The following is a 275,287-nucleotide window of genomic DNA, read 5'->3' as shown; positions in this document are numbered from 1 at the left end:
CTGGTCCTTCCCACAACATGAAGGACTTATGCGAGCTATAATTTGAGATGAGATTTGGATGGGGACACAGCCAAACTATATCATCTTGGTTATATACCCAGCAGTGGGATTGCTGGGTTGAATGGTACTTCAACGTGCAGTTCTTTGAGAAATCTCCAGACTGCTCTCCACAGTGGCTGAACTAATTTACGTTCCCACCAACAATGTACGTGTTCCCTTTTCTCTGCAGTCTTGCCAACATCAGTTATTTTTCGACTTTCTAACAAAAGCCATTCTGACTGGTGTGAGATGGTATCTCATTGTGGTTTTGATTTGCATTTCTCTGATGATTCATGACGATTAACGTCTTTTCATATGCTTGTTGGCCACTTGTATGTTTTCTTTTGAGAAGTGTCTGTTCATGTCCTTTCCCCACTTTTTAATGGAGTCGTTTGTTTTTTGCTTATTGATTTGTTTAAGTTCCTTATAGATTCTGGATACTAGACCTTTGTTGGATGCATAGTTTGCAAATATCTTCTTCCATTCTGTAGGTGGTCTGTTTACTCCCTTGATAGTCTCTCTTACTGTGAAGAAGCTCTTCAGCTTAATTAGGTCCCATTTCTCAGTTTTTGTTTTATTGAAATTGCTTTTGAGGTCTTAGCCATAAATGCTTTGCCAGGGCTGATGTCAAGAAGGATAGTTCCTGAGTTTTCTTATAAAATTTTTATAGTTTGAGGGGTCACACTTAAGTTGTTAATCCATCCTGAGTTAATTTTTGTAGATGGTGATAGGTAGGGGTCTGATATGGTTTGGCTGTGTCCCCACCCAAATCTTATCTTGAATTCCCACATATTGTGGGAGGGACCTGGTAGGAGGTAATTGAATCATGGGGGCAGGTCTTTTCCATGCTGTTCTCATAATAGTGAATAAGTCTCATGAGATCTGCTGGTTTTATAAGGGGGAGTTTCCCTACACAAGCTTTCTTCTTTTGTGTGCTGCCATGTGAGATGTGCCTTTCACCTTCCACCATGATTTTGAGGCCTCCCCAGCCATGTGGGGAGTCCATTAAACCTCTTTTTCTTCCCAGTTTTGGGTATGTCTTTATCAGCAGTGTGAAAATGGACTAATACAGTAAATTGGTGCCAGTAGAGTGAGGCACTGCTGAAAAGACACCTGAAAATGTGGAAGCAACTTTGGAACTGGGTAACAGACAGAGACTGGAAGAGTTTGGAGGGCTCAGAAGAAGACAGGAACATGTGGGAAAGTTTGGAACTCCTAGAGACTTGTTGAATGGCTTTGACCAAAAGGCTGATAGTGATATGGACAATGAAATCCAGGCCGAGGTGGTCTCAGATGGAGATGAGAAACTTGTTGGGAACTGGAGTGAGGGTGACTCTTGTTATATTTTATCAAAGAGATTCGCAGTATTTTGTCCCTGCCCTAGAGATTTGTGGAACTTTGAACTTGAAAGAGATGATTTAGGGTATCTGGCAGAAGAAATTTCTAAGCAGCAAAGCATGGAAGAGGTGACTTGGGTGCTGTTAAAGGCATTTAGTTTTATAAGGAAAGCAGAGTATAAAAGTTTGGAAAATTTGCAGCCTGACAATGCGATAGAAAAGAAAATCCCATTTTCTGAGGAGAAATTCAAGCTGGCTGCAGAAATTTGCATAAGTAATGAGGAGATGAATGTTAATCCCCAAGACGATGGAAAAGATGTCTCCAGGGCATGTCAGAGGTCTTCATGGCAGCCCCTCCCATCACAGGCCTGGAGACCTAGGAGGAAAAAATGGTTTTGTGGGCTAGGCCCAGGGCCCCTCTGCTGTGTGCAGTCTAGGGACTTGGTGCCCTGCATCCCAGCTGCTCTAGCCGTGACTAAAAGGGGCAAAGGTGCAGCTCAGGCTGTGGCTTCAGAGGGTGCAAGCCACAAGCCTTGGCAGCTTCCATGTGGTTGAGCCTGTTAGTGCACAGAAGTCAACAATTGAGGTTGGGGAACCTCTGCCTAGGTTTCAGAGGATGTATTGAAATGCCTGGATGTTCAGGCAGAAGTTTGCTGCAGGGGTGGGGCACTCATGAAGAACCTCTGCTAAGGCAATGTGGAAAGGAAATGTGAGGTGGGAGCCCCCACACAGAGTCCCCACTGGGGCGCTGCCTAGTGGAGATGTGAGAAGAAGGCCACTGTCCTCCAAAACCCAGAATAGTAGATCCACCAACAGCTTGCACTGTGTGCCTGGAAAAGCCACAGACAATGAATACCAGCCTGTAAAAGCAGTCAGGAGGGAGGCTGTACCTTGCAAAGCCACAGAGACAGAGCTTCCCTAGTCTATGGGAACCCACATCTTGCATTAGCATGACCCGGATGCAAGACATGGAGTCAAAGGAGATTATTTTGGAACTTTAATATTTGACTGCCCCACTAGATTTTGGACTTCCATGGGGCCTGTAGCCCTTTTGTTTTGGCCAATTTCTCTCATTTGGAATGGCTGTATTCACCCAATGCCTGTACCCCTATTGTATCCAGGAAGTAACTAACTGGCTTTTGATTTTACAGGCTCATAGGCAGAAAGGACTTGCCTTGTCACAGATGAGACTTTGAACTGTGGACGTTTGAGTTAATGCTGAAATGAGTTAAGACTTTGGGGGACTGTTGGGAAGGCATGATTGGTTTTGAAATATGAGGACATGAGATTTGGGAGAGGCCAAGGGTGGAATGATGTGGTTTAGCTGTGTCCCCACTCAAATCTCATGTTGAATTTTTACATGCTGTGGGAGGGATCTGGTGAGAGGTAATTGAATCATGGAGGCAGGTCTTTCCCATGCTGTTCTCATTTTAGTGAACAGTCTCACTAGATCTGATGGTATTATAAAGAGGAGTTTCCCTGCACAAGCTTTCTTCTTTTGTCTGCCACCATGTGAGATGTGCCTTTCAACTTCTGCCATGATTGTGAGGCCTCCCCACCATGTGAAACTGTAAGTCCATTAAACCTCTTTTTCTTCCCAGTCTTGGGTATGTCTTTATCAGCAGTTTGAAAATGTACTAATACAGGGTCTAATTTCATTCTCTGCATATGGCTAGCCAGCTATCCCAGCACCATTTATTGAACAAGGAGTTCTTTCCCCTGGCTTATTTTTGTCACCTGTGTTCAAGATCATATAGCTGTAGGTATGTGGCTTTATTTCTGGGTTCCCTATTCTTTTCCATTGGTCTACGTGTCTGTTTTTGCACCAGTACCATGCTGTGTTGGTTACTGTAGCTTTGTTGTATAGTTTGAAGTTAGGTAATGTGATGCTTCTGGCTCTGTTTTTTTTTTGCTTAGGATTGTTTTGCCAGCCATTATTTTAAATGTTAGACTATCAGCAGGTTGCCATACTATAGCTTTTACTTTTCTCCCGGAGTTAGAAATTTAGGCTTCAAAATTTTCACTGTCCTAAATTCTGCAGTAAAAGTCCTTGTACTTAAAATTATTTCATTTTTAAATATTCTTTTTTTTGAGACAGAGTCTTGCTCTGTTGCCCAAGCTGGAGTGCAGTGGCACGATCATGGGTCACTGCAGCCTTGACCTCCTGGACTTAAGTGATCCTCTCACCTTAGCCTCCCAAGCAGATGGGACTACAGGTGCATGCACCACCATGCCTGGCTAATTTTTTATTTTTTGTAGAGATGGTGTCTTGCTATGTTGCCTAGGCTGGCCTCTAACTCCTCTCCTCAAGTGGCCTCCCAAAGTAAATATTCTTTATGTTTAGAATTATTACACTTGGGAAGATTCTGAGAAGTTCGATCAGTGGATCAGATAATGAACACTTAAGCCTTTTGATACATATTTTCAAGTTATTATCCAAAAGGATTGTATACATTTCTATTTTCATCTTTTATAATTAGATAATTCATCACCATATTAGGAAATCATCACTAACCTGAAAAGTGGAAAATATAAAAATATTTTAATATCTTGCATTAATATTTGCAACATTATTTAAGTTGAATATTTTGCCATGTTGTTTATTAATTAATTATATTGTCTCTTACATGAATTGTTTTCTTACCTATTAATTACTAGGGTCTTATTTAGCATTTCTTTTTGACTTGAATAAATTTTTTCTACAAAAAAGGAAGGAATATTTTGCCTGTTCTGTTCTCCAGTGTTTTACTTGCCTTTTAATTTTGCTGGATGCTTTGGTGTACATACTTGGAACTATTGATTTAATGACATTTGATTTCTACTATTGTTTTTAGGCTTGGAAATTCCCCTCCCCCTACCCCATCTGGAATAGTTTTCATTTCTATATTTTTTTCTGTTTTGTTGTTATTTCTCTAATCTCTAATGAATTAATATAATGTATACTTTAAGATCAAGTCTTAAGTAGAATTTTCCTGAATAGCTTACCAATTGGCCAATGACATCTTTATTGTATTATCAATTCAATTTTTTATTGTCTTTATCATGTGTTAAATTGTTATTCTAACTTCTGTGCTATTTGTTCTACTTATCTCTTGTTTATTATTGAACAGCAGCAAGTTGTGTTAATAAAGCTTTTAGAGATATTTTAATTTCTGATAGGTTTTGTTTTTCTCTCTTACACTTTAAAAAAACATTTAATCTACTGTTCTTGTTTACTTTTTCAGGTGGAATTTAATAATTTGTCAAGTTTCAAAAGCAAAACTCTTGCTGTCTTAGTATGAAATATGCCATTCCATACATAAATTTGGGAAATGAAGCAAATATAAGGGACTGAAAAGCTGATCTAAACTGGCTAAAGCTAAAGAGGGAACATTCTGTCTCCTTCCAGGGATAAAATTTAGTTTCAAATGCAGCTTGATTGGGGCTCACATAGTTTTTCTCTCCCATCTCTCAAGAATACGTCTTCATGCACGGCCGCTTTCTTGTCATATTTGGCCTTTGTGGCTTCAAGATAGCTGCCAGGATACATAACGCCAGGTCCTAATTCATGGAAGTGAATATCTCCCTTTCTTTTTTTTTTGAATATCTCCCTTTCTAATTGCTCCTGTAGAAGTCCAGACATTGATTCTCATGGTTCTGGCTGCCCTCAAACTGGTCATGAGCCCAATCCTGAAGTGGATGCTGTGTTCAGAGAGATAGGAAACATTGACTTATGCCAGTTAGGGTCACCCCTGTAGCTGGGGATGGACGTGGAATAGATACTGTGGTCCCCTTCAGGGCTGATTTACCCCTCTTTCAGCTGTTGGGAATGTTAGCTGCTTATGGTTTATTGCTGGGCTCTCTCTGAGAATTCCCTGCGGCTGTAGAGGATTCTAACCCAAAGTCACACCCCTCCCAGGAGGTAGCCTGAAGCCAACAACTGGCTGAAGTGGGGACACAAAATCTTGCTTCCTTGCCTCATTATTGAGTTAACTCTGAGGGCTCATGCCATTTTCATAGTTCCCCAGAGAATCAGCTAAGACTCAATTACAGCGACATTGCTACTGCCTCAGCGTGTTCCTCCATGATTCTGCCCTCCTTACATTCTGAATTGTGTATTTGCTGAGGTCACTCTCCAATAAGCCTTCTGTATGCAACTTGTCTCAGAATCTGTACCTAAGGAACTCAATGTAAGAGGATGATCAATCACACCTAAAATACTTGGCCAAGAATAGAGGAGGAGATATCTCAAAGGAAACTCTAGGTACTGTTGGTATAGTTAGAATGGGGAGAAATAAATTCAAGGGATGCCACCAACTAATGTTCACTACAAGAAGGATACACTTTACAACACACAATATTCTCATTTAGTACTATATTATGGCTTTTCAGTTGCTCAATTATCTTAATACAATTTCACAATATTAATAAATATTTTATTAAGGTGTTTTCTGTTTCTCTATGTAGTATATTCTGTAAATTATTATTAATTAATTAATTGATTTTTTTTGAGATGGAGTCTCACTCTGTTACCCAGGCTGCTGGAGTGCAGGGGTGCTATCTCTGCTCACTGCAATCTCTACCTGCAGGGTTCAAGCGATTCTCCTGCCTCAGCCTCCCGAATGGCTGGGATTACAGGCCCCTGCCACCATGCCCAGCTTTTTTTGTATTTTTAGTAGAGATGGAGTTCCACCATGTTGCCCAGGCTGGTCTCGAACTCCTGATCTCAAGTGATCCGCCCACCTAGGCCTCCCAAAGTGCTGGGATTCAGGTGTGAGCCACTTCCTCCAGCCTCCAAAACACTAATTTTTCCTAAAACTTTTAAGGGACACATCTATTTAACATAGCAGCCTATGCCTTTGTGACATTTTTTTTTCAGGGGGCGGGGGGACATTCTAAAGCTCCATTTATGGTTTTTCAAATGGTAATGTGAGTTAAGAATGAGACTAAAATTTCTCTTAGATGGGCTCATTTGATATAGCTGGATATTCTGAGTTGCCAAGAAACCAAAAAATGCCGTCAGGGGTTTGTTCACTCACCATGTACTAGATAGTTATTTTGATCCCCTCTTTTTAAAAAACATCCAGCTAAAAAGTGCAAGCTAGCAACACAGGAGCTGGTACTGTCAACTATGGTGAGAATAATTCCATGTATCCAGGAGGCTGTGTACTGTGTGTTATTCATTGAAAGTGCCTGGAAAAGGCTATTCCTCCCCCATGAACTTCCCAACGGGCCTCAGCTGTGTCACTAGGCACTGCAAAATTAATTCTGTTGAGGCAATGTTTGGGCCAGAGGAGTCAATTCCACCCACTGGTGCCCCATCCCCTCCTCTCTCATTCTGTTTAACAAATCATCAACCCGTAGTTGCTTGAAACAGTCACCAGGAACTCCCATTCCTAGAATGGCAGGGGAGTTTTAATGCCGACAAATGCCAGCGTATGCTAGTGAGCCTGGCTGAGTCGCATGGGAGACTTAAAAAGCACTTTGCCAGTTTCAGGGCTTCTTAAGTTTTTTTCAAGAGCAACAGAAGCCCCACCAAATTTTCACCTGTTCTTGTAGGTGATGGCAATGCATTTGGTAAAGTACAGGAGGTAAAATCATGAACAGTGCTCTGTGTGAGAGACTTTTCCTGCATTGGTCACCTAATCCTTGGAAAAGCCTTGTAACTAGGTATTCTTATTCTTATTTTCATTTTACATGGGAAGAAACTGAAGCTAAGCAAGGTTATATAAGTTATCCAAGGTTACACAGACAGGTAGTGGTGTCCCTGGGGAGTTGGGTGTATGTGGAAATTTCAAGTTGAACAGTGTTGCAGATTAACTCCGTGTTAAATTGTATATTTCTCAAAACCTGGCATTAATTCTTTTCTGTCAATTATTGTCAGATCTGGGCAGGAGGGATCTTACCAATTTACATCGCTAATTAGTAGGTATCTAAATGCCTAAAAGAATACCAAACTAATCCCCTCTTTCCTTTTCCACATGTAAAGAAACATACAACATGAGAACTTTAAATAACTGCTGAGGTAAGGCACATGTGGGCCTACTGACATATTTAATTTGGACTTCATATTCAGAGACAAGTAAACAACTTTATTTATTTATTTATTTATTTATATTTAGAGACAGGGTCTTGCTCCATCACTCAGGCTGGATTTCAGTGGCGCAATATTGGCTCACTGCAACCTCTGCTACCTGAGTTCAATCGATCCTCCCTTCTCAACCTCCCAAGTAGCTGGAGCTACAGGCATGTGGCACCACACCCAGATAATTTTTGTGTTTTTGTAGAGACATGGTTTCACCATGTTGCCCAGGCTGATCTAGAAATCCTGAGCTCAAGCAATCCACCTGCCTCAGACTCCCAAAGTGCTGGGATTACAGGCATAAGCCAGCCTGCCTGGCCAACTTTTTCTAATAGCAAATATGAGCTCTTCGAGCCTTACTGTGTTCCAACCATCTTGACCTAAATCAAAGTCCTTTCAAGTGATAGGAAGCAGCCGAAAACGTGCTATCAGGATAGCTGTGACCATCATGCCATCTGCCTAGCATTTTACAGCACATAGTCAATAATCATAATAGCAATAATGAAATGCTATTTATTGAGCACTTACCTTTTACAAGATTTTGGACTAAGGGCTTTATCAGCATTGTTTATTTAATCCTTGGAAAAACCTTATGAGTAGGTATTATTACTTTCATTTTTATTTTTATTTATTTATTTTTTATTTTATTTTATTATTATTATACTTTAAGTTTTAGGGTACATGTGCACAATGTGCAGGTTAGTTACATATGTATACATGTGCCATGCTGGTGTGCTGCACCCATTAACTGGTCATTTAGCATTAGGTATATCTCCCAATGCTATCCCTCCCCCTCCCCCCACCCCACAACAGTCCCCAGAGTGATGTTCCCCTTCCTGTGTCCATGTGTTCTCATTGTTCAATTCCCACCTATGAGTGAGAATATGCGGTGTTTGGTTTTCTTGTCCTTGTGATAGTTTACTGAGAATGATGATTTCCAATTTCATCCATGTCCCTACAAAGGACATGAACTCATCATTTTTTATGGCTGCATAGTATTCCATGGTGTATATGTGCCACATTTTCTTAATCCAGTCTATCATTGTTGGACATTTGGGTTGGTTCCAAGTCTTTGCTATTGTTAATAGTGCCGCAATAAACATACCTGTGCATGTGTCTTTATAGTACTTTGGGTATATACCCAGTAATGGGATGGCTGGGTCAAATGGTATTTCTAGTTCTAGAGCCCTGAGGAATTGCCACACTGACTTCCACAAGGGTTGAACTAGTTTACAGTCCCACCAACAGTGTAAAAGTGTTCCTATTTCTCCACATCCTCTCCAGCACCTGTTGTTTCCTGACTTTTTAATGATTGCCATTCTAACTGGTGTGAGATGGTATCTCATTGTGGTTTTGATTTGCATTTCTCTGATGGCCAGTGATGGTGAGCATTTTTTCATGTGTTTTTTGGCTGCATAAATGTCTTCTTTTGAGAAGCGTCTGTTCATGTCCTTTGCCCACTTTTTGATGGGGTTGTTTGTTTTTTCTTGTAAATTTGTTTGAGTTCATTGTAGACTCTGGATATTAGCCCTTTGTCAGATGAGTAGGTTGCGAAAATTTTCTCTCATTTTGTAGGTTGCCTGTTCACTCTGATGGTAGTTTCTTTTGCTGTGCAGAAGCTCTTTAATTTAATTAGATCCCATTTGTCCATTTTGTCTTTTGTTACCATTGCTTTTGGTGTTTTAGACATGAAGTCCTGGCCCATGCCTATGTCCTGAATGGTATTGCCTAGGTTTTCTTCTAGGGTTTTAATGGTTTTAGGTCTAACGTTTAAGTCTTTAATCCATCTTGAAATAATTTTTGTATAAGGTGTAAGGAAGGGATCCAGTTTCAGCTTTCTACATATGGCTAGCCAGTTTTCCCAGCACCATTTATTAAATAGGGAATCCTTTCCCCATTGCTTGTTTTTCTCAGGTTTGTCAAAGATCAGATAGTTGTAGATATGTGGCATTATTTCTGAGGGCTCTGTTCTGTTCCATTGGTCTATATCTCTGTTTTGGTACCAGTACCATGCTGTTTTGGTTACTGTAGCCTTGTAGTATAGTTTGAAGTCAGGTAGCATGATGCCTCCAGCTTCGTTCTTTTGGCTTAGGATTGACTTGGCGATGCGGGCTCTTTTTTGGTTCCATATGAACTTTAAAGTAGTTTTTTTCAATTCTGTGAAGAAAGTCATTGGTAGCTTTATGGGGATGGCATTGAATCTATAAATCACCTTGGGCAGTATGGCCATTTTCACGATATTGATTCTTCCTACCCATGAGCATGGAATGTTCTTCCATTTGTTTGTATCCTCTTTTATTTCATTGAGCAGTGGTTTGTAGTTCTCCTTGAAGAGGTCCTTCACGTCCCTTGTAAGTTGGATTCCTAGGTATTTTATTCTCTTTGAAGCAATTGTGAATGGGAGTTCACTCATGATTTGGCTCTCTGTTTGTCTGTTATTGGTGTATAAGAATGCTTGTGATTTTTGTACATTGATTTTTATTTTTATTTCATATGGGAAGAAAATGAAGCTAAGGAAGTTTAACTAGCTTATCCAGTGTCACACAGACAGGTACTAGCAGAAGGGGATTTACACCTTAGCCTGAATTACTTTGGAGCCTTAGCTGTAATCAGTATACTAAACAGAAGTATGAGTTCGAAGAGAAATATTGCAATAATAATCTTATGGTGCATGTGACTAAATTTCACGGGACTAGCCCTGATGTTTTCTTCTATAGTAAATCTTATACTGGATGGTCTAAGGCAAAGTGGAAGTCATTAGTTCCATTCGCAAATATCTCAGTTTTTCTATTAAGTATATAGTAGAATTTACCTTCTTTTACCTTTAGAATTGTTGGCCAAATGGCTTACTTTGGTTATAAATTATGAGTGAAAGTGACACTTGTCACATTAATAGTGAGCTATAAGACAATATCAGTGACCCTTGTCACTCTCAGGGAGAAGCTTTTAAAAACCAGTGCATGAATATTCTGCTTCTAACCGTGATGGAATAATAGGTACTACATTTACCCTCTGGCCATAAGCAAATAGAAAGCTGTATAAAATATATGAAGCAGTTGTTTTCAGCCTTTGGAAAATAGGCAGCATAGGACAAGAATCACTAAGAGGAGAGAAACCAATGAGAGGTACCCAATGACTGTCCTAGTTTACTACTTGAAAGGACACAGCAGAGAGGGGAGGAGCATGAACAGAGCCTGGTGGTCTAGCTAAAATGAAGAGACAGAATTTGGAGTTTGGGGAAGCCTCTGCAGCTAGAATATGTGAGGCAGAAGGGGGAGCTGCTCAAGGAGAGAGGTCAGAAGATCTGCAGGGGGGTTCTCATGAGGTTTTAGCTGAGTACTAATTTGCACATGCACTTGTGGAAACTACCAAAGCAGGAGAAGATATCACGAGAAACGAGTGGGCAGAAAAACCCCCAGAGCTTACACAGAGTTAGGAATAGTTTGTGTCCAAAAGAAAAAAAAAATCCTAAAAATAGAATGTTGAGTAAAGTCCCACAAAAGTGGGAGAAAATTAACTCTAGACTAAAAGCTGTTTTGGATTTGACCTAATAAAGCTTATAAGCAAGCCTCAAGCATATTAAACAGATTTCAAGGAACTTCACTGCATCCACAAACTTAGTCCCCAAATATTTAAAATAATACAAAAAAAGTCCAACACCAAACAACATAAAATACTCAATATTTGGCATCTATTAAAAAATGACCAGGAATTAAAAGAAGCAGAAAAATGTTACTCACAAAGAAGAGAAAAATCTATCAAAAGGAACAAATGTAGGAATGACATTTGAAATAAAATTGGTAGACAGGGCATTAAGACAACTGTTATAACAATTCAAGATGGTAGAAGAAAGGATGAACATGAGGAGAAAAAAATAAAATGTATTAAAAATTCAAAATAAAAGTTAAAGTGGTAAAACATACAGTATCTGGAAAAAATGCCTAGGGAAGATAGAGAGCAGATGATATGGCATAGAAGAAAACAATTAATAAACTTGAAGACACTTTCGAAACGAATACACAGAAAAGCAGCAGTAATAGTGAGTGATAAGACAATATCAGGAAACCAAGCATGTATGATTTGCAGTCCACATAAAAGATGGAGAGAAAGAAAAAATATTATAGCACTAATGACCATAAATTTGATGAAATCTATGAAACCAACCATCCCAGTAGTTCAACAAATCTGAAGCAAAAAAACATATATATATATAAAAGTATGCTGTGGTATACAAAATGATCAAATTTCTAAAAATCAGTGATAAAAGATAATAAGGTTTTTAAGTAGTGAGAGAAAAAAATAGTTGGAGAAACAAAAGTGAGAAAGACAACAGACTTCTCTTCAGAAATAATGCGTCCAAACATCTTTAATATGGAATGACATATTTTAAAAAACTCCACCTAAAATTCTATACCCAGCAAAAATATCCTTTAGAAATGAAATTCAAATAAGGACTTATATAAACATTTAAAAGCCAAGATAATTCATTGGCAGCAGATAACTCCTTCCTCGAAAGAAAGCCTTTCAAGGCAGAATGAAAATGATACAAGATGGACATATGAATCTATAAAAAGAAATGAAGAGTGCCAGAAATGATAAACACTTGGGAAAATATAAAATACTTTTATTTAAAAAATATTTTTAGGTGGTTCCAAGATGGCCAAATAGGAACAGCTCCAGTGTGCAGCTCCCAGCATGAGCAACGCAGAAGACAGTTGATTTCTGCATTTCCAACTGAGGTACCGGGTTCATCTCACTGGAGCTTGTCAGACAGTGGGTGCAGCCCACCAAGCATGAGCCGAAGCAGGGCGAGGCATCGCCTCGCCCAGGAAGTGCAAGAGGCCACGGAATTCCTTTTCCTAGCCAAGGGAAGCTGTGACAGATGGCACCTGGAAAGTCAGGTCACTCCCACCCTAATACTGCGCTTTTCTGATGGTCTTAGCAAACGGCGCACCAGGAGATTATATCCCGCACATGGCTTGCAAGGTCCCATGCCCACGGAGCCTCGCTCGTTGCTAGCACAGCAGTCTGAGATTGAACTGCAAGGTGACAGTGAGGCTGGGGGAGGGGTGCCCACCATTGCTGAGGCTTGAGTAGGTAAACAAAGTAGCAGGAAGCTCGAACTGGGTGGAACCCAACTGCAGCGAAAGGAGGCCGGCCTGCCTCTGTACACTCCACCTCTGGGGGCAGGGCATAGCTGAACAAAAGGCAGCAGAAACCACTGCAGACTTAAATGTCCCTGTCTGACAGCTTTGATGTGAGTAGTGGTTCTCTTACCACGGAGTTTGAGATCTGAGAATGGACAGACTGCCTCCTCAAGTGGGCCACTGACCACTGAGTAGCCTAACTGGGAGGCACCCCCAAGTAGGGGCAGACTGACACCTCACATGGCCGGGTACCCCTCTGAGACGAAGCTTCCAGAGGAACAATCAGGCAGCAACATTTGCTGTTCAGCGATATTCGCTGTTCTGCAGCCTCTGCTGCTAATACCCAGGCAAACAGGTCTGGAGTAGACCTCTAGCAAACTCCAACAGACCTGCAGCTGAGGGTCCTGACTATTAAAAGGAAAACTAACAAACAGAAAGGACATCCACACGAAAACCCTATCTGTACGTCACCATCTTCAAAGACCAAAGGTAGATAAAACCACAAATATGGGGAAAAAACAGAGCAGAAAAGCTGAAAATTCTAAAAATCAGAGCACCTCTCCCCCTCCAAAGGAACACAGATCCTCACCAGCAACGGAACAAAGCTGGACGGAGAATGACTTTGACGAGTTGAGAGAGGCTTCAGACCTCAAACTTCTCCGAGCTAAAGGAGGAAGTTCGAACCCATCGCAAAGAAGCTAAAAACCTTGAAAAAAGATTAGATGAATGGCTAACTAGAATGACCAGTGTAGAGAAGTCCTTAAATGACCTGATGGAGCTGAAAAACATGGAACGAGAACTACGTGACGAATGCACAAGCTTCAGTAGCTGATTCGATCAACTGGAAGAAAGGGTATCAGTGATTGAAGATCAAATGAATGAAATGAAGCGAGAAGAGAAGTTTAGAGAAAAAAGAGTAGAAAGAAATGAACCAAGCCTCCAAGAAATATGGGACTATGTGAAAAGACCAAATCTATGTCTGATTGGTGTACCTGAAAGTGACAGGGAGAATGGAACCAAGTTGGAAAACACTCTGCAGGATATTATCCAGGAAAACTTCCCCAATCTAGCAAGGCAGGCCAACATTCAAATTCAGGAAATACAGAGAACACCACAAAGATATCCCCAAGAAGAGCAACTCCAAGACACATAATTGTCAGATTCACCAAAGTTGAAATGAAGGAAAAAATGTTAAGGGCGGCCAAAGAGAAAGGTTGGGTTACCCACAAAGGGAAGCCCATCAGACTAACAGCGGATCTCTCGGCAGAAACTCAACAAGCCAGAAGAGAGTGGGGGCCAATATTCAACATTCTTAAAGAAAAAAATTTTCAACCCAGAATTTCATATCCAGCCAAACTAAGCTTCATAAGTGAAGGAGAAATAAAATCCTTCACAGACAAGCAAATTCTGAGAGATTTTGTCACCACCAGGCCTGCCCTAAAAGAGCTCCTGAAGGAAGCACTAAACATGGAAAGGAACAACCGGTACCAGCCACTGCAAAAACATGCCAAATTGTAAAGACCGTTGATGCTAGGAAGAAACTGCATCAACTAATGAGCAAAATAACCAGCTAACATCATAATGACAGGATCAAATTCACACATAACAATATTAACCTTAAATGTAAATGGGCTAAATGCTCCAGTTAAAAGACACAGACTGGCAAATTGGGTGAAGAGTCAAGACTTATCAGTGTGCTGTATTCAGGAAACCCATCTCATGTGCAGAGACACACATAGGCTCAAAATAAAGGGATGGAGGAAGATCTACCAAGCAAATGGAAAACAAAAAAAGGCAAGAGTTGCAATCCGAGTCTGTGATAAAACAGACTTTAAACCAACAAAGATCAAAGGAGACAAAGAAGGCCATTACATAATGGTAAAGAGATCAATTCAATAAGAAGAGCTAACTATCCTAAATATATATGCACCTAATACAGGAGCACCCAGATTCATAAAGCAAGTCCTTAGAGACCTACAAAGAGACTTAGACTTCCACACAATAATAATGGGAGACTGTAACACCCCACTGTCAACGTTAGACAGCTCAATGAGACAGAAAGTTAAAAAGGATATCCAGGAATTGAACTCAGCTCTGCACAAAGCAGACCCTCTACACAACTCTCCACCCCAAATCAACAGACTATACATTCTTCTCAGCACATCACATAGCACTTATTCCAAAATTGACCACAGAGTTGGAAGTAAAGCACTCCTCAGCAAATGTAAAAGAACAGAAATTATAACAAACTATCTCTCAGATCACAGTGCAATCGTACTAGTACTCAGGATTAAGAAACTCTCTCAAAACTGCTCAACTACATGGAAACTGAACACCCTGCTCCTGAATGACTACTGGGTAAATAACAAAATGAAGGCAGAAATAAAGATGTTCTTTGAAACCAACGAGAACAAAGACACAACATACCAGAATCTCTGGGACACATTTAAAGCAGTGTGTAGAGGGAAATTTATAGTACTAAATGCCCACAAGAGAAAGCAGGAAAGATCTAAAATTGATACCCTAACATCACAATTAAACGAATTAGAGAAGCAAGAGCAAACACATTCAAAAGCTAGCAGAAGGCAAGAAATAACTAAGATCAGAGCAGAACTGAAGGAAATAGAGACACAAAAAACCCTTCAAAAATCAATGGATCCAGGAGCTGGTTTTTTGAAAGGATCAACAAAATTGATAGACTGCTAGCAAGACTAATAAAGAAGAAAAGAGAGAAGAATCAAATAGATGCAATAAAAAATGATAAAGGGGATATGACCACCGATCCCACAGAAATACAAACTACCATCAGAGAATACTATAAACATCTCTACACAAATAAACTAGAAAATCTAGAAGAAACGGATAAATTCCTGGACACATACACCCTCCCAAGATTAAACCAGGAATCAGTTGAATCCTTGAATAGACCAATAACAGGCTCTGAAATTGAGGCAATAATTAATGGCTTACCAACCAAAAAAAGTCCAGGACCAGATGGATTCACAGCCAAATTCTACCAAAGAGGAGCTGGTACCATTCCTTCTGAAACAATTCCAATGAATAGAAAAAGAGGGAATCCTCCCTAATTCATTTTATGAGGCCAGCATCATCCTGATACCAAAGCCTGGCAGAGACACAACAGAAAAAGAGAATTTTAGACCAATATCCCTGATGAACATCGTTGCAAAAATCTTCAATAAAATACTGGCAAACCGAATCCAGCAGCGCATCAAAAAGCTTATCCACCATGATCAAGTGGGCTTCATCCCTGGGATGCAAGGCTGGTTCAACATATGCAAAGCAGTAAACGTAATCCAGCATATAAACAGAACCAAAGACAAAAACCACATGAATATCTCAATAGATGCAGAAAAGGCCTTTGACAAAATTCAACAGCTCTTCATGTTAAAAACTCTCAATTAATTAGGTATTGATGGGATGTATCTCAAAATAAGAGCTATTTATGACAAACCCACAGCCAATATCATACTGAATGGGAAAAAACTGGAAGCATTTCCTTTGAAAACTGGCACAAGACAGGGATGCCCTCTCTCACCACTCCTATTCAACATAGTGTTGGAAGTTCTGGCCAGGTCAATCAGGCAGGAGAAAGAAATAAAGGGTATTCAATTAGGAAAAGAGGAAGTCAAATTGTCCCTGTTTGCAGATGACATGATTGTATATTTAGAAAACCCCATCAACTCAGCCCAAAATCTCCTTACGCTGATAAGCAACTTCAGCAAAGTCTCAGGATACAAAATCAATGTGCAAAAATCATAAGCATTCTTATACACCAATAACAGACAAACAGACAGCCAAATCATGAGTGAACTCCCATTCACAATTGCTTCAAAGAGCATAAAATACCTAGGAATCCGACTTACAATGGACGTGAAGGACCTCTTCAAGGAGAACTACAAACCACTGCTCAATGAAATAAAAGAGGATACAAACAAATGGAAGAATATTCCATGCTCATGGGTAGGAAGAATCAATATCGTGAAAATGGCCATACTGCCCAAGGTGATTTATAGATTCAATGCCATCCCCATAAAGCTACCAATGCCTTTCTTCACAGAATTGGAAAAAACTACTTTAAACTTCATATGGAACCAAAAAAGAGCCCACATTGCCAAATCAATCCTAAGCCAAAAGAACAAAGCTGGAGGCATCACGCTACCTGACTTCAAAATATACTACAAGGCTACAGTAACCAAAACAGCATGGTACTGGTACCAAAACAGAGATATAGACTAATGGAACAGAACAGAGCCCTCAGAAATAATACCACACAACTATACCATCTGGTCTTTGACAAACCTGAGAAAAACAAGCAATGGGAAAGGATTCCCTATTGAATAAATGGTGCTGGGAAAACTGGCTAGCCATATGTAGAAAGCTGAAACTAGATCCCTTCCTTACCCCTTATACAAAATTAATTCAAGATGGATCAAAGACTTAAATGTTAGACCTAAAGCCTTAAAAACCCTAGAAGAAAACCTAGGCAATACCATTCAGGACATAGGCATGGGCAAGGACTTCATGTCTAAAACACCAAAAGCAATGGCAACAAAAGCCAAAATTGACAAGTGGGATCTAATTAAATTAAAGAGCTTCTGCACAGCAAAAGAAAGTACCATCAGAGTGAACAGGCAACCTACAGAATGGGAGCAAATTTTTGTAATCCACTCATTTGCCAAGAGGCTAATATCCAGAATCTACACAGAACTCAAACAAATTTACAGGAAAAAAACAAACAACCCCATCAAAAAGTGGGCAAAGGATATGAAAAGACACTTCTCAAAAGAAGACATTTATGCAGCCAACAGACACATGAAAAAATGCTCATCATCACTGGCCATCAGAGAAATGCAAAACAAAACCACAATGAGATACCATCTCACACCAGTAAGAATGGCGATCACTAAAAAAGTCAGGAAACAACAGGTGCTGGAGAGGATGTGGAGAAATAGGAACACTTTTACACTGTTGGTGGGACTGTAAACTAGTTCAACCATTGTGGAAGTCAGTGTGGCGATTCCTCAGGGATCTAGAACTAGAAATACCATTTGACCCAGCCATCCCATTACTGGGTATATACCCAAAGGATTATAAAACATGCTGCTATAAAGACACATGCACACGTATGTTTACTGCGGCACTATTCACAATAGCAAAGACTTGGAACCAACCCAAATGTCCATCAGTGATAGACTGGATTAAGAAAATGTGGCACATATACACCATGGAATACTATGCAGCCATAAAAAATGATGAGTTCATGTCCTTTGTAGGGACATGGATGAAGCTGGAAACCATCATTCTCAGCAAACTATCGCAAGGACAAAAAACCAAACACTGCATGTTCTCACTCATAGGTGGGAATTGAACAATGAGAACACTTGGACACAGGAAGGGGAACATCACACACCGGGGCCTGTCCTGGGGTGGGAGGAGGTGGGAGGGATTGTGTTAGGAGATATACCTAATGTAAATGACGAGTTAATGGGTGCAGCACACCAACATGGCACATGTACACATATGTAACAAACCTGCACGTTGTGCACATGTATCCTAGAACTTAAAGTATAATAAAAAGATTTTTAAAGGATATTGACTATTTAAGGCAAAATAATAAGAATACATTATGAATTTATACATGGAAGTAACATATATGACAATGACAGCATAAAGGTCAGGTGTAGGAGGAAGAAAACAAAGTATATTCTTTTAAAGTTTTTATACAATAGGTGAAATAGTATATTACTTGAAGGTAGGCCATGTATAATATCAACCTTAAAGCAATTGCTTGAAAAAACAAAGAATAGCTAACAGAGCAACAAAGAAGATAAAGTAGAATTAATAAAAACATGATTAATAGAAAAGATGCTAAGGAACGAAGTAAAGAAACAAAGAACTCATGCAACAACAACGACAAAAACAACACCCCACATAAAACAGTGGTAGATTTAAATACAACTTTATTGACAATTCCAGTAAATGTAAATGGTCTAAATAGCTCAGTTAAAAGGCAGAAATTGTCACATTAGATAAAAAAGCAAAATCCAACTGCATGCTGCCTACTTTGAATATAAAGATAAAAGTAACAAAAGTAAAAAGTTAGAAAAAGATGTGGTCTGTGGATACAATCAAAATAAATTTGAAGTGGCTATATTAACATAGTTATACATTGTTTTAAGATGTAGATTTTATTATTGTCCTGGTGTGTTGAGTCTAACAAATTAGGAGATGATTGCCATTGAAATGATACTTTGCTATTCATAGTTCCCAAGAGGAAGGGCATGCCAAACAACAAGGGCATGTGAAGGAGCACCGGGTTGGTCAGGAGACAGAAGGAGTGAGGGGGACGCATGGGCAAGTGCCTTTTAGTGGTTCTTACTGGAGAGGCAAAGCAAGGCAGTATAAGCAGGCTTAGGATTTTGGCTGGTTTGAATAATTTCAATGGGCTCTAGGATAAAAGGGGGGCTGTCTCTTGTTGTCTGGTACCTGACACTGGGGTGATTAGGTGAGGGGAATAGTGACTGTGCATGTGAAGACCACAAAAGGAGATGGGTGAGGTTAGGGGATCTGGATTTGTTGGTTTGTATTTGAATTGTTCACATAATTCCTCTAGGAATTGGCTATCCCTGGGAGGGGCAGTCTTTCCAGTGTCAGCAAGGCCCACATGTCAGAGCATCAGAAATACAGAAAATTGGCCAGGTGCAGTCGCTTATGCCTGTAATCCTACCACTTTGAGAGGCCAAGTTGGGCAGATTGCCTGAGCTCAGGAGTTTGAAATCACCCTGGGCAACAAGGTAAAACCTCGTCTTTACGAAAATACAAAAAATTAGCCAGGCAAGGTGGCGGGTGCCTATAGTCCCATCTATTCAGGAGGCTGAGGCATGAGAATCGCTTAATCCTGAGACGTGGGGGTTGCAGTGAGCTGAGAACTCACCACTGCACTCCATCCTGGGCAACAGGGCAAGACTCTGTCTCCAAAAAAAAGAAAAAAAGAAAAAGAATGATCAATACATATTAATAAGTATATTTCAGAGCAAAGAATATTAAAGAGAGATGAGGGCCATTTCATATTGATAAATGGGTCAATTCATCAAGGGGATATAACGTTCTAAATATATACTCTTAAGAGAGTTTCAAAGCAATAACTGATAGGAGTAGACATAGCCACAATGGAGATTTCAATACCCCTATTTTAATATTTAATAGAAAAAGATTGGAAGTCACTAAGGATATAGAATACTTGGAAATCACTACCAATTAAATTTAGTTAACATTTCTAGAACACTCCAACCAACAACAGCAGAATACATATTCTTTTCCAGTACTCAAGACACATTTACCAAAATAGATCATATTTTGGTTCCTAAAACAAGTCTCAATAAATTAAAAAATTGAAATAATTTAATGTATATTCTTCTACCACAACAAAATTTTATTAGAAATCAGTCACAGAAAGATATTTGGAAAATCCCTAACTATTTGAGAATTAACAACAGACATAAAAAGTCAATGGTCCAAGAGGAAAATGGGTTGAGCTGAATTATAGCATATCAAAATGTGTGATATATGGCTAAAAGTTGATTAGAAGAAAATTCATAGCATTACAAACTACCTAAAAGAAGAAAAACATTTAAAATCAATGACCTAATCATTTTATGATTATACCCCAACTAAGCAGAAAGAAGGAAAAAAATGAGCATCATCACTTTATGATTATACCCCAACTAAGCAGAAAGAAGTAATGAGAGACAAAATCAATGAAATAGAAAACAGAAAATAAAACAGAAAATAATTAACATAACAAAAGAGCAAAAAATTTTTATTTTGAGACAATTAATTCCTAAACTTTGCATCACACTGATGAGCAAAACTGAGAAGACAGAAATTGCCAATATCAAGAATGTGAGACTGGACATTCCTAAAATCCTATAGACATAAAAAAGTAGGGGACAGTTATGAGCAACTTCATACCAATAAATTTGACAAATTAGACAAAATTTACAATAAGTTAACTAAAAAAGATATGGATAATCGAAGTAGTCATATATCTCTTAAAGATACTAAATGTGTATTTAAAAACCTTCCCACACAAATATACAAAACAATAAACAAACAAACAGCACAACAACAAAAAAGCTTCAGGCAGTTGGTTTTACTCATGAGTTCTTCCAAACATTTAAGAAAACAAAATAATACTAAATCTACACAAACATACCCAAAAAAGAAAAGAGAATAAAATTTATCTCAACTCATTTTGTAAGGCTAGGATTATTTCTTTTTTTTACAAATTTATTGTTGTTGTTGTTTGTTGATTTTTTTGAGACAGAGTCTCACTCTGTTGCTCAGGCTGGAGTACAGTGGCACGATCTCGGCTCACTGCAACCTTTGCCTCCCGGGTTCAAAAGATTCTCCTGCCTCAGCCTCCTGAGTAGCTGGGATTACAGGCGCCCGCCACCACACCTAGCTAATTTTTGTATTTTTAGTAGAGACAGGGTTTCACCATATTGGCCAGGCTGGTCTTGAACTCCTGACCTCAGGTGATCCACCCTCCTTGGCCTCCCAAAGTGCTGGGATTACAGGCATGAGCCACCGTGCCTGGCAAATTTTTTTACTTTAATAGATTTTGAGATACAAGTGGATTTTTGTTACATGGATAAATTACACAGTGGTAAATTCTGAGATTTTAGAGCACATTACTCGAGTAGTGTACATTGTACCTAGTGTGTAGTTTTTTATCCCTAGCCCCCTGCCTTCTGCCTTCTGAGTCTCTGAAGTCTATTATATCACTCTCTATGCTTTTGCATACTCATAGCTTAGCTCCCACTTATAAGTGAGAAATATTGTTTTTGGTTTTTCACTCCTGTGTTACTTCACTTAGGTTAATGGCCTCCAGCGCCATCTAAGTTGCTGCAAGAGACATTATTCCATTTCTTTTAATGGCTGAGTAGTATTTCATGGTGTATATATATACTACATTTTATTTATTCACTCCTTAGTTGATGGGCGTTTAGGGTGGTTCCACATCTTTGCAATTGTGAATTGTGTTGCTATAAACATATGTGTGCAAGTATCTTTTTCATATAATTACTTCTTTTCCTTTGGCTAGATACCCAGTAGTGGGATTTCTGTCAAATGGTAGTTCAACTTTTAGTTCTTTAGGGAATCTCCGTAGTGTTCTCTATAGAGGTTGCACTAATTTACATTCTTACCAGAACTGTATAAACTTTCCCTTTTTCCCATATCCATACCAACATCTATTGCTTTTTTTGCTTTTCAGTAATGGCCATTCTTGCAGGAGTAAGGTGGTATCTCATTGTTATTTTAATTTGAATTTCTCTGATGATTAGTGATACTAAGCATTTTTTTCATATGTTTGTTGGCCATTTGTATATTTTCTTTTGAGAAATGCCTAATCATGTCCTTTGCCCACTTTTTAATGGGATTATTTGTTTTTTCTTGCAGATTTGTTTGAGTTTCTTATGGATTCTGGATATAAGTCCTTTGTTATATGCATAGTTTACAAGTATTTTCTCCCATTCTGTGGGTTGTCTGTTTACTCTGCCGATTATTTCTTTTGCTGTAGAGAAGCTTTTTAGTTTCATTAGGTCCCATTTATTTATTTTTATTTTTGTCACATTTGCTTTTGGGGTCTTAGTCGTGAAGTCTTTCCCTAGGCTGATGTCTAGAAGAATTTTTTCAATGTTGTCTTCTAGAATTTTTATAGCTTCAAGTCTTATATTTAAGTCTTTGATCCATCTTGAGTTGATTTTTAGATAAGGCAAGAGGTAGGATCCAGTTTCATTTTTCTTCATGTGGCTTGCCAGTTTTCCCAGTAACATTTGCTAAATAGGATGTCCATTCCCCAATTTATGTTTTTGTATGCTTTGTTGAAGATTAGTTGGCTGTACATATTTGACTTTATTTCTGGGTTCTCTATTCCATTCCATTGGTCTATGTGCCTACTCTCATATCAGTATCATACTGTTTTGGTAACTACAGAGGCTAGGATTATTCTGATAACAAAAGAAGACAAAGGCATTACAATAAAAGAAATAGTTATTAAAGAGTTATTTTTTAATATATTGCATTTATCAAACAGATAATTAAATAAAAGGACAAATACTTCCGTTAAATATTGACTGAAAACAGCTTACCAAGATTTTGGTAAATTGAATCCAATAATACATATATAAAATCTTCAGGACAAAATAAGTTTTATTCCAAGAGTGCAAAGTTGGTTCAATATTTAAATATTAACTAATATAATTAATCATATTAACAAACTAAAAAAGAAAATTTACTTGATCACAATGGGCATTAAATAATAATTTGATAAAAGTCAACATTAATTCATTATAAATGTTCCCAGCAAACAAGGAGTAGAAGAAAATTATTTTGGCAATCAGATAAAGGGTATCTACAAAAATACTACAGTTATTATATTTATTGGTGAAAGACTGTATGATTTCCCTCTAATATTTGGAATAAAGCGGGGATGTTTTCTCTCATCACTTCTATTCAATGTTGTATTGGAGTTCCTAGCCAGTGCTATACGGCAAGAAATATTAGGATGGTGCAAAAATAATTGCAGGTTTTGCCATTAAGAGTAATTAAAAGTAATGGCAATAACTGCATTTACTTTTGCACCAACCTAATGTAAATAAAGGGCTAAAGACAGGAAAAAAGAAGTGAAACTAATTCACTGAAAACATGATTATCTCTATGTAAAATTTTAAGGAATCTACAAAAAGCTACTAGAACTAATAATTTAATTTAGTAAAAGCAAAGGATACACGTTCATTATACAAAAGTCAGCCATTCAAATGATAAGAGCTTGTGTCTGTTTTTCTACAATTTCAGCTCTTTCTCTACAGGAGATAAGACTCTCACTCAGGGCAATCTTAGTAGATTTGAGTCTCAGTATCTGCTTCTGAAGCCAGGAGACAGAATCCCTGAGTTCATCATTTTTTTCATCACTTTGTCCACTGAACTTAGGAGCAGCCAACCAGCTTCACTATGTTCCTTGGTTCTCCACATATGGTCAAAGGTACTATGTATAACGTCATCCAAAACGTCACTGTGGTCCTCCAGTTAAAGTAGGGGCTTATGGAGGTCAGGTAATTAATAGAATTCTAGTTCAGGTCCAACTTACTGTGGGTCCAGTGGATGCCTGGACTCATCCTGTGGTCATAACCCCACTGCCAGAATGCAAAATTGGCATAGACATTCTTAACAGCCGGCAGAATCCCCACACTGGCTCCCTGACTGGTAGGGTGAGGGCTATTATGGTGGAAAAGGCCAAATGGAGGCCACTAAAGCTGCCTCTACCTAGAAAAATAGTAAATCAAAAACAATATTGCATCCCTGGAGGGATTGTGGAAATTAGCGCCACTATCAAGGACTTGAAAGACGCAGGGGTGGTGATTCCCACCACATTCCGGTTCAACTCTCCCATTTGGCCTGTGCAGAAGACAGATGGATCTTGGAGAATGACAGTGGATTATCATAAGCTTAACCAAGAGGCAACTCCAATTGCAGCTGCTGTACCAGATGTGGTTTCATTGCTTGAGCAAATTAACACATCTCCTGGTACCTGGTATGCAGCCACTGACTTGGCAAATGTCTTTTTCTCCATTCCTGTCCATAAGACCCACCAGAAGCAATTTGCCTTCAGCTGGCAAAGCCAGCAATATACCTTTACTATCCTACCTCAGGGGTATATCAACTCTCCTGCTTTCTATCATAATTTTATTCAGAGAGACCTTGATCACTTTTTGCTTCCACAAGATATCACTCTAGTTCTTTACATTGATGACATTATGCTGATTGGATCCAGTGAGCAAGAAGTAGCAAATACACTGGACTTATTGGTGAGACATTGCAGTCAGAAGATGGGAAATAAATCCAACTAAAATTCAGGAAACTTCTACCTCAATAAAAGGGGGTCCAGTGTTGTGGGGTCCATTGGTGTGGGCCTGTCAAAATATTCTTTCTAAGGTGAAGGATAAGTTGCTGCATTTGGCCCTCATACAACCAAGAAAGAGGCACAATGCCTAGTGGGCCTATTTGGATTTTTGAGGCAACACATTTTTCATTTGGATGTGTTACTCCAACCCATTTATTGAGCAACCCAAAAGGCTGCCAGTTTTGAGTGGGGTCCAGAACAAGAGAAGGCTCTGCAACAGGTCCAGGCTGCTGTGCAAGCTGCTCTGCCACTTGGGCCATACAACCCAGCATATCCAATGGCGGTTGAGGTGGCAGTGGCAGATAGGGATGCTGTTTGGAGCCTTTGGTAGGACCCCATAGGTGAATCACAGTGGAGGCCTCTAGGATTTTGGAGCAAGGCCCTGCCATCTTCTGCAGATAACTACTCTCCTTTTGAGAGACAGCTTTTGGCCTGTTACTGGGCTTTGGTGAAAACCGAACGTTTGACTATGGGTCATCAAGTCACCATGCAACCTGAACTGCCTATCATGAACTGGATGCTTTCTGATCCACCTAGCCATAAAGTGGGTTGTTCACAGCAGCATTCCATCATCAAATGGAAGTAGCATATACATGATCGGGCTTGAGCAGGTCCTGAAGGCACAAGTAAGTTACATGAAGAAGTGGCTCAAATGCCTGTGGTCTCCGCTCCTGCCTTCTCTTCCCCACCCTGCACCAATGGCCTCATGGTGAGTTCCCTATGATCAGCTGACAGAGGAAGAGAAGACTAGGGCCTGCTTCACAGATGGTTCTGCACGATATGCAGGCAACACCGGAAAGAGGACAGCTGCAGCATTACAGCCTCATTCTAGGACATCCCTGAAGGACAGCAGTGAAGGGAAATCGTCCCAGTGGGTTGAACTTCGAGCAGTGCACCTGGTTGTGCACTTTGCATGGAAGGAGAAATGGCTAGATGTGCAATAATATACTGATTCATGGGCTGTAGCCAATGGTTTGGCTGGATGGTCAGGGACTTGGAAGAAGCATGATTAAAAAATTGATGACAAAGAAATTTGGGGAAGAGGTACATGGATGGACCTTTCTGAGTAGTCAAAAACTGTGAAGATATTTTTATCCCATGTGAATGCTTGCCAACAGGTGACCTCAGCAGAGGAGGATTTTAATAATCAAGTGGATAGGATGACCCGTTCTGTGGACACCACTCAGCCTCTTTCCCCAGCCACCCCTGTCATTGCCCAATGGGCCCATGAAAGAAGTGGCCATGGTGGCAGGGATGGAGGTTATGCATGGGCTCAGCAACATGGGCTTCCACTCACCAAGGCTGACTTGGCTACAGCCACTGTTGAGTGCCCAATTTGCCAGCAGCAGAGACCAACATTGAGCCTCGATATGGCACCATTCCTCAGGGTGATCAGCCATCTATCTGGTGGCAGGTTGATTATATTAGACCTCTCCCATCATGGAAATGGCAGAGGTTTGTCCTCACTGGGATAGACGCTTACCCTGGATATGGGTTTTCCTATCCTGAACACAATGTTTCTGCCAAGACTACCATCCATGGACTCACAGAATGCCTTATCCACCATCATGGTATTCCATACAGCATTGCCTCTGACCAAGGCACTCACTTTATGGCTAAAGCAGTGTGGCAGTGGGCTCATGCTCATGGAATTCACTGGTCTTATCACGTTCCCCATCACCCTGAAACAGCCGGATTGATAGAACAGTGGAATGGCCTTTTGAAGTCACAGTTACAATGCCAACTAGGTGACAGTACTTTACAGGGCTGGGGTAAAGTTCTCCACAAGGCCATGTATGCTCTGAATCAGTGTTCAATATATGATACTGTTTCTCCCATAGCCAGAATTCATTGGTCCAGGAATCAAGGGGTGGAAGTGAAAGTGGCACCACTCAGCAAAACCCCTAGTGATCCACTAGCAAAATTTTTGCTTCCTGTTCCTGTGACATTACATTCTGCTGGCCTAGAGGTCTTACTTCCAGAGGGAGGAATCCTGCCACCAGGAGACATAACAACAATTCCATTAAACTGGAAGTTAAGATGGCCACCTGGACACTCTGGGCTCCTCCTACCTTTAAGTCAACAGGCTAAGAAGAGAGTTACAGTGTTGGCTGGGGTAATTGATGAGGACTATCAAGATGAAATCAGTCCACTATTCCACAATGGATGTAAGGAAGAGTATGCATGGAATGCAGGAGATCCACTAGGGCATCTCTTAGTATTACTATGCCCTGTGATTAAGGTCAATGGGAAACTACAACAGCCCAATCCAGGCAGGACTACAAATGGCCCAGACCCCTCAGGAATGAAGGTTTGGGTCATTCCACCAGGAAAAAAACTACAACCTGCTGAGGTGCTTGCTGAAAGCAAAGGGAATACAGAATGGGCAGTAGAAGAAGGTTGTCATCAATACCAGCTATGACCACGTGACCAGCTGCAGAAATGGGGACTGTGATTGTCATGAGTATTTACTCCTTTTGCCAAAAACATGTTTGTGCATGTATATGCATGTACTAAAAAAATCCTTATTTTGTTTCTTTTTCCTTTATCATGTGACGTAAGATTTATTGATTTTCATATCAGCATTTAAGTATTGTTAACCTTATGTAATAGTATTTGGTTTGGGGATTGGTACGTTTCTGGTTGTACGAAGGATAGTTGTATTTATTGCCTTTATTTGAAGATTATGTATGATCTCAGGAGATGTGTATGGGTTCAGGTTGACAAGGAGTGGACCTGTGATGGTTAATACTGAGTGTCAACTTCTTTGGATTGAAGGATACAAAGTATTGATCCTGGGTGTGTCTGTGAGGGTGTTACCAAAAGAGATTAACCTTAAAGTCAGTGGGCTGGGGAAAGCAGATCCACCCTTAATCTGGTGGGCAAAATCTAATCAGCTGCCAGTGAATATAAAGCAGGCAGAAAAATGTGAAAAGGAGAGACTGGCCTAGCCTCCCAGCCTGCATTTTTCTCCCATGTTGGATGCTTCCTGCCCTCAAACATTGGACCCAAGTTCTTCAGTTTTGCGACAGGCTCCCCTTGCTCCTCAGCTTGCAGACGGCCTGTTGTGGGACCTTGTAATCATGTAAGTTAATACTTAAGAAACTCCCTTTTATATGTGTGTGTGTGTGTGTGTGTATATACGTGTACATATATATGTGTGTGTGTATATATATGTGTACATATATATGTGTGTGTGTATATATATGTGTACATATATATGTGTGTGTGTATATATATATATATACACATGGTTTCCACACAGCATTGCATATATATATATATATATATTTTAGTTCTGTCCCTCTAGGGAACCCTAATACATTCAGTTAACTCTCCCTCCCCTCCACCCACCTCGTGCTTTAAAGCATGCCATTGTCTCCTAATTTATAGTTGCTGACAAGAGGTCTTTTGTAATTTTTGTCTTTTTTCCTCTGTAAGTTATATCTCCTCCACGCTACCCTGTTTCCATGTGTGGCTACTGTGAAGATTTTGTCTTAATATTTGGTTTCAGCAGTTTGACTATGCTATGTCTAGGTGTGGCTTCTTTTGATATTTATATTTTGGGGAGATTTTCTAGGTTTGTTAGATCTGTGAATTTTTGTCTTTTGTTAATTTTGGAAAATTCTCAGAATTTATCTCTTTAAATATTTCCTCTGTTTCATTCTCTATCTTTTCTTCTTCTGGTAATCCAATTGCATATGTTTAGTTATTTTAATATTGCTATGCAGCTTTTGGCAGCTCTTATTCTTTTTTAAAACTCTTTTGGCTCTTTACATTCCAGTTTAAATAATATTTACTGATCTATTTTTTTATTTGACAAATATTTAGTGAGCACCTAACATATAGCAAGAACTATAACTTTCATCCTCTGTATAAGGATTACAACCTTGTACAGAACAGATATAATTTCATTTCCATGGTAGTTACTTTTCAGTTGAGAAATGAAAAGCAATACAACAAATTAAAAAATATATAGACTGGTGAACAAAATAAAGGAAAGAAACAAAAGACTCTTTCTAATGCTAAGAAGAATTAATAAAAAATGAACAAAATAAAAATGCTCAACATGTCATTAAAATACTACCGTGTTTGGACAAAATGAGTATATTCTTTTGTGTTGTAAAAGCCATCCTAACATGTATCCTAGAATTTAAAGTATAATAAAGAAGACATCCTAAGGTCATATTCATTTAAAAAAACTTATTTTAGGTTCAGAGGTATGTGTGCAGGTTTGTTATATAAATAAGTTGCATGTCGCAGGGGTTTGGTGTATAGATTATTTCATCAGCCAGGTAATAGGCATAGTATCCAATAGGTAATCCCTCCTCCCACCTTCCACCCTCAAGTAGGTCCCATGTCTGTTGTTCCCTTCTGTGTGTCCATGTGTACTCAATATTTAGCTCTCACTTAGGAGTGAGAATATGGGGTATTTGGTTTTCTCTTCCTGCATTAGTTCACTTGGGATCATGGCCCCCAGCTCCATCCATGTAGCTGCAAAGAACACGATCTCATTCTTTTTTATGGCTGTATAGTATTCCATGGTATACATGTATTTTCTTTAATCCACCACTGATGGGCACCTAAGTTGGCTTCATGTCTTTGCTATTGTGAGCAGTACTGCGATGAGCATATATGTACATGTGAACATATATATATATATATATATATATATATATATATATATATATATATGAACATATATATGTATTGTGGACATATATGGGATGAGTATATATGTACATGTGTCTTTATGGTAGAACAATTTATATTTTTGGGGGGTATATACCCAATAATGGAATTGCTGGTTCAAATGGTACTTCTTTTTAAGATCTTTGAGAAATTACCACACTGCTTTTCTCAACGGCTGAACTGACTTACATTCCCACCAGCAGTGTATAAACATTCCCGTTTCTCTGGAACCTTTCCAGCATCTGTCATGTTTTTTTACTTTTTAATAATAGCTATTGTGACTGGTATCTTACACCATCTAACAGTATCTCATTGTGGTTTTGATTTACATTTCTCTAACAATTAGTGATGTTGAGCATTTTTTTATATGTTTGTTGACCACATGTATGTCTTATTTTGAAAAGTGTCTGTTCATGTCCCTTGCCCACTTTTTAATGGGGTTGTTTGTTTTTTTAACAACTGGTAAATTTGTTTAAGTTCTTTATAGATTCTGGATATTAGACCTTTATCAGAAGCATAGTTTGCAAATATATTCTTCCACTTTGTAGGTTGTTTACTCCGTTGATAGTTTCTTTTGCTGTGCCAAAGCTCTTTAGTTTGATTTGGTCCCATTTGTAATTTTTTGTTTTTGTTGCAGTTACTTTTGGAGTCTTTGTCATGAAATCTTTGCCGAGGCTGATGTCCAGAATGGTATTTTCTAGGTTATCTAGCAGGTTTTTTTTTTTTTTTTATAGTTTTAGGTTTTACATTTAAGTCTTTAATCCATCTTGAGTTGAATTTTGTATGGTGTAAGAAAGGGGTCCAGCTTCAACCTTCTGCATATGGCTAACAAGTTTTCTCAGCATCATTTATTGAATTGGGAGTTGTATTAGTTTTTTCTCATGCTGCTAATAAAGACATACTTGAAACTAGGTAATTTACAAAGAAAAGAGGTTTAACTGACTCATGGTTCAGCATGGCTGGGGAGGCCTCAGGAAACTTACAATCATGGCAGAAGGCACCTCTTCACAGGGCAGCCAAAGAAAAAATGAGTGCACAGCAAAGGGCAAAGCCCCTTATAAAACCATCAGATCTTGTGAGAACTCAGTCACTATCAGGAGAACAGCATGAGGGAAACCACCTCGTGATTCAATTATCTCCACCTGTCCTGCCCTTGACACGTGGGGATTATTGCAATTCAAAGTGAGATTTGGGTGGGGATACAGAGCCAGATTTGGGTGGGGATACAGATATCAGTAATTTTTCTTCATTGCTTGTTTTTGTAAACTTTGTTGAAGACCAAACGGTTGTAGGGGTGCAGCTTTATTTCTAGGTTTTCTTTTCTATTCCATTGTTCTATGTGTCTGTTTTTATATCAGTACCATGCTGTTTTGGTTACTGTAGCCTTGTAGTATAGTTTGAAGGCAGGTAATGTGATGCCTCCACTCTTTTTCTTTTTGTTTAGAATTGCCTTTGCTATTTGAGCTCTCTTTTGGTTCCACATGAATTTTAAAATAGTTTTTTCCAGTTATGTCAAGAATGTCACTAGTAGTTTGATAGGAATAGTATCGAATCTGTAAATTGCTTTGGGCAATATTGCCATTTTAACAATATTGAGTCTTCCTATCCATGACCATGGAATATTTTTCCATTTGTTTGTGTCTTCTCTGATTTCTTTCAGTAGTGTTTTGTAATTCTCGTTGTAGAGAACTTTGACCTCCCTGGTTAGCTGTATTCCTAGGTATTTCATTCTTTTTGTGGCTATTGTGGATGGGATTGTGTTACTGATTCGTCTCTCATCTTGGACGTTGTTGGTGTATAAAATGCTACAGATTTTTGTACATCGATTTTGTATCCTGAAACTTTGCTGAAGTTGTTTATTAGATCTAGGAGCATTTGGGCACAGACTATGGGATTTTCTATGTATAGATGCATACTGTCTCCAAACATAGATTTTTTTTGACTTCCTCTCTTTCTATTTGGATGCCTTCTTTTTCTTTCTCTTGCCAGATTACTTCGGCTAGGACTTCTAGTACTATGTTAAATAGGAGTGGTGAGAGTGGGCATCCTTGTCTCATTCCAGTTCTCAAGAGGAATGCTTTTAGCTTTTACCCATTCAGTATGATATTGGCTGTGGGTTTGCCATAGATAGCTTTTACTATTTTAATGTATGTTCCTTCAATGCCTAGTTTGTTGAGGGTTTTTAACTTGAAGGGATGTTGAATTTTATTGAAAGCCTTTTCTGCATCGATTGAGATAATCATGTAATTTTTGTTTTTAGTTCTGTTTATGAAATGAATCATATTTATTGATTTACATACATTAAACCAAGCTTGCATCCCAGGGATAAACCCTACTTGATTGTGAGGGCTTAGGTTTTGATCTGGTGCTGCATTCAGTTTGCTGGTATTTTGTTGAGGATTTTTGCATGTATGTTCATCAAGGGTATTGGCCTGAAGTTTTCCTTTTTGCTGTTGTGTCTCTGCCAGGTTTTGGTATCAGGATGATGCCGGTTTCAGAGAATGAGTTAGGAAGGAATCCCTCCTCCTTAATTTTTTGGAATAGTTTCAGTAGGAACAGTATCTGGTCTTCTTTATACATCTGGTAAAATTTGGGTATGAATTCATGTGGTTCTGGGCTTTTTCTGGTTGGTAGGCCTTTTATTTCTGATTCAATTTTGGAACTTATGATTGGTCTGTCCAGGGATTCAATTTTTTCCTGGTTTAATCTTGGGAGGTTGTATGTTTCCAGGAACTTATCCATTTCTTCTAGGTTTTCTAGTTTGTGTGCATAGAGGTGTTCATAGTAGTTTCTGAACTTTTGTTTTGTATTTCTGCGGGGTCAGTGGTGATGTCCCCTTTTTCATTTCTGATTGTGTTTATTTGGATCTCATCTCTTTTTTCTTTATTAGTCTAGCTAGTGGTCTGTGAATCTTATTTATCCTTTCAAATAAGAAACCCCTGGATTCATTGATCTTTTGTATGATTTTTCACATCTCAATTTCCTTCAGTTCAGCTCTCATTTTGGTTACGTCTTGCCTTCTGCTAGCTTTGGAGTTGGTTTGCTCATGTTTCTCTAGCTTCTCTAGGTATGATGTTAGGTTGTTAATTTCATGTCTTCCTAACTTTTTGATGTGGGTGTTTAGTGCTATTAACTTCTCTCTTAACACTACTGTTTTAGCTGTGTCCCAGAGATTCTGGTATGTTGTATCTTTGTTCTAATTGCTTTCAAAGAATTTAATGATTTCTGCCTTAATTTCATTGTTTACCCAAAAGTCATTCAGTAGAAGATCAGTTATTTCCATATAATTGTACAGTTTTGAGTTATTTTCTTAGAATTAATTCCTATTTTTTTTGTACCATGTTCTAAGAGTGTGTTTGGCATGATTTTGGTTTTTTGTTTTAGTTTGCTGAGGGTTGTTTTATGGCGATTATGTGGTCAATTTTATAGCATGTGCCATGTGCAGGTGAGAAGAATGTATATTCTGTTGTTTTTAGTTGGAGAGTTCTATAGATGTCTGTTAGGCCCATTAGGTCAAATGTAGAGTTCAGGCCCTGAATATCTTTGTTAGTTTTCTGCCTTGTACTGATCTATTTTCAAATTCACCAATTCTTCTCTCAGCTGTGTTCAGCCTACTGATAAGCACATATAGTGAAGTCTTCACTGTTGGTATTATGTGTGTATGTGTGTTTATTTATTTCAAGCATTCCCATTTGACTCTTTTAAAAATAGTTTCTGTGTCTTTACTGAACTTCCTGTCTGTTCATGCATGCTGTCCACATTTTCTATTAAATTTCAAAATGAATCAGTGTGATTTTAAAATCTCTGTCTGATACTCTCAACATCTGGGTCATCTCTGAGTCTGGTTCTGTCAATTGCTTTATCTCTTGACAATGGGTTGTTTTTGCATGCTCTTAAAGTCTCCTATTATTTGAGTGAATGCTGGACATCCTTTGTGGAAGAATGACAGAAGCTGAGACAAATAATATTTACACCTGGAAAAGGACATGCATTTTCTTTTGCTTGGCTGTTATGTTGGGCATTGAGTTAGTGTAGGCAGACATACACTGGGTTTGGGTTTTATTGTTGCTCTCATTATCTTCATTGCAGTGCTAGCTCTGAATTTCTTCAGTGGTGGGCTGATGCTTCTTTGTGATTAGAGTGGGGCAGGCCTGAGATAGTGGAGGTTTTCATTTTTGTTTTGTTTTCTTTTTCTCATTGTTCCTGCTCTATCCTCAGCTTTCTTTGCTCCTTTCATATCCATACCATGGTGGTGGCGGGGGAGTCTGTTTCCATGTTCTTTATCCTTCTTCAGTGGTAAAATACTATTGCTTGTTATTGTGGACTAGGTTTATTGTGGGAAGAGGGAATTTTTATTTTCCTAACATAGTTTCAATTTTAGGCAGACTTGCATGCCTGGGTCTCAGAAATGAAGCCTCATCAGTGTTTCTTGCCTACCCTTTCTCCCAGTGTCTGTTGAACTCTGATCTGTGGGTCATTGGGCCATGGATAGAAAACAGTTCTCCCGCCTATTCCCAGAAGTAGCGCACTTCTCCTTATACCAGTGCAGGATCCTGAGGGCAAGAGTTTTCCCTGCTTTTTCCCAGGGCCAGAGGGCCTTTGCTTCTAGTCATCAACTAGAAGCAACAGAATTCTTGCCTTATCTCCAGTAGTTTCAGGCTTTTTCTTTCAGTGACAGAAGGAGCCATGTAGCTGGGTAGAGTTCATATCTCTTCCCCAGGGGCAACTGAAAATTTTCTCTGTGCCTGTACCACTGATGACCTCCTGCATGCCTATTCATCTCTAGATTTTCTCATGAGCCTCTAGTGGAGGGCAGTGAAAACGAGCTAGTAAATTAGGGCAAAATCCTCTTGTGTCTTGGACTGTCAGTTATTTCAAGCGATACTTTAGTCCAAAATTGACTTTTAAGAATCTACTAAACTTTCAGCTGATTTCTTCTAACTGGCTTATATGGTGGCCGTCTCTTTTTTCTATGCTCTGCCAATGGCAAAAGAGTTTGCATGTCCTCTCTCTCATTGAAGGGGCTTGTAATTCTTTGGAATTTAATTTATTTGGTTGCCCCATAACCTGAGCTCTTCAGTGGGTTCATGAAAAGTTTGTGGGTTTTCTGTCTTTTTTCCAATTGCTAGGGTGAGAGCCATTTCTCTTATGATGTTTTACATTCTAAATGAAAGCAGAACTCTAGAAATTTAAACTTGAAATATAGAAAGAATACAATCAAGGAGACTGCATAAATTTTGTTAATGGCAAATCACCAGAGCAAGGATTCACTAGCTCCTGCTGTGAGGTTCCATGTTTGTTTCTGGTCTTGGATTTTCATGTGAAACCACTTTTTTTTTTTTTTTCCCTAGGCTCAAAGCTGAGTACACTCCCGTCATTTTAATAATATTTTAGGCAAGTCCTATGACAATTATACCAACAAGTTTCTTCAACCCCACCACCACTCCTACCATCTCTATACTTTGCTTGCCCATACTCCCTTCACCCTTTCCTCTGCTATTACCACTGGTATTTCTGCTTGTGGTTGTGTAAAAAGCATCTCCAGATTACAGCAAGTTCAGCGGCCCTGCTCCATAGCCTGGCCTCTGCTGAAGGGAGAAAAGGGGGGAAACATGAACGGACATCATGGGCTGTGATCAGGCACTACCAGAAGCCCAGCTTGTGTTTCCAAAACAGGCTCTTAGACATGTTCCCAGCAGATAACTCTTCACTGGCTTGGAGAACAGGAAGGACTATTTCACAAACACCACTGTGTTTGAATTTCTAGAGGCTACCCAGGCCAAGAATACATCCCTGCAGTGCTTCACCACACACTCATTGCTGCAGCATTCATTGTCCCAGTCCTTACTCACAATGGGAGGATTCTCACAACCAGACATCACACATCGAGGCTGGGGTGACAGTGCCACAGGAGACCCACTCACCAATTCAACATCCATCTGAGAAGAAGACTCAACCTCAGGAACTACATCTGTGATCATCTCACAGATGGTCTCAGGAGAAGTTGCCTCCACTGTATGGGCCTCAGGACTATTGTTCATAGGCCGCTCAGGACTACTTTCCACAGTTGGTGGGACTAAGGTAGTCTGCATTTTCAAAGTGAGTGGAGGCACACTCTTGATCTGCAGAGGAGGTAGCTGTTGCTGTAAATTGATTCAAACTTTCTGAGGTGGAGGCTGTTGCATGGCCTGGAGTGGAGGAGGCTGCTGCAGAATGGTAACTTGCTGCTGAGTCAGGGGCTGTGGCATCTGTTATAATGGAGGGGGCTGTAGTCGGGGTGGAGGCAGTTGCATAGAAGCAACAGTAGCAGCTGCTGCTGCTGCCTGCAACACTGACCGAGTGACAATCTGGGCTTGTTGACTGGGCTGGATAGTGGCTGTACTGGTTGGGTCTAGTTGGAGCCCCCAGGAGGTCACCACTGTGGCTAGGATAGCAGTAACCATCCCTCCCTGAGACATAGTAATGGAAGAGGGCAACGTTTGTTTGGTAATAATCAACTTGGTGATATTGGGCTGACCCCCAGCTCCTGAAGATGCCTGGTTTGCCACATAGGATGAAAGGGTGGAGTTAACAACAATGGATGGGGACAGGACAGGGGGCTCTGTTGAAGCTGGTGCTGGAGACGCTGGGTCAACAGTAGCCATAGAAGGTGGAGAAGGAGTTTGTGATGGTGGTGCTGGATCCAATTCCGCTGTTTCCACAGTGGCCTGACACTCCTGGTTGTCTTCGTAAGCAGCCAGTGTCTTCAGATACTCTTTCTTGGCAGCCTCAGTTTTCCTCTTATATATCTGTTTTTGCTCCTCTCCAAGACTATCCCACATGGAGGCCACAATTTTTGAAACCTCACCAAAAGTGGCATTAGGATTCTGTCCCTTGATGGCAGCCCGTGTATCAGGAAAGAATAAAGCATATGCTGAAACTGGTTTCTGAGGTTCATTAGGATCTTTCTTTTTTCTCTTCTTTGGGAACTTCTGCTTTTTCCCTGCTTCCACCACCACTGTCTTCTGGCTGGAAATTTGCCTCCAGAAATCCTCAACACCAACCTCGTGAAGTGAACTAGTAGGTGAAGGGGTGGTTGAAATACGATCTTCAGGTGACTGGGCAGGTGGCAGGATGGTGCCACCCCGTAAGCTCAAACCCAGTTGGAAACTCAGTTCTGACTGATCAGTGGTGGTCAACTGGCTATGCCCCATCAAGTCAGATGTCATGTCTATCATTAGTACATCAATTGTAACAGGTGGGTTGGCACTATACTGAGTTCCTATAGAGTGGTTTAAGTCCATGATCAAGCCTCCACTGAGGAGCCCCCACCTTGCTCCATCAAGCCATGGGTCATGCCCACAGAGCATGTCCAATGTCTGGACCCCATACTGGGCTGAAGCACTGCCATCCTGTGAAGAGGAAGGGTCTGCCAGGTCATCAAAGTGGTCAACCACATCTGAGACAGCCAATGAGGGATCAGAATCCAAAGAGATAGGTGGGATTTCAAATTCTTCATCACCTAAGCTTGGTGTATGGAATGTCTCGGCCCCTGACAGGAAGAGGTGTGACGGCCCTGTGATTGTCAGGTAATTGTCATTTCCTCCGGGAGACTCCATCTTCACACAACTGCTCCTACCATCTCAGACTGTCATCGCTCCCACCGCCCCACTGGACTCGGAACTGTGAGACCACTTCTTGTATCATGTGTATCCTATTTAACTTTCCTTAAACAAGCCTGTGTTCCTTGCATCTAAAAACCTTAAAATGTGTGTGAAACCCAGCATCTCAGAACCAGGAGCGCACCAAACTCACATTATGTGGTAGGCAACACTCTAAAGATGCCCTCCCCCAAGATTCTTATCTGTTGGTTGTTCAAACAGTAATACAGGCACTGCTGTAAAGTCCCAAGTCAGTTAACTTAATTAATTAATAAATTAATAAGTATTAATTAATTAATTAAGACAGAGTCTCTGTTGCCCAGGCTGGAGTGCAGTAGTGCGATCTCAGCTCACTGCAACCTCAGCCTCCTGGGTTCAAGTGATTCTCATGCCTCAGCCTCTCAAGTAGCTGGGATTACAGGCGTGAGCCACCACTCCTGGCTAATTTTTGTATTTCTAGTAGAGACGAGGTTTCACCATGTTGCCAAGGCTGGGCTTGAACTCCTGACCTCAAGGGATCTGCCCGTCTCAGCCTCCCAAAGTACTAGGATTACATGTGTGAGCCACCATGCCTGGTTGAAAGTCAGTTAACTTTAAAATATGGGGATTATCCAGGTGGGCCTGACTCAATTAGCTGACCCCTTTTAAAGCAGAAAGTTTTCTATGACTGGAAGCAGGAGAAGTCAGAGAAATTTGAAGCATGAGAAGGATTTAGTGTGCTGTTGTTGGCCTTGATGCTGGAGGGGTTCCATACAAGGACCACAGAGTGGCTACAAGTAACTGAGACAAACCCAGCTAACAGCCAACAAGGAAACAGCCACCTCAGTTCTACAACCACAAGGAACTGAATTTTACCAACATCAGGAATGAGATTGGAAGATGATCCCAAGCTCCAGAAGAGAACACAGCCAGCTGACAGATTGCTTTTAGGCCTGTGATACCCTGAGCTGAGGTGCCAGTCATACCATCCAGGATTTCTGACCTATGGAACTGTCAGATAACAAACAGGTATTGTTTTAAGCTGCTAAATTTGTGATAATTTATTAGGCAGCAATAGATGACTAATGCATGTTGATTTCAAGTGAATGGGACTCTCTGGAGCTGTGTGAGGCTGCAACCCTTAATGTAAATAATTTTGTGACCATGTGTTATCAGAGTCAAATACGTTTGGAAAACCACATTTTCATAATCAGGATGAAAGGTTAATGATGTTGAGTGGACTTATAGCAGAGACCGATCACAGAAAGCATGGAGGCAACACTATGAAACAAAACTTGAATACTCAAGTGTGGAGGTTAACGATACAGAAAGCAGATTCTATCAGTGAAAATTAAAGCAACTGGCATTCATCTAGGAATTAACCTTAGCTCAAGTGGAAAACACAACTAATATTGCTAACTCTAACTCTGCTTTGGTTTAAAGGATGAAAATATGGTGAATAAATAATGATAAAAAAATAGCAACAACAACCATTGATGAAACATTTACTCTTTGCCAGGCACCGTCCTAGCAAGGTTACATGTGCTCTAATTCTCACAAAAGTTTTGAAGTTGATACTATTAATCGTCTTTTAACCTTTGGGTAGTAGTAATGAAGAATGGTCCTGAGATTAATCAGGAAAGAGATGGGAAACAAAGGCAGCATTTTGGCACAGGAAGTTTAAATGCCTGTTTTAGTTTCATGATGTGCCTTTAATCTTGGAGTCTCAATAATCCTTAGCAGCTCTGGATAAAGGAGGAAACACACTCTTTAATTCATGAAACTCAATGCACTTAAAACACCTGGTTTCTGAGCCAGAACCAGTAAATTAGGCCCTCTTTATCACTTGTTTTAAAAGTAATTCATGCTTTATCTGAAGCATATCATGTAATAATGCATATAATATAGGTTAAAAACATTTACTGATCTTAAAAAATTGGATTACCAGTACATTTGGGTCACATAGTAGTAGAGTACTCCTAGAGATAATGATGCCCTATTCCTAGAGTCTAAGAACAGATGGCAATCAATTTCTCCGGCATTATCTGGTTTACAGATATATAAGAGCGATAAAAATCAACAGTAATAAAATACTGGTAACCATAATTTTCACCAATTTTATTCGTGTACCACAAAAATGATTTAATTTTCTTAATTAAATAAGCACTAAAATAAAAATCATGGAAAAGAAGATGGGCTCAATCTCCCTAAGTGATGGAGCACTCAAGCATTTTTACTTTTTCACTGAGACAAAAACCAAAAGCAAATAACAAACAAACAACAACAAAAAAAACCCTGTCCACCCAGGAGCTAATCCATTTTCCACACTCATTATCATTCAGATGAGTCTTTTGTAAGACAAAGATGTCAGCATAGCTTCTTTCAGTGTCTGAGAACGCCTTTCTTATTTGGATTGTACAAATAAAGAGGACCCTCTGGATCTAATTAAGAGATTTTTCACCTGCCATCCTTCATTCATTCAGTTCACAAACATTTATGGAACACGTGCTATATTCAAGGCACAATGTTAAATACTGTATTACACTAAGAGTTATGCCACAATGGGTCAATCATAAAACCACACTCTTAATTAATCTTGCGATTTTTAATGATTTAATTCTTTCATTCAGCAAGGCCTTATTAACAACCAAGTGCCAGGCTAGGCACTGGGGCTGCCAAAGTGAACTAACAATCTCTGCTTTCATGTGCTCATAATCTAATGGGGGGAGGCAGAGGCATAAACAAGTAATTACTGTGCAATTGAGGTCCTACCGTAAAGGTCTGTGATGGTGTAATGGAGCCTGTATGTGTGTGTGTGTGTGTGTGTGTGTGTTAGTGTTACTAGAGGGGAGTAGTAGAAGAGTCAGAGAAGGTCTTCCTGGGGAGATGACACTTGAAGGACAAGTAATAGTTTCCTAGGGGAGGGAGGATAGAATTTTCCAGGGAATGTAGGAGTGAATATACCAGGTACAGGGAAGGGCTTTGGAAGACATCTGTGGGAAGTCACATCATATCTGGGGAATTGCAGTCACATATGGCTGGGAGGATATGGGACTACCTGGAGATGAGTTGTTTGGAGAGATATGGAATGAGAGAATTATGTTTGAGTATTATTTAGGTCAAGCCAGATGAATTTACCAATATTAGACTATTTTGACAAAAACAGCAATTTAAAGAATATTTCGGGGTGATATAATAATGATGCATAAGCACCAGTAAATAACCACAAAACATAATCTATTATAATTGTTAGTGTTACTGTTATTATTTGCACTTCCCACTCCCTACCCTGATCAGAAATGGCTTATCCCTAGGTCCAAGTTTGCTCCTTCTGTCTGGGGGAGATTCTGGGTTCACATGCAGTTAACTAATCTTGGCCGCCACAGTTGGTGAGAGTGGGACTGAATAAATGAATTCATCAGGACTACACCAGAAAAACAGCTGGGGTAATAATGACAATAAAACCCTATCTTTGTTTTGTTTTGTTTGAGAGGAAGTCTCGCTCTGTTGTCCAGGCTGGAGTGCAGTGGTGTGATCTTGGCTCACTGCAACCTCCGTCTCCCAGGTTCAAGCGATTCTCCTGCCTCAGCCCCTGAAGTAGCTGGGATTACAGGCATGTGCCACCACACCCAGCTAATTTTTGTATTTTTAGTAGAGACAAAAACCCTATCTTTGAACACCAAAGAGTGCCAGCCACTGTGCTAAGTCCTTCATAGGCATTACCTCTAATCCTCACAGCAAAACCCAGGTAGGGATTTTTATACTTGTTTTACATATGGGCACTCCAAGGCTGTAAAGAGGCCAGGCAACTTGCTCAGTGCCACTCTGCTAGTGAGCAGCAGAGCTGGGACTATTCCTGTCTGATTTCACCAGACACTCCCCTTCAAGGAGGCCTAGTGAGAGTGACTGCGGTAGAACTAGAGAGGACCTAATCACCAGCTGAGTCTAAAAACTATTGCCCTGAAAAGGAAAGACCTGAAAGTGAGTGAAGCCCCGTGAATTACTTCAGAGTGTCGGAATTCTTTGTTTCTAAATTTCAATTTTTTCTCCTTAGAAAGCGAGAAAGAGGAGAGTGTAGAAGATGGGGATGGGGCATAAAAGAGGCATTTGGGTAATATGGGGAGAAAAGTGAGCACCCACTCTTTCCTCCACATCCCTGCTGGCAGGGGATCAGCTGGGTCTAGAATTTAACTCTTTCTTTGCTGTGGCAAGAACAAAGTTCATTGTGCTTACCGAAGTCCTTCTCACCAACAGCTACATAACAGGGAGGAATATTGTGTGGCCATCATAGGACAAAAATATTTCACTTGATTTATTCCCCTAAAAGATTGCATGGGAAAGAAGTGTGATCAAGAAAATACAACTTTAAAACTGGAAACATGTTACTAAGGAAGTATTCTTAAACTTTGAAGTTAGACAACATTTTCATCACTTTGGGATGGTGGTCCGGTTGAGACCCTGAAGTTCCCGTAGTTTTGTCAACATGAAGCCACCCAGCATACCATAATACACAGTGGGAACAAAGCCTCTGGAGGCCCATGTGATCCACGAGCACAGTGTCTCATCTATTATCCAAGTGGTCTGTTCTAGAAACCATCTTTTGGGTGTGTTTTTTCATTTGTTTCTTCTGTCTCCCATGCTGAGAGTGATGACAAGGGTCATTTCTCGTTAATGTTGTGGACACTGCACTCAGAGTGACCTTTCTCACTGAGAAGCAGCCTTTCACAGTCTGGATTTTTAAACAGTTTCTCAAAAAAAGAAAAAAAAGTGAGTGTATTTCTTTAAAGATCACACTTTGCGTTTAGAGTTAGATGCCTGTAGCTCTCTCAGTCTTTCTGTAAGAAATATAATTTTGTTAGGGTCCGAAAGAGAAAATAACTCTAGGATTATTTTGCAGGAGCAAAAGAGAAGTAATTTTCAGCAAAGTGGAATATATCATTAATCTTTCCAGTGGAAAACATTATAGTAAATCAATAAATCACTTAGAAAGGTTTCTACTCCCTCCTGGCCATTCCATGGGTCTGTTGTGCCAACTTATAAAATGCTTCTTGGAAACAATATTTTCTTGATAACTGGAATGATTGTTACAATTTATAAAACATTAACTTTCCTAAAGTATATTTTTTAGTTATCTTTTTAGCATTTGAGCTACACTGTTGTTGGTGGATGTTCTGAGCATGGCATTTTTAGCACAAGGAGGTAAAGCAGTTGACAAATGCCAAAGGACCAATGCGCTTAACGCGTCTGGAGCTGTATCTCAATCTAATTTTTAAGTTATTGATGACAAAGTCTGGCCTTCTCTTGGCATCTGGAACAATTTGGAGCTGTCTGTTTCCCAATCATCAACTACTACGTAGCCACTAACTAGCAACAAAAATTTGTTATTGGCCTAAATAGGATGCATCTTAAACAATAGTCTTATTTGTGATTCTTTGCATTTCCCTCCTCCCCTCTCATAACCAAGAGTTGAGTGTAATAAAAGTTGATACTTGGCAATGCAGAGTTTTAGAGATGCCAAGTTTAATTCGCTTTTATAGGTTGTCTAAAGATGCTTAGGGATAGCTTTTTGTTGAGTGGGTGTTCCAGATCAGCTTAGACAGTGCAGACCATGCCACAGGGATGGAGGGAGGAAACAAGGCAGGAGGGGATGAAGTCAGGTCGATTCTGTGGCAGGTTATCAAGATCATGCTGAATAGTGGAGCTCTCTCTAATATCCAGCTCCTTCTCAGATCATCTTCCTTAATACTTGGCTCAACATCCTAGGACTTTGACATTTTCAGATGCCTTTGGCAGAACAATTTATAGTTTTGAGTCTTGGCACATGGCATATTTCAAAGACTTCCAGGGTCCATTGCTCTTAATCTTTATCTATACTCATGGAAAGATCCTGCTAACTTGTCTATAGTGGGGCAAAGGGGCCAGCCACTCAGATGCTTGTGTGCTGGCCTGGCCTGGCCTGGCTCCTCTGCACGAGCGTGCCCCAGAGGCTGGGGAAGGATACAGCTAGCCAGAGGATCCTGTCTCTCATCTCCCATCCTCTGATGCAGGTGGCTCAGTGACTGCTGTCCTGCCCAAGGGAACACTGCCCATGATCCAGGTGCTCAGTCCAGAGAGAATGTTCCCTATTGAAATCATGTTGGGAACATAGCCCTTCAAAGCCAGTCGCTGTGGGTCCTTCTGTTATTGGGAGAGACCATGTCAAATGTCTAACAAAAGTGTTCCAGCAGTCTCTCTCCTTTTTGTGATTTGTGTAGAAAAAGAAGGTTAAATCTGGTGTGTGTCCTTCGCAGAGAAAACAGATATTCCAGTGTTGTCTCTTATTTTTACAGCATACTTGGAGAACGTACAGCTGATTAAGATATGTAATGTTTGAAAATTTAGTTAAGAGTAAAGAAATAGGGCATTCTTTGATTTGCAATCCTTTTGGCTAGAAAAATGGTTTGTACTTTAAGAAAGAACTTGGTGTGGCAAAGTATGAGCAAAAAATAAATAGTGAAGAATTTTCTAACAACAGTGTTGCCTGAAATGCATGGGAACCTAAAAAACAATCAAACAAACAACAACAAAAAAACTAACTCAAAAACAATTCTTTCTCTTTAACCTGTGTCATTATTTCCAGTGTAAGGTCTGAATGGCAAAACTTTATGCATTTATTTAATCTAAAATTAAATACTATGATATTTATATTTATCTTTTCTTTTTGAACATTACTTTTGAAAATGAACACAACACAGTTACAGATTCAATTATATAAAAATATTTTCTGTAACATGATAAATATTTGCCTCGGCTTCGTAAATTAAAGGCTGTATCCCAGCCTTTCATTGTGAGCTCATTTCTCTATGAGATTCACTTAAAATTTTATTACTATGTAGATCACACAATGGAATAACAGTGTTAATAACTTGATACTGTAGCTGCAGGATTTGTAACCTACTCTTATGAAGCTAACAGCCCTAGGGCCAACGGCTGCTCATTTATTTCACCATATTTAAATCAACTGTAGAGGCAGTCAGACAATAAATTGTGTGTCCATCTCTAGTAATAAAATTGGCATTTCAAACAGCAGAGACTTGTACAAAGATTTCACAGCTCCCCTTTTGGGATGGATTCTTCTTTGTACTATCTCTTGCAGGGAATAAAAAATGTGCTTAGATGTAAAATAACATTTTTTTTTTTCTGTTCTCTTGTTAAATTCTCTGTCTTACCACTGTATAGTTGAGCCCAACGATTTTAGCTTCTGTAAAGCTCCCACTTACTGCTTGAGGGGAATTCTTTTGTCTGGGCAATGGAACAAGATAACCAACTTAATCCTCCTAGTAACACGTGAGTCGCCATGTATCATTTTAATCTGCAAAACACTAGGGCTGAGTAGTGTCACATGCTGATTTTACTTTTCTATGAGAAAGTGACTCCCTGGCTCAATGATGGATTGCTTGTTCTCTTTAAACAACAGTCAAGATGGTGAATGCCCTGGGGTGATAGACAGAGTGTGCAATGGGAATGGGGGCAAATCTGATGGCCCGGTTCAAGTTCACCTGACAAAGCTGGAGCAGTCTGCAAGCAGCATTCGAGAAAGGATTATTCACACTTGCATTATATTTTTGAATGCATTTTTCTCCTTGTGCAGCTGCAAAGCTCCCTCACACTGAAGGTTTATGCACCATAATAAAGAGATTTATTTTTTTTTCTCTTACCCTCTCTTGCTTGCTTCTTGTACTTTATACCTAGTTTCTACTGAACTGTTCAGGCAGAGGACATCTGTATATTAAAACCACACAGAACAAATATCATCTTCAAAATAATAGCACTGCTAAAAGACAGTAACAAAAGCCTGACATTTCTGATATCTGAAGAAACAAAGATTGTCTCCTTAAGTTGAACTCAACTCCTCAAACTTTGCTTTTTAAATGTTGTTACTGCAAAACTCAACTCACTCCACAAGCAAAAGATTAAAAGTCAATTTCTTAGTTCAACTTAGAAAAATATTGAAGTTTTCCTAAGAATTACTTGAAAAATTTTCAATATCCAGTTTGCTATGAGATAAATATTAAAGAATGGAGGGAGAAAAATCAGAAAAGTTTAAACAAAAGGAAGCAAAATAAGTTTCTTGATAAATTAGAGGAAGGACTGAGAAAATGCCATTTTTTTTTTCTTTCCAACTTTTAATTCTTCCATCCATCCACTTATCTGCCCACACCCTTCCTTGTTGTAGAATGGTTTTCTGAAGCCTGGAGAGCTCAGACATTCTTTTCTTATGCCTCTCATCCTATGTAGCAAGAGTTAGTAAGCTAATCAGCCCTTATTGATCATTTAAGATGCAAACAATTCTTATTGGTATTTCATATTATTATGCAAAACTATAATAAGCCAGGGCTAGGGAGTAGCAAGAGGCACAAGGCCGAGTTCAGTCAGGCTGGTGAGATAGACAGAGCCATCTCCAAGGTGCCCTCGGTGATCCCCACCTGCTGGTATTCATGCCCTTTTGGGCATGAATTTCCAAGGTGCCCTCCCACATTGTACAAGGGTTGGTCTGTGTGACCAGTGACCAAAAGAGTACAAATGTGATGATATGTTACTTCGGAGGCAAGATTAGGTTGTAAAAGACATTGTGGCTTCCACCTCTCTCTCCCTTCGATTTTTCCCACTGCCATGTTGTTCTATGGACAGGCCACATGGTGAGGAACAGAAGCCTCTGACCCACAGCCAACAAGGAAGAGGTCTCCTTGCCAACAGCTATATGAGAGAGCTTGGGAGCAGATTCCCCAGTCCTGGGGAAGCCTTCAGAGGACTGGAGCTGCAGCTGACATCCTGACTGTCAGCTTAAGAGAGACTGAGTCAGAACTACCCAGTTAAGCCACCCCTCCCCACCCTTTTCTGATCTATAGAAACTGTAAGAATTAATAAATGTTGTTTTAATCCTCTATGTTTTGGGGTTAATTTGTCATGCAGCAATAGATAAATAATACACAAGATAATTATAATTTAACTACAGTAGATAATGTGATACAATTGTGTATTAGCTTCTATAATAACTGTGAAATGACAGTTGCAGTTATTTTAAAACATTAAAGGAGGGGTACCTTACCTGGGTTGTGGTGGGGAGGGAAAGGGAATAAAGGATGTCAGGGAAGATTTCTTGAAGGAGGTGTTGGATGAGGTGAGTCTTCAAGGATGAGAAGACATGGGGTGTGATTGTTCTGGTAGGTATAAAAACAGCATGAAAACAGTTACTAAATGACAAAGCATTGTATTGTGGTGTGGGAGGTGGCAGGATGAACTATATACTGAAACCATAAGTAGTTCAGTGTTTCTAGAGCATAAATTGCAAGACTAGGAGTATTGGTGGGCTAAGGAAGAAAGCTGTACATGCTGATCTAATAATGTGGACTTTTATTGGAAAAGAGAATCATTTGAATTTCTTATTAAATATTATTTTTTGAGATAAGTAATGCAAGCTTATTGCAGAAAATTTGAGAAACAAATGATAAAGAAGAAAATGAAATCCACTGTAATAGATTTACTAGGGAAAAACACTATCAGTATTTCAATATTTTTTATATATATATATTTCTATTTAGATGAACTCTCCAACAACCTGGTGAACTTGAAAGTTTAGTCTTCTCTTGTCAAGCCTCCAGATGAGAACACAGTTTAACCGGCACCTTGATTGCAGCCTGTGAGACTCTGAGCTTAGGACCAGCTAAGCTGTGCCCAGACTCCTGACCCAAAGAAGCTGTGAGATAATAAAACATATGTTGGTTGAAGCTGCTAAGTTTGAGACATGCAGCAATAGAAAACTAATACTCCTTTCTGTTCAGGCTTTCAGCTGCAGCACTCATCTATATCTGCTAATATTAAGGTCACCAGTGAACTCCACATTGCTAAATTCAACAATTTAGTTCACAGTTTTCATCTGACTTATCTGTCAGTGGCATCTGACATAGTTGATCATTCCCTCCTTGATTCACATTCTTTGCTTAACTCAGAGAATTCCCTCTTCTTTGTACTCTTTTTCTCCCTCTAAAACCCCCACTAGATGATGTTGGACCTTCTTTTCTCCTCATCTCTTAAACACTCATTTGTATTTTCTGTCCTTTTATCTTTCTGCTGCATTTTAGCTAATTCCTTCATCTCTCCTTCCATTTTAATAATTCTTTCTTGAACTATGTCTAATTTGCTGTTTAAACTTTCTAGTAAGTTATATAGTCAATTACTGTATTTTTCATTTTCTAGAAAATTAATTTGGCTTTTTAAAAACTAATCTGGCCTTTTAAAATGTTTATACAAAGCTTTGAACATTTTAAAAGAATACTGGATATTTATTGTTACTTTTATGCAATATATAAATGTATAACAACATTAAATAAAAGTTAATGTGTAACAATAGTAAGGGGAATGATAATCAACAGTTTCTGGACAGTGATTTTCTCTTGGATAGAGGAGGAAGTAGAGATCAGGGATGGAGTCTTCAAAAACAGTATTACATTTAATTTCTTCAACCAGGTGTTGGGTATATGGGTGACGACATAAATAAAAATTTACAGATATTTTAAAAATGCAATTTCCTGCAAATTCCTCTCAATAGTACTATTTCTGCTTTTTATAACTCAGAGATATGCATTGCTACAAAATCTCTATTTCTCTAAAATTCCTAGTTATGCCAATGTCATCTCACTTAGCAGATATCCTAGCTTTTTGACTTAACAAAGAAAAGTGGGCTTTGATGTGCTTTCCATCAATTTACTTCTTTATTACCTCCAATTTCCAGTTTCTTTGCCCATTGTTGCTCCTCCTTTTCTTCTGTGTTGGTAGAGATAACCATATTTCTTTCTAACTGTAAATATCCTGAACTTTATTCCCAATTTCATCTTCTACAAATGGAGATTGACAAACTTTTTTCTGTAAAGGTCCACATAGTAAATATTTTTCACTTTGCAAAATCCAGTCTATGTCACAATGTTACTCAGTTCTGCTATTGTAACACAAAAGCAGCTGTAGATAGTACATAATTGAATAAAGTTACTATGTTCCAATAAAATTTTATTTACAAAAACAGATGACAGCAGCTTTGACCTCATGGATCATAGTTTGTTGACCCCCTTCTACAACATCTCAAAGGTCACTCTCTCAATTAATAGCCTCTTTTTGCTGTCAGCAATCTTTTTTCACTGTTCTCAGTCTTTCACCCCCCAAATTGTTTTTTTTTCCTGAATTTTTCTGCTGGATTTCATACTGCTGAATGCTCCTCCTTATATTCTTTCCTGATTAGTTTGTTTGATACCATTCTTGGTTTTCATCTTCTTTATCTATTGATTCTTCAAACTTTTCTTGTTATTTCTTCCTTTCTATGACCTTACATTTAAGATTTTTTTTTTGAGATTTAAAAATATATAGAAAAGTAGAAAGACTGGTACAATGAATTGCTATGTAATCATCTCCCTTCAACATTAACCCCAAAGAGTCAAGCTGTTTTCACATCTTTTTCCAAATTTTTCTTTTGGCTGAATGTTTTTAAGATATCACTTCATCATTTTATCTAACACTTAGTCCATATTCAAAATCCCCAATTGTCTCAAAAATGTCATTTTATCACTGATTCATTATCCCACTTTTAGTGATCAGATTGACTGAAGTGTGAGTAGCATCAGCCTGATTTCTCCATTATAAAGTTCTCCATCTAATTTTCCCCAGCCATCAATGCTTTCTGCCCAGATCCATTATTTCATTAATGGATGCAAAATCATGATTTTCTAGTTTAGTCTTTCTATGTTTATTAGTTGGACTTCTTCTATGATGTTGAATAGAAGTGGGATAGTAGGCAAATTTGTCTTGTTCCTTTTCTCAACTTAAAAGTTTTAATTGCTTCACTATTAATTATGGTATTGCTGTTTTAAGTTTAAAATAAAAAAACCTTTGCCAGATTTAGAAACCTTTTCTTTATTCTTAGTTTTCAAAGAGCTTGTTTTTTTTCTTTTACCATGAGTTGATTTGGAATTTTATGAAATAATTTTCTACATCTTGTGAAATTACATGATTTCCTCCCTTTACTTTGTTAATAGGATAGATTACATTTTTTTTTCATTTCCTTAATAAGCATGTATTAGCTTTGGTTTTCCAAGAAGCAGATACCAGGAAAGGATTAGACATGAAAGACCTCTATTGGGAGAAATGATTGTAAAGGATCAGTTGGAGGGAACAAGAGTAGGCAGGGGACCATGCTGTGGGCCTGATGCCTATAAAAGGAGAGAGCAAAGAAAAGAGTTTTTTTGTTTGTTTGCTTTTGTTTTTTGAGATGGAGTCTTGCTCTGTCGCCCAGGCTGGAGTGTAGTGGTGCCATCTCAGCTCACTGCAACCTCTGCCTCCTGAAAAATTAGCCATGACCAGCTTTTTTTTTTTTTTTTTTTGTATTTTTGGTAGAGATGGGGTTTCACCATGTTGGCCAAGCTGGTCTTGAACTCTTGGCCTCAGGTGATCCATCTGCCTCGGCCTACCAAAGTGCTGGAATTACAGGCCTGAGCCACCACGCCCGGCCTTAAGAAAGTTTTGGTTAGGCCAGTGCTAAGACTTTGTTCCACAGTCACAGTCAGCAGTTAGAAATATTCTGAGACTAGTGTCCTTGTCATGCTTAGTCACTGGCTGACAGCACATTGAGGGCAACATGGCTTCAGCATAAACACAGTGATGGATTCAGGGGAGTGAAAGCTGGGAGTGTCAATCAACTGTGATCCCCACAGCAGGAGATTGGAATGGGTCTTCCTTGCCTCAACTGCAACTGTGAAGAGACATGTGCAGCAACCTCAAATTGAGAAGAGTATAAACTATCAAATGTTTGGACTTGATACATGAAGATCATGTATGTAAGTTTGAGTCTCACCAACCAGGTAAGCCACCCAGACTTCCTGAGTTAATAGTTAAGGCTGAGGGAAACTTAGAATGAACAGTGGAGGATAGGGAGAGTGAGCACCAGTTGCAGCCCCAAGAATAACTGCAGAAAAGAATTGGTTTATCTCACTAGTCGCCCTTTTGTTTCTTTCAGTAAGATCATGGAGGAGCTGTTTCCTAAACCTGTGTGAAGAAGTAGATCTGTGTAGGGTAAGGGATGGACTGTGGTAGCCAGGAAAATGTATCATTCTTCTTCTTCTTTTTTTTTTTTGCAAGACTATTCTTTTTTTTAAAAAAAAAAAGCTTTATTGAGGTATAACTTACCTACCATAAAATTCACCCTTTGAGTGTCTAGTCCAATGGTTTTGGTATATTCATAGAGTTCACAATATTCAATGATTTTTTTTTTTTACTTTTATTTTAAGTTCAGGGGTACATGTGCAGGTTTGTGTCATGGGGGTTTGTTGTGCGAATTACTTCATCACCCAGGTATTCAGCCTAGTACCCATTAGTTATTTTTCCTGATCCTCTCCCTCCTCCCACTGTCCACCCTCTGATAAGCCCTGGTGTGTGTTGTTCCCTCTATGTGTCCACCTACTCTCATCACTTAGCTCTCACCTATAAGTGAGAACAAGTGGTATTTAGTTTTCTGTTCTTGCATTAGTTTGCTAAAAATAATGGCCTCCAGCTCTATCCATGTCCCTGCAAAGGACATGATCTCATTCTTTTTTATGGTTACATTGTGATATGGTTTGGCTTTGTGTCCCCACCCAAATCTCATCTCGAATTGTAGTCCCATAATTCCCATGTGTCATGGGAAGGACCTGGTAGGAGGTAATTGAGGCAGTTTTTCCCATGCTGTTCTCGTGAGAGTGAATGAATTCTCACAAGATCTGATGGCTTTATAAGCATCTGGCATTTCCCCTGCTGGCACTCATTCTCTCTCCTGCTACCCTATGAAGAGGTGCCTTCTGCCATGATTGTAAGTTTCCTGAGGTCTCCCCAGCCATGTGGAACTGTGAGTTAATTAAACCTCTTTTCTTTCTAAATTACCCAGTCTCAGGTATCTCTTCATAGCAGTGTGAGAGTGGATTAATACACATAGTGTTCCATGGTGTATATGTACCACATTTTCTTTATCCAGTCTACCTAAATGCCCATCAAGGACAGACTGGATAAAGAAAACTGTACCACTCTTCCATCTTACTTTTTACAGATTTAATTATACTAGAAGGAAATACAGGAGAATTAAAAAGAAAGAAACTCAGAGTATAAGGAGGATCTAAGTATTATACATAACCAAAAAGCCATACAAAATAAAAGATTGATGAATTCAACTACATATAAAATTATGCACAGATAAACTTTTATGCAAAGTCAAATGTCAAAAGACAGGAAAACAAATTGAATTCGTATCACAAAGGCTCACATTTTTTTAATATGTAAAGAACTCCCAAATCAATAGGAAAAGCCCCAGTAGTATCAGTCTTGACAGATAGTGACAAAAAGCTCTAAAATCTCAATGGCTTAAACAACACATGCCTTTCTCAAGAGTGCTTTTCATCCCTCATGGGTGAGTTGGGGCTGTTTTCCATGTTGCTTTCCTTGCAGGACTTATGCCCAGAAGCAGCGGTCTCCTGACCCATTCTTGATAACTGTGGCAGAGGGAAAGAGGCTCTGCAGGATCTTGTGCTGCCAATTAAATGCAGGACTTAAAGTGATACTGATCAATTCCTCTTGCAAATCATTGGCCAGAACCTGTGTCACGGCCCTGCCCAAGCCCCAAAGGACCAGACTGTGCCGTATTCTATGTGCCTGGAAGGAGAGAACCAGATATTTGCGAGCATCACCAGATATTTGAGAGCATCACTAAGGTCTGTCACATTACCAATCCATACAGCCTATGACTTACATGGTTTCTCCATTGAAGGTCTAGTCAAAGAAAGACGATGGCAGATTTCATTACATTCCACATGCTGGTTATTAAAGAAGTAAAAAATTCCTCTCTTTCCAAAATTGGTAGTGAAAACTTTCTGATCAACGGAGTGAATCTGGGGATCTGTGAGGTAGATGAGTCCTTTTCCATTACCGGTTACCCAACCTAAAAGAGAAATGAACACACCTGAGTATTAAATTCCCTGTAAATGTCCATCAAGTGTTTACAAAAATACATACACACACACACACACACACACACACACACACTTAAAGAGATAATTCAAAAACTTGGCCATCCTGTGGTTTATAGTTAGTAAATTCCTGGTAAGGAATTTGGATGGCATATTCCAGTTATTAGTTTAAGAATAATTAAATATTGGGCAGTTATATTTGTCAAATATGACATCCCCAGATCACCAATTTTTCAAGGTATTAGAAAGCAATAAAATATACTTAGAATAATTATCAATATCATAATATGGAATATTTCTTTCATGATTCAGAGATTTCTTTAGTGACTTATTCATTAATTCATATACTCATCTGTTCATTCAACAAATATTTATTGAGTGCAGACACTCTACAAAACACTATTTTAGGCACTGGTGGTACCGACTGAACAAGCTAGTAAAAAATCTTACTTATAATTTACATGAAGTATAGGGTATTTTCTAATAAAAATTCTGATGAATAAAATACCAGACAAACTAAAACAAAATTAAAATATTAAGGTAGAATTGAAAAGTAGTCATATTTAAGTACATAGTTTAAAGATACAGATTTCTGTTCTATAATGACCCCCATTATGAAACCCAACATCACACTTTTAATAAGGGTAAGGGGCTGGAGAAAAGGAAAAGTGGAAAGAAGATTTTGACATGTGAAAAAAATGCAACGAAATATACATCACTCAAATCTACTTAAGTGAAATAAAAAAAGCTGTTATAGAGATGCTCTGGAACAAAGCCCAACAGAACATAAGCCAGACCCTCTCACTGATTATGTGATACTGTAGACATTTGTAGAAGTTTTGGGCATATTTTTCTTTCAGGAATTATTTGCTATATATAGTAAGATCAATTAAGTTAACTCCAAATAATAGCCTATACATGGAACAATCTATTAAGTAAAGATTAGGGAAGCTAGTTACAAAACTTCACATTTACATATAATATTAAAAATAAAAATAATTCCCAGTTTCACATACCTTGTAAATCGACCACAACATCTCTATGATTAGAAAACTCATAAGAAAAATGGCCATAGGCCAAGCCATATTCTGTGGCTTTGTATTCTGTTTTCACCACTTTCGTGTTATTTGACAATTTTACAAATTCTCCCAGTATGTAAGGCTCCACACTGATACATCCCTTTATTGTCTTGTCCTCTAAAATCTGAAAAATAGCAATGAGAAACATTACAGCATAATGGTAAAGGCCATTGTCTTTGGACTTGGGTAAATCTTGGTTTGAACCTAGGCTCTGCCACTTTGCTTCTCTGAGCTTCAATTTCATCATGGGTAAAGTAGGTATAATTATAACTACCTTTTAGGCTTGTTAAAGGGATTATGCAAGGAAATGCATGTAAAATGCTTAACACGGCATGTGGCATGTCATAGAACTTAAATTTATTGTCATTCACATATTAAACTGCTCACTTAAGATTTAGGCCATGACGTGACCTGTCCTGGAGGCTAGGTTACCAGGACATGAAGTTAGATCATGCTCAGGGACTCTAGGTTAAAACATCAGCTTTGTGGAGTTGTTTCAAAGGTTAGAGTTAAGGTTTGCAAACTGCCTGGCACAGTGAGTGACATAAAGAAGGTATGAAATGGATGATAATTACTATTATGATTAGGAAAAGACGGGTCTAAAAATGTCTCTGGCCAATGAAAAAATTATTGCAAGTATGAATGCACTCAGGATCTAATATATTCGGGGTAGCAAGGCATTCTTGATCCAAAGAAGAGAAAACTCAATGGGAATATTAGCCTTTATCTATTGAAAGGGGTATGTTAGTGAAGAGAGACTGGTCTTCATGGTCCCAGGAGGGAGAGCTGTAATCCATGGACAGAAGTTAGATAAAGATAGATTTGGGCTAAGTCTAAGAACTTTCTAACAATTAGGATTACTTGAAAGTGAAAGGAGAACAATTATTTTTTCTTGCTGAAGGTGTGTAAGCTTTGACTTAGCAATCACTTGGTTGCAAGGGGTGAGGCCAACAGATGTAAAATGGGATTTATGTATCATGTTGAGGGGATAGTTTGTACTAGATAAATCTTTAGGGTTCTTTCTCTCTTGGAAAGTACAGGGACAACACACAAGGATAGTTTGCTAAAAATGCTAGCCTGATTATGTGGAACCAGATACTCAGATTAATTGATATTCAAGTGTGATTTGGAAGATCCAAATGATGTGTTCAGGATAATCTTACCAGTAGTATTGTGGATGGGATGTAGAATATCTGGGTGGGAATGTTTTGTTCATAGAGTCTCTTGTTAAATTCTGTCACATAGTGCTGTGCGGTCATCTGTCGCTCCACATCAGTGAAGTGGTGCCAGAGCCCCTTCTGCTCCTTATAGTCTTTCCCAACATACCTATGAACAAAGAAAATCCACACAACAAAATGCAAAAGTGGTCTTACTTACTATGGAGTAAGAGAGAGGAGATCAAAAGACATATGCAGAAATGCTTGAAAGATCTCTTTCTCTGCCTTAGACTGAATATTAATTATTTTGACTTATCTCAAGATTCAAATAATTTTGTAAGAGCTACTTGAACAATGGAACACACTCATTCTAGCTGACCCAGAATGATACTGATTATAAAGGGAAAGTGTCACTTAATGTAGAAGTTCTCCAGACCTCTGGTAAGACAAGGGGGTCAGCAAAGTATACTGGAATGTGCATGGATTCTGGAGTCAAAACCTTCCACTCCCTGCAGTGTGGCCTTATATAGTCAGTTCATCAATCTGAAGCCTTCCTCTATCCCTTCCTTTTATGATTACTTCATTCCTATAAATACTTATTATCCGTCAATACCTATTATGTGCATAACACTGTGCTAGTCTTGAGTGACTTGAAGAAAGTGTGAGACATGATTTGTATATTTCAAGAGCTAATAGCACAGTTGGTGTGGGAAGACACAAGGCAGTAAATGATTACATGCGGAAAGAAGCAAAACAGTGCTGCACTTTACTGTAGTTTATACTTGCTGTAAACTGGTGTGAATTTGTGAGTAATTTCACATGTGCCCAGAGTGACCACCAAAAATCAAGGGGAATTGTTTGAGTCATAGACTTCAACCAGAGTAAACTCTCTCCAGAAATTTCTGAATCCCATATAATAATGGAACTTAAGGAGGCTGTGGTTTTGGCCATTCAGACTCCTGAAGACCAGAAAGGAAATCTGATAGTGGAGGCTGCAGTATGGCCTCAGAAGGCAGCCTGCAGAGGAGCAGTTGTTGTAATAGGGATGCCATACCAGTGCTTTAGGCAGTTCTTCTATGGAGAGACCGCAAGACCTATAGAGGGTTTGAACTAATTCAGAATTTTGTTGACTGATACCAGAGGTGTGCACAAGAGAGTGAACCTGTGAGTACTGGCTACTGGAGCATTTCCTGAACATTCTGCCAGAAGACCTCCAGTCTTAGGCAGGGGATCATCAATCTGAGAACAGAAGTCCATATCTTCTCTCATCTTGTACCATTTTTTTTCTGGGATCATTTTTCTTTAGTGAGGATTTGTTCATGGTAAACTGCCATGGTCATTTTTCCTTTTAAGCTGCAAATGTCTTTATTTTGTCTTCCTCCATAAAAGAGAGTTGCACTAAGTATATGACTTCCATTGTCTCTGAATTCCATTGTTGCTATGAAGAAACCAGCTGTAGGTCAAATTGACATTTCTATGTACGTAATCTGTCTATTTTCTTTGACTGCTTTTAAAATGGTTTCTTTGTCCTTAGTGTTTGGAGTTTGACTACTGTGTACCTAGTCAAACTAGGTACACAGGATGTCTGACTACCTGCCTTCCAGCTTCTTTCCTCCTTTCCCTTCTGTCCTTAGGATTCACTGTGATTTCTGTATTTCAAGATTAGTGTATTTTGGCAATTCTGAAAAATTACCAGAAAGTATCTATTCAAATATTGTTTTTGCTCTCTTGCTGTTATTTTCTTCTGATCAGAAATATATTGAACTCTGCCACTCCATTCTCTATGTCTCTTATTCTCAATTTATTCTCATCTCAGGTCCTCCTATGGTATACTCTGGTGTATCAGGGCTGCTGTCACAACATGCCATAAACTGGGTGGCGTAAATAACAGAAATTGATTTTCTCACAGTTCTGAAGCCTATAGTAGTCCAAGATCAAAGTTCCAATGGGGCCATCATCCTGCTGAAGGCTCTAAGGAAGAATCTGTTTCAGGCTGTCTCCCAGCTTCTGGCAGTTCTCTGCTATGAGGCAACATAACTACAATCTTCACATGGCATTCTCTCTGCGTCTTTGTCTATCTCCAAATTTCCTCTTTTCATAAGGATATCAGTCATATTGGATCAGGGGCCCACCCTACTCCAGTATGACTTCATCTTAACTTCACCAATTACATCTGCAATCCCTCTACTTCCAAGTAAGATCGTAGTCTGAAGTACTGAGAACTTCAATATATGAGTTTTGGGAGACACAAGTGAAGCATCAGCACATGCCCCTACTGCTTAGACATGTGATTTCAGGCAATTCCTTAACATCTCTGTGACTCAGTTCCCTCATCTGTAAAGTGAGAATAATAATAGTATCTACCCTCAGAGGGTTTTGTGAAGATTAATTGAATTAGCATATAAATCATTTAAAACAGGACCTGGCATATGTTTACTAAAATAATAATAATAATCAATAATCTTTTCAAGAAATGTACTTCCACTGCTTACAGAGACACTTGATTTCTCTATTTCTATTTATTTCTTACACTATTTGGATTTGAGCAAATAACAAGGCCAACTTTAAATGAAAAGTCATGGCTTATAGGTCTTTTAAAATATACAAATGATAAAAAATTATGTCTTAAATCCAATGAAGACCACCTGTGGTTACTAATTTTTCAGGTGAGTTTTTGTTTAAAATTTTTATTAAGAACTAAGGCCAAAGCAAAAACTTTCCAGGCATTTACTTCACTGGGGTGGGGTTTTCAAAGATACCCTTTATCGTGGGGATGTAGCCATTCCTGAGTCTTTGCTTGTATGAGTGGTATCTGAACTCATTCCCTTCTGGGTGTAGCTTTTGCTACGGGCTGCACCCTCACTCCACCCCTGCCTCAAACGCCTATGCGGGATCCCTAAAGGGTTCAGCAATCACTTATATCCCTGAACAGGCTTCATCCCTGGACTCAGGATTTTCCTGCCTTTTTTCAGGCTCACCTATTTACTTAAAAGTGTGCTTTTCATAATTTACCTTTTTTTGCCAGCATTTTTAGTGAATATTGAAGGCTCTCTGGCCTGTCATGTGGCCAGGAACTTTATTTTTCTTATCAGTACAGTATGGCCAATGTTTCCCTGATGGTTTTGAGGTCCTGTAGCTAAAACATCCAGCAAAACAGCTGATGTAACGTGGGTCCTCAATATATAGTAACTGTTGTTAATTAATTAATAATGAAAAGAAAAAGGAGTAGAAATCTGGAAATATATTTTGGCCAAGTTTTTCAGCCCCTACGAAGTCTCATGAGTGATTACTTAACAGAAGAGCAAGGTTAGCTCATCTTACATTAGTTATACAAATGTTTTTAAGTAATACCTCCCCAGAATTTCTTCTTGATGAAGATGATGAACCCAAAAAGCATTTCTTTGTCTGCCTTTTTTCTTCACAGTCAAGTAGTCCCCCAAATAGACAATAGTTTCCTGGGCCGTCCACAGTTCAGATTTTTTTGAATATTTTAACAAAAGAGCACCTGGGAAAAAAAAAGATGAAAATGAATCTTATTTTCAAAAGGACGTTACAATTCATGAATAAAGCTGATGTGACACAGGTCCTACGCCAGCTCACCTGAAATCTTCACTTTTTTATACACTTTTCTCTAATTTTCATCTCTTCTATGACAACTACAGTATTAAAAAGTTAGTGAGAAATAATAAAAAAGTAACACTTTATAAATTACAATGAGGAATAGCCTTTGAGTCACAAAATCCCTTAGTTGTGATGAAAAGGGATTAAGATAAGCATGAAGATTCTATATGAAAGTAGTGGAAAATAAAGGAATTTTAAAATCAGAAAACCCCAGAGACCATTTTGGGACAAGTGACACATGCTTGCAACTTACTATTATTACCTGGGGATCCCAAATAACAGAAGCTACTACTGATGGCAGCTCTGGGAATCCTAGCATTATATATTCAAGTGCACCCTAATTTTCTCTTCATTGTTTTAAGTTGAGAAAGTTTGGAAATTATTTGAGAAAATGTAGCTGCTGTAAAAACATGCGAACTCAACTGAAAAAAGGAAAACATAAGAGGAAAAAGTAGGGGCAGTCTCCACCTTATAGAAAGGAAGAACAGTGCTAAGCAAGAAAGCATCTCTTTGAGGAGAAACACCCACATGAATCCTAAGGAAGGAGTGCAACACTTTGGTTGAAATTAAAATGAAGTGAACAAAGACTTTTGTCTAGATTGTGAAAATAGATAAATGAATGGGATACGTGGGAGAGAAAATACTTAAAGCAAGATAAACTGACAGTTCTGGGCAGGGGATGCCTGTGGGCTGGGCGGGATGGTGACCAGGGTTGGGTGACTCAGTTAGAGAAGCCGGATGGAAATGGAAGGTGAGTTGTCTGTCCACACACAGGACGGGTGATAAATTGAGAGAAGAAAAGAGGAAGGGAATCATTGTTCTGTTTCTGCCATTTTGGGCCTTGCTTCCTCTAATGTATTTCATCCATAAATTAGCAAACGATAACAAATAAGAAGAAAGCAGTTACCTCATTGTAATAAATGTGATTCCAAAATTGCAGAATCTCACAGTTAGTAAGAAAACCCTATTGCTGGAAATTTTTGCTTTTTTTTGGTAACAATGTGATTTGTATTTTAGTCGGACTTCAAGGTGGCAGGCAAAACATTGGAATACTTTGAAGCAGAAGCTCTTAACAGTGGCTTTAAGCAGAATCACCAGAGAGGTGATAAGAAATAATGATCCCTGGGTCCGCACTCCAGACCCATTAGATGGAAATCTCTGGGGTGAGGCATTGGAAGTTTTTAAAAGCTCCCCAGAAGAGTCTCATGTGGCGCCAGGGTTGAGAACTACTATTTAATAGCCAGTGCTTAGTGATCCATGTAGTTTATCTCTTCTGGGAAGTGCTTCACAATCTTTTTGTTTTTTTAATCATTCAAATCATTTTTCTGTATAGTAGGAGGGCATTTTGATGTGATTCCTGGGCTAAGAGAAGAATCTCCTTCTGTCTTCCTCCCAGCTTCTCTACCACTTTTAAGCTGTGTTAGACATTGACTACTAGGTGGCTCCAGCCCAGGCTTCCCGCTTTGGGCAGTGACATTGGGCTGTTCCTTAAGCAAGAAGTAGCTGCTGATTGCAACAGTAGGGGTACTGTAGTCTGGAAGTTTTTATCCCCCCTAAATTCACATGTTGAAGTTCTAACCCACAAGGTGATGGTGTTGGGAGCTGGAGACTTTGGGAGGTGATTAGGTCCTGAGGGGTAGATTCCTCATAGATGGGATGAGTGCCCTCATAAAAGAGATCCCAGAGAAACCCTTCCCCCTTCCACTATGTGAGGACACAGAGAAAAGGCGCTGTCAATGAACCAGAAAGCAGTACCTTCATCCTGGACTTCCAGGCTCCAGAATTATGAGGAATAAATTTCTGTTGTTCATATGCTACCCAGTTGATGGCATTTTGTTACAGAATCATGAATACAAGATGAGGATGCACTTGACCAACCAATTGGCTGGCAAGAAACCGCTTAGGTAGACAGGTGTAAAAAGTCTCTGCCCAATAGAAAGATGATATTTAACTAGGTCAAACCATGTCCCCATAGAATTCTAATGGGGAAAGATAGAGAAAAATCAGTTGGTTGGTAAAAAGACTCGAAGGAGAAGATAGATGCTGAGCAGATAATATGGTATCCAGCCTGTTAAAATCACCTGATTGGTAATGAGAATCAATGAAGAAGATAGATGCTGAGTGGATGAGACGGCCTCCAGAGCTGTTTTCAACCCTTAGTGATGGCTGTGCCAGAGTCCTCTAAGTTTCCTGTCTCCCTCACTACCTCGTGTGTCCTTAGAGCAAACCTCCAGCATGCAAGGTAGCCTGAGCAAGCTTCTTTACAACCATTAAGGTCCATCGCACAGAGTGAGGGAGACCCCTGAAGTATACATTTCTCTGTGAACTCACAAAGCATACCAGGGTTCTATACCTTTCATGAGCTTTAAGTGATCTACATACCAAGCTCTTCAGAGTGCCCCAACACAGCTGCTTCCTGAGGGGGGAACTATTGAAAAGATTGTACTTACTATGTGCTCGGTGGAGTTGACTGGGCTTAAAAACCCCCGTATTCTCTAGTCTCTGAAACAGCCAATCATGCCTCACTCCTGCCAACAGCTTTTCAAAGTCATCAGGTTGCAAGGTGCGAGCCTCAAGGATCTCTTTCCTCATCTTTCCCGGCAATGAAACCCAAGAACTCCCACTGGAATTCAGATAGGACCAAGGGCTGTCCCCCTCAGAAGAACCACTGGAAAATGCAGGTGATTTCAGCCACCACACTGAGGATGAGCTGGAGTTCTGGCTGCAGTTTAGCATGTTTCCAGGCTGATTTCCTTCCTCTGTGGTAGTGCAGTCCTCGCTGAGGACAGGGAAGAGGATGTTACCGCTTACAGAGGAATTGGGGGTCTCCGCCCTCTGACCAGGCGGCTGTCTCAGAATGCACAGTCTATGAGAGCCGTGCCCATTTGTGCAGGGAACATCCATGCTGTCGAGCAGTTGCCCCTCCTCATCCACTGTGGAGGCATCAGGGTCGATGCCCTGCTCTGCGACTGGGCCACCACTTTTTCTGGAGTCAGGATTTTGAACAGGCCAATTAGGGGTGAAGGAGCTACATGGCAGCATGGAAATGTTTCCCAGAGAATTGTGCAGGACCCTGTGAAAGTCTAAGGGTGCATCTTCAGTGCTTTCTGCTGTTTCTCCTTCTGGGTCAACCCAGGAGGGACTAGCTTTAAATGTAGGGCCTGCGCCTCTTTCACTAATTTCTTCTCCCTGCTCTTTCCCCTGCCTGTCTTTGACATCGCAGTTGGTTTCTGGAAACTCAACAATTATTTCAAAGGCTTCTTCTTTTTGGACTGAAGGATGTGTGCCCATATTCTTGGGCCTACCAGAATCAGAAGACCAAGAAGCAGAACGATATGAGGGTCTGGAGTGAGCAGAAGTATTTCTGGGTCCCATATTTCTGACTTCCTGGATACCTTCTGGAGCTCCTTCTAGAAGCCCTGCACCAGGGGCCAAGAAAATGCCTGGGGTATTATGAGGCGAGAAGGGTGTCAAGGGCATCTGTTGCTGTGGCTGATTTTGAGAAGGCTCCAAATTGTCATTGTTGGGTTCCTGAAGAGAGAGATCATGAAGCTGTGAATGCAATGAATGCATAGCTCTGCCTTCCCTGTCATTCTCTAGCTCCTCAGACAAGGCAGTGGAACACTGAGTGTCCACCAGATGTTCTTTGCCAGGCTCTTTTCTGGCTGACCTGTCGTCAACGTGATAATTCACTTCCTCCCAGCTTGCAGAGGAACTAAACCCTGATAAGTTGCTCCAAGCACTGGAAGTCTGGCTGCCACTCAGAGACTTGTTGAAAACAGCTCCCTCACCATTGCTGTAGTCCGATGGCTCAGTCTCAGTCTCCACATCTTGATCCAAGGAGACTCGAAATGCATCAGAATGGGTCCAGTTTCTCCTTCCTCCCCTTCTGAGTTCCCTCTGAACATTCTTACCCATTAGGGAGGAAGATATTCCTGTGTCTCTTTGACAATGTGGCTTTTCTTGAGTAGTACTCACAGTATCTATGTTTTTTATTTCTGTTTTTAGAGCAGTGATGCAGACTCCTGTTTTTGCATCTTTCTGTTCATTTTTGTTGTTTCCACAATCACTTTCAAATACTTCACACACCGAAGTATGGTGCTGTGAATAGGTGTCAAGGATTTTTTGGAAATCCCCTTGCCCATGCAAGATAAGTTTATCCAACCTGCACTCGAAACTCTCGGGAACATAAGATCTGTCATCTACATTTGAGAAGCTTTGAACTTGTAAATGTTCCTTCACCTGGGCAATCACAGACATAACTTCTTGAGACAGAGCTTCTCTGTCCTGACTTCTGGAGGAAGTGCTGAAATTGTACAGCTTCCCCATTGCTTCCTTACAGAGCTGACTTGCTGCATGGACCGTCCCTGTCTCCCCATGGAGCCTTCTGTGCACTGTGGTGAGACCGAAAGCAGCTTTGACAAAGCTGTGAAGCTCCTGTTTTCCAGTAACAGGCTCATCATCTCTCTTGGTGAGGAGGCCAATCTCAAAGGCCTCTTTGGCTTCACACAGATGTAAGTTTTTCAATTCTGGAGGACAGTCATTTGAACTACTGTAGGACAATAAACACGTGCCACGGATATTCTGGGAAAAATACCAAATACCAAATCAGATATTGAATTGAAAACTGCAAGTGAATCAGGACAAACTTTTCATTTCTGGAGGACAGTCATTTGAAATATTATAGAAAAATGAACACATGCCACATACATTCTAAGGAAAATATACAGGCAAACATTGAGTTAAGGACCCGAGGCCTTTTTGGTGAATCAGAAGAAGGGATGGGGATATAAGTGACTGGCTGGCATGAAGGGGTAAGAAATCAGCTTCAATTACCATCCTATTGTATCTTTGATACATTTTGATTAAAGACGATAGGCTTGTGTTTGTTGCTGTTGTTAGTTTTAACAGAGTCTATCCATGGAAATGGATATAAGTTTCTCTATGCAAATAAGGATGCCATATATGAATACATCATTCATTTAATGTCGAAACAATAGGGCATTGGTTTCCGAATGCATCTGTGCATTTGAATCACCTGGACAATATTCCAAAATTAAAGATTTTTGGATACCAACCTCAGAGATTTGCATTTAGTGGATCTAGGGTGGAGCTCAGAAATGTGTAGTATTTTTTTCTTTCTTTTTTTTTTCTTTTTCTTTTTCTCTTTTCTTTTCTTTTTTTTTTTTTTTGAGGTAGGGTCTTGCTCTGTTACCCAGGGTGGAGTGCAGTGGTGCAATCTCAGCTCACTGCAAACTCAACCTTCCAGGCTCAGGTGATCCTCCCACCTCAGCCTCCCCAGTACCTGGGACTATAGGCACGTACCACCACACCTGGCCAATTTTTATTTTTTAATTTTTTGTAGAGACAAAGTCTCACCATGTTGCTCAGGCTAGTCTTGAAATTTTGGGCTCAAGCCATCCTCCTACCTTGGCCTCCCAAAGTGATGGGATTACAGGCGTGAGCCACCATGCCTGGCAGGAATATGTATTTTGAGAAGGTTCCTTGGGTGATTTTGATGTGCACTCAGGCTTGGGAACCATTGCTTCACAACAGACAACAATCTACCCTTGGGCTGAATTAATTTAGCTCCTAGTAGGCTGTCAAAACTCCGACCAATAAAATTTTTCCATATGTGGTGTGGAGTCTTATCACAATTGCCACTGATGAGACACAAAGCCTGTTTGAAGGTTAAACCTTTCCCTTCTCACTGGTTACATCAGAAAGCACCCTGGGAGAGGTCCTGTGGGGGTTTGAGGAGCGGCTGCATTCGTTTACCACAGCTGTGAGCACGAAGAGCGGCGTATAGGCACTGAAGGCAGCTGCCAGCTTGCAGGCTTCTGCAGCGGACAGCAAATGGTGGTCAAACTCCTTCAGCAGGCTCTGTGAGAAAACAGGAGGCTAAGTGGAATGGTGATAATTAATTATCGATGAGCAAAAAACAGGCTATGAAATGGTTTTGCTTTTCTTTCATGATTTCAAGGGACTCCTCACCGCAACCCGTTCAGAACAGTGTAAAGAAAGAGTAAGTGGGTCTAAAGACCACAAGGTGTTGACTTTCCTTTTTCCCAGCAGACACACACCTGTGCAAAATAATTTGGGTGAGCTTCTTTGGAGGACGGTGGCAGTTCTTTGTTCAAAGGAACTGCACATTTTGAAGCCAGATTAATTGATTTCTGCACGCTCTTGGCAAAGAGCCCTTTAATTGATGATTTCACAGCAATTAGAATTCATTTATTAATTCTGTAAATACGTATAGAGTACCACCACATTCCAGGGCCTGTTCTAGACACAGGGGAAACAGCAGACAGTGAGCCCTCAAGGAGCTTACTTTCTGTTGTGGGGGAGGGACCAGTCAATATACAAAACAAGTAAAGTGCATAGTATTTGAGATTATGACAAGTGTTCTGGAGAGACAATAAATGGAGAAGGGGTTAGGGAGGCCCAGGATGGGAAGGAAGTTTGCAATTTTAAACGGTCATCAGGGATAACTTCAGTGAACAAGGGACATGATCCTCCTGTTTTGGTCAAACAGAAAAAGCAACATCTTAGATTCAGATTACCATCAGCAAGCTGTATGTGTTCTTTTGCTACACTAATTAGTATTGAGCATGGTTACTGTTGTGATTTAATGGTATCTTTAATAATGGGGTCTTGAATAAAAATGGCAATATAGACGATAATAAAAACTCCATTTAAGCACAGTGTGAAGAGCAGCAGAACATCCTTGTCACTTCTCTGGGCTGGTCAGAGATCTGGGCTCAGCTCCCAGTTCTCTCTCTTACTGGTTGTGTAAACTGCAGAGGTTAGTTAGTTTCTCTGCACTGCATTTTATTTTTCTCTAAAATGGAATGATACACTTTGCTCTACCCTCCTCATAGGGTTTTATTGGATATATATATACTTTCTTGAGTTGTAAAGTGATATATAAAAATTAGCAGTCATTATTATCAAGGACGAGAGCCTGGAACAAGGGACTGATGCTCTGATTTGAACAGATGGTGATTACAAAGTTTTAAAATTATTACCCCTTTATCATCAAGATGGCCCAAGTTTGGAAACTGCATTTTGTTATACTTTGAAAGGAAAGAAGTGAGGCTCAAAATCATTTTGTTGATATTCATTCATTCATTCACCAGTAACTTTCTGAGCACTCTCTGAGTGTCTGTTACAGTGCTAGGCGCTGGGATAATAAAGCCAAATAGGACCCCACAAGACTCCTCCCCAGGATTCCTCCCATTTGTCTAGGAGGCGCAGCACTGAGCTCCCTGCCTCCCAATCTCCTGAGAAAGACAGCCACTAACCAACCACCAAGGACACGATTGACAATTTTACAGGTGATGCCACTCAGTGTTATGATAATTACCAAATTAATTTGTGGATTGTTTTTAAACTTTTCATAATCGTTCTTGCTCATGGAAACAAAGATGTCTGCCAGTATACCTAGCGACGTGGAGAGGCCCTGTAAGAAAAACACAAAGAAGTCACAGATCGGGAATTCACAGTGGATTACTGCTCTCATCCATGGCCTAAAGGCTATGATTATTCCTCCATATGAACTATTTGCCTATTAATATTTTATTACTATGACATTGGAGATACTATTTTTAAAAATCAATTTTTAAAAATACTATTTTTAAAAATACTATTTTTAAAAATACATGTTTTATATCAAACATGTATATAATAATTATACATGTTTATGGGATACAATGTGACATTTTGACATATATATACATTGTGTAATAATTAATACCCTGACTTGGAGATATTTTTAAATTGGCTGCCACAGAGCTTGAAGGATCAACACATCCTAGGGCACATGGGCCTAATGTAAACACAGCTACTTCTCAGTTGGGTTTCACTGGATGATCAATACTAACTTGTCCCTACTGCTAGGCCTGAATAACTGGCCCAAGGAAGAGCTCATATCAGTCTGTATTGTAAAAGAATCGTAGACAGTAATTGCTTACACAGCTCAGGGAAATGTAATAACCAGATGTTTCAGATAATGAGACTATTCCCACAGAATTCCAGAAAATGAAAATGTCAAGTAGGAAGGCAGATGACCTTCCTCAATTTCTTGAATAAAGGTGCTATATAAACAGTTGAAGTCTTCGCCCACTCAACTCAAGAAAACTGATTTTACATATAAGCAACTTGGTCATCTCAACTTTGCTATGCAATCAAGTAAAGAGTAAATATATAACAAAACAGATAAATGAATGGACCAGTAGAGATAAATATATAAATGGACAGTTACAAATGATTATAAGAACACCATCTATGCACCAAGAGTCTAGCTGTGAGTGAGGATGAAGCAAGACACATAAGGAAGCTACTAACTGTACCTGGCCCTATGCTTGTGAAAAATAAATAAAAATAGGACAGATGAAATTGATATATGAGAAATGGACTTCTGTCATGAAGAGATAATCATCCAAAGACAAATACAGGAAAGGAGAAAAAGAAGCACTAGACAAACCACCTTTTTATCCGGCTGAGGAAGTGCCAAATATCCTACAATGGAGGCCCATATTAACTCTGCTGCTTCGTACCACATCCCTGAAAAAAAAAAGAGGGGCGGGGAGAGGGACAGGGGAGGAACAGCTAGTATCTGTGCTCTTGTATAGAGAAAACCTTTGAAAACAAATACAGAACCAAGACTCATTAGATTCTGTTAGGAAAACTTAGGCTTAGATTAGATTGACACAGCAATGTTTTTCCAGTTGTAATATAGACAATTTTTCCATTTCACTGGGAAACAGAATTATTATATATTTGTATATATAATATGTGTAATATATGTAGTTATCTCAGTTTTTTACAAAAATAATAATTGCCACCTCCTGTTAAAATTTCTCAAACCATTATTTTGCATTCTAAAGTATATTAGCATTCTATAAACTTGAAAAATTCATGAATACCTTAAGGAATGAACGAAAACAGTGTCACGGTGGGTATAGTATAAGGTGTCACCATATCACATGGAGTCCTGCTGAACTGAGTCAGATGCTAGAAATAACACTGGGAACCCTACAGTTAACATTACAATATACAACCGTGAACCTCTCTAACAAAACTCACTAGAAAAAAACACATTTTATTAATATTTGTGACACTCCTAGGATCTTAAATGCCATTCTCTTTTCGATGAGGAAACTAAGGCAAGTGGAAATTAACAATTTTAGCCTGATAAAAGAAGAAAATTCCACAGTGAAACCATGCAGCCAGGCTTTGTAAATGAGCCTTGAGAAATGCAAGTTTTACATGATTGTACCCAGCTTTTGCAGAATCTGCCCTCTGATCTGTATACAGACCGACTGCACCAGGACCTTGTCACTTTCATTTCTGTACAGCCAGGTACCTAAAAGAAAAGATGAAAATTCCCTTGAATTATCAGAGATATAGCCTTGCAAATTAAAACTATTTTCACAGAAGTCTTCATGAGCACATGTGACATCATTTTGAGAAACAATCTCGTCTCTACATTTAGAATCAGGTCCAAACTTCTTGCTGTAGTCTAAGGCTCTGCAGGAACTGACTCCTGTCTGGTCTCCAGTTCCCCTACTTACTCTCTGTCCACTCTACTTTATTTTGCCTCCTTGTTATAGGGCTGGCCTCTTGCTTCATGGCAGCTGCACTTACCACTAGCCCTGCTTGGGATTCTCTTTCCTCTGGCTTCTTAAGAAACCAGATCCTTCTCCTTCAGGTCTCAGCCTCAGTGCTTTTCCTCAAAGGCCTCCACAGAGTAGTATTTCTACACTGTTACCCCCACTGTCTTATGGTTGCTTTGCGGAGCGTGGGGTGGATCCCATCTGAGGAAAATTTGTTTGGATGTCAAAACTGATGACTGCACACATGTACCAAGAGGGTATGAGAAGATTTATTGCTCACATAATGAGACTTTCTAGGGTAAGTAAGGCTAGCACCTAAGCTGCTCCTTTGATTCAGGCAGGGAGTGGTGAGCGGCTTTGCTTTTCACTGTGATTGGGGTGTGGGGCCGGGTAAAGGTTCCTGTAAGCTGGGTTTGGGTGTGTGGATGAAAGGGCTTTTTGTTGTTTGTTTGTTTGTTTTAATCGGACTGTCCAGTGTGAGGCAAAAGTAAAAAAGGCTGTGGCCTGAAAACTGTCAGTGGTCGGTCAAACATCAAAAATAGAGGCAGACTCTTTACTACCCCCTCACCATTCTCTGTCACATCAGATAATATTTATTTTCTTCCTAGCTTTGAATCCTTGTGTGCGTGCGTGTGTGTGTGCACACACACATGATGACAAGAGTGTATACTGTAGTTTAGTGATGGTGGCCACAAGTGAGGGGTGTGTGGTTAATATTTGGATTCCAAACTGTCTCCCCACTAGAAATGTCCACAAGTTTCAGGCAGTTTGAGACCTCACATCCAAGCATGCTGAGTTTAAAAGTCCAATGGAAACTGTGCTCAACTTATTGGTAAACTTGCTAACTTAAATGCCCAGAAATTCAGACAAGATATCTGAAGCCTTAAGTTATTTGTTACCTAACTATTAGGTCTTGCCTCCTTTCATGGATAATTAAATATTGAAAGAAAATCCATTTTGAAACAAGTTTTTATTAAAGTTCTTATGTACCAAAAATCAAATCCATTTTCTGAACCATTTAAATTGATAAAGCCGAAGCAGACTCTTCTGAACTTAGAGGCTTTTATTTCCAATCACAATTTTGTTTAAAAGCTGCTGTTGAACCTTTCTAAGGCCCACTGAGTTATCTGCCTTGACAGTGATTGTTCATTAGATAGCATACTCTGTAAGGAAGCAGGCCAATAGTAGGTTCCTTGTCTTTGTTGTTTTTTTTTTTAACTTAGAGAAAACAGAGACACAGAGATGTAAGCTGCTTGATCAAAGCTTCTTCATTCATCAGTGGCAGAGCCAGCCCCAGATAGCTCTGGAAACATCTAAGGTATAGTAACTATTAAGTCACTAAGTTGTTATTAAATGAGTGCTCTGTTCGGGGCTGAGGTAAAAGTCATTGTGAAGATATGAAAGTACTCACCCGTTGCTCCATTGTTGCTTATTAGACTGCTCAGAATATACTCTGCTTTTAAAAGTTTTCCTGAAAAGCAGCAACCAAATGCCACACAATTAGCTTTGAACATGCACTTAACAATTACAAGTTGTTCATGTTCTAAGACTGATATATTGCAGCAGGAACTGTAACCTCCTTTGGAAGCATTCCATTTTATAATTTAAAATCAACAATGACATCATCTATAAAACTGAAAAGAAAGATGAAGTTTTCCTAAGTTGGTAAGGTGGGAAGTTGGACAGTATCTGAAATGAAAATTAGATTCATATGTATGTGATAATTCATTCACATAGAGCAGGGTTTGAGGAGTAGAGGCAAACTTTTCTAACAGGCTGTGCCGCCTCCCTGTGAAAACTATACTTCAGGAAGTGGAATAGAGTTGCCCGTGGACAGGAACTAGTTATGGAATTATCTGGCAGGAATTTGGGGGTGGGGAGTGAGGAGATTCTTTCTCAAGTTTTTACTTATTTTTGTTACTACCACATAGGAAGGGCCTATTCTATGGACACCTGTTGGAAACACAATTATTTATCCTTTTAACCAAACATTCCTTTCTCTAGGTTCCTCTAAGCCCTACATGATCTGGCTTTCATGACTTCTTTGACCTCACCTCTAACTACTTATTCCTTCCTTCTTGGCCCTCTACTTCAGTCACAGTGGCCTCCTTATCATCCCTTGGGTAGACCAGGCTCATTACCACATCAGAGTTTTTGTATTTACAATTATTTCAGTGTGTAACGCTTTCATCCCAAATATCTGCAAGGCTTCCTCTCTTCTTCTTCAGGTCTTTGCTCAAATGTCACTGTCTCTGAAGGCCTCCCCTGACCATCTTATTTTAAATTACATACGTAGACATACACTCTGGCTGTGGTAGGTTGTATTTCCAAAAAAGACCACACCAGTATATTCCATTCTTCACGCTCGTTTGCAATGATGACCTGGCCATTTTTCCATCAAAAAGTGGAATCTAGAGTTTATTTCCCTTCACCTTGAACACAACTGGCCCTGTGACCTGTTTTGACAAATGGAATGTGGCAGAAGTCTGGGCGTTAAGGGATCTTTAAATTCTGCCTTCCCTTCTTGGAACTTAGCCCAATGCTCTGAGGAAGCTGAGGCCGCCACATGGAGAGGCCCATGCAGAGGACAGCTGAGGCCCTCCCCCAAGGCCTCTGCTTGGCTCTTAGCTGGCAGCCAGTACCAAATGCCTACTGTGTGGATGAAACCATTCCAGACCTTCTAGCTATCCCAGCTTCCAGCTGACAGTACTTATAATAATCACCCAAACTACAAATTATGAGACTGAATGAATTATTACTGTTTTAAGCCACTATGTCATGGAGTGGCTTTTAACATAGCAATGGAAAAATCATGCACTTAAAAGTGGAGTACTACTATAACAAAAACTTTGGAGACTTGAAGGGTGTTGCAGAGACAAAAGGCAGTGAAGAAATTGTTCCTGGAAGTTTGAGAAAGGGAACAGACATTATACGGTGTTGTAAAGTTTGGCAACATGGTCTCCAGGAGTAATGTGGAATGTAGCAAAATGTAACCAGTGGACTCGGTGTCTAGCTAGGGAGATACCCAGGAAGGATATTGAAAGTGCCAAAATGTGTATCTTTTAGTTACCCAAGATAAAGTACAGGAAGAAAGCAATAACCTAAAGAAGAAACTACAGTAGTCCCCTCTGTCCCCAGTTTCCCTTTCTGCAGTTTCAGTTACCAGCAGTCAACCACAGTCCAAAAATATTAAATGGAAAATTCCAGGAATAAACAATTCATAAGTTTTAAATTGCGTGCCGTTCTGAGTAGCGTGATGAAATCTCATCCTGCCTGGGACATGAACCATTCCTTTGTCCAGCGGATCCATGCTATCTACGATGATCACCCATTAGTCACTTAGCAGACCTCTCCATGATCAGATCAACTGTCTGTCAGGTAATGCAGTGCTTGTGTTCAAGTCACCCGTATTTTACTTAACAATGGCCGCAAAGGACAGGAGTAGTGATGCTGGCAATTTGGATGTGCCAAAGAGAAGCTGTAAAGTGCTTCCTTTAAGTGAGAAGGTGAAAATTCTCAACTTAATAAAGAAGGAAAAAATTCATATGCCAAAGTTGCTAAGGTCTATGGTAAGGATGCATCCTCTATCCAAAAATGGTGAAGAAGGAAAAAGAGATTTGTGCTAGTTTTGCTGTCACATCTCCAACTGTGAAAGTATGGCTACCGTGCGTGATAGATGCTTAGTTAAGATGGAAAAGGCATTAAATCGGTGGGTAGAAGACATAAACAGAAATGTGTCTTGATTAATGGCAATCAGGCTTGGGCATCTACTGGGGTCTTGGAACGTATCCCCCATGAATAAGGGGGGACTACTGTATTCCATTTTTAAGCAAGATTTAGGGAAAATAAAGACGGCCCAGAATAGTTTTTCCAGACAGCAAGACATTCTGAAGATAAATTTAAAATATTAAAACCTGGGGCAAAGGTCAAATTCAGGGCACTGGCAGTAAAATGTGACCTTAGGGTCAAGATCAAACCAAGGGCGTGGCTGTAAAACACTTTGTTAAGACCTCAGACCCTCTGACCAAGCGAAAGAGCTTCTAAGAATCTTAAGGGTGCTGTCCTGTATCCCTTTGGTTTGTAGCCCAAAGTAGCATTCAAAGATAAATGTAGGCATTTTTTTTCTAATTTAGTATGTTAAAAAGCTAGAAAGTATTTAAAGGAATTATATCAGCTTGATTTAAGAAGGGCAGAGATAGTTCAAAATGAAAAGAGACATCTGGGAGTCAAACTTTCTATAGGCATGGAGTACGCTGAGATGTTTTCATAAAAAATATTTTATGGGCCGGGCACGGTGGCTCATGCCTGTAATCCCAGCATTTGGGAGACTGAGGTGGGTGGATCACCTGAGGTCAGGAGTTCGAGACCAGCCTGACCAATATGGTGAAACCCCGTCTCTACTAAAAATACAAAAAGTAGCCAGGCATGGTGGCGTGCACCTGTAGTCTCAGCTACTCGGGAGGCTGAGACAGGAGAATTGCTTGAACCCAGGAGTTGTAGGTTGCAGTGAGCTGAGATCACACCATTGCACTCCAGCCTGCGTGACAGAGTCTCTCTCTCTCTCTCTCTCTCTTTCTCTCTATGTATGTATGAGTATATACATGCATTTTATAGACAAGGAAGGATGATTCAGAGGACAAATCCAAAAGCTGAGGCGAACCATTCTCAAAGAGAAAAAGTGAGCCCTAATCAAGAAATAATTCTTGTCCTCACATCAGGAAGACTTGGGATATATGCCTGGCTAGATTTTAGATTAATATGAACCGTGACTGCTGAGTGACTCTCATTTCCCCCGCTTTTGCACAGAAGCGCCTATTGAAATTATCTTTTCCTATATCCCCATTGCATGCCAGTTGTGTTGGAAGGTAGGTAACTTGTCTTTTAGTTCACAAGTCTCTGTGTCCCCAGAAGAAGTACCTGAGAAGACTTGTTTGTCCCTAAACCTACTTCAGAGGATAAGATCTTAAGCTTTGAACCTGAACCCTTAATGGTACGAGGCTCTGAGGGAGGAATGAGTGTATTTTGCACATGAGAGGGATGTGTATTGTTGTAGCCAGAACATGAACTGTGATTAAATTGTTTTAGGCCACTAACTTTGGGGAGTGGCTTGTTGCAAAGCAAATGATCACCAAAACACTGCCACTGTTTCTCACCTCTGCTTTATTTTTCTTTGTCATTTATTGCCATAAGACACATTGTATATTTTAATTATTTCCTCATTGCCTGGGTCTCCCCATTAGAGTGTGAACTCTGAGACAGCAGGAGGTTTTGCCTGTTTTGTTCACTGCCCTGTCCCATGTACCTCTAACAATGCTTGGAACAGGGCAAATATTCAGTAGCTATTTGTCATTCATCCAAATACATGTTTGAATTGTGCCAGGGACTGTGCTAAGAGCTGGAGATGGAATGATGAACAAGACAGAGCCCCTGTCTTCAAGGTAATAATAGTAATAATAATAACAATAAGAGCTACCGTTTATTACGTGTTTACTATGTGACGGACATTGTTCTAAATTATATCTAAGCACTCTATTGTCTTCATTTCACAAATAAAGAAATGGGCCTTACAGAGGATAAGTATCATTACCAAAAGATATGAACCAAGGCAGCCTGCCATGAAAGTCCAAACTCACCAGTGCTAAACTGCTTTCCAGAGATACCACTATCTCAGATTAGTTGTCCAACATGATATTTTTGTAGGGGACCATTTTCAGCCATGCAGGATACAATTTTCTTTCCTCACATTCTCATCAGAGGATGGAACATATAGCATGAAATAATATCTGCAGTTTTTAGAGTTTCTCATCTTGTCTCCTTCCCTTGTCAATTTTTAAAGTTACTGTCCTCCCTCCCTTTCTCTCTACCTCTTTCCTTTCATCCTTCCTTTCCTCCTTCTTTCCCTTCTGCCTTTCTTCCTCTTTTCTTCCCTCCCTCCCTTCTAATTTCCTCTCTGTTTTAAACCTCATTGCTGTGCTATTTTTAATTTTTTTATAGTTCTATCTTCTCCCCCAACTTGAACCACTTGATAATGAACCATATCTTGATCATCTTTATAACTATCCTAAAGGCCTAATGCAATTGTTGGCACATAGCAGGCTTTCCACATATATTTGTCCAAAAAAAGAAAAACAGAGAAACAGAGAATAAAAGAAAATTAGTATCGAAATCATGGCTTACAGTCGAATTAAATTTATTCATACCAATATATTTAAAATGACAGATATCAAATGAAATACCTACACGAATAAATTTTATCAAAGCAATCTCTATTCTTAAAAGATATATTTCTAATTAGGTTTTGTTGCTAACTAAGAATGGGCATTTAAAAAATATTGACTTTGTATTCACCAACCTTGCTGAATTTCTTAATTCTAACAATCTGTGGATTTCTTGGAGTATTCTATGTGTTCAGCCATATTGTCTACAAATCATACTGTTTTTGTTTATTCATTTCTAGCCTTTATACCTTTTATTTCCTTTCATTTTCTTATTGCCTTGAGAGGACTTCCAGGGAAGTATCAAATAGAAGCAGTAATGAGGTACTTTTTTTCTTGACATGACTTAAAAAGGAATTCTTATAATTTTTCATCATTGGTTTTGCTGGAGGCTTTCAGTTACTTCCTTTTATCAGTTTAAGAAAGTTCCCTCCTATGCAGGGAGTAACTTTTTCAGCTCCAACTTATCATCTTTCAGTTCCAATCCACCCTTCAATACCTGCTTTGTGATCATGGGGATGGATCTGGTAAACATTTCTCCTTTGTCAGCTGGCAAGATGGTAAGCCTTGTCATCGTGGGGTGTGGAAGGACGCTGCATGGGAAGGGTGCTTCTCATCCTGACTTGGTGTGCTCCTCTGGCCAGGCCACTGCGGGTACCACTTCCTAAATGCCTGACTCCTACAACACAGGCTTTCATAGCTTTCCCTGTGCCTGACTCCTGCAACATAGGTGACTTCTGTAGCATCTGTCTCCTCATTGTGCAGAGGGTCAGCCGAACCCGGCAGTCAGTCCTCTCAGCTGACTTTACAGTGGAGTGCTGTCAGTTAGGCTCCTCTGGTGACCAGTTTCCCCTGGCACTCTGTAAAGGCAGCTTTGTGGTGAGTTCTAAGACACAGCGCCTCCCCGTGGATGGCTTCCCCCAACATTCAGAAGGTGGGTTTCCAGCGAGTTTGGCCAGCATGGAACCTTGGTGACTTCTCTGCCACGCGGCGAGCCATGTCTGTGCCTTCTCCAAAAAGGTCTTGATCTCAGCCGTGGTGTGCGTAGGTATGAGGGCCAGGAGCTCTTTTTTAGGTGTTCTATCTGAGTCCAGGGAATAGTGGCTGTACCTTAAAAATGCTATCCTGCACGCTTTAGAGTTCTTCTTTAGAGTTCTCTTTACTTTTCACTAGCCAAGCCCTCATTACTCTAATCCCCTGAAATAGTAATTCTTTGTATTGAACTTTCCTGTTCAAATTACTGTGTGGTTTCTGTCACCTGATTACATTTCTATCCCTAGTTTGCATTTTTAACCTAAGTCGGTTGAAAATTTTGTTAACTTTAAAAAATCTATTTAGGTGAACACATACTTTTTCTTCTTTATTCTGTGCATGTGGTGCACTAAATGAATAGATTTAAAAATACTTAACTATCAGCCAGGCACGGTGACTCATGCCTATAATCCCAGGACTTTGGGAAGCTGAGGCAGGAGGATCGCTTGAGCCCAGGAATTCAAGACCAGTCTGGGCAACGTAGAGAGACCTCGACTCTACAGAAAATAAACAAGTTAGCTGGGCATGGTGGCACATGCCTGTAGTCCCAGCTACTTGGAAGGCTAAAGTGGGAGGATTGCTTGGCCTGGAAGGTTGAGGCTGCAGTGACCCATGATTGCACCACTGTACTCTAGCCTGGGTAACAGAGTGAGATCGTGTCCCCCAAAAAATAAAAACAAAAATAAAACCCACTATCCTTATGTATCTGGAATAAACCTTCCTTGATTGTAATGCATTATTAATTTAATACAATGTTGGTCAATTTGGTAATATTTCAAGATTTTTTGCACCTTATTAATTATATAAGTGATATTGCCATATAATTTCCTTTTATTTTAATCTTATATGGCTAAATGTATTTACCACATTCTTTAGTCATCATCTTTTTTTACTCTCCACTTCTTCATTCTAAGTTCAATTTTCTTCTTAGAAAAATGCATCCTTTAGTGTGTATGTGAGTGTGTGTGTGAATGAGAGAGCTGTCTTGAGAATAATTTATTTTTAGCCAATCAGGTCTGAAAATGTCTATTTTATCCTCACTTTTGAATGACAATTTTGCTAGGTATAAAATCCGAGGTCAAAACCTATGTCCTCTCAATTTTTTGGAGATTCTCTTGCTTTCTGGACTCTTATTATTGATAAGATACTTTTTGTTAGTCTAAATATACTTCCTATATTAATCTGTCTTTTCTGTCTGTTTCTTTAAGACTTTCTTATTGTATGATTTTCTATAGTTTACCACACTAGGTATGGTCTTGAATTTATTTAAAAAGTTTTTTTTTTTTTTTTTTGAGACAGGGTCTTGCTCTGTCACTCAGGCTGGAGTGCAGTGGTGTAATCATGGCTCACTGCAGCCTCAATCTCCTGGTCTCAAGAGATCCTCCCACCGTAGCCTCTGGAGTAGCTGAGACTACAGCTACATGTCACCACACCTGGTTGATTTTGTTTATTTTTTGTAGAGATGAGATCATCCTGTGTTGCCCAGGCTGGTCTTGAACTCTTGGGCTCATGCGATCCCTCCCACCTTGGCCTCCTAAAGTCCTGGGATTACAGGTGTGAGTCACCATGCCTGGCCTAAAACTTTTTTGCCCAAGGCTAGATATACTCCTTCAGTGTAAAGACATAATTTTCTCCAATTCTGAGTCTAGTTAGTCCCGCTAGAAGTCTTCCTATGCTTCTGTGTTTTTTTAAATCTCTTTGAGTTTTTTAAACTTCCCTATTTTCATCTACTTAGCTCTCTGTGCTTCATTTTCAACATTTTTTTTAAATACAGTTTCCAGTTCCATAATTTTCTCCCCCACTGTTAATGGTATTGCAGGCGTACATTTCCGGTAGGTCAGTTATGGGGTTGGAACATCTGAGAAACTGGCTGTAGAAAATGTACCTTGATTTTAAGGTTGTTAGTGGTCATTAGTCCCAGGTGGGCAGCCAGGCACGTGGTTAGAATCTTTAGATGATCCCTTGCTAGTCAAGCAAGGTTCACAGAACAGCAGCATCTCAGGCCGTACCAGAGATCTACTGAATCGGAATCTGCATTTTAATAAGATCTTTAGGGGATTCAGAGCACACTGAAGTTTGGGGAGCACTACTATTTGTGTCTTTTTGTTGCTAGCCTGAATCGAGGAGATTAAGTGAAACACTGAGAGTGAGCATTTAGAAATTTTTATTATGATTTGCCAAAATAATTGTATAACTCTTGAAGCTGATGATAATAAATACATTAAGCTTGCATTTTTGTATCTTTGTTTTTTACTTCATTTTTCTAAGGATTTATTTTATCTCATTCACCCCATTGAAGCAGTCTGGTTGGCAGTTGGGCACCCTTACTAGCAGGTGAAATGCCAAAAGCTTATCTCACCAACCGGGAGGGTGTTCTGTGCTCTTCAGCCATGGTTTTGTAGTTGAATTCTTGTATCCTGTCTATATAAAAACAAACTTGCATGCGCTGCCTGTTCTGTGGGGAATTCCCCATCAATTACTATTACTTTCTCTTTTTTTTTCTTTTTTGTTTTCTTTCTTTCTTTTTTTTTTTGAGACAGAGTCTCACTGTAACCCAGGCTGGAGTGCAATGGCATGATCTCAGCTCACTGCAACCTCTGCCTTCTGGGTTCAAGCAATTCTCCCGCCTCAGCCTCCCAAGTAGCTGGGATTTCGTGCGCCTGCCACCACACCAGGCTAATTTTTTGTATTTTTAATAGAGATGGGGTTTCACCATGTTAGCCAGGCTGGTCTCGAACTCCTGACTTCAGGTAATCCACCCGCCTTGGCCTCCCAAAATGCTGGGTTTACAGGCGTGAGCCGCTGCCCAGCCTGTTGCTTATAATTTTAATGTAAGGTCATCTTTAGCCAAGAATATTTTCCTGTGAGATTCCCATGGCCCTGGGTGTGGATACTTCTCTAGAGTATAGTTTTGCATTTGATCTCCTGGGGCCCAGAAATTTCAGTCCTGAACAATTTTTTTTTCTTAATTATTTGATGGCAGGTTTCCTGCTTTGTGGGCAGAGTAAATTCAGACTCCACACTCAAATTCGGCACAGAGTTGAGACCTTTATTTTAGATGAGAGTTTTTTTCCCCTCCATCCCAGAGCTTGGGCGGAGAGCAAGCGTCCTTGTAACTTCTCTGGGCAGGCTGGTGGGATTGTTCAGTCTCCTTTTGTAGCCTGTGCAAACCTTTAAGAATTCCAGCTTGATGCAAATATTTTACTTCTCACATGGGCACAAGGCAATTGTCTCTCATCTCTGCCCAGGGATTAAAATGACAGCCCCTTCCCTTGAGGACTTTGCTCAAGTGTAAGTTCCTTTGGCTATGTGTCGTAAGCAGTAGTCTATTGCTGTGATTTTAAATACCTTTTATGTTTCAGGTACCTACAAATCTTTAATTCACCATATTTATGTATGTGTAATGGGAGAAGATTCTGCACGTGCTCAGTCCTCCATGTTGATGGAATTGGAAATCTGAGCCTTTATCTGTAACTGTGGTTTGAAAGGTTTTGTCTCCCAATTTCAGGCAAGAGTGAGGTGAGCAGGCCTTGTGAGTCGTCTCTCTTTTTTTTTTTTTGAGACGAAGTCTTGATCTTGTGCCCCAGGCTGGAGTACAATGGTGTGATCTCACCTCACTGCAACTTCCACCTCCGGAGTTCAAGTGATTCTCCTGCCTCAGCCTCCTAAGTAGCTGGGATTACAGGCGGCTGCCACCACGCCTGGCTAATTTTTGTAGTTTTCAGTAGAGATGGGGTTTCATCATGTTGTCCAGGCTGGTCTCGAACTCCTGACTTCAGGTGATCCACCCGCTTCGGCCTCCCAAAGTGCTGGGATTACAGGCATGAGCCATAGTGCCTGGCCTTGTGGGTCTTCTCTTGCTTCTGACATCCCACTACATTGAGTGTTTGGCTGGATGGGATCCTGTGGTGGATACCAGGAAGCGCTGGATCAGATGGATAATAGCAAGACTGCTGTCCTCTCATATTACCTTTGTTTTTCTTCCTTACCTCTTACAATATTATATAATCTCTTTCACTTCTCCACCCCACGATTCCTAAGTGCTGGGCCTGAGAGCCTCCTTTCAGCAAATCTTCTTCTGTTACCCCTAAGCCATCCCTGCTCTCAGTCCCAGTCCTTCTCTCTCTCTGAGACACCCAGTGTAGGTGGAGGCTCCAGATGTTTTGGGGTAGACGTTTACACAAGAAGACTTAACTCTGAGGTTATATTTGTCTTTCTGTGGCACTTTTAATAGTGTCTTTGAGGAAAAGACAATCCCAACCATTAGGGAAAAAGATCCAGGACCTTTATGTTAGACACAGGATAATGTGAGCAGAGGAGCATCCTATTCATCATGATCATCCCAAAGCTTTCTCATTATCAGGAGAAAACTGCTATACCACCTGGTTAGAATCTTGAGAGAAATAATTTAAAAAACCCTCCCAAAACCAATTTAAAAAAAGGAAACCGGGTCAGGCATGGCAGCTTGCACCTGTAATCCCAGCATTCTGGGAGGCCGAGGTGGGTGGATCACCTGAGGTCAGGAGTTTGACACCAGCCTGGGCAACATGGCAAAACCCAGTCTTTACAAAAAATACAAAAATTAGCTGGGTGTGGTGGCGCATGCCTAAAGTCTCAGCTACTTAGGAGGCTGAGGGGGGAACATCACCTGAGCCCCAGAAGTCGAGGCTGCAGTGGGTTGTGATCAGGCCACTGGGCTCCAGTTTGGGCAACAGAGCGAGACTGTCTCAAAAACAAAACAAAAACAAAAATGGAAACCTGAAAGACCAGTTTGGACATGTAAAAGCAAAGCTGTCAACGTCCCTGTTTACCATTTGATCTCAATTTCCATGTCACACTATAGCAATGCTGTATGGCACAAAATATGCTACATTAACTCTGTTCCAAGCTCTTCTTGATGAGAACCAATATTAGAACCCTGTCTGTACCCTCCAGCCTTCACCACTCTGTTCCCCTCAGAGAATGCGCTGCTCAAACATCATTGCCATCTGACACCATCAGAAGGAACAACAGTTGTTAGGTTTCTTTCATATCCCACACATTATAAATTACATCAGGAACATTTTAAAGAAGAAATTTTTCCTAAGTTCAGCTCTGTCCCTGAACTTTACTTGAGATAAGTAAATAACAAGACCTGCACAATTTATGCACAGTTGCAAGAACTTGAGCGTAAATGAACTTGGGCTTTTGAAAAGGTAACCTCCACTAGCCCATTTCTCCCATGTCCTTTTGTCTCTGTCCCTCTCTGCATTCAGCAATTGTCCTATTTAGCATAGTTAGTACAGTTCCTTTTCAAAGGAAATGAAGTAAAGAGATTTTAACCTCTTAAAGACCAGAGTTATTAAAATAATAGCAACAGCTAAAACCAATCAGAAAATGAACCAGTCCCATTTCTGGGAGGGGTAACTTGCCTTCTCTTTTCATCCTTTACTTTTTCAGTCTTGGAAACAGGAATAACAGGCTACACGTTTCTAAATCTAATGGCTATCAGCAATTTAAATAATTCAAGAATTCTATGGAAGTGGACTTTGCAGTAACGCATAGCAGGCCCCCCTCCCCCCAGCCCTCTTCCACACCACATCTTAAGTTAGAATGTCAGCCTCCTTTTTCATTTCATTCAAAGTGACAGGAAAAAAAAAGATACTTTAAGACCTAATCAGGTACTGTACCGGTGTTCTGAATGATGAAAAAAAACCCTCAAATTACTTCAGTGGGTTTGTCAGCTCTATTGTCAGCTTAGTCAAGTGGTCCTACAGAAAGGAGACAGGAGAGCGAAGAGAAAATAGTAGAATTCTAATCTGCTTTTTAAAGACTCTTGGTCAGAAGTATAGCAATTCAGATACCCCTGTTTGAAAGCAGCAGGACAGATTTGTTAGAAGACAAAAGCTCCAATTAGTATTTTCCACACCCTTTCACAATTTTCTCTACTGCTTTTGGCTCTGAAACCCTTTATGCCAGGGCCTTTGTGCTGGCAAAGAGGCGGGTGGAAGGGCACAGGGGCGGGGGAGGGGAGCCCCGGGCTCGGAAAGATGGCACGCAGGGCCCGGGTGCTCCGGGTGTCCCACAGAGGTCAAGTAGCTCGGGAGGGAAGGGGACCAGAAGACACTGAGGACGCGGGGGCGGCCAGCAGGAGGGAGCATACCTGAGTTCACGGAGATTCGGGCTTGGCGAATAACCACCTGCGGGGCAATTGGCGTGGCTGGCTGCAACTTGTGGAGACCTTTGGCGACCTGCAGAAGTTTTCCAGAGACGTCGAGCCCATACAGGAACCGGTCCACCAAGAACACAATAGCCGCCGCAGCCGCACAGTCCCGAGCGAGGATGGAGGCCCTCAGGGACGCCTGGAGGAACAGCGTGGAACATCGTGAGCCAGGCGGAAACGCTGGCAGGCTGAGGGCCAGGCTTAGCGTGGGAGGCATTTTCATTAATACAACAAAACCCACAGCTAGGAAGAGAAAAATACTTTGTTAGGCAGCTGAACCGAAAGAAAGAAAATAGAAAAGTCCAGTTCAATTGTGCAATAAAATAGTATTTCCTTCATTCAATTTCCCCCATTACATTTATAAAATTATAGAAGCGATAAATGCATACTTCCCGTTGTTAAAAACTCAAACAATACTAAAGCGCATAGGGTAAAAAGTAGGGCCGGGCATGGTGGCTCACGCCTCTAATCTCAGCATTTTGGGAGGCCGAGGCGTGTGGATCTCTTGAGGCCTGGATTTTGAGACCAGCCTGGCCAACATGGTGAAACCCCATCTCTACTAAAAATACAAAAATTAGCTGGGTGTGGTGGCATGCGCCTGTAGTCCCAGCTACTCGGGAGGCTGAGGCGGGAGAATCACTTGAACCCAGGAGGCGGAGGTTGCAGGGAGCCGAGATCCAGCCACTGTACTCCAGCCTGGGCGACAGAGCGAGACTCCGTCTCAACAACAACAACAACAAAACTATATAGGGTAAAAAGTAAAAGCGCCCCATAGTTTCCCCATCCCTTATCTTATTTCTTCTCCTCCTGCTTCAATTCTCCTTGACAATGGTTAGGGAGAGACGTTCCTTCCAGAACGCCTATCCTTTTATTTATATTTAGACATTAATTGATCGTTGTCTTGCTTTGCCTTCTCCTACCCTTCCTATCTCTTTCTCTCTCATACGTAAATGACGTCACACTAAACATATTGTTCTGCTGTTTTCTTCTTTCAATCATCATCATCTGGGAGAACTTCCACATTAGTTCATGACACTCTGCTTCATTTATTGCCTACATTTTAATTAGGAAGAAATACAGAATTTTAGATAACAGTCCATATTTGATTTATATCATCATGTTTAGTTAATGAATAAAATAAGAAAAAGAAGAAAACCGGCATGAAATGAAAGTGTAACATAAAGAGCGAGAAGTAGAAATAAATAATCAAATTTTTATGAAAAAACATCATCATCTTTTGCTCTGCTAGGGTGTTATACTAAAGACCTTTGATTTAGTGGTTACGTAGCTAGTAGCATAAATGAGTTTATCACCCAAATACTATTATCTTCCTATGCTAAACTAAATCATGCTGAGTGCTTTCTGGGCATGTTTATTCATGCATGAAGCCTAGAAAGCATTGTAAGTATTGCCCATTTTCCTACCACAATGTTGCTACACAAAGTACTGCTTTCATCACCACATAATCCTAAGTACTAACACTTACTGGGCAAAACCAGGTGCCAGGCACAGTGCTAGGTGATTTATATGCACTAATTCAATAAGTTCTCCTAGCAATCCTAAGAGGCACGTTCTATTATTATTCTCTTCTGTAAGATGGGAAACCTGAGATGCAGAGAGGTGAAGTGATATGCCAAGGTCACATGACTAAGAGCTGGGGTTTGAACACAGGAGGTCCAAATCCAGATCCTACATGCTCCCTTGTTGTCCTGACTCTATGTTAGGAAACCGGATGGAGCTGCTGGGAGTCTGGAGAGGCCCAGGTAGGGAGTTAACAGGGCAGAGTACCAGAAGAAGAGAGTTGCACAAAGCAAGTTCAGAGATCTGCAGAGGGTCCCCTTTGAGTCAATTATCTGATATTTACTATTATGTTAATAAATACCATATGCATAATTGGTTACAGGATATTTGTATTTACAGGCTTTCATCAATCAGGTAATGCCTGCCAAATACCAGCACAATAATCTTTCTTTTTTAAAACTGATGCTTACTTAACATGTTAAGATTTTTAAACTGCCAATGTGTTTATTAAGTATAAAATTTTTTACTCTATTTATCTTTTTGGTCTGAGTCTATCATTGCTGTCATTGTGATAGAATTGCCAACTGTTGGGGAGAATATCTCTTCTCTCCTCTCGATGTTTCCTTCCATGTGACGGAAGCTCAATGACCGTAGCGTCCTCGGCCTCTTTCTATCACTTTCCCCACTCTACTTCATGAGGGGTGGAGTGACTAATCTGACTGGTAAATTTTAGAAGAATAAAGTGGGCATGTATGACTTCTCTTCTTCCTTTTTTCTCTTGGGAACAAGCTGTCTAAAGGAAACGGCAATTTGTCGTTACTTCTCTATATCATAAGTCTTGTCTAGTAAGCCGCCCTACATGGAGTATTCTGCTTGACCCTGTAATTCCTGTGACTAAATGGGGACGTCTATATAATTTTGGGGTTCCACTAGCAGATTCCCTACGTCTAATACAAAGCTATATCTTCTAACTTACCCTGTATTAGAATTAAGGGGAATATTTCATCTCTTGTTTGCCTCTTTTGTCTTATTTCTCCATTTGCTCAGAATCCAGGAGAGGAAGAGAGGTACTATTGATCAGATCCTCCCAAAGACCCTGACATGAATAACTGCCTTTCTAAGGCACACCATAACCCTTTCTAGGGAAACTGCTGTGCCCACAGCCCCTGTCTTTGAGGTAGCTGTGTATTTTGCTACTTGGCCTTGACACCCTTTTTTCTCCACCCCACGACCAGATCAAGGCCACTGGATTGAGAGTAGCTACCTGATAACCTGACCCCTCATGATTCTGTGGCCAGGCTTTAAAAAACCAACGTATCAATCTGAACTAAAAAATATAGAAAGAATTTGCCTGTTGTTGAAGGATAGGAAGAAAGTAGAGTATAGCCAAGCCATGTTTATGGGCAACACAAGGGAAGATCCAAGAATGGCTCTGAAGGCAAGTCCATGTTTTCATGAGTGCCATTCTAGGAATTACATGTCTCATTTAGTATGCCACATGTATTTTCAAAATAATACACATCCCCTTTTATGTGTTTACTTGATTGAGCTTCTGTTCCTTCCAACCAGAAAAAGCCTAACTAAAATTGCCATGCTCAAAACTTCGACTGAGTTCGTCAAATAAACCATCAATCGGAAAAATGCAAGTTTCAAAATGAGAAAAAGTCTGTTGGCTGAGCGCAGTGGCTGAAGCCTGTAATCCCAGCACTTTGGGAGGCTGAGGTGGGTGGAACACTTGAGGTCAGAAGTTCAAGACCAGCCTGGCCAACATGGTGAAACCCCATCTCTACTAAAAATACAAAAATTAGCCAGGCATGGTAGCAAATGCCTGTGGTTCCAGCTACTCAGGAGGCTGAGGCAGGAGAATCACTTAAACCCAGGAGGAGGCAGAGGTTGTAGCGAGCCAAGATTGTGCCACTGCACTCTAGCCTGGGCAACAGAGCAAGACTCAGTCTCAAAAAAAAAAAAAAAGTCAGTCATTGGCATTCATAAAATGTAAATCAAAGATGGAAAAGCAAACTGATGGTTTTATATGTGGCCAGCTGTGTCTAATAAGGCCAGTCTCTCAGCAAGGCCAGTCCTTCCTGTGCTAAGGACACATAGATATAGTCCTTTGTTTTGTATCTTCAGCTACTGTCTTCAGTACTTGAAGTTTCTGCCACTGACAGCCTTCCTTCTACTTTTGCTTAGAAAGAACAACACTATTCCTGCCACCCTGCTTATGGCTATGGACCTTGGGGGGTACTCAGATAGCCTGTGAATGCCCTCTTTTTGATGTTACACTTAAGTGCATGCTTGATTTCTAGTTCTGCTCTCCATTTTTTTTTTTGTCTTTTTTGAGATGAAGCCTTGCTCTGTCACCCAAGCTGGAGTGCAGTGGTGTAATCTCTGCTCACTGCAACCTCTGCCTCTCGGATTCAAGCAATTCTCCTGCCTCAGCCTCCTGAGTAGCAGGGACTACAGGTGCACGCCACCACGCCCGGCTAATTTTTGTATTTTTTAGTAGAGACGGGGTTTCACTATGTTGGTCAGGCTAGTCTCAAACTCCTGACCTCGTAATCTGCCCACCTGAGCCTCCCAAAGTGCTGGATTACAGGCGTGAGCCACCGTGCCCAGCACTGCTCTCCATTCTTACTAGTGTCTCACTTCAGTTTTAGGGAAGCTGCAGTAACTACTCGGGCAGCAATGTTCAGAGGCCGGCTATTCTCCAGAGGTGATTCCCCACTCTTTCCTCACAGGGAATAATGGTTTCCACTTGTATAGGACCATCTAGTCTATAAAAAATGTTCACACACACTATGACATTTAAATTTTATAGTAACTCTAAAATCTAAACGAGAAAAGGAAGCTGAAGCTGTGAGATTCAGTGACTTTCCAAAGTTACAAAATCAAAAGAGTCAGAGCTAGGCAAAAATTCAAGTCTCTCTCTCTGTTATTTTTATTTACTTATTTTTAATTAATTTTTAGAGACAGGGTCTCACTCTGTCACCCAGGCTGGAGTGCAGTGGCTGATCATATAGCTCACTGCAGCCTCAACCTCCTGGGCCCAAGTGATCCTCCCACCTCAGTTTCTGAGTAGCTGGCATTACAGGCATAAGCCAGTGTTCCTGGTTTCTCTCTTTCATAGTGGTAAAAAATGCATAACATAAAATTTGCCATCTTGACCTTTTTCAGTATGCATTTCGGCAGTGTTAAGTATGTTCATGTTGTTGCAAAACAGATCTTCAGACATTTTTCACTTTGCAAACCCAAAACTTTATACCCCTTAAAAAACAACTCCCCTTTTTCCACTCTCCCCAGTTCCTGGCAACCACCATTCTACTGTAAGGGTGAAGAGGTGTGACACCTTTCCTCTTCCATCATAAGGGTCACTGCTGACACTCCTATAACACAAGACAGGTTAGCAAGAGAAAAGCATAACAAATTTATTTAATCAAAGTTTGACGTTACATGGGAGCCTTTAGAAATGAAGACCCAAAGACCCAGAAAAACTTCCCATTTTTAAGGCTTAAATTTGACAAAGAATAGACAGCCATGTAGAAATGTGATTGGACAGAAGGAGTATGACTAATGATAATAGACTAGGTGCGATGGGACTCAGCAAGACCTATCTGGTGAGATTTTTCTCAGCCTGTCTGTGTAGTATCCTTCCTTCCAGGTACAGGTCTTATAATCTATCAGACAAGATAGGACAGAGAATTTTTTTATGGCCAGCCTCTACACAGACAGGCAGGGAAAGGTTAGAGTAATATTTCTAGGTTTTATGGCTTGCTTTGGTGGAGAGGGATTCTAACTTCTATGACTTGCCTTGAGGAAGAGGAATTCTGTGGTTTCTATGACTTGGTTTAGTGGTGAAAGAGGGGTGAGAGACAGGAAAGCAGGAGAAGGTCAGAGAGAACTTGCTTCTGAGGCTGCTTCTGGCGTCTTCCAATCTCCTTTACTTCAAACTACTTAGCATGCCAAAATGCCTTACTTTGGGGTATCCTTTTCTGAGCTCCAACATTACTTTCTGCTTCTATGAAGTTGACCACTTTAGATACCTCGTATTAGTGGAATCATACAGCATTAGTCTTTTTACTTCATTTAGCATGATATATTCAAGGTTCATCCATATTGTGGCATGTGGCAAGATTTCCTTCCCTTTTAAGGTTGAATAATATTCCATTGCATGTATATACCACATTTTGTTTATTCATTCATCCATCCATCAATGAACATCTGGGTGGCTTCACCTCTTTTTATTGTGAATAGTGCTGCCATGGACATAGGTGTGCAAATATCTCTTTGACACCCTGCTTTACTTCTTTTGGATATATACCTAGAAATGGGATTATTTGATCACATGAGAGTTTTATGTTTAATTTTTTGAGGGACATCCATACTGTTTTCCACAGAGTTCGCACCATTTTACAAGCCCACCAAGAGTGCACAGGTTCCATTTTCTCCACATCTTTGCCAATACTTAGGAACACAACTCTCTTGAGCATCAGTTCATCTTCTGCTTTTCCCCTGTGGCCTCAGCAAGGTTCTGTGGAGCAATGCCTAATCTGGGAATAAGAAATTGGGTCTTGGCAGAGTGTTGTGGCTCATGCCTGTAATCCCAGCACATTAGGAGGCCGAGGCGGGTGAATCATGAGGCCAGGAGTTCAAGACCAGCCTGGCCAACGTAGTGAAACCCCGTCTCTACTAAAAATACAAAAAATTAGCCAGGTGTGGTGGGGCATGCCTGTAATCTCAGCTACTTGGGAGGCTGAGGCAGGAGAATCACTTGAATCTGGGAGGCGGGGGTTGCAGTGAGCCGAGATTGCACCATTGCATTCCAGCTTGGGTGACACAGCAAGACTCTATCTCAAAAAACAAACAAACAAAAAAGTTGGGTCTTTAAAGCTGGGGCTGAAGTCACTGTTGAGTCCAAACAGTGGTTTTAGGGGCCCCGCTTCCTTCATTATAATGAGAAAATTCTATGAAAAGAAAAACAGGGACAAATAAAAACAAATTCCAAATAAAAAGAGTGATCTTGTTATATATTTAAAAATGAGAGAAAGGAAAGAAGACTTCCCGGGAGGTGGCTTTTAATTTTCATGTTTGATATTCTCTAGCAAAAGTTGGTATTATGAGAGCAAATGATGATTTGGTGATAGCTGGGGATCACTACAGTTGGGCACTCCTCACAGTGAGCTACAAGGACACTTTGTAAGTCCAGTGGCATCCTTTATGAAATGGTCTCCCTGAGTTATGAGACAGAGCTTCTTGGAGTCCGGAGAGGCCCAGGTAGTGAGTTCACAGGGCAGAGTACCAGAAGAAAATAGCTGCACAAAGCAAGTTCAGAGATCTGCAGAGGGTCCCCTTTGAGTCTTCAGCAGAATATTGATCAGCTTCTGCATGGAAAGAAACCACCCAAAGCTGGGGAAAAAGCCACCTGAAATGAACATAGGAAGCATTTCTTAGGCCTCAAGCAGCTTGCGTTTCTATCACCCAGTGTAGAAGAGTCTTGTCATTTACAGGGCATGGGGTGGAGTATTCAGAAAGGTACTGCTTCGGTAGGGAGACTAAATTAGCCTTTGACTATGACTGTTCTTGGCCAACTCTGATAGCTTAGAAGCAAGCTTCAAAAGGATCAAATTATTTCCTAACTTGACTGAGTCCCAGAACAAAGCTCAAGAATATTTATAGGCACACAAAAATGTTCACAATCCAAGAAGGTAAAGTTTACAATCTGGCATTCAGTCAAAAATTGCCAGGTGTGAAAGAAGCCCAGATTGCACAGAAAGAGAAATCAATAGAAAGTGACCCCCAGATTACAGTTCAAGAAGGTAAAAATTAGGTATATGCAGTAGAGACATGGAAGATATAAAAATTGATCTAAGTCAAATGTTAACAGATTAAAGCGATATAATGTCTGAGATGAAACCATGAGTATCTCAGTTTGTTTCCTAGCTCTAGCACTTATTTGCCACGGCAAGTTACTTAACTGCTCTATTCTCAATGACCTCATTTGTGAAATGTGGATAATATTCATTTGTGGTGCTGTTTCAGGATTAGAGGAAGTGTGGGTCAAATGCTCAGCACAGAGCTTGGTAGATTGTGGGTGCTTAATAAATGACATGGAACACCATGAAAAAAATGGAAAGAAGTCAGCCACTCATTCCCACTCACTTGTATGACGAGGTATAAACAGGCACAGACAGACTCCCAAAGTGAGTTTCAGTGGAAGTTTCAATAGAGCAAAACAGAAATAATGGGTCATGCATGTAACATCTACAAGGTTTATCCCAGAGAATGGCTAAACCTCTCATTTTTTTCAATCTCTTTCTTCTCTTCACCAACTCCGAGGATTGATGTTACTGGAAACTGAGAAAGGAAAAGGAAAATGAGCGGGCTCTGTGGCACTTGGTGAGGGAAAGCTGGGTCTTGAAAGGGGGCCTTCTAAGCACACACGTGCGAATTGCTTTTGGCTGTCGCCAATGGAGGAATCCCTCCCCAAGCACCTGTAAACTGATGCTGCAAACACCCCATTCTGCATCCCTCAAGAACACGCCATATATTTGAGCAGAGAACACTGCCTAATCTATTTTTCCCCCTTCTACTCTTAATAGATTGGAGCACAAAAGCCTGAGAGAGGGTGACCTGCCAGACAAAAGGGCCTTTGAGTTCCTTGGAAAAGTAGACTTGGAGGAGGATGGAAGGAATCCAAGTGGCCCTATTATTTCCACTTGCACTAATTAGACATTTTTCTGTCAGCTATTGAGCACTGCTGAGAGGCCAAACTCACTGAATTCATTTCTAAAGTGTTTACAGAAGTTTGCATCTGTTTGTGTCTCTTCAGGAGGAAAATAAGCACTTCAATAGCATTGTGGAAAATCTAAACGAAGCATCCTATTCTGGAGGACCTGGCATCCCCGCAGCTGCATAATTTAACTCCGTTCAGGGCCCAAACCTCTCGCATCTCTCTCCAAGACCTAACGATGCAAAATGCAGAGAAGTCAACTCAGGAGAATCTTTTCTTTCTTTTCATTTTCTTTTCTCTTTCCCTTTTGAAACGGCAGCATGCTGTGAACTACATACAGATTTAGGTGGGTATCATTCTTGCAGCCGCTCTGTCGTGTTTCTACCAGCACTCTGAGAAATTAATACCCACTTTCATTTGCTGCCAAGTAAGGGGATAGTAAATTCCTCAGCAGCAAAGCAGAATACATCATCATCCTGGGAATCTTCCCAAAATGTATGCCGGGGAGGGGGCGGGGGGCACTCTGACATCAGAAGGAGAAAAATGAAAGAGGGCCAAACTGTGTGGTAGGGAAGGGATGCTAAAGAGTTTCCCTACATGGCAAAATGTGCCTGGGTTATGCACAATTAGATTACCATGAAAGAGAGCCCCTCTCCCTCCCCCACCCCCTAAAAAAGAAAGAAAAAGAAAACAACACAAAAACCCTAACCCACTGATTACATGGGCAATGCCTTTGAAATGCATATTGGTCTACATGGAATTTGATTCAGGATTCTTTTTGTTTGGGTTTTTAGGCCCACGACTGACCTGCCATCACAGAGGACTCAAAAATATGATCTTTTTAGGTAGTGTCACAGTAACAGTTTTAGTGTTGGGATGAACATAGTATAGCTCAAGATCAAAAACTTACAGGGATTCTAATCCTTTATTTTTCCTCGGAGCTGGCTTAGGGGAAGATTGTCCAAATAGCAACCAAATTGTATTTTTCCTGTTATGTGATCATGTTTACATAAAAATATGTGGATATGGATGAGAGAATGTGCTGGATTTCTGAAGAGAGAGGCTCACAAACACATGTACACAGACACACGCATAGACACACACGCAGTTGTTTTTTCACATCTGTTTTCAGGATGGGAAATAACGGGGTTCTAATTGTGTTTAAGGCACAAAGGGAACTTCATGGCTAGGAAGCTGAGTCAGGTGGTAAAGGAATTAAACTCCACAATGAGATTTCGATACACAGATGATTGAAAAAATGCTGAAGAGCCTTTTCTAAGGGCTCTTGCTAAACAGCAGCAAGGAAAAGTGTGTGCTGTTTTCATGGTTCCTTGCATTAGCGCCAGCCCCTCCCGATGCTGAGCATCAAGTTTAGGTCCCAGCTATGGGTTCAAAGCTGTGATGTGTTCACAGCAATGACAATGGCAGCTGTTCTCAAGGAGGGGCTGGGTGAAGGGGCTCAGAACTGAAGCCATCTGGCACTGCAATTGGCAGGAGCAGTGTAAAGGGAAATTATTGCTGCATAACAAATTGGGAGATTGGTAAAAGGCAGGGAAATATGGAAGGGAGGTGGGGAAGTCCTGAGATGAGGAATTAGCAGAATAAACACACGAAAAGTGATTGACGCCTGCATAGTTATCCATCAATAGTAAAAGCAGAGTGAAAGTGGTACAGATCAAACTGGTGGACTCAAGTCAATGGAAGACCAAACATAGCATGCTCCATATTTGTCCACCCACTAAATGTGATAAGGAGGTGAGAAGAAAAAGCTGACCTTTCTTAAGGTTTATGCCCAGGGCCTGTAAACATTTCATTGGCCTTTCTTTCATTTTTACCAATAGAAAATGCAGATTCAAACCCTTCTGAAAAATAGTTGTAAGCTTTTTCTCTATCTTAATATCTGAAGATAATATTTTGGATTATCTCGCCCTTACTCAGTTCTACTGTATATGGAGTTGGCCATCTGTTAAAGGGAAAAGAAAGCAGTATTAAAATAGGCAACCATTTCACCAGGATCCCTGTGAATCTCATGGCCCTGGGAGCTAGGGACCTGCACACCTTACCTCTCTTCTGATGCCCAGGTTGTTATGGCTAGCATGAGTCCAGTCATCATTCTTTGTGATTTCAGCATCCACATTGATGATTCCTCCAGCACACTGGTGTCTCTTGCCCATGACCTTCTTCTCTCCAACTATCTTCTTCTACACCCCACCTTAGTCACCTACTCTCATGGTTGGTCATAACTTAGAATGTACCATTTTGACAGCATTTAAGAATCTCAATTTAAGCATTGCATTCTCTGGTCTTTATCTCTTGTTCTTTCAGTTTCCTTCTTCTATAGCACAAATCCAACAATTCTGCAACCTTTCTGGGACACCCATACAATTCACTGACCCTACTGTTTTGTACTATCCCATCAGTCATCTCATGTCCTCACTTGCCTCTTTAAATTCCATAGTGCATAAATGTCATAACTTTTAAAAAGCATTCTTGTCTCCTCTCCCTTTTTCTGCCTCTGTTATATTTTTCTAGCAAAGGCCAACTATGCTTACTGTTAGAGAAAAACCTTGGCCTCACATTAGAGTCACCTGGTAGGACTTTCAAAAGTCCAGACGCCCAGATGGCAGCCCAGACCAGTTAAATCAGAATCTCTGGAGTACACCCGGGCATCGGTTTCTTTTAACAATCCCAGGTGATTCCAATGAGCAGCCAGAGTTGAGCACTCTGGCTGAGCGAGGCTGATCTTCCAGGCTCTTTCCCCAACACTCACTCTCACCTCCCTTCTGTGGATGAAACACATTATCTGATGGGGGTGACATACCTGGCTCAGACCTTCCTCTCTCTTCTCTTCACATCTTCCTGCCAGGGGAGAGGGTACATTCTGGCCTGTTCTGCCTGAAGGAAAGTTCCTGCCAGCAACAGGATGAGTCTGGAGTGAAGAATTTTCCAACCCACATCTGAATATTGAAAACCACATTCTCCTATCTGTTTTATAGTCATAAAAGTTACTCTTTTGTATCTGTCTTTCAACTGGTTCTGAATGCAGGAGGGTAAAATCAATGTTATTTACTGGCATCCCAAATTCCAAAATTATATCGAATTATCTGCCTAACCTGAGCTTCTACCTAAGCAAGTGAAAATGGCTGGAAAAAAACACAACCATGATACTTTAAATTTATGATTGTAACCTGAAGATGGCTCCCATTACTGCCCGGCAATTGGGACTACATTTCTACCTCCTTCTCTCTTTCCAACCAAAATTCCTCTAATTCTCCTGAGTCTCAGCTGTTAACCTTGATTGTTATTTCACTGAGAAAAGAGAGTCAATGAGAAGAGATGGTCCTTATTCTTTTACCTAAATTTGGCCAACCCTCTTGAGTTGGAACCTATGTGTTTCATCTACCCTTCTCTGGTAAGTGTGATACCAATATCTTACTTATAGATTCAATTCTCATCCTTCTTTACATTATATCTCCCTTCTCTTCTGCATCATTAATTTCCCCCGGATAATTCTCATCTGCATCCAAACATGTTGTAATAGCATCCACCTTAAGAACAATAATCTGGAACCAGAAATATCATTTGACCCAGCAATCCCATTACTGGGTATATATCCAAAGGATTATAAATCATTCTACTATAAAGACACATGCACATGTGTGTTTATTGCAGCACTATTTACAATAGCAAAGACTTGGAACCAACCCAAATACCCATCAGTGATAGACTGGATAAAGAAAATGTGGTACATATACACCATGGAATACTATGCAACCATAAAAAAGAATGACTCCATGTCCTTTGCAGGGACATGGATGAAGCTAGAAGCCATCATTCTCAGCAAACTAACACAGAAACAGAAAACCAAACACTGCACGTTCTCACTCATAAGTGGGAGTTGAACAATGAGAACACATAGACGCAGGGAGGGGAACATCACACACCGGGGCCTGTAGAGGGGTGGAGGACAAGAGGAGGGAGAGCAATACGACAAATACCTGATGCATGTGGGGCTTAAAACTTAAATGACGGGTTGATAGGTGCAGCAAACCACCATGGCACATGTATACCTATGTAACAAACCTGCACGTTCTGTACATGTATCCCAGAACTTAAAGTAAAATAAAAAAAAGAGAGAAAAACAATCCTTTCTTGGTCATACATCTGTCTCCAGCTCCTATCCCATTTCTCTGCTGCCCTTTCTAGCCAATCCCAAAAGAGTTGTCTAAACTCACTGTCCTCACGTCTTTACCTGCCACTCTTTTGTAAATCTATAATTCTCATCCCCAACACTTCACTGTACCTATTCTTTTCAAGGTTGCTAACAAATCCAGTGACCATTTATTTATTCTCATATTATTCAAACTCCTAGAAGATTTAGCTGAGCAAATCAATCCCTCTTTAAAAAAGAAAAAAATTTCTGGTGGCTTCTGTCATTGCATATTCTCCTGGTTCCCTTCCTTGCTCTGATTTGCTGGATCATGCTTCTTTCCCAAACTCTGAACAAGGAAGGCCCTAGCGATCAGTTCTGAGACTGCTTCTCTCCTCCAGGGACACTCAGCCTGTACCATGGCCTTAAATATCAACACTGATGATGAATCCCACGTTTAAATACCATCCTGTTTCTCTTTCCTCGAATGCATACTTGTATATGGAATTGCCCGCCATAGCCCAAGTTGGATGTCAGGATCTCAAACTCATCATGTTTAAAGCAGAACTCTATTTTTCCTCCATTCTTGCTTCTTCCTCAGTGTTCTCTGTTTCTGTAGTGATGACTCATTCACTCATTTGCTTAGGACAAAACCTTGGAGTTTTGACTCCACGTTTGTGACTCTTTTTTTCTCTTGTCCTCTACACCCAATCCATCAGCAAATCATGTTGGCTCTACCTCTAAAATACGTGTAAGATCTGACCATTTTTCATCTCCTCCAGGGCACCCACTTTAGTCCACGCCACTGTTACAGTCTTGCTTGGATAGGGTCCCTGCTCTTGCCTCTGGTGTTCCTCTCCCTTACACAGCAAACAGAATGATCCCTCTAAAATGTAAGCCTAATCATGTCAGTTCCCTGCTCTTGACTTTAACACGGCTTCTCATCACATTTAAAATAAAATTTAGGCCAGCCATAAATATAGGCTCAGGCCTATAATTCCAGCACTTTGGGAAGCCGAGGCAGGAGGATTACTTGAGCCCAGGAGCTTGAAAGAAGCCTGGGCAACATAGGGAGACCCTGTCTTTACAAAAATATTTTTTTAAAAAATTAGCCATGCATGGTGGTGCTTGCCTGTAGTCTCAGCTATTCTGGAGGTTGAGGTGGGAGGATCACTTGAACAGAGGAATTTGAGGTTACAGTGAGCTATGATCACACCATCACATGTGCTCCAGCCTGGGCAACAGAGCAAGACGCTGTCTCTTAAAAAAATTAAAAAAATTTAAGTCTGTTATCATGGCCAATAAAATCCTATATGATATTGCCTCTTAATACTTCATTGACCTATTTACTCTTATTTGTATCACTTCTCACCATTCTCCAGACTCTTTGCTCATCCTCCAACAAGTCTTTGTATTTGTTGCTCCTTCCATCTGCAATGCTCTGCCCTCAGATATCCGCATGGCTCCCTCATTCAGATCTGGGCTCCAGTCACCTATTCAAAAAATCCTTCCCTAGCCATTCCTCTACAATCATATTAGAGTATCTATAATCACTCACTATCTCTCGACTCTGCTTTGTCATCATAGACTTTATTACTCTCCAATATTAAATTATATATACACCATCTGACTGTGCCCAATCTCATCAACAGTAATGTTTTATCAGTACAGATTCGTGGATCTAAATAAAGATTCACTAAATCAGAAACTCGAGGTAGTAAGACCTAGGAATATATATATTTTAAGAAGCTGCTCCCCACCCCACCCCAGCTAATGCATACATGTCCCATGTAATTCTAATTCATTCACCCTATTGACCAGTATTTGGAATCTCCAGCATAAGTCATTTAAGTCATAAACAGATATAAATTATGTACATTTTAAGCATATTAGGCAAAGGTATGGCCTTAGACAAAGAGTGAAGGGAAGCTGTCATAGTTCTGTGATCAAAGCAATATAATAGGAGAGCTACTGAGACAGGTTAGGGGTCTGGCCCCTAAGCTCTTTTAAAGTTGTACTTGACAGTGACTCTAGAAGACGTAGAGGTCTCGATTTCACATACAGTGCCCATGGAAATATTGGTTGGTGCAAAAGTAACTGCAGTTTTTGCCATTTAAAAGCAATAGCAAAAACCGCAATTACCTTTGCACTAGCCTAATAATTCATGCCTAGTGTGATAGGACGTTTTCAACAGCCATGAAAGAAATATATTTTGCCTGTGGTCTTCACATACAGAATACATAAAAAGCTCCAGAATTGAGCTGATAATATTTTCAAAATGTGACAGATTACACACATACGTGGAAAAGAAGCCAATATTGGGACTACTTTTACGAAGAAGCTAGTGAAATCCGTTACTAGAGGGAGATGCTGTGGGAAAAGGCAAAGAAAAGGGGTTTCAGCTGTGCTGAGGCACTACGTGATTTTGCATGTTACTTAACCTTTAGACTTCAACATTTTCATCTATAAAGTAAAGATAACAACGCCACAGGGCCAGGCACTGTGGCTCACATCTATAATCCTAGCACTTTGAGAAGCCAAGGAAGGAGGATTGTCTGAGCTCAGGAGTTCGAGATCAGCCTGGGCAACCTGGTGATGACCTACCTCTGTTAAAATACAAAAAAAATCTGGGTGTGGTGGCACACGCATGTGGTTCCAGTTACTTGGGAAGCTGAGGTACAAGAATTGCTTGAACCCAGGAGATGGAGGTTGCAGTGATCCGAGATCATGCCACTGCACTCCAGCCTGGGTGACAGAGTGAGACTCTGTCTCCAAAAACATAAAAAAAGAAAAAAAAACAGCTCTACATAGATTACTGAAAAGATTACAGAGGAGTACATGTAAGGTGCCTAGCTCTTAGTAGATGCTCAATAAATAATAACATATTGTTTTGACAGTGGATTGAGGGTGAGATTGTGAAATCAGTTTCTGAGATCTCAAAATATAAAGAAAATTCTAAAAGTTTCCATTTAAATTTATTAATGAGAAAGAAATTAAGCTTCACTAACATTTTAAAAAGTGAATTGACATAAGCGCCTTACTCTGTTATGTTGGATGGTTACTCAGCACAGATGGCACATAATCGTGCTTCATCCTGGAGGAGCTGATGACCAGAACTCTCTTTTTGGACTGTTTTTGCTATACGAGCTGTATTGCGGTTTATATAGTTGATAAGTAGGTTTACAGTTTCTAGTATCACAAATCATAGATACTTTGGAATAATTCATAATGAGAGGGGGAAATACTACAAAAATCTCCAGGCAAAGTTCCTTAGAGAATGGCCAAATATGGAGCTTAGACATTTTTCTTTTATGAAAGGCTTTTGTGTCAGCCTGTTCTGTGATGACAAGTGGCTGACAACAGTATGCTATGCAACAGGTATTCTGAAAAATATCTTTCAAATAATGAGGGCTGGAAGTATTTACTTCATTGTGGTTTAGGTACTAAAAATATCACATATTTTACAACACACAAATGGGAATTTTTTTTCTTTCTTTCTTTCCTAATGAAACATGACAACTAAGAAAATTTTAACCCATTTAAAAAAATGTTCCAAATGAAGAGTTTGAATGGATTTTTGACATCCTTTGTTAAAAAAAATCCTCTGATTAACTTGCAGAAACATGCAATTGACATTAGGGAAGGCAGAAATTTGCTAGCTACATTTCAACAAATGATGCCTCATAATTGGTAGATGGATTGAAATGTGAGTGATGTGAATTTGTAATCATAGCTGACCATTTCTATTTGGATCTACACATCTTTGACACATAATTTTTCAACTGTGACCGTCATTAAAATCAAGTATTAAAATAAACTGTACTAGCTACATCTTCAGAGCAGAGGACTAATTCAAGATTTTTAAAACTAAACATAGTATGTTACAATTTTAACATGAACAAAAAGTTTCTCATGCCAATATTACACTTCAAACTTTAAAGTATTCATTTAATCTTTGTCTCATTCTTCTTAAATTTGTTCTACTGAAATCTATATACATAGTAATGCACAGAACATGTATATCATTAAATAAATAAATGTATAATGTGCCTGTGTAAAAGTTTTTACAGATGAGATGAGCAATAAAAATGTTTTAAAGACAATTGATTCAAATGAATAGATTCATGGCATAATAGCAAACTTCTTTTGTGCTGTACAAATATATCCAATAAAAGAAAGTACTGATTCAAAATCTATGAATTTGTTGAGCTTAAAAATGCTTGGGTTTTGCCCTTGTGAGTGAGATAATCTTGTTTTATGAAGCAGGCAGGTGATTACACATGATGAAAGGGTGGGAGAAGGAAATCCAGGGCATATCCCTGCTGAAGTATACTTGGTGACATGGCTTGGAAATGTCTCTCAAGCTCTCTGAGCCAATCATCTCATCTGCAATATGGGTATAACAAATTTCACTTTGCAGGACTGTCATCAAGATTATATGCTGTGAAGAATATATCACATTGAATCATATGAGATTGCTGGTGTTTGACGTTTGTTGCATACAAAGGTGACACTTTATATGGTTCAACCTCATATAAACACAGTCAGATATATGGAGATAATATTATTTCAGCTCCTTATTTACCTAACATATAAGATTTGGGAGATGATGTTTTTCTTATCTGCTGCCAGAAAGAATGATCACATCCCTAGGATTTATTTTCTGAAGGTCATCACTTTCTTTTGTCTGCCCAACACTTGAACCTGTTCATTTTCTGCTAGCATTTTGAGCTGGGTTGCTCAGCCCACTTGTCTTAGTCAAATCAACTCCTCCAGGACTTGGCTCAGTCTTCAGGCCTCATTATGGGGAGACATGAAATTCATGCCATAGATTTAGCCTCATCAAAGGGATAACTTGCATGCCTGATTCTGTGGCAACCAAAGTTTCTTGGTAGAATTTTAAGGACAAGCCACCATTTTAATTTATCTTCCATTGAAACTTGAAAGTACTATATTAAAAGGGCAGTTTTTGGCAGAGTTTTAGAGCAGGGTTTAAATCCTTGGTGATTTTAATCAGACTCTACCTTAAAGTCTGAAAATACATAGGCCTTGGGGCTAATATTTTCCTCCAAAGCTCCATTCTCTTGGCAACTAATTTTCACTTATTAAATAAAATTTATTTTTGAAGCATCTAAACCTTTTATCTGGCTTCTTTTCAAAACAAGACCTATAATGTTCAGCAAAAGAAATTCAAGTTTTAAATGTTGATTATTGAAAATTATACAATTTCTGTTTTAATTAATTCTGCTCCGAATAAAATAGTCATATCACATTAACAGAAAGAAGCAGAGGGGCAGGCTATGGGGCAGCAGAGAAAAAAGGAGTGCAACAAGGGCAAAGCTGCCCCAGCCCTACAACAGCCTGCCTAGCCAGGCAGTCATGTAGATTCAGGGAGAAAACCCCACATTTAGGAGTAGGAAACCCGGCTGTGGTGGTCCCGTCATTTCCACGAACTGGCTGTGTGACTTGGTGAGCCTCTTCTCATTCTCTCTAGATTTCAGTTTCCCCACCTACCCAACAATGGGCTTGAAATAGAAGACCTCTGAATTTCTCTCCAGCTTTGATGTTCTATCATTTGATGGAGAAATAACTTGTACTCAATACGAATTATATATACAGTATATATATATATATATATTTCACACATGTATGTGTGTATGCACACCAGGCTAAAATGATCTAAAAAATATAACAGAAGAATAATGATACTCAGCTTATAGCAGGCCACCAAATGGGAAGAGAAAATGTTTGGAAAGAATAACATTGCATTTTAAATTCTTACTTTACTTGGAGAAAAGATGCAGTACTTGAGTCACTTAGTTAATGACTTTAGCCTCTCCATTGTTAAGATGTGTGCACTTCAGTATTTGTACTTGCTCTTAGAAAAGTGGTGAGAAGTTTGTTTTTGAACATTTGACCTTGTCTAGATTTAAGGACAACTGTTTAACAATCCTTCTTCTTTCTCTCTCTCTCTTCACTTCCTTTATTATAATGGTAAGCAATGTTTATTGTAAAGAATCAAAGAAGTATAAAGAACAAAAGTAACTAGTATTCTCACCACCTTGATGAAAATGTTCACCCAAATTTATTTAGAAGATTTTCTTGTTGAGGATTAGTATTAGGTACTTCTGTAAGATCTACATGGTTGTCTTGTTTTTGTTTTGTTATTTTCTTTTAATTAGTTGAGATTTTTTCCAACTCCCCCACACCCCCTCCCCAAATTTAAGTATGAAGGAATGCCAGCCTGCTCTTTTGGAAACATGCTTCAGTTGTATTGTGGAGAGAAGCTAGCAGGCCATGGCAGCCTATCTGCCAATATATTTCTGGGTCTTCTCCTTCTGGGCACACAGTGGGATTGTATTTCTTTGGCTTCTTGAAAAGAAATGTGACCACATGGCTTCTCTTGACCAATGGCCACATCTGTTGGGTTAATTGCATTTAAAACCCAGTGTGCAATTCCTTATTTCTGCTTCCCCCTGCAATGGCAACCAGCCACATTCTACATGTTAGGTGTTTCATCAATCTGGGCTCCTGAGGAGACTGACATAAAGCAGAGCCTCCTACTGACCTCAGATGGACATGTAGAAAGAGGACAGAATAAACCTTCTTTGCTTTCAGCCCCTGAGCGTTTGTTTGTTTGTTTTTAAATCTGTCTGCAGCATGACCTTCCTGTTCTTTCAGATACAGGGAATGTGACTAGAGTTAGGGAGAGGAGTTGGATATAATTTAGGAAAGAGACCCAGGTGCAGTGGTTCAATCCGGCAATCCCAGCACTTTGGGAGGCCTAGGCAGGTGGATCACTTGAGCTCAGGAGTTTGAGACCAGCTTGGGAAACACGGCTCTGGGAAACCCATCTCTACAAAAAAATAAAAAATTAGCCAGGCATGGTGACATGCACCTGTAGTCCCAGCTACTTGGGAGGCTGAAGTGGGAGGTTGGCTTGAGCCTGGGAAGCAGAGGTTACAGTCAGCCAAAATTGTACCACTGTACTGCACTGCAGCCTGGGCAACAGAGACATACACTGTCTCAGATAAATGAAATTACTTTTAATTGCAAAAACCACAATTACATTTTCACTAACCTAATAATAATAATATTCTAAGAATGAGATGATATGCTTGGAACCAGAATAGTTACAGTAGGATTAGGGAAAGGAAAATGTGTTTGAGAGACATCTAAGAGGAAAATTATTAGAATTTGGTAACAAATGAGATATGAGGGTTGGGGGGAAGTTAAAGCCAAGGTCTTGATTTGGGGAACTGGGTGGTTTGTAGTGCCATTTACCGATATGGTGATCGCTGGGGGTGGATAAAGTTTGGTTGGTGGAGGGAGAAGAAGTTGAGAGATTATGAGTTCAGTTTTGGACCTATTGAACTTGAGACATCTAGGACATCCAAATGGAAATATTTAGTGGGCTCTTGACTGTACTATTTACCACAAACTGATGAAGTGGGAAGAGTGATATGTTTTTCCCAATCTATTTTCTCTAGTTATGTTTAAGAATAAAATAACTTAGTAGATACTAGAGCCTATTCTTCTTTTCCTTTTAGAAGCATTTCTGTTGAAATATTCCATTGAACAAATTCTGTTTTTTTTTCCTGTGGACTGGGGTTTATTTTGCCTTCTGTTCTATAGAGGCACAGGCTTACATACTAAGAATCTAGAAGTCATTTGAAAGCTTTCTTGCTTCATTGTCTTACACATATGCACTTGGTATGTTAGTTTCCTGAGAAGGCCATAAACTGGGTGATTTAAAAGAATATAGATGTATCATTCCTCACTTCTGGAGGCTGGAAGTCTGAAATCAAGACGTCAGTGGGGCCATGCTCTAACAGGAGCATCTGTTCCCTGCCTTTCTTTTAGCTTCTGATGTTGCCAGCAACCCTTGTGCTTCTTGATCTGCAGCTGTATGGTTCCAATCTCTGCCTCTATCATCACATGGCATTTACCCTATGTCTCTAGGTATTCTCACAAGGCCACTAGTCACACTGGCTTAAGGGCTCACCCTACTCCAGTATGACCTCATTTTAACTTAATTAATTCCATCTACAATAACTTTATTTTCAAATAAAGTCCTCTGAGGTACCGAGGGATAAGACTTTAATGCATCATTTGGGGGGTCAATTCAACCCATGATACATGGTAAGACTGTGATAATGCTAAAATTTAATTGCCTTTAATGACAAAATTGTTTTGGCAATTGTTGTCCATACTTTTTATGGCCTGCAGTTTGGCTGTAACACTGACACTCTCTTCAACATTTGTTGCCCTTCTCAGGTTGAGGGAGTAGCCCCTACCTTGTTCACAAGGCAAAGGAAAACTTCCAATTGCTGAACAACACAACGGCTCATAAATCTTCTGCTAGGGACTGGCATATGTCACTTCCAGCCACATTTCATAGACTAAGACAGGTTGTGAGGGCCTAGCCTAATATCTCCATGGGAAGGTATATTCCTTTCAGAGGGAGGCATGCAAGTCACATGGCAAAAGTGAATATGTGGGAACAATAATACAATCTACCTCAGTCTAGCTCATTCCATGAATCATGACATACCTTAGGTTGTTTTTCATAATGTCTCTTAGATATGCTTCCTCTTTCCACTTCTCTCAAGCCTAACGTTTATGCAGGACCTCACATAATCATTCTTTCCTTGGCAGTTCAGTGTGCTCCCCAAACTCAGGATCTCCCCACTCCAATTTATAATATGCACAACAAATAGCATTATCTTCTTCAGGTGATTACTTCATTTCTTTATCAGGAAACATTTAAGGCATTTACTTAAATGCCTTCCATCCCTGAGAGATACATGGGCATTATCCTCCTGACCAGTACCTAGACAATTGTCTGACTGTGGGCCACACATGGGGCAGCCTCATATATATTTCAACACACATGCACATCAAACACCATGTTTTTCAAATAACATTAATACGGTTTCATTCATCCATCCATCCACCCATCCATCCATCATCCATCCATCCAAGGGTGTTCTTTGAAGGTATGCATTTTAAGTGTCAGGGATATAATGGTGAACACAGATAAGGCCCTGACCTCATGAAGCTTGTAGCTAGCAGAAGAGAGAGACAGAAACCCCACAAACAAATGTAAACAAATGTAAAAGAAACCCCACAAACAAATGTAAACTGCAACTTTGAAAAGGTGATACCTTATAGCCAAGCCTATATTGAGGAAGTTTGATTTAGTCCCAGAGATCAGGGCAGGCTTCCCTGAGAACTGAGATGTGAGCTGAGAAGGGAAAGATACACAGAAATTAATCAGGCAAAGGAGGGAGGGAAGAATGTCTCGGGAATGGAGAGCAGCTATGTGCATGGAATAATCCCGGTAAGAGTGTGGACTGAAAGGAGGCCATGAGATGGAGATGATGCAGCAGGGGCAGCCAAGGGAAGGACTATGCCTGGCAGGGCCCATGGGCCTCATTTCAGAGTTTTGCATTCCTAGGCATACTAGGGTGACAGACTAGAGTTGTAGTTTGCACAAACACCTCTGTGCATGGAGAAGAGATGTGGAGGAGTGAAGTGGGGTAGATGTGTGAGGCTATTCAGGAAGCAATGGCAGGAGCCCAGGTGAGATATAGCTGCAGCTGGAACAGGAGTAGTGATGGGGTGGAGGGGAATTGAGGAGAGATTTAGAAAATAAGACCTACTAAGCTTGGTGATGGAATGGATATGTCAGGCAAGGGAGAGGAAAGTGACAAGAATGACCTTGAAGTTCCCAGCTTATTCTACTGGACCCTGAAAGGGGACCTTATTTGAGAGCAGGGAAGAGAGGGACCATGAGTTTCAGATGTCTGTAAGACATCCAAGAAGCACATGCCAGCTTCCCCTCCTGTGCTGTCTCAGGTAAAGGCATCACTGCCCAGCACATTGCAAGACTGAAATCTTATACTTAGTGCCCACCCCGTCTGTCCAACCGGTCACCACATGCTCTTCTGCCTTTGACAAGTAGCTCAGCTCCCTTCCTCATGCTCCATTCTCCTGATTTGCTATCTTATCTAGGGGACCTAAACAAAATACAATTGTTGCAGCCTTAGAGACACCAGACATTTGGCTGGAGCAAGGTTCTTTCTGAGACAAACTTTCATTTTCAGATCATGACAAGATCCAGAGGTTCCTGAATTAGTCAGGGCAAGAGTAGGAGCAATCAGGCCCCTGGCCATGGCTGTGACCAACCCCTGGTATCTCAACATCTTAAAAGCCAGCACAGGCCAGGCACGGTGGCTCACGCTTGTAATCTCAGCACTTTGGTTAGGCTGAGGCAGGCGGATCACAAGGTCAGGAGATTGAGCTCATCCTGGCCAACATGGTGAAACCCTGTCTCTACTAAAAATACAAAAATTGGCTGGGAGTGGTGGTGCGTGCCTGTAGTCCCAGCTACTCAGGAGGCTGAGGCAGGAGAATCGCTTGAATCCGGGAGGTGGAGGCAGCAGTGAGCCGAGATCACGCCATTGCACTCCAGCCTGGACAACAGAGCGAGATGCTGTCTAAAAAAAAAAAAAAAAGCCAGCATGGCCCTCCTTGTGTGCCCCTGAATGGAAAGAACAGAGCTGTCCATAAAGAGATGGGGAGTTCAGATTGTGACTTTGAAAAGTTACTTCTCTGAGCATTAATTTTCTTAACTGTGAAAAGGGAATTATAACCCTTCTCTTTAAGGGTTGTCGTCATAGCTTAAAGAACATAGATTGAGCAACTGCCACATATTAGGAGGTCAATACATGGGAAGAACCATTCCAATAAGCTGGACTTTGACAAGGGTTGCCCTCTGTCTTCATTTTTGTAGTTTTCCAGGACATGAATTGGGTCTTCTCTTTCTTCTGCACTTCTTTGAGTGTTCTGTCAAACATCTGGCACATGCTGACACCCAGTAAAGTTTGTTGAATGAATGAATGCAGAGTTTATCTACACTTTGTGTTTTTTTTTTTTTTTGCAACTTGATGAAAAAGATTTCTGCTATGAAAGCCCCAAAGCATATAAGATGAAAAATGATGAAAGAATCATAATCTAAACAGCACCTGTTACTGCTTTTGAATTCTGTATTACTAATATAAAAACCGGCACCTGGAATAAATGTTTTAAAATTAGTTTTAAGGACATCTTTTAATCAAGAGCTTATTCATGGAGGGAATTTTATTGTTTCCATAACTTTCTTTAACTTGATATTTCATTTCCTAATAAATTCATACTTTGCTTTCTTTTGCTAAAGTCTCTCCTCCATCCCCTGAGCTCACGAGTTAGTCACACTAGGCATTTTTAAAGCATTTTCTGCAATCTTGCAATAACCAACTCTTATATTTATTCATGTTTATTCATGTTTTAAATCTCACCCCTCTAACATCTTAAGTAGTATAAAAACAAAAATATCAACAAGTCAAAGGCACCAAGATAATACAAAGAGACATATTAGAAAAAATATTCTGACTATGCAGCCATAAAAAAGAATGAGAGCATGTCTTTTGCAGGAACACAGATGGAGCTGGAGGCCATTATCCCTAGCAAAGTAACACAGGAACAGAAAACCAAATACCGCATGTTCTCACTCTAAGTGGGAGCTAAATGATGAGAACTCATGGACACTTAGAAGGGAACAACACACTGGGGCCTATTGGAAGGTGGATGATGGGAGGAGAGAGAGTATCAGGAAAAATAACTAATGGGTACTAGGCTTAGTACTTGGGTGACAAAATACTCTGTACAACAAACCCCTGTGACACAAGTTTACCTACATAACAAACCTGCATGTGTAGCCCTGAACTTAAAATAAAAGTTAAAAAAATTATTGGGACTAAATTGATCAAACTTTATTCATCCACAGGGGTTTTCCACAAAATAGCATAAAGAAACAACTCAACATTTATTATTATTATTATTATGGTGTCTTTTCAAATCACTCCAGGGCACCACAGACACTTTCCAAAAATATTTACAACATCAGGGCTATCAGATTACCCATTTTTCATGGTTGTAGAGTTGAAAAGGACATGGGAAAAAGAATATCCTCCTTCTGAGCCTGCTTCATGTCCTCAGACTGTGCTTTTAGTGCCAACCTATAAAAATGATCTTGTATCTCCGTGAGTGGGCACCACAGTAAATCCAGGGCTGACTGACAGCAGGCCCCTCCCTCCACAGAAATAAGCCAGTCTCCCTCCAGCATCAGGACCCCCAAACCTGTGCAGGGAATGTTCAAACTCAGGGCTATCACACAGCTCTTGGCCTTGCAGCCCAATCTGCTCCCACTTGCAAATCCAAACACACCCTTTACTTTACTTTTTGAAAGCTTTACTTTCATATTTTATTTTAATTCACTAGACATTTTTTGTTGTTGTTTAGAAGAGTGAAAACTACAGAAAGAAAAATTCCCAAGGTGGCATCCACGTTGAGTCCTTCCCCGGCATCTCAGCAGCAAGTTAGCATTCTATGGGTTTTCCTAGCTAGCACTCCACCGCCATGGCCCAAAGCTGAGCTAAACAGAAGCTAACGCTAAATGCCTTCAATACTTTTTGAAAAATCCATCAAAGGTTTTGCTGAATGATATTTATAAGGGCCTTACTGTTCTCTTTCACAGACTGAAATGCCCTTCTCCGACACTTGAAAAAAGTTGCTCATGCTTTTCATCTTTCCCTCTCAGAGTGTAAACATTGTTTTGAGTGAAAAGAGCTGAAGGAGCGCTTACTTTCCCTTGAAATTTTATTTTTAAATAAGAGAGGGAGAAAATCCTTTTTCTGACTAATACTAATAATACAGGTCAAAGTGTCAGGCGATATACAATTAAATGGAAAACAAAAAAGGTTCCCCCTCTTTTTCCCACAGTACAATGGTGCTGGAATATAAATTACCGATGAAGATGAAATAATACTTCAAAGCCTATAGGGCAGGGCAGCTCGGTGTTTACAAAGTATTTTCTATGGCACGATGAGACATTAAAGATGATGGTAACCCATGGACTTGAGGGTGTTGCTGAATAGACTGAAACTAGCATGAGGTAGGATTTTAGGTCGCCGTAGCCTGTGACCCCGTGATATGCTTTGTTTTACAAGGGCAGCTGCAGTTATCAACAGATGTTTCAGCAATAAATAATTGGTATCATCTCGGAAAAGACCCATCTACCTAGGGAGAGGGCATAATACCAAAAACACTGCCCAGCTATTACAGCCACATTAATCTCCCATCTCTTCAGGTTTCTTGGGGAGCGTACTGCAGGTGTTTTTTCTGGGAGAGCGCGGACAAACTCTCTCAAGTCAGCAAGCTTTGTGTGGAGTGTAAAGGAGGTTGGCCCCTGCCATAAATTTCTGTCTGTGGCCACACACCAAAGGAAAAGGGATTGGAGAGTCAGGGAGGAGGGGAGGAGAGCAGTGGGGAGGGAGGAAATGGGAACACAGTGGAGACCAGAAAGCAAAACACAAAACATGTATCATTTTTCTTGGTTAAGTTCAGCCCAAGAGAATAACATTATAAATGACTCTTAATTTTACCAACTCATGAACTGTGGAAAACAGTTGTTTGTGACTTGCCTTTTTCTTAAGCATTCTGTTCTCAACTTCGATCTGTTATTTGTGGAATTAAAGACACAGTGTTTATGCTCTGAGTACAATGCTTATTTGAAAAACAGAGGGGAAACATTTTATGGGAAGGATTCATTTCAAGGTAAAAAAATCACAGAAAGTTTATATTTATGAATAAACTATAAAAAGAGAGAAAACATGAAAAGACAAACTCAGTAATCTTTAAATATTTTTTACATGAGAATGGAATTTCACAATTAATCAGTTATTAAAATATGACCATCCAGCTCTGACAAACTCTAATATTGAAATCGACCAGATTGGGATACAATGAAACAAAAACAAATCATGGAATTTATTCAAACTATTTTTAATAATCTAAGATATTAAAAATAGATTTTAGGAGTGCCTGACTTACAGGGTGCTATGGTTCTCCATATTTACAAAACAGAGTGGTTTAGCAATTGTGCACTTGGGGTCTGGCACAATAGGAGAACATCCTAAAAGTCATTAGGAGGTGCGGTTGCTTAATTTATAGCTTGCTGGGCAAGCTAAAGAAAATGATGCTCAGAGTTCAAAAAGCTGCCAGATTAAATACATTAGAGACTAAAGAAGGCCTAATAGACAGCGCCCCTTAGAGCTGCTACTGAGTGACCTTGTGAGCTGGGCTCAAACTTCTTAAATTCTCTATGCTTCTATTTCTCCAATTGTGAAATTTGTGTAGTATAGAGAGGCATAGCGGGAGGTATCATAAGTGGGCTCTTAAAATAGTCTACTCCAACTATGAGCAGCTTCTCTCCCAACTCACATTAAACCCCCAGTGCAGCGGGACTGATGTTTTTAATGATGTTTAAAACATCGTTTTCAGTTTTTAAGCTAATGTCACTACCAGCTTTGAATGCAGGGCTCAGGGGATCTGGTGATTGCAGGATGGAACAAGGGGAGTAAACCCCAGTTATAGTGATGTGCCACATCACTCAGCCTATGTTCAAAAGTCAGAGAAACCTGCTAAGCCCAAAAGTCAAAGCTGAGTCACTCCCTCTTGTGAGGCCGTTTTGCTCTCGCCTTCCTTGGAAGGTTTGTAAAGTTCTTTTATGCCACTAGGCTAATTCCACAAGGGATCTCCAAGCAAGTAAAGTGACCATCAGCTTTTGCAGAAGGGCTCCAGTCTAAGCAACAGTTCCCAGAATTGATGGAAAAGAGATTTTTTTTTATTGGATTGGTCTCCTACAGCCTTCTCACTGGATTCTCCTTACTCCTTACCTTGACCCTCTCCACTATATCCCCATTCAGTCTCTCTGCCCTTCCCCCTTGCTTGCCACTCTACTCTTTCCTGCAAACAGTGGCTCTCAAACTTTAGCATCAGAATCATCTGGAGGGCTTCTCTAATGCTGATTGCTGGACTCCCACCCCCAGGGTGTTTGATTCAGTAAGGGTTTTTGATTTGCACCCAAGAATTTGAATTTCTGACCAGATTTCAGATGATGCTAATCTATTGTTGGGAGGTCTCACATTTATAGCCACTGCTTTAGAGCTGCACTGTCCAATAAAATGGCAGCCCTGGCCACATGTGACTATTTACATAGAAATGAATAAAAAATAGCTAAAATAAAAATTCAGTTCTTCGGTCCCATTCACCACATTTCAAGTGCTTGAGAGCCATCTGTAGCTAGTGGCTACCATATTGAACACAGCTGTAGAACATTTCCATCATCAATACAAAAAGTGTTACTGGATGGCCTACAGCTTACTTTAGATACAATAAGTAAACCTCATGGCTTCTACCTGTTTTTTCAAGCTCTTCACTTGGTGCTTCCTGATGGAGAATTGGAGTTGGATGAAGGAGAAGGCTGTAAGTCACAATTTCACCACTTACTGGTCTGTTCTTCCCCTGAGCAAATTAATCTCTTCGCACCTTAATTTCCTTGTTCAAAAGAGGGATGATAATGGTAATACAGGAGAACCCCAACTTAACAATTGTTCAACTTATGATTTTTTTACTTTACAATGGTGTGAAAGCAATATACATTTAGTAGACTACAACCATTCTGTTTTTCGCTTGCAGCACAGTATTCACTAAATTACACAAAATATTCAATACCTTATTACAAAATAGGCATTATATTAGATGATTTTGCCCAACTGTACACTAATGTAAGGGTTCTGAGCTTGCTTAAGGTAGGCTAAGCTAAGCTATGATGTTTAGTAGGTTGGGTGTAGTAAATGCATTTTTAATGTATAATATTTTTGACCTATTATATTTCCAACTTATGATGGATTTACTGGGGGCAACTCCTTTGTAAGTCAAAGAGCATCTGAATCACTCTGTAAAGTGTTACAAGCACTTTGTAAACTCTATAGTGATAGTTAAGTTATAGTTATTATTTTATTCTACTTTTCCACTAATACTGACCACATTTATTTAAAACCCTGGCTCACCATTGTGTTCTCCTTAAGCATTCACTTTCCTTTGCTTGCAATCCCCAGTCTGCTTAACCTGTTTTGTTTGTTTTTTAGGAGGATGAGAGAGCTGGGGTTTTACTGTTTCTATTAAGTCTCTAAAGATGCTCTTGTGTGTCTATAGATCAGGGGGTCTTTCTTAGATTTTTGCTTGAATGGGCAAAGACAATGTCTATATATTTATTTTGGGATGACTCAAAAATACAATCTTACGTAAAGCAATAAAGTAAAAATTTTAGGATATTGTCATGCTTTAATGCCTAACAAATATATTTTTTATTTGAGAAAATATATATATATATATAAATTAGCAAGCTTTCTTCCTTGACAATCTTCCGAGAGAATGTGGGTAAAAAGCAACGCTATCAAAAAGGAAAACGGTTCTCCCTATGTTATCCCCAGAATCAAAGCCTGAATCCTGAGCTGCAATCTGAGTTCCTGTGCTACTCCCCAGGCTCTCTTCTATCTGGCATAGAAGTACCAGTTCAATTAATTTCCAATAAATGAGTTGAGAAATAAGCATGTCAATGACTTTGACTTGATGCTTCCTGAACAGCCTTAATCTTGAGGATATAAGAAAGTCAACAGGACCCTAGGTGGGGCTCAGGGAAGGAATATGCCAGACTTCAGTAGCTTAGACAGCAAGTCACACTGATGAAACAAGGGTGCATTTACTTTTTTAAGCTACCTAACTTTTAGAAAGTAGCATTTCAAAATTAAAATGCTGTGAGGAATGGTGAAATCAAATCTGCTTCTTTGGCCCACCAAGGATATGTAAATATTTCAAGATGACAGGGTTCATGTTAGACTCACTGACCACTCTTCACTTTTACTGGATTTGGCTTTACAACACAAGATCTTATGGGCAAGTAATGTTTTTCAAACAGCTATTTCCCTCACATTAGTCAATCTGGCAGAGCTGAGCATAAGGGTAGGGGGCTGTCTTGTGCTTCAAAGAAATTTAATCTATTAGACCACTTAGAGTCTAAATGCCTCACTTGGGGATATCAGAGGAACAGGTGGTGTGGCTCTTCCTACCAGTAACTGCTGCAACCCGGCGCCAATCACATCCTTCAGGTTTGTTTTGTCCTCTGGGCCCACGGCTTGTTTGTACTGCCACTTTTCAGGCACGAAGGGCCACTTCATTTCCTTTGCCTCCTGGATCAGGGTCCTTAACTCGCTGGGGAGTAAAGCTGAAAAGGTCAGAGTTCAGGTAAGGAAATTGCAGTCAAAGAAAAGGCTGTTGAGCTACCAATGTTATGATGAAGCACCTCAGTGGCAAAAAAAAAAAAAAAAAAAAAGAGAAAAACCTTTTCCCTGCCTCTTGCTGGCTGGTCTAAGCTGTTGGTTCTGACTCAAAGAATAACAGTGAGGAGCTATCTGTCAGGGGTGGCCCTGGCCGACTTTGCCCTACAGGTAAATTGGGGTAGTCAGGCATTAAGAAAGGTTTTTAGCAGGAAGTAAAGCACTTTAGTGACTATCTCTGCATGAAGAATCAGAGAAAGGAATGAAGGAAATATTATTTTCCCTGTAAAATGAGAAAGGGACTGAAATGGAATGGCATTCTGGGCTTGTGGCAGGTGGATGATGCAGTGTTAATTTGTACAACCTCTTTTTGCTTCTCTAAGACTTCACTTTCTCATCCCTTCGATATGGACTACATTTGAATACAGAAAATAACTACGAAAAACACATATCAGATTTGAAATGGTGTAAATTAATTGTGAAATGGCCCTGTTTCACATTAGTAGATGTATTAAATCTCTTAATGGGTACCAAGTCTACTTATAATGGTCTATAATCTCCTATACAAACTTTGGAAACACAAGCAGCTTTAGCAACTGGAAATTTTTCTTAAGTTTGGCACCCGAAACAGAATTGAATTAACTAGAGGCTATTTATAGTCCTGGTTAAGGACTCAGTGAGATTGCTCAAATGTTTTGCTGCAAAATTTTTTGTGTTTGACTGCACTCCACCTGCTACTGAAGCATGAATGTGATGTACAGTACATGCACCAGAAGACCCTCCTAACACTAGAAAAATTCTGAATTCTGAAGTACACATGTGATGCCAGGGTTCTGAATAAAGGATTATATATATATGGACCCGTACATATGACTGCCATATAAATAAAGGACCTGTATATATGACTGCCAGCTATAAATCTCTAGGTACTTGTCTTGCAAGCCTCTCATGCTCAACATCCAAAACTGAACTCATCACTTTTTTCTAAATCTGTTTTCCCTTATAAATCTCTACTTTAATGACTGGCACCACCATTTACTAAGTTCCCCGAATCTGAAACCCAGGAGTCAGTCTAGACTTTGTGTTCTCTCTTCTTCCCCAAACCTAATTGGTTGTCAAATCCTGTGGCTCCTAAAATCCATTTTCTCCTCTTCCTTGGCAGTAATTCTTGCCTGAATTATTGTCTGAATCTTGCTCCGTCCAGTCCCTCTTGCACATTGTCAAGCCTCGTTTTTCTAAAAACAAGATGGACCAGTCCATTGCCCTGAATAAAAATCTTCAGTGGTTTGGCAAATCCCGTTCCGGCTCTTTGGATTGACTTCCCCCAGTGCCTTGTGACCAAATTCAGGCCCACTGGCTTCAGCACTCAATGCAAACATTGCCACTTCTCCTCAATCCACCGTGACCTCACAGTGGAATTGAGCGCCTGCTCTGAGCACTTCCAAACCCAAGGGAGCAGGCTCTTTTCAGCCATCATCCCACTGCTCTGTAACTATTTCTGTCTCTCACTGGACTGCTATCTCCCTGAAGACAAGCATCATGTCTCATCATTTTTATAAGTCACATCATGATGGGTGAAAGACCAGTATGATTAAAAGACAAGGTTCATCTTCTAGCTGGCCCTTTGAAAATATTTTTATATCATCTATAAAAAAGACATGGTTCATCTAGTATCTATGTGAAACATGTTAAATACAGCAAAAGAGATATGACAGAAAGAACAAAAGAAAAAAGGAGAGAGAAAATCTAACTTGGTCTGTGATCCCTTTTTATGAGCCATTTAGAACCATTTATGAACTGGGCAAATGGAAGGAAGTTTTCTGGTGGGGAAGGACTGTTTGGCATTGAGGGGATATCACATGGGCTATGCCAATGAATGATTCACACTGATTACCGAGGATGGCTTACAGGTATCACACTGAAATTATCACCCCCTATCTCCATTGAGCAGTCCAGGACTACTGAGCATCTACTGTGTGACTGATAGTGCTCCCCCTTGAAAGCAGACCCACAGGATTAGGGACTTAGGTGGCCACATTCTGCTGGAAAACCTGACCCTCTTACAGCCACTGACATAATTTCAACTTCTGAAACTGTTTTCAATATAGCTGTAGAGAACATTTCTTCAAGAGCATTTCTAAACAGTCACAGACAGGATGACCCCTTAGACCTGTTTGCTTAGGACCATCCTGTGTGGTCCTAGGGTCCTTATTAACAGTGCTCCTTTTCACTCTCAGAAGAAGTGTCCCAGTTTAGCTAATAAATTCTTTAAATTATTTGAACACTGAGTCAATGTGAGCAGTCACATGGCAAAGGAAATGTGATTTCTGGGTTCATAGAATTTTATCACACTTTGGAGTGAATAGTGTTCATATTTTCAAATTTCTTCATGGTAATGGAAAAGTCTGTTCTTTACAACTAACTCATTTTTGCCTCCTTCACATCACCCTTTCCCCACACCTCACGTCAGAATGTCCTGTGAGGCACTCTGAAATAAAATATGCCTCTTAACTATGTTTTTAAAATGTATCTCTGGATTTCAGTTCCTTCTTCATCTCTGGAGAAGTTGCTGGGGTAGTCACCCATGCTAACAAGGACAGTTTCTGAGGGAAAATCATGGCGTCGAGAGGAGGAAGGAGAAGAAAAACCTCAGTGTTTGTGTTGCAGGGTCTGCTGGCTCGCCCCGCTGCCATAAGTGACCCTGTACTAATGCCTTTCTCTGGGAGCACATGCGGTGACGACATCGGTGGCGGCACGACCCGCCTGCTCGAGCCGCTCCGCAGCCACCTGCCGAGGGAAGGGATCCGGTGCAGGCTGCACTCCATCCGCACGGTGGGCTCGGGTGGGACACGCAGCGCCGCCCTTGGGCTGGGGCTGATGCTACGGCTGCCAATGGCTCCGCTTAGGAGGCGTCCTTCCCCGTCGGTTTATTGGATTCAACCAACGCCGGGCAGTCAGCCCCAGACCCAGCAGTAACCTCCTCTGCCTCTCTGATCACTTGCTTCCCCAAGCAGCTTACCTGAAGGGCCATGTCTAATTTAGTGATTTTACAGCCGTGATTTGCCTTATCTGGAACTAAACTGATTACTTCTTCTATTCTGTGGCACTCGTGAAGAAAAAGAAAAGAAAATGCTACCCAATTGGGAGCTCAGAGTCTTCATCAGGGAGAACACAAAGCTTAAAGGAATTTGGCTGAGGAGACAAAGGGTGTGGTGTAGTAAAAGGGAGAGAAAAACTTCAGTGGAAACAACAGAACACAACACACCGCCCCTGGGGAGAACTAGGGCCAGCCATAGAGCATATTCTATAGGTGCCAAGTACCTGCCATTCCCTGACAAAGGCTGACATCTGTGAGAGTGATCTCAGGCTGACAGGCACATGGAGCCAGGAAGCAAAGTCACACATTGGTGTATCACAGAAACTGAGGCTGTGAAATGACTGGACGTAGGGGATTTTTATCTTGAAAGGAGGACAAATGACAGGTTACAAATAATTAAGACTTCCATAGTGCCCTTGTAAAAATATATGTGCCTATGTACAAGAACTCAGGAGAAAAGACTCTCCCAGAACATTTTCCCATTACATAATGAACAACAGCAAAAAATGAGGAGTATGCATTTTATTTGGGAATCTTGTTTCTGTGAGGAATAGCAAAGTGCTAAAAATACTGAGAAAAATATTAAAAGCATGTACAAAGGACAGTACTTATGGAAGTGGAGGAAAATTTATTCAAATGCTAAAAAGAAATCTAAAAAAAAAACCCAGAAGATTGCCTCTCAAAAATTGGTTAAAGAAGACATAAGAATTGCTTTAACTTTCTAGACTTTGTGATGGAAACTTCCCAAACAATGACTTATCTGATACTCTGAATGGCACAAAGAACAAAATGAGCAAAAAGCCAAATTCTTAAAACCTGATAATGATGCAATCAGTATTTATCGAGATGAGAGAATTTATTTTACAAATGGTGTGAGAATATAGCATGAAGAATGTATTGGTGATCAAAATAGTGAGATTGGACTGGTGAGATGACGTATTTATGGAAACCCTAGAAGTCTATGGAAACCGATGAGGCAAAAAATCCTAGTTTGAAAAAAAGTATGTGCCACCATTCAGAAATTGCTTCAATTTTTTAATAATTGAAATTTACGTGCACCAGCCAACTTGGATCCTTTGTTCTTCTTGAACTAAACTGTTTCTTGTAGCCTCATGTTTACTGAAGCCTAAAATTAGAACTGACAGCAATTCAGTGCAACAAAGTGGGCTTCCTCCCCTGCCCGTCCGCCCGCAGCCCATGTCCCATTCATGCCCTAGAAATCCACTCATCTCTCGGTGGTCATCTGCCAAGAGAAGAAAAATAGGGCAGAGATAAGAACGTGTCGTTCAGGCAGGGGACAGGAGAGTGAACCTGCTGGTTCACCCCTGGTGCCTCCCATCAGAACCTCACCTCTGCAGCGCTGGTCCTCGCTCTTGTCCTCTTCCGACACATCTGGCGCTTCCAACAAGAGCTGATCCAGCACTTGCTTGCACTCTTGCAGTAGCACAGCTACCACTTTTTGATTATTCATGATGATTACGATGAATTGGGTGTCCCTGGGTCTAGGGTGATCAATTACCTAGGAGAAGACATTGATTCTCAATAAAGGAGCCCCTTGAAGGCCGAAGTACCTGGTGAACAAAAGAGAGGGAAAGATGATTAACTGAAGCATCATCAATTATCTGTGAGACTCAAGCAGGGAGGGATAATAGGGCAAACAGAGGAAAATACATGACAGCCCCCGAGGACTTTATTAGAGGAGTGTGTGAAATTACTGCAGGGCCTGGCTAGATGGGCAGCACCTCCGAAGGCCTCAGAGTGCAGAAGCGAGAGGGGCCTGGTACAGACCCCAGTTATCTATCCACAGTGACGTCAGTGGAGTTACATGGGCCAAATGAAATGAATATACTGCATGATTTATCTTCTGCGTACTTCACATCAGTGCCTCTGGAGCTCAGTGGCACCACACTCTCTGCTCTCTAGAAGTCCACAGGAAGCATCTGGCTAGCAGTTCTAATATTAGACACTAGTACACGGTAATAACCCACTGCTGATTTCCCCTGTGCAGTATTCTTCATAATATTTAGCATGATATAATTTGGACCAAGATAGGCAATGACAAATGCCAAATTTAAAGCTCTTCACTGCCAGGAACATTACCAAGTAAAATAGAGAACTGATATCCTAGAAAACCCAATTTCCCAAATCCATCAAACGGATGGATCTGTCATATGGATCTACTTATATTGTCATTTAACGTATATACAATTGAGAGATTTCTTATGCAAATATTAGTGTGATTAATGAGCTACTGCCGTCAAGGTAATTTCAAGAATGAAATAACTTACTAACAGCGCAAAAAAAAATGCCTGACAAATTCATAGAAAAACATTATTCAATTAACAAATCTTTTTGTCTATCTTTCTTTTGTTAAAGTATTATATTGTAAATGAAAGACAGGAAGTTAGACATTGCCAGAATAGATAGTGGAGCTGCTGTCAGGTTTAGACACTCCTGGAGGGCATGTAGAATTTTATTACCAAAAGCAAGAGAGTCTGAAAGGGAAGAAAGTAACAGATATATGGATGGCTCTAGTTATTCTGTCTCTGAGCTTATGCATGCAATGAAGTAACCATTGAAAATATTAAAGCAGTGAATTATTGTGTTGGTGTTGGGATTAAATGTGCTCTACTAGCCAATGGTTTCTTAACTAACTTTAAGAAGTTGGTTTTGAATTTGAAATAGCAAGAAAGCCTTTTTCCCTCTCTCATTTTCTATTCTGTGACTTAGCAGGAGCAGAAAATGAAAGCTGAGCTAACTGTGTAATCTAAATTTTGTGTTTTTCATACTAACTTGGCAGGTATACTTCGTATCTCCATATACTTTGTGTTTAAACACACACACACACACATTACACACATACATTACAGAGCTAGAACTGCCAAGGCAAAGCTTGGGGTTATTACAGGCTTGTTTCATTTAAAATACTAATGTATTTGTTGATGAAGAACACAAGCAGAGTGCTCAAATACAAAATTTGTGTTACTTGAAAGGGCATTCACTTAAGTGAGATACTGAGGAATTAGTCACTAAGAGCAAGTCTAACCGTCGGTGTCTCTGTGCCACTTTTTGGTAATTCTTGGAATGTTTCAAATTTTTCATTATTATTATATCTGTTATGGTGATCTGAGATCAGTGATCTTTGGTGTTATTATTGTAATTATTTTGGGGCACCACAAACTGTCTGGGAGCCAGCAAAGTTAATCCATAAATATTGTGTGTCTTCTGACTGCTCCACTGACCAGTCATTTCTTACTATCTTTTCCTCTCCTCAGGCTTCCCTATTCCCTGAGACACAAAAATATTAAAATTAGGTCACTTAATAACCCTACAGCAGCCTCTATGTGTTCAAGTGAAAGGAAGAGTCACACATCTCACACTTTAAGTCAACAGCTAGTAATGTTAAGCTGAGAGAGAAAGGCATGTTGAAAGTCAAGATAGGCCAAAAGATAGGCCTCTTGTGACAAACAGCCAAGTTGTGAATGCAAAAAAAAAAAAAAATTTCTTGAAGAAAAGGAAAAGTGCTACTCCAGAGAACACACAGGTGGTAAGAAAGTGAAACAGCCTTATTGCTGATATGGAGAAAATTTTAATGGATAGAGAATTAAACCAGCCACAACACTCCCTTAAGCCAAACCCTCATCTAGAGTAAGGCCCCATCTGTCTTCAACTCTATGAAGACTGAGAGAGGTGAGGAAGCTGCAGAAGAAAAGTTGGAAGCTAGAAGAGGTTAGTTCAAGAGTTTTAAGGAAAGAAGCCATCTCCATAACATAAAAGTGCAAGATGAAGCAGCAAGGGCTGATGTAGAAGCTGCAGCAAATTATATAGAAAAGCTAGTTAAGATAATTAATGCCCAGCCTGGGCAACAGAGGGAGACCCCATCTCTACAAAAAATAAAAAAATTAGCTGGGTGTGGTGGTGCACACCTGTGGTCCTAGTTACTCAGGAGGCTGAGGTAGGAGGATTGCTTGAGCCCAGGAGATTGAGGCTGGAGTGAGCTGTGACTGCACCTCTACACTCCGGCTGAGTGACATAGCAAGTCTCTGTCTCAAAAAAAAAAAAAAAAAAGAAAAACATCACTGACAAAGGTGGCTACACTAAACAACAGATTTTCAGTGGTGACAAAACAGCCTTGTAGTGGAAGAAGATACCGTCTAGGACTTTCATATCTAGAGGGGAGGAGTCAATGCCTGGCTTCAAAGCTCCAAAGGACAGGGTGACTCTCTTGTTAGAGGTTAATGCAGCTGGTGGCTTTACTTTGAAGCCAGTATTCATTTACTGTTCTGAAAACCCTAAGACCCTTAAGAATTATACTAAATCTACTCTGCCTGTGCTCTATAAGTGGCACAACTAAGCCTGGTAACAGGATATCTGTTCACAACATGGTTTACTGAATATTTTAAGTGCCCTGTTGAGACCTACCTCCCAGAAAAAAAGGTTTCCTTCAAAATATTACTGCTCATTGACAGTGTACCTGGTCACTCAAGAGCTCTGATTGAGATGTACAAGATTAATGTTGTTCTTATGCCTGCTGATATAACATTCATTCTACAGCCCATGGGTCAAGAAGTAATTTCAACTTTTAAGTCTTAGAAGAAATTCATTTCATAAGGCTATAGCTTATAGTGATCACAGCTTATATCTTTTATAGTAATTTCTTTGATGGATCTGGGCAAAGCAAATTCTTCTAATGGACCTTCTGAAAAGGAATCACCATTCTAGATACCATTAAGAACATTCGTGATTCATGGGAGAGGGGCAAAATATCCACATTAACAGGAACTGAGGAGAAACCGAGTGTAACCCTCATAGATAACTTTGGGGTGTTCAAGACTTCAGTGGTGGAAGTAGCTGCAGATGTGGTGGAAATAGCAAGAGAACTAGAATTAGAAAAGCCTAAGATATGACTGAATTGCTGCAATCTCATGATAAAACTTGAATGAATGGGACGTTGCTCCTTATAGATGGGCAAGGAAGGTGGTTTCTTGAGATGAAATCTACTCCTGGTAAAGATGCTGTGAACATTGTTGAAATGGCAACAAACCATGTAGAATATTATGTAAACTTAGTTGGTAAAGCAGCAGCGGGATTTAAGAGGACCGACTGCAATTTTGAAAGAAGTTCTACCATGGGTGAATGCTATCAGACAGCATCACATGCCACAGAAAAATCTTTAGGAAAAGGATGACTCAATCCATGTAGCAAACTTCATTGTTGTCTTAATTTAAGAAATTGCCACAGCCACTCCAGCCTTCAGCAACGATCACTCTGATCAGTCAGCAACCATCAACATTGAAGCAAGACCCTCTACCAGCAGAAAGATTAGGACTTGCTGAAGGCTCAGATAATCATTAGCATTTTTTAGCAATAAAGCATTTCTTAATTAAGGTGGGTACTTTTTTAGACATAGTATGATTGTACACTTACTAGACTATAGTATGGTGTAAACATAACTTTCATTAATATTATGCACTGGGAAACAAAAACATTCATGTAACTCACCTTTTTTTAATTTTAATTTTTTTTAAGAGATGGGTCTCACTATGTTGTCCAAACCAGACTCAAACTCCTAGGCTCAAGTGATCCTCCCACCTCAACCTCCCAAGTAGGATTACAGGTACGCACCACTGCACCCGGCTTTGTGTGACTCACTTTATTGTGATACTTGCTTCTGTGCAGACGGTTGGAACTGAATCCACAATATCTTTGAGGTACACTTGCACAAATTTAATCTCTTTTCTGTTTGGGATACTTCAAAAAGGTATTTCTGCATGGATTGGGTGTTGAACTAAAAGGTTTCCAATGTCCCTTTTAACTCAAATGTCTATAAGTCACAACGTTTTATGCCACAAGCTGGCTATTAGCCTGCCTACCTAGGAAAAGAACTGAGCAGTAAAGGCTGCTCAGAATTTTATCCTCATACTGCTATTGCAAAGAGTACAGGAGCATATGTTCATTCCTTCTGAGTACCGCAGTGAGCTGATAAAAGAGCTAATTAGTGGGCTACAGTGAACAAGAGGCCCTGAAGCAATGAAGAAATGATATCTCATTCCCATCATTCCTTGACAGAGGGAGACATTGGCTAAAATGGGAGGTTAGCATTGAGATTAAAATATACATTTGGTGGTTTAGAAGATTAAGAACAAACTTTGCTTGGCGTGAGCTGCAGATAAGTTGGAGACTCATTTTTCTTCAAGTCCAAAATTAAAGCAAGAAGGGAGTTCTGTTTCCTAGCATTCTTTTGTAGAACTACATCGAGAAAGAGAGGTGTAATAAAGAAATAGGAAGAGCTCGTGCACAAAGAAATAAAACCACAATATCATATAATTTTAGTAGCACATCATCCTTTTGTCTAAAGGCTTATGTTTTCTTAGTGCTGTATCATTCCCTTAAGGTAGAAAGTGGTCTTTTGTTGAACTCATAGAAGCAGAGAGTAGGGTTGTGGTTACCAGAGACTGCAGGATGGGGGGAATTAGGGAGGGTGTTGGTCAAAGGATACAAAATTTCAGTTAGACAGGAGGAAAAAGTTCAAGAGATCTATGGGATGTCACGGTGATGATAGTTAAAAACAATATATTATATACCTGCAAATTGCTAAGAGAGTAGATTTTAAGTGTTCTCACCACAAATAATGGTATGTGAGATAATGTTAATTAGTTTGATTTAACCATTCTATAATGTATGACCATAAAGATATATAATTTAATCTGTCAATTAAAATAAAATTAAAAAAGAAAGTAGGCCAGGCGTGGTGGCTCACGCCTGTAATCCCAGCACTTTGGGAGGCCAATGCAGGTGGACCATGAAGTCAGGAGATTGAGACCATCCTGGCTACGGAGAAACCCGGTCTTTACTAAAAATACAAAAAATTAGCCGGGTGTGGTGGCTGGCGCCTGTAGTCACAGCTATTGGGAGGCTGAGGCAGGAGAATGGCATGAACCTGGGAGGTGGAGCCTGCAGTGAACCAAGATCACGCCACTGCACTCCAGCCTGAGCGACAGAGCAAGACTCCATCTCAAAAGAAAAAAAAAAAAAAAGGAAGAAAGTAGTTTTCTTTATATTGACAAATTGAAGTAAATTTTAATTACTCAGTTACTGTAAACGACTTAAGTAGAAACAGCATATAGTAATGAAAAGAGGACCCAGAAATAGGAAACGAATGCACACAAGAGTGTTCAACAGATATTTGTTGATTAATTCCACTTTATACTCTATCATTAACTATTTGTAAGACTTCTGAGATTCACTTTTGAGATTGACTTTTCTCATCTGTATTTTTGAAGGAATTGGTTGGAACAATTGTTAAGATGCTTCTAGCTCTTAAATTACATACTCAGCAGCAGTCTAAATAGACCATGTTGTTTATTGCCAAATAATATTTGATATTTGTTTATTAAGAAATTCCCTAGCTCTTTTGAGAACCCTTACATATCGTTTTTATGTATGTATATTTTTGTGTGGTTAGAAATATTGGCTTGAATTTTAGAAGTCGATTACTAAATATACTTATTTGCTTTGGTTTCCTCACTTGCAACACCAATTCCTGATGCACAAGATCATAAATCTCTTCCTTTTGTCTAAGTGATGTGAAAGAGAGATAGGGCATGCAGTTGTATGAAGGCAAACAACAGGACTTGACCTAATCACTTGAGTAAAGCTAGGGCAGATCAAGGGAGGCTTCTTTGAGAATGTGATGCCTGAATTAAGCTTTGAAAGAGTGATAAGGCTTAATGAAGTTAAAATGGTGGGGAATGGCTGTTATGTAGAAGGAACTAGAGAGGGAATGAAAGACAGAGAGGTTGGCTGAACTAGCGATAAAAGGAGAAAGTTGATATGAGGTGGGACTGGAGAGGTAAATACGGGCTGTGCAGGCCTATGTGTGCCTGGTAAAAAATTGTATCTTCACCTTAAGAGTGCTAGGAAACTACTGGTAGCAGGAGGACCAGGGTCAGATGTGCATTTGGAAAAAATCACTCTGTTTTAGCTGTAGTGCGTACGTTAGGGTGGGGGTTTGCCGGGAGGTAACTGCAGGAAGATCAGTTAGGTATAATTGCAAAAATTCACGTGGAAAGTATCAGGACTTTCGACCAGAGCGATAGTATTAGAGATGTAGAAAACTGGACAGAATTGAGAGCTGTCTGGGGAATAAATGCAATATTGGTATTGGATAGATATGAATGTTATTAAGAATGAGTATCAGTTTCTCCTTCACCATAGCTCAAAACTGAGTGGACAATGTTACCATGTTTTGAGACAAGAAGCGTAGAAGAGATCTTCCAGGAAAAGACATAAATGCATCTATTCTGTATTTCTACATATAAAAGTAAGTTAGATAAATCATATCATCCACAATAAGAAACCATATTTTAGCCAAGACAACATTTCTAAAAAGAAGAAGAGATTTCCAAGGTAATTCATGTTTAGTACTTGCAATTCCCCAGAAATGTACTGAAGACATTCTTCATACTTTTTGAAAGTCACAGCATTTTCCCTTTTCTCTGTAGAATTCAGAGGAGACAATAGGAAGAAAATACTGTAACATGAGAAACGCTTTGGAATCCAACCATCTGTCCAGACTTGTATGGCTCATTGTTAGGCATAACAGAGGCTGGAGCCCAGGAACTTTCCTTCAGGCAACAGTCCTGCTGGAAATTTTGGTCAACTTCATTTATAAAGGAATCATTTTCAATCTCAACACATATCAGTTTTTCCTCCCCTGAACTGTGGCATTCTGTGAGCTGTATATTGTTTTTACATTTAAACAATGGGAATTCCCCAGTATGTTTGGTAATCAATGAATTACTTTTTCTCTTTTAACATCCCTCCCCTGTATTTTTTTTTTCCTTAAAAATCAAATAGAAAGGGTCCAGGAAAAGCAATCAGACCATAAAAACAGATAATTCTGGAATAAATACCCAAAAAAGTTAGAGTGATACACTTTAAGGCACATGTGCACACTCACAGCTAAGGGGTCATGTGTTTATACATGCTGTATGTGATTTTGATATACAAATTCTTCAGTTCTATTGGTAACTTAGAATTTAGTTGAGTGGCTTAGTTATGGGATAATTGACAAATCAGCTATTATAAAAAGTAACCAAACCAGTGGATTATTCAAAGCTCCATTTCTTTTAGCATCTGTGTTTGAGTCTTTTTCACTGGACAATTAGTACCCCTATTAGGGAATATGTCAAGGAAAATAAAATGACTCCAGAGATATTCCATTGTCTACTGGTTGCCACTGCTATTATAACCCACTAGCCAACTAGTCAGAATCCCCAAGCTAGAAGATGTGGAGAAAGGTAAAGAAATATGAGCGATGATCTTTACTGTCAAGGAATTTACAATATAATTAGAAGGATAAGATGCAAATATACTAAAAGGTAAACTAGATAAATATACAGGGCATATAATACACAATTGTACTCTGCAAGCTCAATTTAAATTATCTATGTTGGAATTCAATTAACCCTTGGTTAGATTCATAAGCAAGCCCACAGAGCCTATTTAATTCATATGTACATGAATAATTATTATAAAACAAATTTTCTTTTCTTTTTCTTTTTGAGACCGAGTATCACTCTGTCACCCAGGCTGGAGTGGAGTGGTGCAATCTCGGCTCACTGCAACCCTCTGCCTCCTGGGTTCAAGCGATTCTTGTGCCTCAGCCTCTGAGTAGCTGGGATTACAGGCATGCACCACCATGCCCAGCTAATCTAAAACGTCTTTTTAATCTACACTCATTTCTCATATTGTTTCTATAGGAAAAGGTATTCTGGTCTCTAATGTACAACAAGAATACATTTCTCTAATCAGGCACCAAGCAATGACAATCCAGCTGTTCCCACCATTTCACTCTTCTCTGAGCACCCATAGACATAAACTATCACCATATTGCCTCTTGCACTGATTGGCAGTAGAAGTGGGGAAACAAATGGAGAAAGAGGCAGCTGACTGGAGAGTAAGGCAAGTGTGGGGCTCAGAAAGATATTATTGGGTAACAGGCATTTGTCAGCATTTTAAAACTGCATTAAAAGGGAGAAGGCAACTTCTAAGTCACCAAAAACATAAAAAAGTAGACTTCTATTTCTAGCATTGAGGAAGACTATCTAACACTCCCACTGAAAACAATAAAAAATGCTGCAAAAACATTTTAAATCTCTAAAATATGTCAATAAAATGTCAAGAGAGGAAGCAGTACTCAGAAAACAAAAAAAGAAGTAAAGGCTGAAACCTAAAAAGTTACCTGCAATATAGAAGCTAGCCGTTGCCTTGATTGTATTTGCCAAACTGTGAACTTAAAACTGGTTTCACTGTCTTGTAAGGTGAGAGGGGAGAAAATGAAACCAAAGGCCTTAACTGAGGTAGGAATTTAAGTGGAGACTGCACACCCCATGCATAAAACTGAGATCCTAAAAGGTCGCACCTTCAGTATAAGAGTGAGCTAAAAAATAAATCCTCATCCTCTCCCCTCACCTCCCAGGAAAATTGTCTGTGGCAAAACATGCTGCTTGATGGAGGGGAACAAAAATTTTTCCCTTGAGAATTTGAAGCCACAAAGTCCATAACACCTCTAGCTAATGATTAATTTAAAATAAATTATTCAAAATGATTAGGTTAGTAGTGTTCCCAGTCAACTGGTGTGACTAAATATAATCCTTTCTTTAAAAAATTAACCTCAATCCAAGCTTCAAAGAATTCCCACCCATAAAATACTAAGACGCATGAGCTCCTGATCAAATGTCACAAAATACATAAGGCAAAAAGAAATCATGAATGAAAGCAGAAACAACAGATACTAAAATCAGACCCACAAAGACTTTAGATAATGGAGTTAACAGATATAGACTATAAAATATATGTTTAATATGTTTAAGGAACTGAATTAATGTGTTGAAAATATTAATAAACAGCATAAGCTATAGAGAAAGCATAAGCAGATTAAGAATAAGAATTTCTAGAAATAAAAATATAAAAATTAAAAATTAAAAATTCAATGAATGCATAGATTCGATAAAAATATTCACTCTAGGTGGGGATCAGTGGCTCATGCCTGTAATCCCAGTACTTTGGGAGGTGGAGGTGGGTGGATCACTTGAGGTCAGGAGTTCGAGAGCAGCCTGGCCAACATGGCAAGACCCTGTCTCTACTAAAAATACAAAAATTAGCCAGGCGTGGTGGTGCGCGTGGTGGTGCAATGAATTATAGGTGGCCAGCTACTCAGGAGGCTGAGGCAGGAGAATCACTTAAACCTGGGAGCCAGAGGTTGGAGTGAGCCAACATCATGCCACTGCACTCCAGCCTGGGCAACAGAGTGAGACTCCGTCTCCAAAAGAAAAAAAAATAATTAGCTCTAGCTGAAGATAGAATTTTTGAACTGGATAATAAATCAGAATATATCACTTAGAATTCAACAGAAAAAAGGCAGAGAAATAGAATATATGAAGACAGGCTAAAAAACAGGAAATAATTTGTAGAAAAGGTCTAACATATGTCTAATCAGAGTCTTAGATGGGAAGAAGAGGGAGCAGCAGTAGAACCATTTGGAGAGATAATTGTGATTGCAAATTTTTTGAACAGGAGACAGAAATATAGTCATTTTCTGTATCCACGGGAGAATGGTTCTGGGACCCTCCTCAGATACCACTTTCAAAGAATGTTCAAGTCTCTTATATAAAATGGTGTAGTAGTTGCACATTTGCCCCTATATTTTAAATCATCTCTAGATTACTTATGATACCTAATGTAAATAGTTGTTATGCTGTATTTTTAATTTGTATTATTTTTTGATATTTTTTGTATTTTCATTTTTTACATAAAAAAAATCTTTTATCATAATTAAGCGTAAGACAGAAACTAGTAAAAAAATACAGATAAAAAGGAAAACTAAAATTCTCCTTGATCCCAACACTAGAAATAACCAGTTAATATTCTGATGTATAGTCTACTGTTCTTTTTTATAGGCATACACATGTTTTTCAAATTACAGTTGGGATCAACCGTGTATACACTGTTTCATAATCTACCTTTTATTTACTTATTTATTTTATTTCAATAGCATTTTGGGGAACAGGTGGTGTTTGGCTACATGAATAAGTTCTTTAGTGGTGATTTCTGAGATTTAGGTGAACCCCATCACCCGAACACTGTACACTGTACCCAATGTGTAGTCTTTTATTCCTCACCCACCTTCCACCCTTTCCCCTGAGTCCTCAAAGTCCACTGTAGCATTCTTATGCCTTTGTGTGTTCATAGCTTAGCATCCACTTATGAGTGAGAACATACGACGTTTGGTTTTCCATTCCTGAGTTACTTCTCTTAGAATAATGGTCTTTAATTCCATCCAGGTTGCTGCAAGTGCCATTATTTCATTTCTTTTTATGGCTGAGTAGTAGTCCATGGTGTATATATACCACAATTTCTTTACCCACTCATTGATTGATGGGCATTTGGACTGTTTCCATATTTTTGCATTTGTGAATTGTGCTGCTATAAACATGCATGTGCAAGTATCTTTTTCATATAATGACTTCTTTTCCTCTGGGTAGATACCCAGGAGTGGGATTGCTGGATCAAATGGTAGTTCTACTTTTAGTTCTTTAAGGGATCTACACACAATTTTCCATAGTTGTACTAGTTTACATTCCCACCAGCAGTGTAAAATTATTCCCTTTTCACCACATCCATGCCAACATCTATTATTTTTTGATTTTTTGATTATGTCCATTCTTGCAGGAGTAAGGTGGTATCACATAATGGCTAAAATTTGCATTTTCCTGATCATTAATGATGTTAAGCATTTTTTTTCCATATGTTTGTTGGCCATTTGTATATCTTTTTTTGAAAACTGTCTATTCATGTCCTTAGCCCACTTTTTGATGGAATTGTTTGTTTTTTTTTCTTGGTGATTTGTTTATTTGTAGATTCTGGAAATTAGTCCCTTGTTGGATGTACAGATTGAGAAGATTTTCAAGGTTGTCTGTTTACTCTGCTGATTGTTACTTTTGCTGTGCAGAAGCTTTTTAGTTTAATTAATCTCATTTATTTATCTTTGTTTTTGTTGCATTTGATTTTCTTGGGTTCTTGGTCAAGAAGTCTTTGCCTGAGCCAATGTCTAGTAAGATTTTTCCAATGTTATCTTCTATAATTTTTATGGTTTTAGGTCTTAGATTTAAGTCTTTAATCCATCTTGAGTTGATTTTTGTATATATAGACAGATGAGGATCCAGTTCTATTCTTCTACATATGGCTTGCCAATTATCCCAGCACCATTTGTTGAATAGGGTGTCCTTTCCCCACTATATGTTTTTGTTTACTTTGTCGAAGATCAGTTAACTGTAAGTATTTGGCTTTATTTCTGGGTTCTCTATTCTGTTCCATTGGTCTATGTGCCTATTTTTATACCAGTACCATGCTGTTTTGGTGACTATGGCCTTATAGTATAGTTTGAAATCAGGTAATGTGATGCCTCCAGATTCGTTCTTTTTGCTTAGTCTTGCTTTGACTATGCGGTCTCTTTTTTGGTTCCATATGAATTTTAGGATTGTTTTTTCTAGTTCTGTGAAGAATGATGGCAGTATTTTGATGGGAATTGCATTGAATTTATAGACTGCTTTTGGCAGTATGGTCATTTTCACAATACTGATTCTACCAGTCCATGAGCACAGGATGTTTCCATTTGTTTGTGCTGTCTGTGATTTCTTTCAGCAGTGTTTTGTAGTTTTCTTTGCAGATGTCTTTCACCTCCTTGGTTAGGTATATTCCTAAGTATTGTATTTCTTTTGCATCTATTGTAAAAGGGCTTGAGTTCTCAATTTGAATGTCAGCTTGGTCACTATTGGTATATAGTAGGGCTACTGATTTGTGTACATTAATTTTGTACCCTGAAACTGCTGAATTTATTTACCAGTTCTAGAAGCTTTTTGGATGAGTCTTTAGGGTTTTCTATAATAGGTATACAATCATGTCATCAACAGACAGTGACAGTTTGACTTCCTCATTACCAACTTGGATGCCCTTTATTTCTTTCTCTTGGCTGACTGCTCTGGCTAGGACTTCCAGCACTATGTTGAATAGAACTGGTGAAAGTGGGCGTCTTTGTCTTGTTCCAGCTCTCGGGGAATGCTTTCAACTTTTCCACATTCAGTATGATGTTGACTGTCAGTTTGTCATAGACAGCTTTTATTACCTTAAGGTATGGCCTTTCTATACTGATTTTGCTGAGGGTTTCAATCATAAAGTAATACTGGATTTTGTTAAATGCTTTTACTGCATCTATTGAGATGATCATGTGATTTTTGTTTTTAGTTCTGTTTATGTGGTGTATCACATTTATTGACTTGTGTATGTTAAACCATCCCTGCATCCCTGGTATGAAACCCACCTGATCATGGTGGATTATCTTTTTGGTATGCTGTTGGGTTCTGTTAGCTAGTATTTTGTTGAGGATTTTTGCATCTATGTTCATCAGGGAAATTGGTCTGTAGTTTTCTTTTTTTGTGATATCTTTTCCTGGTTTTGGTATTAGGGCAATAGTGGGTTCATAGCATGATTTAGGGAAGATTCCCTCTTTCTCTGTCTTTTGGAATAGTGTTAATAGGACTGGTACCAATTCTTCTTTGCATGTCTGATAGAATTCAGCTGTGAACCCATCTGGTCTTGGACTTTTATTTTTTGGGGTAATTACCATTTCAATCTCACTGCTTGTTATTGGTCTTTTCAGAGTTTCTATTTCTTCCTGGTTTAATCTAGGAGGGTTGTATATTTCTAGGAAATTATCCATCTCCTCTAGGTTTTCTAGTTTATGCATGTAAAGGTATTCATAGTAGCCTTGAATGATCTTTTGTATTTCTGTGGTATCAGTTGTAGTATCTTCCATTTCTTTTCTAATTGAGCTTATTTGGATCTTCTCTCTTCTTTTATTGGTTAACTCACTAATGGTCTAACGGTTTTATTTATTTTCTCAAAGAACCAGCTTTTTGTTTTATTTATTTTTTGTATATAAATATATATATTTAATTTAATTCAGTTCTGCTCTGATCTTTGTTATTTCTTTTCTAATGCTGGGTTTGTGTTTGCTTTGTTCTAGTTTCTCTAGTTCCTTGAGGCGTGACCTTAGATTGCCTATTTGTGCTCTTTCAGGCTTTTTAGTGTAGACATTTAATGCTATGAACTTTCCTCTTAGCACCGCCTTTTCCGTATCCCAGAGGTTTTGATAGGTTGTGTCACTATTATCATTCAGTTCAAAGAATTTTAAAATTTCTATCTTGATTTTACTGTTGACCCAACAATCGATCAGGAGCAGGTTATTTCATTTCCATGTATTTGCATGGTCTTGATGGTTCCTTTTGGAGTTGATTTCCAATTTTATTCCACTGCAGCCTGAGAGAGTACTGGATATAATTTTGATTTTCTTAAATTTGTTGAGACTTGTTTTGTGGCCTATCATATGGCCTATCTTGGAGAAAGTTCCATGCACTGATGAATAGAATGTATATTCTGTGGTTGTTCAGTAGAACAATAACAATGTTCTGTAAATATCTGTGAAGTCCATTTGTTGTATAGTTTAAATCCATTGTTGCCTTGTTGACTTTCTCTCTTGATGACCTGTCTAGTGCTGTCGGTGGAGTACTGAAGTCCCTCACTATTATTGTGTTGCTGTCTATCTCATTTCTTAGGTCTAGTAGTAGTTGTTTGATAAATTTGGGAGCTCCAGTGTTAGATGCATATTTATTTAGGATTGTGATATTTTCCTGTTGGACTAGTCCTTTTATCATTATCCACTATTCCTTTTTCTTTTTTAACTGCTGTTGCTTTAAAGTTTGTTTTGTCTAATACATGAATAGCTATTCCTGCTCACTTTTGGTGTCCATTTGCATGCAATATCTTTTCCACCCCTTTACCTTAAGTTTATGTGAGTCCTTATGTGGTTGGTGAGTTATTATCCATTCTGCTATTCTGTATCTTTTAAGTGGAGCATTTAGGCCGTTTACATCCAACATTAGTATTGAGATGTGAGGTACTATTCTATTCATCATGCTATTTGTTACCTGAATACCTTGGTGTTTTTCCATTATGTTACGGTTTTATAGGTCCTGTGAGATTTAATCTTTAAGGAAATCCTATTTTGATGTATTTCAATGATTTGTTTCAAGATTTAGAGCTCCTTTTAGCAGTTCTTGCAGTGCTGGCTTGGTAGTGGCAAATTCTCTCAGCATTTGTTTGTCTGAAAAAGACTGTATCTTTCCTTCATTTATGAAGCTTAATTTTGCTGGATACAAAATTTTTGGCTGACAACTGTTTTGTTTAAGGAGGCTAAAGATAGGACTCCAATCCCTTCTAGCATGTAGGGTTTCTGCTGAGAAATCTGCTGTTAATCTGATAAGTTTTCCTTAACAGATTACCTGATGCTTTTGCCTCACAGCTCTTAAGATTCTTTCCTTCGTCTTGGCTTTAGATAACCTGATGACTATGTGCCTAGGTGATGATCTTTTCGCAATAAATTTCCCAGGTGTTCTTTGAGCTTCCTGTATGTGAATATCTAGATCTCTAGCAAGGACAGGGAACTTTTTCTTGATTATTCCCTTAAATGTGTTTTCCAAACTTTTAGATTTCTCTTCTTCCTTGAGAATACCAATTATTTGTAGGTTTAGTCCTTTAACATGATCCCAGACTTCTTGGAGTCTCTGTTCATTTTTTTTTAATTCTTTTTTCTTTGTCTGTCAGATTGGTTTAATTTGAAAGCCTTGTGTTTGAGCTCTGAAGCTGTTTCTTCTACTAGTTCAATTCTGTTGCTGAGACTTTGCAGTGCATTTTACATTTCTCTAAGTGTGTCCTTGATTTCCAGAAGTTGTGGTTGTTTTTTATTTATGCTATTTCACTGGAGATTTTTCCATTAATATCTTGTATCATTTTTTTGATTTCCTTAAGCTGGACTTCACCTTTCTCTGGTGGCTCCTTGATTGGCTTAATAATCGACCTTCTGAATTCTTTTTCTGGCAATTCAGAGATTTTGTCTTGGTTTGGATCCATTGCTGGTGAGCTAGTGTGATCTTTTGGGGGTGATAAAAAACCTTGTTTTGTCATATTACCAGAATTGTTTGTCTGGTTCCTTCTCATTTGGTTAGACTATGTCAGAGGGAGGATCTAGGACTCAGATCTGCTGTTCAGGTTCTTTTGTCCCATAGGTGCTCCCTTGATGTGAGGCTCTCCCCCTTCCCCTAGGAATGGGGCTTCCTGAGAGCCAGACTGCAGTGATTGTTATTGCTCTTCTTGATTTAGCCACCCAGCAGAGCTACTGGGCTCCAGGTTGGTACTGGGGAGTGTCTGCACGGAGTCCTGTGATGTGATCCATCTTCAGGCTTCTCAGCCATGGATACCAGCACCTACTCCAGTGGAGGTAGCAGGGGAATGAAGTGGACTCAGTGAGGGTCCTTGCTTGTGTTTTTGTTTAGTGCACCGGTTTTGTGTTCGTTGGCCTCCAGCCAGGAGGTGGCACTTTCAAGAGTGCATCAACTGTGGTTGTATAGGGAGGATACAAGCTTGCCCTAGAGTCAGGCAGTGGGTGGAGCCATACAGCTCTCAAGAGAGTATGTCCTTTGTCTTCCCTACCAGGGAAGGTAGTGAAAGGTCATCAGATGGGGGCAGGGTTAGGCGTGTCTAAGCTCAGACTCTCCTTGGCCCTGGCTTGCTGCAGCTGCTGTGGGGGATGGGGGTCTTGTTCCCAGGCCAATGAAGTTATGCTCCCAGGGGGATTAAGTCTGTCTCTGCTGCATTACACACACAGGTTGCCAGAGAAGTGGGGGAATGCCAGCAGCCACAGGCCTCACCCGGCTTCCTGGCAGCCTACAGCCTTAAATGCCAGTCTCACTTCCACTGTGCCCCTCCCCCCAACAGCACCAGGTTTATTTCCAGGCAGCCAGTGAGCAGGGCTGAGAACTTGTCACAGGTTACAAGCCTCCCAACTGAGAAAGCAAGCTGACTCACAGTTCCTCGGCTGTCCCACAGAGCCTGCAGCAGCAATCCACCTCCTTCAAAGGGTCTGTGGATTGTCTCGGCTTTCCTGGTATGTTCTGTGGTGGTTCTTGGAGTAAAAGTTCACAAATGTGGGTCTCTGCATGCTGTTCTGTCCATCTGAGTGAGAGCTGCAAGTTAGTCCTGCCTCCTATCCACCATTTTCTGCTTATCTCTTTTTTCAAATATTTTCAATCCATGGTTGGTTAAGTCTGTGGATGTGCAATTTGAGAATAGGAAGGGCCAACAGTAACCAAAATATTCAGGATCTCTAAGCAGGATAAATAACAAATAAATATCCATGTAGAAAAATATCATAATGAAGCCATGGAACACCAAAGACATAGAAGATCTTTAAAGCAGCTAGAGAGAAAAGACAAATTACCTTCAAAGAAACAACAAAGGACTTACATACAGTTGGTTACCTAAAAGCAAAAATGTAAACAAGAAGACAGCAAAAGGGTATCTTTCATATGCTGGGGGAGAAAACCTGCAAAATAAAAGTATTTTAAAAGAAACACCAATAGATCCTCACTAAACAAATTTCTAAAGTATGTACTTTAGAGAGAAGAAAGATCACTATCAAGGGCTTGAGCGTCAAGCAGAACTAATCAGCAAAAAACTTGTAGATTATTGGCAAAATCTAAGCAATCATTAATTGTATTTAATATAAAGCTACAACAATAACAATGTATTGAAGAGATTTCTGCACTCCCATATTCATTGCAGCATTATTCACAATAGCCAAGATATGGAACCAACCTAAATTTCCATACACACACAAAAAAACATTGTACTTAATATAAAGCTACAGCAACAACAATGCATAGAAGAGATTTCTGCACTTCCATATTCATGGCCGCATTATTCACAATAGCCACGATATGGAACCAGCCTAAATTTCCATCAAGGATAAATGGACAAAGAAAATGTCATATATATATACACACAATGGAATATTACTCAGCCTTAAAATAGAAGGAAATCCTGTCATCTGCAACAACATGGATGATCCTGGAGGATGTTATGTTAAATGAAATAAGACAGATACAGAAAGACAAATAACATATGATCTCACATATTTGTGAAATCTAAAAATGTTGAATTCATAGAAACATAGAGCAGTATGGGGGTTACTAGAAGATGCAGGGATGGGGTCAGGGCCTGGGGAGAAGTTGGTCAAAGGATACAAAATTTCAGTTAGAGAGGAGCAATGAACTCAAGAGGTCTGTTGTATCTGGTGACTATAGTTAATAACTATAGTTATTGAAAATAATTATATTGTATGCTTGCAAATTGCTAAGAGTAGATTTTAAGTGTTCTCTGGCCTATTCTGTTGGGTGAGTTCTTGGCCCACCAGAGCTGGACAGGCAGGTGATCAAGCCACGCTGGGCATGCTGAGGGCCTCCATGGGCACCCACTGGGGCTCTGGCCAGAAGACCTGCATGATGCTCTGCTTCCTGGAGGCAGTGTGCAGGTTGGGCACGTCCTAGAGGCCCCACTCAGATACTGCATGCCCGTGGGAAAGTCCAGGGGACTGGCTTCGCCCTGCAGCCGCACCATCCTCCCCCAAGGCCCCTGCTGGCCTCTGTCTGAGGAATGATGAGATCTTGCTCTGGGTCTTCCCAGGCTTCTTGCACCATGAGCGGTCTGGTTGGGAAGCCCCGTGGGTGAGCATAGGAGGCGTGGCAAGGCTCTCCTCTTGGGGTCCTGGCGGCTCCATGCCTGGGTTGGGCTGGCTGGCCAGGTCTGTGCATGTCGGCAAGAAGTGCTGCTTGTGGTATGGATGCACGAACATGCTGAACCTCTGCAGCAGGGGGATGTTCTCAGGCTTCGCAGTGGTCAGGGCAGCCAGTAGGGCCAGCACCTTGTCCAGGTCATCATCCTGCTTGTAGGCTGTCAGCACTGCCAAGAGCTGGCTACAGCCTGTAGACTCCAGGGCCCTGCAGGCATCTTCCAGGTAGGCGCTCATGGCATGCTGGCCCTGCTTCCCTGCTCTGGGCGCTCTGGACCCCCACTGTGGGTGGCTGCCAGGGTCTCCTGTGGGGGGTGGCCTGGGGGACAGGTGGGGCCTGCCCTGGTTGAGGTGCTCTCTGGGATCCAGCTGCTGGGCCACAGCCTTGGACAGGGTCAGCTTGGGATCCGGCGCTGTCCTTCCAGTGGGGTCCAGGGCTGGCTGTGTCCGCTGCCTTTGGGGAATGCTGTGCTCTGGCCGATAGCCACAGCCTTGTCCTGTTAGCTGTATACAGACCTCCTCAAACTGCTGCTTGTGGTGGGGCTGCACAAACTGGTAGAAGCCCTGGAGCTGGCTGTGCTTCTTGGGGTTTTCAGCAAAGAGGAGGCCAAGACAGGTCGCCAGGGCAGCAAAGTCATCGGAACCCTTGTGGTCCTGCAGGGCCTGGGTGAAGGTGGCAAAGTTGGCTTGGCTCAGCTCCTACTTCATGGCCACCATGAAGAGCTTGGCCGTGTTCATCTGTGCACCAGCCACGGGCTCCTCCGAGTGGCTGACCAGCTGGATCTTCTTCCTCCTTCCTTGCGGCTCCTCTGCCAGCCTCTTAGATGGGAGAGACAGGGTGGAGCACCTGTGGGCCTGCTCCTCGCCAGGGCCCCCCAGCCCACTGTTCGCTGTGCTCCAGGGCGGCCAGCAGCCCCCAGGGCCTCTGCCAGGCAGGGTCTGGCTCCTGCTCATACTCCATATACAGGCTGCCCTCCGGGTCCCCAGCAGCTGGTGACCCTGAGGGCCTCTGCTTCAGGCTAAGGACGTGCAGGTCGAGACTCTTAGCTTTCCTGGTGGAGAGGAGGGGGCCAGTTGACTTAGTCACCCTGACAGCATCTTCTGCCTCACGCAAACTGGGTGCTACAGCCCAGGGGGCCGGTGCTGGCATAGTTCGCTCAGCAACACGGAAGAACTGGGCTACGTCTTGGATGACATGGCCGAAGTTGTACACCCTGACGTAGGGACGCACCCAGGAGGGCAGCTGGGCTCTGGCGTCTGCAAAGGCAACCCTGTGGTCACAGAGGAAGACAGCCCTGTTGTCCTGGCAGTGCCAGATCACTTGCCCGATGGCCTGGTTCACAGCCCTGGACGCCTGCCCAGAGAGGAACTGGCCCCCAGCCCCAACCTGGCCCTTCATCTCGCATCTTAAGGACAACCAGGGGGTCCATGCGTGGGGGCTATGGAGGCCCGTGATGATCACACTACTGCCATTAGTGTCTGAGAAGTCCAGCCCCTCGCTAGTGTTTCCCCGGCATACCGCCAGGAAGGTGGCGCCGGTAGACCCCGGGGGAGGCAATCCTTGCTTAGTAAGCACCCATGGTCTCAGAGAAGCTGCCTTTGCTCCTGGGCTCCACAAACAGCGGCCTCAGCGCCTCCATCTTCCTAGCCAAGTAGTGGGCCTGCCAGAACTCCAGGCTCTTTTCCATGATGGGATATGAAGGGAAGAAGATCAGGAGCCCATAGGGCACCATGCGGGCGATGTTGCCCAGAGCCTTCCCCAAAGAGGACAAGCACTCCTTGGAAAACCGTCTGTCAAACGCGGAGCTCAACTGGGCTCCGTCGGGGCCTCTGGGGATGATCCCCACCCAGATCTGGTGCTTGTCGATGATGTGTGGGTTCTCCAGGCAGACTGGGAAAGGGATCTGCAACTCCAGGGCAAAGGAGGACCCGGGGGCCAGTGTGCCACTGGTGAGGATGATAAAGCAGATGCCCTGACAGACCAGCTTGCGCATGCTGTGGCCAGGACTGAAGCACCAGTAGCTCAGCACCTTCCCTCGCTTTCTGCTGCAGTGGTGCTCCAGGCATCAGATGGCTGAACCACCCTCTGGTGACTGGCATCAGGATGGATGTGCACTTTATAGGCCCCCAGCCCTGCCAGGGAACCAGGGCCATTCTCGGAGGGGTCTACACTGAACACAATCTGGACAATATCCGCCAGCTTCTGCAGTCCGGCTGTGTTGGCGAACACCCCAGCACGTCCTGCCAGATGCTGGATGATCTGGTCCAGTGAGTCCAGGATGCAGCCCTTGGTCTGAAACGTGCTCTGGGCTTCAGCAAACAGCTCAAAGATGTAGCTCCCTGGCTTGGTGACACCGCTGTCATCTCCAGGCAGCTCAACAGCATCGATGGCCCCTTCCAGGCAGAGCAGGATCATCTTCAGCTTTGCAATGTCTTCCAGCTCCATGTTCAGCCCTGAGCTGGTGGGGTCCGCGCTGAACTCCGGTTGGGGCTGGCCCTGCTGTGCCACCTTGATCTGCTCCTCCAGCACCTGGTCTATGACGTCCAGTCCCGAACTCGGGTCATGGGGGGTCAGGTCAAAGGATGCCAATCCTTCACACGTCTTCTTCACCTTGTGAGTTTCATCAAAGATCACGACCGTCCCCTTAAGGTCAATGTTGTGTGCTCTGCGGCTCTTGGCATCCAACAACTAACTGTATGGGATGAAGACGATGTCGGCTTGCTGCTTCAGGTTCCGGGACAGGTAATAAGGGCATACTCCGTGCTTGCTTCCCCTCTTGACCAAGTCCTCGATGTCCAGGATGGGGCTGGCCAGCTCCTGCTCCAGGCTTTTCTCTTCTACATTGTTGTAGAAATGACAGAGCGACTTGCCATCTTCTTGCGGCACAAGTGGATCTTCATGTGGTTACTCTCCTGCTTCTTCACCTCAGGGTGGATGCACAGCTGCTCCCGGGAGCCCAGCACACACACCTCAGGCCGGTAGGAGGTGTTCTGAATTTTGTTGATGACCTGTGTGAGTTGCGAGTGGGTCCTAAAGGCGTAAATGATCTTTGGGATGTCCGTGTAGCAAGCTAAGGGGTCTCCATTATCAGCAGCAGCATTGCCCCAGGATGACAAAGGCCTGATCTGAGAGAAGCTCCCCTTGCACCCTATCGGCAAAATTGCAGGCAAAGATGGTGTCTTGGAGGTGTTCTCGCCAGGCCAGGGTGGTGCACAGGAGGCACAGCGTCTTGCCTGTGCCCGCGGGGCTCTCCAGGATGCCATTCATCTGCAGACATTCCAGGACCTTGGTCATGTACTCCTGTTGGCATTTGTAGGGCTGGGAAGGGAAGTCTACGGTCACACCATTCAGGACTATCTTGGGCATATCAGCCTGTTCTCAGGAGGGCACAGAGGGTGGCTGAGGGGCAGGCTATTCGGGTCTGTGAGAAAAAAACACTCCAAACATCTCAGGCTCTCAGCCGCTCTTGGTAAGTGATGCGAGCATGCACACTGGGACACAACGCTGTTCTCTTCTAGAATCCCTATGGCACAGGCTCCTCTCTTGTCTCCCCGGCCAGCCTTCCAGAACCGGGGGACCTCAGGACCTCAACCGACTCCAGTCGAGCGCTGCCACCGGGTCCCCCTTTGTCAGGCAGTTCAGACTTCGCGGACTGAGGCGCGCAGTTGCGGTTGAGCGCGGTGCACTTCCGCCCCCACTTCCAGTCTGCTGCTTTGTGCTCCAGGAGGAAACTGTTACCCCACGGATGGGGTCCGCCTGCTCTTTGGGCCCTAGAGGTCTATGCAGCCCTTTGAGCGTTCTGTGTCCAGCTTCCCTGCCCAGTGAACCTCACTTCCATCGCCCACAGGCAGAAATCTGGGGTCCCGCCCGTCTCCTCCTTTGATGTCATCCCCGACCAGGGTCTCCGTTCCATTGCCACCTCCCTAGGCCCAGCCACCATCATTTCCTGGATAGCTGCATGGGCCTCCTCCCCAGAGGCATCCTTCTACTGCCCGAGTGTGAGCCGACCGCTTTCCTGAAAATTTGAGAACGGCTGCCCCTTGCCCAGAACCTGGATCCTGATAGCCCTGACCTCCTCCTTCTTCCTCTCCCGCTCGGTCCAGCTTCTGCTCGTGTCGCTGTCTCCCCCACTGGCCCGGGTGGGCCTCCCTGAGTCCCCAGCATCCAGCACTGGTTGACAGCAAGGCAGACTTGAAACATATAATTTTACTAACAAAATTTTACAAATCGTTCAACAACCCAATAAATCTAACCTTAGGCAAAATATCTTAAATTTGCAACAAATGCTTAGAAAATGAAATTTAATAAAAATACACCATTTACAATGGTACAAAATATGTAAGGTATAAAAATAATATACATGAAGTATCTGAGAATAATTCTAACATGTGCACAAGACTTTCAGAGAAAAAACTGTAACATTTACCTCATGGGAAGACATGAGGAGATACTCTGTTTGTGGTCTGGAAAACTCAACATTCAAATTAGTCTGTAACTTTAATGCAACTCCAGTCAAAATCTCAACAGTTCTGTTTGTGTCTGTGTGTCTTTGTGTGTAACCTAAAAAGGTGATTTTAAAATTTGTAGGGAAAAACAGTTCAAGAATAATAAAGACATTCCTGATGAAAAATAATGAGGAGAGCACAGTGTTATACCAAATGTCAATAATTAATAAATTAGTATATAATTAAATGATGCAAAAATTATTGTCACTTAGAAAAATTGATCTTACAGTCCAGGCATGGTGACTCATGCCTGTAATCCCAGCACTTTGGGAGGCGGAAGTGGGTGGATCACTTGAGGCCAGGAGTTCGAGACCAGCCTGGACAACATGGTGAAACCCCATCTCTACTAAAAACACAAAAATTAGGTGGGTATGGTGGCTCATGCTTGTAATCCTAGCTACTTGGGAGGCTGAGGCTCGAGATTCACTTGAACCTGGGAGGCGGAGGCTGCAGTGAGCCAAGATTATGCCATTACACTCCAGCCCCTGGCTGATAGAGTAAGACTGTGTCTGAAAACAAAAAACAAAAACAAAAACAAAACAAAAAACAGTAAAAGAAAAATTGACCTTACATATATACGGGAACTTGATTTATTATAGAGCTCAGTATATGGCATTGAGCTAACTGGTTATTTATTTTAAATCAATGTTAGTTAAAAACTTAAATGTGAAAGACAAAACTACACAGTGTGTAAAAGAGAATATCTAACGGAGAATACCTTTCATTAGGAAATAAATTTTTAATTGCTTGAAAAAAAACAAGCAAATCGTAAGGGAAAATATTGTAATTAAGGATAAACTTCTGATTAGTAAAATGACACCATAAAAAAAGTGGAAAGAAAAATCACAAACTGGGAGACAGTATTTGTAGCTTTGGTAGCTGACAAAAGATTTCTACCCTGAATATATAAAGAATTTCTGTAAATCAATGAGAAAAAGACCAACCACATAGTAGGAAAAGAATAGACAAAAGACTTGAACAGACACTTCACAGGAGAAGAAATGTGAATGGCTAATAAACATATGAAAAGTGTCTGACCTCATTAGTAATCAGGAAATACAAGTTCAAACCACAATGGGAAACCCTGCACAACTTATTTATTTATTTATTTATTTATTTATTTATTTGAGACAGAGTCTCACTCTGTAGCTCAGGTTGGAGTGCAGTGGTGCAATCTCGGCTCACTGAAACCTTCACCTCCTAGGTTCAAGCAATTCTCCTGCTTCAGCTTCCCAAGTAGCTGGGATTACAGGCCTGCACTGCCACACCTGGCTAAGTTTTTGTGTTTTTAGTAGAGACAGGGTTTTGCCATGTTGGCTGGGCTGGTCTTGAACTCCTGACCTTAGGTGATCCACCTGCCTCGGCCTCCCAAAGTGCTGAGATTACAGGTGTAAGCTACCATGCCCGGCCCCTTTGCAACTTCTTGATTGAAAAAAAAGTAAATGGATAATAACAATCATCAAGAACAGTCAGTGTTAGTTACTCCAAGTCACCATTATTGGAACCTACAGTTTGGCATTATCCAGTAAAATCAAAGATGCACACTCACTGACCCAGTGTCCACTCTTAAGTATATACTCTAATTTAGAGAAATTCTTGTATCTGTGTCTAGGGGCTATGTATAAGAATCTTTATAGTGACACAGTTTGTAATAGCAAACAAACAAAAGGAAACAAACCATATGTCCTTCATGGGGAGAGTGGATTAGAAAAGTGAAGTATGGCCAGGTTCGGTGATCACACCTGTAATCCCAGCACTTTGGGAGGCTGAGGCAGGCAGATCACTTGAGCCCAGGAGTTCAAGATCAGCCTGAATAACATGGAAAAATTCCATCTTTACAAAAGATACAAAAATTAACCAGGTGTGGTGGCACACACCTGTGGTCCCAGCTACTCAGGAGGCTGAGGTAGGAGGATGTCTTGAGCCTGGGAGGCAGAGGTTGCAATGAGCTGAGATTGCACCACTGCAGTCCAGTTCAGCCTGGGTGACAGAATGAGACCCTATCTCAAAAAAAAAAAAAAAAAGGAAAGGAAAGGAAAGGAAGAAGAAAAAGAGAGAAGACAGAAAGAGAGAGAAAGAAAGGAAGAAAGAAAGAGAAAGAAAGGAAGGAAGGAAGGAAATTGAAGTACATTCATACATTGGGAAAAAATAAACAAATGAATAACTTATGGTTACATATAACAACATGGGTAAATCTTAGAAATATAAAAAGCAGTCACAGAGGAATCCATGGGTAAAATTTACAAACATTATAACCAAACAATATATTGTTACAGGATACAAATATACAGTTGGCCTTTTGTATCTGTGCATTTCACATTTATGAATTCAACCACCTGTGGATCAAAATATTTAGAAAAACAAAAATAATACAACTAAAAAACCAATTCAATATAACAACTATTTACATAGCATTTACATTGTATTAGGTATTACAAGTAACCTAGAGATTATTTAAAGTTATGGGTAAGAATATGTGTAGGTTATATACAAATATTATGCCATTTTCTATAATATCAGAGACTTGAGCATCCAAGAATTTTGGTATCCTGGAGATCCTGGAACCAATCTCCCATGGATACCAAAGGATGACTGTATATAGTAAAATTACAAAGAAAAGTAATGATTAACTAAAACTCAGAATTGTGGATTTTTTGAGGGGAGCAGGAAGAAGATGTAAAGGAAGCACATGGAGGAGACTTCAAAGCAAGTGGTATGTTTTTCTATTTAAATCTATGGCTTGGTCTTTGGGTATTCATCATGTTCCATGTATATCACATCTATTTTATAAATTCTCGATAGTTGTTCCGCATTTGATGAAAATATTAAAAAGAATAAAATGAAAACCCAAGCCTGGAAGTATTGGGTTGGTAATGAATATCATTTACTGCTTTTAGGGTTGGAACCAGGGACTCCATTGAGAGGTGGTAAAAGATACATCCTTTCAGAGCAGGGAGAGGCACTTGCACAGGTAATTCTAGAGGGAATAGGATTTGGAATTGCTGGATGGACAAGTGAGTAAAAGAATTCTAGTTGGAGAATGACATGAACAAAGACTGTGAGGAGGAGATCCTCATTTTATGTTGGGGATCCATGGTAAACATAGTCTATTGAGATAATTGATTATATATAAGCAGTTTGAACTATTAGTTTGAGAAACACTAGATTGCCAGGAAATTCAACTTATCTTTTCATTCTATTTACATAGAAAATGAAATAAAAGACTGGGCACAGCGGCTCACATCTGTAATCCCAACAGTTTGGGAGGTTGAGGCGGGCAGATCACCTGAGGTCAGAAGTTCGAGACCAGCCTGGCCAACATGGCAAATCCCCATCTCTACTAAAAACACAAAAATTAGCTGGGCATGGTGGCGCGTGCTTGTAATCTCAGTTACTCGGGAGGCTGAAGCATTAGAATTGCTTGGACCCGGGAGGCAGAGGCTGCAGTGAGCCGAGATCGTGCCACTGCACTCCAGCCTGGGTGACAGAGCAAGACTCTATAAAAAAAAAATGAAAAAAAAGAAGTGTCTGATTTTTTTTTTAAAGCAAAGTATATTTTAGGAAATTCTGTAAGTGAAAATGAAGGTCTTTGCTATGTCACTTTCATATCAACACTTACAGTCTGAGGACAACACCTTATTAAAATGGGAAATTAGATGCCAAAGCTGTCCCTTCCCTCTATCTCTCTTGCCTTTGTGTCCCACCCTCCTCTGTCCAGTTCACTGCAGCTGCACGTGTTTACCAAACTTGACTTCTCAAGGAAGTGCAATGAGAGTGTTCCGGGTCATGAATGGGTTACCTCCCGGCCTGAAGAAGAAAAAATAGGAAAAAGAAAAGGCCATCACTGCAGAGGCTGCCGCTCATACTCTCCAGCTACAGTTACCCACTCCATCAGCCATGGTGACATCTGACGAACTATTAGCCTGGCCCACATAGCTGGAAGAGCGACATCTCAGGTCAAGGTGAGTCAAGCCTGCCATCTGGTCCTGGCTCCAGGCTCCTGCACTGATGACTTCAAAATGGTACTTCCAGGAAAGTTTTCTTGGCATTTCTGCACCCCAAATGAGAGAACGCTCACATAGACTCACCCCATATGTCCCCAAATCCAGAACTATCATGATACTAGGAGGCAGTCATAAAGTAGGGGAAAATATTTCATAAACTTTAAAGAGCCTTCAACTTGAGATGTATTCTCTGAGAGGCAGATAGTGTCCACCTATATTCTAGGTAAAGAATTTGAGCCATGGAGGTGAAGAGGCAGGAGTAAGCTGAATGACTTCCAAAAGCTATGACAGAGAAGATCAGGATAAGAGTGCAGAGTCCTGACTTGTCCTGAAAACGCATGATCACTTTGCTTTCCACTAAATGGTACCAGAGGTCTGGAGAAAAACTCAGCAAGAGTAATTTTGGTGGAAGAGAAATAGTTTATCTTCAGAAGAAGAAATGGAGTAGTCTTGACCATTTAGTCTGTGCTACAGTGGGTGAGGCAACGGAAATGCGCTGTTTATACCAACGGAGTCAGAATGTCAAAACTGCTGCATCTCTCCAGGGATGGAGTAGGAGGAGGGAGGGTCCCGATGTTGGTGTGATACGTACATGAAAACAGCATGAAGCATATTGTAATATAAAATTGTCAGGGCTGTGAAGCATTGCATTATTTTGATGAGGCCAGGAAATGTGCGGATTAAGGATCGTTTTGCAACAGAGTATTTTAAAATCTGTATTTATAATTTTCACAGCCAGGAAAGTTAATTTATTTTGCATAGAACTATGTAGCTTTGAAGTTAGAGATAGCCCACAAAGGAGCAATCTGTCTTGGAGTAATGGGATGTGGGGGCTCTGAAATAACAGGAGCAGAAAAATGAAGATGTTGAAATGAAGAATTGTGGTTTCACTGTCTTGATTATCAATAAACAGCCAAGTTAAGCACATGCACTTTGCAGTGAGGCTTCCTAGATTTAAATTTCTGCTACTTACTAGCTGAGTAGCTTTAGGCAAATCATGTCTCAGTTTTCTCATAGGTCTGGGCTACTAGGACACTGTAATAGTGAATTTCTTCTGGAGCCTAAAATACCATGCTTAGATACTTGAGAATTTCTGCTCACAAAAAAAGCTTAAGAGTTTTTTTAAAAAATTAAAATGTAGGCCGGGCGTGGTGGCTCGTGCCTGTAATCCCAGCACTTTGGGAGGCCGAGGCAGGTGGATCACAAGGTCAGGAAATCAAGACCATCCTGGCTAACACGGTGAAACCTGTCTCTACTAAAAATACAAACTATTAGCCAGGCGTGGTGGTACACGCCTGTAGTCCCAGCTACTCGGGAGACTGAGGCAGGAGAATCGCTTGAACCTGGGAGACGGAAGTTGCAGTGAGCCAAGATTGCACCACTGCACTCTAGCCTGGGTGACAGGACAAAACTCTGTCTCAAAAATAAAGCGGGGGGGGGCAGGGGTTGGGGCGGTAATAATAGGATCAATCTCACAGTTTTATAAGCATCAACTGAATTAACATATGTAAAACACAAAAAAAATTGCCTAGCACATAGTGAGTGCTTCATAGGTATCAATTATTGCTATCAATAAAGTTTTCAAGAAATTAAATTTTATTTTTTAAGAGGTTATCCAATCTCTCCTAGTTTACTCTGGATTTGGTTTCCTTGTTGGCTTCATTACCATTTAGGTTTTTGAGAAATAAAATTGCTTGACTATGCAAAGTCTTCAGGTTCCTGATATTTTTCCAGTATAAAGTCACGTAATAATAAGTTGATGCAAAAGTAATTGCAGTTTTTGCCACTGGGATTATCTCCTAGATAATTATCTGGATCCATATTCAATTAATGAATAGAAATTCTGTTCAATAATTGAAATGTTATGACCACTTATTAGACTTTTTCAGGGAAAAAGATGTGAATTTCATTTGCTTAAAACAAGACAAAAAAAAAACAAAAACTGCATCCAGCCAACTTGGTTTAATCAGCTGTTTGCCTCCAGGCACTCAGCCTGCCTCTGTCTGAGGTGTCAGAGAAGTGCGCCCTGAAGTGGCTGACAGGAAAGAAGAGCCTCCATCGGATTACAGATCAGACAGAAACACCCACAGCCCCTCATCTTCTCCTTTGCTCCGAGACACACACAAAGCTCTTTATTTATTTTATACTTAAAATGTCAAAGGCGCCTAGGGGTGGGCCTCTGGCCTGGGGATTGGCAGACCACACTCCTGGGCTGACATAATGAAAGTCCACCATGTGGCTGTGTGATTCACACAGCGTGTTCATGTCACCAGCAGCCGATGGGTCTTGGCAGGGAGCCTCCTACTGGCTTGGAAACAAATAGGACTTGCATGTCCTCAAGTGGCAGGGAGATGGTAACGGAGAACCGCCTGGATGTCCGCACACTTTGCAGGCGCAAAGACAGCAAACACCCACATGCCAAGCTATTCACAGAGTGACAACTAAGTACAGGCCAGCAGCAAGGGACTCTGTAAGACAAGCAGTCGACAGTAGGATTCTACTAGTCCTGCCTGATCTTAAGGAGAACAAACTCAAAATGTGTCTGCAAAGAAAAGATAGCACATTTCATTTTTTGTTGACTTACCTCTCGACACCGCGCCTAAGCACCTCATGGCTTGTGCAAAGCACAGAGGCCTTGGTGTAGCTAGCCTTCAGAGACCAACAGACTTGTTTAGAAAACCAGGCCTTCTTCTATTCACTCTATAACTTGCAGTTTTAATGCCCTTAAACTTAAAACTGAAATTCTGAATTTGAGAATCAAGAACTAGATTTCACCAGGCTGATTTGGAAAATGAGCACAGTTTTAGACTTTCAGGATTCTACACTTTCTGTAAGAGTTATGTGACTGAGTGAAATGCGGCTAAGTTGCAGAGCAAATGTGCTCAGAACGCCAATCACCTGGCTTAGGGGATGATTATTGTTTTTGAACCACTCTGCTTACTTTCTTTGGTACCTCTTCAAGCGGAAGAACTCTCATTTTCTCCTTTCTCTAATAAGGAGGATGGCGATCTGAGACTTAGTGTTAATTCTATTCTTTGCTTTTAGCTAATGAAGGAATATTTGCCAGTATAGAGCTAACAGTGTGATACAGGAAATTTTTAAAAAATAAGTAAATCGAAATAGGCAAGTGAAACATATTAGCTTTTACACAGTCTATTACTGGCAAAAAATAATTGCTTGCTTCCTGCTCTTTCCTTAAAGCTTGGCTTTCATAGCTAACTTAGAAGTTTAATGCATCAAATAAGATGCACTGTATCTGTAAACTTCTCAATGGTATTTAAGCATTTACTGAATATCTGTTGTATACATATTTGGTATTTGGAAGGTTACCAGAGAAACAGAAGAGATATTTTCAACCCACAGAAACAACTTCATTCGAGAAGTAAACATAATTATATAATTCAACTTGTAAAAAATTCCAAAGCAACATTCTGACCCACAGGATGAGTTTACTTAAATTTAGGAAAGTTGGAGAATTCATTCCATCCTTCCTACTATTATACTACTTAGAAGAAAAGGTATTTATTATTAGATCTTGACAAAGAAAATTGAATCGGGTTGATGATATGACTTTTATAAGATTACAGTGAGGAAGGTAGCAAGGAATATGGTTCCCATTTGAAGATTAAGTCAAAAGTTCAGTGATTTGTCAAAGTTCAAATAGCAACTCATTAAGATTACGTGCCAGAAGTTAGACATAAGCTTTTAAGGCCACTGTGGTTTTATGTGAGACCACTCTGTGTCCTGCTTTTTGTGGGGAAGAAACTGATCATCATACTGACAAGCAGAAATCATTAGTTTAACAGAATGTTGATTCTATGACAGAAAAGTATATGTAGTTTATTTAAAGACACGACTCTTAGGCTTGATTCTCAAATTTTAAAACACTGAAACAGCTACTGCTATATTTTTCCTGGGGAAAAAGTATCCTAATTTGACCTTATTCGAGCTACAATATAAGTCCAGAGGACCAATGAAGGGGAAGAAAAGAACTGATGAGGTCTAAGTGGTGATTGCATTTATAGATTAATCCTGACAGGAAGCAAATACATCTCCTCCCAGGAGGCCCCAGTGTAGTCAACTGAGAAGTGGGGTCGTTATTTATGAGCACAGTGGACTCTTCCCATTACAATAAACATTTTAATTACTTTAAGTGAAAGATTATTTTTGCTGGTAGGAAGCTTAAAAAGTAAATACTGTACTGTTGTTTGTTTTTCGATGTTGGCTATGTGTGTAATCTTCTATTCTTAAAACTGTTTCACACAGCAATTTGTCTTACCCTGAAATCATAATGGGAAAATAGTATATACTTAAGAAAGCATTTCACATACCAAAACCTGCAATGCCCCACATGGGGAAAGAGTAGGCCAAATGACTGGTTGGCATCATGGACCCAGAGCAATTTCATTTCCATCTGTTTTATATGATGGCCATCCACATACAATTTCATTGACACCAATAAGTTTGGAAAACACTTATCCAAATGAATCAATGAAGATGGAGTAGGAACATAATGATGGTGTGATTTTTATTTTTCAACAAGGTGACACATTCTCATTCTAAAAGTTACTACCACATATCACAAAACGTGTCAACCATATAAATCCACAATGAATGTCGTTAAGAGTCCTCATGAAACTGTTGTGTTATGGAAGCAAAACAACTAATTTGTAATATGAGACTCAAATAATGAATTTCCTTTCTTAAAACTCAAAGTCCCATGATTTCTGACTGATAATATATGATATAATAAATGATATTAAAGAATTAGTGTTAATTTTTAAGGTGGGATAAAAGTAGTGTGGTTATATTTAAAAAGAGTTCATATCAGCTGGACGTGGTGGCTCACACCTGTAATCCCAGCACTTTGGGAAGCCCAGGTGGGCAGATCACCTGAGGTTGGGAGTTCGAGACCAGCCTGATCAACATGGAGAAACCCCATCTCTACTAAAAATACAAAATTAGCCTGGCATGGCAGCGCACGCCTGTAATCCCAGGTACTCAGGAGGCTGAGACAGGAGAATTGCTTGAACCCGGGAGACAAAGGTTGCAGTGAGCCGAGATTGCACCATTGCACTCCAGCCTGGGCAACAAGAGTGAAACTCCAAGAGTTCATATCGTTTAGGGATACATTCTGAAATACTTAGAAATGAAATTATATGGAGTCTGAGATTTGTTTCAAAAGAATTTGAGGCATGGAGCTGGGGAGAAATTAAAGATGTAAATTAGTCAAGGTTGGCTATGGACTATTAAATGTTGAAGCTACATAAGAGTACATGAAGTTTTTACATTGCTCCCTCTACTTTTGTAACAACATATTCGAAATTTTTAATAATAAAAAATTTAAAAATTCTCTTTTGAGGACCCCAACAAAAAGGAATGGTCTTGATGAATTTTGAGAGGCAGCAAGAGACCGTTCTGAAATTATTTGAAATCTCCTCTTCCCTGGTTTAGATAACCAACAAAATTGGGCTTCGGCCTCCCTAATATGACCACTACTCTGCAAAATGAAGCTACTGCTTTATCCAATTCTGTAATTAAGTCCAGATTATGCATATTTGGAGTATCTGCTTACTGTGTTGCCAACAACACATTGTATTTTTAATCAGGGCCCCATTCCACCCACATCCACATCATGTAATGCTTCTAGGTTACTGTGCCTCATTGTCCTGTTAGTATGTACTTAGAAATCACAGCTGAACTTTAATATTATCTTAAGCAAAATACAAACAAAAAGTTAAATGTGGTGCAAAAATAATCATACCATATACTTCAAAGCCATTAGTATGGGTAAATGAGCACTGTCTATAAAAACACGAGAAGCACGCCCCCTATTAACACTGTCTTGGGAAATCAGAGGCTACAACTCTGAATGAGCATGGCAGCCATGCCTACTTTTACCGAAACCAACACACTTCTATTATTCTACTTTCTACAGAATTAAAAAATTAAACAGCTGACAACAAAAATTCTAAACAGTGGGAAAGAAAATCTCCAACTTCATTGATCTTTAAACATTTTTTAAATACGAAAAAGTAGTCTGGTGAGTTGAATGCTTAGAGGTTTTGAACCAAATTAACTAACATTTTAAATCTGTAATTTGCTGTCACAGGTACCACCAAAAGACAAGGTGGAGAGGGAAAATTGCTATTGGTTAAATACTTTCTGTACTTTAGGTGCTATGCTGTGCACCTCAGACACAAAACTTTGTGATATTGGCTTTATGATCCCCACTTTAGAGATGAGAAAGTTGAGGGTCATGGAGGTTAAGTAACTTTCCCAAGGTCACATACTAAACAAGGTGTGTATTCAGAATTTCCAGGAGTCTTTGACCCCATGAATGCTTTTAAAACCATTTGCCTTCCAGCCTACTTACACAGTCCTGAATATTTCAAAATGTATCAATACATTGAAAGATGTAACCCAAGTCCTTTTTAATGCTCTTAGACTTCCAATAAGATAATTCTATGAATTATTTTCTATGTATATATCACATATGTCTTCTTCCAATTTACTGATGAATCAATTTCTACCTAGCCTGATCCAAATTATCAAACTCCATACTTTAACTATACTAGAAAGAGACAGACAAAAAGTCAGAAGTCTAATTCAACTGTTCAGTCCCACTATTTTCACATTGGAAAGATCATTGCTTACAACTGAGCTCTCCCTAGACTTCCACTCGCAGCAGTTCAGGCTGGAACGTGCTCTCCTGTCACACTGTCTTCTCCAAGTGCGAGGGAGTTTTGTCTAGTAAGAGATAATTAAAGACATGGCAGTGCCACTTGCTAGGATTTCACTCTTTCTCTTTTACTTCTTATAAAAGAAGAAACTTCAGTTTAAAGATTAGATTTTTTCCCCGCTTTTCTAAAGCTGGGTATACCAACTGGCATCGGCTGTATTAAAATCAGGAGAAACCTCAATCAAAAAGCCTCTCTCGGAAGGCAGGCTTTCTTGTTAATATGCACCAACATGAAAGGCTTTCTTTTCATCCTATACAACTACAGTGTGTGTAAATTGCAGGGGGCTCATTGGCATAAATCTCGCCTGCGACCTCTGAGGTAAACTGGATTTACATTACTTTCTGACAAGAATTAAATGAAGGCCTTGTGGATATATGAACAGCCTTCTAGGCTGCAACAGATGGGCATGAATGTGCTCCCTAGGAAAACTATCAGTGACATCTGTGTCCTCCAAATTCTGGTGGTCTCAGCCAATTAACGGGGGTAGGGGGGAGAAGGGGGGGAAAGGGTGGGGGTTGGGAGGCCACAGCACAACCCCCAGCCAAAACCCAGGCAGAAGTGTTTGTGTTTGGAGATGGGATCAGGCTGGCCTGCAGCAGCGAGGTTAGCACTTTATTGTTATCATTCAAATGGAGAATGTGGCTTACAAGCTATTTGTATACCACAGCGAGGATAATATGATTTTTCTCATTTGACCGGAGGAGATGGCCCTCTCTTGCAGCTGATATCATATTTCAGTGCATTCTCTTTGAGACGGGTATTTACTTTTGTCTCTTCCGAGGCAGGCTGAGGGTGTTGCTGTCTGCCAGTTTCTGTAGTGCATTCACTAGTCACAAAGCAGGTGAACTCTAAGACGACACAGAGATCTTTCCCCAAAACACTCTCCTTCATAGTCTACTTCTTTCTTTCTTCAAAATGGCATTTACTGATTTCACCAAAAATTAAAAAATAATCAAAATCAAGGTTTTCTAGTTAAAACGAAGTCAAGAGAAATGACATCAGATATCTTGAATGAAGTGGTGGAGGAGTCCTTCAAAGGATACGATGAACCGTGAACCCCACTGTCTGAATTTACCAGGTCTCAGCACGTCAGTCCCTGTGTGTTTAATGTGCAGGCAGGAGGAAAACTGGAGAAGCCAGGACAGAAGATAAGATTCCTCTCTGGCCCCTCTCCTTTGCTGCAATCTCTTGGCCCACTTGCTTGGACTGTGTAGGGCAGGAGACCAGGACTGGGGAGCTGAAGGGATGGAAGGGGAGAGAAGAACTAACATTTACTTGTTCTGTACCAGGAGGAATCAGGAGAAGCGTATGTAGGTATTCCAGGTCCCATGTATTCTGGGCCCCAGCAATAAGAGCAGAGGCTTTGGATCTAAAGTACCCAAGTCTGAATTCTAGCTCTAACATTTACTGGAATATGAGAGAATGGGCAAGTTGCTTAATGTCTTTGTGTCTCACTTTCTCATCTGTAAAATTGAGCTAACAATTGTATCTACTTCTTAGTAAGGATAAAAGTACATGACATATAGAAAATGCTGGCTGTTTTTATCCAGAATTTACTGTGGATTGAAGGTCCATGGATAGAGTCCTAGACCTCTAAACTAGTTAGGCAAAATGAAAGGCATTGTGTTATACTAGCTTTTGAAAATTCAGAAAAGTGATTTTTCAAAAGAAGCAATTGTCATTGCTTTTAGGAGCCTGAGGTCATGCTTTAAAATTACATATTTTCTTTAATATATAAGATTTTGAAATTCTTTGCTAAAATAGTAAATATCAAAAGCATCTAGATCATTCTAAATTATAAAGTAGACTATCAAGAGGCAAGTAACATAACATTTAGACCAAAAAAATGAAATTAAGGTGTTTATTTTCACCTCCTTTTCCTAATTGCAGGAGTGGAAATGAGTAGCTTGTTCTGTCCTAAATTGGTTATTACATGTGAAGTTTTAGGAGACAATTGCTAATCATGATAGTTTGGATGTAAACTGTACACCCCTTTGTCCTAGGTGTTGTTTAAAACATAGTAATTCCACACAACCATTGTGTACAACAGCAACAACAACAAAAGGAGGACAAGTGGACCTTCTAAACAAGTGGCCTACTGTCTAAGCCATAAATGCTCATAGTGCTATTTTTAAAGTACATTTTCACACAGGAATTCTTATTCTCTTCTTCTCTGTATGATTTTTTTAATGATTCAATTCTAAGAACTTTGGCAAGCTGAGTTTCAGCACAATGTAAGCTTGCTTCTAGAGGAAGTCAAATTGTTGGTCAACAAAGAAGTCTCTTGCTCTTTCTCCACAGAACTCCTGCGCTGGCTGGAGAAACCTGTGGCCTCAAAGGTGAGGGTGAAAGCAACTGTAGGCACAATTTTTGTACACGCTATGACTTATTATGCTGTAATACCAAACGTAATTTTGTCTTATTCTCTTGGCACCGATATCATTATGTTGAGCAATAAATAGAAGAGAAGCCTTTGTCCACACAGGGATTCAGAAAAGAATCAACACTAAACAAAAGCACCTGTTGTTTCGTTCTTGTAATGACCTCAGAAGTGACCAGTTGGCTGCATTCACCCCACACTCCTCCTTAGGCTTTGCCCAACACTACCATCTCGCACATCATTATTGGACGTAAAAGGAGAATAATTGAGGAGAAGATCAATAAATTTAAAAGCTCTTTAAAAAAAGACATAATGAATTTGGTACAGCACATATTTTTAGATCAAAGATGGCTTTGAAGTGACAAAACCCTAATCTATATACTACTGAAGCACTTCCTTTCTCTCCCAAACTGCCTGTTGTCAAATAAAATGGAAGTTAAGGAAATTATCTTTATCTGAAAATGGCCAAAAGAAGCCATCACCTAATGACAGCCTTGTCACAAGCGACAATTGGGGAAATTGTCAGGAAGGCAAGGCCTAACGAGCAGCAGAGTGGGCTTGCTGTTTGCACTAATCTGGCCATGCAGCCCCCACACACAATCCCAGTCAGCTTGCTGTGTGAAACAGCTAAGGCTTTGTCAGTGTTAACAGGGACTGGAAAGAACACGCTTTCATGAATATGTATTACCATCCCTCTATGTCTACAGAGACAAACCCTTCAAAACTGAGATATAAAACACACACGCACACAGACACACACACCACCGACCAACAAAAACCAAGAGAACCTAAGCTACTTGGTTGAGTGTAGGGAAATGCTAGTAACTAAGCACCCAGTTCCATGTGTTTGCTGGGATCTTTATTTCCCAGCAATTGAGATAAAATCTTTAGGGGGCTTTCAATCTTTGGGAACCACGTGCGTGAATTCAAAGATGCTACACATCATTACATGGACTGCAAATCACACATCTTACAGTGAATTCACTTTCCTAATACCAAATGCGTTCTGAAATTCTAATACTAAAATGAAAATAACTTTGATATCTTAACTAAGTGCATGTGCAGTTTTAAAAAACTGATCAAATCTCATACCGACTTCCTATGAAGTAGTAAAAGCACTATGTGGAAAATTATGAAGATGTAGCATTTCCCAACATTGAGTAGAAGGACATTGCTCACGCACAAAGTGGAAATCACAAATAAGAAATTTTCAGGTGAAAAGGGTTGAGGGGGGAATCTACTCTGTAAGCCCTTTGTAATCTTAATAACAGTGTTTAAGAAAATCCATATTATGTGTATTTTTTTCTTCAGAGATAAATGATTTTACATCCACCCAAGGGCATAGATCTAGTAAGAGATTTTTGAGTGACTGAAATTACTTTTTCTAATAACATTGAAATTTAATTTAAGTATAAATACGTATGTGTATGCATTTAACTTCACTTTTTTTTAGAAGCAGATACATAGGACAGAAAAGTATAAGGTTATTTCTTTTTTACTTTTTTCTGATGTAATAAAGTTTGGTTTCCCACCGTGCAAGAGACAAAGCTCAGTTTTGAAGGTTTTCTATATTACGCAATGTTTGCCGTAGACATTTACATTTCATTAGCATATTCTGCTCTACATGAAATCCAGCATTGAATGCTCCCAGCGCACTAAGGCTAATCCTCTTTAAAGAGCTACAGGCTATATTACATGTGGCCACAGCAGCAGTCTTGCCATCGCTGCATCACTTTGAAGACGATGAACAGAGTTCTCTTGTGTGTCTGTCCATACCCAGACTCATAAACCACTGCTTTCTGTGCTGTGAAATCCTTCTGTTTTCATCAGGGAGAATTACAAGGAGGCCGAAATCCAAGTTACCATTCTGAAAGCTGGACTGCACTTGAAGAGACGATATTATGCTGATTTCACTTTTTCCTAAGTGTCTATCCACAATCTTTTCAACTAAGATTAAAATGAACTATAACCAAGTATTTTTGGTCCTTTGATTAGGATCAAGTGCTAACCACACCTTCTGTCTAGGGAATCTGATCCTGGATAATCAAGAGAAAGAGATTCAGTGATGTCACAGTTTTGCAGGGCAGCATTAAACATTTAGATGCAGTAATTTCTAGGTAGCTCACTTTTTCATAGACAAAGACAACTCAGCTGACTATATCCAACTGAGCTGCCAATAGATGATGCAGTGATTCAATTTCAACAAAGTATGGCAAACTAAAAATTATACAACATTGCAGAAAATGTATTTTTTTAGTTAAAACAAAGGAAAATTAGTGAAGTCTATATTCTACTGATGACATTCCTTTAATAATGTTTAAATTATTTTTTTAAAAGAAAAGTGTTATAAAGAAGACTGATTTTGTTTTTCTTATCTTGTAGTTAACTAATCTATAAACAAATAATTGGTTTATAAATTATTCGTAATATTGAAAATAATTATTGTGTAAAAATTGCTATTGAAGATGTCTGTTACACTATCTAATGTTATTTTACTTAAAGCCCCACATAGTAAATTGTCCTATGATATCAAAGCAAGAGACATTTTGATTTTTATGCCAAAGAAATATATTTCTTCTTATTTGATTATGGACACCGGAACCTCATCATATTATCCCTTTTTGCTTTTACTCCCAGGAAACTCAGAGCCAGGATTTGTGCTCAGATCCAGGGTTGTCCCTCATTTGGATAACCTTGTACAAACTGTCTAACCCACACCTTTCATTATTTGGTCCATCTTCTTTACCCTTGACTTAAGAGTTCTGGACACACCTGTGTCTCTCATTGTGGGTAATTTCAAATATTTTTGAAGATGCATGCAGAGTAAAGAACATTTCTCAGTAGTGCTTCTTATTTAAAGTAGCCATTTTCTTCACAAGCATATGCTAGAGAGGCTTTACAGCACAGTGGAAGGAACTCTGAGTTTGGTGTTAAATGGGTTTGCCCACTACGTAGCAGGTAGTTTTTGCCTGCTCTCCTGAGGTGACCATGAGGTAGGTGACCAGTTATAATTGTATCTCTGTTCCTGTGAACCACTTTGGCACTTTCAGAAATTAAATGAAAACTTTGCTAGTAGTTGTCATGCCATCTTCCTTTAATGCTGGCAATATCTATATTCACGCTGAAATTTATTTATAGTTAATGTAATTCTCTGCTTGTTCTTACATTCCACTCACTTCCAAGGTAAAACATACTCTGAAAGACCTTATGACTTTATTTGCAGCCTTCCAGACACTAGCAAATACCTTTCCCAAGTGGTATGCATTTTTCTATGCCTGCACCACTTTGAAACTTATTAAGCATCTTTTCTGTAGGCTTTTCCTCTTATCCGTTACATATATTTTTTTCGATTGTCTGTTTAGTATCACTTTCTAATTTAAACAAGGTAAAAAAAGTATAGACTTTTCCTCTTATCCCTTATATACATTTTTTCTGATTGTCTGTTTAGTATCACTTTCTAATTTAAACAAGGTAGAAAAAAAGTATAGAAAAAAACTCTATGCTTTTTGGGTAGATTTACAATTATTCAAGATATTTTACTCAAAAACAGTTTTCCTAGGGGAAAAAACATTGAGAATGAATACACTTAAAAATTAAAATGACGGCCGGGCGCGGTGGCTCACGCCTGAATTCTAGCACTTGGGGAGGCCAAAGTGGGTGGATCACCTGAAGTCAGGAGTTCGAGACTGGCCTGGCCAACATGGCAAAACCCCGTCTCTACTAAAAATACAAAAATTAGCTGGGCATGGTGGCGTGCGTCTGTAATCCCAGCTACTCAGGAAGCTGAGGTAGGAGAATGGCTCGAACATGGGAGGCAGAGGTTTCAGTGGGCCGAGATCATGCCATTGCACTCCAGCCTGGGCGACAGAGTGATACTCCCTCTCAAAAGAAAAATGACATAAAATAGTTTATTAATCAAAATTATTTAAAAAGTTATTAGCAAACCATTCGGCTTTTATGCAAAATAAACATATATTTAAACTTATTACTGAACATCTCTGAAAATTCACAGTATAGTAGGCTTAAGAGATGCTTCACAAATCCTCAAAAGGAAAAAATTATTTGACCACAACTCATAAAAGCTCTAAATTATTAATTTAAAATTAAATTTTTTTATTGAGCCACTTGGAAATTTCTTTCTTTCCTTTCCTTTCCTTTTCTTTCTAAAAACACAGTCTTACTCTGTTGCCTAGGCTGGAATGGAGTGGCATGATTGTAGCTCACTGTGGCCTCTAACTCCTGGCTCAAATGATCCTCCCACTTCAGCCTCTCAAGTAGCTAGGACTACAGGCATATGCCACCATGCCTGGCTCATTTTTATTTTTAAAATTTTTTTTGTAGAGATGGAGTCTCACTACTGTTGCCCAGGCTGTCTCAAAGTCCTGACCTCAAGCAATTCTCTTGCCTCAGCCTCCCAAAATGCTGGGCTTACAAGTTTGAGTCACTGCACCCAGCCCAACACTTGGAAGTTCCAATAGCACTCAGAAACCATCTTATTGTCATTTTCCAATACATTTCCAGACTTAATGCCACCAAAACTATGTTTAGATGAAAATTTATAGCTTTATAATCTTTAATAATAAAAGCGAAGAAGTATAAAATGTGCTTTTATTTCAAAGAAGTAAAAAGAGAGACAAACTAAAACTTGGGAAGTTGGGGGAATGCATAAACATATATATTTTTTAAATAATGATTTATAAAAAGTAGATAAATTTAAAAATCTTGTTGTTTAAAAAGTCAGTAAAGTGGCTTTCAGGAAAATCTAATAAAAAAAGGACTCTTTTCAGAATGGGAAAAGGAATAAAAACAGTATTATGATTAAGACTTTAGAAGTATAATAAACTATGATGTACAAATCCAATTTTAAAACATGAAAACTTATATGAACTACATTTTCTAGAACAATTTTTAATAGATGATTAAGACTGGTTGAAGAAAAAAAAAATTTCTAGTTAAGAATAAGTGGAAAAATTTGCCTATTATTTCCAAGAATGGTACCAGATTCAGATGTGGTTGTAGTCTAGTTCCACCAAATTCTTTGGAAATGTGTAATTTCTAGGATATTTAGATTATATAGCTAATAGAAAAATATAAAAGACATTCCTAGTTCATTTTATAAGGCCAGCATAACACTATTATTAATACCTGACCAAGACCATGAACAAAAAAGATAACTATAGAAGACGCTGTTGTTGCCCATCCATAGCTCCAAAATATTAACTGCCAAGTACATATTTAATAAGAAATGGATTCAAGCTATTTAAGAGGGAAGAAAACTTTAATTATACCCTTAAAATGGTTAAATTTTATGATATGTGAATTTTAGCATCTTCCATAAAGATGCTAAAAATTATATTCAGCTAAATTTCATTCATTAATTTTTGGTCATCTCTATTTACAAAAGAGGCAAATGGCCCAAAGAGATTGAGCAACTTGCTTACAGTTAAAACTTTTTTTTTCAACAGGAAAATTAATATTTCCAAATGTAGTTTCTGTAGGTCTGTCTTCCCTGGATTTAACACTAAGTGACATCTGTCTGAATCTCATTTTACCCATTATTTTAATGAATCTACTTTCCATTGCCCAGGGTACTTCCTCACCTATCTCCACTGTGTGTGGCTGCTCATTTGATTACTTTTCTGCTGGGATCACTAGGTCTGAAAAGAGCAAGTGAAAACCTACACTTTGATTCATTCCCCTGTTCACTCATTCATTCAGATAGTCAACAAATATTTATTGGGTACCTACTATGTGCCAGACATTATTGTAGGTACTAGGGATATAGCAGTAAACAAAAGTAGATTTAATCGTTTTGAGAGGTAGACTCCAGCCAAGGGCATGGATTGGTTGGTTGGTTGGTTGGTTGGTTTTACGTTCATTTATTTTTTCAGAATGCAAAGCCCCATGAAAGATTCATGACAGAGAACTTACATGCTATAAAAAATAAGCACTTCCCATATCCATTCAGATTGAATAAAAATCCCAAGAACGCAAGGGATGAATCAGAGCTGTTGAACTGTGATCCCTCTGTGAAAGCCCTGCACCTGTCCTCCTCAGGAGAAGTCCAAGAAAGCCAAGAATTAATGAGGAAGACCCTTTATTACTGGAATCTGCCTAGATTTAACTAGGTCAAGCTTTCCCTTATTCAGATGAAATGGCATTTTGAGATAGAGATTATACTGTCATTGAAAAATATAAAGAGTTATATTTTTTGCCTCCAGATTATGTGGCTTGAATATATTATATCCATTATGCAGCTCTCTCAAAGCTGGTACTCAGAAACTCACCCCACACAGATATTAGTCCCTGTCCTGCCACATTCCCTCAAACAGGATTCCAGTGAGCTTGTTCATTTCTATCCCAAGATGGCTCCAGCTTCTACTTCCTGCTAAGAACATCCAATACTACAAGAGGACAGGAATCCAACCATCCTCCCACAAAGGCATTCATATCTACCTTTTGCAAAATGAAAAGAACCTTGATCATCTGGCTTACCTTGTTCTTTAGAAAAGACTACAGCTCAATGATTAGAATCACAATAAGTGCCCAAAAGCAAATGACTGCATTTCCCTGACTCAAAAAGTATCTTTTTTTTTTTTTTTTTTTAGACAGATTTTCACTCTTGTTGCCCAGGCTGGAGGCTGGAGTGCAATGGCACGATCTTGACTCACCGCAACCTCCGCCTGCCGGATTCAAGCGATTCTCCTGCCTCAGCCTCCCAAGTGCCAGGGATTACAGGCATGTGCCACCACGCCTGGCTAGTTTGTGTTTTTAGTAGAGATGGGGTTTCTTCATGTTGGTTAGGCTGGTCTCAAACTCCTGACCTCAGGTGATCCGCCCTCCTCGGCCTCCCAAGTGCTGGGATTACAGGCATGAGCCACTGTGCCCTGTTTAAAAAAGGATCTTAACATAGGTACTGTGAACCCCTGGAATGTGGTAGGTTGGCAAAAGCTAATCCAAGACCTTTGTTATCCAATTTTCCTTTCTGGCTCTAGCAGTAACTGTATATGGGCAACAATGATCATACAAAACAAAGTAGCCCAGGATTTTTTTTCTCATCCAGCTTCCAGCAGAATAATTAGATCCAAAAGAATCCTATAGTACAAGGATTTGGGTCCAACATTAGAAGAGCCTCTGAGTTACCTAGTTTAAAATAATAGGTAAAATTCCTCCTTATTGTGACTTTCCCCTATATCCCCTGGGATATACATGCCCTACTAATATGCCAAGACTCCTATATAAGAACTAAGCTTTAAAACCACCTTAAAACTTTAAAACCACCTTAAAATTTGATATCCCCATAGTATACACTATCCTAAACAATATTATTTAGATTCTTGCCGTATTAACTTGGCCCTGAACAAAGCTTCATTTATTGGCAGTATGGACAGGGAAAACTGCCTTTCTTTTCTTTTCTTTTCTTTTTTTTTTTTTTTGAGGCAGAGTCTTCCTCTGTCACCCAGGCTGGAGTGCAGTGGTGAAATCTTGGCTCATTGCAATCTCCACCTCCCAGGTTCAAGCGATTCTTATGGCTCAGCCTCCCAAGTAGCTAGGACTACAGGCGCATGCCACCACACCTGGCTAATTTTTGTATTTTTAGTAGAAATGGGGTTTCACCATGTTGTCCAGGTTGGTCTTGAACTCTTGACCTCAAGTGATCTGCCTGCCTTGGCTTCCCAAAGTGCTGGGATTACAGGCGTGAGCCACTGAGCCTGGCCTGGAAAACTGTTTTTCTTCAGGAAATTTGTGATATGCATCTAAAGCATGCTTTAGAGGGAAATTTGTTCTGTATCTTGATGAGGGTGTTCGTTACACAGTACTATACATTTGTAAAAATTATAAAATAAAGAACAAACAATACATCAGTGTTGCTCTATGTTAAGTTAAAAAATAAATAAAAATAAAGCCTATTTATGCTGTTTACCAAAAAAAAACACAAAAAACAAAACCAAACAAACAAAAAACAAAAGCAAAAGGAAAAGAAAAAGCATTAAGAAGCTTCGTGCTTCTCTTAGAGAGGCTGTGGGGCAGAAGTGTCTAAATATCAGAAGGAGAGTCTAACCAAGTTACACCTACACGAGAATGGGCTTACACACCAATAGAATTGTAGAATTTTTTTTCTAATTTATGTCAACAGAAACTAGTGGAATATGTGTGAAAATGGATTCTTAAGTGCTAAATGAAGGAAGAAGAAAGGAATATAGCTCCTTTGGGTCAAACATTAATGTGGGTTCATCTACCAGAGACTCTGGTAAATGCGCTAGTTCTGGTAGGTGAGATTGGTTATGACCATTTGTTCAGTTGGTTGGCTGGTACCTGGACTCAGTGGTGGCCTACACTAAAGGAAGTCAAGCTGTTAGAAATTAGTATAATGTGGATGAAGATACACAGATACTTAGAGATAGAAATATTAGAATGGATCTGTGAGGGTGATCTGCTCACTCAACCCTGCAGCGTATCACTCCTAATTATGTTCCAGGGATAGTCCTAGTAACAAGGCATTACAAAACATATTAGTGAGAAAGCACACATCACTAAAAAGCAAGATGGCAACTATACTTTGTAATCTGGGAATGAAAGTAGAAATGTACTCCATGATATACTCTTTAGAATTGAGAGGATATTGGAGAGGCATAAACCAAGAGGCAAGGTGGGCATAATTATGCAGGGCCAGATCAGTAATCAGAATGGTTTGACCTGCAAGGACCTTTAGCTTCAGCTTTAATACATGGGCAGTACACTAAGGTTTTACTTCATCTATGTATTATAATTGAAAATCCTAACCCTAGCAAATAGAAGTGTGGCTTGAGGGACCACAGTCTCATAGTCTCTTACTTCCCAGAACTGAGTTGGTTCATAGACCAAAAGCCCCTTCCATGAAATGGAGACTGGGGACCCTTGAAGCCAAGTTCTTTGAAAGTGCATCAAAAGGCTTCCTTTTAGCATTCCCCAAAGTGATCTGCAGTAATTCACGAGGGTAAATGTACAATGAAGAAACTAAAATAGTTAGAAGTTTTAGGGATTATTGGAATTGTCTCTGAGCTACAGTTAACTCCAGGGACATATAACACCACTACAGTCCAACAATCAGAAGAAAAGCTTAAGAGGGTTGGGTGATAAATGGAATATTTGACAAAATCTATCTCAGTGTGTTCATTCTGGGTCCAAGCATTCATCCTGTATTTATTTTCCAAGTTCCTGTATTTAGAATTAGAGAAGACCTTACTCAGCAAGTGGCAGAATTCCTACATTGGCTCCCTGACTGTACTGTGTCATAACCTAGTATTCAGGGACCTTGATCATTTCACCATTTCACAGGACATAGACCATGGCCATGTAATTGATGGCAACCAGTCAATGAATCTGCTGAGCATAAATTAGCAAATACACAAAATGCCTTGGCAAGACATATATGTGACTAAGGATAAGAGAAAAATTCCATAAAAGTTCAGAGATCTACTAACTCATTGATGTTTCTGGGGGTCTAGAGATCTGGAGTATATTGAGATATCCCCTTCAAATTGTGAAAGTCAATTTGCTGTACCTTCTTGCGTCCAGTTCTAGGAAGAAAGAGGCACAAATACTTGGTGGACTTTCAGTATTATACAGGCAAATTAACTGGTATTCTTCCTTCCTCCTTATTGATAAACCATAGGCTTTATATTTAAGGAAGGTCCCAAACAAAATAATATTCTTTTGCCAGTTCAGTTTAAAGAATAAACCTCTCTTGCCACTTAGCCCTTGGGACCGTAGAGTGAGTGACTGTGGCAAATCAGGATACCATATTGATCCTATGGAACTCCTGAATAAGATAATAATAGTACAGATCCCAGACTTGAGCGTAAAGTCATACCTCTTTGGCAAATAGCTATTTTCCTTGAGAAACCTCACTTAGTGGTTGTTATTTGGTACTGGTAGAGACTGAGTGTCTAGACATAGGAAATCAACTGATTATGTATGAGACCCAAGCTGCCCACCTGAATCAGATGCGACTTGATTGACCTATTTGAAAATGTGGATGTGCACAGCAGCTCTCCATAATCAAGTTGAAGAGATATATACAAGATCAGACTTCACAACTGCTAAAGGCATAAGAAAGTTTCATGAGCAAGTGGCTCAAACTCTCCTTCTAGTCTTGCTGTGATGCCACATCTCCTTAGACCCACATATACAGTGTAATGGGAATTTCTCTATGGACAGGATAGAAAATGTCCAAGGCTGATTTACTGATGTTTATGCATAATACACTGTCATATGTAAACTGATACAGCATTGGAGCTCTCCTCACTGTCAGCCATGAGAAACAAGTGAGAAGATAAATCCTCCCAATAAACAGACTTTGAGTGGTACCTCAAATTGTATACTTTGCCTGCAAGGAAAGATAATCACAGTGCAATTCAAAGACAGAGCTGAAAGGTTGGGTTAGATGATGAGAAAATTGAAAGGAAGAAGATTGAAGGATGATGACAAGGAGGTTTAGGGTAGAGATACACGTATGGATATGGATGGACCTCTCAGAATGGGTTTATGATATCAGAATACTTGTGCCCCATGTAAATGTCCACCAAAGGTCTCCCACTGCAGAAGACACCCTCTCAATAATCAGCGGGCAAAAGACCAGTACTGCACATGTCCGTTTTCCTGTCTCCCTACTCTCACTATTGTTCCTCGATGAGTTCAAGAACAAAGTGGCCATGGTGACAAAGATGAAGGTTATGCATGGACTCAACCACATGAAGTTCCCCTTACCACAGCAAATCTGGCTACCACACCACTATTGAATGCTTGAAACGCCAGCATAGTGAGCCCTCCATTTAGCTCTAAACCTGAGGGATGAGGAGGGAACAGCTAACCTCCTGTTGGCTGATCATAGTGAACCTCTTTCATCATGGAGTTGTAGCAGTTTTTCTCCCTGGAATGGACATGTGTTCTGGATGTAGGTTTGGCTCCCTTGCTATGCTTCTCTTAGCAATACCGTCTGTGGACTTACTGAAAGCTTAATTCACCCACATTAGTCCATACAACACTGCCTCTGGCCAAGGATGCTATAGGGCAGGGCATTTCCCACAGGATTCATCGATCGGTCATACCATAACCCTGGAGCAGCTGGCCTTAACAGAGCAAAGCAATAATCTATTACACATTCTGTTTTAGAGCCGGCTGGAAGACATAAGGCATGGGTACTGGTATAGAGAAAATAGTATATGCTCTGAATCAACAACCAATATATGGTCTTGTTTCACCCAAGGACAGGCCACATGGGTCCAGGAATCAAAGGGAAGAAGCAGGAGTGGAACCTCTCACATCACTGGGAGTACTAGATTTAGTAGATTATAACTCTAGCCTTTTAACCAGTTGCGAAAACAAGGACCGTAGCCAATATTCATATTTCCCTCTTTGGGTGGTAGTGCATATGTTCATACCTTAACCCATTTCCTTTTTCCCCTCTCCCTGTTGTGTATTAATTTATACAGGCTACACTGGTGGTGATTACCTTTATAGCTTAGGCTGTAAATGACATGTAGGTACTTTTATAAAACTGTTGCCAAATGTCTCCTTTCTCTTATTTAAGTGTCCATGCAATAAATTCTTCTTGGAATTAAGTTCCAAAAATAAGTCTGCATTTACAGAGGAACTTATACACACCCCTTTACTAACTAATGAAAGATGTACAAATCCAGCTTGTTCCTCTTTTGACTTGGTTGTCTGGAAGCTCAGAACTTTCTGTAAGCTCTACTTTATGATTCATTCAACACAGGTTTCCAGGACCCAAGCTGCTCTCTTCATTTATTCTAAATGGTTTCTAATCAGCGTTTTTCAATTTAACTTTTGCTTACATTGGATTTTGGTACATTTTAGTAGTGCATGTCACTTCAATTCCTTTTCATATGTACTTAAGTAAATACGTAAGTAAGTAAATAAACTGCGCCTTTAGTGAAGTAGTTTGTGGCTTCCCCTTAGCAACTCTGTCACACAGTAGCCTGTTCATTCGACCAGTATTTATTGAGTACTTACCATGTACAGACATGACAGGCCTATACCCCTCCCACCCTTGTGTGTGTCTTCATGTCCTTGACCATTGCTGTGATTTCACGTCAGATGGCCCATTGTCAACCTCATGAGCAGTGCCATGGGGTAATGGATTCCTGCTCTTATTTGGACTGTCTTCCAGAGCCTATTTCTGATTGTTCCTCACTCCCATCCCCTAAAGTCTGCCTTCTACTAATGGGTGCCTTTAAATCCAAATCAACCCTTAGATAACATCTTATAATTTCTGAATTCTCTGATAACTTTTATACTTTCATATTTTAGGTTAACTGGAACCTCATGGCTTTTACAAGCTACCCCAAAACCAAAATGGCCTCATCCTGAGAGCCAAGGGCTTTCTTTGTTTTGAAATAAAGAAGTGAAATACGTGGGTCTGGGCAGGGGTAATGTTCTCAGTGAACACAAACATTGTAGTTTCTAGAAAGACGTGTTCTTCACTGGTAACAGTGAACTAGCATTTCAGTTATAAGTCAGTCTCTTCAGAGTTTGATTGGTAAAAATAAATGGATTGGACTATACACAATCTACTCAGCTTTTCTCTTTTTCTATTGTTTAGGAATAATGTTTGTCTAATATGGGTACAATTCTCCGTAAGTGCTTGGATTATTTTCCTCTTTTTCTCCCCTAAACTGATTTTTCCTCCTTCCTGCCTTCTTGTTCTTCCCAAGCATGTATATTTATTCTTTCATTCATTCAACATTTTCATAGGTACCTACTATATGCCAGTGCTTCACAATGTGAAGGGTAAAGGGATGAAAACGGCACAGTTTCTGGACTCTAGAAGCACACATTTGTGGGGAGGCCAATGTGTAGAAAATGATTACAGCCTTGTGATAAATGACGGAGCAGAGGCACTGTGGAAGCCTAGTGACGTCCCTTCACCTGACCCACAAGCTGCGAGGCTCTCTGGGGATAATGACCCTGCTTTATAATGTAGTACAAGGTCATCAATCTATCATGTTGGGTGGGATGTTGGGCTGTTTCACAGCTGAAAGAATCAACAAAACATCCCAGGCCACTGCATGAGCAGGCACAGTTTTGGAAGTCACACTAATTTTCCCACAAATCCACATATATGCAATTGTGACCCGGGACAGTAAAACTAGTCCTCCAAAGTAGAATTTTAAGGAAAAAAGATTCATATTTCTCATGTAAGGCATAGAGATTACACAAAAGTATTAAAGAGCTTTCTTAGGAGTCCTGAATGCCCAGTGTGGCACTCCAGAAGTCTCTGTCAGCCAGTGAAATGATGTCAATAAAGGATGGTAATTGGTCCCTAAAGGATTGCCTTGGACAGTGTGAAGAACAAATACTCAACAATGGCAACAAGCAGCAAGGGAGAGTATAACTATTTATCTAAATCAAAAGATGTGGATACTTTGGACATGTAGGATGTAGTCAGATAATTAAGTAGTGTTACGTATGCATTTCTGTACCCTGCCAAGAGACTTCCAGGAAAGCTATTTACCTTCCCCATTTGATACTTCTTGCTCTTGTATCAGTGACTAGCAGCCAGTGCGAACAGAGCCAAAACGTTTCTACCAGCAGCTAATGCAGTCTAGTCCCACAACAGTGGGCATGACCGCGAGTGGGCTCTTGCCCACAGACAGAAGGAACCTGGTGTGTCAGCTAAGAATCTTTGGGCCTGTGGTCATAAAGAGAACTTATTAATGTATCGACTTTACTAAGTCCTGTCATCAACAAAACAAAAACCACTGCTTTCTTTTTTAGTCATTGCTTAATATTCCCCCTATCCAAGTTCGCCATCTACAGGTCATATCATTTACAAATTGCTTTTAAGGTCTTCAGAAGATTGTATATGAGAATTCACGTGTGCCTCCTATTCAGGGAGTTGATACTACTAATTCTTGATTGATGCCACAACTGATGACTATTACTGCGTAACTACTGTCTTGTTAGATATTGACTGCACTCTTCTTTTACATTACCACTCAGGGATTGAGGGTTAAAAGGTAATAGTGAAAAAGAGCTATTAAGTATATGTTTTAGTGCCATATTTCTTAACTTGTTAGAAAAATTCACTCTTTTTTGTTAACATAAAAGTATCACACTTTTGGCTGGGCCTGGTGGCTCACAGCTGTAATCCCAGTGCTTTGGGAGGCCAAGGCAGGAGGATCACCTGATGCCAGGAATTCGAGACCAGCCTAGACAACATTGTTTGTAGAGACCCCATCTCTACAAAAAAAATTTTTAAAAATTATCAGGGCTCGGTTGTGCACGCCTGTAGTCCTGGCTAGTCCAGAGGCTGAGGTCGGGGGGATCCCTTAAGCCTAGGAGTTCAAGGTTATAGTGAGCTATGATAACACTGCCACACTCTAGCCTGGGTGACAGAGTGAATGAAACCCTGTCTCTTCAAAAATCAAAACAGAAAACACTTTTCACTAATGTTTTTATTACAAAAGCACTAACAATCCTAACAGTACCCACCATTTACTGAACACTTAGCTTGCTATCAACTTACATATGTTTATTACTTATGCCAAATTTATGAAGTCTTGTTATTCTCATTTTGTGGATGAGAAATCTGAGGCTACAAGAGGTGATGCAGTTTATTAAAGATCACAGAGCTTGTCAGTAAGTTGCAGAGTTGGTGTTGGAATGCAGATCTGTCTCCCTTCAAACCTGCACTGTGAACAAATTCACCACACTGTCTCTGAATATTTTATTTTTCTATATTTCAAACCTAGAATGACTGTCTATGGCTTTTCAACTACCCTCTCCCCCTCACTTTGAAATATACTCTCCTGGGCAGGGGCCGTCTCCCTACTGCTTCACTGAGTAGGAAAGAATGACCCTTCTTGATCTACTGCACAGTGACTGAGGGTACAGGCAGAAATGCAGAGAAGCCTCCTGCACCACCACGTTAGTCCAGCAGCATTCCAGAAGTCCAAGGTGAAACTGTAACCCACTCTTCCTCTTCCTGGAGCTTAACTTGGCAAATGCCTCCTGATCAGACCTCTATTCATTTGGAGTCCTCCCTATGGGCTCTAAATGAATCCCTGTTCAATCAACAATGCCTAGATTTACGTACACATAGGGGCTAAGGCCTGCTCTGCAAAAGCATCCTCAAGTTGGAGTTCTGTCACATTTTTCTTCGGAGGTTGCTTTTTAAGAAGACCATTAGGAAATTAAAGACACCCAAACTAGTTTTGGCATAAAGGGGAATGTATTGATGGACATGAGGATGGGAAATGCAGACAGTCCTCATGTGGGATTAGAACAAGGAAATGGAAAGCTGTTAGTGGAAGCCTGCCTCCCTTTCTTTCTCTCTCTCCACAGTATGATTTATTCATTCCATTAAGACTTGAATGCCTACTATGTGTCAGGCACCATGCTAGGTAGGTGGGGCAAGAGTACCTACAGATGTAAATGAAACAGAAAAAGTCTGCTTCATTTCTCTCTGTAGACCATCTTTATCTGACCTATTTATGATGGCTTTGCATGACCCCTCGACTCAAGCATTTAACAGAAACTAACTCAGTTGCAGCGTCCTTAGTTTAAAGATAAAATCTTAGCACAACGCATGGCTTGTTCCTTCCAGCATTTAATCAGGTGTACAGCAAAGGGGCTTGTAGCAGGGAGGTTTGCATGGACAATCTCAAGTCAAGGAAAAATAAATTATGTAAAAATGGGATGTTGGGAAGGAAAAACTGACTGGTGAAAGAAATGATGATCATCTCTACTGCAAAGACTTTCAAAGATAAAGGGATGATGGTTTCCATAAACTTGAGGAAAGGGGAAAGAGCCCTAGGAAGGCCAGGCACTCATGCTGAGGTAGGAAAGGCTTTGATGGCTCAGCCAGAGACACCAGTTTGAGTGTGAGGGGAGGCTTTGAGTAAGGCACTGCTCGCTCACACAGCCTCTCACTCAGGGCCTTAGGGAAGCCTGGGTGAAATCCTTTGGGAGGGTAGAAGGGACAGAAGAGAAGAGGGGAATTATGAATCTTAAAACAAGGCCTTCCCTGGAGTGCCTGAAAAATTCATGGTTGCTTAAAAACTCAAATCATTTAAGGTTGCCTGAAACATTTGTGAACCCTGGAGGCAATCAATCTCCAATTATGAGAGCAGCAGATGGAGAGCAGTGATACTACAGCAGTGGCTCATGAAGACTGGAAGGCATCCAGGACAAAGTGGGGCAGGGAGGCTAAAAGTTGAGATGTGTGATAACAAAACGCCGTACGATTGCCCCGTAAGTTTTATGGACACGAGGGCCACAGTGGTCCGGAGAAGGAGTATTTACAATTATCAATGTGAATGTGAACTCTACTCACCAGTCTGGACTTTGAATGTGAATGACCTAAATATACCTCAAGTCCCTCACTTCTAATACCATCACAAAATATTTCAGCTTAATTCCTGCCCTGCAAGGGAATCTTGAGAGGATACGATATTTCATTTGCTTAACTATACATTTCTAAGGAACTGTTTAAGTCTGACCATATTTATTCATATGATCTTTGATTTGTAGTTCAATTTACAATTTTGGGGAAAAAAATCATGGCTGGTAAATGGGAATAGTGTCTAAAGTTTTCAAAGAAATTTGGTACGTGCCAAAAGCCTGCATATATAAAGAGCTGTGATTACTGCAGTGCTGATTTAGGGAGATAGGTGCATTACCTTAGATTATTTGAACTTCATCAGTGATTACTTTGTATAGTGAGTCCTAGATTCATTTTCCATGAAGTAATGTGCTTAGATATTTTATTATAAAGCCAAGTAGCCTACAATGTCTTAGCTTTTGTTATTCTTCTGATTTTTCCTCCTTATCAGGTCTGAAATTTGAAACTATTCCCTCAAGGGATTCACTCTATTTGCCCCCCCCCCCCTTTTTTTTGGTTCCTCAGTGACTCTCCTTCTTCTCATTAATTAATCAATTTGCTTCAACAAATATTTATTGAACCCCTCTGATGTTCCAGGGTAACTACAATTCTTACTTTCACAGAATATTTTTGGGACAGACAATCTACCACAAGCTCTGGGCATCTCTGCAAGTTCTTGCAGTGTATGTCAAGAATGAGAGATCAGGCCTGGTGCAGTAGCTAACACCTGTAATTCCAACATTTTGGGAGGCTGAGGCAGGATGATCATTTGAAGCCACGAGTTTGAAGCCAGCCTGGGCACATAGCGAGAACCTTAGATAAAATAAAAATAAAAATATTAGCCTGTAGTGGTGGCACATACCTATAGTCTTAGCTACTCAGGATGCTGAGAGGGAGGATTTCTTGTGTCCAAGAGTTTGAGGTCGCAGTGAATTATGATTGTGCCACTGCACTCCATCCAGGACAATAGAGTTAGACCCTGTCTGAAAAAACAAAAACAAAACAAAACAAAACAAACAAACAAACAAACAAAAAAAGCCAGGCCAACCTCTCCTTACCTGGGAATTTATTAGAATTTGCAGCATCTTTGAGGAATGAGGTCATGTCTCTCACTGGGACAAAGAGCAGGCTTTTTTTTTTCTTTTTTTTTTTTCTGAGATGGAGTCTTGCTCTGTCACCCAGGCTGGAGTGCAGTGGCATGATCTCGGCTCACTGCAAGCTCCGCCTCCCAGGTTCAAGCCATTCTCCTGCCTCAGCCTCCCCAGTAGCTGGGACTACAGGCGCCTGCCACCATGCCCTGCTAATTTTTTGTATTTTTAGTAGAGACGGGGTTTCACTGTATTAGCCAGGATGGTCTCGATCTCCTGACCTCGTGATCCGCCCGCCTTGGCCTCCCAAAGTGCTGGGATTACAGGCATGAGCCACCACGCCTGGCCAAGAGCAGGCTTTTTATAAAAGCAGTGGGCTCCCTAAGCCCAGTGTTCCTTGGCTGCAATAGAGACAAACCCACTGACTGCATGCACAGCATCCACTGGCCCACTCACTACTACTCCAGTGGGACTTGGAGGACATGAGGAGCAGATGTCAGCATGATGTTCATGCTGCTTGATGTACTATGGGTACTAAAACCTTTTGTCTCTGTCTCAGGAGTTTCATGCCGTCTGCCAAAATCCATGAAATAACAGGCTAGCTCATTAGCTTATAAGGAGCGTAGAAGCAAATTACAGACTCTGACAAACTTAATATTTTCCAAGAATTGCCTCACTCCTAGATGAGCCTCTCACAGAGTAAAATTTTATGTAATTTCCTAAATATTCATCTTAACTGAAATAGGATAAAGGCAAAAATGGCAACTTTATTTGACATACATTTATTTTTTGTGTGTTCTATGTTGTCCAAAACGTATAGCCTGTGTATTACCAATTCCATGCTTTTCAAAAAAATCAAATTGTTAAAGATTAAGATTTGTGGCACCAATAATGCAAATTAACCAAAATTTTCTGGATACCTGCTATGTGCCAGGATCTGTAAGGTGATATAAGGATGAATTAGACATAGTTCTGGAATTTTAGGGCTCAGGGTTTACTAGAGATGACAGGCAAATAGGTCTGAAATAAAAGACTGAATCTGCTCAGATATAGCAAAATTCCAAGCAAAGAATGGGCAAAGAATGATTGTGATTTGTAGTTTAATTTACCACTTTGAGGAAAAAAATAATGATTTTTTATACAGGGAAAGGAGGTTTAGTTAAGATACGCTTTGCTTAGAAGACCGACTAGGACATTGAAAGATGGGTAGGACTCCAGACAGTGGAAGTGAAAGGGGTAGGCTCTGAGGAGCAGGGGTGGATGGCAGTGTGAAGAGATGCACATCAGACAGATGTGGTGAGATGTGGGGCACAGCAAGAGCAAAGACACAGAGGGACCTTGTAGAAAGTGACTGCGGTCAGCAGGAAGTCCAGGTTCTCAGGGGTGGCTGTGGCTGGGCTGATGACTGACACAGACTTTAATCAAGTTTAGGTGCTCAGGCAGGCATGGGGCATTTTAACAACACTTTACATTGGCAAAGTACTTTATTGCTGTATAGCAGCTACTCAAATACTCTTTAGTAATGTTATTTCCATGAATCTGTTAATTTTACCTTATCTATTTTATTTATTTTTAAGGGAAATAAATGACATAAATGGGTATTAAGAACTTAATTCGTTCTTGAGTCCTATTTCAATTTCACTTAATTTCCCCTTTTTGATTTGAGGCCAAACTCATTGATCTGGGGCCCTGTGGTAGATTGTTTCCTATTTTTTGTTTTTCTCCATTGTAACTAATGAATTAATTATGCAGCTTTGTTTAATATCTGTCTTCCTCACTATAATTTAAACTCCAAGAAGGCAGGAAATGAGTTTGTTTTGTTCCCTTCTATAACCTCAGTACCTTGAATAACTCCTAGCACATAGTAGGTGCTCAAAAAATATTTGTTGTTGTTAAATGTTTATAAAAGCAGATGCAAGCTAAATCTGGGTAACCTATCTTGTTGATTAATCCTGTGCATTGCTTACTGTTGATAAGTTGGAAATATTTCTTTTTATTTCAGGGATATCTGTAGTGTTCAAAGAAGGTAAGATGCCTTTTGTCATCTCTAAAGTATTAAATTCTCTGCCTACACTCTTGAAGTGACAAGAACAGCATGCTTAATTTTAATTCATACTCTTGTCTCTTTGAAATAATGTAAAATTTTTAGAATATCTCTTAATGTTGATTCTCATCAGTCTTACCAGAAATTTCCACAAAATTTGCTTTATAAGTACATTATCAGATTATCTGAAAATTCTGTGACAATGTTTATGTCAAAGCTTCTGGCCCATAAAATAAGCCAGTCTGGGTGTTAATGAGGATGCCAACACCAACAAATGTTTGCCGTCATTCACATCAACCCCCATCTTGACGGTTTTCTGCAATTTCTGACAGTAAAGTTGGTTCTTCTTTCTAGTGCCTCACTGCCGCCCTCTACTGGTGGCACTTATCAGTACAGGTATAAGCAATTTCACTTTTAACTAGTGTGTTTATACTTACTAATGAAAACAAATGTGACACTCTACACAACAGAACAGGTCTAAATAAATTATAAGACTCAGTAATGGCCTGTAAAAATGGAAAATTTTGTGGAACATTAAAATAGCAGTGCATATTATGCAACTGACAAATACTCGTATTTGAATTTCATTTCAGTAAAGATCCATTAATCTTTTTGAATTTTGTCTTATGAAAAAACTCACTAATCCACTGTCCCAAAATCTATGATGTTTCAATATATCAATGATTAAAATTATAGTTGTATGCAAATACATGGAAATTAAATAACCTGCTCCTGAATGATTGTTGGGTCAACAATAAAATCAAGGTGGAAATTTAAAAATTCTTTGAACAGAATGATAACAGTGACACAACCTACAAAACCTCTGGGATACAGCAAAGGCAGTGATAAGAGGAAAGTTCATAGCATTAAATACCTACATGAAAACGTGTGAAAGAACACAAATAGACAATCTAAGGTCATACTTCAAGGAGCTAGAGAAACAAGAACAAACCAAACCCAAACCCAGCAGAAGAAAAGACATAACAAAGATCAGAGCAGAACTAAATGAAATTGAAACAAAAAAGACAAAAGATAAATGAAATGAAAAGCTGGCTCTTTGAAAAGTTAAATAAAATTGTTAGACCATTAGTGAGATTAACCAAGAAAAGAAAAGATTCAAGTAAGCTCAATTAGAAAAGAAACGGGTGATATTGGCTGGGCTCGGTGGCTCACGCCTGTAATCCTAGCACTTTGGGAGTCCTAGGCGGGAGGATCATGAGGTCGGGAGATCGAGACCATCCTGGCTAACACGGTGAAACCCCATTTCTACTGAAAATACAAAAAAATTAGCCGGGCGTGGTGGCAGGCGCCTGTAGTCCCAGCTACTGGGGAGGCTGAGGCAGAAGAATGGCGTGAACCTGGGAGGCGGAGCTTGCAGTGATCCAAGCTCGCGCCACTGCACAACAGCCTGGGCCACAGAGCAAGACTCCGTCTCAAAAAAAAAAAAAAAAAGAAAGAAATGGGTGATATTACAACCAATATCACAGAAATACAAAAGATCATTCAAGGCTACTGAAAACCTTTACACACATGAACTAGAAGACCTAGAGGAGATTAATAACTCTCTGGAAGTATGCAACCCTCCTAGATTAAACCAGGAAGAAATAGAAACTCTGAACAGACCAATAACAAGGAGTGAGATTGAAATGGTAACTAAAAAGCCACCAACAAAAAAAGTTCAGGACCAGATGAATTCACAGTTGAATTATATCAGACATTTAAAGAAGAATGGTACCAATCCTATTGAAACTATTCCAAAAGATAAAGAAAGAATCCTCCCTAAATCATTCTATAAAGTCAATATCATCCTAACATCAAAACCAGGAAAGGACATAACAAAAAAAGAAAACTACAGGGCAATATTCCTTATGAACATAGATGCAAAAATCCAGAACAAAATACTAGCTAACAGAATTCAACAGCATATAAAAAAGATAATCGACCATGATAAAGTGGGTTTCATACCAGGGATGCAGGGATAGTTTAATATCTGCAAGGCAATAAATGTGATACACCACATAAACAGAATTAAAAATAAAAATCACATGATCATGTCAATAGATGCAGAAAAAGCATTTGACAAAATCCAGCATCTCTTTATAATTAAAACCCTCAACAAAATTGGCATAGAAGGGGCATACCATAAGGTAATAAAAGCCATTTGTGACAAACCTATAGTCAACATCATACCAAATGGGGAAAAGTTGAAAGCATTCCCCCTGAGATCTGGAACAAGACAAGGATGTCCACTTTCACAACTTCTATTCAACATAGCACTGGAAGTCCTAGCCAGAGCAATCAGATAAGAGAAAGAAATAAAGGGCATCCAAATTGGTAATGAGGAAGTCAAACTGTGACTGTTTGCTGATGACATGATTGTATACCTAGAAAACCCTAAGGACTCATCCAAAAAGCTCCTAGAACTGGTAAATGAATTAAGTAAAGTTTCAGGATACAAAATTAATGTACACAAAATCAGTAGCTCTGCTATACATCAACAGTGACCAAGCTGAGATTCAAATCAAGAACTCAACCCCTTTTAAAATAGCTGCAAAAAAATAAATTACTTAGGAATATGCTTAACCAAGGAGGTGAAAAACCTCTACAAGGAAAACTACAAAATACTGCTGAAAGAAATGATAGATGACACAAACAAATGGAAACACATCCCATGCTCATGGGTGGATAGAATCAATATTGTGAAAATAACCATACTGCCAAAAGCAATCTACAAATTCAATGCAATTGCCATCAAGGTACCACCATCATTTTTCACAGAATTAGAAAAAATAATTCTAAAATTCATATGGAACCAGAAAAGAGCCAGCATAGCCAAAGCAAGACTAAGCAAAAAGAACAAATCCGTAGGCATCACACTTTCTGACTATAAGGCCATAGTCACCAAAACAGCATGGTGTTGGTATAAAAATAGACACATAGTCATTTTAGAATGACTAAATAGAAATACTGTTAATGCAAAAGAGCCTTATCTATTAAATGCTCCATGGGTCCATAACTTGCAAACAATGCTGGTTCTGAACATGTACATGACCCCAAAGTCTTTGGTCATGTTCTCTTGTATTCTTCCTTACTCTCAGCACACACCCTATAGGCAACAAAGCTGCCAACCTCACCTCATAAGTATGGTCTTTGCTTCTCAGTCTCTCTTCTTGCTGCCTGCTTCAGGGTTTCTCCCTGTTTAGTTTGGACCACTAGCCTCCAGGCTGGTCTTCCTGCCACTTGTCTCTTTCCCAGTTCCCATTCTTTATGCTTCATGTGCTGCCCAGATAGGTTCTTAGAAAGCAGAACTGACGGTGTTACTTTCCTACTTAGAAACTCCTGGCTCATTGTTGCCTATAGGATGAAACACAAACTCCTGAACTTGGCATGGAGGGTCCAAGTTGCCACGCTCAGCACTACCTGCCATTAGTGTCGCTTCTACCACTGTGAACTTGCCCTTAGTACTCTGGAATGGTGTCCCCAGGACTCTGTTTTCAACAGTATGGCAGAGTCTAACATCATGCTCTGTCATAATTCAGTTTCTTAACTGTCTCCCAGTAGACTGTGACTTCTGTGGGTGACCACAGTGTCTCACTCATTTTTTTCATTTCAGCTTCTCATGCTGTGACTAGCACACTGTAGAAGCTGTGTGAATGGACACATAAATGAATGAATGAATGTTCCTCTCCCCATTTTTATCTAATAAACTCATCAGTTTTCAAGTCTTAGGTTATAAAGGTACTTCTCTAAAGACTTTCTTGACTCTAATATGGCAGAATTAATTGCTGTCATGGTAGTTGCATATACTCCAGTCTTCCATGTTAGGTCATAAGTGACAGAAGCAACCTGGAGAAGTGAAAAGGATATGAGCTTCAGAGGCAAATGACCCTGGGCTAATCACTTAGCCTTGACACTCACTATCTGTGTCACCTTCAATAAGTAGCTCAGCTTTTCTGAAATGAACACTCGTTTCTTCATCTTTAAATGGAGTTAACACCACTTCCTCATAGGACTGATGCAAAGATTTAATAAGCAAGTAAAGGTTCATGACACATGAAAATTTCATTAAATTTCAGCATTTATTTCCTTCCCCCGAGGGTGAAGACCCTATTTAATTCATACCTAGGTTCCCAGAACTTCAGAAACTATAGAGAATCAATAAATGTTTGTTGAGTAAATAAATGATTCCCAGAGTTGTAGTTAGTCAAAAGTAGTGTAAGTATATACTTTAAAAAGGTCTTTTAAACTAATACAATTGTTTATTAATTCCTTTCTACTCACTTAGTATAAATATCACATCCTAATACCCTGAAATGTCTTGAATCAAATTCTTCTCATTTTTATGACGATAGTATCTAAAGTACACACACGTCTTGTGGTTTGAGGCATATTTTCAGACCTTTCAATTATACTTCCATTTGTACATTTCCTTTATGTAGTCACTGTAAAGTATGTTTGTGAAGTGCTTGGATAATAAGTAACATTTATTTTGTAATGGTATATATATGTAATAATTTTAAGTAAGACAAAGCAAAATATAAAATTGTTCATACAGTGTAATAGCAACTCTGCAAAAAATCATCGAAAACCACTGACATTTTCTTCCAAAAGTAGAAAAATCCATCCTAAAATTTATATAGAATCTCAAGGGACTTGGAATAGCTAAAAAAATTTTGAAAAAAAGGAAAATTGGAGGACTCACACTTCCTGATTTCAAAACTTACAATGAAGCCATAGTAATCCAAACAGTAGTATAGACCATCGATGTATAAGAAGCCCAGAAATAAACCATCATATATAGGGTCACATGACTTCCAACAAGAGTGCCAAGACCATCCAATGAGGAAAGAATAGTTTTTTCCAACAAACGGTATTGGGAAAACTGTATATCCACATACAGAAGAATGAAGTGAGACCCTTACTTTACAACACCACATACAAAAATTAACTCATAATGGACCAAAGACACAAATGTAAGAGTTAAAACTAGAAAACTCTTAGAAGAACACATAGGAGGAAGGCTTCATGAAGTAGGGTTTGGTGATTTTTTGTATATGAAATGGAAAGCACAGGCAACAAAATAAATAATAGATAAATTAGACTACATCAAAATTGAAAACTCTGGGCATCAAAGGGCACAATCAGCAGAGTGAAAAGGAAACCTATGAAATGAGAAAAAATATTTGCAAATCATGGATCTGACAATGAGTTAATATCCAGAGTATATAAAGAACAACTGTAACTCAACAACAAAAAAATCAAACAACCCAATTAAAAAATGGGCAAAGCATTAGCATTTGAAACTACAATTTTGGAAACTTAAAGCTAAGTTAATTTGGATCTGTTATTTGATTCATCCACTAAAGTTTTTTTGTTGTTGTTTAAAGTGCTTATCAGCATAATGATAAATGTCATGCACATTTGTGAAGAAACATCCTTTTTGGTTCCTTTTGGGAATGCGAGTCATTCCTTGATCTTTATGAATGACAGGTTACTGTTTTGCCTTACTTAATGTAGTGGAATAAAGCAGACAAAGCTTGAAAAAAAATGGGCAAAGTTTGAATAGACATTTCTCCAAAGAAGATATACAAATGGCCAATAAGTACAGAAAAAGTCCCCAATATCACTAATCATTACAGAAATGCAGATCAAAAGCACAATGAGACACTACCTCACACCCATTAAGATGGCTGCCATGAAAAAATCAGAAAATAACATGTTGGAAAGGATGTGGAGAAATCAGAAATCTTATGCAGTATTGTCACTGTACGGCAGTTCCTCAGAAAGATAAAAATAGAATTACCATATGATCTAGCAATTCTACTTCTACATACACCCAAAAGAATTGAAAGCAGGAACTCAAGGAGATATTTATATACCCATGTCCATTACATGATTAGTAATAGCCAAAATATGGAAGCAGTCCACTGAACGGATGAATGGAGAAACAAAATTGGTATGTACATGCAATAAAATATTATTCCACCTTAAAAAGGAAGGCAATTCTGACATATGGATGAACCTTGAGGACAGAAGCCAGTCACAAAAGGACAAATACAGCATGATATCACTTATATGAAGTACCTAGAGTAGTCACACTGATAGACACAGAGAGGAGAATGGTGTTTGCCAGGGGCTGGGGAAGAGAGAAATGGGAGTTATTCTTTACTGGATGCAGAGTTTCAAATTTGTGAGATAAAAAAGAGTTCTGTGGATGGATGGTAGTTATTGCAGTGCAACAATGTGAGTGTACTTAATACCATTGAAATGTGCACTTAAAATCGTTCAGATGGTACATTTTATATTATGTGTATTTTACCACAATTTTTAAAAATTATTGAAGAATAATCAGAAGGAAATACAATAAAATGTGGAATGTTTGCCTCTAAAGTGGTACTTTTCTATTGTTTTCCTCTTCCTATTTTCTACAATGACTACGTATTGCTATGTAGTTAGGAAAAAATAACTTAACTCAAAAGTTTCATATGAAAACTTACCCAAAGTTTCGGTTCATTAGATTTCAATCCATTCCTGATTTAGAAGAACTTCCTAGTTAAGAAAAAGACATAAAAACAGAGGACTTTGTTATAAGAAGATGGAATAATCTCTATTTCTTGCATTATGTCACAAGCATTGTTGCATGCTTGCTATTCGAAACAGCGGATAAGGGAACAGGAAGATCAAGTTCCTGAGTTGCAAATGAGTGCAGAGAAGTTACAATTGTATCATCACTGTTCATCACTTTAGATATAAAAGGAAGAGGAATGTTACATCAAGGGAGACCAGATCCTGTCCAGAGTGCTTGACTGGGGACAAACCTCTTTTGGTTTCCTCCCTCCCTTAAATAGGGGAAAGGGCTTCAAATTTCTCCTTAAACTTCAACCATAAAGGAGAGAAAACTCAACATCAGAGTATGAAACTATCAGTGGTGGTCATATCTGATAATTTTATTATGCATGAAATAAAAGGACTTTGTTGAAAAACCTCTGGGGTTGACATCTTATCTCCTGGAGTTCTGCAACTTTCATCCACTGACTTTAAAAAAGTCTATTTACTACTTTTGGGGCCTGCCAGAAAAATGGGAATCCCCCAGTTATTTATACAAAAATGTTGCTAAAGAAGTTTGCAATAATAATTACTACTTTATTGTATATTAAAATGACAATGTGGCCGGGCACAGTGTCTTGCACCTGTAATCCCAGCACTTTGGGAGGCTGAGGCAGGTGGATCATGTGAGGTCAAGAGTTCAAGACCAGTCTGGACAAAACATGGTGAAACCCTGTCTCTACTAAAAATACAAAATTAGCCAGGTGTGGTGGCGCGTGCCTGTAATCCCAGCTACTCAGGAGGCTGAGGCAGGAGAATCATTTGAATCCAGGAAGTGGAAGTTGCAGTGAGCCGAGATCAGGCCACTGCACTCCAGCCTGGGCAACAGAGTGAGACTGTCTCAAAAAAAAAAAAAAAAAAAAAAAAGGCAATGGATTACTCTTCCCAGTAATTTACATTTTTCAACTCTCCTATAACCCTCTCAAAGGCCAGCTTATTCTCCTACAGCCCCTAAACCACCATCCTAGGTCGAGGTCTCCTGTTCTTAACTGCCACTTATGAACCTTGCTTTCACACACTCCTATCCCCACCTTTGGAATTCATGTCACCAGATTCTATTATCCCACTGCCCTTCATTGTTGCTATCAGCTGCCAGTTCTCAGGGCATTTTGGCTCCTGGATCACTTGGTCTCTCCAAATCACTCTTATTCTTCGATATTTCAATAATCATGTGATGATCCAGGACTCTCCATTCCTTGAAATCCTTTCTTCCAAAGATGTTGTCCTTGACACAACCTCAGTCATTCACTTCCATGGTCATACAGCCTAAATTTTGTTATCATCAATCACAGCAACCCTTCCAGATTTTCAAATTCACGAATCTCTCTCGCTATTCACTACTACCCATCTTGTCCCCTTTTAGTCTCCAAAATCCAACAATCCTAAAATCCCACTGGGACCTCTATGGATCCTACTCCTGAACCCTTACTGTACTTTTATGATCCGTTTACCTTCTGCTCACTTAGGTGACTATTTCACGCTGTCTCTTCTTCCTCCATCCTCATCCTCATCAGACGAGGACTTCCACAGGCTCCCACTCCCTTCTACGAATCTAACAGCAGCTGCATCCCATACTCTGTCTTCCCTTCTGCTATCAGAGAGGGACCACCCATGCTCTTATCTAAAACCAAGCACTCCATTTGGGCACTAAGTCCAACTGTGTTTCTATTCAAGGGCAGCAGTATTTCTCTCCTCTTCCTCTCTCAATCTTTTACATCGTCAAGCTTTTGCTCTCCTTTGGCTCATTCCTATCTGTTTACAAATATGCCATTATTTCTTTCATCTTAGAAGAAAAATCTCTTCATCTCACTTTCATCAGTAGTTATTGTCTTTTTTAGCAAAATTCCCTGAAAGAATTGTCTCTACTTGAGCTTCCAACCTCTCTCTTCCCATTCTCTTTTAAACGCATTCTAATTAGACTTTTGTCCCATTATGCCACTGAAACAAATTTTGTCAAAGTCACTGATCAACTCCATGTTGCTAAATCCAGCCGTCAATTCTTCTTATTATTACTTTTTTTGAGATGGGAGTCTCCCTCTGTCACCCAGGCTGGAGTGCAATGAGGCAATCTTGACTCACTGCAACCTCCAACTCCCATGTTCAAGCGATTCTTGTGCCTCAGCCTCCCAAGTAGCTGGGATTACAGGCATTTGCCACCATATCCGACTAATTTTTGTATTTTTAGTAGAGATGGGTTTTCACCATGTTGGGCAGTCTGGTCTCGAACTCCTGACCTCAAGTGATTCACCTGCCCCGGCCTCCCAAACTGTTGGGATTACAGGCGTGAGCCACCATGCCCGGCCTCCAGCAGTCAATTCTTACTCCTTATCTTAGTTGATGTGCCAAAAACATGTGACATAAAGCCTCCCTCCTCTGCTGTGTTCCAGGAAACCATACTCTCTTGGTTTTCCTCCTGTATTACTGATCACTCCTTAGTCTTTTTGGCTGGTTCCTCCTCTTCTTCTAGATCTCTTGATGTTGGAGTATGCAAAGGCTCAGTCTCAAACTATCTTCCTTTCTCCATCTAAACCTATTCCTCGGTGACTTCATTCAGTTCATGGTTGTAAATACCACATATTTATTGGTAATCATCAAATTCCTGTCTCCAGCCCAAACTTCACCTTAAACTTCAGATGCATATTTTCAACCGTAACTTGATATCTGCACTTGAGTTCACATTGAACCCCTGGTTGGCCTTTGTTAATGACTGAACCTTGTCAGCAGAGTGAAATGAAAGGCCAACTCTTGATGAGCTGGGCATTCAAAAGAGGCTGAATAGGAGCAGTTGGGGTTACCGGAAGGGCCATGCCTTGTGGAAGGAACTTGGCTGGAAGGAACTGCTTGGTTTCCTCCCGTTCACTTTCAATTTGTGCATGGGCAGCTGTAGTCTTAACAAGGTTTTCTTCTGACAACTATGACTTGGGGTGATAACTGTGTTGAGACACTGTGGGACTTCTGAAACCTGTCTGTTGCATAATAACTAAGGCTTTTCTGTTCTTTCACTGTGACTTCCTTTTTCACAAATAACTCCTGGCTTGCAAACGAGAGGTATTACCAGCCTATTCAATGTTTCCAGATTTCTGACAAGGGCTAGATAAAGAAGTATTTAAATCATTAAAATCTTAAAGAGTCTCCATGCTGTATTTGTCTTTAATATATTTTTAAGAATCTAGGCCAGGTGCGGAGGCTCACGCCTGTAATCCCAGCACTTTGGAAGGCCGAGGTGGGCGGATGAAGAGGTTAGGAGATCGAGACCATCCTGGCTAACATGGTGAAACCCCGTCTCTACCAAAAATACAAAAAATTAGCCAGGCGTGGTGGCGGGTGCCTGTAGTCCCAGCTACTCGCGAGGCTGAGGCAGGAGAATGACGTGACCCGGGAGGCGGAGCTTGCAGTGAGCCTAGATCAGGCCACTGCACTCCAGCCTGGGCGACAGAGCAAGACTCCATCTCAAAAAAAAAAAGAATCTAGATTTTTAAAACATTGTATCATTAGAAAGCAAAACAGTATTATTGTAAAAAAATTTTGGAGAAAAATAATATATAAAAGAACATAAGAATTATCTATGATCCTACTAAGAAATAAGCACTATGAATATTTTACAATTTTTTCTTTGTATAGCTATAGTATTTATAATGAAGTTTTAAAAAGTATAAGTTTTCAAAATTTAGCTAAGTATTCTTTGTCTGACTACAATTGACCAGTCTTTGTGCCTCTAGATTGAGATGCCCAGGTGTACTCAGAAATGATTTAGAAAAAAAACACTGTGACCCCCTGTGTGTATTTTGGTGTGTGTGCTTCCTCTCACTCATGTTACAGTTAACTTGGTAATGTTTCTACACGTGCTATCTTCTGTTTTTCTTTCAGCCTTACTTTAAAGCTGGACATCCTCACCACTCTGCCTGCCCCGACCTACTTAACACAAACAACTAACCCCGATAGCCAAGCATCATCAGTGAGTGCTAACCTTTATCAAAACCCTTTCCTAGAAAAAATCTCTGCTATCTTGGTATTGGGCAGGCATGGCGCAGTTGATAGCCGGAAGGAGGGAGTGGGGTAAGGCTAGAACCTCCCCTGGAGCTGGCTGTGAAAGTCAGGAAGGCACCTTGAAGGACAGACAGAGCTTCAGGTCCTTGGGAGAGTGTGCTCTGGCAAGTGTGTCATCTTAGGCAAAGTAGATCTAAACAGAGAATTGGCAGTTCTGGTAACCAGCAGGGTTAGAATGGATTAAGTGCGCAGCCTGAGGTAGAGAGATGGAGTCATGCTAACAGCCTAGCATAGCAAGGAGGTAGAAATAGTAATCATTACCATTTATTGAGTAAATACTGCTACCAATAATAGTCAACTCATAAAACTGTAGTGAGTATTAAGATAATATATATAAGCATTGTAACAGAAAGGCTGACACACAGAACAAGCTTAACAAATACTTATTAAAGAATAATGCATGCCACTTATTGTTATTAACTATCATTATTCAGCACTGGTGAACAGATGAGAGTGTCATTTAGGGTGGGGGAAGGGGGCTGCTTCCTTACATCTTTAAACACTGCCTGCTCATGAATTTCCTCCACCCTATGATCTATTCACTTCATGGTGGATCCCAACCACACAGTAAGTCTCCTGCTTCCAAGTGAGCGCTTTTTTGTATTCGTTGCACACTGGGTAACCTGGGTTCTAATCCTGACTCCATCACAAACCAGCTACGTGTGAACTTGTGCAAGTCACCTTTCCCTGATAGACCTCAGTTTCCTCCTTTCTAAAGCTGGAGATTTTTGCTAAAGTCTTTAAAGTCCCTTTCGATTCTATGATTCTGTAGTGCTACTTCCGCTCTCCCAAAGTTCAGCAGCAAGTGACCAAGGATCAGTGCCAGCCTGGTCTGCTACAGTAGGATATACATAGCACTTAATAATGGCTACTGTTTGTTTTTATCAAGCATTGCTATAAGGGTCTTAATATATTAACTCATTTAATTATCAAAAAAAACTTAAGGAAAATGGACGTTGTTATCCTCATGTTATGGATGAGAAAATTAAGGCCATTAGTGATTAACTTGGTCATGGCCAAAAAGCAAGGAAGAGACAAAGCTGATACTAACACAAGGAGTCAATGTATCATATTAAAAGCATCCTGTACTGCAGGTTCCCATTTACACTTGATAAAGGTAACCTAGATCAGGTGTCATTTTGAATAGATAGTAAAGTCTTGTTTTTAAATAACCTGATAGAACAAGAGCAAAAACTTGGCCATGCTATGGACAACCTGCTTTAAAACACATACCCGCTGATACAGAATCTATGGTATTCATTTTGGGACTCTTTAAATATATTTAAATGGAGCAAATATTCAGGGTGTGTTGTTTTGTTATGCAACACCAAATCAAAGGAGGCATCTGGAAGGATCTGGAGCCTCTCAAATGTTACAACCTTCTACCATCTCTAGTTGAGTAGGTGTTATTATATACTTATAAGAAAATAGATGCAGTTCTCCAAGTGTTATGTTGATGAATTTATGAATTAATTTTTCAATTTAACCCATGGGGAAAATTTCACTTGTGAGCTAGAGAGTTTTAACAGTGGTAAGTCTCATTCAAAGAAAAAAAATTGAGCAGGACAGTAGAGATCCATGAAATTTTATTTATTTAGCAAATCTGTATTGTCCACCTACAATGTGTCATGCATTGGGCTAGGTACTGGGAATTCAGAGATAAAAAGATATAGTCTTGATCTTCAAAAAGAGCTAGTTGTGTACAGAGATGAAGAAATCATCACAATTTATTTCAATAAGTTATTGAGTAGAGAAAATCTCTGGGTCCTAAGAAATGGCTAACCTAACAGGACAAAGTGGCCACTGACTTTAGTAGAAAGCAGTCATGTAAGTCAAGTCTTCCCAGGGGTAGTGATGCTTGAGCTGGGTCTTAGAAATAAAATAGGCCACAAACGAAGGAAATGGTCTTGCAACAAGAAAAGTAATAGTGGTGACAAGAGTATGGCATGGTTGGGAAAAACAAGTAACTTGACACTACTGAAGTTTAGCTTCATCTGGGGTATTGGAGAGGAATAAAAGATGTGGCTGGAAGGTGGCCAAATAGGAACAGCTCCAGTCTACAGCTCCCAGCGTGAGCAATGCAGAAGACGGGTGATTTCTGCATTTCCAACTGAGCAAATGGCATACGAGGAGATTATATCCCACGCCTGGCTCGGAGGGTCCCACACCCACGGAGCCTCGCTCATTGCTAGCACAGCAGTCTGAGATCGAACTGCAGGGTGGCAGCGAGGCTGGGGGAGGGGCGTCTGCCATTGCTGAGGCTTGAGTAGCTAAACAAAGCAGCCTGGAAGCTCAAATTGGGTGGAGCCCACCGTAGCTCAAGGAGGCCTGCCTGCCTCTGCAGACTCTACCTCTGGGGGCAGGGCATAGCTGAACAAAAGGCAGCAGAAACCTCGGCAGACTTAAATGTCCCTGTCTGACAGCTTTGAAGAGAGTAGTGGTTGCCCCAGCACGGAGTTTGAGATCTGAGAACAGACAGACTGCCTCCTCAAGTGGGTCCCTGACCCCCAAGTAGCCTAACTGGGAGGCACCCTCCAGTAAGGGCAGACTGACACCTCACACGGCCAGGTACCCCTCTGAGATGAAGCTTCCAGAGGAACGATCAGGCAGCAACATTTGCTGTTCAGCAATATTTGCTGTTCTGCAGCCTCTGCTGCTGTTACCCAGGCAAACAGGGTCTGGAGTGGTCCTCCAGCAAACTCCAACAGACCTGCAGCTGAGGGTCCTGACTGTTAGAAGGAAAACTAACAAACAGAAAGGACATCCACACCAAAACCCCATCTGTACGTCACCATCATCAAAGACCAAAGGTAGATAAAACCACAAAGATGGGGAAAAAACAGAGCAGAAAAGCTGAAAATTCTAAAAATCAGAGCGCCCCTCCCCCTCCAAAGGAACGCAGCTCCTCTCCAGCAACAGAACAAAGCTGGATGGACAATGACTTTGACGAGTTCAGAGAAGAAGGCTTCAGACGATCAAACTTTTCTGAGCTAAAGGAGGAAGTTCGAACCCATTGCAAAGAAGCTAAAAACCTTGAAAAAAGATTAGACGAATGGCTAACTAGAATAACCAGTGTAGAGAAGTCCTTAAATGACCTGATGGAGCTGAAAACCATGGAACAAGAAATATGTGATGAATGCACAAGTTTCAGTAGCCGATTCGATCAACTGGAAGAAAGGGTATCAGTGATTGAAGATCAAATGAATGAAATGAAGTGAAAAGAGAAGTTTAGAGAAAAAAGAGTAGAAAGAAATGAATAAAGCCTCCAAGAAATATGGGACTATGTGACAAGACCAAATCTATGTCTGATTGGTGTACCTGAGAGTGACGGGGAGAATGGAACCAAGTTGGAAAACACTCTGCAGGATATTATCCAGGACAACTTCCCCAACCTAGCAAGGCAGGCCAACATTCAAATTCAGGAAATACAGAGAAAGCCACAAAGATACTCCTTGAGAAGAGCAACTCCAAGACACATAATTGTCAGATTCACCAAAGTTGAAATGAAGGAAAAAATGTTAAGGGCGGCCAGAGAGAAAGGTTGGGTTACCCACAAAGGGAAGCCCATCAGACTAACAGCTGATCTCTCGGCAGAAACTCTACAAGCCAGAAGAGAGTGGGGGCCAATATTCAACATTCTTAAAGAAACGAATTTTCAACCCAGAATTTCATTTTCAGCCAAACTAAGCTTCATAAGTGAAGGAGAAATAAAATCCTTTACAGACAAGCAAATGCTGAGAGATTTTGTCACCACCAGGCCTTCCCTAAAAGAGCTCCTGAAGGAAGCACGAAACATGGAAAGGAAAAACCAGTACCAGCCACTGCAAAAACATGCCAAATTGTAAAGACCATCAATGCTAGGAAGAAACTGCATCAACTAATGAGCAAAATAACCAGCTAACATTATAATGACAGGGTCAAATTCACACATAACAATATTAGCCTTAAATGTAAATGGGCTAAATGCTCTAATTAAAAGACACAGACTGGCAAATTGGATAAGGAGTCAAGACCCATCAGTGTGCTGTATTCAGGAGACCCATCTCATGTGCAGAGACACACATAGGCTCAAAATAAAGGGATGGAGAAAGATCTACCAAGCAAATGGAATACAGAAAAAGGCAGGGGTTGCAATCCTAGTCTCTGATAAAACAGACTTTAAACCAACAAAGATCAAAAGAGACAAGGCCATTACATAATGGTAAAGGGATCAATTCACCAAGAAGAGCTAACTATCCTAAATATATATGCACTCAATACAGGAGCACCCAGATTCATAAAGCAAGTCCTTAGAGACCTACAAAGAGACTTAGACTCCCACACAATAATAACGGGAGAGTTTAACACCCCACTGTCAACATTAGACAGATCAACGAGACAGAAAGTTAAAAAGGATATCCAGGAATTGAACTCAGCTCTGCACCAAGCGGACCTAATAGACATCTACACAACTCTCCACCCCAAATCAACAGAATATACATTCTTCTCAGCACCACATCACACTTATTCCAAAACTGACCACATAGTTGGAAGTAAAGCAAGCCTCAGCAAATGTAAAAGAACAGAAATTATAACAAACTGTCTCTCAGACCACAGTGCAATCAAACTAAAACTCAGGATTAAGAAACTCACTCAAAACCGCTCAACTACATGGAAACTGAACAACCTGCTCTTGAATGACTACTGGGTACATAATGAAATGAAGGCAGATATAAAGATGTTCTTTGAAACCAATGAGAACAAAGACACAACATACCAGAATCTCTGGGACACATTTAAAGTAGAGTGTAGAGGGAAATTTATAGCACTAAATGCCCACAAGAGGAAGCAGGAAAGATCTTAAATTGACATCCTAACATCACAATTAAAAGAACTAGAGAAGCAAGGGCAAACACATTCAAAAGCTAGCAGAAGGCAAGAAATAACTAAGATCAGAGCAGAACTAAAGGAGATAGAGACACAAAAAACCCTTCAAAAAAATCAATGAATCCAGGAGCTGGTTTTTTGAAAAGATCAACAAAATTGATAGACCACTAGCAAGACTAATAAAGAAAAAAAGAGAGAAGAATCAAATAGATGCAATAAAAAATGATAAAGGGGATATCACCACCGATCCCACAGAAATACAAACTACCATCAGAGAATACTATAAACACCTCTATGCAAATAAACTAGAAAATCTAGAAGAAATGGATAAATTCCTCGACACATACACCCTCCCAAGATTAAACCAGGAAGAAGTTGAATCCCTGAATTGACCAATAACAGGCTCTGAAATTGAGGCAATAATTAATAGCTTACCAACCAAAAAGAGTCCAGGACCAGACAGATTCACAGCGGAATTCTACCAGAGGTACAAAGAGGGGCTGGTACCATTCCTTCTGAAACTATTCCAATCAATAGAAAAAGAGGGAATCCTCCCTAACTCATTTTATGAGGCCAGCATCATCCTGATACCAAAGCCTGGCAGAGACACAACAAAAAAAGAGAATTTTAGACCAATATCCCTGATGAACATCGATGCAAAAATCCTCAATAAAATACTGGCAAACCAAATCCAGCAGTGCATCAAAAAGCTTATCCACCATGATCAAGTGGGCTTCATCCCTGGGATGCAAGGCTGGTTCAACATACATAAATCAATAGATGTAATCCAGCATATAAATAGAACCAAAGACAAAAACCACATGATTATCTCAATAGATGCAGAAAAGGCCTTTGACAAAAGTCAACAGCCCTTCATGCTAAAAACTCTCAATAAATTAGGTATTGATGGGATGTATTGCAAAATAATAAGAGCTATCTATGACAAACCCACAGCCAATATCATACTGAATGGGCAAAAACTGGAAGCATTCCCTTTGAAAACTGGCACAAGACAGGGATGCCTTCTCTCACCACTCCTATTCAACATAATGTTGGAAGTTCTGGCCAGGGCAGTCAGGCAGGAGAAAGACATAAAGGGTATTCAATTAGGAAAAGAGGAAGTCAAATTGTCCCTGTTTGCAGATGACGTGACTGTATATCTGGAAAACCCCATCGTCTCAGCCCAAAATCTCCTTAAACTGATAGGCAACGTCTGCAGTCTCAGGATACAAAATCAATGTGCAAAAATCACAAGCATTCTTATACACCAATAACAGACAAACAGAGAGCCAAATCATGAGTGAACTTCCATTCACAATTGCTTCAAAGAGAATAAAATACCTAGGAATCCAACTTACAAGGGATGTGAAGGACCTCTTCAAGGAGAACTACAAACCACTGCTCAATGAAATAAAAGAGGACACAAACAAATGGAAGAACATTCCATGCTCATGGATAGGAAGAATCAATATCGTGAAAATGGCCATACTGCCCAAGGTAATTTATAGATTCAATGCCATCCCCATCAAGCTACCAATGACTTTCTTCACAGAATTGGAAAAAACTACTTTAAAGTTCATATGGAACCAAAAAAGAGCCCACATCACCAAGACAATCCTAAGCCAAAAGAACAAAGCTGGAGGCATCATGCTACCTGACTTCAAACTATACTACAAGGCTACGGTAACCAAAACAGCATGGTACTGGTACCAAAACAGAGATATAGATCAATGGAACAGAACAGAGCCCTTAGAAATAATACCACACCTCTACAACCATCTGATCTTTGACAAACCTGACAAAAACAAGAAATGGGGAAAGGAGTCCCTATTTAATAAATGGTGCTGGGAAAACTGGCTAGCCATATGTAGAAAACTGAAACTGGATCCCTTCCTTACACCTTACACAAAAATTAATTCAAGATGGATTAAAGACTTAAACGTTAGACCTAAATCCATAAAAACCCTAGAAGAAAACCTAGGCATTACCATTCAGGACATAGGCATGGGCAAGGACTTCATGTCTAAAACACCAAAAGCAATGGAATAAAAGCCAAAATTGACAAATGGGATCTAATTAAACTAAAGAGCTTCTGCACAGCAAAAGAAACTACCATCAGAGTGAACAGGCAACCTACAGAATGGGAGAAAATTTTTGCAATCTACTTATTTGACAAAGGGCTAATATCCAGAATCTACAAAGAACTTGGACAAACTTACAAGAAAAAAACAAACAACCCCATCAAAAAGTGGGTGAAGGATATGAACAGACTCTTCTCAAAAGAAGACATTTATGCAGCCAACAGACACATGAAAAAATGCTCATCATCACTGGCCATCAGAGAAATGCAAATGAAAACCACAATGAGGTACCATCTCACACCAGTTAGAATGGCAATCATTAAAAAGTCAGGAAACAACAGGTGCTGGAGAGGATGTGGAGAAATAGGAACACTTTTACACTGTTGGTGGGACTGTAAACTAGTTCAACCATTGTGGAAGACAGTGTGGCATTTTCTCAAGGATCTAGAACTAGAAATGCCATTTGACCCCGCCATCCCATTACTGGGTATATACCCAAAGGATTATAAATCATGCTGCTATAAAGACACATGCACACGTATGTTTATTGTGGCACTATTCACAATAGCAAAGACTTGGAACCAATCCAAGTGTCCATCAATGATAGACTGGATTAAGAAAATGTGGCACATATACACCATGGAATACTATGCAGCCATAAAAAAGGATGAGTTCATGTCCTTTATAGGGACCTGGATGAAGCTGGAAACCATCATTCTCAGCAAACTATCGCAAGGACAAAAAACCAAACACCCCATGTTCTCACTCATAGGTGGGAACTGAACAATGAGAACACTTGGACACAGGAAGGGGAACATCACACACCGGGGCTTGTAGTGGGGTTGGGGAATGGGGGAGGGATAGCATTAGGAGATATACCTAATGTAAATGACGAGTTAATGGGTGCAGCACACCAACACAGCACATGTATACATATATAACAAACCTGCATGTTGTGCACATGTACCCTAGAAACAAACCTGCATGTTGTGCACATGTACCCTAGAACTTAAAGTATGATTAAAAAAAAAAAAGATGTGGCTGGGGAAGCATGTCGCTGGGAGATCAAGAAGGCTATAAAGATATGTGCTCAGAAAAGGAGGCATCTGAACAGCATGATCTGATACAAATTGTTCAAAAACAGCCCTGCACCCAGACTAGAGACGGAGGAGATCACGGTATGGTGCAGGATGCTGATGGCCTGAACCAAGTGAGAATGGATCGATATGGTAGATTCAAAAGACATTCAGAGAATGGAATCAGTGTGACTTCAAAATTGATTAGCTATTGTTGATTAAATAAAAAAGACATCTAGGGTGACTTCAAAGTTTTTGGCTTGGCTGAATTTGGGGTGAATTTTAGTGCCAGATAGCAATATAAAAATTACTGGTGGAGGCAGTAAATGATGAATCCAATTTTGAAAATGTTAGAAGTGAGATGCCTGTGGAATACAGAGTAGAAATGGTAAGTAGGCATTTGGATAGGAGTCTAGACTCAGGGAGAGGAATGGCAGGGCCTTTAATATATTAGTGTTAAGTACATCCAAGGTGAACACACAGTAAGAGAGAAAGAGGGTAGAGAACAGAATCTAACATGTATAATGGGGCAGAGAAAGAGAATAGAGAAGTAAGAGCAGCCAGAGATGTGGGAGGAAGATCAGAAGATCAGATGTGGCAGGAAGATCACTCAAGGTGATATGGAAACCAAAGGAGGGAATTTAGAGAAAAAGTGTTAGTATCATAATAGTGTCATAATTTTAGAAAGAGAGACAGAGAAAATAAAGTCTAAAAAGCAGCCTTTGTGTTTGTCTCCTGGGAAGCCTCTGATACATGAATGTAAGTAAGTTCAGGGCAAATGCCAGATTGCAGGGAGGTAGAAGTAAAAGGTGAAGAAATGGAGCCGAGGAGTAGAGGCTTGTCTATGGAGGAATGTGGCTGAGAGGCACAGGAGAGAAAGGGAAGTAGACCAAGAGGGATGTAGCTGCAAAAAGGGGTTTGTTTGTTTGTTTGTTTGCTTGCTTTTTTCAGGATACTCACACTTAAGCATGCTTACTGCCGCAGCAGAGGGCTGAGAAGGCAGCGTCCTCCTGAAAGAGGAAAAAGGAAGGGGACAGACTCCAGTTGTAAGGATTGGTTTGCCTTGCCTTGGGGAGGCAGGACACACTTTTTACTGAAACAGACAGGAAAAAGGCAGAGGTGCTCTGGTTGCGTGAGGTTTTTAAGTAGAGGGCAGGGGAGGGGGAGGAAGGAAGTTGATGGAGTTACCTGCTTTTGGGCTGAGAGTAAGAAGTGAGGTGGCAGAACTGGAGCTTGAGGAGAATGAAAAACCTTCAGTAGAGTACCTGAGAGGAGTGGCCCGGGAAGCTGCCCATCAACAAGTAGAGGGATCTCCAGGTAGCACCAAGGGTCCAGCTGAGAGTGTGACCAAGAATTTTAGTGTCATTAATTGTGTGGAGTTTTCTCCAGAAGCCTTTAGGCTTTATCCTTTATTAAGCACTTACGATTGTGCTTAGTAATTATGCTTAAGGACTGAGGGGCCTGTGGGAACAGGTAAGTGATGGCTCAGAGGAATGGTGACTGGGAGAAATGAGGGCAGGGACCAGCACCTAGAGGTCTTGACAGATGGGCTAATGAAAGCAGAGATGAAGAAAGAGGGCTGTTTTTTAGGGAGTTGGATACTGAAGTATAAAATTTGAGAGCTAGACCCTGTCTCAGGGACTGTAAGCTCCAGGATGTGAATCTGAGAGTCAGTGGTGAGGGAGGAGAAGGGTTTTGGAGAGAGAGGTCATCGAGTGAAGGTTCAGTTGTCCACAAAGACACTGTAATTGGATGATGGGAGGATATGGGGTGAAAATGCATCTGTAAGTCGATAGCTCACTCAGGCTCTAAAATGTGAGCCTAGCCCAGGACGTAGAACTTGCAATGAGCCGTGATCACAATCACATCACTGCACTCCAGCCTGGGCAGCAGAGTGAGACCCTGTCAAATAAATAAATAAATAAGTAAATAAAATGTGAGACTGCTGATACAGAATATACGGTATCTTCTGTATCCCATGTATCAAATGCCCCAGAGGATTTCTCTTCCTACAAGTCTCTATCACAAGTGCTTGTTGAACATTCTGGTGAGAACATGTGCTTGGGAATAAGGTGATCAGAGGTCACTTTACTGAGTGAAAATATATTCAAGGGATGTGCCCCAAGAAGACCCCACAGAGAGCTAGAAAGAGCAGAAAGCTAGAAGGAGAGCCTAACCTTATCTACATAATGGTGCAGGAGTCTGTATAGCATGGAATTAACACAGTAAGGGCGCTTCTAACAGTTGCTGAGCTGCCCTGGCAAGCTGCGCCTTCAGAAGCCTAAACCAAGTTTCTCATGTCCCAAGGAAGAGGGTAGGTTTAGAGTAACAGGAAATCTGGGCTCAAAGGTCTTCAAATGTTGCTTATTGAGTAACCTGCAATCTTCAGAAGTGTATGTCAAACCTAATACATTAATATATCAAAAGAGATGTTACCACTTACAGTTTATTATCTTTCACAATAATTATTTGGGGCATGACCTCAGGGAAGAAAATTTCTCGGTAATGATATAGTTATCTTGGAAAATGATGACGGGCTGACCAGCAGTGTCCAAACTTTAATTAGAGCTGAAGTTACTGTGAAGAAATGCCAACTAAAAGGACACATGATGAGGTTCTAAATTTTTTTTTTGTAGAAAAAAAGGTAATTATGAATGGACAAGGCTTTTGCTGGCAATTCTGCAGATATTTTGGGTGCATATTATGCACTGATGGAGAATGCACCACAGTAACCAGATGTGCTGGGGTTAAGGTCAAAGCAGTGCTGGTGAGCCAATGACACAGTGCATTTTGAGGTGCAGTAGGAGTATATACAAAGACATGACAAAATTGAATATAAGTACAATATGTGCAGATATAAATTACTAAATCCAAAATATGGAAATCCATAAGAACAAGAAATGAGTTAAGAGGTTATTTGCACACAGGTCAGGCCAAATTTCCATTCCCCCTTCCCTGCCTTTTTTTTTTTTATCTTTAAGCCAAAAGAATTATTAGACTGAAGTAAAAGCTACAGTTGACAGAGAAGCAATCAACACAAGAAAAATGAACCAATAGTAAGTGTTTCAACTGGTATTTCCTTCTCTGTTCACTGACTCCGCTGCACCTGTTTGTTCCTAGCACTGAGACTCCGTCCTCTCTTCTTTCACATAGCTGGTTATTTGTATGCCAAATAAAAAGAAGGAAAAACTTTTATCTTCCAAAGCTGCATAGTTTTATTTACTATATATTATTAGCAATATAGTTCTATTTAATAAACTATATTTGTTTTCTCAAAAAAGATATAAGTATATTATATAATAATTTAAAAATTTTTTGTAAGAATATCATGTTATGTAGAAAGAAATAGAAGGAAGGGAAAGAATCTATCACTGTAAGACAACAATCACTTTTAGAATATTTCTGAATTTATATCTATACCATTTTATGTAAATACTTGCATGCATACAAGTTATTCAATCCTGAGTCTGTTTTTCACTTAGTATTTTCTGTGCTGGTACTATTTTTTATCCTATCATGTTTTATGGGTACAGTATCTTTTGCTTAACCTCCCCCTTTTATGAGAATGCTTGCAATTATTTGTTATTACGACTTTATGATGAACATGTTTGCGAATTTTTCCCTTGTCTAGAATTATTTCCCCCTTAGGATGGATTCCCAGAAATGAAATTATTGCATATAGCCATTGGCACATACTATGACCCATTAGTAGCCCTTGATCTAGATAATGTTTAAAGTCCCCCCTGGCCCCTGAGTTCAGAAGTTCAGTGAAACAAGCAGAATGAACCTGTAGTATTCAAGCTGAGACATTTCACCCTTTCTATCACTCTTATTTGAAAAAGTATTGGCTATCTTCTGCATCCCTTCAATTATATGATAATTTACGAGGAAATATAATAGTTTATTAGGCTACAGGTGTGATAAACGTTTGATAAAATATTTCTCTGTCAAATACTTTGTACATCTATACTTAGGAAATTGAACAGATTGCATTGTCAACTGAGCTCTGTAACCAAGGCCCAGTAAAATTCAAAGATACTGCACTGGCTAAGAAAATATCCACTTCTCAAATGCATTAGTGTAGCATGTCTGAAACTTTAGCCATTTGCATGCCATCTTCATAATTTTTGCCAAATCTGCAGATTACCTGTAATATTATTTATTTAATCATTTCCTTAAAATCAATAGTAAATTAGCTCAACTTCTTACTTAACACTTTCCTGAACAACAGTATTCATGAAATTCTAGGTTTTATAAGCAAATTATGTTAATTTATATTAAGCTAGCAAATAACTCAAAATTTTGAAGTTTAGACATGTACTGCCTAAAATCAGTAGCATGTATACCATACTTAGGAAAAGTTGTATTTGTATGTATCTGATATTTAAGTTATAATCATCTCTTCTTTTCTTCAGACATAGAAGAATGATAGCACCAGATAATATTCTTTCTTTTAAGTTTGTCTATCCCACAGTTCTCTATAAATAAAGCATATTACAACATTCTGCAAAAACAGTTGTCACCATCAATAACAAGAAACAAAGACTCCCCCATATAGAGAGGCAACAAATACAATACAAAATACAAAAAAAACAAAAATATGGAATATATTTTCACCAAAAGTTTAAATGCTCATTCCTTTAAGAGTTCTTCAATCCATAGATATTCAAAATTTCAAGAAAGAAAATCATTTACAATGAACAGCTTATGCCAAAAAGCCATCATTCTCTGCAATAGATTAGAGAATAATAAAAGCAATTCATGCCTTGTGTTCATGGGAAAGGGATCAGTAAAATTGTTTGGAATAGAAGGAGCCATGGAATTTCAGAAATATCTTGAAATGCACAAACTTATTCTTAAGGAAAACTTCAGGCTCTAAATCCAAACCTAGATCACATGGCACTTGCTGGGAGGTATTGTTACAGCTTAACACATCAGCAAAGCTCATCACAGTATTATTATATATGATAATGCCTAATATCCATCATAATTTACACATGCCTTTTCTTTACAGTTTAAAATAGATTTTGAAAAGTTTAAAGTAATTATTGGCTTCCTACTCATGCAGATAGAGATGCTATACAATTTTGGTGTCTTCTTGGCGGAAGAAATTTGAGAGATTCATCTCAGATTTAAAAGATCTTTGATATGGGGAATAAGTTATTTCTAAAATAAGTTTAAGTATTTTGTTTCTCTTGAGGCTTGAGGTTGATGGGGTGGGAAGGAGGTGGGAAGAGAGAAGTAAATTGTTTCGGTCAGCAGACAAGGACTGGACTTGACATTGGTTCTAGAGACTAGAGTGTATCCCAAGTGCATAAATTATACCCCAAATTAAATGGATATTGTTTCTTATAAGAGAATTAGTGGCACAAAGTAAAAAGAAAGTAAAAGGGAGAGAGAGAGAGACAGAGAGAGAGAGAAATATATATCGCAAGCAGAGATGCTATTATATTGTGGCATAAAGTCCTCTCCTTCCTGATCCTGCCTGTTTGTACCCTCACCCATCCTCAAATCCCAAACCATCTTAAAGGTTTTAATTTGTGGCTTTTCAAAGTACTCTAAAGTACTAATTTCAAACACTAGAATTTTTTAATTAAAGGATTTTTCTAAATAGACATGCAAAGGAATTTAATTTTTCTGGATGCTTTGTCTCTAAACAATGCTTCCACGCACTCAGAATTCCCGTCAATTCACCCATATGAGACGAGTAAGTCTCGTGCCTTATCTACCTGTTTCCTAGCAAAATTACTGATGCTGTCATAAAAGTGGTAGTTTCTATTATTACCTATGTATTCCAGGCAAAAGTCATAGAGTTTTTTTTTAAACAAATAATCCTAACAATCCTTTAATTAAACATCTCAGTTAAGTGACAAGACCAGAAGCTCAGTGACTTAAGAAACTTGTTATTAAAACCTTATGAAAAACTGGTTTGCCTTCTCCCCTTCATAATGACTACAGTTTACCATTGTAGGTAACTTTTCCCTTCTCTCCCTCCCCTTCCCCACTCCACCCCCTTCACCCCACCAACTCATCCTCCCCTTTCTGGAAAGTTTCTATTATAGAAGTGCAAAGGTTCTTAGAGCTCTAAAGTTATTTAAATATAAACAAGATCAGCAGATGGAAACTGAGTCAACACTTAAGACAAATACTTCCTCATATATTATGCCATCTACTGCGTTTTGTCATTTAAAGGATGATACTCACTTTTATCTTAAAGAGGAAAAGTACTTTAAGACCAGCAAATCTAACTCTGAGCAGAGTTAATTCTGGTACAGCCTCTCTGAAACACACTGTTTCTCATAAACGGCTTCAGTTTCAGGAAGTAGGAATTAAAAAAAAAAAAACAACCAATCCTGTGACTGTCTCAGAATATGGTTGTGTAATTCAATTCCGGGACTTTCAGCAATCTTGCACCATAAGACACACCCCTTTAGGAATTGCTTCGGTGAAAGGTATTCTGGGAGCTGTATTACTACAGAAAAGTTCCTTCTCCTAATGAAAGTGCAAGAAAAACTTATTATTTAGACTAAGAATGGAGAGTCCTCTTAGAGCCAAGAAGAGAGAATGTCAGTAAGAAACAATGAATATGACATTGTTGAAATCTGTTAGCAAAAGACAGATGCACATTAAGGCTTCATTCTGTGCTCTGTCTTAGAAGTGAGCTTGTTATCACAGAGACACATATATTGCTGAACTGGAAAATAAAGTTAGGACTTTTTGGATAGAATATCTGATTAGGCTGACTAGTTTGACAGTGAAAAGTGTCTTATTGAGTTACACAGTGGACATTGTCCTTCCATGGAACAACTGAAATCTGCAACTCGAAATTTTGACAAAAAAATCAAAAGTACCTAAGATTTCTAAATGTCAAAATATATTTTATTGGAAAAGTTATTGACATAAACAATATTTTAATTTTCTCAATCCTTTTTGAGCCTGCTGGGTTAAAGAAGTTTCCTCTAGAGTGAAGGAATAATAGGTTTTATTAATAGTCATTTGATACATTTTGGTAAAGCCTTTGGTATACTTCCTAGAAACTGAGAGAGTGAAGGACTCCAAAAGCTGGGTCATAAATGCTTTGGCAAGTCAATTGTTTACAACAAAATAGGAGGAAATAGTTGAATAGTCAGTTGCTCGATCACTTAAAACACATTTTTTTTGTGTGATAGATCGCTATGTAATGTTTAATATATGACCTTAGAAGTTTAAATAACCAAATGGCATTGCTATAACAAAATTCTATCTCTATTTATTTATGTAAACACAGTTCCTCTCCTCTTCCATGTGTATATTTTTGTGGAATGTTGTTTTATTCCAACTATAAGTAACATTCAGCTGTGAATTAATTTTTTAAAACTCCAGAAATCTTATGGAGAAGTGACACTTGAATAAATTTTATCACTTAATATTCATCAAAACGTACCATTTTATTTTTGTCTTCTTCATCAATTATGAATCAATACTTGTACAATTCAATCTTTAAGAAAGTTTAATACTTAGAGTCTATGGTCACAGAAAACAGAAATGTTTAATTTCTTTTTTCTTTTCTATTTTTTTTTTTTTTTTTGAGATGGAGTTTCGCTCTTGTTGCCCAGGCTGGGGTGCAGTGGCACAATCTCGGCTCGCTGCAGCCTCTGCCTCCTGGGTTCAAACGATTCTCCTGCCTCAGCCTTCCGAGTAGCTGGGATTACAGGTGCCTGCCAGCACGCCCAGCTAATTTTTTGTATTTTTAGTAGAGGTGGGGCTTCACCATGTTGGCCAGGCTGGTCTCGAACTCCTGACCTCAGGTCTGTCTGCCTCGGCCTCCCAAAGCACTGGGATTACAGGTGTGAGCCACCACACCCAGCCAGAAAGGTTTAATTTCAATATATACTTTTTTTGAGAGACATGTTGCCCAGGCTGGAGTGCAGTGGCATGATCTCTGTTCACTGCAACCTCTGCCTCCTGGGTTCAAGCGATTCTCCTGCCTCAGCTTCCCAAGTAACTGGGACTACAGGCACCCGCCACCACGCCCAGCTAATTTTTGTATTTTAGTAGAGACAGGGTTTCACCATATCGGCCAGGCTGGTCTCGAACTCCTGACCTCTGGTGATCTGCCTGCCTTCGCTTCCCAAAGTGCTGGGATTACAGGCTTGAGCCACTGCACCCGGCCTACATATTTTTACTGTAAAGAAATATGACAAAAACTTTCAAGTATATAAACTGTTTTATACTAGGATAAACTTCTATGGATGAAGTGAAATGAAACAGAAGGTTACGGAAATACAGGAATGATATAAAATTTCCAATTGTTAAAAAAGATTTGTACATGTGTCTTTATTTTTAAATTTTTTAAATTTTAAACTTTTTTGAGATAGGGCTGTCACCTGGGCTGGAATGCAGTGGCACAATCACAGCTCACTGCAGCCTTGACCTCCTGGTCTCAAGTGATCCTCCTGCTTCAGCCTCCCAGGTAGCTGGGACCACAGGTGTACACCATCACACCTGGCTAATTTTTGTTTTTGTTTTTTTGTTTGTTTGTTTTTTGTAAAGACAGTGTTTCTCCATGTTGTCCAGACTGGTCTCGAACTCCTGGGCTCAAGTGATCTACCCATCTCAGCCTCCCAAAGTGTTGGGACTATGGGAGTGAGCCACTGCGCCCAGCCTGTACATGCGTTTTTAAATGGATGATGGGGAACATCAAATCACTAGGATATAAAATTTGTGTTGGATACATTTAAAAGAGTAATGTATGAGTTATGTTTATTCAACGTCAGATTTAGACCCTTTGTATCTAAAGTTATAATGAAAGATGAATATCGACTTTATGTGAAGGAATTATTGTCTTTGCAAAATTCTATTTGGGGGTAGGGGAGCAAAAATGTTGGAAATACAGTGTTTAGGATGAAGGGCTGTACATTTCAGAGCCTAAAAAAGGGCACTGTACACCTGAGTATGGAGAGAAAGGCAATGGCACTGATAGAAGAGGAGGGATCTCATAGGAGATATTATCTTTCTTACAGTTTGGACAACAGTCAGATTGTCTTCAACAGGGATTCCTGGTAAGATCCTTAGAGTCATGTAAAACACAAAGACAAAATGGCTCATTTATAATCCAGTGGTGAGTTTTAGTAAGATTTCAAAGATGGAAGTTTCATTACACAAATTTCAACTATTTTAAGTGATTGAGATGTACACCTATATAAGGAATACATTATGACACGCAGGAAAACTGGCTGCAGCATCATACTCATTTTGATTTTCTAGGATTTATCATCTTGAATATAAAATATAAAATGCTGATACAAGCTGACATCATTCGTTCATCTCAATAACATGTTTAGGGAATCTTTTGTGTCAAGTGCTACATTGGTGCTACAGATTCAGACTGTGCACACAAGCAATGCACTTAAGGCAATCACAGTGACTGATGGATTAGTAGTGATGTGGCCAGAAATTAGTTGGAAAAAATTGGCAAGAGTTGGCTCATAATAGGAGGTCTTTGTGTTTCATTTTAAGGAGTTTGGATATTTATATTGACAACATAGAAAATTTGGGCCAGGCGTGGTGGCTCACGCCTGTAATCCCAGCACTCTGAGAGGCCGAGGCGGGCGGATCACGAGGTCAGGAGTTCAAGACCAGCCTGGCCAAGATGGTGAAACCTTGTCTCTACTAAAAATACAAAAATTAGCTGGGCGTGGTGGCGGATGCCTGTAGTCACAGCTACTTGGGAGGCTGAGGCAGAGAATTTCTTGAACCCGGGAGGTGGAGGTTGCAGTGAGGCAAGATTGCGCCACTGCACTCCAGCCTGGGCAACAGAGCAAGACTCCATCTCAAGAAAAAAAAAAACAACAGAAAACAGAAAATTTCAAAGAATGTAAAATCATAAAACTGTTTTAGAAAGAATACTTACTGTTGTGGGAAGGTTGGAGTATGGAGCAAGGTTCATGCAAGGGAGGGATCCTGGTGGTGGGTGGATTAGGAGGCAAGACTGGAATTAGGAAAATGAGTTAGAAGAGTACTGCAGTATTGTAGAGAGAAGTGATGACTAGCCTTAATTAATGGCAGTAGCAATGGAATAAAAAGGAAGGGAAAGAAATATTTAGGAAATAGAATCACAGGCCTGGGTGAGAGACACAGAAATATGGGTAAATGACTTAGAGGCAGTCAAAAAACTATAATTGTAGTTAGATATTACCAAAGGGGAATGTACAGGATAGAAAGAAGGCCACAGAGGTGGAAGTTGGTAATACTGGCATTCACGCAGAAAAAGAGAGATCCATAGAGGAGATGGGTAAAGAACGCTTAGAACAGTAGTAAAAAAACCAAAACAAAGTATATCCTAAAAACAGGACTGGCAAGAGACTTTGCAGGGCCTCTTGTTCAAAAATATTAAGCATTTCAGGTTGATGATAGCCGATATAAGCATGGGACTCTGAGTGCAGGGCCCTATGGATTGCACAGGTCACACACTCAGGAAAGCCTGCTTAAAAGCCAAGTAGATGGAAGTGACAGTGTCAATGAAGTGAAATTGGTCAACAAGAACAAATGATGCAGAGAAGTGAAGTAGGACGAGAACAGAAAAGTGTCCTTTGGCTTGGCAAGTAGGTCAAGGATGGATATAACAAGAACAAATCAGTAAAGCAGTGGCAGAAAGCAGATGATGGACTATTTTAAAAATCCTAGGCCGGGCGCGGTGACTCATGCCTGTAATCCCAGCACTTTGGGAGGCCGAGGCGAGTGGATCACCTGAGGTCAGGAGTTCGAGAACAGCCTGACCAACATGGTGAAACCCCATCTCTACTAAAAATACAAAATTAGCCAGGGGTGGTGGTGGGCACCTGTAGTCCCAGCTACTCAGGAGACTGAGGCAGGAGAATCGCTTGAACCCAGGAGATGGAGATTGCAGTGAGCCGAGATCACACCACTGCACTCCAGCCTGGGCAACAAGAGTGAGATTCCATCTCAAAAACAAACAAACAAACAAACAAACCTAGTAAGATGAATAAGTAGAGTCGGATGAGAATCTTCCAATTGAAGCCTAGATTAAGTAAAATATACAGGTGGTACATACTTTGAGAAGGGGCTATATCCTTCCGAGGGTCCTTCAGCGTTGTAGGAAGATGAGTTCAAGGTCACCTTAACCATTTTAATATGTAATAAACTTGAAGGCCCCAGATATCAGAGAATAGTGACATTTCTATGGGGATAGGAACTAGAATGCCATTCTGGAACTTTCTTTTCAGATTTACATACCTAGTTGACAGCACAATGAGGATAAACACAAAGAGAGAATCAGAAAGATGGACGAGAAAAGAACTTAGTCCAGATATGGCACTTCTCTGAGCCAACTTTTGCTATTTTACTTTATGAGGAAATAAAATCATTGGGTTAAAAATGTATATCTTATGATCCCTCATTAGTGGTTTAAAATGTTGTTCCTTGTTGGGAAGCTAGTAATTCATAGCATGGTGGTTTACACCTGCAATCCTAGCACTTTGGGAGGCTGAGGCTGGTGGATCCCTTGAGTCCAGGAGTTTGAGAACAGCCTGGGCAACGTGGCAAAACTCCATCTCTACAAAAAATACAAAAATTAGCCAGGCAGGTGTAGTCTCAGCTACTTAGGAGGCTGAGGTGGGAGAAGCCAAGGTGGTTGAGGCTGCGGTGAGCCATGATTGTGCCACTGCACTCCAGCCTGAGCAACAGAGAGAGACTCTGTTTCAAAAAATAAAATAAAATAAAAGTTAAAGGAAAAGTACTAACACTTGAAGTATAAAAATATAAATACTTAAATGTAACATTAAAGAAGGGGAGAGGTTTTTTTGTTTGTTGATTTTTACTAAAAATTACACTGACGAGTACTATTTGAGAAAGTTTAGATTCAACAAGGAAAAAATCAAGTTACTCGGTTTGAGGGGAGTATACGACAGGTAGAAATAATGTATTCCCCCAATCAGTTCCTCCCATGCTTGCCTACATGGCCTCAAGCCCTCATAATGAGTGACTGGGGGCTTTAGGCCAGAAAAAGTTGAGGACCCTCATAATTGACTGGGACCCTCTAACAAAAGCAACTATGTTAGCTTTTTAAATTGCGCATAACAGGTTGCTACAAAGTTAGCAGCTTAAAACAGCACTTATTAAACTATCTGTAAAATATATACAAATGAAGATGCATTTTACACATCTATAAATGGTGTCATAACTAGAGCATGGATGTTATATAAGTTTTTTTAATAACTTAGAGGAAAAATGAAGGTTCTATGATATACAAAAAACCAAACAACACTCATTTATTATTTCAAGGTTTCTGTCAGTCAGAAGTCTGGGCACACTTATAGCTGAGAGCACTGCACTTCTTATCTGAGGCTTGGGGTCCTTCGAGGTTTATTCAGGTTTTTGGCAGAATTGCAGTTGTAGCACTGAGGCCCCCATTTTCTTGCTAGCTATTGACTGGGCCACTCTCAGCTCCTAGATGCCACTGGAATTTCCTTGCCATGTGGCCTTCGTAGGCAGCTCCTGCATGGATATTTGCTCCTTCCAGGCCAGCAGGAGCATGTGTCTTTGACTTCATGAAGGGTGAAGTCCTTTTACCTTTAATAACCCACCTGATTAGGCCAGGTGCGGTGGCTCGTGCCTGTAATCCCAGTACTTTGGGGACGCCAAGGCAGGAGGCTCCCCTGAGATCAGGAGTTCAAGACCAGCCTGGCCAACATGGTGAAACCCCACCTTTACCAAGAAATAAAAAAATTAGCCGGGCATGGTAGTATGCTCCTGTAGTTTCAGCTGAGGTGGGAGAATCGCTCGAACCCAGGAGGTGGCGGTTGCAATCAACAGAGATCGCACCACTGCACTCCAGCCTGGATGACAGAATGAGACCCTGTCTCAAAAAAAGAAAACAAAAACAAAAACAAAATCTCACCTGATTAGGCCCAGCCCAGCTGGATCATCTCCCATTTTGTTAACTCAAAGATAACTGATTATAAACCTAATCGCCATAGTGATATTACAACATATTTATAGGTTCTACCTCTTTTCAAGAGGAGATTATACAAATTGTGCATACCAGGGGGTGAAGACCTAGGGAGCCATTTTAGAATTCTGCCTCCCACAGCACCTTTCCCACAACTGCCTCCAGCGTGGGACAGAAATGATGGCCCAAACAGGCTGACTCATTCCTCTCCCTGCACCCTTGAGAGGCCTTGTCTTTAGGGGATCCACTTTTCTCCTCACCATCTGACTGTTTTCTTGAGAGCCTGAATTTTGTTGTAAACCTCCATCATATGAAAAATATTAAGGCTTTAAAGCATTGAGACCTGTCTCTTGGGGGATTTCTCTTACTCGACTCTTCTTTAAAAGTCTGTATGTGTTTGTAACTGTAACACATGAAGATAATTACAAAAAGCCAAACTGTTGGAAAAAGGACACAGTGAGAACTCTCTGCCTGACTCCAGCCTTCTGTCCTCTGTCAGCCATGTTCTCCTCAGAATTAACCAACATTATCCATTCTATCTCCTTGGATAGTTCACATATTTATGTTTTTCCACAAATGCTAGCATTTTTGTTCTGCACTCTGTTTTCTTTAGTAGTGCATCCTTCACACATAGATTTAAAATGCTCATTTTATTTTTCAATTTTTTTTTTTTTTTGAGACAGAGTCTTACTCTGTTGCCCAGACTGGAGTGCAGTGGCATGATCTCTGCTCACTGCAACCTCCACCTCCCACGTTCAAGCGATTCTCATGTCTCAGCTTTCTGAGTAGCTGGGACTACAGGTGCATGCCACCACTTATGGCTAATTTTTGCATTTTTAGTAGAGACAGGGTTTCACCAGTTTGGCCAGGCTGGTCTCAAACTCCTGGCCTCAAGTGATCTGCCTGCCTGCCTTAGCCTCTCAAAGTGCTAGGATTGCAGGTGTGAGCCACTGGGCTCGGCTTTAAGTTGTTAATTTTAATTGTGGTCACTTGACTTCAAGAACAGGGAAGAGGAAGAGATTTGGGCTGCCGCCTGTCCCTCATTTAGGAACTAGTGGAAAACGATTTAGGTCAGCTATCTCAGGTGATTCTAAATGTTTTCACTTGTTAGCAGAGAGCATCCACCATGAGGCGGTGAGACACACTTGAGCTGAACTGCACATAATGTAAACGTCAGGGCCGGACAGGGGAGAGTTAGACAAGTGTGGGTCTCAGGTGCTTAGAACGCCTTGGACAGAAAGCGAGGTCATATAATTCATTTATCAGCAAGTAACACAAACATGCACCTCTTCTTTTTTTTTACATGGTGTGATTGTATTACCACAAATTAGCTGCTTTTATTTTTTATGTTAAATAACATACAGTAGGCGTTTAATGTACATCATCTTAATTATGGGCTAGCAAAAATATCTAAAACTCTTAAGATTCTTGCCACGGAAAAACTTTGTATTTCCAAACAACCAAGTAACTTAATTAGAAATTATATTGACCCATGTCATGGGGATGAGGGATGATGATAACAGGAAGTGATGGCATGCCATCAATTGAATAGGAGAGCCAAGATAAATTTTTACTTTTTTTTTAAACGTTAATACAATTTAGAAATTTCAAATTGTTCAAAGCTGGATCGAAATATAATGGATTATGGGCATTTTATGTTATTTTCAAATTAAATGATGGGTCATTGGTAATTAAAACAGTAAATCCCTCCTTTCTGTATCAATAACACATGCCTACTGTTTTCGTCTATTTTGAATACAATCCTAGCCCAACTTTTAGTATAGTCATTTCCCTGAAGGGTTTCTTGTAATTTTTTCCTGAAAGCATTTATGTTACTTCCTATAACCCCAACACCACTCAGGGCATTTGGTTGTAGCAAGTGAGGTTAACCAAGTTTAAAATCCTGTTGAATTCACAGGAGAGTTTAACTGCATCTGTCTAATTTAAAAGATGTTGGCAGCCCATGAGCAGTTCTATGTGCAAGAGAAAGTTTCACACTTTAAGGCTATGTCAGGATCAGATAATGAATTTATCAAAATGACACGATCACATTGAAACAAAAATATTTTTGTTTTTTGGTTTTTCTTTTCAAAAAGAAAAACCGCAATAAGAGGGCCTCAAAGGTGATTTCCAGCTGCTATGTTCTCATTAGCATATTTGTAACGGTGGCACACAGTGGAAGCCTTACATTTCCTCAGTCTGATGTAACTTTGGCCAAAGTACTTTCAGACTTTAGTAATTTGCTTGTTTTAAGAGAAATAATAGCCTGAGATGAGGATATTTGTATAAACCCCTTCCTGAAATGTCTAGTACCTTTCATTGCATAATTAAAATTCCTATTGTGTTTCTTTAACAGTAAAGACATTTTCGTTATCAAAGAATGATGTTCATGTTTTAAATAATAACTAAAATAATCTCTTCATTAAAAATAATCATTTTTAATGGTTTTATACAAACTGAAACAATAATAAAGCCCATATTACAAATTACTTTGCCTAATTTAGATATGAGTGACTTAAAATTGCTTCTTTTGCAAATGTCCCCTGGTGATTTTCAGAAAACTTAATAAATTGAAAGTACAGAAATAAATAGTCACTTTTTTGGGGGCTCTGGCCTTATTCAAGCTTTTAGAAATTTTCTGGGCCTTTTGTCAGTTTTCAAATTAGAGATTGGAAACTCCAATTCTGATAATACTGTTCTACTGTATGAGTTCACTGACATAATCAGATAGCACGTCTTATCTTCCACCTGCTCTCATGTTCATCAGCTGAGAGAAGGTACCCTGACTGTCACTTCTAGAGAAGAAATAATAAATGTTGATGATTAACAAAATTGCAGCCCTTACGGGAATCTGCCTCACTTGTAAATGTACCCTTCTTTCCCCACAGTCACTGTACTTGATTATACCTAGCTCTGACACAGTTCAAAACTTAACCGCACCCATAGCACCTCTTTATCAGGTGGACATCAGTGTCATTTTATTGCCAGTGAAACTGATCCACAAACAAGCAACTCTCCTGAACTCAAGGACAGAAGACAGACAAGGGGCTTCCACTCATTTCCATCATCAGAATTTGGTTTCCCATGCGAAGAAGTAGGCCGCTGTGATCTCAGCCAAGCCAAGTTTTGTCCTCCTTCCTCTATCTATCCTCAGTCTTCTTTCTCCTTCTATGGCAAGGGTCCCCAACCTCTGGGCCATGGACTGGCAGTGGTCCATGGACTGTTAGGAACCCAGCGGCAAAGCAGGAGGTGTGCTCAGGGCCAGCAAGCGAAGCTTCATCTGTATTTACAGCTGCTAACCGTCACCTGTGTTACTGCCTGAGCTCTGTTTCCTGTCAGATCACTGGGGCATTAGATTCTTATAGGAGCAGGAACCCTGCACATGGGAGGGATCTAGGTTGCCCGCTTCTTATGAGAATCTAATGCCTGATGATCTGTCACTGTCTCCCATCACCCCCAAATGTGTCCGTCTAGTTGCATGAAAACAAGCTCAGGACTTCCACTGATTCGACATTATGGTGAGTTGTATAATTATCTCATTATATATTACAATGCAATAATAATAGAAATAAAGTGCACAATAAATGAAATGGGCTTGAATCATCCTGAAACCATCTCCCGTGGCCCCAACCCCAGTCTGTGGAAAAAGTCTTCCATGACACTGGTTCCCAACAGGGATTGCTGGTCTCTACAGTGTCTATCCTCTCTCTCTCTTTTTCTTTAAACAGAGTCTCACTCTGTTGCCCAGACTGGCGTGCAATGGCGCCATCCCGGCCTCACTGCAACCTCTGCCTCCCGGATTCAAGTGATTCTCCTGCCTCAGCCTCCCGAGTAGTTGGGATTACAGGCACCCACCACCAAGCCCAACTAACTTTTGTATTTTTAGTAGAGATGGAATTTCGTCATGTTGGCCAGGCTGGTCTCAAACTCCTGGCCTCGTGATCCGCCCACCTCGGCCTCCCAAAGTGCTGGGATTACAGGTTTGAGCCACGGCACCCGGGTCTATCCTCTCTTGACACCTACTCTCCTTAGGTTCTTCACACTTAGGTGATTCCAAATCTTTTCACTGAGGCAGAAAGGTAGCATTACCTTCTTCTAAGCTATAAAGGACTCCTGAGAGGTGTTTCCCATTTCATCATGTACCAGCTTTTACTTGTGGACTCTGGATGTCCATTACGATGCAAGCGGCAGGAGAGAAAGCGACTGGACTGCTCTGCTGGGTGTAAGGCGAGGGCAACCTGGAGCAAGTTCAAATCCCGCCTCTGCGGGAGGCAGAGGTTGCAGTGAGCCGAGATGGCGCCACTGCACTCCAGCATGGGCGACACGGTGAGACTCGTCTCAAAAAAAGAAAAAAAGAAAAAAAAAATTCCACTTCTGCTCGCCACACTCCACCATTCTCTGAGCCTCGGTTTACTCATGTGTAAGGGGGACTGCGATGATTAGAGGAGCTCGTGCATGCCACGCACTGGCTTGCTTGGTATCCTTGGAGTCACCGAAAGATTAGTTCAGCTCCCCGCCTGCCCACGCCCTGGGGCAACACTCATTTTGGGGAAAAGTCCTCCTTAATGCTGAAGTGATCCAGTTCCCTTCTTTTCTCTAGCTCGCCAATCGGGCTGGAGGAGAGGCCACTCGTTTGGGAAGGCGCGGTCCGGGTCGGTGTACCGCGCACCAAACCCTGCCAGAGAACTGAGAGAGGCGGCCAGGGGGCTGGGTACCTGGTGAGAAAGGCGCCAGCTGCCGGGTCACCTCGAGAGGAAGGAAGGGGCGGGAGCGCGAGTGGAGCGGGCGGAGCCTGAAAACCTCCGCGCCACCGCTGCGCTCTTTACAAAGGCCCCGGGCGCGAGAGGACGTGCTCTGCCAGCCAGTGGGAAGGCAGGCCGCGCGCGCGGGAGCGCGGGAGGATCGGCGGCTCGCGGTCACTGGTCCCTGGCTCGGTTCCCCGCACCCCGGGGCTCACACTTACCCGCGCGGAGGAGCAGCGGCCGGGTGTCCACCCCCATCCTGCGCCCAGTCTCCTCGATTCCCCTCGCTCTGAGCCGGGAGAGCCGAACAGCTGAAGAGAGTTCACTGACTCCCCAGCCCCAGGTACTTGCGGGGCGGCGGGCTGGGGGTGAGGTGGGGACTGGCCCTTTTCTGTTTATCCCGCAAAGACAGCAGCTTTGTCCAGGAGATTTTGGGGGTGTCGGATCGGAAGTCATCCCCCGCTGCTCCTGCTCACCTGGCACACGCTCACCATATGCTAAGGAAAGCCTGCAAAAATTATAGACAGCACCTCCCTGTTTTATAAAATATGAGAATATTTACATAAATGAGGAAACATTGGAGATGGGGGTGTGTTTTCTCTGTACTTTGGTATTCTTTTCAACGTTTTTCTAATCAGAAAACAAAAACGAATGCCATTTATGCAGTGTGGCTCCAGAGCAGTTGTGCGTGACCCCCCTCCCCCGCTTGCCAACTGCTACGGCCCCACGCTCTCGGTGGCCAAGCGAGACCTTTCTGAGGGGCCCTGGGCTCCCTGGAGTGCCGAGGTCCTTGGTCCTAGACCTGACTCCTTGCTTCAGTCTGGTTCATGAGAGAAATATAGTAATCCGTTGTTTTCTGGGACTTTCCCCAGATTTCAGATTGAAAGGTGGAATTTCCCAAATCCTCTGAAGCCAAAATCCACACTGAGCCTCACTGCGGATTTCCGCAGCCACCAGGAAGTGGGACTGGACCCCAGGTCAGGCCAGTCAAGTAGAGTGGGAGAAAGAAAATCTCATGTCTGAAAGACACCGAGCTTTCCTAAGGGTTTCCTCCTGCTGTTTGGTTTTCACTTTTTTTTTTTTTTTTTGATTCTTTGTTTTTGCAAGACCTGTGGTTTTAGTATTAATTCTGCCAAACAGCTGTGCCAGAGTTCACAAATATCTTCAGAGCCACACTTCAGGGTGATCCTGTTGAGCAGGGTTAGACAGGAGGATAACTTGGTCCTTTGCTCTGCTTCCAAGTTTCTGTTCCCCTCCTGTGTGCTCAGTGTTCGGTATTCGTTAGGGAGAAAAGCCTTGAAACTTCCTACTTGCAACCACCCAAAGACATACTCTTTCTTGAGAATATATTCAGGGGGAACTGGGGAGGCGAGGGGGTTGGGGGGAAATGAAAGTAAACATTTTCACCATCCAGAGCAGACCCCATTAGTTTGGTCAATCCTGTTTTAAAAAATAGACTTCTTAAAGCATGAGAAATCTGGTTGGCATGCATGACCACCCAGGGGTGCCAAGCTTTCTGTTAAACTGCTTAGACATCTGGGTCCTTGTAGCGAAAATATTTCTGTATATGTTTTTGTTTATGGCATTTTAAGGCCGAACACCCTTTGGCAAGGAGAGGTGGTATGTCTCTTCACGGGCTTTGCAGGACCTTAGTGAGTGTGTGTGTACGTGTGTGTGTGTGTGTGTGTGTGTTGTGTTGCAGGGAGGGTAGCAGAGGTGGAGGTGCTGTTTTTGCACATAGCACCTCTACACGTATCCATTCTTCTTTCCCCAGAGAGGAGTCAGAAGCCTTGCCCTCGATCTAACTCTTCTCTTCCCAACTCTAAGCCTCCCAGGTTAAGTGTATACATCCTGATGTCCAGCACAGAAGAGCTGGACACTCAAGATGCAGCATCTATGCCTTCTGTATTCAGCTTTCAGAGACAGAGTTCCCAACTGCAGTGCTTATTTTTATTTCTATATTTATTGTATTTCCTTTGTTAACACAGATATTATTGTTTGTCAGATATTAATCAGTGTTTTACAACTTTTCCATGTCAGATATCACAGTTTACCCCTTTAATAATACTTTGCTAATCTCCAACCACTGTCAATTCCATAAAAATCAGAGGTTGGTGATTTTGTAAGGAAAATATTTGTTAAGTGTTTGAATAGATATTGAAGTGCACATGGTATAAAATTCCAAAGGTGTAGAGTGTGTGTGCAGTGGAGAGTAAGTCTCCTTCCTATCCTGGGCCCCCAGTTTCTGTCTCCAGAGGTAACCATTGTTATCACTATATAAAATCATTGTTGCCCTGTTTCTTTGATAACTTACGACTAACAGATTTCAAAATGCTGTTTTGAGCAAATGTGCACCAATGATTTTTTAAAATCTAACAATTTTAACTATATTATTTTAATTGTCAGCTTCTGTCTTTCCTGTTTTTCTGCTGACCACTCTGAAATGTCAGAGTGTTCAGGTCACTTTGTAGAGGGACTCTGTGGCTTTGAGGATAAACAAATAGATTCATTTCTAAGTTCCTTGAGGTCAGAGATCAACATGGTCTCCAAACAACCTGCCACAATTACCGATGAGTACTAGGTCCATGCTAACATTTATACACCCAGGCTTACTGATACCCAGGTTACTGATATTCACCGTAACCTGGTGCTTCAGAGCCTGTTCCTCCTATGAGGTAGCACTAATGGTGTATTTCCCTCCCCAGTATTAGATTCTTGTTTGGTGCCTTGCTGGTTGTAGCCCACACACATTTATGTCCCCCTTCTCTACAGGTTAACTGCTAAAGTTTGTGAAGTAGCTGGTAACCAGGGAGGCAGTGTTTGTAATGGTTAAGAGAGGATGCATTGGAGTTTGAGTCCTGTCTCTGACATTGGATTTATGATCTGGGCTGGTTTTTAAACCCTCTGAGATTCAGCTCCCTTATCAGTGAAGCAGTGATTCACAGGGTTATTTTGAAGATTAGATGACCTGTTGTCACCAAAAAGTAGGTTAGTTGCCCGCTGCATGCAGAGTCCAATTAACAAGAGTGAGGTCTGGTACAAAAAAAAAGTGAATTCCTAAGCTAGCTTGGAGAAGGGGGCACAAAACGTCCTGCCTTTATCCACACCCAGAATGTGCTGCTTCACTTTTGGAGCAGAAAGTGGGCCTCTTTTATAAAGTAGGGTGGGAAGTGAGCCAGAGCAGGGGGTCCCCCGCTTCCCTGGTGCTTTATCTACCAGACAGTTGAGTTGACACCTTCCTGGGCAGAAATATAAGTTATATAAGTGGCCAAGTGGGCATACTCTCACCATGCCCTCCTAGTAGGTGTGAGTTCAGAGGCCACCCCCTGGAGGTGAGAGTTCTGTGGGGACATGCTTTGGTCTGCAAATCGACTGTCAACTCTCCAGGAGAGATCAAAGTTAAGGTTGTCTTGGAGCACATAGTTAGATATACTTGCCCTGTAGGGAATTTCTGGTCAGGAAAGGTGAATGGTTACATTTGCATTTCTGAAGGTCTAAGTAGGAAGTGGGGCACAGGGAAAAGAGAAAATAATTAAAAAAATTAAACTATGACTTAGAAAAGTGGAGGTACTTGGTTACAGTGTATCAGGGTATCAGCAGTCTGCCTGGCACATGAAAGGCATGAAATAAGTAATAGCCCTTATTCCTGTCTGTATTAGTTTGTTCTCACACTGCTAATAAAGACATACCTGAGACCGGGTAATTTATACAGGAAAGAGATTTAATGGACTCACAGTTCCACATGGCTGGGGAAGCCTCACAATCATGGCAGAAGGCAAGGAGGAGCAAGTCACATCTTACATGGATGGCAGCAGGCAAAGAGAGAGCCTGTGCATGGAAACTCCCCCTTATAAAACCATCAGATCTTGTGATACTTATTCACTATCACAAGAACAGCATGGGAAAGACCTATCCCCATGATTCAATTACCTCCTATCAGGTCCCTTCCACAACATGTGGGACTCGTGGGAGCTATAATTCAAGATGAGATTGGGGTGGGGACACAGCCAAACCATATCACTGTCAGAGTTTGCTGTGGTTTTATACCTTCATAAGATAGGTGAATGCATCCATCAGCTCAGGCTCTGATATAGTGCAGTAACAAATGACCTAAAAAATCTCAGTGGCTTATTGGAAGAAGGGTTGGTTTTTTTGCTAATATTAACTGTCCTTTATGTATCTGTCTTCGGCTCTTCCCTCTGGGACCCAGACTGAGCTGCTCCTTGTGGGAACTGCTGATGTTTTGACAAAAGAAAGAGGGAAGGTGGAACTACACAGTGGCTTTTAAGTTTCTGCTTGGAAGTAAGTCACTGCCATTCATGTTTCATTGACATGGTTGTTAATGAAGTGGATCATCATTTTAAAGGGGCAGAACTGGTAGGGACAGGCCTGCAAGGATGGGGTAGCAAATATTTGACACTAAAGCAGTCTGCCTCAGTGTTTGTTGGATGGAGTCACAATTGTGAACCCAGAGATTCATCAAACCCAGACAATTGATCTGCCCCAAGACACTCATAGCCACTGATGTATAAACCAGAATGCCATTTTTTCTCTCTAACAGTGGATAATATATCTGTCCTGGGGACTGAGTATAAGAACCTATATGGGGTAAGCTTTTCTTGTGGTTGATTTGCTCAGAAGACTGAATTATAAAGTAATAGCTTATATAAAGCATACAAAAACAAAATTTGGATGTTACCAAAAGACTATTTAGATCCAGAATACACCATGGTTTTTAATACAGTTCTCCTTTTGGAATTCTTATCGCCTGAAGTCCAAGAATGAACTAAATTGATGGCAGCATATTGTAAATAAAGCTGGAGATCACTTACAGATTTCTGACACTTCTTTTCAGGCTCTTGTTAATAGCAAATGCTTTTCTTGTCGACTGCTAATGCATCATCCCATGACTTATAATTATTCTTTTATGCTGTCTGCTTCCTGAATAATGAGACTTTATTATCATAATTATAGTGTCTTCAAATCACAGTGTAATATGGATTAACCAGTTTTACCCATTGTGTGTTAATTCTTGCTGACTTTGGCTTCATAGTAAGTTTTACCACCCCTAGCACAGGATTTTGAGGATTTTTCTCAGTTTTTCTGCTTATAGCTGGACATCTGTGGCCTGCTTGGGTAGAGCAATATGATGCAATAATGTTCAAAAATATATTATGAAAATAAAATTGAAGATGCATTTTCAAATCAATAGAAAAGAAATATTGCTTAGCTATGTCATTTGTTGGATAATTGAATAAATTGAGAGTTTGATTCCCAGCAGCAAAACTTTGTAAAACAGAAGGAAAGATTATATTTTAAAAGTAAATAGCAGGGCTGGGAACGGTGGCTCATGCCTGTAATCCTAGCACTTTGAGAGACCGAGGGTGGGTGGATTGCCTAAGCTCAGGAGTTTGAGAGCAGCCTGGGCATCATGGTAAAACCCTGTCTCTACTAAAATATGAAAAATTAGCTGGGAGTGGTGGCGCACACTTGTAGTCCCACCTACTCGGGAGGCTGAGACAGGAGAATTGCTTGAACCTGGGAGGCAGAGGTTGCAGTGAGCCAAGATCACGCCACTGCACACTGCACTCCAGTGACAGCAAGACGCTGTCTCCAAAAAAAAAAAAAAAAAAAAAAAAGGAAATGCCAGCAAGATAGAAAGGGAAAGAAAATATTCTTTCTGGTTTTTGTTTTTTATATTTCAAACCAGCATAATTTTGATGCCAACATCTAATATAGATGGCAAACAAAAAACAATAAAACTACAAATCAATCTCACTTAAGACTGATTATCTCCAAACCCCAAATCAGTATAAGCAGACAGTGTCCGGTAGCTGCAGCAAGGGAGAGTCATCCAAGGAATGCAGGCGGCACTCAGCATCTCTCTGGGTACTGGTGTAACTTCTCGCCGTGCTACAGTTACAGAATTCTGTGCAGCTGTTAAAGAATGAGGTATATTTGTAAGTGTAGATATGGGAAAATTATCACCCATATGTATTATTAATTGAAAAATTGGTCAGGCATAGTGGCTCACGCCTGTAATCCCAGCACTTTTGGGAGGGCGAGGCGGGTGAATCACCTGAGCTCAGGAGTTTTGAGAGCAGCTTGGCTAACATGGCAAAACTCCGTCTCTACTAAAAATACAAAAATTAGCCGGGTGTGGTGGTGCGTTTCTGTAATCCCGGCTACTCAGGAGGTTGAGGCAGGAGAATTGCTTGAACCCGGGAGGTGGAGTTTGCAGTGAGCTGAGATTGCGCCATTGCACTCCAGCCTGGGCGACAGAGACCTGTCTCAAAAAAAAAAAAAGAGGAACAAAGAAAGGTTCAGAACTAAATATAGCATGTTTCTATTTGTGTAAGAAATTTTTTTCTCTGTGGAGAAATGTGCTCGTATGTGTGTTTGTGTGTGTGAGAGTGCACACATATAGTTATGCTGGTTATGTAAACAAAATTTCTCTAAGGATAAAAGTAGCTTTTACAGTGGTTGTACTCTAGGAGAGAAAGACAAAGAGTTCAGGTGGGGGAGAAATACTCTTTTTTTTAAATCCTTTGTTAGTGTTTGAATTTTAAAATCATGTACATGTACTTTTAAAAAATTAGTTTTAAAATGGCAATTCTCTGTTGAAGTAACTTCACAAAAATTTTAGTAGCTATTTCTCCTGTCCTGTTATACTGCTTTTAAGTACTGTACTAATTACCAAAGATATATGAAGTGAAGTGTAGGTGGAGGGCACCTCGGGCCATCGGCTCTCAAGGGATGTGGTTAACAACAGTTGGACTGTGCTATTTGTAGTTAATGACAGTTTGTCCATCCAGTCATTGAGTACCACTGACAAAAATAAATAATTCTGATACCAGTGCAGGCTGTGATAATTAGAACCAACTCATGGAGACTTATATTCTTAAAAGTAATGTCTAAAATTTGAAATTATAGAATAAAATAACCATTTAAAGCATTTACTATTTTTAATCATTTACCTGTTAGAAATCAAAGTGAGGATATAAAGGATAAATGTTACAATTGTTTGTTTATAACTATTAAGTTTTTTTCTTTAACCAGGTTTCACAATTCATAATATATTTAATTATAATCCAGTTAATAAACTATGTTTGCTTTATGTATATATCCTCTGAAGGTATTCAAACCAAAGAGATTTTTTATTTCCTAATTTTCTTTTTAAAGTACACCTGTCATATTTTCTCTGGGCTCAAGTCACTCTATTTAGGTGAAAGAGGAACTGAGGTTTCTTTATGCTTCCCTCAAATCATTTTATTATCAAAAATCATTCTTTGTTATTGTCTGCATTTTATGTATGGTGTTATAGTCAAACTAGAAATGAAAAAGATAGGAGAAGCTAGTGTAGCAATTTTATAGGGCTTGGTATAAGATTTCACATATCTACTAGTTCACTGAAAGTATTGTCTATGTACTGTTTTCTTAAAGTCCAGATAAATTGCCTATCAGATGATGTTCATCAAAACGTTAGAATCAAAGTTCTCAATGCCTCAAGCATAAGCAGAAACTAACATGGTAATTTAATTATTGCAGGTGGGCCTTGTGCACATCATGACCAGTTTTGAAGATGCTGACACAGAAGAGACAGTAACTTGTCTCCAGATGACGGTTTACCATCCTGGCCAGTTGCAGTGTGGAATATTTCAGTCAATAAGTTTTAACAGAGAGAAACTCCCTTCCAGCGAAGTGGTGAAATTTGGCCGAAATTCCAACATCTGTCATTATACTTTTCAGGACAAACAGGTTTCCCGAGTTCAGTTTTCTCTGCAGCTGTTTAAAAAATTCAACAGCTCAGTTCTCTCCTTTGAAATAAAAAATATGAGTAAAAAGACCAATCTGATCGTGGACAGCAGAGAGCTGGGCTACCTAAATAAAATGGACCTGCCATACAGGTGCATGGTCAGATTCGGAGAGTATCAGTTTCTGATGGAGAAGGAAGATGGCGAGTCATTGGAATTTTTTGAGACTCAATTTATTTTATCTCCAAGATCACTCTTGCAAGAAAACAACTGGCCACCACACAGGCCCATACCGGAGTATGGCACTTATTCGCTCTGCTCCTCCCAAAGCAGTTCTCCGACAGAAATGGATGAAAATGAGTCATGAACACAGAAAGTCTAAGAGGAGAAATATGATGGATGAAGAGCTCTGTAGATGCTGTATAGACACTAAATAAGAGTTGATTAGGGTAGTATATTATAGTCATCTGTTATGCTGTGAAATTTGGAATTCAGTATTATCATTTTGAAGTCTGTAAATTGTGTTAGTCATTAACTTAGTCACCTGTTGTATTCTGGATCTACACAAAATTATTTTAACTGCTCTTATTAATCTGTGAGGATTAATATACAAAAAGTATCCTTTGAGATGAAGTCGTGTTCTCAAAATAAGGTTATATTATTTTCTTTTTCTGCTTGATTTTCATCTTGTGTTTTGCTTTGTTTTTGTAAGGAACCATCTCTTGGTTTGGTCACATCAGTTCACAACAGCCATTTGTTTTCAAGGTCAAGGCTCCAGGCAGGTTGTTACTGGTGTTTGCAGCCTGTCAGTACTTGCAGTACTGGAATAGGTTCTAGGCTAGTGTCTGCGCGTCACTGTGGTTTTAGCATGGGAGGACTTATTTGAGAAATACTACCTTACTTTTCTATGATTTCTTTTTACAGAGTTATAGTGTGTTTACTCCTAAGATGACAGTTCTCTTTGTCTATATTCAGCATCTAAGACAAATATTTAAACATTTTAAAGAACCACTGTGTTAAGTTTAGGATTATTTACTTACCAAATTAGAAGTTTGACTTTTATGTGTTATACACAATCTTAAAATTTCACGAATTCACCTTTTTAATAGTATCCATGTACATAATAAAATCAAAGTTTAATTAGCCATTTTCTTTGAATTTTTTTCTAAATAAGGGAAATAACTGTTCTTGGGCCACTTTACAGAGATAAATGTATGTGAATGTTTATGATAAACGCTTAAATATTTCTAAAATATTAACTTCAAAAAAGTCTTTTTCAGTTCTTAAATAAAAATTTATTTATTTAAGATACTTATTCGACTTATCTTAACTAAGGTAGCTATGAATGTTAAGTAGATGAGGTAACCATTCAGTTAAGTTAAATTGTAGCATTGCCAGGTAGTGAGGCTCACTGTACAATTTTCCAGGTAAATGAAATTTCCTGTAGTAAGAGGTCCGTATTTTTGTAACAGCCTTTTAAAAATGCTTTTGGGAACCCTCCAGCCTCTTACCAAAAGAGGCTTTAAACCTCATCTTGATTCAGACTGTCAGTCTATTCCTGGGCAGTAGTATGTGATGTCCAGCACCCTAACCCCGACTCCCCAGCCCTGGGACTATTCCAGTAGAGTGAAATATTTGTCCCTGTACAAAGTGGCCTGAATGACTGTTGGAGTTCCTGTGTCTGGTTTTCCTGTTTATTCCCTGTGATGCCCAGAGTAATGGCCCATCCAAAGATGTCCAGATGTCCATGTGCTAGTCTCCAGAACTTGTAACTGTGTTGTTATGTGGCAAAGGGGAATGAAGGCTGCAGATGGAAGTAAAATAGATTATGCTGGATTATCTGGGTGTGCCCAATTGATCACCGGATCCGTAAAAGTGGAAGAGAGGCAGATCAGGATGTCAGCGTGATGAGGTGTGAGACAGACTTGACTTGCTGTTGCTGGGAGGAAGGGGAGGTCATGAGCCAAGGAATGTGGACAGTCTCTTGAAGCTGGAAAGTGTGCATTGGACATCTGGAAGCCAGAAAAGACAAAGAAATATCCAGAAAGGAACAAAGTCTTGTGGACACCTTGATTTTGGTCCAGTGAGAATATGTTTGACTTGTTAACCTACAAAACTTTATGATGATAAATTTGTGTTGGTCGTAAGCCACTAAATCACAGTAATTTGTTATAGCAGCAGATAGAAAACTAATATACTCCCTTTAATATAAGGTTATCTACTATTGATTCTTTCTAGGATTTTAGCTTCTGGTCTGATGTGGGTTTACAGCCAGATCACCCGGCTTGAATTGCTTACAGTGTGTAGTCTCATGGTAAAGGCGTTCTATGAGTGAAGTGTATATACTTTAATGTGTGTATACTGTCACATTTTGACTATTTTGGAAGACTTTCACCTCTGTTTCTTGTCTTTGAGGCTGATGAATGTGTTTCTAAGTTATAAATTTAATATTAAGGGATTCATGTATTATTGTTATTGAATCCAAACAATGTGTTAAGTAATATTTAGGGCCAGAAAAATCTTGTACAGAATAATGATTTCTCCTAATGTAAATCTTGGAAAGGGTTTTGTTCAACTTGAGAAATATTAAATTTTTTATTCTATTTTCTTTTCTTCAAAGATTGGCAAAGGAGAGAGTGGGTTGCTAAAAGTTTATATTGTTCTCCAAAGAATAGAAACACTTTCCATAGCCCAACTCCGGTAGTAAATAATAATGAACGCTTTAATAATGAAAGAGCAATTGGTTAGTATTAGAATTGTTTTGATTACAAAGTTAGCATCTCTGCCTGAGCTACCCAACCCCAAAGCGGGGTTGTTAGAGGAAAGCTACCATATTTCATAGAACCGAGGAAGGAATGCAGCAGACCTCAGGTGAGATTCGAATGCTCTGGCTCTGACCCTCAATGCATATTGGCTCCATGGCCACCTGTAGCTCCCAAGTTTTACACGTTATTGATCCCCCAAAGAGACCTGATCTCTTGATTTCAGTTCCAGGGACGGGTCAGCTTGGGTCAGGTGCCCACCCCTTCACCAATCAACTTGTCTCAGGTAACGCAGTCACATTATATAATGGCTGCTCTGGTCAGTGATCATGTGGATAGATACAGCATTTTCTCAAAAAAATGGTCACAGGGGTGGGGGTGGGGCAAACAAAAATATTGGTGTTTGATACAAGGTACTGAAGCTAAGATGTGAAACCTTCCATATACACTTTAAGGACTTCTTTGTCCCTGGAAAGTGATTTTTCTGGGGCTCCTTAGGTAGAGAGGTGTATTAATGGTGCCAGTGTTAGAATCCTTGGCAGTCTCTTCTTGAACCTGCAACTCCAGTGGTTAAATCTCATAGGCCATATAACCATTTTCTAGAGAATTCTGTTCCTACTATCTAATGCAGTAACTGACTTAAAAGTAAGTATTACTGTTAGACTCTAACATAAGTGGTGGTATTTGTTTTAATGGAGGTGGGATCAGGTATGTGTTCACTTAAGCTTTACATTAAAAAAAAATTTATATGTGTAAATAAATATATATGCCTTGTAGAAAAATTAGCCATAATCTTACTACCAGAAGAGAACTACTGTTAACTTTGTGTGTGTGTATATGTGGTGGATGGTTTTATGTTACCTCCTGGCTCTTTTTATGTTTCCAATTCTCTAACACTTGTTTAATTAATTACTTATATTATTAAGATAACAGGCTTTGTTATTATTTTACTAAGTGGACCATGATTGAAACTATCAGTCTCCATTTCAGGTGGTGACCAAGATGAGCCCTACGACAAGTGGGTGGAATTTAATAGGTTTCTAGTTGGTATGGGTTGTCCTCAGATCCAACCTATTCAACCTACATGAAAATACTTATTTGTCCTTTACCTCTTAAGCAATGAACTTAGGGCTGGGAGCACTGGTGAAGAAACTGGGATGGCATTAGGTTCAGCTCTGTTGCTGGTTTCATAATTTTGTTGCTGATGGAAGGCTACCAAGGGACTAGAGATGAACCAGTTTGGCCCTGCTTAGTGGCAACAGTAAAATAACTGCTTGAAGGCCCAAATCAAGACAGTGACTTTTTTTTTTTTTTTTAGACTACTCAAGTGCAGTAGTCAGAAGGGGGGAAAAGAGTAGAACAAGAAATTCAATCTGTAACTGACTATGAACAATCAACTGAGCTAATTCAACAGTGACATTTTAAAACAGAAAACTTCTGAGATTAGACAGTCACAATAAGGTGTGACAATGAAATTTCCCCTTAGTTCACAGTACCTTTTTATAATAATATCACTTTCGGCATCTTGAAAGTTTTTTAATCCTTCAAAGTTAGGTTAGACACATTCTTTTTTTTTTTGAGTCAGAGTTTCGCTCTTGTTGCCCAGGCTAGAGTGCAATGGCGCGATCTCGGCTCACTACAACCTCTGCCTCCCGGGTTCAAGCAATTCTCCTGCCTCAGCCTCCAGAGTAGCTAGGATTACAGGCATGCTCCACCACGCCTGGCTAATTTTGTATTTTTAGTAGAGATGGGATTTCTCCGTGTTGGTCAGGCTGCTCTTGAACTCCTGACCTCAGGTGATCTGCCTGTCTTGGCCTCCCAAAGTGCTGGGATTACAGGCATGAGCCACCGCACCCGCCCAGGTTAGACACATTCTTTTTAATAGCTAAGCAAAAAAATCCCCTGAAGCCCCCAAAACTCTGAAAACAATACTGACCTAATTTCTACCGGAAAGAATTGTACAGTGTTGAGTGTGGGCTCTGAGTCATACTGCTTGGGTTTATCTACCATTCCTGTAATTTGACATAACTCAGATTCCTTTTTTGAAAAACAAGGATTAAATAGTGCCTCCTTCATAGGGTCTCTGTGAATATCAGAGATAAAGTATGTAGTCTCCTTACCACAGCATTTACACACAGTACCTGCTCCTCTGAGTAGCATGGGGCAGAGTTAGGTCCTCATTTTTAATGGTCTCATATAAGATTTCTGAACTACAGAGGACATTACTATATCTGGGTAGGAGGAAATAAATCTTTAAATTTGAAATAATAATATACAATTTTAAATATCATTTTCCAAATTTAATTTCATTTTCACCTTTAATATTTCCTAAGGATTCAAGAATCAGATGCAGGGATTCTGTTTCTCTCCATTTTTATTGTTATTGTTGTTGTTGTTTTACATTTAGGATTTCAATGTGGAATCTCAGATTTCTTTTGTGAACTCCTTTACTGTCAGACAATTAACCAGAAATACCAAATAAATGAAGATGGGAAAACACTACATATTTAACATAAAATCTTTTTTAGATGTCTGTATTCTCAAGAAATTATGATTAGGACATGTTTACATAGTTAAACGAAACCTCTGGCCTCTGCTAGAAAAATATATTTATCTATTGAAAAAAAAGCGGGCATAATTCCAAAATATATCATTTCAAAAGTTCTAGTGTTACCAGTGGTGAGTATGGGCACGCTCCATAGTCCTTGATCTTTGTCTTCTTGGGAGAAAGAATTCAGCCAAGAGACAGAATTATATTTAAGGCAGAAACAAGAGTTTATTGAAGCAAAAAAAAGTACACTTGGATGGAACGAAGGGGGACGTCAAAAGATTGAGTACCCAGCTTGACCTTTGTCTTAGGGCTCTTAGAGATTTATTATTTCCTATTTTTTTCCCCATCTCTTCCCTCCCTGTATGTGCAGTGGTTTGCCAGTATCTGGAAGGGCCTTTTGGTGATTGAAGTTATGCACATGCTCTCTTAGGGCAATTTTCCCTTACTGGGCTAGCACTCCCGGCCAAGCCCCATGGGAAGGTCATATATTTGTCAAACTCTGTCATTTTGCCCCTTACTGCGCATGTCTGGTCATGCCCCCAGAGGAAGGCCAAACTCTGCCATCTTAAATTCTTATTGGGAAGTTGTTGCCCATGAGCTCAAGATGTCTCCTGTTAGATTTTCCCTTCCCTGTCACCAGCCCTCACAGTCTTTGTGGCGCTGTCCTGCCCTGTTCATATCTGCCTATCTACTCTAAAGCTAGTATCTTTTAAATAAAAACCCTTCTATAACTCCACATCCCCTTCCAGCTACCCCATTTCTCTGCTCTCTTTTCAAATTGTCTGCATTAGCTGTTCTTTATTCTTCATCCCCAACTCCCCAGTTTCCATCCCTTCATTTGTGTAACTGTCTCCAAATGCAACTAAAGCAGCGGACCTCTTTTCAAAGCATTTGCTATTGTTGAGCCCTCTTATTTCCTGGCTCCTGTGACACTATTCTCTGGTTCCTGCATTCCTCCTGTATCTGTTTCTTTTGACGACTGTTTCACTACCCCCAACTTCTAAATGTCAACACTTAGTGGGGCTTTTCTGCCTATGTGCTCCCCTGGGGTGAACTCAGCTGGTTTAATGACTTAAAATACCATTTTCCTACTAATGACTCCCAAACTTGAACCTAGACCTCTTTCTTGGGCTGCAGACATATATCCCATCACCTACTTGACATCTTCATCCAAATATCTTATGAACACCTCAAAGTTAACTTTTCAAATAGAACTCTTTCATTTTCCCCACTTTCCCAAACCTGTTCCTCCCATTACACTGAAGTCAAATCAGAACCAAGAAGTTATAGTTAAGGGCACTTGCAGCTACTAGGCTGGCTGTCAGACATCTATAGATTTGGCCAGTAGGGAGACAATGAGTCCAAATAGATTGAGACAGTTTATTATTTACACAGACAGCAAAAGCAGTATCAGGATGGAGTCAGCTCCCTGTATACCTGGTCCTTAGGGACATCCCTGGATGACACTGAACCAAGGGGACAAGATGACAGATGACAAGTAGAAATAGCTCTGTTGAGGAGCCAACTCTAAACTATAGCTAAACATTTTTATAGTCGGTATCTGCACCTGAATGAGAGTGAGGTCACTGGAAACCAGCTGGATGAGAAATTGCCTCACGGCAGCCTTTTGCAAGACAGGGAGGTATTTTGCAAGATAAATGGCCCTTTGACAGCTCCTTTACGATGGCCTATCTTGCCATGGAGGATCCAGAGAGGATCACGATGTTTTCTACCAAGACCTGTGTCAGACTGTGGTTGAGTTTTGCCTACGTGGACTATGTGCAGTGAGCAAGGTAGCCACGGCACCATGCCAGATGTGTTACCCCTACAGTAGTATCTGATTCTACCCCTTCCTTTAGTCTTATATCCAACCCATCAGAAAATCCTGATGATTCTACCTCTAAAACAAATCTGCTCTGCCTTTTCACAGCCATTGTAAACCCAAGGCACACTATATTCCATTGGGAGTGCTATATATCCACTCTTGCCTTCTTACAATCCATTCTCTACACAGCAACTAAAGCAATCGTTTGAAAATGTGTATATGATGACTGTACATCCTTGCTTACAAAAAATTTCAGTGGCTTTCTATTACACATCAAATAAAACTCATTCTTGGTCTACAAGGTCTTGCATCATCTGGCCCTTAACTACCACTCCAGTATCATCTCATACCACTCTTCCCCCTCACTCATGATGCTTCATTCCCAGTGGTCTTTTTATTCACAGAACATAACAAACTCTTTCCCACCTCAGGTACTTTGTACTTGCCGTTCCCTTTGCTTATAACATGCTTCATACCAGGTTTTACTTGACTGTTTCCTGCTTAACAATTAGGTTTTAGCCAAGTAAACAATTAACAAGTTAACAACTAAAACTTAAAACAATTAAGTTTTAGCCAAGCTATCTCCTCAGAGAGGATTGTCCTGACCTATGAGAAGTAGTCAATTGGCCCCCAGTTACTCTCTCTCCTATAATCTTGTATATTTTCTAACTGTGACCTGTGATTTTCTTGCATGTATGTTTACTTATTATTGTCTCTCTCTCTCACCAGAATGGTAAGCAAAGAGCAGAGACCTTATATGTCTTTGTACTTCTATGTCCCTAACACCCACCAGACACAGTTCCAATAATATTAAATACTATTCCAATATTTGCTGAATAAGTTATTTCTAGTACTTTTTATAAACACAAAACAAAACGTTAACTTTTTTTTAACAGTTAAAACACATTTTCTAGTTCCATCTTGCTTTCTTAATTTACTTTTGTCTTCACATCAGATTTAATAAAATAATTACAAGTCAGGAATCAGAATACCTGCATGTTTATGGAGTAAAACCAATAATAGTCAAATAACTTATTACCTTTAAGTGTAAAAATGTGTTTATTCACAACCATTTGTAAATTACCATTTGTTACCATTCCTTCAAAAAATTCTTTATGAACAAAAAGCCAAGAAAAATTACAATCGTAGCTTATGCCAAACCAAAAATATACATCTGATGTATACAAACTTTAAAAAGCATTAACACAGGCAATGTGAATATAGATTACCTTAAAAATATTTCCAAGACACAGCTACAACTTAAATTATGTTAAGACAGATATAAATAATAGCATTACCTAATGTATTATATTTACATATTTAAAGTATCATATTAATTTCTATGACATAAAAAAGGAGATAAAACTACAGATGTCATTGCTTAGCAGTTCAAATATTGAAAGGGCCACATGATTTTTTTTTTTAAGCACAGCAAGAACTTTAGGTTACTATTTATATCTGGACCTTCCTATATTTATAAGAACATGCACCGTCATTGTTGCAAGAGGAAAAAAAATTAAAAACATTAAGGAAAAACCAAAAAACAGTTTGCTTACTAAAATCATACCAAATCCTCAGCAAAATCAAGGAAAGCAATTATGGAGTGTTTTCTATCCCTGGCCTTGTAAATTGACATATACATTTTAGAGAAAAGAACAGTAATTGTCTAGCACAAAATGCAGTTATAGATATTGATATGCTTAGTTCTATCCCATTAAAGCACCTTGTACTACAAGGTAAAGGAAGGCTTAATAAAATCAATGGAGCCTTTCATACCAGAAAGGATTTTATTTGAAATACCCGTATTACCTTTTTAGATTTTCTTTTCTGAAATCATGCAGAGAATATGTTCTGTGTAAAATCTAACATCGTTCATTGGAAATATAGAATTTTTTAAAAATAATGGCACCTAAAAACTTAATACTGTATATCAATTAAAGTCAATATAGTGGCATGTAAAATGAAGTGGAAAAAACTAAATATATATATATATATATCTTCTTAAATATTATTTTTTATTATTACCAACTTGAAATGTCCAAACTCTGAAGGGTTATTTTTATATTATCTTTTGTTCAGATTGAATCAACATTATCATACTAGGACATGTAAATAAACACATGTAATGCCGATACTTCAGCATTTCTTAGAGTCATCTACCCACATCAACTGTACTTACTATTAGATAATAAAATCCAAAGAAGTCATAGAAATAAATAATGCTGGAAACGGGAACACTATTCTAAATCTGAATCTGACGATCCCTCCTCATGCTTCCTTCACATCGGCTGAGAATTAACAAAAAAGTCTTAATATTTTCATAGTTAGACAATGAAATAGGCTTCATAAATCATTCAAAGTAAAATTAATTTTAAAAATTGAAAGTGGAAATCTACCATAGTAAACAGAAATGCTATAAAGACAAGACAAAGTAAATTTAATCAGTAACATGACAGGACCATTAAATTGGTCTTGAAAAGCAGAAGGCAGATGATGAAATTGCACTTAATTCTGTATCAATTCAGATCCTATCATCCCTACTCCTTTGTAATAAAATAAGCATTTACAACATGGTTTCTTACACATCTCCCTTACAAAAAGGCTAAGCACAATCACTTATACATTCTAGTTGGTTTTTAACATTTGGTCATAACTGATAAACAAGGTCACACAATTTTACCCTATCGAGTCTGTTGATCTGTGTCAGAATGCCTTATGCCAGAATCAGACAGTTCTAATACAGGATTTACAAATCCAGAATACTCGGAATTTCCATTATCATCCATTTCGGCACTAACAAAATCATTTTCCCACTCCAGCCCATTGGAATCATCAGAGGCTGATGTAGGATTACTTCCAGTCTTCTTGTTGCTATACTTAAGTGCTGCCCGTAGAATGTCTTCCTCTGTTTTGGAACGTTCTCTCATTGGAAGCATTCTATTCATTCCTATGATTTGAACAGAGTTTTCAAAAATCTCAGAACAGATAATAAAGCTATATTTAAAAACTCCCAAATTTAGCAATGTAGTTTTTATTTAACTATCAGACTTGATGTGTGAATTAACTTAAAGACCCAGTCCCATGGAGGCCTTCTTAAGGGAAATTGTTGGGTTCTAACCCTGAAGTATGCCTCAGATAAAAATAAATATTAACAGTCACCAAAGGGCAGTTTTGATGCATCGATTATCCGATAAGATGAAATTCCTGAAGACTCATAAATAAAACAGAATGGATGGAGGATTTCAACTGCTGTTAGTCTCATATAGCCAAGTTAGTATGTCTGCCAAAGTCTTTTCCTACCCACATAATTTCATTTCCCAGAGAATGACAATCACTCTAATGATAACATGTACTTTTCCAGCATTTACTAGGTTCCAGTTAATGTGACATATATGCCACAGATATGAACTGATTTAATCCCCAACAACTCTATGGAGTACAGTACTATCATTATTCTCATTCTATAGCTGAGGTAACCGGGACAGAAAGGCTAAGTGATTTGGGTAAGGTCACACAGCTAAAAAGTGGTGAAGCAAGAATTTTAATCCATTCAGTCTGGCTCCAAAGTCTGTGGTATTATGCTCTTCTGACTCTACCACAACAGAGTAGAGACATTTCTATGGGAAACTGTTCTAGATCTAATTCTGAACAAAATGAAATTGGTAAAGTGAAAGTGTCAATAATCTTGAAAGGAAAAAATAATGTCATTTTACTGGCAGAAGGAAGGGAGACAGGACAGAAAAGAAATTTGAATCTGTAAGTACAGAATCAACATTGGTAACAGAATTAAAATCTAGGATTCACAAAGAGATTGTAATATTCCCAGACACATTTAATGATTTTCTTTTTTGACCTTAAAGCTCAGATCCCACCATAAAAGAACATTTAAATCTGTATCACCGTTGTCTGTCACTCCTGAAAAATCACAAAGACTCAACCCAGTAAAACAAGTTATTTCTATAGATAAGAAAAAAATATGAGCTAGATACTAATATAACTTTGTAGATCTGTATCTGGTGGATTTGTTTCTGTGGATTTATTTCTAAGAGAAGTTATATTTAACTTCTGGCTTTGGACTGTCCACAAGGGGGTAGTAATCCTTCATACTGAGTAATGTCATGGGCTTGGATTACAAAAACCTTAAAGAAATCGACATTTATTTTCTAAATCTAAAGAAACATTAAAAATTAAGCAATTTTCTAAAAATTTTTATCAACAGAGATCATCACCAATACAATAATGGTCTAAAAAGTGTTTATATGATTTTTCAAGGCCTTGAATTTATTTCCATTTAAATAAAGACCAAGGTAGATTTACATAAATCAACACAGATTACGTTAAATTTTTCAGGTAAAATTGTGAATTATAAAATACCTTCTTCATCTTCCCACTCTAGATCTAAGGATGTGCTGTCGTCATTTCCACTAGTTGATTTAGTTTTGGTCATTAAATCACAACTGCTTTCTGTATTTGGTGTCAAAACTGTAGCATCTGATGAGAGTCCTAGAATATACACGAAATACAATTGAATACTCTCATCTACTCTTCCACCGCAACAGCCGTTTTATTTTGTAACAATTATCTGTCTCTAAATATTATTATTATTACTTTTAGCTTCATAAGAAATAATTCTGGAAATCATTTTATTGGTAAGTTTCTGTTAGGAACAGTATAAAGAAACTTTTCTCTCTTTTTTTTTGCCATCTAAGCATAGCAAACATGCAAATATAAATGATTATAAACTTTTCAAATATGATTAACTCTAGATAATATTTTTAACAGTCAATTACAAAGCGGCACAAAAAACAATGAACAAGAAAGATAAAACAAAAAGCAACCTATATTTTCAAAAGGAACCACTACCATACTATGCTTCCAGTATTGGGAAGCATAAGAGTTTTTGCTTTTGAAACCTGAGGAAATATTTTAATCTTATAAGTCAATCTGTAATAAGTAAAAAATAAGTACACTTTTCTATTACTTCCTCCCACCTTTCCTTTCTTTTTTTTGGAAAGGGAAGGGTTAGGATCAGAGTAGAAATGGAAAAAGGAGTGCTTGACTTCCTATATGGATCTACAGAAATAGTCTGAGATTTTTCTTTGCTCCAACTTCTTTTTAAAAAGAAAAGATGAGGTTGTATAATTAATGACTACCTAGGAAATTGACCTATCTGGGAATTACAAATTTAAGAACAGAAAGTTCTTCTACAGAAACAGAGCCAGAATCTCTACTTATCTGTTTACTGTGGCATAAAAAGTACAGAAAATACTTTAAAAAACTTACTACTACTTCGAAAAACTTCATACTGTGACTTCATATTTCTCAAACAAGATTCGAAGTCATCTTCTGGTCCTGAACTGTAATAAAAGTGAAATAATTTTTTAATATATTCATGGTAGCTGCAATATGACAAATATATAAGCTAATGATGGCATTGTGGCTTGAAGACCTATGTCATACAAATTCATAACTGCTGTACAATTAGAATAACCTAATGAAAATAGTTCTTAATTTTCTTAATACTAAAATGAAACTGAAAATAAGAAGATTTTCATTAATCCTGAAGTCCAATCTCCAAAGCTTAGCCATAAGTCCAACTTTACAATAATGAATCATGAACAATATTCTTTGAATGAGTAGTGATACTTGTGGAAATGTGACACTGAAATATCTCTTCCAAAAAATGACCACACATAAACTTTATTATAAGAAAGAGAGGGACTAAGGAAAACACAAACAACTGGGGTATAAACAACTCACCCAAAGGCATTCAGCTATTGTATCACATCTATATGGGAAATGAGACCACTCTTAAAAATGCAATAAAGTCAGTTTAAATTAATAATAATGTTTCAACTTAAATGTTCTCAGTTTTCTTCCAAGACAATGTCTTTTAGAAGGAATAATTTTTAGGGAACACATAAACATGAATGCGTATATACACATCTTGAGGTGAATGATGCTCTACACCGCAATAAAATGTTCTACCACAAAGGGAAGGAGGCATATGTTTCACTATTTACCTTTGATATTCTCCATTGTTGGAAGGATGATATTGCTGCACAATTCTCTGCCTTTCTTGCTTTGGAAACATAATGTAATAAAAAAAATCACTCTGTTGTAAAATTATATATTTTAAAACCACTCATGCAACACCAAAAAGTATTTTTTTCTAGTTTCTAAAAAAAAAAGTTATTTTGTTGATATATTTTTCCTTAAATCCATCACTATTCAATTCTATATCCCCTTATTTATGGGAAGAATTTTTCTGAATTTATCTATGTGTAATCCAGAAGTGGCCAGAATATTCATAGTGTTATTAAAAAATAACTTTTTTTTAACAGATATGTATTGATATCCTTAACATTCTTAGTATACCCAAGAACTTCCAACCAACTGGAAAAATGAGGAGCAGGAAAGGAATAGTTAAAACAATACATGAAGTTCCATTCTGGGTGAAATAAGTAGCAATACAACAACAGATTTATAAGATCTGGCTGAGTTGACTCAGAAATAATAAAAGCAATTGGCTAAGATTTAGAAGAACTGTTGGGAGTTGTGGCTCTGATAGCTATTAGCTATATATCCCTGGCATGGCCTTTACCTACTGTTCCTTCACCTATAAATTACAGATAGCTATATTACTGCTCTAGCAAACTCAGGGTTCCCATGAAAATCAAATGACTTGGTGGGTGTCAGTGTATGTCTGTGTGTCAGTATGTGCTGTATAGACTGTAATGTGTTCCTACATCAAATATTTAAACCAGGGTAGGAAAAACTCAGAGAATCCTGGAAATCACCCATATGGATGCTGCATATGGAATGCTTTGTCTTTAAAAGGGAAGCAGTAGATAATCTATTACAGTAAAAAGTGTCTATATGATAACCAGAAAAATACTTTTCTTAGTAGAAGGTAAAAGTTAAAAACTTGTTCATTATTTAGAACTGACTTAAAAAGAAAATATATTCCTTCATATAATCTGCTAAAACAGCAGAGAGAGAGAGGGAAAAAAATGAAGGAAAGTTGGGGGGAGAAGGACACAGTTCACATAGAAATCATGTAACAATATGATAGACATGATATTTCAGTTTCTCTAAGTTTTACAATGTGACATGATCTTTATACTACTTCAGTTAACACTACAGAGGTGAATCCAAACAGGCAAAATATGGAGGAAGATATTAAGGATACCAGCTAAGCACTGTTGTGCTTGAACTTTGGCTCTGGCCCTTATTAACTGTAGGATCTCAAGCAAGTTACAAAACATATCCTACTCTCAGTTTTCTCATTTGTAAAACAGGGATTAAAAACACTATCTCATAAGATTGTTGTGAGGATTAAATAAGGTAAAACATTGCTGCTCCTGACAGTTAGGGTTCCATAAATGCCTGTTACTTACAGCTGCCAGGCATTATGGTAATGCAGCATGGTAAGATACGGTAAATCTGCTGCCTTCTCTGATAATATTCCAACGATTTCTCAAGACCCAAACTCCCAATCTCCCAAGGACACAAGAATAAAGATGAGAAGCAAGTAATAATTTTATGGGGAAAATAGCACAGTTTATCCAGTTCCAGGAAAAAAAGAAATTCTAGCAATTTAAAAAACTGTTAAAAAAAAAAAAACCCTCACAAAACAAAATGCTTTGCCAATTATATTTAAAGGCTAGTTTTGCAACGCTTTCCCTCTAAGAGTACATTTAATTTTTCCAAAAGAATACTGAATTTTATAGCACTAAAATTTATCTTTAGGATAAACAGGAATCAGCATTTGCTAATCTAAAGCTAAATAGCATTGAGTATCAAGCATGTAATCTGATGTTATTTCTAGCTGTTAATGACTGACTAATTTGCCTTGAAAATTCTTAAGAATATATGGGTAAACACATTCGTTGTTAAACAAGAAGTCCTTGAGAATAGGAAAAAAAGAGTCCCAACTAAGATTTGTCAGAGAAAATAAGGAGAAAAGCAACCCTAATATATGCTGGGGTCTTTTCCCCTCACCTCCAAGAGCTTTCGCTGCTTTGCTGCCCTGGCTGCTTCACGCTGTGCAGCGTATAAAGCTTCTTCTTCTAGTCTTAACTTCTCTTCTTGTAAGGCTAACTGTACATGAACAAAACGATAAGGATTAACAAAAATCAGAACCTGTCTAACTGCTCTAAAAATAAAATGCTTCTATTTATAAAACAAAAAATAAATTATTAAAAAATAATTGATCTCTACAAAGCATAACAGAATTGAAATGTTTGCAATTGTTTAAATTTTTTCTTTTACAAAATAACCCAAAGGATATAAAACACATTACGGAATTCCTTAGAAACTGAGTTATGAAGCAGTAGCATCTATTCTGTATAAATATAGAAGTGTTTCTTTAGAATCTGCAGTGATCTTCATTTTAAACAATCATTCCAACACCTATCACCCTCACTAGTTTGCCGGTTTTGGCCCTCATAAATCCAGTATCTTTAAGATCAATTACGTCACTGTGACCAAAGTGAACTCAGCTTTCACAAAATTCATGTCTTGCCATCTAATTAACATCAATGCACATGTCTCCTTAATTTCATTACTATCAAACTATTAAAAAATTACTTTCAAATGTAAGTTCTTGCTATTCATAAGAGCACATAAGCTGCTTTAGTAATATCTATTGTATGTTAAAGTTAACTTGAAAATCAAATTTCAACACAAATTTTTTTCTTTAGACTAATATTAACAGCTACTGTATAGCTTACGTTAATGCTTTTGAAATCACTAATTGGTCCTAAACATACTTTTCTTTTTGAGACAGGGTGTTATTCTGTCACCCAGCCTGCAGTACCATGGCACCAACACTGCAGCCTTGACCTCCTGGGCTCAAACCATTCTCCCACCTCAGCCTCCAGAGTAGCTGGGACTACAGGCGTGCGCCACCACCCCGGGTGAATTTTTGTATTTCTTGCAGAGATGAGGTCTTGCCAAGTTGCCCAGGCTGGTTCTTAACTCCTGGACTTGAGCAATCTGCCTGTCTTGGCCTCCAAAGTGCTGGGACTATAGGCATTAGCCACCATACCCACATTAAACAGACAAATATATGTATATGTATGTATGTATATGTGTGTGTGCATTTATTTTTTTTTTTTGAGACAGGGTCTTGCTCTGTCACCCAGGCTGGAGTCTAGTGGCTCCCCTTCGACCTCCCATAGTCTTGAGGATCCTGGGCTCAAAATCTTCCCACCTCAGCCTCCTTAGTAGCTGGGACTATAGGTGCATGCTACCATACCCGGCTAATTTTTGTATTTTTTTTTAGAGATGGGTTTTCACCATGTTGCCCAGGCTGGTCTCAAATTCCTGGGCTTAAGTGATCTGTCCACCTCAGTCTCCCAAAGTGCTGGAACTACAGGTCTCCCAAAGTGCTGGAACTATGACCACCAAGCCCGGTCTTAAACAGAAAAATTTTAAATGTGCAGCAGAATATGAATAATTCCATTTAGTTTAGTGGGTGCAAAACCATAATTATAGGCCATTTCAATAAACACATTAAATAACTTTAACACTTATGATTATAAGTACTTGGTTCTCTGAGAACAAATACACCAAGATAAAAACTCTTCAAAAAACCACTTATTGTGAAACAGGGTAATTTTTTAAAAATTTGCTTTTGTTGTTGTTTCCTTTTTGAGACAGGGTCTCACTCTACTGCCCAGGCTGGAGTGCAGTGGCATGATCTTGGCTCACTGCAGCCTTGACCTCTCTGGCTCAAGCAATACTCCCACCTCAGCCTCCCAAATAGCTGGGACCACAGGCATGCACCACCATACCAAGCTAATTTTGTATTTTTTGTAGAGACGGGGTTTTGCCATGTTGCTGAGGCTGGTCTCAACCTCTTGGGCTCAAGCAATCTGTCTGCCTCGGCCACCCAATGTGCTGGGATTACAGATGTGAGCCTGCTCTAAAAGTTGGTTTTAAATACCAAGGTGCATATTCTTGCCAGAGTTCCTACTTTGTGAATTAAGAAATTATTTTTAAAAGAATGTACTATCTCCATTTTTTGGCAGCATATGATTTCTGATAAATTAAGCCAAACTAAAAGAAATTATAATAGGCTGGAATGATTTTTTTTAACTCTTAAAACAGATTCATCTGTATATATCTAAATATAGGTCCAAAGACTCTACACAATATATTATTTAATGACAATTCTCTCTTTATGATAACATGTACTTAAGCAATATAAAAGACAATTTACCTCTTTTTGAATTTTCTTATCAAGATCTTTTTGTTTTTCGGCAATGGAATCATAATGCCTTTCTCTTAGGTCAACAATTTCTTCCTCAGTAAGAGGCCTAGAGAAAAAAAGGAGGAGGAGAAAAAGAAAAAACAAAAACTTCTGATGAGTCTAAGTCCAAATAAAACACTCAAAAAGCCAGTGAAATTCTCAAATTTTGCTGTTAAAAATGTTAAAGCAATTTGCTACAACTTCAATTGTTAAGAGTAAAAAGTATACATTCTAACACTTGCTATTATTCTAGTATATAAACTGGTAAGATGATACAATATCAGAATAGTTTTTAAAGCATTACAGCTACCTTTTAAGAAATGTGGATTTTATTTACCTTCATCTGGCTCTGCTTCAGCCATCTGACCTATGGGTATATACCCCAAACCATATCCCAAGATGCTCATCATAAAATATAAACATCAGTACACTATTACACCCTGATCTCAGCCGTCATACCATTCTGGAACTCTTCTTAATCCTCCTATTTTATCCTGCTTAATCACTCTGGCTTCCCCAGGCCCTTCATCCTTCCCTTTTCTCAGTCTATCTGTCCCAGTCATCTTCTGGCCTTGCTTCACTTACAACCAATATGGACACCAAGGCAGATCTGAACTACTTTCTTACCAACATACTCACCTTCTTACACTCCTATCATTATTCCATATTCACTTGGTTTACTCACATTCTGACCCTGGGTCATTTCCATGTTCAGCCCTTCCTGTTTCAGGCTGCTAGAGAAAACCTGACATCAATTTGGCACTCGGACCCCAGCAGTAGTCCTTTTATATATATGTGGCAATTCCTTCACATATCCTACACTACCAAATTAAAAATCTTCACATACTCAAGTTCCTTATTCATACTTTTTTTTATCTTAAAAGGCAATTTCACTCCACTTTAAGAAATGAGGAGTATCAACCATGAATCGCCCCAACTTTGTGGCAACCCCCACTTACTTACATATATCCTTCCTATTCTCCTCACCATCCTCTAAAGAGGAATGTTCTTAACTTGTTCAGAGTCACCTACTACATTTACACTCTTGACTCACTCACCATTGAGCCCATCTCTCCTGCCCCACTCCAGGCAATTCTCTGGGACCTTGTTCTATCAATTAGTACCTCTCTTTTACCTTTAACCTATTCCTTTTGTCTGTTTGCACCTCTCTTCCATGTGAAGGAAGGAAGGAAGAAAGAAGAAACTAAGGAAAAAACCTCCATTTGACCTGTATCTATCTCAAGCTACTGCTCCCTCTTTTTTTCAGCCAAGTCCTGAAATTAAATGTATAATATCAATAGTCAGCATACCTAGCACTTACTATGTGCCTGGCTCTCTTCTCAATGCTTCACATATATTAGCAAATTGTAATCCTCACAACAACCCTCTAAGGTAGATATAAGGATTATACATATGAGGGAAGTGAAACGAAGACAGATTAAGAGTATGGCTAAGTAAGTCATATAGTATGTGGCAAAGCCAGAATCTGAACCCCAGGTAGTGTAGCTCTTGTTCTTAACTACTGTTCTTCTCTTGCCTTCATGTCCTTACCTCCCATTCACTTGTCAACTCGCTGCAGTCTACCTCTGCTCCCATAACTCCAATAACTCTAGCAAAGGTAATCAATGGCTTCTATGTTGCCAAATACAATACACAATTTTAAGTCCTTATCTTACTACCTCAGTTTCATGGGACAGTGTTAACCATTCCCATCTGTCTGTCTGTCTCCCCTCCCTCGGCTTCCCAAGCTCTCCTGGTTCTTCTTTTTGCCTACTACTTCTTGGTCATCTTCAGAATCCTCTTCTAGTGTCCGCCTAGTCAATCCTCAGATCCTTGCTCTCTCACCATGCTCCACCTCTCCCCAAACCCCCACCTCAGTTAGGTGATCTTGGTAACTATCATGGTTAACTAGCCATTTATAGGTATTATCTCCTACTTCTGTCCCTTCAGCTCTAACTTCTGCTAGCCCTAGTTATATATTAGGGCTTTAAAATTTTTTCTTTGAAGTATAACTTAAATAAAATGAAATATAGATTTTAAGTGTTCAGTTCATAAAGTTGTTTTGATAATTGTATACACTCATGTAACTTCCACTGGAAGCAAGATACATAACACTTCCATCACCTCACATACTTTCCTTGTGCCCCTTTACAATCAATTCTCTCACTTTGCTTATGAAATTTCTAATGTCCTCCTGCTCTGCCTGGATAGTTAGCATTAACCAACCTTTCAACAATCAACACCAGGTGTTATCCCCTTAAAAATGTCTTCTTGGATTTTGTTTTGGGCAAACAGCCTCTTCTCTAAGGTTCCCTAGAATGTTCTATAATCACTATTTAATTGCTTTCCCTACCTCATATTGAAATTAGTCATCTCGAGAATCTATCTCCCAGACCAGGATGTTCTTTCTTCTAATGGAGAGACTATGTCTGATTTTTAAAATCCCAGTGTCTAGCACGGTGCTTGGCACACGACAGTTGCTTAATAAATGTTTGCTAAACTAAAAAAAGTAAGGATTATTTGTTCATAATATAACATTGTATATGAAAACTATTCTCTTGAAATTAAGAATGCTCTTTTGACTTAAAGATACTTCAAGTAACACATGCAATTTTAATAAAATATTTAAAAGCTGCTTAAATAATTATAGCATAAGGTTTTAGTTACTATTAAAAGATGTGAAAAAATTTAGTAGAATAAGTTTTAGAATGCATAAGGAAAGAAAGGGGCAATAAAGTTAAAAAATTTAAAAGAAACGTACTTATCAGTATTAAATGGTTTTAAGAAAACTAAAAAACATATAACAGGTACAACAGGAAAGCATCTGGGCACTTACATTAAATTCTTTAATATTCAAAACAGTCTTTTGAGATATATGATATTTGTCTCAATCTTATAAAAAGAAAAATCTGAAAGTTCTGAAATGTAAACTGTTTAATGTCTCAAAGCAAGCAAATGATAAAGCCTGACTTCTTAAGAGAGTTTTCTTACAGTTTGCATAGAAGTTTTGTTTTTTTTTTTTAACAAAGCCTTACCTATGACTGCTTCCTGGGCTCTCCCCCTGTACAAAAATTAATTAAACAATTAAAACAAATTCATTAGCTAAATTCTATTTAAAGTAACCAATACAATTTTTATTTAATCTAAATACTTTCAACTTACCCATTTTTTATCAGAGTAAATACATTTCACTATTAAATATATTTCACTATTAAAAATATTTGAAACAAAAAGCTTTAAAATTTTGCTACTTCTCCAAAGCAAAATTTAGTTTACTATCTAGCTTAATTACATAAAACCATTTGCTGGACATTTCTTAATTTTTTTTAACAAATATTTGTTACATACCAAATGAACTGTGGTCAGTATGGTATGAGACAACATATTCTCTATGTTCTCATTTATATTAACAGTTGATCCTCATTTTTTTGCAGTTTCTATATTTGCAAATTTGCCTACTTGGAAAATTTACTTGTAACCACAAAATCAATATTTGAGCTCTCTTGGTCATTCAAGGACAGGCATGGAGCAGTAAAAATTTTGAGTTGCTCAGCAATGCACATTCCCAGATGAGGTAGAACAGGGCGACAGACACTCCGCTTTCTTGTTTCAGCTCTCATGCTATAAACAAGTATCCTTTTTACAGTCTATTTAATGCCACACTGTTTGCATTTTTGTGCTTTTTTGCTGGTGATTTCTGTTTAAAATGACCTCTAAGTATTCCAGTGTTCCTAAAGTCCAAGAAAGCTATGATGTGTGTTATGGGGAAAATATGTGTGTTAGGTAAGCTTCATACAAGCATGAGTTTGTGCTATTGGCTGTGAGTTCAAAGTTAATGAATCAATAATATGTGTTTAATACAGTGTCTTACACAGAAACGCACATTGAATGAGGCTATATACTGATTGGTTGATGAACATATTGTGATCAGAGGCTTGCAGGAACCTAACCTTGTATTTCCCCTGCAGTAATGCTTCAGCATTCACTAATTTAGCATTTACAGCAACTTAAATACAATAATGAGAATCAACTTTTTGTTTTCTTTCACAAGGTTATGAAATTATCTGTAGTTTTTTCCTCCAAAGCAAAGCATAACTATTTTCAGGATTTATTCAGGTTTATGCCTATTTCTTACACATTTAAACTATTCATAACTGAAAGTTAAAATATAATAGCAGGAATAAAATTCCAAATGGTCCACATTAGTTTAGAAAGTAGCACTACAAAACAGGATGACATTCAACTAAACCAAACACAAAATATGAAGTAAATTAGAGAGGAGAAGAGGGGTTAGCAAAAACAAAAATTAAAAAATCCTCAGCCAACCAAACAAAAAGCATCTTAGGAAAATCCATGGAATCACGAGTTCTCTTGAAAAGTGTTACGATGCTGGGATGAATTCTACTGGAGGCTGAAAGAAGGCTTACTTTTAACACTTGTCAGATGCTTTAAAAATATCATGTCCAGTGTTTGCTTAAACTTTTTAAGAGAAAGACATGAAGACAAAAGTGACCTCTGCGAAGGGAAAGAAGTAAGTTCTATGAAATGGAATGATATTTTACTGGGAGAACAAACGGCTAAAATAGTTTCCAAAATGTGTCCTATCAGATGAAAAATATGTATTATTATTTTAAAAAAGGATTTTTACCCACGTTAATTTAAGAAGAGCTGAGTTGAACAAGTTTAAATAATTCAGTTTAACAATAGTTTATCTCAATCTTTTACATGCTAATTTACACTCTGAGACTAGTATTCTATACATACTCTGAGAAAGGCTGGACTAAAGAATACATTTTTAAAGGAAAAGATTAATACATTTTCTTCTTTCCCTAGAAAACAAAAACGACAGTGTCAACTTTCAGTGTTCTTCTAGTCGAACCAATTTTAAAGATGTAGAAAGTAGACCCAGGGAGGTTAAGTAATTTGCAGAAACGTACACAATTAATTTAGTGAAGTTGCAAATTAGCATACAAACTAAAGTTCTAACTATACGAATGCATAAGAAATGCTTCTTAGCCTTTTGACTAAGATCAAATGTTGAAATATACACAATTTGCTGATTCTAAAATGCACTCCCTTCTCATTTTTAACACTTCTGTATTTGAGAAGCATCTTAAAACTTGCTGAGTTGTATGAGATGAAATGTAGAAAATCAACATAAAGAAAAGATAAAAGAGATGATGGCTAAAGTCAGAAACTGTAGAATAAACATGTAGAAAATCTGACATCAGAATCTATGAAAACTATAAAGAATAGGCCTACTCCAAAGCTGGGTGAAGTGGTACACACCGATGGTCCCAGCTACTCAGCTGAGGCAGGAGGACTGCTCAAGCCGAGGAGTTTAAGTCCAGCCTGGGCAACATAGCGAGATCTTGTCTCTTAAAAAGAAAACAACGGCAACAACAACAAAAAGCAATGGGTCTACTCTGGATTGTTAGGTATTTTACCTACTTAATGGCAAGAGGTTAGAAATATTAGAAATACAACTTTCTGAAGTTCCTTGGGTTTCTGTATAACGCTTTAAATCCTGTGTGTGTATATAGTGTATCTTAGATAGTAAAAAAATTCGGAATTGGCTGGGCGCGGTGGCTCACACCTGAAATCCCAGCACTTTGGGAGGCCGAGGCTGGCGGATCACGAGGTCAGGAGATCGAGACCATCCTGGCTAACATGGTGAAACCCCGTCTCTACTAAAAATACAAAAAATTAGCCGGGCGTAGTGGCGGGCGCCTGTAGTCCCAGCTACTTGGGAGGCTGAGGCAGGAGAATGGCGTGACCCGGGAGGCGGAGCTTGCAGTGAGCCGAGATCCCGCCACTGCACTCCAGCCTGGGAGACAGAGCGAGACTCCGTCTCAAGAAAAAAAAAAAATTCGGAATTATTTTCTAATATAAATTAGTAAAAGAAGGAAATAATAAAGAACTAAAAAGTAAAAATAAAAACCAGAAAATAAAAATTCTAAAACAAAAATAATAAAAATTGTAAACGTAATTGTTAGAACTAATGAGACGATTAATGAGAAAAACAAATACAAGTTTTGTACTATTATGGAAATACTTACTTCATCACTTTCTACTAGATTCTCAAACTGAAAGGACAAAAAAGTAAGCGTTAAGAGGAATATTTGTCTTAGGTATACATCTCACAAGAAATTATGTTACTTTTTTCACTTAAAAATAATATACCTTTATATTTGTAAGCTATTTAATTCAAATGCCTCTTTAATACATCATTTCATTTGATATATTTAACAGTCCTACAAAATGGCCAAGACAAGCATATACTATTTTAATTTATGACTTTCTATGAATGAAAATCAAACAGGAGAATTATAGCAATTTTCTACATAAATCAGAACTAAAACTTTCATCTGAATTGAATATTTCATACAAGTAATTTCATTCCATGCTACCAGAATATTCCACTTCACTTGACTACAGAACAAATGTTGTAAGAAGGAAAATTATTCAAGGAATGGGGACTAAAAGATACCAAATAAGAATTTCCCCACGTTTATATTTATCCGTCTATTCATTCATATAGTTATTTACTGAAAATCTACTAAGTGGTAGTTACTATCCCCAAATACAATGTCTTTCTAGAGATAGGAATGTAAACAGTTTGATCATAATGTGCTTAACACTATTATGTCAGTGACCTAATAAAAGTCATTACTATTATATCACTAAAGTGTTTTTATTTTAAATATAAATAACTTGATAAGTAACCACCTGAAATAAAAGGTGTTTTATTGTTAATACTGTTTGGCTTAAAGATTGAGAGAAAACAATGAATTCAAAAGGTTTAGAAAATTAAGGAATCTCTCTGAAAAAAGAATAAAACTGTTAAAGTTATTATCTTTATCTTTTTTTATATTAGTTTGTGATTTTTAAATATCTAATTCCTGCCTTACACATTTCCTTATTAATATAGAAGGCCATAAAGTACAGTGTTCCAGCTTTGAAGCCAGGCAGTTTGGACTAGAATTTAGGTTTTGCCACTTAATAGGTTGTGTAATATAGCCCAATTTCTCCACCTGTCTAAGCCTCTGATTTTTCATCCATGAAACAGGGTGACCACCACCTGTTTACAAGAGAGTTGTGATGACATTCTTAATTTGTATGGTGGAGTGGCTAGTTTATAGTAGGTAAGGAATAAATGGTAGTTTCTATTATTATATTTTACATTCAAAGAAAAAGTGACTCGGTCATTCTGCTGTGGAGTTGCTTAAACTCAACTTCCTGCTTTGTTTCTGGACTCCCCCCTGCTGGGGCAGGCCAACCACCTCTCGTTATACCCTAGTGAGCCACTATTACTGACAGAAGAGTACCTTCTCCCTGACTTATAGGGTGGGGGAAAAAGCTATTAGAAAAACAGAACCATAATCCTCTGCAAACTTCTTCCTACTCATTCCTTCCCTCACTGCTCCAACTCTTTCAATCTTCACTAACATGAATAATATTGAAATATAAACAGTCCATTCTAAATTTGGGTCCAGATCTTTCCCTCTTTACAACAAAAAGCCCCTTCCGCCTTTCTGAAGGCATTTTTAATTCAATCAAATTAAGGACTACTTACCTCTATTGTTAAGTGCTCACCTCTTGAGCATGTTCTAAAATACTTGGATCTGGGAAGGAAAACAGAATAACTTTAAAAAACACAATTAACTCTAAGATTGAATTAATATATAGCATAAAAACATTTATTTCCTCAAGAGCAACTTTAAAATCTCTAACATATAGTTATATTTATAAAAAAAGAACAACAAAATTTACCTAAGACTATAAAAAGTCCAGATTTTTAAACTTCATTATGACTTTGTTTAGTCAATCAATATTTCTTTCTATTGGCACTAACACTTACTAAATCTGTAATAATTAATTTACTATATTTACTACATTGAGTAGAATACATTTTAAAATGTATCTCATTATTTTTACTACATCAAGAAAAGTACCTCGTTAAAAAATACTGATGTGTTAAATAATATATAAAAAGAATATGTTCTCAATTTTGTTAAAAATACACAGAACATTAAGTATCTAAAAGTATATATGTCAATATGCTAAGAGTAGTTATCTTTGGTGGTGGAATCACGTGTCTTTATTCAAGACTTTTGTTATCTTCCCATGCCCTCACAAATAAAAGAGAAAAACAATGCATATACATGTCAATCAAACAATCCATTACATTATTTTTTCCAACTAGGGCCAAATATTGACTTTATTTTAATCATTCTTTCCTGCTCCTATTAAACTTATATGTAGTCAAATAGGAATCTTCTTTATTATATCCTCCAAAGATATGTCTACATTCTAAGTACTACAGCATCCAAGCTGGCATCCCAGGAGAGGGCCACTCACAGTCCTTTGTAACTGGAAGTGCCAGGAGATTACGGGACTTTCAGTCATAATGTGGCTCCTGTTACAGCTGCCAAAACTGATGGAGAACTCCACTGCCATACAATGGGGATCCAAATTTGTACTAAGTGTTCTTAAATCATCAGGATTCATGGACAGAAAGCACACTTTTAAGAAACAAGGAGAATCCTGGGGTTAGGACAGGTCAGAATTCTTTTGCTTTTCTTTCTTTTTTGGAGACAGGGTCTTACTCTGTCACCCAAGCTGGAGTGCAGTGGCGCAATCCTGACTCATTGCAGCTTTGCACTCCTTGGCTCAAGTGATCCTCCTGCCTCAGCCTCCCCAGTAGCTAGTAATACAGGCATGCACCACCATGCTTGGCTTCACTTATTTTTTTGTAGAGACGAGGTCTCAATGTTACCCAGCCTGGTCGCAAATTCTTGGGCTCAAGTAATTCTGGGACTCCCAAAGTGCAGAATTCTTTGTATTATGTGTATGTGTGTGGATGAAGGTTTAGTGAAAGAGAATGCCATATCATGACTGAAGGAAAAAAATAGCAATGAAATTATGGGAACTATTTTTCCTGCTATAATCTTTATCTGCTGATAGATGCAAATCTGTGTTATTGTCCACTAAGATCATTGGTAAAAAGCAAAGAATTTGGTATTACAATTCCACAGATTTCATGGACTATATCCAACATAAATGCAATACCCTTAATCCTCTATCTAGTGCCTCCACTCTTCTCTCTCCTTTATTTCTCAAACAAATACAGAAATGAGTTGAACCTTCAGTAGTAGCACTGGGTTCTGGCATTAGGATTCCTGCTTACAGTGCTATATGCTTCTCTCCCTGCAACCATCACTATCTTCCCTGAATGGAGAATCTGTCTCTGATTAATCTGTTTCCTCCTCCAGGTTAGTGAGTGGTACAGCTGAATAATTAGAAATAAAGCCCAGTAATACTATCAATAGGAGCCATCAGTATGACTTCACTGCTGTGGCAAAGCCCAAAGCTAAGTAGAACATTGTCGAAACCAAGGTAACTGTTACACTACATTTGTATTAGATGGCAGAACACCATGTTCTAGTCTAATTATACATAGATAATACAAACTAACTTTAGTAGTAGGCAAAAGTGTTATCTGTTGTAAATATCTCCCTTTTCTGTCCCCTCTATTCACAGCCAGCTATAGTGAGGACACTCACGTCCTCACATGACTCTGAATCCCTGAGTATCTGACTAAGCTAGAATCAGTCAATCCCTCACACCTCATTTGACTGGTTCAGGGTTACACAGAAACTGAGCAGGGAGAGACAATATCCTTCTGAGAGCTCTAGAGAGTTGCTGGGGATTATGCTTTCTGACAATGCGCAATGAGAGGAATGAAATAAACTGAAAGAGTGCTCTGACAGCATCAAAATCATCCCTAAGAACCAGATGCATTCCACCCTGCTCATGGTTTGGTTATTAGTTGAGAAACCTAACATCCCTATTACAAATTCTACCCTTTGCCTAAGATAGTTTTAATTGGGCTTCTGTCCCCCACAAAGTCCTGATTAATAAACATGAATATAAGTGATATGACAAGGGAGTAAATTAAGAATAGCAATAAATAAAACAAGATAAAGAGAAAAGCAAAATATATTTGAGAGAAAAGCAAAATATATTTGGGAAAAAATTCAAGCTTTCCTTTTAAAATGGATTAGATTGAGACTTTGTTCACAAAATGCATATCTTGACTCCTACCACAATAAAAGCTAAGATTATACTGATAAAGTAAATACTCGATTTGGCAAACTCAGGGTCAACATTTTTATCAGGGGAGCTTTATCCTGTGACTTATCTGAAAATACCAAGAAACATAACATGTATATATTCCATGAATTAAGTTACTTATTCAAGTATGCTTGAATTATGTTTACTTGTTCAAACATTATTGATGACTGAATAGGACCCTCAGACATGTGATGTATTAAATTCAGTCACTGACATTTTGCCAACTTCCAGCCATATAAAACCATAACTTTTCACATACTTTTCTATATTCTATGTAATATATATGTTTTAAAAATAATTAGAAAGCCAACGTCCTAATGGTTTGAAAGGACCATTTCAGATTTCGGAGAGCTATTAAGAAATGAAAAATGAAAACTCAAATCTTTCCATATTATTGGATGCTTAAAAGCCTAGCAAATTTGGAATACACCTTTTACAATGTTTCCTATAATAAACTATCCTGCATTTTCTGTTCTTTCCTTCAGTTTTGTTCTCAATGAGGCTCTTGGCAATCAATCCTTCACTACTTGCTCCTAGGTAAGGATGAGAATGTAAGTGAAGGGTAAGCGGAACAACTGGGGAAAGGAATGGAAGTACTCAACTATTAAACCTTAAGTCAAGTTTTACACTTTTATTTCATAAATATTTATCAAGTGCTTCTAAAGTGCCTGGCACTGTTCTAGATGCTGGCAATACAACTGTCAACAAACAGATAAAGGTCCTGCCACCTTGGAGCTAACAATTTGTGAATGAATGATAATAAACACATAGATAAATGCATCAGATGATAGTAATTGCCATGAAAGAAAAGTACCTCATGCTGTTTTCCATGAAATTTGTACTAATTCACATTCCCATCAACAGTGGCTAAGTATTCCCTTTTCCCCACATCCTCGCCAACATCTATTGCTTTTTAACTTTTCAGTAATGGCCACGCTGACTGGCACAAGATGGTATCTCACTATGCAATATATACAGGTAAGAAATCTGCAGCTGTACCCCCTAAATCTATAAAAAATTATATATATATATATTTCTTTTTTGAGACAGTCTCACTCTTACCCAGGCTGGAGTGCAGTGGCTGGATCTCGACTCACTGCAACCTCCACCTCCCAGGTTCAAGCGATTCTCCTGCCTCAGCCTCCCAAGTAGCTGGAATTACAGGCGCCCACCACCACACCCGGCTAATTTTTGTAATTTTAGTACAGACGGAGTTTCACTTTGGCCAGGCTGGTCTCAAACTCCTGACCTCAGGTGATCCACCCACCTCGGCCTCCCAAAGTGGTGAGATTACAGGCGTGAGCCACTGCACCAAGCCTATACATTTTTTTTTTTTAAAGAAAAGTACCTTAGAGTAAGTGAGGATCGTGATTGGAGGAGGAAGGTTATTTTATTTTATTTTTGGAGACAGAGTTTTGCTCTTGTTGCCCAGGCTGGAGTGCAATGGCACGATCTTGGCTCACAACCTCCACCCGCTGGGTTCAAGCAATTCTCCTGCCTCAGCCTCCCGAGTAGCTGGGATTACAGGCATGCACCACCACGCCCCGCTAATTTTTTGTATTTTTAGTAGAGACAGGGTTTCTCCATGTTGGTCAGGCTGGTCTCGAACTCCTGACCCCAGGTGATCTGTCTGCCTCAGCCTCCTAAAGTGCTGGGATTACAGGCGTGAGCCACCGCACCCGGAACAGGAGGTTATTTTATGTAGGGTGGTCAAGGCAGACTTCTCGGTTAAAGCAAAGGCAGAACAAAGACCCCAAGGAAATGAGGAAGCCAGCTAGACAGATATCTGGAGGAAAAGAATTCTAAACAGAGGAAAAGCAAAAGCAAACGCTCTGAGGCAAAACTCTACTTGGCACATTCTAAGAAAGCGAGAGGGTCAGAATGGCTGGAATGAAGAAGGAAGGGAGATAAGGTCTGAGAGATAGCCAGGGTCAGATCACAGGCCTTTATAGACCATGGGAAGAGTTTTAGATTTTAATATTAATTAGATAAGAACTCACAGAAGAGATTTTTGTCTTTAGCATTCACTCTGTTTTTTAAAACTTTTATCATGAACCTTTTCAAATATGCACAAAAGCAGAGAGAAGAGATTGATAAGCCCCCCTGTACCCATTACCGCACTTAAAAAGTTACTACTTCCTGATCATGTTTCATTTATACTATACTCCTTTTTGTTTTATTTTTTGTTGGTATTTTACAGCAAATCTCAGACATGTTATCTTACCCTTACCTCAATTTGCATCTTTAATTAAAGTATTAAGAACTGTTTTTTTTAAAAAGCTAACATACCAACAAAATTTAAAATAATTTCTTTAATATTATCTAATGTGTAGTCCAATCTATATTTCTATTTCCCCATATTTCACATATGATTTGTTCAAATCAGAATCAAACAAAAGCCCCACAGAGTATGTTTGCTTGTTAGGCCTCTTGCACCTCTTTTAGTCCATATCAGCCCCCTTCCCAGCACCAGTGTCTGTTTTCATGCCACTGATTTGTTAGACAAATTGTGTCACTTGTCCTACAAAATTTCTCACTTTCTGGATTTACCTGATATTTTTCCTCTTGGTATTATTTAACTTTTTCTTCTATCCCCTGTATTTCCTGCATTTTAGTAATTTGATTTAAAAGCTTGATTATATTGAGTTTAATTTTTTTAGGCAAGAATGCTTCACTAATGGTACTTGCTATTGAATCAAATCATAAGGAACTTTATTTTTGCCTGCCTCACTTTTACTGATGATCTGTAAGTTAGGATATTTATGTCAGCCTAATCCACCCATCATAATATTTCACATCAAGCTTTTACCAAATGGTTTTTAACATCCATTGATAATCAGTACTCAGTTCCATTATTTCACTACAGAGTACAAAAACAATGATTTTTAAATTCTATCATTCCTTAAGAATCTATTAGCTGTAACAACTTCACTGGAAGATCCTTAAAAGACACGCTGACATATGTTTTAAGAGGTCAATTAGAAAGCTATTATAATAGTAGAGCGAAGAAATGATGGTGGCTTGAATCACAGTAACAATAGTGGGAGTAATGAGAAGTAATTCTGAAGACAGGGCTGACAGAATTTGCTAATGTATTAGATATAAGGATGTGTGTAAAAAGGAAAAATCAAGGCTATCTCCTAACTCTGAGGCCTGAACAATTAGGATGGATTTGTCATTTACCAAGATGAGGAAGCCTGGGAAAGAAGCAGGTTTGTGTTTTTAGATGCCTTGAGCTTGACATTCATACAAAGAGTCTGGGTGAGACTCCTCTATTCAAATTCGAAACTACAACGTTAACATAAACATCAGCCCAAAAACTCCTTAAAAGTATTCCTATATTTAACCCTGGAGCTACTTCTCAATCTCAGATCAGTAAAAGTACTTTTCTTTTCTTCTTTTCTTCACACCCAGGAAATTTATGTTGCTTGCTTTTGCTATCCCAATAAGGTTGTCTGTAGACAAAGATGCAATGTCAGCAATTTTTCCCCTCCCATACATACACTTCATGTTACTACCAATACATACATATGCCTATTGTTTCTAGGGATTTTACTTCTAAGTAATATCGAGAAATGGAAGTATAGTCTCTTCCTTGGGGACACAGGAAGAGTGAGTTATCTCCCAGTAAGCTGGAAACAGAGAAAACAGAAATTAAAGCTACAAACAATACATCATGGATCAGTTACCTTCACATGCTAAGTTAACTTAAGGAAACAGAAGGGCTCCTGTAAGATTTAAAAGAAAGAGAAGGAAGTTAATCATATTTTTAAAAAAGATGTGTAAAATGAAGAAACAGAAGAATACAAAATAGAGAAAGAAATGTTGGTAGAGTTCAGCCAAACTCTGTAGAAAAGTCCCCTGGTTCAAGGAACTGGGCTATCTGGTCCCAGTGGATGGTAGTGTTCCAAGGTGATGGGTTATTTGAATTGTATAATTAACTTTCTTTGTTCTGAATCTACAATCACTAAGCACCTCCCACCCTGTTATTCTATGCTTATAGTAAAATAATGTCTTTACCTAGACACAAGTACTATATAGTTCCTTGACAGTTACATTTCCCATTTTAAATTATTAAATTTACCTTGGTTTTCTCACCTGACCCAAGAGGTTGAAGGTGAGAGCCTGGGACATGACGAAATCACCAATGTGGTTGCCCAAACAAAATTATTATGTATTTTTTGTTTGTTTTGAGACAGTCTCACTCTGTCGCCCAGGCTGGAGTGCAGTGGTGTGATGTCAGCTCACTGCAACCTCTGCCTCCTGGGTTCAAGCGATTTTCCTGCCTCAGCCTCCCAAGTAGCTGGGCCTACAGGCGTGCACCACCATGCCCAGCTGATTTTTGTATTTTTAGTAGAGATGGGGGTTTGCCATATTGGCCAGGCTGGTCTCGAACTCCTGGCCTCAAGCAATCTGCCTGCCTCGGTCATCCAAAGTGCTGGAATTACAGGTGTGAGCCACCACACCCAGCCTAAAATTATATATTAATGGGACAGCAAAAGTAGCCACAGGAAAAATCACATAACTCATCATTCAAGTCCCCCAAGTACTGTGTAGTAATATTTCATTATTATATAGGTGCTGGTTGAGAATATTTTCAAGAATGAAGTTTTAGACGTATATAGGGCAGCATCATTAAAAAAATGAGACAAAAGGAAACTGGATCACAGTTTAAAACCAGAAATTTGGTGCCAACTATTAACGTACATTTCTAATAATCTTAGGTGAAAATTGAGTCTTAGAAGGAAAGATAGGAAGCAAAATGAGCAAAAGCAGCAATATCTATTACAAAAGCTGACTCTCAATTACTGTTAGTTTAGAGAATAATAAGAACATTTTATTTTCTTCAATTTGAAAAAAAGGTCAATATTTTATTGACTTGAAGTTTCCAACTACATATGCTACAAAACCCAAAACATAACAAGCTATTAATATAATGGAGAGCAAAGAGAGGCTTGCATTTACTGAGGACCTACAATGGGTCAGGAACGAAGCTTATTTTTAAAATATGTATTTTATATTCATTTGCTTCCCAGAATCATCCTATGAACTATTGTTATCCTATTGGATAGATCTGCACTGTCCAGTAATGATAACCATTAGCCACAAGGGGCTATTGAGCAACTGAAATGTGGCTAGTCTGAATTTTAAAGGCTATTATGTGTCAAACATGCATTGGATTTTGAGGACTTAGTACAAAAAATTACGTAAAGTATCTAAACTCCAAAAAGTAAGCTCTTTTCAACATATATCCAAGGTCAAGTGTAGATAAATATCTTTTAGATCTTCCTTAATTCTTCCCCCTCCATGTTCAATCCATCACAGTTCTGTAGCTGAAAACACTGCTATACATGTTCTGATAATATGTGTAGCCTGGAATCTAAAAGTGCGCTAATTTTATATATAACACTGTTCACATTATATGCTTTTAGAGCATTCTTATAAGAAAAAAATAAGTTTAATTGTATTATGCATAAAACATTATTTTATTAATTAACTATTATTCATAAAAAGATTTTCACTAAAAATTAGGAGTATATAAATCTGGTGACATTTAAAGTTAAAAGAAAATCTGATCTACTATTTTCAATAGTAACTGCTTAAGAATCTAAAAATAAAGGAGAATAGCCACCCTACTTTTTTAGACCTATTGTTAGCCTATAAGTAGGTCATGTTGTACAAAGCTTCCTACATTTGCTAAATAAAATTATAGTGTAAATTGGTACAGAACAATCTAAGATTCTATTATGCAAACATAATTGCTTAAAAATAAGGAAGCTAAAAAACAGTATTCTCCGCTTTCATATTTGTAACTTCTGACTAAACCTACTGAATCTCAAATTAATTTCATTTATAATGACAACAAAACAACTCTGTAAGAAAACTCCAAGTTTATACAGACCAGAGATTTTTGGAGGTGTGAATGTTGGAGGTACCATAGGAAACAACAACAGAAAATGGCAAGAGTAAATCTAAGGAGGTCTCCTTCACCCATCTTTGGGCAAAAATCAATATAACACTGCATTATTACTGACAGGAGACTACTGCACACCTTTGGGAGTTGATGTACAAAAGAAAAAAAATGGTTATGAGCCCCTGAACTAGGCATTTTACATTTAGAAACCCTCCAATATAGGTATTTAGTCTTGACAACTCTGTTTTAGAAAAGCAGTTATTCTCATCCTGTGGCATGAAACAATTGCCTTTTAAAAATAAACATTACTGAGCTTCACCTTCAAGTTGACTAAGAAAGCCTGGGTATTATATTCCAGCCCGTTCACCCACTAGTTTATGCTGTGGCAATACAACAGGGTTTTAATTATTAGAGTCTATAATCTGATAGGACAAGTTTCCTTCTTCAAAATTTGTGGGCTCTTTATGGCTCTTTGCTCTTCCATTAAAATTGCTGGAATCAGCTTAAGTTCCACAAAATTCCTATTAGGATTTTAACTACAAATGCACTAAATTTCAAGTAAATAGGCAGAGGACATCTTAAGCACAGTGAGTCTTTTTACCCATGAAAATGGTATTGCCCTGCATTTATTTAGATGGCATCTTTAAAAACGTTGTTCTAGTCTTACACATCTATTATTGATTACTAGTCTCTTATATTTTTTCATTGCTATCTTAAAAGGTAATTTTATAATATGCAGTATTTGTTGCTGGTATATAGGAATATTATACAATAAAGTTTTGACAAAATATTAGATTGCATTTCACATCAACAGATTGAAAAAATATCTGACAATACCAAGAGTTAGGAAATGGAACAATGAAAATTCATTATTGGTAAAAGTTTAAAGTAGTATAATTACTCTGAAGAAGTTTTATTTTTCTAGTAAATTTGAAGAGGTACATAAGCTATGACTGAGCAATTCTACTCCTAGGTATATCCACCTAAAGAATCTTCTGCACATGTGTACAAAGAGACATTTATCTCCTTGCACAAATTGAGGTAGTTTGTAAAAGAAAAAGAAAAAAAAAGAAGTTGGAAATGATCTAAATGCCCATCAACAGAAGGGTGAAGTAATTATGGCCTATTCATATAATACAATACTGCACAGGAATAGAAATGAATGACTTGAACCAGAAGTAAACCTTGGTTCATATAAGAAGCTGCTCCTGCAAGTGCCAAGAATGATACAAGTCCTAAACAGTGAGCGGGGATAAACGTATAGAATGAACGTATGAATAACGTATGCAATCAAATTTGAGGCTAAGCAAGAATAAGATGGACTAGGGTGGTGTCAGTGAGAGAAGTGGAAGGATTAAAGAAATATTTACAAGATAAAAATCATCTGGTTTGGGAGACGGACTGGAAAACAAGAGATGATGGGAGAAGTGTCAGAATCCCAATGGGGATGTAATATGAAAGCAGCAGTATCAAGAGTGAAAGTACAAGAGAAAAATAAATGCGGTAAATCCAAGACATAAGACTTAAATGCCAGCAGTGAAACGATAAAGGACAAAGTGATGTGAGAAGCTGGAAGAATTCTCTAGCAATAGAGCAGTATCACATAAAGTTGAGCTGTGAAGAAAATGATTACGGGCACATAATATGTGCATTTAACGTTCATGAATCCAGTCACATGCCCTGGAGGAAAAAGGAAGGCGATAAGTAATTTGGGCAGCAACCCACTATTCTATTCAAGAACATGTATATTCAGGTGTGTTAATTAGGGTGAAAGTTGAGGAGCTGAAAGAGGCTCCAAAAACAATGATTTAAAGAAAATAGAAGTGTACTTTTTCCTCTTAACAGTCTAGAGTTCCTCCAAGTCATCCATGGACATTCATTTACATGTAATTCTTATGGTCCTGTGAGCTGTCTCTAAATGAAGTAAAGTAGGCTTCTGCGTATCCACTCTACTACTACTGAAGATGTGAAAGTGGATTGTGTTATAGCTTGGATGTTTGTCCCCTAACAATCTCATGTTGAAATTTGATCTCCATTGTTAGGGGTGGGGCCTAATAGGAAGTGTTTAGGTAACAGTGGTGGATCCCTCATGAATGGCTTGGTACCAACCTCATCCTCATGGTTATGAGTGAGTTCCCATGAAAGCAGGTTGTTAAAAAGAGCCTGGCACTCCCTCCTTGCTTCCTCTTTTGCCGTGTGATTTCTGCACACAGTGGCTTCCCTTCACCTTTTGCCACTAGTGGAAGCAGTCTGCACCTTACCAGATGCAGATGCCCAATCTTGAACTTTTCCAGACATCAAAATTGTGAGCCAAGTAAGCTTTTTTTTTCTTTTATAAATTACCCAGTCTCAGATATTCCTTTATGTCGACACAGCCTAAGACAGATTCAAACACATAAAGGACATCAGAGGGGTAGAAAAGAAAGGCTATGACTGGTTCCTGGAGAATAATACTCTGAACGATGGAGGCATATACAGAAATTTGGAAGAATTTGAAACTAACGTGGTACAAAAGTGGAGATACTTGCATACATATTCACTTATCGATGTTCTCAAGGTAGATTTCAAGATACTTTTATTAAAGATAAAACCAGTCTTGTTAAGAATAGGCTTAAAATGCAGTATTTTATGCTTCTCACTTTGTTTTGCATAGCAGGCAAATACTCATATCAAAGTGACTTAAGTAAAAGGTAACTGAAAAATTATCACAAATTCTACATTGATATTGTACCTTTTCTTCATATTCCTCTTTATATCTGTCAGAATAAAATAAGAAAGTCTTTCCCTGTATGTTTTGCTTGACACTATAAATAAATGATGAAGAATCATGGTAAATTGTTCCAAAGTCTATTAAAAATTAAAAGCTTCCCAAGAATGCTATTTTTTTTTTCAGAAGACTGGAAAGATTATAAATCTAATGCCTGGCAAAAAGTATTACAAAGATGATGGAAACATTGTTTTCCAATTAGTATCAAATATTTCAATAGAGATTTAACCACTCAAATCTTAAGGGATAAAATCAACACATTTTTCCAGGTAGGGATAGCAGTGACATAAGGTGATGTGACGGTTAATTTTATACGTTAACATGAGTGGGTCACCAGATGCCCAGATATCTGGCTAAACATTATATCTGGTGCATCTGCAAGGGTGTTAGAGAACAGACTCGCATTTGAATTGGTGGACTGAGTAAAGCAAATTGCCCTTTCCAAGGTGGGTGGGTTGCCATCATTTAATCCATTCAGGGCCTGACCAGAACAAAAAAGCTGAAGGAAGGTTGAATTGAATTCTCTCTACTTGACTGCTTGAGCTGAGACACTGGTCTTCCGCCCATGAACTGAGACTTACACGACCAGCTTTCCTGGGTCTCCAGCTTGCAAATAACAGATTGTGGGACTTAATCTCCATAATCATATGAGGCAATTCCTTATGACAGTTCTCATTTTATATCTGTTTATATATATCTACCTACATGTAAACATAGAAATACAGATATCTCCTACTGGTTCCATTTCTCTGGAGAACCCTGACTAATACAGGTAGTAATAATAATCATATTTACTGTTTAATAAGCTTCTTCCTAATAAAGACACGTTTACGAAGAATATGTTCAAAAACTTAATTTTATGCCTTGGCAGAGAGGAGACAAATTCTTCCCTCCAAACATGTCAAAGACATAATGCAAGGGTTTAAAAAACAGTTATTGCCTTTTAAGAGCCTGATTTAAAGGAAACTAATAATGAGAAGGGACCTTAGAGGTCTTTTAGTTCTTTGCTATTTGTCCTCTGCAATTTGTGTGCAGCATCTGAAATCACTGACAACCCTCTTCTTTTGGAAACTGTTGCCACTTATGTATCTATGCCACTGAATCTTCCAATTTTTTATTTCTGTAAGTTACTGAGTGACAGGCATAGCCAGGCATAGCTATGTAATACAGTAACACGCATAGCTATACATTTGAAATATTTTAAACCCATGTATCCAAAAGGCTTATAATCTAACAGGGTAGACACACAGGTAAATTAACAACTACTATGCTGTGAGAGGGGATATGTTCAGATGAGGTGTCATCAAAAATCAGCCTGAGGCCGAGGAATGAGCCAGGCCTCCAAGCAGATAAAAGAGATGTTTCAGGGAGCGGCAGGTACCAAAGGCAAGGGGGAGTGAAAAGAACCTGACATATTCAAGATACTGTATTCATTAATTCTGCCAACAAGTATTTACTGAACATGTAATATGTACTAGGCACTTAACTGAGAGCTGGGTATTCATTCAGTGGTATGGAAAAACAGGCATAAACTCCTTCCTTTTTATTGAGAGCAGCAGACAAGCATTAACCAAATAATCACACTATATCAGTATGACTATAAACTAAGAACATGCACAGAAGAAAAGCAGATGGTTCCATGATGATGTGCAGACTTACCCTCTGGAGGGTAGGAGATGGTTTTGGAAGACTTCTGTAGGAAAGAATTCTTAAGCTGGCATCTACAAGATGAGTGAATAGGAGTCATCTAAGTAAAAAGGAAAGAAATAGATTCAAGGAAAAGTGTGACACACATGAAGCAAAAATAAAAAAATAAAAGGAGAAAGAAGAGGTAGGCAAGGAAAAGATAAACACAGAGCCTTGAAAGCTCCATTAAGATTTCAGTCTTTATCCTACAAGTTTGGTAAGCCACTTCAGAATTTATGTTGTATTTGTGTCACAGATTTGCATTTAAAAGGCAAAAGATCTATTGACTCTGAAGAGAAACCAGAGTATCAGATGTGCATTTAAGATCACTTCGATTCCAGGGTGCAGGATAAATTGGAAAAGGTCAGGAATATATGTGGGTAGACCCACTTGATAGTCTATTCACTCAGTCGACAAATATTTATTGAGCACCTACTATGTGGCAAGCACCGCTGGTACACTGGAGATACAGGAACAAACAAAGTCTCTGACCACATGAAATTTATACTCTATTAAGGGAGAACAGTCAACAGACAAACAAATGCTCGGAGTCTACAAAGTCATGGAGTGGTAAGCGCCATGAAGGAAAACAAAGTAGTGTCAGAGAATGGTGAACGAGGAATACACACAGAATTATTGGAAATCTAGGCAACAAATGACGACAGCCTGGATTAATGTGGCAGCAGCGAGAGAAGTGGGTGGACTGAAAAGTTATTTAAGAGATAAAAAAGACATCATCTGGTCTTGAGGATGGACTGGAAACATGGGATGATGGGGAACAGTGTCAAAGACAACCCCTAGGTTAGCAGCTATATGCATGTCACTCTTTAAGGAGAGTATAGTGTGAGAAGAGTCTAACAGAAGTTTTGAAGGACTCCAAAATGTCATGACTGAGAAGAAAATGAATATGCAGAGGAGAGCAGCAGCAGGAAAGGTGAACATTAGGTTACTTTGAAGACTGAGTGAGAAGTGAGGAAACACTTCTCAAGAAGACATCAAGACTAGGCAAGACGAGACAATTCCTAAGAAACATATTTAAGAGAAAAGATAGGAGATAGGGTTAATAGCTGGAGGGAGACATGGTAGTCAGGGTAACAGCTAGAGGGAGATGTTGGAGTCTACATAAGGTTTCATGTTGCTTTCCTTTTGGTTTTCAGATTAGGGAGACACAAGTTCAAAAGGGCGTATCAGGAGGGTAGAACTACAAATATAGAGGACAGAAGGGTCTGTTTTAAGGCAGAGAGGATATAGATGTTAGAAAGATCTAACATGTAGGGGCCACTCAGAAGGCAGGGACTTGATAACCTGGGTTTAAAGGGTGAGTAACAGGAAAGAACTTGATATGGTTCTTAGTTTCATGGCTTAGGTGACTACAGATACCACTCACAAGGTAGGGAACGAAGTAGTAGAAAAGGCTGGGGCTTAAAGAGGAAAAAGGAGGAAAGGGCTATGAGAAGGAAACAAAGATGAATTCAGCTTTACACAATTAATTTACAGTTATGTTTGACAGATAAGTGGAACTACACAGTAGCAATTAGATATTTCAGAGCTCAGACTGAGATGACTGAACTTATTAGCATATAAGTAGTAGGTGAAGTACCATTACCCAGGAAAAGTACATTAAAGACTAAAAATGTATTAGGGAAAAATGGAATGATATTCAGAACAGAGTCTTAGGAGTCTTTAAGGTTTAACAAAGAATGTTTAAAAAATCCATATCCATTTAAATGCACTACTGTTTTCCTTCCTATCTTCTGAAATTCCAAGAGAAACATCTTACACTTTTATATTTTTTCAAAACTGAAAAACATGCAGAACCAAAATAAATCTTCTAATGCTGACACTATTGATTTCTATATTTTAGCAATATATATTATAATAAATATTTTTAAAATTCTCAAAGGTACTCAATATGATCTCTTTAAAAAAAATAGTGAGTCAATATAAAACTGGTAGGATATGTGTTTAAGTATCTGGGTATGTGGTGTTTTTGCCAAAGTTAGGGAATTATCTTTAGGCCTTAAAAAAATGAAGGATAGGAGAAATTGTAGTTTTGTAGATCCTGCAAGTTCAAATAACTCTTCTGGCTGTTCATTCAACAAATGTAAGATACTGAGAATGGAGAGAGTGATAAAACACAGTCCTTGACCTCCTTGAGGAGCTCTTAGCGTACATCATGGTACATATGGTACCAGGAGTTGGCAACTATGGCCCACTGGCCAAATCTGGCCCTCTGCCTATTTTTGTAAATAAAGTTGCATTGAAATATAGCCACACTCATTTGTTGAAATGCTGTCTATGGCTGCTCTTGCACTAAAACAGGCAAGTTCAGTAGTTGTGACAGACCATACCACCTGCCAACCCTAAAATACATATTATCTGGCCCATTACAGAAAAAGTTTGCCAACCCTTGATATAGAGCAAAAATAAGCCTGTAGAAAATATTATTTCCTCAGGGAGATAATATGGTTTCAGGGGCTTGGAGCGGGTTTCATAGGGAAGGTAAGTAAGGTAAGGTAAAGGTAAGTGAAAGCTCACAAAAAAACTAAAAAAAGAAGGAATATCACAGAGGCCAGGCGCAGTGGCTCACAACTGTAATTCCAACACTTTGGGAGGCTGAGGTATGCAGATCACTTGAGTTCAGGAGTTCGAGACCAGCATGGGCAACATGGTGAAACCCTGCGTGTCTCTACAAAAAATACAAAAATTAGCCAAGCGTGGTGGCCTGCGCCTGTAGTCCCAGCTACTTGGGAGGCTGAGGTAGAATTGCTTGAGCCTGGGAGGTGGAGGTTTTAATAAGCCTAGATCACACCACTGCACTCCAGCCTGGGTGACAGAGTGAGACCTCGTCTCAAAAAAAATAAAAATAAAAAAGAAAATAAATATCACCCACAAAGGCACAGGGTTAGAAAACACTGTATTTGGCCAGGCGCAGTGGCTCACGCCTGTAATCCCATCACTTTAGGAGGCCGAGACGGGGGGATCACGAGGTCAGGAGTTCGAGACCAGCCTGGCCAACATGGCGAAACCCCGTCTCTACTAAAAAATACAAAAATTAGCCAGGTGTGGTGGCACACACCTGTAATCCCAGCTACTCGGGATGCTGAGGCAGGAGAATTGCTTGAACCTGGGAGGCGGAGGTTGCAGTGAGCAAGATCACACCACTGCACTCCAGCTTGGGCAACAGGGCAAGATTCCGTCTTGGGGAAACAAAAAGAAAACACTGTATTTTAGGAAAACAAGAACAAGCACAGTCCATCTGGTATATAGGATATTAAAAGTGGTAAGAGAGAGGATGGGAGAGAATAACACTGGTAAAAACAGGTTAAGGTTACATTGCTTTGTCCAAAGTTTAAACTAGTAGTTGGGAGGATAGTAAGTTATCAAAAAGTTAAAATGCTAAGATTTATGAATGACACGTTTTTTGAAATTAGAATAGCTTTAATGTTATTCTTTTAATGTTTTTCTCACTGATTTGTATCCTGACATTTTTTGACAAAGAGATTATAGAAACCCAAATATAGAACTAAATATCATCCTGAGTATACAAAGGGACAGTATGCCATACATTTGAATGCCATGTAATTCATCATGCTGTCACAGAAGGAAAAAAGACTTTTAAATTTAGGGCCGGGCGCAGTGGCTCGTGCCTGTAATTCTAGCACTTTGGGAAGCCGAGGTGGGCAGATCGTTTCAGGTCAGGAATTCGAGACTAGCCAGGCCAACATGGTGAAATCCTGTCTCTATTAAAAATACAAAAATTAGCCAGGCATGGTGGTGGGTGCCTGTAATCCCAGCTACTTGCGGAGCTGAGGCAAGACAATCACTTGAACTCAGGCGGTGGAGGTTGTAGTGAGCCAGGATTGTGCCAGTGCATTTCAGCCTGGGCAAGAGAGCGAGACTCCTTTTTGGGGGAAAAAAAAAAAAAGACTTAGAAATTTAGCTATGGGAATCAGGGAGCAGATGGAAGTTGCTGAGCAAAGGAAAGAAACAATCCAATGCGGGTTTTAGAAAGCCTAACTCATGATAGGAAGGGAGGGTGGGCTGAAGTATGAGAGCTACAATAGAGAGAGTAGTCTGGAAGCTGCTGACTAAGCAGTTTGAAAGGCAATGTTTATGGCAGAAGACAGGAAGAAAACAGGTTCAGTATGTTTAAGGAGAGACTGAAAATAATATATAGAGATTTAATTGAATATATCCAAGAGTGCCTCTTAGGTAGACAACTGAAAAGATCTACAAGCAGAAGATGAGATTTGGAAGTAGTGGTGGTTGAAATCATAGGAATGGGTAAAATTTCTTCAGGGGCAGGTAATACACATATGAAGGAAATTAAAAAAGAGAAGACAAGAAAATCTCCACATTTAATAGACAGAGTAAGAATAGCTAGGAGAGAAACAGGAAAATAAGATAAAGGTGATATTGTGGAAGTCAAGCGCATAGTTTCAAGAAAAAGACAGCTTAGCACACAGAATAAAGAGTCAAGTTGTTCAGGTATATTCATAAGTTCTTCTGGTGACAACGTTCAAGATACTGCAATGAGAGAGATAGCAACCAAATGTTTACCTATAGAATAAAGTGCCATGAACTATTTGTGGTGGTTAAGGATAAGAACTCTGAATTCAGAGGGACCTGGGTTGCAATCCCAGCTCTGCTATCTTGGGAAAGTTCAACTTTCTAAGTTTCAGTTTTCAACCTATAATATATATAATATATATACTTACTTGCCTCACAGGATTGCGGGGAGGAATAAGTGAGATAATATAAAGTACTTAGAACAGTGCCTGGCACATAGGAAGTAACGGAATGTTGTCAGTTATTATTAAAATCATTTTTACTAGGAATGGAAAAGCAAATCACTGTGAACTATTGCCTGAAAGCAACTTGGCTGCTGGAGCCAAAAAGGCCAACAAATGTTACATATTGATGAGGATACAAAATATGGTTTACCTTTCTATAAAAACTAGTTTATCTTAAGTGGAATCACTATGTGGAATTATACAGTAATATAGAAATAGGAATTAAATACAACACAACAAAACTTAATTGGGTCTTCTATCTGAGAAAGAAAAAACTAAGTCTATACAAAGGCCTGCTCAGAGAAACAGGAGAACTGACCAGCAGATGGAGCCCTGTAGAAAGTGTTGGCAGGCAAAACTCCAGTGAAGAAGTATGACTCATTAGGATGCCTAAGTTTTATTCCTTAAAGATATTTAATTCTCTCTGCTTTAATCACCAAATGACTTCATTAGTAGTAGGGTTTCCAACATACGTCAACACTGATATTGATATTTTGACTGGTGAAACAGATATCCTAGAATATACAATACTAGAATTCCCTAGTATTTTATAAACTGGAAAAAGTGGTAATTCTGGTTTTGAGATTAAAATAGTAAAAAACGAGTGATCTGATTTTCAGATTTCTCAGGGGTATGTCAATCTGCAAGACTCAGAAACCAGGCCTTAGATCATAAGGCTTCCCTGTGAAGTCTAGCTTAAATCAAGCTAAAAAAGTTGAGGACACCCTCTTCTTTTGTGGTCACTACAAAGACATATAGGATCAAATCAAGTTTTTGTGATTACTCCTCAACTTTTTCACCTTTAGAAGAACTACTAACTATCCAGACCTATACTTGAAAGAAAATCAAAACAGCTGATAAAAAAAAAAAAAAACTAAAATAAGAGTTTAACCTTATTGCACAAGTAACTATATCCATCTGTCTCTACATGCTTACTGGAAGCTGCTAAAACAGTATTAAAATTGATGTTAAACAATAAGTTAATCAGAAAATTCAAGTAAGGGAACCGTCAAATCCTGTTTATAGACTTAAAGTAATAGGATCAATATCACCATTATATAATTTTAGATGACAGTGTCCACAACCTATAAACTCTCACTGCCTCCACAGGACTTGTTCAAAGAGCTTTGCCCACAAACAGTAAAAATCCAACCACAAGTTGAGTATACCTAACCCCAAAACCCAAAATCTGAAATGTTCCAAAATCTGAAACTTTTTGAGTGCCAACATGTTACTCAAAGAAAATGTTCATTGGAGAATTCTGGATTTCAGATTTTCAGATACTACACCAGTATATAATGCATATATTCCAAAATCTGAATAAAAATCTGAACTCCAAAGCAAGTATTTCAGATAAGAAATACTCAACCTGCTGGCCGGGCGCGGTGGCTCATGCCTGTAATCCCAGCACTTTGGGAGGCCAAGGCTGGCGAATCATGAGGTCAGGAGATCAAGACCATTCTGGCTAACAGGGTGAAACCCGGTCTCTACTAAAAATACAAAAAAATTAGCCGGGCATGGTGGCGGGCGCCTGCAGTCCCAGCTACTCAGGAGGCTGAGGCAGGAGAATGGCGTGAACCCGGGAGGCGAAGGTTGCAGTGAGCCGAGATCGCGCGCCACTGCACTCCAGCCTGGGCGACAGAGCGAGACTCCGTCTCAAAAAAAAAGAAAGAAATACTCCACCTGCTTATGTTTTTATGGCATATCTACAGACAATTAACACTCACGCTGATTCATGGATTTCCTCCTGCCACCTCCCTGTGCTGCCAAGCTCACGAGCTGAGGGAGTAGAACCTACAATTTTAATGCCGTACTCTACGGAGACCCCATGAAAAAAACAAAACTAAAGTCCACAGACACATCATGTAGTCCAAAGTCAAATATAAAGTTTTTTGCTTATCCATTTAGAATGTAAGTACTGCTCCCTCACCAACCAACTTTCTTGGAGTTAGAATTTAACGCCCTGTAACACAACTACAAATAATAGTAAAAGCCAAAGATTGTGTGGCATCTAGTTATTGGGCAAGCCTACTTAAGCAGCTTGACCTTGTAAGTTTCATTCACACACAAAAATTATAAATACTTAAACCAGATGATCCTGGATGACAAGATAAAACAACTGTCATGTCCCACTCAAGAGTAATAACTCATAAATTAGGGAAATCGAAATATTACACTAGGCACAAACTGCAAATCCTTGCCCTTCCATTCTAGGGATACTTAGTGTAAAACCTTAGCTATTTTGTATCAGAGAGGTGACACAATGCCTAATTAATGAATGAGAATCCTATATTTTATAAGATCTCCATTACCAAAGATTCAAATTATGATCATTTACTGCAATTTATTTATGTTGAACATCTTATTACCCAATAATGTTAGTTAAATGGAACAGATTATGAAAAATTAGCAATCTGTTTCAGAAAGTGCAAAACAGTCTTAGTCCTTACACAAACTGGCTTGGTTCAGATTTTCAATTCTAGGTTTGAATTCCGGAGGGACATTTAATAACAACAAAGCCAACCCCAAAGGAATTTGCTCTAATTTTTTCAATATATATGAAATAAAAAAACACAAAAACGGAATTATGAAATTACTATTCTGTGGATGGTGCATATACAAAACCTAAGCAATATCCCAGGTTTACTCAAGAGAAGTGAAGTTCAGAAGGACTGCAATTTACCTAATGTTACAGGACGTTTGAGTAGCAATCAGGGCAAGGAATTCCTCTCGAAATTTCAAAAACTTAATACGAAAAAATTACACATTGTCCCTGTAGTTATGAGCACCAAGAATCTGAATGCCCATTGGGAACTCTGCAATTCAGCAAGTCTTTGTAGCTACCAGAGTTCATCAGTATCTGGAACCTTATTTTACTCCAGCATCCAAATGACTTCTACTTAAAATCAATCTGAGGCATTAACTCCGGAGCCAGATCCCACCTGCTCTGCCAGGGCTAAAGAGAGGGTCAGATACAGGGATACTAGCTTTGGCGTTAAACCTAAGCTCAGCGCAGGGTGTGTCCAGGTTGCCGTGGAGCCGGTCCTACAGCCCATTAGCGCGAAGCTACCCCTTGTTTCCTGGAGATGATGTCTCCCGTGACTCCTTCCCCGCGTGACAGGGCGCCCTGGCAGGAGGGACACCCCGCCCCCTCTTCTACCTCTTTCCGAGGAGGCCCCAAGACCGGACCCCAGACTGGGCCTCCAAGACGACCACCAGTCTGACGTCTGCTAAGCAGTGAGTGTAGCAGGGCTCTCGACCGCCACCTCCAGCCGCCGGGGGACGGTGAAAGGGATTCCCCGCCGGGGGCCGAAGAGGAGGAGCCACGGGGGCCGGGCCCCTCCCCCAGCGGGCTTACCCTCCGCCGCCGCCTACTCGCTGCAGCCGCCCCGCTTCCTTGCGAAGCAGTCCGAAGCACTGCGTCCAGCAGCAGTTCCCCATCGCATGCCGCCCAGGCGCCGCCGCTCCTCCTCCTCCTCCCGCTCAATGCCCAAACCCAGGCCCGGCAGCTGCATCCGCACGGCACGAGCCGAAATGGGGTTCAAGGACCGAGGGCGGGCCGGCCAGAGCCCGGCGGCGTGAGGGCACGGGGCGACGAAAGACGAGGCGCTAGGGAACAAAGGCAGTGTTTACTCCAGCGGCCGCAGAGCCACCGCTGCGCGAGGGAGGAGCACCGGGCTCAAGGCTCTGGACTCCCTCGCCGTCCGCATGGCCCTTCTCGCCTCAGCTCCTAGCCCAGCGTGAGTGACCGCCTCCAGCTGCCGAAGGAGGCCAGTCCCCGCGAGCCGAGCACCCTGGCCCCGCCCCCAGCGCGCCCAGGCCCCTGCTCGCCGCCAACGCTGCCACACCCCCGGCCTCTCCCGCGCCCCAATTGGGCGCGCTACCTCGGTGCCCCGCCTTCTCTGGCGACCGGCCTGTGCGTCACTTCCGCTCGCTCCTGGTTCAGCCGCCTCTGCCTGCGAGACGGTTCAATTCCTGCGTGCGGACGTTTGTTTTGTTGGACCTTGACCTGACTAGGAAATTTCCCTCTCTCATTGCAGTTTCGGGCATCCTCGTCCGGAGCACGCTGGGCGTGGCATGGCTAAGGCTCAGCCTTCGAACTTTGTATCAAAGGCGTGTGAGGAGCCAGAGTCCCAGGCCGGAAGTCATAAGTGCGAAGGGGCGTTTCTCTGCACGGTGTGCTTAGTTTTTGTTAATACTGCACCATAAGCGGAAAATAGACTCGGGAACTGATTGAGGTTACTTTGAACGCACCAAGATTTTTTTCCGGTCTCTGGTTTGTGTCTTAATTTCCATACTGTTAATGTTTTAGGGAAACGTAATAATGGTGCATTATTGTCCTCGTTTTGTTTGAAAATCAGATCTTCACATAATTTTGGGTTGGGTAGTTGGGGTTCAGAGGAAATTGGCAAGAGGGCTGGGGTTTTTCGGGGACGTCAGCGTTGCCATTCCAAGCATGCTGCCCAGAACTGCTGTAGATGGGAAGAGAAAGCTGCTCTAATGTGTCCGCAGCCCTCTCAAGTGCTACCATATAATTCGCGTCTTGTTTGGCCTCAAGACAGTTGGCCTCACAATAGATATAAGATGTGGTTTAGTAGACACCTCGTCCAGTGGATAGGAGGATGCTCTCATGGACTGGACACATCAAGTTTTTAGCCTGTTTAATTAAACCTAGAAAAATTGTTACATTTTAGAAAGTTTTTATTGATGATAAAATGTTCTCTGAACTCATTTTCTTGCTTCTTTAAATACGTATCTGGTTTCAATCTTAGCACTGCTACTTACTAATGTTTATTTTATTTGGGTTTTAGTTGTTTTGTAATCAGAAGCATAGGATAACATTTGTCCCAATGGTTTGCTTTCAGTGAATGTTGGGATGACCGAATGACTTCCTAGTGAAAGCATTTTCTTTTCTCCTTCCAACCCCTGAAATTAGACAAATGTATTAATGAAATAATCATTAAAATTCAACTATAAATGTTTACAGAAACTGGTACATCTATCCTATGGAATATTTAGTAACAAATAGGAACACAGTATTGATGAACACACCCTGAAATGAATCTGTAGGAAATTATGGTTAAAGAAAAAGCCAATCTCAAATGCTTATATACTGTGTAATTCCATTATGTAACATCTCAGAATTGATAAATTTATGTAAGTGGACAACAGAATAATTGATTGCCATGGGTCAGGGAATGGAAATCCTGCATCTTGTCTATATTAATGTCAGTATTCTGGTTGTGATATTGCAATAGTTTTGTAACATGTCACCACTGGGGGAAACTAGATTAAAGATATACACGGTCATCTGTATATTATTTCTTAAAACTGCATGTGACACAATTGTCTCAATATAAAAAGTTTGATTAAAAAAATGCAGCTATAGACTTGACAGCACTTCCTATAGACATTCTATAAACCGTTATTAAAACTGAATCTCACTTAAAAATAATTTTTTTATAGTAAATCTGTTCTCTCAGTTAAGGATATGAATGATCCTCAGAAGCAATACAAATGAATAAGACATTTAAAAACTTCACTAAGCAAAATAATGCAAATTAAAATGCATGTTTTAGTCATTTGTATTGATTCACTTGTCAAGTTAACAAAGCTTTACAGTTAGAAATATTCAGTATTTGCAAGGATACAATGAAATGGTACTATTCTAAACTGCTGCAGATAATGAAACTCATTCTGAGAAATTATTTGGAAATACCAAGAGCCAGAAACAAACTAAATGCTCAAAAATTGAAGGATGATTAAATTTGCTGGTGTATTCTTGTTATATAGACATAATAAATATATTTTTTAAAACAATATGGAAAAATGCTTGCTGAATAATGTGTGAAAAATCAGGATAGAAAATTATATGTATGTTCCAAATGATGTTTAAAACAAAACATATACATTCTTACATTCTTTCTTACACGTGTTTCTTGAAAATAAAGGCTGGATGGTAAATATCAAAATGCTAACAGTAATTATTTCAAGACTGTGAATGTTGGGAGCTTTATTTCTCTTCTCTATTTTCTCAATTTTGACAATTATTATTTAATACTTCTGTAATCAGAAAAAAATGTTTAAATCTGACCCTTCAGTAGAAAAGGTTGATAACCAGTTCAATTAGAGTTTGATCACAAATGCAAGCATTTAGAAATGCAGAATTTTGCCCCGCAGTTCAGCTAAAACCAGGTTCTTGTCACATGACAAGGAAAACTTAGACACGTGGACACATTGAAGGGTGAGTAGAGCAGGATTTTATTGGGCAAAAGGAAAAAGAAAAAACTCACCAAAGCGAGATAGAGTCCTGTTATCAGGCCCCCACCTCATAGACTGAATCCCAGGCTACTGCACAGGGACTGAAAAGGCACCTCACAGATTGAATCCCAAGCCACCACATAGGAACTGAAGAGGCCAGCCTCCTTCCCCTGCCCTGGTTCCACCCCATTCCCCCAGTGCGCATATGGGCATGTTCACACAAGGCACTGGGCAGGTTCCCTCATCTGCACAAAAGCATCTGATGTGAACACTTGTGGGGCAGGTGGGAGATTTTTCTGGGGACCCCTTTTTGTCTGCCTAGGCATTTGGCTGTCTCCGAAAGTAATGATAACTTGAATATGGGTAGATTATAATAAATTCAGGGGAGCTACTTAATTTTTTTTCTACAAATGTATTAAATAAATTACCAAGCTAATCTTAGAGGTTATTGGAATTTATCATTGTGCAATTTTTCACCAAATTTGACATCAAGAATCTTCATGGTAAGTTTTAAGACTTTTTAAACATTCAGTTAAGTGATGATCTGCTTTTAGTTAAACAGAATTAGCAGGGAAAAAACCCGTAACTGGAATGGATGTTTGAGAGGCAGATAAACTTCATTTTATGGTTGAGAAAGAGTAGTCTTTGAGGAATTAAATGATTTGCTCAAGGTCATACAATGAATTAAAAGTATAATATGAAGAAATCTCAGGCCTCCTGACAGACTTGTGCCTTCTGCCATGCTTCAGTACTGCTTCCTCGACTCTTACATTTGGACATGGGTATAAAATCAGTAACGACCATAGTCACATGTATTCTGATAAGATTTATAAGTTTAATTCATCATTGCTAGAGAGTTCATTTAGAGCTGGGTGTGGTGGCACGTAACTGTAGTCCCAGCTACTCAGAAGGTGGAGGTAGGAGGATGGTTTGAGCCCAGGAGTTTGCGTTCAGCCTGGGGAACATAGCAAGACCTCATCATTTCAAAAAGTTCATTTATATGACAGTTGGCTACGCAGAATATTTAACTTGTCAGTAAGATACACAAACACTTAGATTATCTACAGTGGGACCAAGCACAGTGGCTTACGCCTGTAATCCCAGAATTTTCGGAGGCTGAGGTGGGCAGATGGCTTGAGTCCAGGAGTTCGAGACCAGCCTTGGCAACATGGCAAGAGCCTGTCTCTACAAAAAATAGGTGTGGCGGCATGTGCCTGTATTCTCAGCTACTCAGGAGGCTGAGGTGGGAGAATTGCTTGAGCTCAGAAAGTCAAGGCTGCAATGAGCCGAGATCTAACCACTGCCCTCCAGCCTGGGTGACAAGCCAGACCTTGTCTCAAAAAAGAAAGACTATCTACAGTGATTACTGTCAGCTTGCTAGAGACATCCCACCTGCTTACAGGTAGCAGAACTTCTCACCTTCTTCCCCATCCTTTTCAAAATTCTCTTGGGTACTAGGCTTAATACCTGGGTGACGAAATAATCTGCACAACAAATCCCTGTGATATGAGTTTATCCATATAACGAACCTGCACATGTATTCCTGAACCTAAAATACAAGTTAAAAAAAACCCCGGCCGGGCGCGGTGGCTCACGCCTGTAATCCCAGCACTTTGGGAGGCCGAGGCGGGTGGATCACGAGGTCAGGAGATCGAGACCATCCTGGCTAACAAGGTGAAACCCCGTCTCTACTAAAAATACAAAAAATTAGCCGGGCGCGGTGGCAGGCGCCTGTAGTCCCAGCTACTTGGGAGGCTGAGGCAGGAGAATGGCGTGAACCCGGGAAGCAGAGCTTGCAGTGAGCCGAGATTGCGCCACTGCGGTCCGCAGTCCGGCCTGGGCGACAGAGCGAGACTCCGTCTCAAAAAAAAAAAAAAAAAAAAAAAAAAAAACCCACAACATTTTCTTCTCTCAAGTATTTTATTCTGAAGTTGAAGGGAATGATCTTTTCTCGTAGGTGCTCCGAAGTCCGTCAGGATGCAACGTGTACCCCTAATTGTCTTCTGGATTATGTGGTTCCATATCTGAATCTCTGCTCAGAACTTCTTCTCTATTGACTGCTAATCACTTTTTGTCATTTTGAGATCATTTGCTACTATTATGTTTGGTGTGGAGGTTATGTGTGGTGTGGAGGTTATGTGGTCCCTGCAAAGGGAAGAATTCTGTGTTTTCCATTACGACATTGTTCCAAATATGGACACAAAGTCGTACTTTTAACTCACTGAGCGTAGTTTCGATTACCAAAATTTATACAGAGTACTAGATATGACTACTATAAAATGGAGATAATGAGATAAATTTTGCCTTCGTTGTTAGGATAAATGATTAAGCACTAAACAAAATTTGCCTTTGTTGTTAGGATAAATTACTAAGCACTATCAAGTACTTAGTATAATATAGTTATGTTATAATTTCTATAATGTACTAAATAGGCTATACTATAATTATCTAAAATACCATAAATATAAATAGTAGGTGTTATTATCCACAGACCGAAGGAAATTTTCATCAATATTATACTTTCCTTTGTAGCTACATTCCTGTCATCCAATACAAAACGCTAGTCTTTTAAAATTTCTGTCTCTTAAACAGTCCTCAGGCACACTTCACACCACTACTTGAAATCAGGCTCCAAGAAAATGTGGCATAGGTAGAGGAAAAATTCCCCAACTCTCAGGCCTTGTCTGTCCCATGATTTGCCTCTTTCCCAGATGATTATAAGTGAGAATATCCTCTGACTTAAAGGGAGACCTCAGTCCCTACCAATTAGGAGTGTATTGTCCTGGGAACCCAAATGGAATAATTTCTTCTTAATACGACAAGCTAGTATCATTATTGTTCCTAAAGTCTTATTTATTCAGTCTTAAATAATACCATATGAAAGACCAATAAGCCAGTTCAGGTTTAAATTGAACCAGCCTCGACATTGCCTAATTCATTTGTACATATTTCCTTCCATTATAAGTGAGAATTTTGGTGCACCAAGTCTAGTTTCAGCTCCCATGTACTCAACAATGGCTTGAACAAGAGCACATTTCCATAAGAATAGATAACATTTTGCAGACACATCACAGCTTAAATTAATAGTTAATGAACAAACATTTGTCCAAAAAAAGTCCAAGACAACTAACACTTTATATAATGCAAACAACTTTTTACACTATCACGCAGAGTATTTTGGCTCTTTAAAATCACTTCTCTCAAATTTATTTCTCGTGATGCTCTTTTACTTTATATTTGCATAACTTAATAGTTAAGTAGATCATTTGAGTAATTTTCCAAGAAAAAAGGCACAAAAAGATGTTCTTAAAGATAAAAGGGAAAGTTATTTAACTATTGGCTCAGTCACCAGCAACTCATTTTTTCTGGCCTTTGGATGTATGTGAGATGAGCTTCATTAGTTAGTAACACTGAGTACAATGCACACTAAGTAATTTGCTTCCTTCTTTGATCACCCAACATACACATTTCACAAAGAGAGGGATGAGGGATAAATAGGAACAGTTACACGATTAATATGGAGTCCTTCCTCTAGGCAGAGTTTGTTCCAGATCTCTCTTGCCTAGTTGGAAACCACACTAGTAATTCGAACAAGGGAAATTTAATATGGGAATCAGTAGGTAGGTCAGTGGTGGTTAATGCTAGAAGGAAAATGTAAGTCAAACAGATGTAGCTCCTGCAGGGAGTAGCAACCACCACTGGAACTGAAGAAAAGTGAACAAGGAAAGAATTTAGAAAGTTAGAGGAAGGCCCTACAAGCTAGATATTCAAGTTTCTGATAAGAGTTATGGATGCCATAGAAACATGCTGCCTGCCACTACGGTAAGGGAGAGCATAATAGAAGTTGCCTACCCATGAACTCCCTGTGTAGGCTAGGAAGCACTAGCCACTGAAGCAGGAGGGCTACGGCCACGGTGATAAACACTGCCAGGATTCCTTCCTGCTGATCCACTTGCCACTATATAAACAGAACAGAGGAAAAAGGATGCCACTTCTTCCACCCTTGCAGTGTCCCTGCAGCACCCTGTATTGGGAGATCCTAACATAGAATCAGCCAATGAACGAGAAGGGGTGTCTGCAGAGTCCAGTTTTAGAATAAAAAATCAGAGCAAAGAGGATAGATCATAACTGGCACACGTTTTAACATCCACCCTGGGACAAGAGACAAAGCCTTGGACCCACATAAAGGGAGGAGCCTGAGAAGTATACATAAAGTCAGAACCCTTAGAAGATCTCACTCTGGATAAAAGCCACCTAGTCTACTGGGAGATGAAAACAGAAATTTGTTACTACTTAATTTTTTTTTCAATAGCTTTTGGGGGAAAGTTTATTACTATGGGTGTGATCTGAGTTGGAAAAAAAGGCCTGTCTTCTTTCTAGTTAAAAGAGTTGGAATTCACATTAACCTTAGGGTCTTGGAACCCCAGTCCAGAAATTAACATAAAAAGTCGTTTGGGGCCAGGCATGGTGGCTCACACCTGTAATCCCAGCACTTTGGGGGGCCAAGGCATGCGGATCACTTGAGGTCAGGAGTTCAAGACCAGCCTGGCCAACATGATGAAACCCCATTTCTACTAAAAATACAAAAACTAGCTAGGTGTGGTGGTGGGTGCCTATAATTCCAGCTACTTGGGAGGCAGGGGCAGAGGCAGGAGAATGACTTGAACTCGGGAGGCAGAGCTGAGATCATACCATTGCACTCCAGCCTCGTGACAGACTGAGACTCTGTCTCAAAAAAAAAAAAAAAAAAAAAAAGAAAGAAAAGAAAAGAAAAAGAAAAAGGAAAAAGAAAAAGAAAGTGGTTTGGGGCAGCAATGTCCTTGAGATTTCTTGGAAAGCAAAAAAGTTACTCTGGGTAGACATACCTTTTATCTAGGTTGTACAAGATTCCCACAGATATAAAGCCACACTGAAAATGAGCCTGCAATCACAAAATGCCATGACTATTGGCAGACATTAAGGAATAGCAGGAAAAAAAAACCTCATTCAATTTATAAAATAAATACAGCAAAGAAATCAGATGGACACTATAAAATAAGCATGTTTACAATGATTGATGCCATAAAAAGCAAGGAAATACTAAAGAGCTATTAAAATGAAACAGAACTGGCCGGGTGTGGTGGCTTACACCTGTAATCTCTGCACTTTGGCAGGCTGAGGAGGGAGGATCACGAGATCAGGAGATCGAGACCATTCCTGCTAACACGGTGAAACCCTGTCTCTATTAAAAATACAAAAAATTAGCCAGGTGTGGTGGCAGGTGTCTGTAGTCCCAGTCACTCAAGAGGCTGAGGCAGGAGAATGGTGTGAACCCGGGAGGTAGAACTTGCAGTGAGCCAAGATTGCGCCACTGCACTCCAGCTTAGGTGACAGAGCGAGACTCTGTGCCCACCCCCATACCGCCCCCGCAAAAAAAAAAAAAAAAAAAAAGAAATAACAAAAATACAGAGACACTGAAATTAAATAATTAATGGAGAGATTTCTCCTAATTTCTAATATGTAGAAGGGTGTGAAGGACACATGGTAACAAGAAAAACCTTAAAAAAACTAAAATATTTTTCTATGACATCAGTCAGGAAGTATGTCCAGAATTGGTGGGTTCTTGGTCTCACTGACTTCAAAGATGAAGCCGCAGACCCTCGTGGTGAGTGTTACAGTTATTAAAGATGGTGTGTCTGGAGTTTGTTCCTTTCTGATGTTCGGATGTGTTAGAAGCTTGTTCCTTCTGGGGGGTTCGTGGTTTTGCTGGCTTCAGCAGTGAAACTACACACCTTCGTGGTGAGTGTTAGAGCTTTTAACGCAGCTCATCTGGAACTGTTCGTTCCTCCAGTCCGGAGTTGTTCATTCCTCCTGACGGGTTCACAGTCTCGCTTACCTCAGGAGTGAAGCTACAGACCTTCCTGGTGAGTGTTACAGCTCATAAAGACAGTGCAGACCCAAACAGACAGCAACGGCACGATTTATTCCAAAGAGCAAAAGAACAAAGCTTCCACATTGTGCAAAGGAACCCAAAAGGGTTACCGCTGCTGGTTCCCCGCAGCCTGCTTTTATTCCCTTATCTGGCCCCACCCACATCCTGCTGATTGGTCCATTTTACACAGAGCTGATTGGTCCGTTTTACAGAGAGCTGATTGGTCCATTTTGACAGGGTGCTGATTGGTGCGTTTACAATCCCTGAGCTAGACACAGAGTGCTGATTGGTGCATTTACAATCCTCTAGCTAGACACAAAAGTTCTCCGAGTCCCCACTAGATTAGCTAGACACAGAGCACTGATTGGTGCATTTACAAACCTTGAGCTAGACACAGAGTGCTGATTGGTGCATTTACAATCCTCTAGCTAGACATAAAAGTTCTCCAAGTCCTCACCGGACTCAGGAGCCCAGCTGGCTTCACCTAGTGGATCCCATGCTGGGGGCCAAGGGCGGAGCTGCCCACCAGTCCCTCGCCGGGTGCCTGCACTCCTCAGCCCTTCGGTGGTCGATGGGACCTGGCACCACGGAGCAGGGGGCAGCGCCTGTCAGGGAGGCTTGGGCCGCACGGGAGCCCAGGGCACAGGGGAGGCTCAGGCATGGCAGGCTGCAGGTCCCAAGCCCTGCCCTGCGGGGAGGCAGCTGAGGCCTGGTGAGAATTCGAGCACGGTGCTGGTGGGCCAGCAGTGCTGGGGGACCCAGCGCACCCTCCGCAGCTGCTGGCCCTGGTGCTAAGCCCCTCACTGCCTGGGGCCGGCAGCGCCCGCCAAGCGCCGGGCCTGCCGAGCGCGCGCCTACCTGGAACTCGCGCTGGCCTGCAGCCGCGTGCAGCCCCGGTTCCCGCTCGCGCCTCTCCCTCCACACCTCGCCACCAGCTGAGGGGGCCGGCTCGGGCCTCGACCAGCCCAGAGAGGGGTTCCCACAGTGCAGCGGTGGGCTGAAGCGCTCCTCAAGCGTGGCCAGAGCAGACGCTGAGGCCGAGGAGGCGCTGAGAGCGAGTGAGGGCTGCTAACATGTTGTCACCTCTCAGAAGGAACAATAAACAAAAGAAAGTCCTAATGAAAAGCAAATTACAAGGTGGTCAACTTAAACCAACCATATAAATAATTACCTTAAATGTAAATGGACTAAGCACACTAGTTAAAAGGTAAGATTTTTTTTTTCAGACAGGATAAAAAAAGACCAACTATACGTTGTGCACAAGAGATTCACTCTTAATACAAAGACACAGATATGTTAAAAGTAAGGAAGGAAAAATATGTAACCATATAAACACTAATCATAGTCATAGAGCTGGTATAATTTATTAATATCATACAAATTAAATGTCAGTATAAGCAGCATTACCAGTGATAAAGAGGGATGTTGTATTATGATAAGAAGCTGCACTAGTCAAGAAGACATAACAATTCTAAATGTTTGTGTAACTAATATTCGACTGAGACTCTAATTGCCATGTTGGAGAGACTCCGTGGAGGAGAATGAAGTGGGTTAGCTGACAGCTCCAGCTGAGCTCTCAGCTGGCAGCCAGGCCAAACTATAGGAGGTCATTTAAGCCTTCTAGTGTCCAAATTTTAGCTGGTACCATATGAACCAGAAGAATCACCTTGTCACTCAACAGGATTGTGAGAAATAATAAAATTGTTGTTTTAAGCCACTTTTTGGGGTGGTTTGTTATGCAGCAATAGATAATGGAAATAAAACTTAAATCTGAATTAGCAATAAAAGTATGTTATTTAATGATACAAAAGTAATAGCAAAAGGAGTCAGTAAAAAAAATTAAATTGGGGCCAGGCACAGTGGCTCACGCCTGTAATCCCAGCACTTTGGGAGGCCGAGGCAGGTGGATCATGAGATCAAGAGATTGAGACCATCTGGCCAACGTGGTGAAACCCCGTCTCTACTAAAAATACAAAAGTGAGCTGGGCATGGTGGTGCATGCCTGTAGTCCCAGCTACTCGGGAGGCTGAGGCAGAAGAATTACTTGAACCCCGGAGGTGGAGGTTGCAGTGAGCCAACACCGTGCCACTGCACTCCAGCCTGATGACAGAGCGAGACTGCATCTCAAAAAAAAAAAAATTAAATTGGTTGATTGGTTGCCTCTTTGATACATTAAACTATTTGCTCGTATTACCTTAATACAAATAAAAAATTTTTAAGACAAAGAAGAGAACTTATGTGCTAATAAAAAAGCCTGAAGAAGTTACCCAGAATTTAGTATATGAAGATGAAAATAGCAAAGAGAGGAATTCCAGAAGAAGGAGCAATAAAGAATGGGGTATGGAAATATTCAAAGATATAATATTTCAAGTATCATTAACACTTGAGATATGAAACCTAAGATTATGAAATAGAATTCCTGAGGAAAATAAATAAAAAGAAATCTATATCTATATACATCATGTGAAAACTAAAAAGCATCCAAGTCAGAAGATCTCAAAAAGAAACAGAGAAGAGACATATTATATTTATAGGATGATGAACCCTCAACAGACTTCAACAGCAACAATAAAAATCAGGACACCATGAAGTAATATATTAAAAGAGCTGAAAGAAAATAATACTTACCAGCCTGGGTAACATGGTGAAAACTCATCTTTACAAAAAATACAAAAATTAGCTGGGCCTGGTGGTGAACACCTGTAGTCCTAGCTACTAGGGAGGCTGAGGTGGGAAGATCGCTTGAGCCTGGGAGATGGAGGCTGCAGAGAACTGTGATAGTGCCACGACACTCCAGCTCTGGTGACACAGCAAGACCCTGTCTCCAAAAAAAAAAAAAAAAAAAAAAGAAGAGAAAATAATACCTAACTACTGTTCAACAGTGACAGCAAAAAAGAAAAATAGGTATCTGCTATCTATGGAATCACACAGCTATGGCATTTACTATGGTTAAGACATTGAAATCCTTTCCCACCGGTTGGTAGATAGCTGCTGCTCCAAGCCTTCTGGAGCATCCTTTTCTCATAATGTCAGCCACTAGCCTTTCCCATAGGACCCTCCCTCCCAGCTCTCAAAAATCCAACAACTGAAAGGTTGATGCTTGGCACATAAAGAGGCTTCCAGGACCTTGCGCCAGCCCTGTGGTTCGTGTCTCCTTTGATTGGCTAGGCCCTGCCCGTCTGTCAAATCCGGCCTCCTAGCGAGCCCGCAAAGGACTGTCCTATTTCTTCTCTGAGTCTAGCACCTGGCCCTTGGGGAAATGGGTGCTCTGTGCACCACTTGGAGTTTGTGCAGGTTCCTGCCAGCCTACAGGCCTGCAAGCCAAGTTGCTGTCTATCCGATGTGCTAGCTCTCATCAGACAATGTTCTCCTGGCCAAAATGAGCATATATCTTACTGATAGCAGCACTTGTACCCTGTAGGCAAATGCCCAATACCAGGCTGGCTGCCTATCCAATGCTGTGGCCAACTGCTGCAGGTTACACTCCTTGGATTAATCTTTGAGTGGCCATCATGGGAATTGTAATCTTCTTAGGACTTTGAGAAAGCCACGGAGAAACAGAAAAAACAGTTATCAGCCAGTAATGGAAAACCATTCAGGTAAACCTAACTAATATCTAAACTAATATAGATAGCTAAAATCAGTTTCTGTTGCTTGTAACCACATACACTGATACACCCCATGCCTGTTGCTCTTCCAGTGTCTCATTTCCCAGGGAATGCTACCACTACTTACTGGCTGTGTGACCTCAGGCAAACTACTTAACTATTCAGTTCTTTAATTTCCTCATCTGTAAAGTGGGGATAATAAAGGAATCAACATGAAGCAATGTTGTGAGGATTAAATGGGTTACTATGTGTAAAACATGTAAAACAGTACCTGGCAGGTAGCATTACTATCTAAGTGTTGACTTTTAAGATTTTGAGTCAATTATCAGTTTTAGGATCAGGCATCACTTTTTCAGGGAAGGCTCCTCTAACTTCCTGAAGTCAAAAACCTTTATTCTAGGCTCTTTCCCACCTTTTCTCATAGCACCAGTCACAGTCATAATTTTACATTGATTTATGTAATTGCTTTTCTTAACCTAGATATTGACTACACAGGTGTTCACTGTATTCTTTTACTTTAAGCTGTACATATATATTTTTAAATTTTTATCAGATTTTTACACATTTTACTAGGGAATAATTGACATACAATAAGCTGCTCATATTTAAAGTGGACACTTTTATAAGCTTTCAAATATGTATGAAACTGAACCAATAGTCCCATAGACTGTTCTTTTGGATAAACATAGAAATTGACCATTTTGTTCTTAAAGCTTGAAACTCATATTTGTTTTATCTGAGTTCTTTCCTCAGGAAACAACATTCAGGCCTCTCAAAAAGGCACCAAAGAACTGAAACTCATCAGATCACGGCAGCAGATGCAGGACCCCCTCACTCACCATGATTGGCCCGTCCTAGTTGTTGTTTTCTTACATATTGTTACATTTCTTCCCTGCTAATATAAACCCCTGGTTTTAGTTACTCAGGGAGATGGATTTGAGACTGAGCCCCCATCTCCTCAGGTGCAACACCCAATTAAAGCCTTCTTCCTTGGCAACACTTGTCTCAGTGATTGGCTTTTGTGCAGTGAGCAGTAAGACCTAGACCAAACCCCTGGTGTTTCAGTAATATGTATACATTTGTGAAAATATCACCACAACAAAGCCTATCAAAATTTTATTTCCTGTAGAGCTCAAAGCCTTTGGAAATATTTTTCTTGTTGTTGGAGTACTTTTTCCAAATATAGTTTCAGACAAGATCTTTATGTGATGAATGTTCTGATGCCTTGTGTGACTGAGAGTTTCTGGTTCAGTCACACACCGATATAATAGTTTAGTTTTATGTAAAATTCTAGATTTAAAATTATTTCAATTCTTTGAAAAGATTATTCCATGTTATTGTTGCATGCCAGTTTTATTATTGTATCTTTTATGTGATTATTTGACTCATGCCTTTACCCACAACTAGACTATAAACTCCACGAAGGCAGAAGTCATGTTGTTTTTGCTCAATCTTGTACCTGAGTATCCAGCACAGTGCCTAATAGGTGCTATTCACATTTGTTGAGGGCCAGGCATAGTGACTTATGCCTGTAATCCCGTGCTTTGGGAGACCAAAGCAGGAGAATCACTTGAGACCAGGAGAATCACTTGAGACCAGGAGTTCAGGGCTATAGTGAGCTATGATCATGCCATTGCACTCCAGCCTGGGCAACTGAGAAAGAGCCTGTCTCTAAACAAACAAAACACATCATTGAATGAGAGTTAGTGGGAGGCAAGACTAGAAAGATATTTGGGATAATGTTTTGGATGGCCTTGACTGCCAGTTGGAAGAACTTACATTACATTTTGTAAGCAATAGATTTAGAGAAAGTTGTAAAATTGTGTAGTGACATAATTAGAGCAGCACTTTAGGAGGCTTTTCTGAGAGCAGTATGTTGGATATATTGGAGTAGGGGAAACCAATTACAGTGCCATAGCAACAATGTAGAAGAGAAAAATGAAGGCATTAATTCAGATGCTGGGTATGGGAATTTGAAAGTGAAGACATATTTGAAACAGGACAGAACTTCACAGGGGTTGCTGAACCTGTCTAGATGATTTCTAAATTTCAGCTGTGGATCAACAGAAATAGGGAATTTCAGGTAAGTTCTGAGTTAGGTTTTAAACGTCTTTTGTTTAACATGCTGTTGGAATATTCGTATCACGATAAACAGGAAAAAGCTGAAAATTTGTCTATAGAGCTCAGGACATAGGTCAAAACTAGAGAAATGGTCTATTTTTAAATAGGGCTGGTCAACTCTGTGTTCATGAGTAT

General features: G+C 39.7%; 3 protein-coding genes, 1 long non-coding RNA gene and 2 pseudogenes across 11 annotated transcripts, besides 16 other annotated features; 2 read left to right on the top strand and 4 right to left on the bottom strand.

The window, feature by feature from the left end:
* Positions 1-34,797: 34,797 nt before the first annotated feature.
* TOX4P1 (TOX high mobility group box family member 4 pseudogene 1) lies at positions 34,798-36,927 on the bottom strand (annotated as a pseudogene).
* On the bottom strand, positions 50,163-195,415 carry ALPK1 (alpha kinase 1). 3 transcript variants are annotated; one of them, NM_025144.4, is made up of 16 exons: positions 195,315-195,415; positions 176,932-176,983; positions 114,886-115,106; positions 110,232-110,386; positions 80,759-80,957; positions 68,781-68,840; positions 67,033-67,119; positions 66,241-66,317; positions 65,119-65,214; positions 63,531-63,635; positions 60,203-62,336; positions 57,483-57,636; positions 54,138-54,300; positions 52,912-53,098; positions 51,679-51,867; positions 50,163-51,581 (listed from the first exon to the last, which is right to left on the bottom strand). In NM_025144.4, the coding sequence occupies exons 3-16, from the start codon at positions 115,004-115,006 to the stop codon at positions 51,574-51,576; spliced, it is 3,735 nt and encodes a 1,244-aa protein (NP_079420.3). In that variant the 5' UTR covers positions 115,007-115,106; positions 176,932-176,983; positions 195,315-195,415; the 3' UTR covers positions 50,163-51,573. The 3 variants fall into 3 exon arrangements, with proteins under 3 accessions (NP_079420.3, NP_001095876.1, NP_001240813.1); NM_001102406.2 differs by having other exon boundaries at positions 114,886-115,054; NM_001253884.2 differs by lacking the exon at positions 110,232-110,386 and having other exon boundaries at positions 114,886-115,054.
* Positions 131,017-131,311: a silencer, noted in NCBI's record as "tiled region #420; K562 Repressive non-DNase unmatched - State 24:Quies". NCBI's record gives its function as "represses a minimal TATA promoter and a strong SV40 promoter by Sharpr-MPRA in K562 cells {active_cell/tissue: K562}" and the evidence as "EXISTENCE:reporter gene assay evidence [ECO:0000049][PMID:27701403]".
* Positions 132,871-136,973, bottom strand: RTEL1P1 (regulator of telomere elongation helicase 1 pseudogene 1; annotated as a pseudogene).
* Positions 173,498-173,547: an enhancer, noted in NCBI's record as "active region_21827". NCBI's record gives its function as "activates an Ori minimal core promoter by ATAC-STARR-seq in GM12878 lymphoblastoid cells {active_cell/tissue: GM12878}" and the evidence as "EXISTENCE:reporter gene assay evidence [ECO:0000049][PMID:35858748]".
* Positions 182,904-183,403: an enhancer, noted in NCBI's record as "NANOG-H3K4me1 hESC enhancer chr4:113230537-113231036 (GRCh37/hg19 assembly coordinates)". NCBI's record gives its function as "activates a minimal SCP1, AML or CMV promoter by ChIP-STARR-seq in naive and primed H9 embryonic stem cells {active_cell/tissue: H9 hESC(naive and primed)}" and the evidence as "EXISTENCE:reporter gene assay evidence [ECO:0000049][PMID:30033119]".
* Positions 183,404-183,905: an enhancer, noted in NCBI's record as "NANOG-H3K4me1 hESC enhancer chr4:113230035-113230536 (GRCh37/hg19 assembly coordinates)". NCBI's record gives its function as "activates a minimal SCP1, AML or CMV promoter by ChIP-STARR-seq in naive H9 embryonic stem cells {active_cell/tissue: H9 hESC(naive)}" and the evidence as "EXISTENCE:reporter gene assay evidence [ECO:0000049][PMID:30033119]".
* Positions 195,357-195,651: an enhancer, noted in NCBI's record as "tiled region #9995; K562 Activating DNase unmatched - State 1:Tss". NCBI's record gives its function as "activates a minimal TATA promoter and a strong SV40 promoter by Sharpr-MPRA in K562 cells {active_cell/tissue: K562}" and the evidence as "EXISTENCE:reporter gene assay evidence [ECO:0000049][PMID:27701403]".
* Positions 205,149-205,268: an enhancer, noted in NCBI's record as "active region_21826". NCBI's record gives its function as "activates an Ori minimal core promoter by ATAC-STARR-seq in GM12878 lymphoblastoid cells {active_cell/tissue: GM12878}" and the evidence as "EXISTENCE:reporter gene assay evidence [ECO:0000049][PMID:35858748]".
* Positions 206,828-207,137: a silencer, noted in NCBI's record as "silent region_15637". NCBI's record gives its function as "represses an Ori minimal core promoter by ATAC-STARR-seq in GM12878 lymphoblastoid cells {active_cell/tissue: GM12878}" and the evidence as "EXISTENCE:reporter gene assay evidence [ECO:0000049][PMID:35858748]".
* Positions 206,880-218,247, top strand: TIFA (TRAF interacting protein with forkhead associated domain). Its single transcript, NM_052864.3, has 2 exons — positions 206,880-207,144; positions 214,350-218,247. The coding sequence occupies exon 2, from the start codon at positions 214,368-214,370 to the stop codon at positions 214,920-214,922; it is 555 nt and encodes a 184-aa protein (NP_443096.1). The 5' UTR covers positions 206,880-207,144; positions 214,350-214,367; the 3' UTR covers positions 214,923-218,247.
* Positions 207,778-207,897: an enhancer, noted in NCBI's record as "active region_21825". NCBI's record gives its function as "activates an Ori minimal core promoter by ATAC-STARR-seq in GM12878 lymphoblastoid cells {active_cell/tissue: GM12878}" and the evidence as "EXISTENCE:reporter gene assay evidence [ECO:0000049][PMID:35858748]".
* Positions 207,928-208,107: an enhancer, noted in NCBI's record as "active region_21824". NCBI's record gives its function as "activates an Ori minimal core promoter by ATAC-STARR-seq in GM12878 lymphoblastoid cells {active_cell/tissue: GM12878}" and the evidence as "EXISTENCE:reporter gene assay evidence [ECO:0000049][PMID:35858748]".
* Positions 213,026-213,255: an enhancer, noted in NCBI's record as "active region_21823". NCBI's record gives its function as "activates an Ori minimal core promoter by ATAC-STARR-seq in GM12878 lymphoblastoid cells {active_cell/tissue: GM12878}" and the evidence as "EXISTENCE:reporter gene assay evidence [ECO:0000049][PMID:35858748]".
* Positions 218,248-219,673: 1,426 nt separating the features above from the next.
* AP1AR (adaptor related protein complex 1 associated regulatory protein) lies at positions 219,674-260,997 on the bottom strand. Of its 6 annotated transcripts, none has more exons than NR_136622.2 (10): positions 260,610-260,997; positions 239,528-239,576; positions 238,011-238,037; positions 234,987-235,012; positions 231,922-232,018; positions 229,698-229,796; positions 227,717-227,771; positions 226,977-227,050; positions 226,068-226,196; positions 219,674-224,640 (listed from the first exon to the last, which is right to left on the bottom strand). NR_136622.2 is itself a non-coding variant. In NM_018569.6 (10 exons), the coding sequence occupies exons 1-10, from the start codon at positions 260,690-260,692 to the stop codon at positions 224,375-224,377; spliced, it is 909 nt and encodes a 302-aa protein (NP_061039.3). In that variant the 5' UTR covers positions 260,693-260,997; the 3' UTR covers positions 219,674-224,374. The 6 variants fall into 6 exon arrangements, 5 of the variants coding, with proteins under 5 accessions (NP_061039.3, XP_016863869.1, XP_047271883.1 ...); NM_018569.6 differs by having other exon boundaries at positions 227,717-227,775; XM_017008380.2 differs by lacking the exon at positions 260,610-260,997 and adding an exon at positions 260,412-260,508 and having other exon boundaries at positions 227,717-227,775.
* Positions 221,286-221,405: an enhancer, noted in NCBI's record as "active region_21822". NCBI's record gives its function as "activates an Ori minimal core promoter by ATAC-STARR-seq in GM12878 lymphoblastoid cells {active_cell/tissue: GM12878}" and the evidence as "EXISTENCE:reporter gene assay evidence [ECO:0000049][PMID:35858748]".
* Positions 257,620-257,669: a silencer, noted in NCBI's record as "silent region_15636". NCBI's record gives its function as "represses an Ori minimal core promoter by ATAC-STARR-seq in GM12878 lymphoblastoid cells {active_cell/tissue: GM12878}" and the evidence as "EXISTENCE:reporter gene assay evidence [ECO:0000049][PMID:35858748]".
* Positions 260,203-260,252: an enhancer, noted in NCBI's record as "active region_21821". NCBI's record gives its function as "activates an Ori minimal core promoter by ATAC-STARR-seq in GM12878 lymphoblastoid cells {active_cell/tissue: GM12878}" and the evidence as "EXISTENCE:reporter gene assay evidence [ECO:0000049][PMID:35858748]".
* Positions 260,277-261,224: an enhancer, noted in NCBI's record as "NANOG-H3K27ac-H3K4me1 hESC enhancer chr4:113152716-113153663 (GRCh37/hg19 assembly coordinates)". NCBI's record gives its function as "activates a minimal SCP1, AML or CMV promoter by ChIP-STARR-seq in primed H9 embryonic stem cells {active_cell/tissue: H9 hESC(primed)}" and the evidence as "EXISTENCE:reporter gene assay evidence [ECO:0000049][PMID:30033119]".
* Positions 260,463-260,732: a silencer, noted in NCBI's record as "silent region_15635". NCBI's record gives its function as "represses an Ori minimal core promoter by ATAC-STARR-seq in GM12878 lymphoblastoid cells {active_cell/tissue: GM12878}" and the evidence as "EXISTENCE:reporter gene assay evidence [ECO:0000049][PMID:35858748]".
* Positions 260,634-263,223, top strand: AP1AR-DT (AP1AR divergent transcript). The gene has a single exon (NR_186684.1). It is a non-coding gene; the product is annotated as an AP1AR divergent transcript (long non-coding RNA).
* Positions 260,893-261,172: a silencer, noted in NCBI's record as "silent region_15634". NCBI's record gives its function as "represses an Ori minimal core promoter by ATAC-STARR-seq in GM12878 lymphoblastoid cells {active_cell/tissue: GM12878}" and the evidence as "EXISTENCE:reporter gene assay evidence [ECO:0000049][PMID:35858748]".
* Positions 263,224-275,287: the final 12,064 nt, after the last annotated feature.

The sequence above is a fragment of the Homo sapiens genome, chromosome 4, assembly GCF_000001405.40.
Source record: "Homo sapiens chromosome 4, GRCh38.p14 Primary Assembly".
NCBI lineage: Eukaryota > Metazoa > Chordata > Mammalia > Primates > Hominidae > Homo > Homo sapiens.
The sequence above is the reverse complement of the archived record's forward strand: the minus strand, read 5'-3'. Positions and strand labels throughout refer to the sequence as shown.

What these genes read in the sequence shown, in the direction of transcription:
- TIFA (NM_052864.3), top strand. Translation starts at nt 214,368, where the DNA reads ATGACCAGTTTTGAAGATGCTGACACAGAAGAGACAGTAACTTGTCTC.
- ALPK1 (NM_025144.4), bottom strand. Translation starts at nt 115,006, where the DNA reads ATGAATAATCAAAAAGTGGTAGCTGTGCTACTGCAAGAGTGCAAGCAA. An exon ending in CCGGGTTGCAGCAGTTACTG is followed by an intron (nt 80,958 to 110,231) that starts GTAGGAAGAGCC and finishes CTGTTCCTCCAG; the next exon opens with GCGTCCCTGAGGGCCTCCAT. An exon ending in TGTTGTGGTCGATTTACAAG is followed by an intron (nt 51,868 to 52,911) that starts GTATGTGAAACT and finishes TTTCTCTTTTAG; the next exon opens with GTTGGGTAACCGGTAATGGA.
- AP1AR (NM_018569.6), bottom strand. Translation starts at nt 260,692, where the DNA reads ATGGGGAACTGCTGCTGGACGCAGTGCTTCGGACTGCTTCGCAAGGAA. An exon ending in AGCCCAGGAAGCAGTCATAG is followed by an intron (nt 232,019 to 234,986) that starts GTAAGGCTTTGT and finishes TTTTTTCTCTAG; the next exon opens with GCCTCTTACTGAGGAAGAAA. An exon ending in AGAGTGGGAAGATGAAGAAG is followed by an intron (nt 224,641 to 226,067) that starts GTATTTTATAAT and finishes TTCAAATCATAG; the next exon opens with GAATGAATAGAATGCTTCCA.